This window comes from Brachycentrus maculatus, unplaced genomic scaffold (genome assembly GCF_059751285.1).
Source record: "Brachycentrus maculatus isolate JH-2025_06_01 unplaced genomic scaffold, ASM5975128v1 h1tg000173l, whole genome shotgun sequence".
In the NCBI taxonomy this organism is placed as follows: Eukaryota; Metazoa; Arthropoda; class Insecta; order Trichoptera; family Brachycentridae; genus Brachycentrus; species Brachycentrus maculatus.
In genome coordinates this window covers 1,309,285-1,587,500 of record NW_028280926.1, presented here as the reverse complement: position 1 = coordinate 1,587,500, position 278,216 = coordinate 1,309,285, and the positions used below count along the sequence as shown (strand labels likewise).

General features: G+C 32.8%; 3 protein-coding genes and 1 long non-coding RNA gene across 8 annotated transcripts in view; 3 read left to right on the top strand and 1 right to left on the bottom strand.

Moving 5' to 3' along the window:
- smash (smallish) overlaps positions 1-19,106 on the top strand; it is a 254,304-nt gene extending 235,198 nt beyond the window's left edge. For 2 of the 5 annotated variants that reach the window (XM_088262083.1, XM_088262084.1), the window contains 11 exons: positions 1,394-1,535; positions 2,267-4,198; positions 6,828-7,205; positions 8,188-8,526; positions 10,745-11,023; positions 12,027-12,080; positions 13,638-14,032; positions 14,138-14,261; positions 14,547-14,657; positions 15,651-15,942; positions 17,174-19,106. In XM_088262083.1, the coding sequence (XP_088118209.1) occupies positions 1,394-1,535; positions 2,267-4,198; positions 6,828-7,205; positions 8,188-8,526; positions 10,745-11,023; positions 12,027-12,080; positions 13,638-14,032; positions 14,138-14,261; positions 14,547-14,657; positions 15,651-15,942; positions 17,174-17,361 (4,234 nt within the window). In that variant the 3' untranslated portion in view covers positions 17,362-19,106. The remainder of the gene's footprint in view (positions 1-1,393; positions 1,536-2,266; positions 4,199-6,827; positions 7,206-8,187; positions 8,527-10,744; positions 11,024-12,026; positions 12,081-13,637; positions 14,033-14,137; positions 14,262-14,546; positions 14,658-15,650; positions 15,943-17,173) is intronic. The other 3 variants (XM_088262087.1, XM_088262088.1, XM_088262085.1) reach the window with 3 other exon arrangements.
- A 1,456-nt stretch (positions 19,107-20,562) lies between these two features.
- On the bottom strand, positions 20,563-24,295 carry LOC148308199 (uncharacterized). The gene is made up of 3 exons (XR_015837705.1): positions 24,244-24,295; positions 22,473-22,550; positions 20,563-20,778 (listed from the first exon to the last, which is right to left on the bottom strand). It is a non-coding gene; the product is annotated as an uncharacterized LOC148308199 (long non-coding RNA).
- Positions 24,296-25,180: 885 nt separating this feature from the next.
- On the top strand, positions 25,181-29,538 carry ytr (U4/U6.U5 small nuclear ribonucleoprotein 27 kDa protein yantar). The gene is made up of 2 exons (XM_088262158.1): positions 25,181-25,257; positions 25,366-29,538. The coding sequence occupies exon 2, from the start codon at positions 25,388-25,390 to the stop codon at positions 25,838-25,840; it is 453 nt and encodes a 150-aa protein (XP_088118284.1). The 5' UTR covers positions 25,181-25,257; positions 25,366-25,387; the 3' UTR covers positions 25,841-29,538.
- Positions 29,539-35,471: 5,933 nt separating this feature from the next.
- Ino80 (chromatin-remodeling ATPase INO80) lies at positions 35,472-159,698 on the top strand. The gene is made up of 27 exons (XM_088262156.1): positions 35,472-35,629; positions 35,847-36,096; positions 38,485-38,690; positions 40,018-40,322; positions 41,428-41,623; positions 42,513-42,650; positions 43,868-44,064; positions 44,404-44,593; positions 45,716-45,895; positions 47,814-48,069; positions 49,599-49,745; positions 49,829-49,969; positions 51,848-51,969; positions 52,756-53,045; positions 55,257-55,507; positions 56,407-56,588; positions 58,230-58,406; positions 59,493-59,637; positions 59,924-60,051; positions 66,278-66,445; positions 121,555-121,713; positions 130,373-130,475; positions 130,586-130,689; positions 140,953-141,106; positions 156,032-156,160; positions 157,579-157,780; positions 159,106-159,698. Coding segments are annotated over exons 2-27 (4,509 nt in total). The 5' UTR covers positions 35,472-35,629; positions 35,847-35,858; the 3' UTR covers positions 159,107-159,698.
- Positions 159,699-278,216: the final 118,518 nt, after the last annotated feature.

The window sequence follows — 278,216 nt, the reverse complement described above, 5'->3', positions numbered from 1 at the left end:
GAATGGGTGATGTCGATATGTGGAATATTAAAAGAGAAAACGTCGCACAATCGACTCCGACTCCCATCGCCATTTAATCGTTTCGAGTTCCATTCAAGACGTAACACTCGATATTCGTTTTTACTTTAATGTTACCACTATTTACACTAATCTTACTCACAAAAGTACACAACTTACCCTTTTTTAAATAAATAAATACTTATATATAATTAAAATATGACTTAGTTTTAAAATCACTGCAAACATTTTATCATAACTTAATTATAATGTCTACCGTTTCAAAGCTAAGCGCTTCTTTTTCAAGACTGATTAATATTAGATACTAGTATTAATCAGTCTTGAAAAAGAAGCGGTTTACTTCGAAAACGGTAGACATTAAGTTATAATAAAATATGTATAGTGATTTTAAAGCAAAGTTATATTTTAATTATAAAATGGAAAATCAATTTTTCAAAGAAAAGTTATTGCCTCAAATTTAAATTACAAATAATTGTATGTATCGTTTGTTCTCATAGTGAACTTTCTGGACAGATTTTAAAATAAACGTACAAAAACCAAAGTATCTACAGCGAGTACTGTAGACTATATTCTGAAATGGGTGAGAAAAAATGATCTAATTGCTCTTGGCTAATCCAATAACAAAAAATTAACAATCGTAAAAAGAATATATTTATTATTTTACTTTCGATGTTAAGGTGAAAAGTTTCCTTATAAATTGGAATATGATCCAAAGTCGACAAAATTTCCGTCTTTTTAAAAATTAATTTTAAATTTTTTTTTTTTTTTTTTATGAAATTTAAATTTCCACTTCCTTCTTTTTAAAATTATAATCGGATAATTTTTCAATGTAACCTGCTTATAATTATGCGATTTTTTTCTTTGAATTGGGTAAAAAAAAACAGTAGAATTATAGATAATGAGAGATAATATCAATTATAATAAAAGATAACATGTACATATATAAATTGTGCAGTACAGATATTGCTTCATGTTCTTATATTCCTCCATTTGATTTTGTAAATGTGATGCATTTTGTAAAGAAATTAATATGAAAAGACTCTTATTTATATAATTTATATTTGAAGCACTAACTTTGTGATTTTCCATTTTATAATTAAAATGTAACTTTGTTTTAAAATCACTATAAATATTATATTATAACTTAATTATAATGTCTACTGGTTTCGAAGCTAACCGCTTCTTTATCAAGACTGATTAAGTTTAAGACTGATTAACTGATAGAGTTTTAGTATTGATCAGTCTTGATAAATAAGCTTTGAAACCGGTAGACATTATAATTAAGTTATAATATAATATTTATGGTGATTTTAAAACAAAGTTATATTTTAATTAAAGAATCTTATTTTATAACTTTTATGTTTATTTGTTCCAGAGCCGGTCGTAAGAGTAACCGACTCCCCTTGCCAATTTACTCTGAAGAGGATAACAATGATTTAAGCGACCTTGGCATCGGGACCAGCAGCGCTTCAGGGAAAAGCAGTCTTTCGGAAGATTGTGACAACCACAGCCTTGCTGTAAGTTCCTCGCGTTTAAATTGTAATGTGTCTCTTTAAATATTTACGGATTAAACTTTTTAACCCTTAAATGCGTATGCAATTCTGCAACAACAATTTCACATCAGCTGAAACATCTTTAGTTGCCTGGAATTGTTATAATTCACACTGTTGCATATTCATCACATACCTAGGTGATAGAATTAAGTCAGCCTTTTATAACTAGATGGCGTTGTGAGTACTTTCTAAACATTTAGTTATTGTTGTCGGAGATTTTTTAAATTGTTGGGTAATATATCCAAAATAAAACAAGGTTTATTGGATTGAATTCTACATTTATTTATGTATATGTTAATATGTGACGCGTTTCGTCTTCTTAGGACATTATCAAACACTCTTGAGTGTTTGATAATGTCCTAAGAAGACGAAACGCGTCACGTATTAACATATACCTACATAAATAAATGAGGAATTCAATCCAATAAACCTTGTTTTATTTTGGATTTATTACCCAACAATTCAATATGGAATTCTACCAACTTTCTACAGTTACAATAAAAAAGATTTTTTTTAAATAAAAAATAAAAAAATCTTGCATTTGAGGGTTAAATATACTTGTCTATACTATCAAATTAATTGTTTATCCATCTTGTTCAAGTATGTCATATTTGTTTTGTGTGCATTCTGTTCGCATGCGTTGTCATGGATTCGTCTTTGGCTTTTTGTGTGCTTAATAATGTGTTCAATTACAGAGCGACGGGATGGACTTGGATAAAAATCATTCCGACATAGACAACATGTCTTGCAGCGACACGGGCGTGAGGAAGTTAGGCTCCAGCGCCAACGAGTATGACACTTGTACAACGGCCACCATCAGTTCCCCCGAGCTGGAAGAATACACCTACGAAGGAGCCATTCAGAGCTACAAATCCAGGGTCATCTCTAGGACCCAACCTGCCGACTCGATGAATAACAAAATCAACGGCTCCAACGTCGTTAAAGAAAAATCTCCGGATAATTTCACAAATGGCAACTCGCACGCGAGAAGGCCGTCACTCGGCAACAAAATCGAGAACAAGCTCTCTTCCTTCGAACAGAGACGCTCATCCAGTGTCGACTCGAGTAACTCGGATACAAACAAAAAAGTCCTCCCTAAAGTCGATGTATTAAAAAGGAGGGAACTCTTCGAGAAAGAAACTTCCCCCGAAACTAATGGCGCAACAAAGAACTCGAAACTTAATGGCGATATCGCTAATTCGAAATCTATCAAGGAACGTCTGTCAAACTTGGAAAAACTCACCGAATACCCCGACAACAATGTCAAAAATAATAATATTCTTCCTACGGAAGCCGGTAGTCTCAAAGACAGACTATCGAGTCTGGAAAAACATGTCACATTGACGGATAAAAGTTTGACCAAATTATCTAATGGGGATCTTACAAACGTTCCTTCTGTCAGAGATAGACTGTCAAGCTTGAAATCTCACAACTCTCAAGACAAACTAACAGTTAACAATGTTATGTCATCTGGTATGACGCAGACCATCAAAGAGAGATTGTCCAATCTGGATTCGGCTCGCAACAAAACTATCTCGCAATCGCCCGAAAGGGAGATCACTATAAAGTTGAAACAGAACGGTTATGACGACATGGAATTCAGGGAAGATTCGTCGTACGACAGCCACTTGACGAGCAGTGAAAGGAACAGTAGCCCGGAAAGTGGTCTTTACGATAGTAAACGGTTCCATCGTTCTCTAGACAGCCTCGACACTGACGATAATCTGCCGACTGGAAAGTTCGAGAGAATACAGAGCTCGGAGGATTTGTGCGGTGAAACCGGAACTGGCGGAGAAACAGATCGCGAAGACAGCGGCATTCATACCGGAGACGTTTCGTGCGCCGTGTCCCATGCCGACGAGACGACTGAAGATCACTTATCTCTCACTCTGCTGGGAGCATCTGTGGTCTCCCAGGATACGGTGGTGAGCGCTCCGGGGACTCTCAGCGACTCACCCCAACCCGAGCTGGAGGACTGCAGCTACAAGGACTTCTGTCCCGTCCTGTCTCACTCTTCTGTCGCCGAAGACGATCCTCCGACGGTGGAGGAAAGCACCGACGTGTTTTTCGACCGGGAAGAAGAGGACACGGTTAAATCTCTGGAACCGGACACTAGTGTAAGTCTACAAGAGAACTCTATCGGATCGGAAAGCGAAAACGTGGTGTTTGAGGGAAAAATGTTGATTCATGTTAATTTGAAAGAAATTTGTTCAAAAATGAACAGTAATAATGTAGAATCTTCCCTTAACAATACTAACTCTCAGCCTGATGGAGGTAGGATTACTATGCCTTGCGATATGCCTATGGTGATGGTGTCTGAAATGTCTACTAATAAATCTTTACTTCCCAAACCCCGAGTCCCTCCCAAGCCGAGCCTCTCTCTCGGGACCAATCTCCAGTCTATGTGCGGAACTCCGGATCTCAGTCCCTCTTCCGACAAGTTCACCCAAAGCCCTCCTCTTTTGGAGTCCAGCGGACGCTGGACCATCCTGCAAATCAACAACCGAACTTCTCCCAACCCCTCTCAACCCGTCACCCCCATTCTAGATATGCCCGAAATAATTCCCGCTAATTTAATAAACGAAGATTACGAGTATAATTGCCACGAAGAGAAGTTTTCGTTCAAGGTATGCAACAATTTTTTTAAAGAGACAAAACATTCTCAGGACAAGAGTCCGCCCGTAACTAGTGATGTCCGAGTAAATCTCAATTCGAAGTAATATATTTAGCTCTTAACTTTGTCGAATATCTATCTGCATAGAATCTTTGTTATCAACAGTATATTTTTAATAAATATTGGTCGCAAAGTATGTACATAAACACCTTTTGCCGATTGAGCATTTACGTAACTATACCTCATATATCCTGTTTGTTATTATATAATTATTTAGATCCTTTACATGTACTCGCATACCCTCGATATTGAAATGTATCTTTAGAAAATGAATGTAGAAAAAATATGCAAATAAAATAACGACATCATTTTGAAAATCAATCCATGTTTGTTATTCTTACACTGTCATTTCCCGCTCTTCCCTTTTAGCTTTGGAATCTTTCATATCTTTCATATTCCAGAATTCTTGCGGTTAAGGGAATGCGCTGCGGAGAATTCCAGTCACCTTGTTTTAATCTTTTATCTCATTTGCTAGAGAATTTTATAATTAAATTTATCAGATTTCATTGTTTGTTGAACATCTTTCATACAGATAAGATCGGCTTCACAAAAAGTCGCCATTCAGTCAGTTATGTTCCCTTTAAAACTCATAATGGGCGCAAGTCCAGTGATGGGGATTGTGGTCCATTTGTGATATTCTCACAGGTATTTTGTGATGGTGGTCGATATAAAATGTTCTCATTGTGGTTACCTTTTTGGATAGTCAATCGGCCAATGTCTCACGTATGTCACTTCATTTTCTCTAAGTGTTTTTTTCTTGTGAGCATGAATAACTGTGTTTTTCTAGAATGTTGTTTTTCAACGTTTTGTTGCATAATCTGATAACCTCTTCTGCCGATGAGGTAAATTTTGCATGTTTTTTTATTTTCATTCTTTGGATTTTATGGGTAAAAAGGGTTTATAATATTTTATGTTACATTTTCTCATACATTGCTTTCTGCATTCTGTCTGTGCTTTTATGTTTGTTATGTAATAGAAATTAATTTTGCATGTATTGTATTGTAATTTTAAATTTAGTAATTGTTCTTTCATGTTGAAATAATATGTTTTGATTTGTGTTTCACATAATATTTATTTCTTTCAATCAGGATTATAAGTCCACATCAGCATGATTATTTAATTTTATATTTTTAAATGATAAAACATCATATCCACAGATAAAGACTGGTCTGTTAATATGCAAAAAATAGTTTAAATAATGCTAACGATTTAAAAAGAAACATTAAAATTTAATGAAATTCGAAATCTTATGAAAAGTATATATTCTATTTTTTCTAAGAACATGCAAACTATATAACAAATTTCCTACATTATATTCAAGTTTCATAATTGTGTAAATTTTCCTAACATCTAACTATTTAATATTTTATTATGTGTAAAAATATATGTTTGGGAAACTTAAAAATATTCTTCAGAACTGACTTAATTCTCGGAATATGTCAATACATGGCACATCTTAATCTTTTTAATACCCCACCTAGTTGTTGAATTTTCATAATTCCTTCAATTTATCTTATCTGTGCATGAAATAAACATCCTTTTTGTCAAAATTTTAATGTAAACTAAATTTCGTTGTACAATAGCATTTTCACAAAGTAGATCCCCTATTTTCCAACACTAGATAACGCCAGAATCGCCACATTATTACACCGGCTTATCTGCATGGTTTTATTTGCAATCTGATAGCAAACTTAAAGCTTCACTGCTCAGTCTGTAAAACTCCTCTTTACCGAGAACAGTGTCTATAAGTTTTATTTTGGTGTTTATTATTAGATTAATGTGTAGTGTGTATATGAATATCTGATAAACTTGCAAAACATCACTAAAATCATAAGTCGACTGTAACAAATTCCCGGATTCTTTTTGAAAAGTGATTATACATATTTCCAAATAAACCAATAATTAATTACCAAGGTAATTTTACCACAATAACAAATAAAATGTGTTTACCACATATTGAAAGGAAGGGTATATTATACCTTTATAATATTGACTCTTTTCTGGGTAATAAAACTAGTGGCAACCGTAAACGCAATATTCCGGGAAATCCCATTTGTGAAGTGACGTATTACATGCTTTGAACATCAAAAGGGCTATACATACGTCCTAAAAAAATTAATGTCAGTTTAAATGTTAAAAACCTGTTTAATAATAAATTAGTTACATAAACATCACTTAAGTAAATCTACTAAAATTAAAGTATGCATTATCTGGAAAAAATGTACACTTTGGAGCACTTAAATTATACTCCAAGGATCCTTTCAATATGTCTTTTGTCCCAGATCATGCATATGCTTATTTTTATTACATTTGGAAAAAAAATATTTACCAAATTGAAATTAATAATATTTTGATTGGAATTTTTCAATATGTGAGTAAAATTATTGGTTTCTGAAAAAAATTAAATAATCATTCTTAAAAAAAAAACCTCACAATTTATCGTAAACTCAAAAGAATAATGTTAATAAATATGCAAAATCTTTTTCAACAAAAGGATTTTTTTATGATATTGTCAGTTATGTGATGTTTTGCACGTTTTCATGCGATTGTAATTGGTATTATATTGGAACTTGTGTCGGCAGGTTGTTGATGCCCTCGATATTGCCTTTGAAGCTATCGACGTAGAAGAGCCGGTTTTCGTATCAGAAGTCACAGAGAAACAGACAGACCTGCCCAGAGTGGAGGAAAGTCTGAACATTTTGAAACCGAAGAAAGAAAGCCCGCCGTCTGCGCCTGCAGAAACCGTAGTTAAGGAGATCGTGATGGAAAGGAAAGTGAATAAAGAGGAGTCCGCTCCCAAGCCCCCGGTTCCGTTGTACGAGAACATAGATTTGCTGTATTCCAACATGTCTGTTAGTAACGATTTGGTCGGCTTTCCTCTCGGGCCTCCTAAGAATGCGATGGAGCCGCCTAAAGAAAAGCCACCTCCGCCACCTGTGGATGATGACGATCTTAACGCTGTAAGTTTAATAAAATGAATGATAACCTTTCCCAATTTTTTTTATTGAAAGATCTATTTTTATTATTAAAGTTCATCAAAATTAAACATCCAATGGTCACAAGAACTTTATACAATAATTTCTCATTCTCAGCATAGATATTCATATCTATTAAAGTTCTCATGTTGAATGTTCACATGTAGAGGACTTACTGTTTTACTTTTCTGATATTTCTATTGTATTACTAACTTTGTTAAACAATACATATCTAAGTTTATTTAGCAGTATAGTCTGGTATAATTTAGTAGTATTTTAGCCATTTTATGCGCATTTATATTTTTGATTATGAGGTAACTTGCGGAGTGAATAATAACATAGTTATATTTATATCTGACGTAATGTGTCAATAACTGCTTTTACTTTTATAGCATAGCATACAGTGTAATCTTTTAAGGCTTAAATCCGTGTAAGTTCCTGTGGCTGCTTATATTTGCTTTTTTTATTTATAGCCATCCTATTTTTTTTTATTTGAATAAACCAAAACCTTTCCTAAAACAAGTCTTCTTTTATTACTTTTCCTCTCCTTTCCATTCCCATCACCAAATAACACAACATTTCACTTTTCAACTAACAAAAAAGGCCAGTTTTATTAGGTAGTAAAGGGTATCTTTTAATATATTATTTGGAGAAATAAAATAACTTTGTTTTTTGATCCACTCACTTTTATTATTAAAAACCAACTAGTTTTGGCAACAACCAACAGGTTGGCAAGGCAACAGACTTCTTCGGGGTTTGTTTTATAAAACAAACCCTGAAGAAGGCAACAGGTTGTTGCCGAAACTAGTTGGTTTTTCATAATTAAAGTGAGTGGATCAAAGAACAAAGTTATTTTATTTCTCCAAATAATATATTACAATGATCCACAAAGTTAGTGCTTTAAATATTCAAAATATGGTATCTTTTAAGTAAGTAGTATTGATACGAGGTATAAACGATATTTCAGGCTCCATTAATTCGGTTGAACTCGACAAAGCGAATTAAGAAAGAAATAAGGAATAAGCGTTCGAGTTTCCTGGGTTTGGAGGGAGCCGAGGACGACAGCTACCTCGAGCCTCAGCTGAAACTAGCGCCGCGACCGGACATCACCAGTTTCTTGCAGGAAGAGTCCAGGGTTGAGAAGATGCTGTACAGGAAAACATTGTACTACGACTCCGACTCTAACTTGGGAGAGAGCCGAGATTCTGGCGTGGAGTTGGATCGCGGACAGTCTGACGACACTTGGTCCAACAAGCAACCGTCACCGGACACACTCTCCGAACAGCACAGCCGTCAAGGAAGTGAGGTAGGTCATCGCACGTTGTAATTTTTTTAAATCCCCTTAAATAGTGAGCACTCAAAGTGAATAATAAAAAAAAACAGTAATTTTTAAATATTTCTCAATAATCATATCATTAATTAAATCCTGTGTATGTTTCATCACTTTTAAGATTTTCAGTGAACCGGTAGAGGTTTTTACAATACAAACATCATCATTCTATTATTATCCAAGTCTTTATAGGCGCCCGGGCGGTAGTATTTTATATAAATAGAGCTGTACAAATTATCCAAATTATTATTACTATTATTATTATAACCGTCACCTTAGATTTGTGTGGCGTTCTGTTTTCTCTTCCTACCCCTGCGGAGAAGCGGTGTGATGGTTTTTTAGTTAACATCACCTTAACCCTAATGTAAGCTTGCCCAGAGGCTGGAATCATCGCAATAGCAATTATTATTATTTTGCAATTTTTGTCTGAGCGTATATATTTATATGACTCGAGTTTTTATTCAGAGGTGTGTTGAGATGGTCTGGGCATGTGAATCGAATAAGTGAAGAAAGTAAAACAAATTTAGGAGGCGAATGTGGTTGGTAATAGAAGCAGACGAAGTCAAATTCTATTTCAAATTCAATTGAATGTAATCAGGTCAGGAGTCGGATAATTGGTATGTATGTATGAGGATATGCCCTGAATTTGGAAAAGACGAAGATTGTTTGCAGAAACAGATTGATGTGGCATTCTATTCTCTCTGTCTACCCCTCCGGAGAAGCAGCGTGATGGTTAGTTAGTTAGTTTGAGTTCTTATTCATATAATTCACAAGTTCTTATTTGTGATTCTTAAATTATTATTCATATGATTCACAAGTTTTTAAAACAAACGAAAACATTTAATCCTCGAAATTTGGAATAGATACAAAAACCTACTTATCTTCGCAACAAGATCAGTAGAGATTATCTTTTATAATTTATGCACCCAGATAAAACATTCCAAAAAATGTAATAATATGCACATAATAACTTTATCACATCATTTTGTGTAATAATGCCGTTGCTTATCAAACAGATCCATCATTTTGTATCATTTCATTCAGATTACGAAATTTGTCTTTGAATCAAATAAATAAAGATAGTATACCGAAAAGCCTTGAAATAATAAAGTTGAAAATAATTTATCAATTTAATTTTTATCAGATTATATTGGAATGCATTAAAAGTCATCAAGCATGTATTGTATGCTTGATAACTGATAGAAATTTAGCGCTTGTAGCTATCATGCTGGAGGCTTCTCATTCAAAGAGGTAGAACAATGATAGATGTTTGAAGCTGAGACACCTATGAAATAAAAATAACATTGCGTCAATATGCCGTGCCGTATGCACCATTGGGTGTAGATAATGGCTAGAATAAAAAATATAAACTTTAGATGGATTACTCATATGTAAAGGTTCCCAAGTCGGAATAAGAAAGATTCATATAGGCTTGAATTTTGAAATGTCACATTTTCTCTATATGGTGTAGATTTCGGGTGTTAAAAGCAATCTGAGAAATATCTGTCATTGACGCTAAAATAAGTTACATTCCAAAATGTCAAACACGTTTCAAAACCATCTATAAATAATTTTGAATTTTAATTAAAATTATGTTTTATCATGAAATGTTTGAATGTTTTTTAATGAATATCTCAGAAACATTGATTATTAATTAAATGTAGAGATGACAATTGGTACAAATAAAAAATTAATATTGGATTCACGGCAGCTAGAAGGGATCCAAAATGTATACTGTTTATGTCATTTCTATTGTAGTAACGTATTATTATAAGTTCAAATCAGAACATGGATACATGTTGGTTACATGTAACAGGTTTTAACACAGTTTGATAATACAATCACAAGGTGAAACAGCCGTACCAAAAAACAATTCATGAACTACAATATGAATCATTTTGATTTATTATAACTAATAATGATATATTATGAAATTCAACAGAGTTAATCCCAATTCAATAAATAAAATAGTCTAATAACAATCTGCAAGTCAGCAGGGCTGAAAAATATAATTGGAGACAAAGAGCACCAAAAATAACTAAATTTGCAAGTGCCCGGTGTTGTATCTGTGTATAGTGTATCATTGCTCATATCTTGCCTTATTAAAGTTTACTAAATAACCAATTCTCATATATGTTACAAAGTATACTGTCTTGAATATTTAGATTTATATTTGTGTATATTATTTCCCAAGCCATTCACAAATACGAGTATTACATCCGAAGAAGAAGAACATGGAAAAAAGGAAAGGGATTTTGTTGATGGCCCCGATAGCGACAAAAGCCGTCATTTCGCTAAACCCAATTCATACTCCGAAAGACAAGACCTGATGGGCCAACAGCTGACTGACAAGCTCATCAAGCTAGAGCAAGAGAAGATCATGCTGGAGAAACAGAGGAGTGACGGAGATAATAACGTGGCGGAGGATGATGGAAGGATCAGAAGCTTGGAGGAACAGATCAGAGAACAGCAGGTCGGTGATACTATTATTTTGATATTGCATCCTGCATTGCAAAGTGGCTTTTCATCATACCATATTCAAATCTAATTCAAATAATCTGCATTGCGATGTTTACTCTCATCCTAATCGAATCACTTTCTTATTACTAAAATGCAACAGTTTTCAACTTAAACATGCTCGTTTTTATTAAATTTAGTCATTTGCTGTCAATTTTTTGCATTAACCTTAACAAGTTTTATTTGTGTCATGTGGTACAATACAATAATATTTACATAATAGTAAACTGTCTCATAGTATATGAAAACTGCTGACAAATTATCAGTAGTGGAAGTACCAAGCAGGTCACCCTTAAAATGCCTTGTAAAAATGGCATGTGGATTGCGGCTCTCAGGAACCATGAAAAGTATATCACCTACCTAACTGATTGGCCTTTTTCTTGGCAACAGTCGCCAATATGAGTTTTTGCATCCATTAACTTATATTCATGTTCCTTTAAACCACTGCACACCTAAAACTCGACGCTTAATCTCAAAGCTAAATATGTGGTCCCTTGTAAATTGCCATGTTGCACAGCCATATAAGAAAATAGGTGTAATACATAATTGGCATTTGTACTTCACTAAGTATAAATTGATGAAACATTTATGCTGTTGAATGCGTTGCCTGGAAATCCGAAATGCACTCCCAGTTATTTGTGAAGACTCGACTCTTTTGATGAGCTGGTTACCCAACGCCAAGGATTGGTGGCCCTCTAGCCACACATTGTTACATGACACATTGGCTTTGGAAATAATTTACATCAATATATACTTACGAGTACATATTTACAAATATACATTTAAACTGTTGCATTTTGGTTTACACGAATGTTAATTTACCAATTGATTGACATAATTAATTAATATTTGTATTCACATTTCCATGTTTGCATCCTCTTCATCACTCATTCCACTAAAACTTCCTGTTTGCTAACTGGTTTGTAAATAACAAACATCGTCCCTTGTTTTAATTTCAGAATAAAGAACTAAAGGATAGATCCGATGACTCGTCTGATGATGGGCACTTGGAGGTGAATAATCCAAACTTGACAAAACTTCATTTCTACTAATAACTTTCATTATTTCTTCATGTGCATGATTTCCATTCATACTTCTAATCTTACTAATAATATCAACGCTGGAAACTGAAAAAGCTTCAACTGACATGAGTTATTTACTTAGTTTAAGGATATAATGTGTGTCGTTTCATATAAAAAGGCTTAAAATCTGACCCATAAAAGAGAGGACTACAGGTTGCTTCGCAGACAAAAGTACAGCTCTGATTTCTACTCCATAATAATAATAATAATTGTCACAAAATTTATTTTTTACTTGTTTTTTTAACAATAAAATACAACTTAGGAAACTCAAAAAACATTGTTTGATTTAACATTTAATACATAAAATAATAATAGTATTTTAATCATATGTATTTCTACACCAAAATACCTGTTCAAGCGAGGTTCAGATGGCTTTTGTCAACCATTTACATGGAAATGGATTTTGAACAATATACAGGATGTGGCAGTTAACTTTGTTGATTTGTATTTGGAGCCAAGCCTTGAGGGTGGGTCGTAGAAGGGTGGAATTGGTCTCATTCAAAAGCGGAAGTTTTAATGTTTCGTTTGCCACCTCGTCAGTAACTGCCAGTAGTGGACCGGTGGGCAGTACACGTTTACCGTTGAAGCATATTTTTCGAATGACTGCTTCGTTATCGCCACTCACCATGCCTTCTGCTCTCAGTTCAATATTTAATATTCAACCTGGTGGTCGTGCTCCCTAAATCTGTCCACTTATGAAACCATTGATCGCCAACAAGGATTTATTTTTAAAAAATATCAGTGCACAGTAAATAATTAACATATGAATTATGCATATTCAACCCTATTTCTTATTACTTGGCCGCTTTTCCCAAGCAGCCTTTTGGCCTACAATGGCTCAGTTCAATGCTACTGTTCAGTGTCCGCATGAAGAAAACGGACACTGCTGTATGCACAACTTAAACTAAGTCCCTTAATATGTTTTATCGCAAAATAAGGAGTGTGGATGCCACTTTTGACGCTCTTGCTTTTTTGCCTGCTAATTCAAACCGACCACACTTTAAACGCTATACCACATGCGTCTAAAAACTTTCAGTAACTACTTTTTTTAATATAACGAAGCACTGAAGACTCGTTTATTTGTAAAAATACAACAATTTTGAAAGGCATTGTAGTAAGAAATGCTTAAAATGCCACTTCAAGCGTTTTCAGTTTTCAGCGTCTATATGTTTGATGTTAAAACAAAGCGGCATTTTAAAAGAAAATATTTTCCAAATTTCATTTAATTAAAAATAACACCGCCGTTTTGAACCAATCAGATAAGTAGTTTTTGTTTAATATATAGAAATGCCAAAAATTAGTATAGAAAACGTCTTTGAATATTGTTTTTTTTTCTAAAAGTTTTTGTTCAGCTATTGCCATAAAAGTATATTAGCGTTTTTTATTAGTTTGCAGTTCAATCTGTTTCTAATTTGACAAAATAGCTTCAATGGTGGCGGTTAAACTAGTTTTGTTATTTTTACTAATGTTATACTTATTAATTTGTAGGAAGTTTTACGTGTCGAAAGAGAATTGCTCCAACTGGAGCAGGAGGAATTGAAAAGACAGAGGGACAATTTAATGTTCAGGGAGAACCAAGCTCGGCGCGGGCAGTCGTTGCAAAACATCAACACGATACAATCGTTCCCCGTACAAGTCACGCAAGAACCAGCTTATTCCTACGCTCCCCTCGTTCCGGCAAATGTCCACTACAGACAGTCGATGCCGGACTTAGCAATGGAGCAAACAGAAGCGCCAGTTTACACAAATGCCAGTGTCAAACATACAGCGGCCGTTCCTAAATCAAATCCTATGATTATTAAAAAACTGCCTCCTCCTATTCCACCAATGAAGCCAACCAGGACTTCGAGTATCGAGATGCAGGAGAGAGAGATCAATGTCAGGTTAGTCATTATTTCCGTCACATGTTCTAAACCCTTCTTTTCCCCCTTGCTTATCCAAAATTTAACATGTTTAATAATGAGAAATTATGTACTTTACACTTGTAGAAGTAGCAGAACGCCATCTGCGGAATATGCTAATATTGATAGGGAATCCGGATTGGTTTTGAGGCAAAAACCTCCCGCAAATAATTCTGTACCTCATCATCAGATGTCTCGACATACATTACAGGTGAGTGCCAATATTTCATATTACAATTTATTTGCTGTTTTGTATTGATTATGTTTTTTTTAATTGCTTTTTTTTTTACAAAATACATATGTAAATAATACAAAATAGTTGGTCCATATACAATACATTTCAAATATAACGTTTCTACCTCTCTAATAAATTAGATACTTGTGTTTAGAGAGGGAGTTCGTTTTACCATATTTTTTTTTTAAACCAAGTAAATTATTTTAGTATAATTTTTTATTTTATTGTTTTCATGTTTCAACTTTGTTTTTTTTGTTTCAGGCTCTAAGTGCTGCACCAAGATCTCGACTGATTCCTGGTGCTGAATGGCTCCAGCCCAAGAGAAAATCAGATCCACAAAAATATGATTACAATCAACACTGGCTTATACAAGTAAGCTCAAAATTAATATATATCTTATAATAGATATCACAACAGAGAAGCTTTTTGAGAAGTGAATATTAATGTCCGAGCGTTTGATCTTTCATTATCTGTTTGAAATGATGGCTTTGTACACTGTGTAACATTCATTGTTCTGTCCATGATTGAACAATTATATTTACCGTGATTACATATTTTTTTTATGTGAAGTGACCATTCACATGGATGTTTTTATTCTCATCAATTGAAATTTCTATATGAAAAATAAAGCTTAAACCTTTGACAGTAAATACAGGATTTTTCTTGAAATATTTCACTCTCTGTGAGATTCCATCTACATATTATGTTATTAGAGTGTGTTAATTCCTTACAAAATTACCAAAATATTTTAGTGTCATAAACAGAGTACATAATGCAATCTTTCACACCTACTTTTCTGATGATAGATTTATCAGTGCGCAACCCATTCCGAGGAATTTAGATATTAGGGAATGCATTTTTCTTCTTCAAACCCTTATCCGCACCCGATGCTGCATAGGGCACTGCATCACATAAACGCAGTGTTATCTTGTCCTCAACACATGAAGGAAAGGTGATCAGTTCTCTGCTTCAGATACCAGTCCAGGGATTACCCGATTAATTACTTATTAAAGTATTGAACAAATACTAGAGTGAAAAATCATTTATATTTATTTGGCTTCTTCCCCCTGGGAATCGAACCCGAGAACTCCAGTATGGTAACCGAGCGTGCTGGCCATAACATTACGGAGCTTGCATCGGTGCTGAAATCTAGCTACAGCTTATGCAACACCGTTTATCATGTCCCTACTCAGGCTTCAACTTTATTAGTTTCATAGCCTATGCTTACTTATGAGTGGATTTACTCTTTATGTTTAAAATTACTATAATTTCATGTAATTCATGAGTGAAAATTCTAGGCAAAACACTCGCTCGGTGGTTCAGTGGTAAAATGCTTGCATTTTCATTGTGTCTAATTTATTCTAGGAAGCAGAGCAGCGCAGAATAGATCAGCTCCGCAGTAACATCAAGAAGCAGGCGCAAACCAACCCCCAGAGCCGTCCCAAACACCTGCCCGACGCTGTCATCCAGACCCTGACGCAGCGCGTGCAGGGCATGGGGGGTGCCCAGCGCCCCGGGCCCCCGCAGCAGCCGCCCCCGCCGCCCCCCTCGGCCGCCAAGGGGGTCCCTCTGACCGCCAGCGCCGGGCAGGACTCTCCCGAGAGGATGCTGAGCGTCAGCGGCAAGAAGAAGTGCTCCCACTGCGGCGAAGAACTCGGTCAGTATGTGAACTTTTCTAATGGTGAACGAACGAGAGTTTAGATCTGTCTTCTAACCCTTATCCGCACCCAATGGTGCATAGGGTACTGCATCGTATTAACATAGAGTTTGTCCAAATGTTTTTTCACAAATTATTTTGTGATTATTTGTGAAATCTATTAATAAGTTATTTAAGTTAATAAAAATTATTATTAAAAATACTTATACATAATACAAATATGTCTTCTTCTCCGTCTTAATCCTCATTGCTGAGGGTTGTGACCCTTGCAGAAGCAATGACTCTTCTCCAGTTATCCCTTGACTGCGCTGCACGTAGCGCTCCAACCACTGAGGTGCCTGCTGCTGCCTTAATTTGATCGGTCCATCGTGTGGGGGATCTTCCTCTCCCTCTCTTTCCCTCCAGGCTACCGATCACAACTAGTCGTTCCAGGCTATCCTCGTTGCCATGCGCAACGTGTCCAAAGAACTGGAGAATCCGTCGGGTACAGATATTGGCCAGAGACAAGCCATCCAAGCGTAGTTCCTCATCTATTGTACAAATATGTACAATAGATGAAAGTTTAGAGTAGAAACATTTTGTAAAAATTCTTGTTTCGCTCAAATAATCTTAAAGGTTTTACTACTAAACCTTTTTTCACATATTATGCCAAAATTGCAGAAAAATTTTAGATAAAAAATAATCTTTCAATTACGTGTACACAAAATTGTGTACATTTTCATTAAATATTATTTTCACCACGCTATACTTTTTAATCCTAGATGACTAAACGTTCATCCATGCGACGACGCCCTTCTCCAAAAAACCCGCTCCCCGCTCCCGGTAGGCTTTGTTTACGGAATGTGTTAAATGTCTCTTACATTCATTCCTAATAACCTAAACTTAAGTGTCATGTAACCAATTACTATTTGTAATAAATACCTTTGATAATTTTCACGTTTTTAATTGCATAGTCCGGCTGACTAATGTTTAGTTACTATGTATTCACAAACATAGTTTAGTTATCTAGGGTTAAAAGTTTATTTATGATTATTGTTGAAAAATTAAAAATGAATTGTGCGCGCGCACCGCGACACGTCTACACAGGTCGATATTTAAAATCAAACTGAGCAATAGTGGACATTTTGACGGTGCGCAGTTTTCGCGCAGTAATAAAGCGTCGTCGACGGTCCGCAGTAAAACGGTTTAATATATGAGACATTATTTCATTTTTTTTTTCGCTGTTTCACAGGTCGAGGTGCAGCCATGATCATTGAGTCGTTGCGTCTCTTCTATCACCTGTCGTGTTTCCAGTGCTGCGTCTGCGGTGTCCGACTCGGCGATGGTCGACTCGGAGCCGACGTGCGAGTCCGTCACAACCAGCTGCACTGTCACAACTGCTACTCCAGCGATGACGGAGTCAAGTTCAGCTGCGTCTGAGACAAACTTGTCTCTTTTCTAAATTGAAATAATTGTTGTAGAAACACCGCTTACCCCAGATTTGAAAAAACATCAATTATACCCTGAGCAATTAAGCAAAGTTAGCAACGACTGATTTGAAGAGAACAGGCACTTTGATAGAAATCTTGTAGAACAATTGCTCATACTTGTGACCTCTATAAGCGTTATGTCAAATCCGTAATACTACGAATTATCTGCGGACCATCATCGTCAGTCGTTGTGAGGATCGTCTTTATTGATGGACAAAGATTAATGTAAAATTTTAATTGTATACTTTATTTTAAAGTCATTTGGCTCACGCAAGTTGTGGCCTGTCAAATATGAAGTGATGGGTTAACGTTCGCTTAAAATTTTTAAAAGATAAAGTAATGTCAACATGTTGAGGAAATATCATACAATATTGTAATTAATTATTTTTTACATAATATTTCCTAGTTTTTAAAGTATCTAATACATTTTGTTGGGTTTGATAGATAAACAAAATATCCACAAAATCGGAGAGAGATTTCATAAATCATACCGGATACCTAAGCCGGGTATCCGGTATAATTTATGAATAATCTACATTTTATTAGATGACAATTGATTTCTAAATATTTATTTTAAAAATCCCAGTGTTGTAGTAGGTGCCTACATAGTGGTAGGAAAGAAAAGAGTCTCATAAAAAATGTTTATCATTGATTTTTTGGATGGTTGTATAACATGTTAAGTTGAATTTTACTTGTGGTTGGAAAAAAACTGTGATAAATGTGAAAGTGAAATAAAAAAAGAGCTAAACAGAAAATGGACAATAAAAGTGCAGTTAACACAATAACTGAAGGACTGAAAATTTACCAATAGTGTATTTTGCGAAGGCGGTACTGAAACGTTTTTCTGTATAAATGTAAATAAAAACCTGCCACGGGTTGGCATTTTATGTGTAAAGGTATCCTACTTTCTTCTTAAATTATTGTTGGTTTTGTTGATAGCTTTAGTATTTAGCCTTGGAAAGATCTTTATATAGCTATTTATTGGTCGAGACGCTATCTGTTACGCTTTTGTTAAGTTACATTTGGAAGATGCCGTCACCTAGACCTGATATTGTACATCTTGTTTTAATTTTAAAAGTACAAATGACCAAATCCACATATTACATAGATAACAATGTGTATGCCATTTTTATACGTAACACAAACGTATCTGTATATTATAAGTGTAACATTTGAAGATCGAACAAGGTTTTGGGAAAGCTGAGTAGTTTATTAGTTGTGATGCCATGTACCGTGAATATTAGTTGTAAGTTTTGTTTATTGCAAATTTGTTAACTTTTCTTCATAAACTCTATGTGGGTTTCAGGTATTAAAAGATTATTTTTTTCGTATTTACGTATAAAATGCACATCTGTTCTGAATCTATTAACATGTTTCCGTTAATGCGATATCACGAACAGACTCTACCTTCCGGCATATTATTTTCTTTTGTATGATTACTTTCCTAGTGTCGAAATGGCTTATGTTGAATTTAAATCTAAATATATTTATATACAATATATATCCATTCTATGTAAATAGTAATAAAGATTTTTAATTATTAGAAAATGTAAATGATAAAACAGTAATAATCAATGTACCTATAGTAATGTTAAATATGGTGTAACAGTTATATCTGTAGACGTAAATCACAAAAATGTTTTAAGTGTGTACTTTTACAACAGTCTACATATTTTAAATAAATATTCTCATCTAAATAAATGCGTTTTTAATTATCTTATTTTCCTGGATACTTATGTTACGGCGCAATATTTGTAGCAACATGAACTACGACCCCAAGCGCCCGCTAGGGGCAGGGCGGAGTATACGCGGGGAATGTTTACGTTATATCCCTTATGAGATGAATGCAGGGGATGCTGCACACACTTGTCATTGTACTGTCATGGCTACCTGTTGAATAAACCGATTACATCCTAATTACGAGTTATTATTACCTATACCCCGTAATACTTATATAAATTTACATTGCAATCTACTTTTAAGTGGGGATCTTTATTTATTTATTTATTTTTATTCCAAATCTTGATTGAGGTGGAGTGTGCAAGTCTCTAAGATGCATATAAAATATATATTGAATAACAAACAAAGAAGAAAAAATATAAAGCATAAAATTATTGAGAGAAATAACAATAAACTAGAAACTTTTTAGGGAAATAAAATCAGAATGTAATTTTGTTTTAAAATCACTGTAACATAATTATGATGTCTACCGGTTTCAAAGCTAACAGCTTCTTTATCAAGACTGATTAATAGTTGTCTTTATCAAGATTCTACCAGTTTCGAAGCTAACCGCTTCTTTATCAAGACTGATTAATATTAATCAGTCTTGATAAAGAAGCAGTTAGCTTTGAAACCGGTAGACATTATAATTAAGTTATAATAAAATATTTATAGTGATTTTAAAAAAGTTACATTTTAATTATAAAATGGAAAATCATAAAGTTAGTGCTTCAAATATAGATTATAAATAAAATCAGATTGATCATTTTTGAAAATAAAATACTAATCATAAAGACAAGACCTTTCAACAACGTCATATATCAAAAAACTTGATTTTTCAGATTGTTTTTAAATATTAAGAATATAATTAAATATATATAAAAAAATATCAAACCACTTATTGAACTTTTTACTGTGCCACACATCTTTTTAGGTAAAACTTGAAGGTTTTTTCTCCGTTTGAAAAATATTTAGTATATTTAAAAATAATAATAAAACAATACCTTTTCTTCAAAAAGCAACAACAACACTTTCTGCCCTATAGCGGGTAAATATTAAGTTAAAAATATGCCGCTTTTGCTGGGATATAGTACATTTTCTGCGCATTCCGAAAACATGCACAACTGAAAATTGACGATTTTTGATATATGACGTTCTTGAAAGGAGTGAGCGACATATGAAATAAATACACAATGCAAAAAATAATAACTTTTTTATAATATAAGCTTTATTTCATATTTTTTAACATTGTAATATGAAAATACATGCAAAAATAATTCAATATAAAATCAGCAACTGTTTCCGTAGACATTATTCCAAATGAGACCGATAACTTCAGTCTTCAGTCTTCAAAGATGTTTCTCGAGATTTAAGTGAACAATGTGCGGAAACGAGAAATTGAAACACAATGAATAAGATGGGAAAGGAAACATTTTTAATTTTTTCTTAAATACCATATTCCATAAATTTCCAAGTCGATTATTTAATGACTGTACCCAATTTTTAAATAAATCTTAATATCTTCTGCGGTTTTTTCAAACCCATAGGACTTTTCCTTGTATTCTATTATCTCTTTTTTAAGGATGTCAATCTCAAAATTGACAAATTTTTCATGCGCTTTTATAATTTCCAATCTCCGTAAAAGTTTCTAAAAGTAAGAAAAAATATATAAGTTACAAAAAATATTAACCAGATTGCCAGACATTATTATTACAAAAAAATATATCATCCACATATCAGCAAAAGTCATAAACTGCGAAATAAATATTTTTGATAATAGTTAGCACTAATCATCATAGTTTTTTTGCACTTAGTGCTATCTAATATTAATAATAATATATTTGGCTACTTTGTGCTATTTTGGGAAAGTGGGCAGTGCTATTTTGGGAAAATAGTACCTCAAGGGCGCTTCACTGTGATTTAATTGGGGAAAAGGAGATACTGGAAATGATTTAGCAAACAAATGCATTTTAAATGTTTTTCGAGATTCTTTTTTTCTTACTTTTTTTTATATAATTAGTAATAATTTTACTAAAGCAGAAAAGAATTCCCAATTCAACCATAGATGGCTACAGTGTCATGAGATTAATGATATGTATATGTAGTTCCAAGAATTAGAGTAGTGTGGTTGTCAATCATAGGTAGAATGGTGAATGATACATGTGTGTAAAGTGATCGCTTAGCCAGCATATGACAGGTCATAAGCCCTGTAATTGCCCAGACTTCCTTATATGTTGAGATTTGAAAAAAACTAAAAATAATTCCTAGGTGGAGAATACCCAAATTAATGAAAAAGTATTTGGACACAGTCAAAACGTAGCTTATAAGATATTGCTGTATTGTGAATGATATATGTATTAGTGTTTGGCAGTCAACATAGTAAATACCTTAATGAGATGTACAAAATCAATGCAGAGCACTAAAATAACTTGAGAATACATATACTTAACATTGTTTTCGGGTGTTTTTTTATTATTTTTTGACATCTCATCAAAGATGAAGAAGAATATGGAAGTCTGGGCATTTACGGGGCTGACGACCGTCATAGGCTGGTTTAAGTGATCACTTTACACACGTGTAACATTCACCAATTCTACCCATTATTGACAACCACACTACTCAAATTCTTGGAAGTTCTATATATTTGAACCAATTTAGAAACCTTGTTCTTGAATTAGAACTTCACTAGAGACATCTATTGGTGAGATGTAAAGAAGCTTTTTTACTAAGCAGAAACTCTTATATTAGTATGTGAGATCCGAATCCTGGATTATAATCACACACATGAGAAACGCCAGAAAATACCATTTTAATTTTTATTATTAAGCTTATAATTTGACCAGATAATTTATTTACAATATTTTGAGTGTGGAAAAAAAATATATATATAATATGAGAAAAACTCCTGAAATTGGAGATAATCCAGATTTTGTGAACAAGTATTTGGACACACTCAAAATGTTGGTTGTTTTTTTCCATCAGTCCCGACCCTAATTAGTATACTAATCAGGTTCGTATACTAAGCACAAGTAACCGCAACCAAATTTCAATCTGTACAATGCTTTTTGGCGTCTCTGGCGCTCCACCAAAAGTAAACAAATAGAATGCTCATAAGCGACTCTCGCTCTCTACCAACAGTATGTAAAAAACGCTTTTAAAAAGCTTCCCGCAAAAAATGTGTTGAGACAAATTAACACAGTATGCTGATAGCATTATAGTACTTTTTTATACCATGACTGCACTACAGAATCCATAATTTCAGGTCCAAAACATGAGGTTATAACTTAGAAAAATGCTACCAGCATACAAAATTCTTAAAAGTTAATAACTAGTTGAATTCACCTTTATCTCTACTGCTTCCTCCAGCGTGAAGCCATCTGCTGCAGATGAAATTGATTTTTCATCGTCAACCATTTCAATCTGAAATAATACAGATAAATGTAACTCCTTATTTTTGTTGTTCCATCAAACAAGGCAAAAAGTGTCAAAAGGCAAGTAAATTATATTTTATAATTAAAATGTAACTTTGTTTTAAAATTACTGTAAATATTTTACTATAACTTAATTATAATGTCTACATAATTTGGAATGTTTACCGGTTTTGAAGCTAACCGCTTCTTTTTCAAGACTGATTTACTAATTAGTCTTGAAATACAACTAATAAAGACAGATTTCAAGACTGATTAATAGTAATCAGTCTAGTATTAATCAGTCTTGAAAAACAAGCAGTTAGCTTCAAAACCGGTAAACATTCCAAATTATTTATAATAAAATATTTATTGTGACTATAAAACAAAGTAATATTTTAATTAAAAAATAAAAAATCACAAAGTTATTGATTCAAATATAAATAATAAAAGATATTTATTTATTTTAATTTTTAAATAAACATAGGTACTTAATAATAATACATGAATAAGAATAATACATAATATATTAACTGTGATAATAACCATTCGCTATCAATTTCTTCTTCCGAAGATTGCCGAAGCATTGCAGACGGTTCAAGTACTTTCAGCAGGTGTTGCACTTCTGGAGCCAAAATACCAGTTTTCCGCATAGGTAGTGGTCTAAGGCTAGATATGATAATTTGTTGTTACCATTTTCAGTCACAACACAAGCTATCACTTGTACTTTAGCTAATCTTTGAGTTGTGTGGCCAAGCAAACATTGAGTTGTGTGGTCAAGCAAACATTGAGTTGTGTGGTCAAGCAAACTTTGAGTTGTGTGGTCAAGCAAACTTTGAGTTGTGTGGTCAAGCAAACTTTGAGTTGTGTGCTTGAGCAAACTTTGAAGCTTAACTTCTGCTTTTGTCTCGGTTACAGAAATCTCCTCAGGTAGCACTCTTTCGAGCTTCAGAGCTTACATTGGTATATGCTCAATTTCGCATTCACCGTAAAGGCTACTGGTAGTGGCTTATGATAGAGAAAGTCCAAAAGAAGTTTCTGAGGTATCTCTATATGAGAGAGTACGGCTATGGTCCTTGGCTCTACCCGACTGAGTTTTTCCAGGGTATGCTTGGCTTGGTTTAATTATGCATTTTTATCCATTGTTGCGCGGTATGATCACGATATAAAAGATCGAAAAGGTGAAGGCGTGTTATTTCCCGTGTGATACCTGGGGACAAAAAAAAATATTACTCCCAAAACTAGGCAAAACGAGGATTTAAATTAGGTTTATTTGAAAGCTAGATAAACGTAAGAATATTGAAAATATAGAGATGTTGGGAAAAAGTTCTACTCCATGAAACTTGATGACTTTATGCAAAATCTGTGATGGTTTTTCGAACTTGCGTTTTATTTTTTTTCCAATGAAATGAATAACATGACTATTTTCATATTTACGTATCTTACCTGTGGATTTGGAAGCCATAATGAACCAAAAATAACAACGATTTTAAAAAGAATGCACTTGAAGGAACAGCGTAAAGACGTGTGGCGGTTGGAGGCGAAACAATGCGACTGAGACGGTTTTGTTGTCGCGTGCAGTTAGGTAGGTAATTTAGGGGTCGAAATTTCAAAAAATTGGCCTCAAATTGACAGTTTGAACTGGATAACAAATTCTCTTCCCAAATCACTTATAATTAACCATTTCCATGTCATTGGGTTTTTACCTTTAGTAGTTCGTAATATCGCTCCTGCAAGACCGTGAGTCAGCTGTCAAATGTCAGATTATAGACCATAGAAACCTTACATATTCATAAATGGGTAGTTCATTACCTACTTACCAAGTTCTTTTTTTTTCAAATCAGTACCTACCTTTATCTGCAAAATGTAGAAAAGCCAATGCTGTTGTGGTTTCACAGAATATCTAATGTGCGGTTCTCACTTGTTTAAACTATAAATCCGGGATATTCCCGTGTGTGAGTGTCGTCTTGAAATTAAAGAAGAAGATCTGTATCCATATTTTTGGATACCCCTTAAATGTCGGCTACCTGAGCTTCATATCAAATCTTCTCAGAATATTTTAACATTCCATTTAATACTTAAATCCCACCTTTATTTATCTTCCCTAACAAACCTTTACAAAAATTGAACAGGAAATTTCTTGAAACTCATTTGTGAAAGTGTATTGTATATGTAAAATAACTAGCTTATCAAATAAATATTATGGATAAAAGTAATCTCACTAACAGGAATACCAATATTTTAAAAATTAAATGCAATCCCTTCAACAAAAAAAAATAGCAGCAATCTCTTCAAACAAGCCCAATCCCATTTAACATTCCAAATTCGTGAGAAATTATATTTACTAAAAGAAAAAAACGTTCAGGTTTTTCTTGCTTGGATTCCAAGCCACCATGGCATTTCGGGAAATGAAAAAGCCGACTTTCTAGCTAAGGAAGCCATTTTAAATTGAACTACGAGTTTCTATAACTAAGCAACATATTTCATAGGTAGCGCCATTTTTTTTTTAAATCTAGAAAAGTGTAAATAATAAACAATTGACACTGTCTGGAACACTCCTGGGTGAATGGCCATAAAAAAGAAAAAGAAGAAGAATCAGTACCTACCCTAAAAAAAATGTGTAAAATACTTTATTCATCTATGGTCAAAATGACGCTTGATTGCTGAAGAAGGCGTTTGTGCCTGTTAACCTCGATTATCGTTTCCTTCTAAATTTCAAGGTATGTGCAACAACTCTGCTCAAATTATGTTCTGCCACGTTAAGAAGAAGTTTTATTACCGTAGTACATTATTTTGTCCCTTAACGTATTTTGAAAATCATTTCGCAGGTGAGTGCGGCGTCTGTCATATATGGGGCGATCGCCGAGTCCACGACGGAGAGATGACAAAAGGGACGACAAAAGAGACAGGGAACGGGATCGGGACAGAGATAGGAGGAGACCGCGGAGCAGAGAGAGAGTGAGATCACGATCTAGGGACAGAGACAGACGCCGCCGCTCCGTAGACAGGAGAAGAAACCGCTCGAGGTCCGACTCGTCGGAACGACCTGCCGGCTCGAGCAAGCCGCCGCCCAGGCAGAACGTTCACGAGAGACCGGCCATAACGCAAGCCGATTTGGAAGGAAAGTCACCCGAGGAACAAGAGATGATCAGGATGATGGGATTTGGCGGTTTCGATTCGACCAAAGGTAAGAAAGTCGAGAACAATGACGTCGGAGAAGTCCAGGTTGTCCTGAAGAGAAAATATCGCCAGTACATGAATAGGAAAGGCGGCTTTAACAGGCCTCTTGACTTTGTCGCGTGATACACTGTTATACTTGTTACTTGTTGATATTAAGTTATTTCGAGGTTACTGTTTACTTGCAATTGTATCAGCTTATCTCCTTCAAATGCGATGCAATAGTAGATATATCAGTGCTGTATCACGCGTCTCTTGTTTGAAATGTACAGGGTATCAATATTTTGTATTTGCTCAGACACTTGTTTGAGTGACGATCTCCAAACGTTATTATTATAAGAACAAGACAATGAGTATGTGACAATAGTTGAAGGAAAAAATTATGAAGATTTAAGTTAACTGATAGTAAATCTATGCATGAGGGCATTAAGTGTTCACAGAAATCTCTAAATCTATATATTTTTAGTTTCTTCACCTGGAGATTACATAATTTATTATGAATTCTAGTCTATGGTAAGAAAAAGTAGATCCCGATGAATTTGTGTAGCGCCATAATGTAAAATACTACCTCAGGCGCATTTCAGACGATGTTGTTGAAATATAATAAAAAATTACAGGTATGGAGATTGCTGTGTTAACTTTTAATGCTCTTATATTTGCTTATATGAAGCGCAGGAGTGATCACCTTGCCTTCATGAAGGAAACGATCGAGGTAACACTGCGTCACTACGATGCAGTGCCCTATGCACCATTGGGTGTTGATGAGGGTTGAAATATAGAATATTCCTGTAGCTAAATAGTGAGGATAACTTTGTTTAGAATAATATTAGAATTCGTCAAGTCACACTTCGGCTGTCCAAATTTAAAACACAGTAAGGGACATTTTTTTGTAGTAGGTTTTTTTTGCATTTTTGGACTAAGTAGAGTCTACTTAGTCCATTAATGCAAAAAAAACATACTACAAAAAAAATGTCCCTTACTGTGTTTTAAATTTGGAGAGCCGACTTTACCCTTTGTTTTTTTTTTTTACGGACAGTACATATTTTGTTGATGGATCATTTCAATTTAAATAAGTTGTACTTATTCACATTGTGTAGATTCAGTCAGTCGTGAGAATAATCCAAAATGATGTAAGAAAAAATATTTAATTTAATATAAAATTTTTCACTAAGGTTGACATCTTATTCAGGTTCATTTCTCATCACCTTGTTTGTTATTTATTTCACAATATTCAAACTTCAAACTAACCATTTTAAATTGTTGGGTAATACAATATCAAAAATTAAACACGGTTATTGGATTGAATTCTACTTTTATTTAGATATATATAATAATATGTGACGCGTTTCGTCTTATTAAGACATTATCAAACACGCTGAGTGTTTTTGATAGTATCTTAATAAGACGAAATGCGTCACATATTATCATATATCGCTCACTCCTTTCAACAACGTCATATATCAAAAATCTTGATTTTTCAGGAGATCGTTTTTAAAGTTTAAAAATATAATACGATGTATTAAAAATAAATATCAAGCCACTTTTTTAACTTTTTACTGTGCAACAGATCTTTTTAGGTAAAACCTGAAGGTTTTTTCTCCTTTTGAAAAATATTTAGTTTATTGAAAAAAATAATTAAACAATACCTTTTCTTCAAAATGCAAAAACAACACTTTCTGCCCTGTAGCGGGTAAATATTAAGTTAAAAATATGCCGGATTGCTGGGATATAGTACATTTTCTAGGCATTCCGAAAACATGCACAACTGAAAATTGGCGATTTTTGATTTATGACGTTCTTGAAAGGAGTGAGCGATATATGTAAATAAATGTAGAACTCAATCCATTAACCGTGTTTATTGGATTGAGTTCCACCAACCAAATTCCACCAACTGTCTGCAGTTACAATAAATAACCATTTTAACTTCAAACTAACCTTCTCTCATACTCGTTGTCTTGTTACTGTTCTCTGTTTGAATTGAACTTCCACACACTGCCTTACCTTTGCCGAAGTTTGTGATTTAATGTTTATTGAACTAGAAAATTGATGTTGCGCAATTTTATTTATTGTTTACTTCAACCAGTTGTACAACCAGACATAACTATGTGTAAATACCTTATATTTCTTTAACTAACCTTCCACATTCATTATTTCTTCAAAAATAATTATTACTGACCTTCAAACTGCCGAATAAGTGTTAATCCCGTAAAATTACACTTCATATTATTGAACACTGAACATAGATATTATTTTAATCTAAAAATATTGTGAATGTATTGTGTTTTTAAATTGGCTTTATATATTTATCTTCTTGTTAAATACAACAGCAATAAAGCCACATTATGTTTGTTTAAACAATCCTAAAATTATGGTCAATATTCTCACTAATTACAGTAACAAAATTGTTGCATTAAATATTTTACACCACAATATATTCTTGAATGTAATATTATTTTATTAAAAGGTTTTTTTGAAAGGCCAATTATTGTATTTTTGATATTCAAATTAGTATTTATTTCATTAATTGATTCGGCAGTCGCTTTGTGGTAAAATCTATCCGTTTTTGATTAAAATTTTACTTAGTAAATACCACTATTTCTTAAAATCTACTGTGATGCATTCCGCATGATTATAAGGTGTTTGAAAATCATGCAGAATGCATCGAAACGGTGATTTTAAGAAATAGTGGTACTTACTAAGTAAAACTTAAATTAAAAATAGTATTTATTTAATTTCTCATTTTACCCCCCTTTTTAACAAAATGAATATGGAATATGTACTAAAATTACAACAGTAATTTTAAAACAAAATAGAAATTAATATATATACAATCACTTCTTTTTAAATCTCACCACGAAAATAACTAGGTCCAAGATGTTTTCTCGAAATTCTCTTCTTGGCTTGCATAAAATTTTCTTTGTCACATTTTCAAGTTGCGTTGTTGTATATTACATTTCAAATCTCAACTTAGTTTTAAGCCCGTGTAGTAAGTAAGCCCGTTATTGCAGTTGCCGTGTCGCGCTCTTTTGCCCGCACGGTATCCAGATATGTTATTTATAACAAACCAAGAGGCAGCGCCTGTTTATAACCTGTTAATTGAATTTTCGAAGTCAATAAATTCTCAGCCATTTGTGAGATATAGCTGAATCTTGTAACCAATATTGCGAGTGTGTGTAACTCAATTATGGCGGTAAAGGCAACCCTTCTACTTTCTATAATCTAATGTATTTTAATTCACAAGATAAATCTTTATTTGGCATTGAATATAAAGATTTGTCTTAGTAAAAAAAAATATAGCCATACGAGAGATTATAAATAGGAGTTTCTCTTTTTTCGCAGTGTAAATAAATGAGTTATGTATTCTTGGAATATTGACTAATGCCATGTTTAGTTTGTGAGCTCTAACCCTCGTTAACAGTCGGTAAATCAAGCGCTGTCTGTCAAACCAATCGCACCTCAATATGAATCAGGATTTATTAGTTATACAATACATTTTATATTATACATTTCCAGATGTTACATATTATTACATATATTATAATATAAAAATATATCTAATTTTTATACAGCCATAATAAATAGTAATATTTTTTAGACACACATGAAATATAATACATAGTTTTTATGCGGGAATATTGTAATGTAGAAAGTGTGTGTCTAAAATTTGTTAAACTGATTACCTCAAAGCAAATATTTATACACATTTTAAACTATATATAATATTGAGCTATTGATGACTTTTTTTAATTCAGTAATTCCATTAAACATAAATTGTCAAGACAAAATTGTAACATTTTAATTAACTTCTGTTAATTTAATATTTTTTTCCAAAAGGAAGACTTTTTGTAGTATATTACTCGACTACTAATAATGCAATAATATTTTAAAATCCATCATTCCGACAATCATGGCTCAATATTTTTTCTCCATTAAAAAATAGTATTAATTAGATTTCTGTTATTTGAGAATTTACTTTAATAAATCCTCAACGATGTGATACTAAACTTTGCCTTGGATATTTGCAAAAACGGATAAACAGCTTCCGTACTTCTATGTCCTTGGATAAATATTTTCACATAACGTGATTCATACCACATGTATATACCACAAACTACTTATAATGAAATACATAAATAGATTGAATTAAGTTTTTTTTAAATCTATTTAAGTAACAAATTTCCCATCATTTTATATTCTTGTTAATTCTTGACATGCAATTATGAAATTATATACTTTGGTTCCAACCTATTTCAAACAATTATAATTAGATATTTGTGGCTTTTCTAGTGCTGCAATAAAAAATGTTCATGAATTTTAGGTTTTTCATAATGTATACAATTGGCAGTGTCATTAAATTCAGATAGTCTAACCCAAAATAGCCAAATAAATGACAACTTTTGTATTGTAATGTTAATTAGAATCATATAAAAAGAAACCAAAAAAATTATAGTTACACAAATTATTATTGTACAATTAAATAAAAAAATGAATTGTTTATGAAATAAATTATTAAAATACTTACGTTTTCTTTTAGTTATTTATTTACCTGGTATCCTAGCATGAAGTGGTTTCAGCTTTTTTTGTGCTATAAAGACAATATAAGAGATTCTTCAATGTCCATTGTGAATAAGCTCTCTCTGTCGATGTATCTGGAGTATAGTTATCGGTTCTTCTTCTTGGTTTCTGTACAAACAATTAAGGTAAGTATTTCGCAAGACGTTCATTCAGGTAATTTGGTTCTACTGCTCATCCTCCATTTGTCCGCCTCTGTAGTGTAATGGTCAGCACGCTCGGCTACCGTTCTGGAGGTCCCGGGTTCGATTCCCAGGGGGTCAAATAAATAAAAGTGATTTTTCACTCTAATATCTATTCAATATTACCCTGGACTGGTACCTGAAGCGGAGGGCTGATCATCTTTCCTTCACGTGTTAACAATCAGGATAACACTCGTTTATATGATGCAGTCCCCTATGCACCATTGGGGTGCGGATAAGGGTTTGAAGAAGAAGAAGTTCATCCTCGCAGATGCCTCCGTGTGTAATGGTTAGTGTGTTAAGCTACAGTGCTGGAGGTCCCGGGTTCGATTCCCAGGGGGGGAGGGAAAATAAATATTAGTGATTTTACACTATAATATTTATTCAATATTACCCTGGACTGGTCCTTGAAGGGCAGCCTGTACCTTGCCTTCATATAAGTAACAATCAAGATAACACTGCGTCAAAACGAAACAGTGCCCTATGCACCGTTGAAGAAGAAGTTTATCCTCGTAGAGAAGTATTATTGTAAGGGCAGTTCTAGATTTACAAACATTTTTTTTTAGAGAAATTTTTGTGTTTTTATTATTTAATAAATATTTCAATTTCATGCTATTTCTGTGAGCCTAAGCGGCTCATTATTAGAAATAGGTATCAAATTGTGGTAGAGTGGGTTCGAACCCTACTCTTACTTAAGGGCCCGCGACACTAACCACGGGACCACAACCCGACACTACAATATAACGAAAATAACAATGTTTTTAGAATAATATTGTAAAAAATATTCTTTAAATATGATCTTTTCAGTTTGATGTAAAGAGTGTTGTAGTATTGCAGAAATGTCACAAAAATGATATACATTGCATAGTTTACAAGATTATTAAGTATGCAGGGTATTGGCAACAGATAATGATAACGGTAAACGTTTGATAACATTATCCGCAATCACAATAAGCGGATTCTAAATTATGATGACCGCAGTATATTGGTATTTAGGACACTGCATGGGATCGATGGAGTCCTAACTAATTACACGAATCAATGTTATCAGTCTTACAAGTACCAGAAAAGGTAATTAATTCCTAATGAAGAGTTAGAAACTTAATTTATTTTATAGAATTGAATTCAAGGTAATAAAAGTAGCCAAATACATTATCCACGATACACTATGGAGGTGGAAACATTATAAAAGATATAAGTATAGTACATAAATTAATGATCATACATACATCAGCAAAACAATGTATGATAGATGTTCGAATAGTGAAAGGAATGCAAAGCTTAGATAAGCACTATTGATAAAATTAAGAAAGGTGTGTTGAGATGGTTTGGATATGTGGAACCAATGAGTGAGGAAATAACAGTAACACAAATTTATGAGGCGAATGTAGTTGGAAAAAGGAACAGAGGAAGACCGAGAAAAACTTGCTACGATCAGGTATGTAAAATACTTGAAAGTATGACAACCTGACGGTTAAGAGTTGAAATAATCAGCGGGTATGTATGAGGAGATGCATAAACATGTAAGAGGCAAGAAGGATGTTTGCATAGACAGAGTGGTGGGGCATTTTATTCTCTCTGCCTACCCTTACGAAGAAGCGGCATGATGGTAAGTTAGTAGGTTAAATTAAATGCATTCTTCTGAGCTCTATCTGCAACCAAGAGGTGCAAAGGATACCACATTGGATTGAGGCGGTGTCAACTAAATTCCAAATTCATGAACACAGGAATGGATTACTCTTGTTGAAATGTAAATAACTTAAGTGAAAGAGCTCACATCAATGGTATATGAAAGAGGAAGTAGTAGGTATTAAAACATAACCAATTTTTTTAACAACCCCTATCTTAGAATCACTATCTTCTTGCACTGTAACGCAGTCATTAACTCACCAAGCTGGTGATAATAATAATAATAATAATTTGTATAGTGCCATTTTCGTAAAATACTACCTTAAGGGCGCTTATAAAGACATGGATAGTAATAATAATAAGAATAGGTTGATGATGATAATGATAAACAAAAAATAAATAGATTAAAACGTCGTCAATCGGTCTCGGGCCGTCGAGTCTGGAGCGGGAAAAGATGAGCCGACAAATAAAAACGCCTTCCTCTTGATCCCATGGGCTGGAGAATGGCCAAGGTGTTGGGCAAGACGCCTTCCTGAGCGATGGTCGTCATGATGGAGGGCAGTTTGTTGAGCTCCTCGTCATTGTGGATGGCCAACTTCCAGACTAGCACAGTTCAAATGGGACTTCACTTTTATCCTCTTTTGCCGCCGATCCGTGATCCGATATGAGGGTTTTGTCTCTGAGGTTTTCTGCTTTCGCTTTTATACGAATGGGATACTCATTATATATTTTTCAACCAACAAGACTGTTCAAAATAACGGCTCTTTACTTCATAAAAAAATAATTGTTAAGAAAATATAAAATTAAAGACGGTATAATAATAACTAGGCTTACCATAATTATGAAGCTCTAAACCGGGACAGGTAGATAAAAAAAAAACAAGTACAGTGGTACCTTTTATAACGAGCATAATTCGTTCCAGCATCTTACTCGTTAAGCGAAACATTTTTTGTTGCTCGTCAAAATGTTTAGATAATTGGACCTATTTATGTCGTATAACTCCGTTCTTTAATTTTTGATGCAAAAAAAGCTTTTTTGAGTGACAGTGAGGGTTTTATTCTTAGATACATTGATAATTATCTACTGTAATATATAGATGGCAGAAATTTTATTAGTATGATTATATTTCTTACCTAAAGGGCTCGTGCATGCATTCCAAAGTACGGTGTAAATAAATCTACTAAAACAGAGATGGCAGTAATTTATTATTGTCTTGACAGTGTCATATCATTAGAATGTAAATGATAGCAAACATAGCTCTCAGTATTTCATATTCTCATTTATTGGAAATAAAAAGACTATCAGTATTAATTTGCTGTCATTCATCTGATTGGTGTATTTTGTTTAAAACTTCTGCAGATCTCTCTATTTCTTCCCATTTTAGTGCATGATGTAGTCCAATCCATGTAAAAATTTCGGCTCTACCGAAACTGTTTTCTCATAATTATGAGAAAACAGTTTCTCATAATTATTAATCTATGTAAGAAATATACCGTCTGAATCTGAACCGTGCTCGCGCAAAAAAGGGACAAAATCTAAACCGGCCGGGACACCGGGACCCGTTTTTGAAACCGGGACAGTCCCGGTCAAACCGGCACGTATGGTAAGCCTAATTATAACCATATGGCGAAACCCTGGAAAGGTGTAGTAAATTGCCAAGTTAAATAGGCTTTTAATGACTTTTCCTCATAGCATTGGTCGCGGGAACTATGAAGAATTGTAGATTATGAAGAGCTGTACAAAAGCACTCTCTGGACCTAGTAATCTTATTGTTTATCTTCTATCGATCTACTTTTTTTGCAAAAATTATTTGCTTCTTTCGAAATTTAAAATGATATACTTAAGTACGGGTATATTGCTAGTTGAATGTTGTGGTAGAAAAAAAATGAGACAGGTTAATTTTTTGCTGTCTTTAATATGATTGTATTTTTTTGTGCATTATATAATTTATGTTTGTATTAAAATGCAATAAATATTTCTAAAAATTTGTTGAAAGCACAGAATAAATAGTTTTAAAAGCCTTTTTTGTTGAACCATAGAGTACCAACTTTAAAAAATATATATACTTATGCTACATTTTCAGTCTACTGAATCAATGTGACATTTCAAAAAATTTCCTTAAATCTGTTTCTTGCACGATTTTCGTCAGAACTAAAAATACTATTATGCAGTTTTGTAAATTTCTGGATGGGAAAATTAGAAAGTAAAGAAAAAATGTGACAGTTATGCCTCTTAGAAATTCTTCACAAAAGTTCGTCGAAGTGTACATAAACGTATTGCAAGCACTGGCTATACTGATATACTGATATTTAGGGTTTGATTCTTGGATAAATTGATAATTATCTACTGTTATATAGATGGCAGAAATTTTATTAGTATGGTTATATTTCTCACCTAATGAGCTCGTGCGTGTATTCCAAAGTACGGTATGAATAATTCTACTAAAACAGAGATGGCAGTAAATCAATCATTGTCTTTACAATTTCGTGGTATTAAAATGTAAATAATAGCAAACATAGCACTCTGAATGTCATATTCCCATTTTTTGGAAATAAAACACTTGCATTCTAATTGATAAGGGTGAATATTGCCTATAATTATGACCGTTTATATAGTCGATTAAAGATAACAGTACATAGTAGAAAAAGAATATTTATCCTATTCATCCAAAGATGTCATACTGCATTCCGTTGTTTTAGAATGAAACAACCATTATTAATCTACTCAAATAGAGATGACAGTAGTTAAAATAAGTACATGTGAAAATGTATAGATTTCAAACAATCTTATCTAAAGTAAAACAAACCAGATTTAACCATGTACTAAACAAAACGAATGAGCGTTGGCTTTTTTGTGTAAAATTTCTGGGTATTGTTAATTTACTCCAGAACATGACATTTTATCTGGATGAGGTCAGGGGGTTAGGATCATCCTAAAATATTTTTTTCAAATTTTCACTGTATTTAAATGCGTATAGGAAGTAGGAATCCTGCGGAACTCATAAATTATTTATTGACAATGAAGTTAATATTCACCATGCTAATTTCTATTATACATATTGTGGAAGAATATAGAAAAACATTAAAATAAAAAGGTTTAGCACCAGTATGTTACAATACTTCACAATGAAACCGAAATGATTCGTTTTATTAATGAAATAAGATGAAGCTGTCTTTGAACGAAATCATTTGTTGATTATAAATTATCTGAACAAAAATCATTTTGAATTTTGGTGGACTTTTATGTTCCCAGCGAAGTTTTTAACGCTGGCTTTCTATTGGTCAATATTTCTCAGATTTGAGAATCCACCAATCAAAGCTCTAGTATTTTACAAAGCGCTGGCACCTATTCTATCAATGATGGCGGGCCCGAGTTTTTTCAAGCCCGAAACAGAAATGAGTAGTTATATGAGACGCGGTGAGCGTATACTTGGCTTTAAATCGGTAAATTTCTGCGCTCGCCATTTTGTTCAAATTGTCAGTTATTCTGTTAGATAACTGAAGAAATGAAAACTTGATCGAATTTTTCTAATGTGAGTAGTCAATGATCGTGAAAGATTACAAAATAGAATATTGTGAACCGCGAATTCGGTGGTTTTGTGAATGATAGGTTACCTTATTTTAACTGCGTCTTATTCCGCACATCCTGTGGATTTTGTGTACATTGTGATATTTCGCCGTCATGCTTGCGAGTGATAAATATTTACCCGTTTACTGTGCGTTATTTACGTTTTTGTGATATTTTGACAGCGCACACCTACTATGGCAGAAAAACCGATCATGGGCTTCAGAACCTCGAAGAAGAATGATCTCGCCAAACCTTTGCATATTCAGAGACTGGAGGCCGCCTTGGACATCGGGCCCTTCATGTCCTACATGAATAAGGTCCTGGGGAAAGACCAGTCCAGCGATAGAGATTCAGATTCCAACAGTCACCTGACTGAAGAGAAAATGTGCGAGGGTGACAAAATTATTCACGGAGTTGTCACCACTAAAGAAGGTATGTAGGATATTGTGTAATGTCATTTGTTATGGTTGCTCCAGTATAGTGTACCTATACTGATGCATCACTATCCTACTTGTCAATATTTAATTGGTTTAAACAGTGGAAAAATTTACAAACCATGGTGCAAACGTGAGACAGTCACGGATCCCATGACGAAGCTATATTGGGAGAATATCCTAAAACTTAGCTATATTCCCCATATCAATATATAGATCACTATCATATCGTGGGTATATTGGCAAAAAACGTCAACTCTAAAATCCCTGTTTGAATAATCCCTGTTATTTAAAGCTTTTAGTCTGAATAAAATACTCGCTAAAACTAACTAACCATCACGCCGCTTCTCCGCAAGGGTAGGCAGAGAGAATAGAGCGCCACACCACTCTGCCCTTGCAAACATTCTTCGCCTCTTCCACGTTCATGCATCTCCTCATAAATACCCGCCGATTGTTACGACTCCTAACCTGACCACTTTCAAGTATTTGGCATACCTGATCGTGCCAAGTTTTTCTCGGTCTTCCTCTGCTTCTTTTCCCACTAACATTCGCCCCATAAATCCGTTTTACCGTTCTTTCCTCACTCATTCGTTCCACATGTCCAAACCATCTCAACACACCTTTCTTTATTTTATCGATAATGCTTATCTCAGCTTTGCATTCCTTCCTTATTTCACTATTCGCACATCTATCATACATCGTTTTGTCGCACATTCTTCTGAGAGATCGCATTTCGACTGCATTCAGTCTACTTTCATCCTTCTTTTGCCAACTCCATGTTTCACTTCCATACATTAGAGTTGGAACCAGGACTCCGTTGCGCACTGACAGTTTAGCTTCCGCTGATAGGTTACCCGCTAGTAAACTTAAAGTTGACTTTACTTGTAAAACCAAATAAATATGACATTTCAAACTACTTAGTGTATTTTGCCAGTTTATAGAATGTTATAGAATGTTGTATACTGCATCATTAAGTCAAAATTACACATTTTCTAGTTAACGATTTTGCCTATACACCCACGATATATTAAAACGTTTAAGACGCTCAAATGGTAGCTACATTTACAATATCCACTTCAAATTCTTGTTTTAATTCTTAATTGATAAAGACATAGAAAGGAGAGTGAATGCTGGGAACAAAGTGAATGGTGCACTGAAATTAGTTATAGCAAATAAAAACCTATCAGCGGAAGCTAAACTGGCAGTGCACAACGGAATCCTGGTTCCAACTCTAATGTATGGAAGTGAAACATGGAGTTGGCAAAAGAAGGATGAAAGTAGACTGAATGCAGTCAAAATGCGATCTCTCAGAAGAATGTGCGACAAAACGATGTATGATAGATGTGCGAATAGTGAAATAAGGAAGGAATGCAAAGCTGAGATAAGCATTGTCGATAAAATTAAGAAAGGTATGTTCAACAGTGAGATGGTTTGGACATGTGGAACGAATGAGTGAGGAAAGAACGGTAAAACGGATTTATGGGGCGAATGTTAGTGGGAAAAGAAGCAGAGGAAGACCGAGAAAAACATGGCACGATCAGGTATGCCAAATACTTGAAAGTGGTCAGGTATGTATGAGGAGATGCATGAACGTGGAAGAGGCGAAGAATGTTTGCAAGGACAGAGTGGTGTGGCGCTCTATTCTCTCTTCCTACTCCTGCGGGGAAGCGGCGTGATGGTTATTTAGTTAGTTAGTTAGTTAAATTCTTAACATTACTCGGCATTGTTATATATTATTTTCATAGATATTTTTATTTTCTTAATTCTTAATTGATTTTTGTTGATAAGTTTCCTCTGGAGTTCATGTTCCGAGCATTAGTACATCGTAGTTTCATCATGCTGTCAATGTTTTGATTAGTTAAATGGGTTTATCGTAACATTGATAATTATTTTGAATTAAAATTTTACTCAGTAAATACCACTATTTCTTAAAATCTATTAGTACATCGTAGTTTCATCATGCTGTCAATGTTTTGATTAGTTAAATGGGTTTATCGTAACATTGATAATTATTTTGAATTAAAATTTTACTCAGTAAATACCACTATTTCTTAAAATCTATTGCGACACGTGTTTCGGTGCATTCCGCATCATATTCAAACACCGTATGAAGGATGCGAAATAAACCGAAACACATGTCACAAAGATTTTAAGAAATAGTGGTATTCATTAAGTAAAACTTAAATTAAAAATGGATAGATTTATTTTATATATTAAAAGTATTCTCAACTTTGTGGTATGGTAATTAAATCATTCATCGTTTACCCACTTTAAAATGGTATTACACTAAGTGAACGATGAATGATAAGGAGAGTGTTACGGATAGATTTTACAACAAAGTGACTGCCGAATCAATTAATGAAATGATTGATTAATTAACTTGCAGAAAGACGAAGCGACAAGCTCCGTCTGTATAACATGGAGGGGGCTGGACCAAGTGATGAGGAGCGAGGATGGCTGAGATCCGCCCTCTTGTCAGACTCTCCGAGTGACTCGAGTGATGATGAGATATCGGAAACGCATCTCTCTCGCATGCTCAAGGACCACCTAATAAGGAAGAAGTACGCTGCCAAGTATTATAAGAATCCAGAGGTGAGACATCATATCGCTCACTCCTTTCAACAACGTCATATATCAAAAATCGACAATTTTCAGTTGTGCATATTTTCGGAATGCCCAGAAAATGTACTATTCCCAGCGAAAGCGCCATATTTTTAACATAATATTAACCCGCTACAGGGCAGAAAGTGTTGTTTTTGCATTTTGAAGAAAATATATTGGAAGGAAAGGTATTGTTTAATAATTTTTTTAAATATACTTAATATTTTTCAAATGTAGAAAAAACCTTCAGGTTTTACCTAAAAAGATCTGTTGCACAGTCTATCTAGAGTTTGCCTATTATCAGCGTTATTAACACTTAACGTTATGTCGGGAGGGTTTTTCATCAACCCCGGCCCTACTTATACTCAGACAGTCTGCCGCCCGACCCTCAGTATACTAATCACAAGTAACCGCAAACCCGTTTCCGGTCTGTACAATATTTTTTGGCGTCTCTCACGCTCTACCAAAAGTAACCTAATAGAACGCTTACAAGCGTATACCGCTGTCTACTAACAGTATGTAAAAGACGCTTTTCAGCGTTTCCCGCAAACAATGTGTTAAGACCCTGGAGATTAGCCCTTACCAGAGATGTGGTACTCTTTCCAAACCATCCTCTTAGTTTCTTCAGCCAGAATCTGTGAATATCAAAGTTTTATATTTTTCATCAACAAAATATAAATTCAGTGAATTATATAAGCAATTTAAAAATGAAATAGTTTTTTTTTATTACTTGAGTTTTATTTTTATTAAAAAAAAAATTGAATTTGGTAAACTTTTACAAATCGTTAGAAGAGGAAGACCTTAACCATATATTCTTTGATTGCCCAATAAATGACCAAATGCCAATTTTTTTTAAAACTGGCCCCGCTTATTCCCCTCCCTACAGATATCCATCTCATCCTGGCGAGCAGGAACCCAATTATCTACAGACTTTTAGTTGTTTTTTTGAAATTGATCGGAACAAATTTATAGTTTAATAATATATCATATGTTTAAGTATATCATATGTTATAATTAAGTAACATGATTTTATTAACTTGACATTGGCAAAAGCAATATATGTATTTCATATTCAACGCCATTATATATTTAAAAAAAAAAACTTTTACAAATTACAAGATTTTTTCAAAGAAAACATCGCTGGATGCATTTTACTTCTAACCCTTATCCGCACCCCAATGGTGCATAGGGTACTGCATCATATACAAACACACATCAAGAAAAGACTTCTGGTACACAAACAAAACTGGACATAAGATAGCCTAAAGAACAAAACCTCGTGTTTTCAAAATGTTTATATGTAAATCACCATTTCCAGAATTCCCGTTACATGTATTACGGCGCCGGGCTGCTCTCCACGTACGACCGGTGGCCCTCCCTGCAGCGGGGCGCGCAGCCCAGCGCGGGGGCGCTGCCCGCGGCCGCGCCGCCTGTGCGCAAGAGGCGGGGGCGCGGCGGCGGCGCGGGCGCGCGCTCCCGGGGGCCCCGGGCGGCCGGCGGCCAGGCCAAGGCCGCCGCCAGCCAGGAGCAGGAGGACTGGGACGAGATCGCGGCGGCCATCAAGGAAGAGGAGGACAGCGACAAGGGACTGTATGCGGGCATGAACCCTAGAGCAGCCGCCAGGTAAATGAAAATTATATATGTCTATTTAATATAAAAATCAAACATTGATTTTTCTTCTTTTTACCCTTATCCGCACCCAATGGAACATAGGGCGCTGCATCGTATTGACGCAGTGTTATCTTGATCGTTACTTACAGTCCTGCGCTTCAGGGACCAATCCAGCGTAATATTAAATAAATACCTCTAGACACGCTAACTATTACACCACGGAGGCGGACAAATTTTATTTCGGATTTTTAGAGTCAACTAAAATTAAATTAATAATAAAATAAAAGTAAATTTTATTTTATTATCAAAAGCATATAAAAATAAAATTTGTTACAATTGTTTCCCATTGTTATGGCTTTTTCAAACTACTGTCATTTTCAAACTGCAGCACTTTGAAAATGTCATAACAAGGTGAAACAGTTGTCACACATTCTTGCAGAGGAAAACCGAGAAAAACTTGACAGGATCAGGTATGTCAAATACTTAAAAGCGGTCAGGTTAGGAGTCGAAATAATCGGCGGGTATGTATGAGGAGATGCATGAACACGGAAGAGGCGAAGAAAGTTTGCACAGACAGAGTCGTGTGGCATACTATTCTCTCTGCCCACTCCTGTGGTAAAGCGGCGTGATGGTTAGTTAGTAAGTTAAATTAAATGCATCCTTCTGACCCCTATCTGCAACCAAGAGGTGCATAAGATACCACATTGAATTGAGGCGATGTCAACTGAGTTGCAAATTCATGGATGCAGAAATGGATTACTCTTGTTGAAATTTAAATAACTTAAGTGAAAGAGCTCATATTAATTGAATATGGAAGAGGAGTAGTAGGTATTAAACTCATGACCAATTTTTTTTAACAACCTCTATCTTAGAATCACTATCTTCTTGCACTGTAACGCAGTCATTAACTCTCCAAGCATCATTCATGCACCCTATAAATTTATTCTCTACCACAAAGTCTGTTAGATCTTTTACAGCGTATTTATCGCCTGGCACCAAGACAATTTTAACGCATCTCGTTATCACTTTTTAACACATCGGGATGTTTGTATATTTTATTGCACTATATCAGAGTTGGAATGCTCGTGTTATCTTCACCTATCAATTTGATTTCCAGAGCTCGTAAGAAGGCGGCCATGGCGAAAAAGCCCGAGGTGTTAGCGGCCCGTCGACGCAAGCTGTGGCAGCTCATGTGCAAGAAGGAGCTGGGTAAGGTGCAGAGAACCAGAGCGGCCCAGCACAAGGACACTCTGCAGAACTGCAAGCGCATGGCCGCGTTGTGCACCAAGCATCACAGGCAGAAAGCCATGCAGGTAGTCAGATATATTTTTTTTCAATACAAAAAGTAGGGACGAAATAGAAAATTATGTAAAGAGATTGGTTGAAAAAAATACAGTGTACACTGGATTAATTGATTTTTCTCTTTCTTTACTATCCTACCTGCAGACAACCTCTAAAATTAGAGACTGTAGATTATTTCTAAAATAAACTGAAATGGTTTTTAATTAAATATTTTAATATTTTTTGTTGTTTAAATGTACATATTCATTATTCATTCAAACCCTTATCCGCACCCTATGGTGCATAGGGCACTGCATCATATAAATGCAGTGTTATCTTGATCATTAACACTTGAAAGAAAGGTGATCAGCCCTCTGCTTCAGGTACCAGTCCAGAGTAGTATGTATTGAATAAATATCAGAGGGCAAAAATCCCTTATATTTATTTGACCCCTTCCTTGGGATCGAACCCGGGTCCTCCAGTAGCCGAGTGTGCTTACCATTACACTACCGAGGCGGACAAACGTATAAAATACATTTATACATACATTTATAAACTGAAATACATAATTAATATTTTTTTGCAGAGAGCCATCTATGTGTCTTAGTCGTTGGATTTCTTTTTACATACTTTTTTGTTATTATTATTTTATTTATCTATTTCAAAATAATATACACAAAAAAATTAAAACTGTTTTATAATTAAAAAAATATTAACTCTTGATCAAAATGGAAGGAACCTATGTATTGAAGTGTTCTATTATGTTACGAGTGATACTAGTGAGAAACAAAATAAGACTGAATGATCCATTTCATTGATTTGCTCAAAATGCAGATAGTTCTCTTTGTGGTTATAGTAAAGAAGTGAGATTTATTTTGTGAAGTGGACTCGACTGATTTTGTTTTCATTCTTTATTTCCAGTCACAAAAAAATATGAAGGAAACAGTTTGGCGATGTAAGAGGTTGACGAGGGAGATGCAAGCTTACTGGAAGAGGTACGACCGGGTGGAACGGGAAACCAGAAGAAGAATGGAGAAAGAAGCCGAAGAACAAAGAAAGGTTTGGAAAATATATAAAAAAATAAAAAAATAACTATATATGTAATTTGCTAGCCGACGACCCGTATTTGGCTGTTTTGACATTACTTTCAGAAAATATTTTACCACGCAAGGTGAAGACTGACCGGAGCATTTCGTCGTAACATCGCTCGCGGCGAGCATTAGCGAGCATCCGAAACTATGGATGGAGCGCTCGGCTCGCTGTACTGACTGCCTGAATGCTCGCATCCTAACGTGTTACGTTGCGACGAAATGCTCCAGTCAGTCTTCACTCTAAGAGCTTTCGCTGCATTCATTGTACCAATGATAATACACAACTTCATAATCTTGAAAAATATATTCTATGACATTTTTGTATTATTTGTTTAGAATTTATTTACTTATATTTCTTCACTTCAAACTTTGATGTGAAGTGTGCAAGCCTCTAAGGCTCAAATTGCGTATACATACATTATATTAAATACAATGATAAAAAAGAACAAAATATAAATGATTAATAAAAATAGCAGTTTACGAAAAGTAATATTAAATAAAGTGAAACTAAAGATATACATTAAATATTCATGCCAACTGTGTCTGTTTAATCACAACATTTTGATCTGTGTCCAAATACTTGTTCACAGATCTGAAGTTGTTTTACATTTTATTCATCTCGACATAGAAGAAGAATATTTATTTATATTTCTTTAAAGTAAAAGATGGATAAAAAAAAATTAAAATCAGGTTTTCCGGCATTTCCCAGCATGTAAAATAATCTGGGTTCGGATCCTGCATATAAATAAAAGTGTCTCTGCTTAGTAAAATCATAGCATAACTAACTAACCATCACGCCGCTTCTCCGCAGGGGTAGGCAGAGAGAATCGAATGCCACACCACTCAGTCTTTGCAAACATTCTTCGCCACTTCTACATTCATGCATCTCCTCATACATATCCGACAATTATTACGACTCCTGACCCGGCAAAATCATTCTAAATTGAATCATGGTACATTATGAGATTGATCATATATGTATGACTTCCAAAATAAAGTAGTGTGGTTGTCAATCACGGGTAGAATGTGAATGTTACACGTGTGTAAAGTGATCACTTAACCAGCCTATGACAGCCCTGTAAATACCCAGACGTTTATTTTCTTTTCATCTATGTTGAGATGTCAAAAATGTCTGTTTAATATACATATTAAGTATTTCTTCATGACTAAGTTCTCTGTTTTCAGATGGATGTGGAATTCATTGAGGCAAAGCGCCAGCAGCGGAAACTGAATTTCCTCATAACGCAGACAGAACTGTACGCACATTTCATGTCGCACAAGATAGGAAAGGATATTTCCCCGAGTGCGCAACTGCGCATCCTCAGCCAATTGGATGAAGAGTCCACACCGAGAAACATGTCACATTTGGACACCTATGACGTGTAAGTTTGTCTTTACATTTCATTTTGGTCGGTTGGATAGCCTGATCTTGCAGATCTTAAGGCGGAGACTGACCGGAGCATTCCGTCGTAACATAATGTCGTTACATTGCTCGCGGCGAGCATCACCGAGTATCCGAAACTATGGATGGAGCGCTCGGCTCGGTGTACTGACTGCCTGAATGCTCGCATCGTAACGTGTTACGTTACGACGAAATGCTCCGGTCAGTCTCCACCTTAACAGACACATTTGTGGTATCAGATGCGATACGGTCAATCTCGACAATATGTTTTAATTTCGCCTTTCGGTGAGTCGGTTAATTTGAATATGCGGTTTTCCAGAGACACGATGAAGGAGCGCGCCAAGCACAACGCGATGGACGCGTTTGAGGCGGACCGCGCGCGTTCCCGGCAGTTCTTGGGGAACTCCCCCGGGGCCGGCGGGGAGCACGCGCAGCCCTCGCTGTTCAGGGGCACCCTCAAGGGGTACCAGCTCAAGGGGATGAATTGGCTTGCCAACCTGTATGACCAGGTAAAATACTGGAATGATATTCGGAGCATCCGCCTCCAACACTACATTTCGAAAACATAAATTACTACCAGTACCTATAACTTGCATAAATCGAGGTTGAATGTTATTTCATTATTTGAACTCTTATCTGCACCCAATGGTGCATAGGGCACTGCATTTTATAGAAGCAGTGGTATCTTGTTAACACATTGTTTGCGGGAAATGCTTAAAAGTTCCTTTTGCAAACTGTTGGTAGAGAACGGGAGACGTTCATATACGTTCTATTGGCTTACTTTTGGTAGAGAGCCAAAAAACAAAGCAGTTACTTGTAATTAGTATACGACCCTAATTTGTATACTAGTTAGGGTTAGGGTTAATGAAAAAACCGCCCGACAACAATGTGTTAAAATACATCATTGAAATGTGATCAGCCCTGCGCCTAGTGTCTAGGATAATTTGAATAAATATGATAGTGAAAAATCACTTTTATTTATTCTGACCCCTCTGGGAATCGAACCCGGGACCTCCAGCATGGTAGCTAACGTGCTGACGACTACACTACAGATGCGGGCAGAATGTAAAAAAAGATAAATATTTGTGTTTTTATTGTTTACACAAATATTTCCATTTCATACTATTTCTGTGAGCCTAAGCGGCTCATTATTAGAAATAGGTATAAAATTGTGATCGGGACCACAACCCGGCACTAACGCATATCATAAACTTTTTGTATGCAACCGAGAGCGATTTAACTCCCTTAAGGTATCTAATCAGTTATAATTCTATTTTGAATCTCCAATAAGCGCATATCTTGCTGTTTATATTGGTTTAAAAAAAAAGTGTACGCGCAACGTGTCCAGTTCTTTGGTCACGTTGCGCGTGGCAACTATGATAGCCTGGAACGACTAGTTGTGATCGGTAGCCTGGAGGGAAAGTGAAGGAGAGGAAGATCCCCCACACGATGGACCGATCAAATTAAGGCAGCAGCAGGCACCTCAGTGGTTGGAGCGCTACGTGCAGCGCAGTCAAGGGATAACTGGAGAAGAGTCATTGCTTCTGCAAGGGTCACAACCCTCAGCAATGAGGAAAAAGACGGAGAAAAAAATAATAGGAAGCATATTAATGTTGCTGTGTAATTTCCAGGGTATCAGCGGGATACTGGCGGACGAGATGGGTTTGGGTAAAACAGTTCAGTGCATAGCTTTCCTGTGTCACGTGGCCGAAAGGCTAGGAGTGTGGGGGCCCTTCCTGGTCGTGTCCCCCGCCAGTACTCTTCACAACTGGCAGCAGGAGATGCAACGCTTCGTTCCCGACTTCAAAGTGGTGAGAAATTATTTCATTTACTGTCCATTTTAGGAATGCATTCTTCTCCATCTTCTTTAAACCCTTATCCGCACCCCAATGGTGCAAAGGACACTGCATCATATAAATGCAGTTATATCTTGATCGTTGACACATGAAGGAAAGGTGATCAGCCGTGCGCTTCAGGTACCAGGCTAGGGTAGTATTGAATAAATATTAGAGCGATAAAATCACTTATATTTATTTGACCCCCCCCCCTGGGGATCGCACCCGGGACCTCCAGAACGGTAGCCGAGCGTCCTGACCATTACACTACGGAGGCGGACAGGAATGCATTTGGCAACTAAAAACTGCTGAAATGCGAATGCTTGTAGATGGTCAGCTGGAGTGTCACTTGGAGACAAAATAAACAGTTCACGCATTTATGCAAACCTGGGTGTAACTGACATCAAAGAGGAAAGGCAATTGAGATGGTATGGGCACATAGGACATAGAAGACCTAAACATATGAATTAATATTCTCAATATTATTAATATTTAAAGCATTTACTTTGTGGTTAGTCATTTTTACTTATTTTTTTTTTTTTTACTTACTTTTTACTTATTTTCGACGTATGTTTTCGGACGGTTTCGACGATGTACGTTTAACGACGATGTACGTTTCGACGTATGTGTTCGGACGGTTTCGACGATGTACGTTTAACCTCGGCTCGTAACGCATGTCTGTATTGAAAACTATAGTGCATGTTGGTCTTCGAGTCGACCAAAAATCGCATGTGTTAGACATTTTGTGTAGTTTTGAGTGTGTAAATGGTGCTATGGTGGTGAAGGGTAGTATTGTTTGCATGCTGTGTTAGTGATTGTCCTGACGAAGAGACGGGTACGTCTCGAAACCGGTAGACGTAAAAATCTCGGTGAGTGGTTATATACTAATTTTACTAACATTTTTGTAAAAAAATAAATAAGTAAATATGAATTAATTTTTAAATCAAACACAGATTTTTTGAGTCTACTCGATATTCGTTTGAAAATGTCATAACTTACCAAAGCCACATCACAAAATTGATACATTTTAACTTCAACTATGGTCAGTAAAAGCAACATTTAGGAATATTTACATTTTTCCCGTTTTTAAATCACATTTTCATATGGTGTATGTACAACATACATATCACCGGTCCACGCGGAAGTTTTTAGCACCGTAAGGGAAGGGTTAAAAAATTGTAAAGTTTTAAAATTACAATGTTTATTTATTATTTTGAGAAATAAAAACACTTTGATCACTCTCATCTGAGTGGATTATTTTATTAAAATAAAACACTTGAATACATATACCATTTTATCGAGTTTTATTTTTATTTACGACTAGTTTCGAAAACGACAGATGATTTCATCTTCTGGTACAAATTAAAACAGTTTTAATTCGTACCAGAAGATGAAAACATCTGTCGTTTTCGAAACTATTCGTAAATAAAAATAAAGCTCGATAAAGTGGTAAATTCAAGTGTTTAATTTTAATAAAATAATCATATCATTCCACAAAGTTAATGCCGAATCAATAAATAATATGAGTGGATCATAAAACAAAGTCTTTTTATTTATCAAAATTATATATCAATATGGTCCACAAAGTTAATGCTTTCAATATTCATGTCCGCCTCCGTAGTGTAATGGTCAGCACGCTCGGCTACCGTTCTGGAGGTCCCGGGTTCGATTCCCAAGGGGGGTAAAATAAATATAAGTGATTTTTTCACTGTCATATTTATTCAATATTACCCTGGACTGGTACCTGAAGCGGAGGGCTGATCACCTTTCCTTCATGTGTAAACGATCAAGATAACACTGCGTTTATATGACGCAGTGCCCTATGCACCATTGGGGTGCGGATAAGGGTTTTATTATTATTATTATTATATTCAAAACAATGTTTATTCTTCAGGTACCGTATTGGGGCAACCCCAACGAGCGCAAGATCCTTCGGCAGTTCTGGGAGCGTCGCGATCTCCACACCAAGGAGGCGGCCTACCACGTGGTCATCACGTCCTACCAGATCGTGGTGGCCGACATCAAGTACATGAACAGGATCAAGTGGCAGCACATGATCCTGGACGAGGCGCAAGCCATCAAGTCCTCGGGATCCCAGAGGTGGAAATTGCTCCTAGGCTTTAGCTGCAGAAATAGGCTGTTGCTTTCTGGTAAGAAGTAAACTAACTGACTAACATCCTCATCCACATTCATGCATCTCCTCTTACATACTCACCGATTATTTTGACTTCTGACCTGACCACTTTCAAGTATTTGACACACTTGATCATCTGCGAAGTGTAATTTGTCAATTACATAAATGTAATTTCATTAATATATTCGGCAGTCACTTTGTGGACAAATCAATCCATTTTTAATTAATGTTTTACTTAGTAAATACCACTATTTCTTAAAATCTACTGTGACACATGTTTTGATGCATTCCTCGAAACACGTGTCACAGTAGATTTTAAGAAATAATGGTATTTACTAAGTAAAACATTAATTAAAAATACATAAATGTAAACTAAGTAACCATCACGCCGCTTCACCTAGGCAGAGAAAATAGCCCACCACACCACTCTGTCTTTGCAAACATTCTTCTCCTCTTCCACATTCATGCATCTCCTCTTACACACCCGCCAATTATTCCAACTCCTGATCCGGCCGCTTTCCTGTATTTGATATACCTGATTGTGTCAAGTTTTCCTCGGTCTTCCTCTCCTTATTTTTTCAACTACATTCGCGTTGTAAATTTGTTTTATTTTTATTTTATATAGATTTCTTTAAATATGATGAAAAGATGTAAATAGTAGTAAACCGGAGGTCCTGGGTTCGATTCCCAAGGGGGGTCAAATAAATATAAGTGATTATTTCACTCTTTTGTTTATTCAATATTACTTTGGACTGAAGCGGAGGACCGATTGCCTTTCCTTCATGTGTTAACAATCAAGATAACACTTCATTTATATGATGCAGTGCCCTTATCCGCACCATCAATAAGGGTTTATATAAATGTTTTCTAAGGATGGAAAAATTGTAATTGATATAGAAAAGAAGTGATTACTGGGAACAGAATAAACGGTGCACTGAATTCAGTTATAGCAAATAAAACCCCATTAGCGAAAGCTATACTGGCAGTTCACAATGGAGTCCTGGTCCAACCCTAATGTATGGAAGTGAAGACTGGAGTTGGCAAAAGAATGTTAAAAGTAGACTGGATGCAGTCGAAATGCGTTCTCTCAGACGAATGTGCGGCAAAACGTTGTGTGATAGATGTTCAAATGGTGATATAAGGAAAGAATGCAAGTTGCAGTTGTTTTAGCGAGTGTTTTTGCCCAGAATTTTCACTCATGAATTACATGAAATTATAGTAACTTTAAACATAAAGAGTAAATCCACTCTTGAGTAGGCATAGGCTATGAAACTTAAAAAATTGAAGCCTGAGTAGGGTCATGATAAGCGGTGTTGCATAAGCCGTAGCTAGATTTCAGAGTCGCTTGGACGTTAGGTAATTTAAAAAAAATAAAAAATGCAGTTGTTTTTTGTAAAATTTGCTGTGGCCATAAATAAATGGGTAGCGTTAAATATTAAATGACTCTTTTTTCTCTTACTTGCAATGCAAATATTCCCTTTGTACCAAATATGCTAGAATTTATCATACCGCCATTCCCTAATATTTTATTACAAATCATTTCAGGAACTCCTATCCAAAACAGCATGGCGGAATTATGGTCCCTGCTGCATTTTATCATGCCGACTCTTTTTGATTCTCACGATGAATTTAACGAGTGGTTTTCAAAAGACATTGAAAGTCACGCGGAAAACAAAACGGCTATCGATGAAAGTAAGCACATTTATAAATAAATATTATAATCATAAAAAAATAATGTTTGAAATGATATTATTGTAATTTTTTTTAAATTGCAGAGCACTTATCAAGGTTACACATGATTCTCAAGCCGTTTATGTTACGGAGGATAAAGAAAGATGTGGAAAATGAACTTTCGGACAAAATTGAGGTGATGGTGTATTGTCCCCTTACAACAAGACAGAACCTCCTTTATTTTGGTATGTTTTACATTCTATTCACCCTTTTCTAAATTTCTCGGACTCAGATCGTAATAGTTTTTGTCGTGTATAATATGTGACTTATTCTTCATACTTGATATCCATCCATTTTTTTTTTCGTTTAATCTTATGAACAAGCATTACCTGCCCATTAATTTTAATAGGCCATGTATAAAATTCAAACTGACTGATATCACTAGAATGTTTTTGGTTGGTTGGAAGATATTGCTTCTCAGCAATAAACCTGCCAATGTGCATATCGCTCACTCCTTTCAAGAACGTCATAAATAAAAAAACTTGATTTTTCAGGAGAACGTTTTTAAAGTTTAAAAATATAATACAATGTATTAAAAATAAATATCAAGCCACTTATTGAACTTTTTACTTCGCAACACATCTTTTTAAGTAAAACCTGAAGGTTTTTTCTCCATTTGAAAAATATCAAGTATATTTAAATAAATAATTTAACAAAACCTTTTCTTCAAAATGCAAAAACAACACTTTCTGCCCTGTAGCGGGTAAATATTAAGTTAAAAATATGCCTCTTTTGCTGGGATATAGTACATTTTCTGGGCATTCCGAAAACATGCACAACTGAAAATTGACGATTTTTGATTTATGGCGTTCTTGAAAGGAGTGAGCGATATGTTCTATGTTATAAGGTGATTAGTAAATTCAGAAAAAAATATTATTAAGACACCTTAAATGTTTTTAATTCTGATATTGAATTTACATGGTGTTTTTCCAATGTAAAAGGGTATGCAATTTGGAACATTTCAATTTATAAACACCATAACGATTATGCATGATGAATTATGAAGAGAGTGTTATATTACCATACCACAAAATTAACAATGCTTTTAATATACAAAATATAAATACCTTAAATGTTCTTTAATTCTGATGTTGAATTTACTCTATGTTTTTCCAATGTAAAAGGCTTGGCTATTGGAACAATTTAATTGACAAATGACAGAATGATTGTGAAAGATGAATGATAAGGAGAGTGTTATATTATCATACCAAAAAGTTAACGTTATATTATCATACCAAAAAGTTAACGTTATATTATCATACCAAAAAGTTAACAATGAATATAGAAAAATAATATTTTAATGCGATACGTTATATATCTTATTGATGTTCAATAGTTTGTATGACTATAATATATAGTGGAACCTCTCATAACGAGTAAATCGCATAACAAGCAACAAAAAAAGTTAAAAAGTTACTCCCTTGGCGAGCTATATTTCGCATAACGAGTTGCAAAGAAAGGTCAAGTCCCTTTTTCACGACTTCACTCGTGAGCCGGGACTTCTGCACCAGTCAAAACATTTTTTTTTTGCTTAACAAGTAAGATTTCGGAAAGAATTATGTTCGTTATGACAGGTTCCACTAGATAATATATTTGTTTATTTATAAAATTAAAATGTAACTTTGTATTAAAATCACTATAAATATTTTATTATAACTTAATTATGATGTATACCGGTTTCGAAGCTAACAGCTTCTTTATCAAGACTGATTAATACTATTATTGAGCAGTCTTAATCAGTCTAGTCTAAGTCTACCAGTTTCGAAGCTAACCGCTTGTTTATCAAGACTGATTAATACTATTATTAATCAGTCTTAATCAGTCTAGTTTAAGACTCGTTAATACTATTATTGATCAGTCTTAATTAGTCTAGTCTAAGTATTAATCAGTCTTGGTAAAGAAGCGATTCGCTTCGAAACCGGTAGACATTATAGTTAAGTTAAAATAAAATATTTATAGTTATTTTTTAAAGAACAAAGTTAACAAATAGAAAATCAAGAAGTTAGTGCTTCAAATATGAATTATATTTGTTTATTCTTACATTTATTATTTTTCTTTTACAGCCCTAAAGAAAAAAATTAAAATAGATGACCTGCTTCATTATTCAGTGGGCGGGGAGCCTGGACATAGTGTAGATAAAAATTTCACTTCTAATCTTATGAATCTAGTCATGCAATTCAGAAAGGCGAGTTCTATTTTCATACTATTTAAAAATATTATGTATAATATCACCTTCATTTAGCAGGTATGGTCCGTTGGAAAAAAAATTGGCTCAAGCCGAGTAAAGGTTGACAGTATAGTCAATATCAATCAGAAATTGGGATAACATCTTTGTTAAATATCTTCTGTGATTCTTTAAATCTGGGCAGACTAACACTGAAGAAGTCTGTAGTTTTCATTATGACAAAAATGAAATATAAGTTTGTAATAGCTAGAGCTCCGACTCCATAGTGTAATGGTGAGCACGCTCGGCTATCGCTTTGGAGGTCCCGGGTTCGATTCCCAGGGGGCAGGTCAAATAAATATAAGTGTTTTTTCACTTTAATATACTGGTAGTTGAAGCAGTGGGCTGATCATTTTTCCTTCATGTGTTAATGATCAAGATAATACTGCGTGTATATCATGCAGTGCCCTATGCACCATCGGGTGCGGATAAGGGTGTAGAGATATGACTAATGGGTAAATGTTACTTTTGAAGTTGTCCTATTGAGATGCTATTTGTTACTTTTTCTCGGGTTATAATTCATTCCAGTTATGTTTTTGATAATAATAAAAAAAAAAGGCTTGTCTGTAAATCACTGTTTTCGTAAAATACTACCTCAAGGGCGCATTACTGTGATAAAATTGTGGAAAAGGAGATAGTAGAAATTATTTAGCAATGAGATGTCAAAAATGTAAATATTTTCTCAATTAGTTTAGTGATATGTGTGTATTGCATTTTCAATTTGATATATGAACATTTTTATTTCAGGTTTGCAACCATCCCGAGCTTTTTGAAAGAAGGGATGTGAAATCGCCCTTGTTCCTCAAGTGCGATGAGTATTTAGTTCCAAAAATGATTGCCGAAGATACTTCGCTCTCAATACCCCTTCCATCCAAACTGCACCTGCTATATAATAAGTTTTCAGTATTCGCTAAGGAGTACATACATAGGAATTTATTTAATGACGATAATTTAGGGGGAATTTTTAGTTTCTCTAGATTCATGGATATGTCTCCCGAAGAAATTTACAGTATTACTCTCGGAGAATGGTTTAGTTTGTGAGTATTCTCGATATTTATATTTTTGTCTCCATTCAAAATTATTTTTCAAACTTGTCATAACTTTAAGTCGTGTTGTGTCGCGGAGAAATAACTGAGAAAACTTGTGGTTTAATTTTTTTTTTAATACAGTGAAACCTCTATCTATCGTTTTTAAAAACGACCTATTAAAATAAACTAAGAATGCGGGAAAACAATGAATGCGGGTTTAAGAGGTCAATACGCAATTAGATACGACCGAGTAAAGATACCGTCCTCCCAATCTGCATAACCATTCGTAGGCTAAAATTCTAAGAAGAATATATAATTCAGATGCAAATGTATTTATTTAAAAAAAATACAAACCTGAATAGAATTTTAAAAAATACTTTTGTTTTTTAACTGTTTTATTTTCGTAAGTCAATAGTATATTTTCGGCTTCTGGTATCGGTTACACAAGCTTTCGATAGTTTCTATCCCATACGTTGCCGTTGAATGTAAGAAAATTGGAAATAATGTAAATAATAGACAAAATGTATGAAATATGCAGCTTAATTCGAACGATAAATGCGGTAAATGGTAATAGAAAAACGATCGATGCGGTTTAGTATAGTATGAAATTAAGTCGGGATAGAAGAAATAAACGACACATCCGGGAAAACGATTATTTGAGGAACGATAGATAGAGGTTTCACTGTAACTATTTTTATCACAGTTTTCCATATTTTTTCCATTCCATTTGGGTAGGTACTGCTCATGCACCTATAAGAAATCCACTCCACTGGAGACCGCATAGTTTATTACGAGGAATTGAGAAAATAATTATTTTTCTCAACTAATCAATCTAATTCAGTTACAGTTTTTCTTTCCATTTGAAATATAGATTATGATTTAAATTTTGTACTGACATTTCTTGGTGGAACTGCATTTTATATAATAAAATATATACTATATAGTTTTCTCCAAATACATATGTATATTATATTTAATCAGTGACCGAGCTTCGTTATTACCAATATCACCAGTCTGATGATGTTGGTAGCGACGAAAACAAATAAAATACACTGGTCAAATAAAATACATGCGGAAGAAACTATATATGTAGTTGTTATTTTATTGCAAAGATAATCATATTAAAACACTCACCTTACCATCCATTGTTTACTTTGTGTAATACCACTTTTTACCATACCAGAATGTTATCAATGCTTTTAATATACAAAATATATTATCATATTCATTTATAATTATTATTACGACCTTAAATGCTCCATCAAAATGAACAAGTTGAATGAAAAAGTTGTGAGATGAAATAATTGCATAGCTTAAATTTGTAAAATCAGTACGCTGACCAGTCGTTCAGTTCATGTATTTTTAGCCAAATAGATAAAAGGTGGAGAGTTACGTTACGATGCGTGCATTCAGGCAGTCAGTACATCGAGCCGAGCGCTCCATCCATAGTTTCAGATGCTCGCTGATGCTCGCCGCGAGCGATGTTACGAAGTTATGTTACGACGAAATGCTCCGGTCAGCCTCCACCTTAACAAATAATAATACTTGGTACTACTTTTAGCTATCAGCGGAAGCTAAACTGAACGGAAGCTAAACTGAGCGGAAGCTAAGCTAAACGGAAGCTAAAAACCTATCAGCGGAAGCTAAACTGGCAGTGCACAACGGAGTCCTGGTTCCAACTCTAATGTATGGAAGTGAAACATGGAGTTGGAAAAAGAAGGATGAAAGTAGACTGCATGCAGTCGAAATGCGATCTCTCAGAAGAATGTGCGACAAAACGATGTATGATAGATGTACGAATAGTGAAATAAGGAAAGAATGCAAAGCTGAGATAAGCATTATCAATAAAATTAAGAAAGGTGTGTTGAGATGGTTTAGACATGTAGAACGAATGAGTGAGGAAAGAACGGTAAAACAAATTTATGAGGCGAATGTTAGCGGGAAAAGAAGCAGAGGAAGACCGAGAAAAACATGGCACGATCAGGTATGCCAAATACTTGAAAGTGGTCAGGTTAGGAGTCGTAACAATCGGCGGGTATGTATGAGGAGATGCATGAACGTGGAAGAGGCGAAGAATGTTTGCAAGAACAGAGTGGTGTGGCGCTCTATTCTCTCTGCCTACCCCTGCGGGGAAGCGGCGTGATGGTTAGTTAGTTAGTTAGTTAGTTAGTTAGTTTTTACTTTTAATATGTTGTATTATAAGATCCATATTTTTTCCAGAATTACTTACATGTTGGCAGCCCACCAGTGCTTAGAGAAAGTAAGACATAGACATTTGTGGTGGTCAAATGGGGAAGATGACTGCATCAAGAAGGAAACACCTTCCCAATCCCCTAAAAATAGTTATTACAATGCAGCACTGAGAAAACACCAACTAGTCATTACTCCCAACGGACATTCTATGAACTTCCATAAAAAGGACAGCCCAGTATGGGATGGATTGTTGTTTACCGATTCTCTATCTGTTACAAGTAAGTCTGTTGATCTCTATATTCCATTATGTTTTATAAGTTTTTTTCATGTTTTTCAATGTATGTATTTCCTGTTTTTTTTCTCTCATGAATAATCTTTTTTTTTCTTCCTTTTTTATACTACATCAAACCCTTATCTTTATCCGCACCCCATTGGTGCATAGGGCACTGCAACATATGAACGCAGTGTTATCTTGATCGTTAACACATGAAAGAACGGTGATCAGCCCTCCGCTTCAGGTACCAGTCGAGGGTAATATTGAATAAATATCAGAGTGAAAAAATCACTTATATTTATTTGACCCCCCCTGGGAGTCGAATCCAGGACCTCCAGAGCCTCCGGTAGCCGGTAGCCGAGCGTGCTGACCGTCACACTACGGAGGCGGATAAATTTTTTTTGTTTTTTTTTTTTATACTACTACTAACTAAAAACTAAATATTCATTACGCCACTTCAACGTAGGGGTAGGCAGAGAGAATAGAATGTCATCAGTCTTTGCACGTGAATTGAATGAGTGAAGAAAGGATATTAACAAATTTATGAGGCAAATGTGGTTTGTAATAGAAGCAGAGGAAGACCGAGTAAAACTTGGCACGATCAAGTATTTCAAATACTTGAAAGTGGAAATTCAAATACTTGAAAGTTAGGAGTCAGAGTATTCGGCGTGTATGTATGAGAAGATGTATGAATGGAGACATGTGAAGATAGTGTGCAAAGACAGATTGGTGAGGCGTTCTGTTCTCTCTGCCCACCCCTGCAGAGTAGTGGCGTATTAGTAGTTATTTAGTTAGGTTAGGTGTGCACACTCCTTATTCCAAATGTGATATAGCGATATTGATCCATCGATAAGTCGAAAACTCTTGGTTTTTGTAGATTTTATAAAGCTTTTTCTTTTCCAGGCTCCATGTACTTCACCCATACGGACCACCACATGCACAGTATGCCGGAGACCATGGAACATCGCCTCATCAGGAGTAAACACGCCTCTCCATCCACCGTACCGCCTTCGCAAATCTCGCCCTCTTCCATCATCAAGCTAGAACCGGACGGTCCAAGTCTGCAGCTACCCTCCTCACCAAAGGTATTTCGGACAAACTCTTAAGGTGGAGACTGACCGGACCATTTTGTCGTAACATCTCTCGCAGCGAGCATCAGCGAGCATCCAAAACTATGGATGGAGCGCTCGGCTCGCTGTACTGACTGCCTGAATGCTTGCATCGTAACGTAACACGTTGCTCAATGCTCCGGTCAGTCTCCACCTTTAGGCTTAACAATGAAAGGGCATAAGGAGATGAAAAAATAGAGTGCTGTAGAGTCCCGCTAATCCGAACACGTATAATCCGAACGTCCGGTTAATTCGAACATGCCCCGGAACGAAATAACTAGGTTTTTTTATGTGATAGAAGGAATTAATTAACGTCCGCCTCCGTAGTGTAATGGTCAGCACGCTCGGCTACCGTTTTGGAGGTCCCGGGTTCGATTCCCAGGGGGGGTAAAATAAATATTAGTTATTTTTTCACTCTAATATTTATTCAATATTACCCTGGACTGGTACCTGAAGCGGAGGGCTGATCACCTATCCTTCGTGTGTTAACGATCAAGACAACACTGTGTTTATATAATGCAGTGCCCTATGCACCATTGGGGTGCGGATAAGGGTTTGAATTGAAATTAAAAAAAGGAATTAATGCTTATAGGGGTGAAATTAAGTGCATGTTGTCAAATTAATTCAAAAGCAAATTAAATATGTATTTATCAAATAAAATACACTTTTTTATTTAATAATTTGGTTTAATAGCACATTGAGTGCAGTACAATAAAACTAGGCTAGCAAAACAAGTTAAAACTTAGGCCAAAACGTTAGTTAAAATAGTACTATGTACGTACATACTTCTTGTTACAAGACATAAATTCGATGATTGTCTTTTGAAGCAGGGAAGAGAGTTTATTGGATGATGCAAAGTATCGTTGTTCATTGTCTTCAAACTCACGGGTTGGCCATAATTTTGTCAAGATTTTCTCAACATGTGGACTGTAACATCCTCTCAAGATTCAGCGGCCCAGTAAACAACATCCTTTTTTTATATTTTCAAAAAGCAGTGAGTTGCATCTGTACTGTAGTGCAGGAGTTCCCAATCTTTTTCAGCCCGCGGCGCACTTCCAACTTTAGTATTTTGTCACGGCGCCCTACTTTAAAAAGCTATTTGGAATAGATAATGTGACTATATACATATGTATATACATTATAGTCGAAAGAAATAGGTACCTACCTACAATAATAGAAGTTGGGTAGAATGATGCTAGCTCTCAAAATAGAAATTGTTGCTTTATAGGTACCCGAGAATATTTGTGGTTTCGGATAATGAAAGAGGATCGACTCACGGCGCCCCTCTTGAATTTCTACGGCGCACCAGGGCGCCGCGGCGCACACTTTGGGAACCCCTGCTGTAGTGTAATAACTGTTAGCCGTGAAATATATTATTGTATTATTGTTTTTTACATCGATACAGAAGAGTAGTCTTTTCTAAAAACGTAAATCTACATATATACTATATGCCACTATTATAACACAAGAGACTCATTCTTTCCTTCCAACTGCTTATCACAGTTATTTTGGCTAATCTGAACAAGGTCAGGTCTCAATTAGTTCGGATTATCCAGACTGTACTGTAGATTAAATTTCCGCAATATCCATTTTAATGTTTGTGATTTGCTTATCCAGAAAACCCCCACAAAGACGATTCTGGCTCGTTCAGCTCTTGGCTCCATCCCGGAGTGTGCGCCGCCCAGCTGCAACATTTATCTCGTGCCGGAGTTTCCTTATCGTCAGCGCCCAGTCTCCGTGCGTCCTTGCGAGCCGACATCTCTTCCCCCATTCATCTTCTCATCCACTGTCAAGGTATGTAGATCAATTTAAAAAAAATTTGAGATAAGAAAGGTTAAAAGAATGCAGGAAATTGGAAGTTTACTTCTCTGTCCCTCTATATTATTCTTCTGCATTATATAACAAACATATTAAAATAGTTAAGAAACTTTTAGATAAATGTACAGTGAAAGAGTCAAATAAGTTCTTCATGTATAGGTCAATGTATTCATTTAGATATGTATTAAAAGCATAATTTTTATGAAAATGCTAGGTGAGAAGGTTTGGCTCACAGGTAATGTCTTCTTTACATTACTTGATAAAATAATTTTTAAAAATTACTGAAGAGATCCAATTTATGAAATTACTTTGTAAATACTTGTTACCTGAAATGTAAGTGTTTATAAAATGCCTGTTACCTTTTTTAAAAAATAAGTTGTAAAAGTCTTGAATTCTTTAATTGTATACATATATATTTTAAAAATTAAATCAGTGATATTAATAGAGGGTATTACTGAATTAGGGTATTCATGTTTTGTACTGACATATCTTGGTTTTGTATTACATTACTTTATAGTTTTTTCCACTTATTTTTGACCAATGTCCGGGTTTCATCAATAATGACGAACCCCACTCATTGGTCAAATAAAATAAAATTGGGAAAAAAAACTATGTAGTTGTTTGAGTTGTAGCTTTATTATGTGAATTAGGGTAGGTTTGATTTTTTACATATTCATTAACAATTTTAGTGCATCTATGAATGTAAAATTTCTTTATAACATTTTGAGTGTGTCCAAATACTTGTTCACAAAATCTGGATTATCTCCAAATACAGGAGTTATTTTCATATTATTTTTTGGCAAAAAACAATATTTTGCAAACACCTTGTGCTTGTCAAAAACTGTCCCGCATAGACACTATGAGATATGACTATTTATATCATAATTTTAATATTTTGATTTATTTTGCTAATGTGATAAGAAGGCGCGTGATGTATATTTTGTAATCTTTACTAAGGAAATTGTGTTTTGTGTATGTTTTGTAATATCCTGGCTAAAGAGAATATGCAGATTGATGGATATATTTTGAATAGTCCACTTATTGTTTATTTTATCTTCTTAGGTGCATTTTGGAACTCGACACGCTTACGCTTGCTCCAGGGCCGCCACTCATCGCTGGATACGAAGAGAGAAAGGGGGCTCAAGGGGGCTTATCTTGGCGCCCCCTCCTCGTCCTCCACCCACCGCTTCTGTCCTATCTGTCCCCGGTAAGTTTGTAACTTCTATAACCATTGAAATTCATCATTAACCATTCACCGAATAGACTCAGCGGAACTAAGAGACGCCGGACTGACCTGGGAAGGAGATGGCGCGTGACAGAGTGACTTGGAGACGTTTCGTGTTGGCCATATGCTCCATCTAGGGAGCGAACATGGAAAGAAGAAGAATAACCATTGAAATACAGCAGCTATCTCAATTAACTAGCCCATGATTAAAATTAATTTATTGTTTGTAATGTTTTTTATTTTTAATTTTTAATCTGGATTGTTCTAGATAAGCAAACTTTGGTCACGGATGCGGGGAAGCTGAATGTGTTGGACGGCCTCCTGAAGCGGCTTAAAGCTCAGGGACATAGGGTGTTGATCTACTCCCAGATGACCAAGATGATTGACCTGTTAGAGGTAAGACATTTTCATTATGCTACATATATCGTAGTCATACAGGTGAAAGTGACCAAGTGCATTTTTTACCAAAACATGATCATTGCCTATTTGATATCTTACTAGCTTAATATTGCTCTGAAAAAAATCCAAAAGGATTTTAAACTTGGATGTATAATATATTGACTTGTTAAGAATGACTAACTGCATTGATGTTTATTTTCTTACCAAGCAAAAGTGACTTTAATGGCCCTAGTGAACATTTTACGTTTTGTTAGTTACTTGGTCACTTTCTCCTGTACGACTACGATATAACTCTGATTTGAATTCCATTTTGACACCTCAACAAAATGAAGAAGAATATGAAACCTGTCATAGGCTGGTTTATCACTTTATACACGTGTAACATTCATCATTCTACCCATGATTTACAAACACATTACTTAAATTTTTGGAACTCACAAATATGAAATGATTCATACATAGCTTTTTGCGAGTTCGTGGCAGTATCTGTGGATGATTTAAGTAAGCTTTTTATTTAGCAAATACAGATTTTAAAACTATGAAATATCCTTACTGAAATATTTTATATACTGGGAAACACCTAAAAACATGATTTAAATTTTTTATTAAGCCTATAATCTCCGTGCTGGAGGTCTTGGGATCAATTCCCAGGGTCTAATTAATAAACTCAAGTGAATTTCATTCCACTACTTATTTAAAAGTTATAGAATGACTAATTCATCAAAAAAGTATTGAAAAATTCATAAAAATTACTGTTCCAGTCTTTCTTGTGTTGAAATGAAATGCTAGCGACTAAATTGCTTAAAAATAATGCTTCTAATTTCCTATTTTTCTCACACAGCAAGGGGCATACTGAGTTTGCATTGTAATGTTACCAAACCACCTGTGTATTGAAATTTCTCATTGAAATTTCACCTCAATAGAGAATGATATTCAAATAAGAGAATGATATGACGGTCGTGAGCTCCGTAAATGCCCAGACTTCCATATTCTACTTCATCTTTGATGAGATGTAAAAAAATAATATGAAAATAACTCCTGTAATTGGAGATAACCCAGATTTTGTGAACAAGTATTTGGACACACTCAAAATGTTGTAAATAAATTATTTGGTCAAATTATAAGCTTAAATAATAAAAATGAAAATGATATTTTCTGGCGTTTCTCGTGTGTGTGATTATAATCCAGGATTCGGACCTCACATACTAATAAAAGAGTTTCTGCTAAATAAAAAAGCTTCTTCTCATCTCACCAAAAGATGTCTCTAGAGAAATTCTAGTGATTCAAGAACAATGTTTCAAAATTGGTTCATATATATAGAACTTCCAAGAATTTGAAAAGTGTGGTTGTCAATAATGGGTAGAATTGGTGAATGTTATTCGTGTGTAAAGTGATCACTTAAACTAGCCTATGACGGTCGTCAGCCCCGTAAATGCCCCGACTTCCATATTCTACTTCAACTTTGATGAGATTTAAAAAAAATAATAAATCCCGATAATATTTTCACCAACGTTTTTCATACCATTTTGCCATTTCGGCGCCAATATCTCGAACAAAAAATGGCCTAGCGAATCGGAATCCCATTGCATTTGCGATTTCGAAATATGACAAACGCGGATTTTTTCGCATCATTTGAATCCCGGCGCATTCACGCCATTGCGGCAACGATAATTAACGAGCCGTGTCAAACAAGAAAAAACGCGGCGGAACGCTAATCACCCGACAGCCGATCTTATCACAATTGGGCGCCAAAATTACATTTCCCGCGTAAAAGGCGATTAGCGCCGAGTCGCGGCCGCGGGAAAATTGGAAAAGCGACTCCATTGTGCGGTACAGAATTATGCAACTGCTCCTAGATGGCCGCGCGTAAAATAAAAATGGCAAAAATTATCATCAAAACGCAAAAAGTGGTAAAAATGATTATATATTTTCACATCTCAACAAAGATGAAAAAGTTTTATTTATTGTTTCGGCATTCACTTTGTTGTACCACATGATGAAATTGTAAAAGAAAAACGCTTGATTTTTACCACTTGAGTTTATTTTATTATGACGACTAGTTTCGGAAGCTATGCTTCCATCTTCAGGTTTAAATATAAACTCTAAAAAAATATATAGTTTATATTTAGACGTGAAGATGGAAGCATAGCTTCCGAAACTAGAATATGGAATTTCATTGATTGATGCGGCAGTCACTTTGTGGTAATATCCATCAATTTTCAAGGCCGATGGCCGTGCGTAAAATGAAAATAGCAAAAATTATCATCAAAACACAAAAAAGTGTTGAAAAATTATTGCGGTAAAATCTATCCATTTTTAATTAATGTTTTACTTAGTAAATACCACAGTAAATACCATAAAGTGGTTTTTCTCTAAGTAAAACATTGATTAAAAATTCCATATTCTTCTTCACCTTTGATGAGATGTCAAAAAATAATATGAAAATCAAGTTGCGGACTAATCGAATACTGGACCTTAAGACTCCCCCCTTGAGCGATGATAATTGTCCGAAAGCTGTGGCAACCGCAATCAGTCGAGATAATGGTCGCCCGTTTGCATAATGTGCGGGGAGATCGCGGATCGCCTTTCCGAGTGGCGGGGGTGTGTGAATCCGCCATTGTTGCGCAGGCCGCCATGATTGAATTATTGCCGTTTAATGACATGTGAATTTGTAATACACGACCATAATGCAGATATGACCCGATTTCCATTGCCCGACATTGCTGTTTCCGATTAGACGTAACTAAGCTACCATCACGCCGCTTCCGCGGGGTAGGCAGAGAGAAAAGTACGTCACACCAATCTGTCTTTGCAAGCAATATTCACTTCTTCTGCATTCGTGTATCCTCTCATATTTACCCGCCTATTTTTTTTCTTTATTTTAAATTCTTTTGCATTACATAAATTCAAAAACAAAAAATATTAATAAAAAATAAAAATGAATACAAAAAAGATCCCACAAAGGCATGGCCTGTGTGTGGGTATACAGAATAAATAATCATAGTACAGGGTATAAGGGTATAGGTTTCTAAGTATAATTAGTCAATACAAAATACAAAAAACTTAATATAAAATACAAAAAAAATACTTGACTCTCAGTAAGCAATATTTTTTTTTAAAATTAAAACTTAAAAAACATAAAAAAGATGACAAAGTAAAAAAGTAAAAAGCTAGCGATCATGTGCTAAATGAAAAAGGAGCTTAAATCTGTCTCTTCTATAAATAATCTAAGCAAATTTTTAAATTTACACGAACTTAGGGAATTAACATCTAACAAATAGTCTTTGTGGAATAAGTTGAACAGTTTTGGAGCTATGAAAAATGAGTGTCTTTGCGCATATAATTCCTACTATTGACCCTATAATTCCGACTATTGACCTGACCACTTTCAAGTATTTGATATTCTTGATTACGCCAGGTTTTCTTCGGTCTTCCATTGAGGTATTATTTTACGAAAATGGCGCCGTGCAAATCATCCAAAATTCTTATTATTATTCTACTACCAACTACATTCGCCTCATAAATTTGTTTTACTGTTCTTTCTTTGCTCATTCGTTCACAAGCCCAAACCATCGCAACACATCTTAGTTTAATCGATAATGCTTATCTTAGCCTTGCATTATTTCCTTCTATCAACATTCGAACATCTATCATACATGGTTTTGCCGCACTGAGAGATCGCATTTCGATTGCACTCAGTCTACTTTCATCCTTCTATTACCAACTCCATGCTTCACTCCCATATATCAGATGTAATCGTCGTTATTATTTCGTTTTGCATTGCGCCTATTAAATATTACATGTCGTCTTCCTGTTATGCTTAATATTATCTTTACATCGATACACCTATGCGAGATGGGAACAAGACCAAATACGTAATTGTGATAAATCTACCGTGAAATTTATCATTGTATAAAAAAACACTTCCGCTCATATCTCAGCGTCGAAATTTAAACAAATTATTATTGTTTTCCGCAATAATATATGTAACGATAAAAGTTTTGTTGACCTGTTGTCCAATTTAATATCCGTATTCAGAAATCGTGTCACAATTTCACCTTTAAAGACAATATAATAATACTTAATTAAATAAAATTAATTTTTTTTTTCTAAACACTTTTTTTTTGGTACTTTTTTCCCAACAGTTTCGACTAGCACCTTGTAATCATCAGGGATGGATGTGTAGTATCCGTCTCAGAAGTACATGTTCATACCTAAAGATGACAGGACGCTTGTCGAAACCGGTTTAAAAAAAAAACGGTTAAAAACAGTATGAGTATTATTTTATAAAATATGCAACTAGTATCAGCAAAAAACATTCAAGATTTAAAAAAAATATAGATCGGATGGATCCTCAAACCTTGTATCCAAGTCTTATCCAGATAAAACCATAAATTTTCTAGTAAAATATTGTCGCTCTGTATCCCATGTGCATAAAATCAATGTTAACGCAGCCCGTTTCTGTCAGAGTTTGTGGATTTCGAACCCACCTTCCCACAATTTGATACCTATTACTAAAATGAGGCGCTAAGGCTCACGAAAATAGGATAAAATTTAAATCGCCAAAAATTATCTTTAAAAAAAAAAATAAGTTTATATAATTGGTATTTACTTGACTTTTTTTTATGACTAATATTGAAAGTAAAAATATATCGTTTTTCTTTCTCAATACATCGCATATTGACTATCATCAGGCAAGAAATGAAAAATGGCAGTGACTGCTAGTATCAGCTGACTTTTGAAAATAAATGGGACAGGACGTGGGTGCGTTTGAAAGAATTTTGTGAACCTCATTAGCCAGTTAACAATAAAATTTTTCATGGTATTAATTAAAAAAAAAAAATGTTTTTCCGAAAACGCCTTCTAATGTCACGTTAACGCCCGTTTGCACACAAACAATGCACCGATGCATTTTACATAACGTTAAGTAATTGCACTTGCATTTTCACTCGGAGTAAACAGTGCCGCGAAACTTGGCTGTGTTCATGAATCAATCAAAAGTCCGACGCGCATCCCACATACTGCAATTTGCCATAATGCTTGCCTTAATGCAATTGCTAAAACAAATAAAAAATACGGCTGTGAGGTGACCACTTTTTAAAAACTTCGACGTATCGTGGGACACGAATCTTGGTATTTTATTAATTTATATTGATATTTAAGTGATCACTTTACACACGTGTAACATTTACCGATTCTACCCATTATTGACAACCGCACTACTCAAATTCTTGAAAGTTCTATATTATCTTTTTTGTAGTCATCCAGTAAGAGTATGTTTCTGCCAATGCCAAGCCTCATTTTTGACATTGGCAGAAACATCCTCTCACTAGACTGCAAAAAAACTTAATAAAAAAACTGTTTGTTTTTATTATTTACCAATATACTTCAATTTTATATTATTTCTGTGAGCCTAAGCAGTTCATTATTAGAAATAGGTATCAAATTGTGGTAGAGTGGGTTCGAACCGAGAAACTCTGACTCATGAGTCCGCGACATTACCCACGGGACCACAACCCGACACAAGTTGAATTTCGGTCGTATCAACTTTAGGTTAAAAAGCATTCTTGGTCACCCGGGTCCCGCTTACATTATAAGCACATAACGTCGGCATTAGGTAATAATGTATGTAATTTGTTATGCAGGTTCGTTTGCAATAATCGATACGCGATCACGAACCATTGACACGTGATTGACGAGCCGATCATGTCAAAAATTTCACAACCTCACTGGAGACGGGGACTGTGTGAAACCGCATTATAATCGCTAATTGGGATAATCGACGATTATCATGCGCCACAGGGTGTTCCAAAAGCTTATAAGATATGTTTCCTCTTATCACGTTGCGAATCTAGCGGTTAAGATTGTCTATTTTTTTTAGTTTTGCTAAATTGTTACGACTGATTATACCCGGTTGCATCGAAAAAACAAGACTCCCGTTTTGTCGGTATATAATGCTTTCTTTGAACTCAATTTTTACTAAAATGGTGCGTAGGGTTTTGGTGTCTACTAAATTGTATTTTATCGTTGAAAAAACACATAAAAATAAGTTTTGTGACAATTGTTTCGCTTTGTTATGGCATTTTCAAACGAATATAGTGAGCCTTGTTAATACTTAAACTTACATATGGTTCTTCATCTATGTTAAAATGGGAATCAAAATATGGTGTAAATATAGGTTACTTTCGCATTCTAACGATGTTTTTTTCTTCTTCTAATGTAGGAATACATGTGGCACAGAAAACATAAGTACATGAGACTCGACGGCTCCTCCAAGATATCGGCCAGGAGGGACATGGTGGCCGACTTCCAGGCTAGGTCCGACATCTTCGTCTTCCTGCTCAGCACGAGAGCCGGAGGACTCGGCATCAACCTGACTGCTGCGGACACGGTGAGCGAATAAAAACGTTTAATTTATTTTTTTTAATTATCAATTTATCAATCAAAGTATGTATTATACCCTGTCGTATTCCACAAACTGGTTAAACGATAGCCCATACAAAAACTACTTACTATCACGTGATACCAAAGTGCAATACCAAACAATTCCGACAGAACTTGAAATATTAGGGAACCAAATACTTCAATAACCTTCCTATATCGATAGAAACAAAAAAATAATGACATTAAAATGCTAAAAAATAAATTAAATGGCTTATATACATGTTAATATAAGAAAAACAACACAATAAAAAATAAATTATATCACCCACAAACACAAACAATATTTAATAAGTGTCAGTCCCTCTCCAAGCACAAGAGCTTAGTCTCTTTATTGGAGAGAACTGCGTTTTTAATTTTAAGATTGTAAAATAGAAATTTCTAGAAAATTAAGTATATTATAAAAAAAACTCTTTAACTAAATTAAATAAAAAAAAAAACCAGCACACCACTTCCCTGCAGGGGTAGGCAAAGAGAATATAACGCCATATCTATCTTTCTGTCAGTGATATTTTACCCCTATCCGCACACAATTGATGCACAGGGGAGTACATCAGATCGATGCTGTGTTAACCTGATCGTGCTCCAGAATACAGTATATAGGAATGGATTGGTATAGTTATAGATATGGATAATAAAATATATAGGATTTGACCCGTAATATTTAACATGCTAATAAGTTTTATAATATGGCGACAATTAGCGTTTGTATTTTTACATGTTTCTATTTTACGAATAGCAGCCATTTTGATTAGCCCCTGTAATAGTAGCGAGGTTCTGTCTTTACGAGTTCTACGTTTAAGGTGCTTAAATAATTTAAAAAGTCGAGTTATTTTCTGAAAAGCCATCAACTTATATTCTAAATGGTTTAAGTGCCAACCGCTGTTTATTTTGTATGCACATTTGGCTATGGCTATGAAAACTAAAAAAATTGACCGGTTTGGCCAGGTTATTTAATCGACGTTTGTTTGATTTTTTAAAAACTTTTTAACATTTATTATTTAAACAGGGAGGTAGTCCACTACGAAAAAAAATTGTGACGAGAGCTTAAAATACTATTTAGCGCTCGTTAGATTATCCAAACATAAAAATAATGAATTAACAATGCGTTGTAATTGGTATATATAATACATTCCTAATGATATCTATGTGTGTAATTGATTACTTTTATTATTACATGAAAATAAGACATTTGTAATATCTATCCATTTTTAATATTAAATATGTTTGGCAAATACCACTATTTCTCAAAATGTATTTTGACAAGTGTTTCGATGCATTTCACGTCATTTTCAAAAACCATTTTATAATTTTTATACCCCGCGTTTGAAAATGATAACATCGAAACACATGTCGCAATAAATTTGATGCATCGAAACACATGTCACAATAGATTTGATGCATCAAAACACATGTCACAATAGATTTTAATAATAATGGTATTTACCAAGTAAAATTTCAATTAAAAAAAAATACTTTAATTCATTTCTTAAGAGATGCAGTCTTAATGACAAACTAATGTACGGAATAAACAAGTATTTAAGAACTTTTTCCTTCGGCTTTTTTTTTCACGCAACACATTTCAAACGCATGAAAATTTTTTCCTATATGGCTATTATTAATGTGCTACGTTCCAGATTTAACTTTTAATAAATTACGAGCATTTAATCGCCTTTCGGCTTCTTTTGAAAACTTGGCCCGGTTTAATTTGATTCTCGTTTTCATTAACCCCCAAACGGGTCATTACTCTGGGGGTGTTTCTCGCGACGGGAAAATTTCTGCTCGTATTACAAAACCTCGCCGACTTTCCAACTTGACACATTCGAGCATTTCGAGAATACCTGTTCCGTTTTAAAATTAGACAAAAATCTAATTGTGAATGTGATGAGACGTCATCACAAGATGTCCCTCATTCAGTGTGGGTTTGTGCAATTTTCGAAAAAGATAGATTTAAATTGGAAACAGAATATGCAAAAGAAGGTATGCAGTTGACAAAAATTGATGAGGCAATAGGACATAAAGATCTATCAGATAAAGTGCTGTCTTATTTAGAAAATATGACAAGACGAATAAGACAAATAAATGAGCTATGTGACAAATCTTGATCGAAATAAGATATTGAATCCATTTGTATCTATTGTATTGTTTTTAGGGATGAACCTTATCCATTTATTATATTACTATTTATATATAATAATAATAAATATATAAATATATAATAAATATATAATAATATTATTAACTATACACATTCACCATAATTTTTTAAGACATGTAAACTAAATATGGTACAACATTTTGAGTGTGTCCAAATACTTGTTCACAAAATCTGGATTATCTCCAATTACAGGAGTTATTTTCATATTATTTTTGACATCTCATCAAAGATGAAGAAGAATATGGAATATATTTCCATATTCTTCTTCATCTTTGATGAGATGTCAAAAACAATATGAAAATAACTCCTGTAATTGGAGATAATCCAGATTTTGTGAACAAGTATTTGGACACACTCAAAATGTTGTAAATAAATTGTCTGGTCAAATTATAAGCTTAAATAATAAAAATGAAAATGGTATTTTCTGGCGTTTCTCATGTGTGTGATTATAATCCAGGATTCGGATCTCACATACTAATATAAGAGTTTCTGCTTAATAAAAAGCTTCTTAACATCTCACCAATAGATGTCTCTAGTGAAGTTCTAGTGATTCAAGAACAAGGTTTCTAAATTGGTTCATATATACAGAACTTCCAAGAATTTGAGCAGTGTGGTTGTCAATAATGGGTAAAATTGGTGAATGTTACACGTGTGTAAAGTGATCACTTAAACCAGCCTATGACGGTCGTCAGCCCCGTAAATGCCCAGACTTCCATATTCTTCTTCATCTTTGATGAGATGTCAAAAATAATGTAAATATAGTACATTGGCAAGGATAATTTTCTTATTCATTTGGTCGATTCAATAACCGCGGTTGTTTCGCGGTTGCACTCTCGGGGGTGGCGTGCCTAGATCGGTATCTGGCCGTTTGACTTTGTCCGTTTGACCCGCGCCCGATATCGGGGCGACCACCCCTGGACGTCTTTGCTTTGGCCAGGCGAGCTAAATTGAGACTTTTGCATATTAACATACCCGCAAACAGCATATTTTTCTTTGAACTCTTATTGTACGCCTGTGAATGCCATATATTTTTTTATGAAATCGTTAGAGATAACTTGCCTTTGAAAATAAACGAAGTAACTTAACATTACGCCACTTTACCGCAGGGGAAGGCAGAGAGAATAGAACACCACACTACTCGCAAACATTTTTCACCTCTTCCACATTCATGCGTCTCCTCAATATATCCCCGCCGATTATTCCGACTCATGACTTAACCACTGACCTGATCTGATCAAGTATTTGAAATACTTGATTATTCCAAGTTTTTCTCAGTGTTCCTTTGCTCCTATTTCCAACATTGCAGCTACATACGCCCGTGTTTTTATATTCAGTGCCAGGAAATCTTTTGAAAAAATAGTTTTTTTACCGCAATGGCAGTGCCATGTGTAAAGCGAAACAGCAATACACGCAAAAATAAACATTGCTCATGGGGGACAATGTGATTTTCGACAGCTGCTTAATATTATATACTCTCAAACATTGTGAAATTAAACATATTAGAAATGTGTGCTTGCTTTTTCTTTCTTTTCCATGTAACCAGACTGAGCCACAGCAATGCGTGGCTGGATACAGGTAGTTAAAAATAGAACACTTTCACCGAGACGTAATTTTAATAAATGAATTCGGAATTTTCCCATTTTCTTTAGTTTATCGTCTTACATTTCCTATACACCGAATGCCAAAACCTCGGCAATGATTTCGCGGACCATATCGTTATCTGGAATATGTCACTTCCTAACTATAAAACAATGATAATTACAGTATTTCAGGCTAATGCATAATTCCTTATTTTAAATGTTCATCCTTGTTTAGATTAGTACTTTTTGAATAAATAATATACTTAAAAGAGAAAACATTATTTTGTAATAATAATAATAATAAAACCCTTATCCGCACCCCAATGGTGCATAGGGCACTGTGTCATATAAACGCAGTGTTATCTTGATCGTTTACACATGAAGGAAAGGTGATCAGCCCTCCGCTTCAGGTACCAGTCCATGGTAATATTGAATAAATATTACAGTGAAAAAATCACTTATATAGGGTCCGCCATCTAAAGTTTTTTTTTTCAACTAGTGCTTATTTCGTGAATGGTAACACTTAGCTCATGTCTGATTTGACAGATAATTAGTTTTATCCTTCCGCTGAGCGAATATGGTTGTGTATACGCTTGAACAACGCTGGGAAATATTGCGACATTACTTTGAAAATCAAGGGTCCGCCAAATAACTTTTTTTTTTGAAAATGCTATAAAAAACATCGAGTGTAGCTTCGGCTGTGTGGCACGTAGCGCCGTCCTGTTGAAACCAAATGTTGCCAATATCCTCCTCTTCAATTTTTGTGAACAAAAATCCGTTCAACATATTTTATTGGTGCGGATTTTGGTCCAGAGGCATAATTGGGCCATTTTTCTTTGAAAATGAGCAAGGAGTGGCCGTTACAGTCAATGGCGATCGTTATCGGGCCATGTTGAACGGATTTTTGTTCACAAAAATTGAAGAGGAGGATATTGGCAACATTTGGTTTCAACAGGACGGCGCTACGTGCCACACAGCCGAAGCTACACTCGATGTTTTTTATAGCATTTTCAAAAAAAAAAAGTTATTTGGCGGACCCTTTATATTTATTTTACCCCCCTTGGGTAATCGAACCCGGGACCTCCAGAACGGTAGCCGAGCGTGCTGACCATTACACTACGGAGGCGGACAAATCTTTCGCCTTTTTTTAAATTTTATTTTATACAAGATGTAATATATTATGTACGTTAGATTAAATTCATCTAATATGTTAATAACACATTTCCTTCACATACGATGTGTTCATTGTCAGAAGTAATAATTTAATCGTCATGTTTTTTTAGCCGGGATTCGTCACGATTTTTTAGTCGGTAGTCGTAAGCAAATACTTATTTTTGTAAGTGAATACAAATTTGTATTGACACGAAATACACTGTTTCTTTTTCCTTTTCTTGTTTTAACACACAACGCGGCGATCTTTATCACGAATTGTTCACACGTTTAGTTTTTTCCTGTTTCAAATTGTATTTTAATCGCTTCCATTATAGTCTGATCGAACACGCGCTGTTATTGTTGTTTTTTTTCACCTATTTCTAAATGGGAGAAAAACGCTGTTTCAAAATGCTAACAAGAAACGAATAAAAAAAGAATATTCAAGTCCATATTATATCGCTCACTCCTGAATCAACTCCTCACTCACGTCATAAATCAAAAAACTTGATTTTTCAGGAGAACGTTTTTTATGTTTAAAAATATATTAAAAATAAATATCAAGCCGCTTTTTGAACTTTTTACTCTGCAACAGATCTTTTTAGGTAAAACCTGAAGGTTTTTTCTCCATTTGAAAAATATTTAGTTTATTTAAAAAAAATTATTAAACGATACATTTTCTTCAAATTGCAAAAACAACATTTTCTGCCCTGTAGCGGGTTAATATTAAGTTTAAAATATTCTTCTTTTGCTGGGATTTAGTACATTTTCTGGGCATTCCGAAAACATGTACAACTGAAAATTGACGATTTTTGATTTATGACGTTCTTGAAAGGAGTGAACGATGTATAAAAAAAAGTATTTTGGTAAATGTATAGTACGTTCCAAAATTAAAGTTAAAACAATATTTCGTTGCTTTTTATATTTTCATGAATAAATTTGGTAATCACTTTGTAGGCGGCGTGGCGTAGTTGGGTAAACGCTCGACTGCGAAACTGATATCGTGGGTTCGACTCCTAATACCACTTAAAAACTCTACTTCACGACTTGTAGTTTAAAGTTTATACTGTTTATATAGGGGTTCGATTCCCAGGGGGGGGGGTCAAATAAATATAAGTGATTTTTTCACTCTAATATTACTCTGGACTGGCACCTGAAGCGGTGGGCTGCCTTTCTGTGTTAACGATCAAGATAGCACTGCGAGATATGATGCAGTACCCTATGCACCATTGGGTCGCGGATAAGGGTTGTTGATATAGTTTATATGTCAAATTTTAATGTGATAAGTTCCTGATTTCACTTTTAATAAATTACGGACATTTAATCGCATTTCGGCACTTTTTGTTAAAATAAGTTTGTGACAATTGTTTCGCCTTGTTATGGCATTATCAAACTACTGTGAAGATTGAATGGACTGCGGGTTCTTTAATAGCTTTACAAGTCTAGGTCCTTACGTAATAATTAGTCTTCAGTGATAAGTATGGAAGAATCCCATAGTGAAGAGAACTTAACTATCGTTCTAATCGATATCGAAAATACATAATTTTTATATTATTTTATTTTACTTACATAAACGCCCGGAGGGCTTTTACGTTTACGTTAAATGCAAGTTACAAAAAATATAAAATTGTCTTAAGAATACAGACAAGCACATTTAAATACATAATATTACAAGAAAGTATGTTCTACATTACATAAATTTGTCACTTAATTACATAAATAGCCTTGCTGCCATTAATCTATAATGCGTTATCATATATTTTTCATAAATAATTCTGTCGAATTTCGCGCATGACATTTAAAAGAAATAGATTAATGGAATCATTACCAGTTTACGACAAATGATAAAATGTTCAATCCGTTCGTAATCCATTACTCCACCGGCCGCGCTAACGACCCTTTGTCTCCCCGGCCTTCCTCGGCCGCTACAGCCTCTGCCCGTGCAGGTTACCGAGCGGAGAACAATTGGGCAATTAGTGTATTAATGTCTCTATCAAATGTGTAGCATTGTCCGCGCGCTAGTCGTGCCTGGGACCCCCACGTGGTTGCGTAACTCGGACATTCGTAAGGCAATTCAATTGTTCGATTGTGCGATGGGACCTTTACGTCCGTTTTCTCGCCGCCTGGTTCCCCGACATTTTTTTTCTCTCTTTTGAGACTGTTGTAATTGATGTGGGTTTTTTATTTCGCTTTTACGGCTGGAAATTGTTGTTTTGTAATCAGAATTTTACCGATTTATGCAATGTTATTTTGCATGTGTTTTCTCTACTTATTTATCAAAATAAAGTGATTGCTTATCAGTTTTTAGGAATATCTTCTTATCGTCAGCGAACATGTCGTAGTCATACAGGAGATAGTGACCAAGTGCATTGTTTTACAAAAACGTGATCATTGACTATTTGATATCTTACTAGCTTAATATTGCCCTGAAAAAATCCCAAAGGATTTTAAACTTGGAAGTATAATATATTGACCAGTTAAAAATGACTAACTGCATTGGTGTTTATTTTCTTGCTAAGCAATAGTGACTTAAATGGCCCTCCTGAACATTTTACGTTTTGGTAGTTGGTCACTTTCTTCTGTACGACTACGATATTAGATTTATAATGAGAGAATTGATAGAGAAATATCTAATTTAGTATGCTCCACCTATAAAGGATCGTATTAGACTCGTTTTGTGTTTATAACAGCCGATATAATCAATATTTTCATTCATCATTTTCTTTTGGAAAATTTGTAAAATCGTAAAATCGTTGTTTTCGTAAGTTGGTTATGAATAAAGTCACAGAAACGATGGACTTATTTTAATATTGGTGACATTGCTAAATTATTGGCGGCTCTATTTGTTGATGTCTATGCTTCACCCTCCCACCCCCCGTTCATATTATGACACAAATGGCAGTGTAGTGGTAAACAAACAATCCACACTACCACTATTATAGCTCTATAAAGCAGAGACATTTTGGGATACGCCGCATAACACACCCAATGACGTAAAATTGTATGACGTATAGCGATGTCCGTTTTTCGTTTTATTCAAATATGTAATGTTTAAACCTTAATATCTCCCTTACTTCTGTTCAGATTTTAATAAGAATGTTACCGATAGTCTTGTGATTTTTCGTATTAATTTATCAGCCAATAATAACAAATCATGAAATTGATCCATTGTGAAATAATTTATAATATCGTAGAGATATCGCTCATGTAGTGCGACAATGGCGTAATTACACTTTTAGAAATATTACAGGAGATGCTATTCAGACATTGTAGCAACATAAATGGCGCCATTTTACCCAATTCTACAATGACAATTTCACAACAAAATCAATTCTGTCGATGTTTCTCCCGATGTAAAAAGTTTTTCCGCACATTTTGACATATTTAACATGTTTAAAAACAGTGTTATTACGCCATTGTTGCACCGCATGAGCGATATGTGGACCTAGTCCTTGCAAGGCCTTGGGGATAATCCTCCTTTTTGAATCATCGCGTAAATTTCTTATTTTACTATACAAACATGAAAATATACATTAAGACAATACTCGAATGTGATCAGGTCAGGAGTCGGAATAATCGGCGGGTATGTATGAGGAGATGCATGAATATGGAAGAGGCGATAAATGATTGCAAAGACAGAGTGGTATGGCGTTCTATTTTTCTATTCTCTGCAGGAAAGCGACGTGATGGTTAGTTAGTCTTTAGGCATAAGTATTTTTAAAAAATGTAGAAAACATTTTTATTATTTTCGAATTCAAATCCAAAATATGTTTTTTTTTTACTCTTTTGAATAATTTTGAAACTAGCGTCCTTAAATACAGCAGTTAATATGTAAAAAAAATACAGATTATCGTTATGCATTAGGGAAAACTACCCCTGAAGCTGAAATCTTTCCAGCGAAGACGCAAACCCGTCGTGTCTACTCGTCTAGTTTCGACATTCAACCAGAGATGTCAGAAACGTACACGCTATATTTAAGTCTCCCCTTGCGATATTAGGTCGGCATTTTTCGGACACGATCATTTTCGTGCCTTGTTTTTACCGGGATAACATTCGAGATCCGGCTTAGTAATTGTTTTCTAATCCAAACTATGTTTATCGTTAATGAAGCATTAAGAATTCACCTCCTTTCCCGAGGTCCCCTTGTCGGTTCGGTTCCCACGCGGGGCCTAAAATCCGCCCAAAATGCGTATTATGCATAATTCATCCGCTCATGTGTTCGCGTCCCGTCGCGACGTCACGAAAACGCTGTCCGAAAATATGCCGAATCACGAAAACGGCCGTGCGTGCTGTCCCACGTTTGTCATATCATGGGACTTTTGCCATGGGTTTCTGTTAATGGGATGTATTAGCAGTTTTTACCCGGGAAGATGCTGCGTTTCGACTGACACGATGGAATTAGGCTGTGCGTCGAAACACGCGACGGGATATTTTTTAGGGTGCAACTGGAAACTCCAACCAAATAACCTCATTTTCTGTTATAATTTATATGTAATAACTTCTCTCTTGTATATATGGAGCCAAAGTATGGTAGAGTAGAGCGGGTAAACTGCACTGCTTTACCTTTTTTCCATGCAATGTCTTTAAAAACACTGTATTTAATATATAAAAATCTCTAGATATTTACTACAGTGAATAAGCAGGGTACAAACACTAAAGTAAATAAAAAACACAAATAACCTAATATCTTTTAAATATAAATATAAATAACACTCTCCTTATCATTCATCGTTCGCTTTGTGTAATACCACATTTACACAAAGTGAACGATGAATGATAAGGAAAGTGTCATATTACCATATCACAAAGTTATCAATGCTTTTAATATACAAAGTATAAATAAAAATATTTAAAAGATATGAGGTTATTCGGTTGGTATTCCCAACACAATAATCTCTCAGATACCTGCTATCATCTGATGTATGAAAGTAAAGCATGGAGTTGGTAAAATAAGGATGATGTGGACTAATTGCAGCCAAATGCAATCACTCGGGCGAATGTGGAGCAAAACTATGGATGATACATGTTCGAATGATGAAATAAGTAAAGAATGCAAAGCTGAGATGAGTATTATCGATAAAATTCAAGAATGGTGTTTTGAGATGGTTTGGACACGTAGAACGAATGAGTGAGGTGAAACAAATTTATGAGACGAATGTAGTTGGAAATAGGATTAGAGGAAGAATGAAGAAAATTTGAATGTTTGATTATGTCAAATACTCGAAAGCGGTCAGGTCAGGAGACGGAATTATTGGCTGGTACGTATGAGGAGATGCATGAATGTGGAAAAGGCGGAAATGTTTGTAAAAACAGAGCGGTGTGGGTCTGTCCGCTGCGTACCCCTGCGGGAGAGCGGCTTAATGGTTAGAGTTAGTGATTGTTGCAATGTTGAGTTGATCGATAAAGCGATCAATTAAATCAGCCTATGACGGGTCGTAAGCCTGTAAATACCCAGACATCCATATTCTTTTTCATCTATGTTGAGGTCTTAATATGTAGACAAAACCCAGTTTTTTTTACAAGTATTTGGACACACTCAAAGTATTGTAAAAAATTTATTCAAAATCTTATCTTGGGCGAAAGACGAGCTTTCGTATAAGTTTGATCGATTCAAATTTTATTTACCCTTAACCTTGCTCTCAGCGACACGAAAGGAGCTTTAATATCCAAACCTGAATATACAATTTATTGCTTTGCCACAGTGCTTTATAGTTTTCTTTAATGAACAGTCGAAACACAACTCAAATCTTGATATCCTTCTTAGGTTCGTTAAACACGCGAAAAATTATCGTAATTTAATTTGTATAACGATTCAATATTAAATTCTTAATAAACAAAGCTTTACGTAGTTTCATTGAAGTAGGTTTATTACACAATACAATTTGAATCGAAACCTTGTATGTAAGACTGAAAATGCAGTCGATTCCCAGTGCAGACAAGTGCAAAAGCCAATGGGCGTTTGTCCCCCACACTTAACCGTCCGAATTTTACCGTCCGGCACGTCAGTTGGCGTTTTTAAACGATGATTGGCTTGGATTGGCTTGTGCTTTTGTCCATCTTTCTTCGGATCGGAGCTCTTGATCGGTGTGTGAACACGTTGCGCGTAAATTTGATGACGCTAAACTGTCGTCGCTTTGATTTTTCAAAACCGGACTGGCGGACGATAAAATTCCGGGTAGGTGGACAAGCGCCCAATCATGCGTTTTTTCATGCTAACCGGACTGCCGGACGGTAAAATTCCGTGTAGTGCACAAGCGCTCTTAGATATTAGGAATTCCTCTTCGCCCGTTTGGCGGGATGCATCCTCTGGCGGCCGGTGTTGCGCTTTGTCTATCCCGTGACAAATGGGCCGTAAATTTAATTGGTCCATTGTAAGCGGTCCCCTCCCACGTCACGACCCGACGGTGGTGACCTCACGAGCCGCGATCTGGTCTGGTTTCTGCGCATTCTGCTCGCGTTGCGCTAATTGTTACTAGATGAGCGCTGGATATGGTCCAAAGAATTAAGATACGACTTCTTTAGAATAAGACTTGCTAACCAGTTGACCATCACGTCGCTTTCCGCATTTGTTTTATTCGAAATAATAAAACGCCGCACCACTCTGCCTTTGCAAATAATTTTTGCCTCTTCCACATTAATGCATCTCCTCATACAAACTCGTCGATTATTATTATTATTATTCCGACCCCTGACCTGACCACTTTCAAGTGTTTAACGTACTTGATATATGCCAAGTTTTCCTCAGTCTTTTGCTTCTATTTGCAATTACGTTCGCCTCATAAATTTGTTTAAACCATTCTTTCCTCACTCATTCGTTTCCACGTGTTCAAACAATCTTAACACACCTTACTTAATGGTAATGTTTATCTCATTCTTGCATTCTTTCCTTATTTCGCCATCCTATCATGCAATGTTTTGCCGCACATTCGTTTGAGAGAACGCATTTTGACTACATGAAAGTATCATTCTTTTGCCAGATTCATGCTTTGTTTCTATACATTAGAGTTAGAACCAGGACTCAATCTCTCCATCCCTAGAAAACATACTTCCCAAATATAAGAAACATATTATTTTTGACATCTCATCAAAGATGAAGAAGAATATGGAAGTCTGGGCATTTACGGGGCTGACGACCGTCATAGGCTGGTTTAAGTGATCACTTTACACACGTGTAATATTCACCAATTCTACCCATTATTGACAACCACACTACTCAAATTCTTGGAAGTTCTGTATATATGAACCAATTTAGAAACCTTGTTCTTGAATCACTAGAACTTCACTAGAGACATCTATTGGTGAGATGTAAAGAAGCTTTTTATCAAGCAGAAACTCTTATATTAGTATGTGAGATCCGAATCCTGGATTATAATCACACACACGAGAAACGCCAGGTTTTGTGAACAAGTATTTGGACACACTAGAAATATTGTAAATAAGAAACATACATGAGAAACGCCAGAAAATATCATTTTCATTATTTTAGCTTTCAATTTCACCAGTTAATTTATTAACAACATTTTGAGTGTGTCCAAATACTTGTTCACAAATCTGGACTATCTCCAATTATAGGAGTTATTTATCATATTATTTTTTGACAAAGAATAATATGAAAAATAACTCGTATAATTGGAGATAATCCAGATTTGTGAACAAGTATTTGGACACACTCAAAATGTTGAACTTAGTGTTAGTAAATATGCCTATATCTAGTTTAACAAACATCGGTCATGTGGCCACCACGGCTACTGTATGCATACTTAATTCCATACATGCTTTTTTTATACTCAAATATAAAAAAAAAATCATTTGGCCACCACGGCTACTACTGTATGCATACCCAATTCCATGCATGCTTTTTTATACACAAATACAAAAAAAAACTTAGTTTCCGTGATAGGTAGGTAGGTACTCCTTACACTTTTGATGCACATTCAAAATAAATTTGCATTTGCGGTAGTAAAATTATATTAATAAAATCTGCATTAAAATTAATATTTAACTGTGGGAAGCTTTTGTTTGATATTAAATATTTTTTGCATCTTTGGGTGGTCCAGTCGGAGTTGTGTTTTCTTCAATCTTTATGTTATCATATTGTTATAGGTTATGGACGCATAAATTATCGTATTTAATAGGGTTCAGGAAGTATAAAATTTTTAAGTCTCCGTTTTTGCAATATCCTGCTGTACTTATTTTTAATTAATTTCAAATAAAGCGTTTAAAAGGTGATCTTACTTCCATCATTATATGGCTCCAGAGTATCTAAAAGAGCTGTGTATTCCACACGAATTGGTTATAGACGTCTTACGCTTCGATCGGCTATAACTGCTATTTATATATATTTAATAATGTGGTTGTGTATTATGGGTAGAATGGCGAGTGTTACGCGTGTGTAAAGTGATCACTTAAACCAGCCTATGGCGTGTCGCAAGCCCTGTAGACTTCCATATGCTTGTACATCTATGTTGATATGTCAACATGTGAAAATGTAAGTATTCATTTGTTAAAAATCTAAAATCTCCCAAAGCGATCCACCGATTGCTTTGAAATTTTGACACAACATTGCATTCGAATACACGCTTGTTTTTATGTGACACGTGTGATAGATAAAATAGAAATTTAAATTTAAAATAAAAATAAACATTATGGGATTTTTCGTCAGCAGGAATATTTTTGACTGGAATTCTTCATCTTGTAACCCTTATCCGCACCCAATGGTGCATAAGGTACTGTAATGCAGCGACACAGTGTCATCTTGTTCGTTAATTGCATGAAGGGAATCTGATTATTATGCCTGCCTTTCTAGACGGGAATACGAAGATAATATGTAATAGTCTTTTTATGCAAAACTTTATTTTAATATGATGTTTTTGATAGCTGACAATGCATTATGAATTCGTTATTGAACGTCTTATTTGCACAACAAAAACGTCAATTTGTATTTGTTGTTTTTCCTCCACCTTAAGTTGTGTATAATACTTATTTTTTTTTACAAAAATGTTAATAATAATAGTATATAACCACTCACCGGGCTATTGCATGTTTAACCTCGGCTCCTAACGTATGTCTGTGTCGAAAACTAAAGTGCATGTTGGTCTTCGGGTCGACCAAAAATCGCATGTGTAGACATTTTGTGTAGTTTTGAGTGTGTAAATGGTGCTATGGTGGTGAAGGGTGGTATTGTTTGCATGCTGTGTTAGTGATTGTCCTGACGAAGAGACGGGTACGTCTCGAAACCGGTAGACATAAAAATCTCGGTGAGTGGTTATATACTATTATTTTTAACATTTTTGTAAAAAAAATAATAGTAAAAATGACTAACCACAAAGCAAATGCTTTAAATATTAATAATATTGAGAATATGTGTATAATACAATTATTATTATGGTACATACGAGTACATTTGTTTGAAATTCGTTAAACTGACAGAGCGAAGTCTGTTTTCCATCAGCAGATATTACTAGCATTCAAAACAATTATCGCCCACTCACGGAAATACCGGAAAAAGCTACAATGGGCAAAAAACGTAAAAATGCATTAAAACATCACTTAGTGTGGATAATTGAATCCTTGTCTGCCAGTTCGCGGCCTCCTTGTCACATTATAGTTCATTAATAAGAGCAGACAGGAGCACCATTACAAGTGAACCCAGCATTGGGTACAGTATGGTATGTTACGTAGGGGTTTCAAAAAGTTTGCAAAAGTGAATTTTTAACTTAAGTTTTACTTGGTTAGTACCACTATTTCTTAAAATCTATTGTGACACTTGTTTCGATGCATTTTGCATCATTTTTATCATCAAGTCTGAATTTTAGATTTGTGTCCGTGGGACGTTAAAGGATGAAGATGGAGTAATAATATAATAAAACACTTATCCGCACCCCAATGATGCATAGGGCACTGCGTCATATAAACGCAGTGTTATCTTGATCGTTTACACATGAAGGAAAGGTGATCAGCCCTCCGCTTCAGGTACCAGTCCAGGGTAATAATATTGAATAGATATCACAGTGAAAAATTCACTTATATTTATTTTACCCCCCTTGGGAATCGAACCCGGGACCTCCAAAACGGTAGCCGAGCGTGCTGACCATTACACTACGCAGGCGGATAATTATTTAAGTTGCCTATTGTATATGTTCCCACTCATAAAAATGAATAAATACAAAGAAACAGCATAGATTTCTTTCCAGCTCAAGTTTTTTACATCAAATTATCAAATATATTAGGAGCTACAAATACAAATACAAATTTGTACACTGATCGGCGTAATTAACTTTAGTGCTACTGTTTTAGTGCTAAGGTTTCTTACGACATGTATGCTAAAATTGCTGTAGACTTTTTTGCAAAATTGGTCCATTGATCGATAGTCCTGAAATTATCCGTAACATTGGTCTGTATGTTCCCGATAGTTACCTAAGACAGCGTCGGCATAGATTGTTTCACATTCCTATACACAGCATAACCTGCCGATGGTTATGCCGAAAGAGCTACCGCTATGTTGAACAATATCTCATTGGATATTAATCTGTTCCATGTGTCTGAAGGAGTTTTCCGAAGTTGGATTCTTCTCCACCTTTAGCAATAGTTATTGCTTATTTTCTTTTTTTGTTAATGTATACGATTTAAATTTAAGTTTGTAATGTGTCTATAAATAAAATAAATTGAAATTGAAATTAAAAATTAAAATTTTAAACTTACACTATTGTGTAACGCCATGTTTTTGTATTTTTAAATATGAAAAGCATACGGTCGCTAAAATATTTATTTTTCAATACTATCTTACGATAATTGCTAAATATTTAAAATGACTGCAGTAATTCTGTGTATCGTGGCTTTTTGGAACTGCTTTCAAATTAAACAAAATGACGTTTTATGCTTATATTTTGGATATAAGCTTATGAAGACTCCTTTTACTCACTTCCTCACACACACACACACACACCCACTCTTTTCTATTTTATTTTTTATCTAGTGATGTTTTTGATCGTTATTATAATATAAATGTGGAATTGTGTAATTGTCATTTTTTTTATGAATGTAACTATTTTTTATTATATATACTTTTAATAAATGTAAAGCTGTACAATTCCCGAATAAATAAAAAAAGACTGTAACGGCAAAAATAATATAATTATCTTTTTACGCTTGACGACTATACATATCAGTTTCGCGATTTTTCAAACCTCCCCGCAATGTAGTTTCTCGCGGAAGAGATATCATCCCCCGAGTGTATTTGCCAGCTATTCCTCCGGCAAATACCGCCTCCCCGCGGGCCTTTGCATCTATTACGACCCCTGCAGAGTGGAAGCGATCTTTCATAACAATATCTTCTTCCATTCTCCACACTTACAAGTCAACAAGGGATGGTGAACCTTTTGGAAGTGCATAATTTAAAAAAAAGTTTTTTAAATCATGCACTTTTAAAAAGATTTTTAAAAACGAAAGTAATTTACTTCTGCATTTATTTTAGTCAAATCAAAATATAGAAAGTAACAATTTCTAATTTTAAAAAAATAGTGGCCGTACTCGGTACCGCTTTAGTGTGTCTCGCTTAGCTTAAAATAAAATAGAAAGCACATATTTATAATATGTTTAATTTTACAATGCTTGCAAGGCAATGAAAATGCTTAAAATCTATGTATCATCATTATAATTAAAAACATTAAAAATTCTTAGCGACAGCACTGTCAAGGTGCACCCTTTCCACCGTGAGCAATGTTTATTATTGCGTGTGTTGATGTTACATTCAACAGATGGCGCTGCCATGACATTAATAAAGCTGTTAAAAAAAAACAGATCTTAACTTGTCACAGGTAAAAACACAGATATATAAAATTTAAAAAAAAAATGCGTGCGTATTCGAATGCAACGCTGTGTCGAAATTTCAAAGAAATCGGTGGATAACTTGAGATGTTAAATTTTGAATGAACTAACATATATATTTATCATATAAGATTAAATACCACCATTATTCATTTATATATTCTTTTCAAATCTGATATAACCTTTCCACTGGTTATGGACCGCTTATCAGACGACACTTATCGCCTCACACAACGTTCCCTCTATCGTCTACGTATTTTATTTTTTATCCATCTCGACTATTACTTTCCTCTCTTCCATCTCCGCTGTCTGTGGCCCTTGTAAGAAATTGGCTATAATAATAATCACGTCTTCGAGTGAGACTTCGCGCTTGCTCTCATCATATAAAACATATTTGACATTTTACAGCGCACTTTTCTCGTATTTTTTAAGTATTTCTAAGGTTGGTGTTGATTCGACATTTTGTCAGTGGCGATTAAGGCTTTATTTTTTTCGAAATTTATATGAAAGCTCATTGCTTTGAACTGAAAATTCTAGTGAAAATATATGTATACCCTGGAATGATCAGACTACGATTTTTTTTATTAAAAAAAGATAAGTATTTCGTCTCGAGTTCAGTCACCTATAATATTGATATATCATCCGTAAGGTGAATAATCCAGTATCTGAATTTTATTTTATTATTAGAATAAATAATAATAATAAAAATTCACAAAGGTGTTTTGAGATGGTTTGGGCATGTGAATCGAATGATAGTAAAAAGGATAGTAAATCATATTTATGAGGTGAATGCGGTTGGTAATAGAAGCAGAAAAATACCGAGGTAAACTTGGCATGTTCAAGTATTTCAAGTACTTGGGCGTGGTTAGGTCAGGAGTCGGAATAATCGGCGTGTACGTTAACTAACTGAATTACTACCCACATGTGAAAGGGGATCCAAGTCCATTGCATATCGCTCACTCCTTTCAAGAACGTCATAAATCAAAAAACTCGATTTTTCAGGAGAACGTTTTTAAAGTTTAAAAATATAACACAATGTATTAAAAATAAATATCAAGCCACTTTTTGAACTTTTCACTGTGCAACAGATCTTTTTAGGTAAAACCTGAAGGTTCTTTCTCCATTTGAATAATATTTAGTATATTTAAAAAAATAATTAAACTATACATTTTCTTCAAAATGCAAAAACAACATTTTCTGCCCCGTAGCGGGTAAATATTAAGTTAAAAATATGCCTCTTTTGCTGGGATATAGTACATTTTCTGGGCATTCCGAAAACACGCACAACTGAAAATTGTCGATTTTTGATTTATGACGTTCTTGAAAGGAGTGAGCGATATGTACAAATTTTATTTATTTTAACTGATTTCAGTACACCATTCCCTCTATTCCCAGGGACAGTACGGGAAGGTATGTTTTCCATCCCTAGAAAACAAACTTTTATATACATCCGTTTTTTCATCTACCTATGATTTGTTTTAATGATCGAGTATTTTTTTTACCCTTGTGCTATCACTTTGTCACGTCTTATTCTGACACGACTATTTTTACGCGCATTTCTAACACATATCTCTCTTCCTTCCGTTATTCGTCCTCGGCGCGGAAACCATTATCGAGTCTGTATTCCTATTTCGCTGCTTTTTTATCTTTTGTCACCAGAGCCTGTTGAGTAATACGTTTCCCCCCACGAAATGTAAAAATGTCCTAATGGCGTATTAAGCTTTATAAATATACGCTTCAAGGAGCTGTCGGATAGGATTGCGAGGGATCGTTCGAAGGATTTCACAAAGTGAATGAGGTTTTTATGCTAAATTGTTTTTTCTAAGATGGCAATTGTGTCTCCCGGCGCCTGCGATATCGATTGCATTCATATTTTTTATACATTCCTTACTTTATTCCCTACCCCATAGTGACAGAATGGATTTCTTACTATTAATCAAAGTACCTATTTATAGTTATCATCAATCATCGGGTTGTGCCTTATAAGTTAAAATATGTTTTTTATCGTATTGGCAGCGCCATCTGTCGAACGTAATAGTGATACACGCAGTACTAAACATTGCTCATGGCAAACAGCGTGCTTTTGAACAGCTGCTATAATATTTTATACCCACAAGCGTAGTGAAATTAAACATATCACTCACTCCTTTCGAGAACGTCATAAACCAAAATTCGTCAACTTTCAGTTGTGCATGTTTTCGGAATGCCCAGAAAATGTACTATATCCCAGCAAAAGAGGCATATTTTTAGCTCAATATTTACCCGCTACAGGGCAGAAAGTGTTGTTTTTGCATTTTGAAGAAAGATATTGTTAATTTAAAAAAAAAATTATACTTAATATTTTTCGAATGCAGAAAAAACCTTCAGGTTTTACCTTAAAAGATCTGTTGCACAGTAAAAAGTTCAACAAGTGGCTTGATATTTATTTTTAATACATTGTATTATATTTTTAAACTTTAAAAAAATGTTCTCTCCTGAAATACAAAGTTTTTGATTTATGACGTTCTTGAAAGGAGTGAGCGATATTAGAAATGTGCGCTTTCACCTTTTATTCTCTCTCTCTCTCTCTCTCTCTCTCTCGCCTACGACTTGTCATTGGGTGATTTAGGTGATCGTATTATGCACTGGGCGACGTTCACCATTTTACCTATGATTGAATATCCATTCCACTTGATTCTTGAAGTTATACACATACTCTTGTTACTAAATCGTTTCTTAGACGAGTTCAGCGACTGCCATCTGTGAAATTACACGCAAAGTACCTAAACATAAAAAAAACCTTTATTGATTAGGCGCGATTAATATTATTTAACGTGTAGAGTACGTCTGAAAACATTTTAAAATTAAAAAAAAAAATTGATTCTGTGAAATAAAATTCTACAAACTTTATTCCTTTTCATATTATTTTTTGACATCTCATCAAAGATGAAGAAGAATATGGAAGTCTGGGCATTTACGGGGCTGTAATTGGAGATAATCCAGATTTTGTGAACAAGTATTTGGACACCCTCAAAATGTTCATTCCTTTTTTTAAATTATCATTTTATGCGTCTATATTTTCCATGTCTCATATATTTAATCAATTTGATGGGATCAAAACTAACTAACTAACTAACTAACCATCACGCCGCTTCCCCGCAGGGGTAGGCAGAGAGAATCGAACGCCACACCACTCTGTCTTTACAAACATTCTTTGCCTCTTCTACATTCATGCATCTCCTCATACATACCCGACGATTATTACGACTCCTGACCTGGCCGCTTTCAAGTATTTGACATACCTGATTGTGCCAAGTTTTCCTCTGTCGTCCTCTGCTTCTTTTTCCAACTACATTCGCTCCATAAATTTGTTTAACCGTTCTTTCTTCACTCATACGCTCCACATGTCCAAACCATCTCAACACACCTTTCTTAATTTTATTGATAATGCTTATCTCAGCCTTACATTCTTTCCTTATTTCATCATTCGAACATCTATCAAACATCGTTTTGCCACACATTCGTCTGAGGGATCGCATTTCGACTGCATTCAGTCTTCTTTCATCCTTCTTTTGCCAACTCCATGCTTCGCTTCCATACATAAGGGTTGGAACCAGAACTCCATTGTGTACTGCCAGTTTAGCTTCCGCTGATAGATTTCTATTTGCTAAAACTGATTTTAGTGCACCATTCACTCTGTTCCCAGCTGATGGGAAGTTATGTCCAAGTTCTCTGATGGGATCATTTCGCAAAAAGTGCTTACCCTTACGCCCGGCAATTTTCCAAAATTAATCAAAAACAAAATTACGTTTTGACACGGTATAATGGTTTGTTATTAATGTAAGTAATTTTCTAATAAAGTTCGCCAATGAAGTATGTACTAGAATCGTGCTATACTTTCATTAAAACATATTTTACATCCGCTTCTAAAATTACACGAAATGCAAATATTTTATAAAATTATTTTCTGTCTTGTCGCATGATCAAAATTTGCTTTCCTGTTGCCATCCACTTGTCGAAATCATGTTTCCGTTAGTTTAAATTCAATTTAAATTAAATTTGAAATATAACTTAACCTGTCTAGATTCGTAACTCAATTTTACTTGTCGTGCTTTCGATTATTTATAAAAGAGTTATTTATTTATTTTTAAACATAACTAAAACTTACCCAACTGAAAGTAGGACCTAGGGAAATCTATATTAATAAATACGTACGCGTTCGTTTGTTCAAAATCTTAAATCTCCTAAGGTTATTCACCGATTGTTTTGAAAATTTGAAATGCCATAACACACCTAGGTAAAAACATGCTTTTTTGAAAATAGCTCTTTTTGACCGCAGTGGCAACACCGTTTGTTTAACGTAACTGCAATGCACCTAATACCAAACACTGCTCATGGTAGAGAGCGCTCTACTGGACAGTCGTTAAAATATTTTGTACATACAAGTATTTTTTTATAACCATTTTTATTTGGGAATTTTTCAGATGAACGATAAGTATAGGAACTTTGTTAGATATCCAATCTGTGAATTTATTGCGAATTAAAACATTTGTATTAGAAATGTTTGCTTTCTTCTTTCTTTATTTTCCTTTTAACCAGACTGAGCTTTAGCAATATAATATAAGTCCAAATACAAATCTGGATTATCTCAAATTATAGGAGTTAATTTTCATATTATATTTTGACATCTCATCAAAGATGAAGAAGAATATGGAAGTCTGGGCATTTACGGGGCTGACGACCGTCATAGGCTGGTTTGAGTGATCACTTTACAAACGTGTAACATTCACCAATTCTACCCATTATTGACAACCACACTACTTAAATTCTTGAAAGTTCTATATACTTATATATGAACCAATTCAGAAACATTGTTCTTGAATCACTAGAACTTCACTAGAGACATCTATTGGTGTATATGTATATATATATATATATTTTTTTTTTTTTAACGGATATGGAAAACGGATCGGCTATTCTTGAAAACGCGGGCACGACAAACACAACTGTCGTAAACTGATCATTGCGTGAGATGGTTTAGTTCCTAAATATATCCCGAGGCACGCGACCTTCTGTAACAGGCTTCTAATTTTCCCCTTTAGCGGTCTGCCCGCCTGATAGTTTTGCTTATTTGTATATGGTACATAGGCGGAATGGCAACGTTCCACCTGTTCACTACTTATGTAAATCGCTTTTTTTATATTTATTTTCGACTTTTACTTAAACGACAAAACATGTACAATTTAATTTTATTCAAATTACTTTTCCCATATTTCATAATTTATAAAACTTGAATTAATTTATTTAACCCTTATCCGCATCCAATGGTCGGCGAAAACAAAGTAGAAAGTGGTTTCCTTGAAGCGTGGGCATATTGGTTATCAGACGTGGGTCATTCGTGACCAAACGGATCTTAATATTCCGCTCTTATATACATACTCGCATATTGATCAAGTCACCGGATCCCAATTTTGATCGTCGATGCACTGATTCTCTGATTTTGGGATTGTTCTGATTTGATTAATATCATTATTAACCCTTGTCTGCATACAATAGTGCGTAGGGCACTGCGTCGTATATAAGCGGTGTTATTTTGATCGTCGAATACATGAAGGAAAGGCAGTCAGCCCTGCGCTTCAAGTACCGTCCAGGGTAATATTAAATAAAAATTAGAGTGAAAAATATCAAATACTTGAAAGCGGCCGGGTCAGGAGTTGTAATAATAGTGGGGTATGTAAGAGGAGATGCATGGATGTAGAAGAGGCGAAGAATGTTTGCAAAGACAGAGTGTGGCGTTCGATTCTCTCTGCCTACCCCTGCGGAGAAGTGGCGTGATGATTACTTTGTTAGTTGAAGAGTAAAAAATTACTTATATTTATTTTGATTCTCCTGTTAGTCGAACTCAGGACCTCCAGTACGGTAGTGAAACGTGATATTCGTGACGATAAGTGTCGGGTTGTAGTCCCGTGATAGTGGTGCGGACTCTTAAGTCAGAGTTTCTCGGTTCGAACCCACTCTACCACAATTTGATACCTATTTCTAATAATGAACCGCTTAGGCTCACAGAAATAGTATGAAATTGAAATATTTGTGTATATAATAAAAATACAAATATTTATCTTATAAACTTCGACCTTAAATGTAAAAAATAATTAAGTAATGGAGAATTACCCGCTTTACTTATGTTTTATCATATCCAATGTGTTTCACACACTTCTATGAAATGGATACATATATCATCGATTTACTTTTTACTTCATATTTTTTATAAACGAAATTACCTTAGGTACATTGAAATTAAAATGATAATATGTCATAAAATATAATAAAAATGCCTACCGTTTCATTTTCTTATTGATTATGTGATTTAACATTCGTGATTTCTATAAAACAATTTTACCTTTCAAATGGCCCTTAAGCCTCTACAACCCTACAACTCGTTAATAATGTGATTCTAATTCTCCAAAACGACATATCTTGACATATTTTTTGTCTATCGCATCCTACCTCCTAACCGCCACCAACTGTCCACTAGAATTCCATTGTAGTAGTTTTTTTTTGCTAGTCTTACTTTTAGGTTCTTCCCCGTTCTAGCAGTAACCCTTTGCCACTTAGCGATTGGTCACCCGCTTGCCAAATGGTACCTTAACCCTTCAGTGTCCCGTCTGGCGGACCCTTATTATCGTATTATCCGGGAGTCCGTGTTCCCCGTTTTAACACAATTAAATCGATCGCCGATAGGCGAACGCTTGAGGAAGGGAAGGGTTGGAATAGTAATGGTCGAGTTGAAAAGAAAAAAAGGATCTTTCTGTTACTGAATAAATTATGTTATCGTTGTTTAGAATTTAGGGAATATTTATTTGATGTTTTTTTTTAAAAAGCGTTTTTAATACAAATTTGGGAAAAAAATAAAGTACAAACGGCGTGATAGTGAAGAAAAATAACATTTTGAGTGTGTCCAAATACTTGTTCACAAAATCTGGATTATCTCCAATTACAGGAGTTATTTTCATATTATTTTACACGTGTAACATTCACCAATTCTACCCATTATTGACAACCACACTACTCAAATTCTTAGAAGTTCTATATATATGAACCAATTTAAAAACCTTGTTCTTGTTACACGTGTGTAAAGTGATCACTTAAACCAGCTTATGACGGTCATCAGCCCCGTAAATACCCAGACTTCCATATTCTTCTTCATCTTTGATGAGATGTCAAAAAATAAGAAGAAAAATAAGTTAAAAAAATAGATAAGTATTTGATTTTTTTAAAGATATTATTTTAGGTTTAAAAAAATTTGTTTATTAATAGTACCTACGAATTACTATTATTGATATTCCTTTTAATAAACTTTTTATAATTGTGTATAAATTAAGACTGCAAAAAATATTTTTGGATTTATAAACAGATTATTTTGGAAGTAAACAATTTTTTTTGGAAATATTTGTACATATGGATATTTTTGCTCTTAAACTTGTTATTTTAATGATGTTTTTCACTAAAAAAATTCATGAACAACTATTGAAAGTATTAAATTTGTTTTATTTTTAAAATTATTCACATTAAAATATTCGTATCTATTAATGGTTAAATAAATATTAAATGAAGTATTACGTCCCGATGCCTCTTACTTTTTATTTTCTTAGCGTAACTGTATTGAAAATTCAAATATTTAATTGTACAGTAATATTACTAACAAGTGGCACAGTGAAAAGATTTTACAAATAGGCGTCTAAAATTGATTACATTTCTTACGTAGTAAAAATATTTCGTTTTAGGGGATGTTGATATTCATGATCCCATTAATATTCATAGACCTATCGAACATTTCGGAGTGACCGGAATTTCTTATATCAAAAGTAACACTTTAAACGGCCAAACAAACTGTTACGCCAACGGTCAAGCTACCCCTTTCTTGGCATTACTACCCTTAAGTATTTCACCCCTATTTTCACATTTTATTTTTACTCTTTCTTCTTCCCGTATTTATGACTTGCCACCTTGTGCAGCCTATACTCCGATATAATACCTTTTTTTTATTTGTACAAAAATACATTTTGGATTGAAAACATGCAAACTATTCACACACAAGTTAACATTATCTTTTGAATGCTTCTCGGTCACATATAAAATATTCAAAATCTATTTCAGTATATTACAGTCCCGGTATTGGGTTATAAAAAAAACTCGATAAAAAGCCGGTAAAAATCATTGAAATCATAAAAAATCCAATAAACGAAATTAATTCCGTTCGAAATGACAACAGTACGAAATGGAACTCGAGGGATGATAAAAGATAACGGATTGTAAATATTCAAAGTCATGATAATTCCTACCCCGAAGGGAAAAAGGTATTCATTATCTACGCTTTATTTTTGTCAGTTAAAGTTTTATGAATATTGTAACGTTTGGAATCATCAAATAACTGACATGGAGAAATGGACATTTCTAACTCTAGAACCATGGGTGTCTTTTCGAATAAAAAAATGTTGACGATACCATTTATAAATAAAGAGTATATATTTTTCTGTTGTATGTAGCCCTTTGGCATTTAACCGGCGATATTTTTATAATTTTTTTAAAACTTTTATCGCAAAACAAATTTTTTGTTTGTGTTTTTGTAATCAGTGATATATTCCGTATCCGCTGAAAGTGAAGCAAGGCGTCCGCAACCGTCGCGACGCAAGCGACGTGCTGGGCTTCCCGCAGCTTTCAATTACTACGCCACGGCTAATGGAAGGCGAGTCTAGACTGCGGAACCGTAACAAGAGAGCTTAATGAAGGCTTTATCGAATTATATTTCACAATTTCTAACGTACGATATAGCGAACGTTATAAACTTTGTAATAAAATACCCCCAAAATCGACTGAAAAGAGCGTCACTCACAAATTATACGCGGTTTTCAACATTTTGGATTCATAAATAAATTTATATGATTTTAGTTGCAAATATCAATTTGCAAATCAAAAATCAATAATCTTTAACTAACTAATCATCACGCCGCTTCACCGCAGGAGTAGGCAGAGAGAATAGAAAATCACACCAATATTCTTTGCTAATAAACTTCGTCTCTTCTACGTTCATGCATCTCCTCATACATATCCGCCGATTTCTTCGAATCTGACCTGACCACTTTCAAATATTTGAAATAATTGATCAAGCCAAATTTTTATCATCATTCAATCAAAAATTTCCTCTGCTCCTATTTACAACATTCCTCGCCTCTTAAAATTGTTTTATTGTTCTTTCTTTATTTATTTTTTCCACATGCCCAAACCATCGTAACTCACCCTTCTTAATTTTATCGATAATGCTTATCTCAGCCTTGTATTCTGTCCTCATATCACTATTCGAACATCTATCATATGTTTCGCCGCACATTCGTCTGAGAGATTGCATTTCTACTGCATTCAGTCTACTTTCGCCCTTCTTTTGCCAACTTTATGCTTCACTTTCATACATCGAGAATTAAGTCAAATATGATGTTTTTGCATAACTGAGTATCGGGTTTAATAGATTTTTTATCGATTTGTTTATTGATGACATATAATTTTATTCTCAATTCTTATCGCGAAATCCGCAATAACGAATTTTTCTCAACATCAAAATTTGACCTCTAGTTTTTCCTACTAAAATGTTTTTTACTTTTCTTATCGTAGTTATTATTTTTTGCTGTTGGGGGTTTGTACCCATACATGCCTTCGTTGACCTCTCTTCACGTAGAACTGTATATAAAATAACATATTTCTAGTTCTGATAACATTCTAGATTTTATAGCTAATATTTATTGTTCTTCTCTGGGAACCGAACCGGGGACCTCCCGGTCACGAGCTTTGCGCTATTTATTGAAGTAATAATTTATATTCAATTCTCATAGGTTACGTTCATTTCGGTGACTCGCAGCGGAATGGAAACAAACGCACTTTTTACCAGTTTTACTTTTGCTTATTTTTTCGAAAAATAAATGAATCGGTAGAAAATGTTGTTTAAATAAAAAATAATTTAAATAAAAAAAATCATAAATAAAATCGTTATAGGTGTCTCAACTTGAGATGAAACATCCATCTATCTTTTTTTTAATGAAAGAAGATGGAAGTCTGAGCATCCCAGGTCTTACGACCTGGCACCTGGCTGACTTAAGTGATTAATTTATACACTTGTGTAACATTCACCTTCCTGTTCATTATTGAACTTTTGAATTTTCGTATTGGATTTTCAGTATTGATTTTTTTGTTGTTATTATTTTGAGTGTGTCCAAATTCTTGTCACAAAATCTGGATTATCTCCAAGATTATTTCGCGTCATTTCTCTAATGTGTTTCCTTTATGAAAGAACAGTTTTGATATTTCCGTAAAAATACGAGTTCTCTTTATTTTCCATGATATTCTGAAGATGTGCATTGGTTGTTTCTCAAATCGTCCAAAAGCTATTACGATACTTTGTCGTTCCATTACATTATATCATATTTATTGCCGTGTACTGTCGCACAAAGCGGACCGCCTGTCAATACGAACATGCAAACTCTACTTTGCCATTGCACACATACAAGATGCTAACAAACAAAATAATTAAAAATATATTCATTTCAAATGATATTTAACGTTTCATTAATTGATTCAGCAGTCACTTTGTGGTCAAATCTATCAATTTTTAATTGTCACAATGGATTTTAAGAAATAGTATTTACTAAGTAAAATATAAATTAATCATGTATATTTAACGTACCGAGCAACATATGTTGCTAAACAACAAAATATATTGTTTTTTTTAGTTTGAATATCATGTGGTGTTTCAAAATGATATTTCACATGATCTTTCACTAATACGGTGCCTGAAAATTATCGAAAAATATGTCACAATCGATTTTACGAAATAGTATCATTCACTAAGTAAAATTTAATTTAAAAATGAATAGTTCTTACCAAAAAGTAACTACCGAATCAATTAGGTTCAGTACATCGAGGCTTTTCTGTGTTTTCATCAATTAATTAGATAGATATTGCCCAAATTCAGTAACTTGTGGTAATGTCTATACATTTTTAATTAAAATTTAACTTAGAATTACCAATATTTCTTAAAATATATAGTGACACGTGTTTCGATGCATTCCTCGGCATTTTAACACCGTATGTGAAACTAAGTCGAAATTTTATGTGATGTGTCTGTCCTTGGGAAAATTAAGAACTGTGGAAGATCAAAAATGGGTATGACTCCAAGAAATTTAAAAACAAGAATCATGGAATTTTATTGAAGAAATTATGATTTTTCAGAGTTCGTGAACCATTTAATGTATAAAATCACACGTTTAACTAAAATGACGTATAAATTCTTAAATTTATTAATCAAAATAATCATAAATTGGAACATACTCGTATAATATATAATCATCAATGCCATACAATGGTGAGATGGTGTGATTTCGCTGTTCTTCTTACCCCTTTAATTCTATTATAAATGGAGTAAACCTACGACTGAAATTCTTACAACTCAATGCAGTTCGTTTGTTCATTTGAATTATTTTTCATTGGAATAGTATAAATACGAATATTATTGAACACCCTATTAATGGTATTTATTTGCGATATTGTTTCATATTGCTACTGCAGACGAGCGAGATCGTGACGATAGCGGAAATGTACTGAATAACACACAGTTGTATGAGATATCTATGATGTATTCACCATGATAAGAGCAGACATTATTTAAAATATATATATGTTTATTTGGTCATAGGCTAATGCATTTATGGTCAAATAAAATATATAATACTTCTTATGCAGCAAAATGTACATTAGTGGGCTTTTGTTACGAATTAAAATCCACTAACTGATTAGTGATAGTAGTCAAGGTTTGTGCCTTATACAACTGTTCAAAATAAGTGGGCAGATAGAACTTGTACATTGTATTTTTTAAATAACGAGTTACCTCTCTAAAAGAGCATATTGCTCGTAATTCAGGGTGCACTTTCAAATACACACTCTCATATAAACTCAGTGCGCGACGTGCTGCGCCAGAAACCGGAAGCGTTATCTGCGCTTAATTTATTTTTGAATATATTTTGGATTTTGGCGAATAAATGCTTTTTATTTTTTTAATGCAATTACGTTAAATGTTACCTGAGTTAAAAGAAAATAATGTTGCGGGCTATTGATCAATTTTAAATATACAATAGTTTATTAGGTAGAGTAATTACAATACCTTCTTTAATATCACCGACAAGACACACAAGGTGGCTTGGTGGGTCTCTGCAAAAAAGTTAATCATATCTATAATTTTGTAAATAATTGCATATTGTTAAAGTATTTATTTATATGTATGTATGTAATTAGTTAACAAATAAATGTAAAAAAAAACTAAAATTGATTCTATGGTCTATTAAAGTATTCTTTTTTGTAATAAAACATAAATATTTGTGTTTTTATTATTTACACAAATATTTCCATTTCATACTATTTCTGTGAGCCTAAGCGGCTCATTATTAGAAATAGGTATCAAACTGTGGTAGATTGGGTTCGAACCTAAAAACTCTGACTTAAGAGTCCACAACACTTAAGTCCAAGAAAATTTTATGTAAAAATTATGAAGAAAAGCGGTTACTTGGCCGTGATGATAGAACCGTTGGCGCCAGTGGTACTAGGAGGTGAAGCCTCTAGATCAAATTTCCGCATTCTAGTCCTGGTGCATGAGGCGTGCGAATGGGGTGACGCGGAGTGTGGTGCCGCGACAATGCTCCGAGGAAGAGATGCAATCGATTCAAAACGTGACAACTGACTAACTGCGTCCCAATCAGACATGTCGCGAATCTGTCATTCAATTAAGAGTATTTGTGAAACTGAAATTCAGCCAAATTGAAGGCCTCAAAATTAAGCGTTATTGGAATTTTTATTTTTATTTTTAAAAACTCCTAAATGTTGTTTTTATTCTGCATTGCGTAGCGAATACGTCAACTCCAAATGACAACTACGAATGGAATCAATTCCATTCGTAGTTGTTTTATTTTATAAAGTTTGTAAAATGTGCCACAAAGTATCTGCGAAAAACATTCAAGAAATACAAAAAAAAAACTAGTTGCCGTTCCTTTTTTTTCTTGTACTCGACGAAATAGATTCGAAGCTCATTCATTTTTAAGCTGAGCTTTTTTATTTGCCGTTTTTCCGTTTCCACTTACATGCCAGTCTAGTCGGGCCCTATCAGTTGGCGGAATCAATTATTTAACGTTATAATCGATTCACTCAATTAGTTTTATGATAATCTGATGGCATTTTTCTACGGTATCGCTTCCTTGCCCGTGACTGGCACTCGTCGGAGCGGCGGACGAGACGGCCCCGCCGGTACCCGCACTGAAAGCGGAATCACCGGAGAACGAGCTGGCTTCCATTTCGACGTTCGATATTCGGCTATCACAAATTCGTCAGAATATCGAAGAGGGTTAACTTTAATCGCGCAAAAAGGTTTTTTTTAATGTGATATTTTCCGAAGCTTACGAAATAGTAGTAATTTTCTTTAATTTATATAGCGCTATTTTCGTAAAATACAAACTTCACTGTGATAAATAAAAATGTTTGTATAATTTATATTTGAAGCACTAACTTTGTGATTTTCCATTTTATAATTATAATGGAACTTAAAATTACTTTTAAAATCACTAGAAATATTTTATTAATACTTAATTATAATGTCTACCGCTTTCGAAGCTAACTGCTGCTTTATCAAGACTGATTGATACTAGAACACTATCTACTAAACAATATTCAAAATATTTTGACGGTTAGAGAACGAAGCTTAGGTAGATCTCAAGTGGCTTTATTTTTTTGTTGATTGGCAGTCACAGTCAAAAGGGATCAGGAATGATGAAATTTAAAAAAAATGTTTGTGCTAGTTTTCTCAAAATTTTAAAACCTCCAATCTACTAATAGGTGTAATTATTAATTCTCGTGTTTTCGTAACAAAAAATAAAAAAATAATGTTTTAGTTTTCTTGAAATTTAAATTCCCTCAATCTTCTAAAAGGTGTTTTTATGGTACCTATGACAGATAAAAACATATGTTTTAAATCTGCTTTTTTGACCGCAATGGCAGTGCCATCTGTTGAACGTAGGAACAACTAACGCAATACTAAACATTACTCGTGCGAACAACATGTTTTGACAGCTGCTAAAATATAGTATACCCCCACAAGCATTGTGTAATCAAACATATTAGAAATGTGTGATATAATTTTCTTTCTTTTCCATTTAAACAGACTGAGCTACAGCAACGCGTGGCCGGGAACAGCTAGCTATAAATAAATAAATAACCACGTTAATAGTCGTATATCTACACCACAACCTTACTAAACCTTAAAAATATCAAATTTTTATTATTTCAATGGTTTCTAGTAAAAATAAATAATCCTCTTAAAGGCCACTTAAAAAGCTTTTATTGAACTCGTCGCAGTACGTGAGTAAGCGCTTCAAAGAACTTGGTTATGTTTAAACTGAACGTCATCCCTTAAAAACTTTTATTGCAATATTTAGTTTATTTGAATATCACATTTTAGAAGCATATTCTGATCCGACGTCGCGTGTCCGACCCGTAGTCGCTCGCCATAAAATGTCATTCCTTTTTATCAGGATTTTTAAAGCGAATTTATGGCATTCGTGTCTCACAATAAACGTAGTCGTCTGATGGTTATCTAATTCCAATCTCGAATGCACAAAATGTATCATCATCGACTATTTGTTAAGCTTACCCCCGACCTAGCTGCATATTTTTTTTTTTATGTCATAATATTCTTTCAGCGGTTAATATCTGGCAGGTTTCATGTTCTGAAATGATAGAAGCTTGTTTTACAAAATGATCGGTGTGATTGGTTTTATACGGGGTGAATAAAATTTGTAGTTTTGAAGAATTTACTACGTTTCGTAATATAATGTTCATTATTCTTCTAATCCTTATCCGCACCCAATGGTGTATAGGGCATTGCATCGTATTGATGCAGTGTTATCTTGATTGTTACTTACATGAAGGCAAGGTGATCACTCCTGTGCTTCAGGGATCAGTCCAGGGTAATATTAAATAAATAAGAAGACTATCAAATTCTCATTGTTCAACTACAGATTTATTTAAAAAAAACTAAGTAACTAACTAACCCTCACGCTGCTTTTCGCAGGGGTAGCAAGTGAGAAAAGAACGCCACAATCTGTCTTTCCAAACTATCTTTTACATCATGCATCTCCTCATAAATACCCGCCGATTATTATGACACCTGGCTGCGTCCAAGTATTTGAAATACTCGATCATGCCAAGTTTCCTCAGTCTTCCTCTGCTTCTATTTCATTACTACATTCGCCTCATGAATTTGTTTTACTGTACTTTCTTCACTCATTGTATTCACATGCCCAAAGTATCTCAACAATTTTTTAAATAATTTTATCGACAATGCTTATCTACGGAATTTTAAAATGATTTTATTCAAACCGTTTTCGTTAAGAATATTTTAAGTAAGAAAGCATATGAGTTTCGATCTCCTAGTACATAAAATATTTCGCGCAGAATCTAACATACATTTTATGGAGGTTTCTACTGATAAAAAAAAAATAATTACTTTACAGTTGATCTTTTTCAATTGAATCATAAATACAACTTCCAAAATTTGAGTAGTTTTGTCAATCATGGGTAGTATGGTGAGTATTACACAAAGTATAAAGTGATGACTTAAACCAGCCAGATGACAGATTGTAAGCTCTTTAAATATTCAGACTTCCTTATTCTTCGTCATCTATGTTGAGATATCAGTAATAAATCATCATCTTTATTTATTTTAATAATATAATGTATCAATCCACGGTACGTCCTTATATGGTATACGACAAAATAAACCAATAGAGATTTTCCTCTCCTTTTTACCCTACGGTGTGTGTTATCTATGCTATTTGTTTTAAAATATTATGAAAATTTCACCCGTTTTACACTTTGACAATTTTTCCAGTTTTAGGGTAGATTATCTGCATTTGTATGGACACACAGGCGATAATTTTGATCATTTGCTGGCTTCCCCTCTCTATGGGTGGGTACATGCGGCCCATCCACACCCCTCGCAAAGGGTATTAATTACAATTAGCTCTCAGCGGGTTTACTCTGTGATTCATCACCGGATTGGTGAGCAATTTCAACCAGCTACTTCAATACTCATCATTTATAGTACGTTCTATTGATGACAGTGATACTAAATTATAATTAAATTGATGAAATATTTATATTTTTGACATTTCAACAAAGATGAAGAAGAATATGGAAATCTGGGTATTTAAAGGGCTTATGACCTGTCATAGGCTGGTTACGTGATCACTTTACACACGTACAACATTCACCATTCTACCCGTGATTGACAACCTCACTACTCATATTTTCAGAACTCCTAGATATATTGATCCAACTCATATGTACTGTACATATGAGTTCACAACAGTCGTTTGATTCTTTTGTTAAATAAAAGTTTTTCGCGGCTACGTAACAACTATATTGCAGTCTTTATACGAAATCAACAACAATTTCAGGATTAGAGATGCTTTTAAGTTTTTATTTACTTGTTCTTATAATAAATAAGGATAAATGTATAAATATATATATGTATATTATATATATATATATATATATGTATATGAATATATATATATATATATATATATATATATATATATATATATATATATAAATATATATATAATATATATATATATATATATATATATATATATATATATATATATATATATATATATATATATACATATATCCTTATTTATATAAAGGCTGAATCAGAAATAACTGAAAATATTAAGGGTACTCTGGGATGGTTTAGATATGTGGAGTAAATGGATAGCAACATAATAACTTATAAAATATATATGCCAAATGTGAATGAAACTTGAAACGGGTAAGGCCAAGAAAGACTGCACCTCAAATCTTCTCGGGTCTACGTTTACTGTAGGCCACGTATTACTAGATGTATTGATGTAGAGGGAGCTGGGAGTTTATATCAGGACAGACGAGTGTGGCATTTCATCCTCTGCCTTTCCCTTTAGTGAAACGGCGTGTTGGTAGTAGTGGCTGTATTAGTAAACTCGTCTTTTATTTAATTGCTTTTAATCGTCTTTTATTTAATGGACCAAATACTTATCGCTCACTCCTTTCAACAACGTCATATATAAAAAAAAAAACTTGATTTTTCAGGAGATCGTTTTTAAAGTTTGAGAATATAATAAAATGTATTTTAAATAAATATCAAGCCACTTATTGAACTTGTTTCTGTGCAACAGATCTTTTTAGGTAAAACCTGAATGTTTTTTCTCCATTTGAAACATATTTAGTATATTTAAAAAAATTATTTAACATTACTTTTTCTTCAAAATGCAAAAACAACACTTTCAGCCTTGTAGCGGGTAGTTATTAAGTTAAAAATATGCCGCTTTTGGTGGGATATAGTACATTTTCTGGGCATTCCGAAAACATGCACAGCTGAAAATTGATTATTTTTTATATATGACGTTGTTGAAAGGAGTATTATGTAGATTATTATGTAGAGTATTATGTAGAAGCATTATGTAGATTTTTTCAATTAGGATACATGTTTATCGATGGAAGTGTTTCTCCTTCAATTAATCAGAGTAATATCAACAACCTGAATCTTACAATGTAATAAGTTACCCTAGCACCCTGTGTAATAATTTAATTAAACAGTAGAAAAAAAAGCTCTCTCCATCGCGGAATTCGAGTTGATTTATTAAGTTGCGATTTTTAAAGTACTCCGCAAGTTACAATACACGAATTATAATAAATTGAAGTCACGCCAAGTTTGTTTTTTCATCATTCGTGCGAGCTTTGGCTCACGTAAATACGGTGTCTAACGAACTGGGACATGACTTTGCTCTCCTTACAGTAATTTTCGTGTTAAATATCGTTATGGATTTCTTCAATCGGGTCACCGGTTCGAGACGGGGAGACGGCGAAATTTCAACTCTAGAATGTGGGTCACGACACTGTTTTCTATTCGTTTTCTGGGTTTGTTTACGCTGGATGGTTTTGGGCTGATCTAGTGTTATCTTGGTTTTTAATTAAATGAAGCCAACTTGACTTGTCATTTTTTGGGGAAAGTGTGTTCAATATGCATAAATACATAATAATTCCGATTCAGATTGAGGTCTTGCCGAACTACCTACATTTTTTAAAATTATTATTTTAAAAGCATTTTTAATCCTAGATAACTGGACTTGTTTCAATGTACCTTAAATGTACGACGATGAGAAACACTCTGTAGTGTAATAGTGTAATGGTCAGCACGCTCGGCTACCGTCTTGGAGGTCCCGGGTTCGATTCCCAGGGGGGGTCAAATAAATATCAGCAATTTTTTCACCCTAATATTTATTCAATATTTTTTTAGACTGGTATCTCAGGTTTCTCCTTTCCTTCGTGTATTAATGATCAAGATACCACTGCGTTCATATAATGCAGTGCCCTATGCACCATCGGGAGCGAATGGAGGTTTTATGAAAAATACGTGTTTATAATGTATTAATATACATATAAAATAATGAAACTCACGGCTCATGCTCTAAAGAAGAATAAAATGACAATTTATAAAATATAATAAATATTTTCGCCCACTTTTCGATTGAACGTATTATAATTTATCACTTGTGCCAATGTGTATTCACAGTCTCTCGTAGTCTCCCTCCCTCGTTTCATCGTCCCACCGGAAGCGAAGGCGGTGAATGCAAAACGTAAACTGAATAATCGTGTCCACTTGATCACAACCCTTGCCACCCCCTGTACTCGCCCAGCCAGGCATCGCGACATCCCCTAATTATGGCCACATGATTGCTACGGGGAGCCGAGGGCGCGTGCCTGAAACAGGAGCACTCTGGAATGCAAAGCCTATTCCTTCAGGACTCTTCATATTGTATTACCAGTGTTGTTTTCCACTCGAGGCTTATCGTTTTATTTATGAACATTCCTATTTTCATCTCAAAACTCGATGTGCCGCAAAAGGATGTAAGATGTAAGATAGATATTCGAATGGTGAAAAAAGGAAAGAGTGCAAGGTTGAGATGAGCATTATCGATAAAATTGAGATGGTTTGGGCATGTGGATCTAATGAGTGAGGAAAAAACGTTAAAATAAATCTGTGAAGTGAATGTAGTTGGAAAAGGGAGCAGAGGAAGACTGATATGAAATTAATCTTATTATTAATAAAATGAATCCAAGAACCGGAGCTTCCAGCACGGTAGTCAAACACGTTAACCACTGAACTATGAACACGAATATTTTAATATCAGTTTAAGGATATATTAAGTAATACATGAAAAATACATATAGCGTATAATTATATAATATTAACCGTGTATAAATGCTTATTAGTGAAAAAATATAATGTATCAATTTTTTTCTTCTTCTGTTAATATGTTTTAAGCTTAGTGTAGATTTTGATGACGGTAAACTCGCATTCAAAATGTTGTAGATAATTCACTACACTCATTGTCGAACAACGTATCGTTTCCTTCCATTTTTTGTTAATTCAAACGTCTTTACCAATCATGTTTTTTTTAGTGAAGCATTTTTTCGTAACATGTCTATGTTCCCTTGTTTCCGAAATGAAGTGATTACCAATTGAACACGCACGTGCGTCAGCTCTAATCGGTTACGCGCACGTTCCCCGTTCTACATACCTATGTTCATGATCGAACAATAACGTTTGTCGCCATTATATAGCGCATCGCTCTAAGAAGAATTCGCTGAAAATTAACGCACTCCGCACCTATTTATTCATTAAAAGATGTAATAATTATCCACGCTAGAGATGGCTACCTTTTTTTTTTATCGCTGGTGGGTAATTGAATAGTACGTTTATCGTTAAGGTTTATAGCGCGGCGCTGCATACTTACTATATTTTTTGGAGACAGGAAAGAAGATAAAAGTATTGCATGTATGATAGTAGAATCGAATATTGAAATAATGCTTTTTACTCGAGAAATGTACAGAAGTTAATAATTTACCGAGTTCGCGTTTACTGTGTGGAATTATAAGCCTTTATATTATATTTAAAAAAAATCCAAATACGATCTCTGGTGATTTTTTAAAAAGTAATCACACAATAATTAATATACATATTAAAAGTAATGACAGAATTATCGCAATAATAAATATACATATTATTTATCAGAGCCCCTTATTTATATAAGGGTCTCTGCTAAATAAAAAGCTTACTCAACTAAACCGTAGATGCTACCAAGAACTTAAATATGAATGGACGTGTCACTTATACGATCTATATGAGTTTCAAAAATTTGAGTATTGTGTTTGTCAATCACGGGTAGGTTGATGAATATTACACGTGTGTAATGTAATCAGTTAAACCACCTTATGACACGTCGTAAGCCCTGTAAATATCCAGACTTTTATATTCTTCATCTATGTTGGAATGTCGATTATTAATTTTTCTTATGAAACCATTTATTTTAAAAACTTAATTGAAATATTCTCCCCATTGTGTCGTTATAAGTTATGAAGAAATCGTAAAAACTATCAAGAAAAATGGTAAAGGTTATTTTATGACATTAACTATGTGTTGAAAACGGTTGGTACGGTGAAAATCCGATCAAACAAACTAAGACTTAACGTGTTGAAATTAATTGAAACCTTCAAATTGTCATGTTGGAAGATTTACATATTTTACCCTTTCAGGCTATCCAAAATACACTCGCGCTCTATTCAAGTTCAAAAGCTCAAAATATTATTTATGAATTGTGACGACTGCTTAAATTCTTTGAGCGCTTTTGGCAGACGATATTTCTTTAGACGTATTCAATTATCGCCTCAATATAAGCCGGCAAGTACATCTGTACTTAATTCTCTATAAAACACGGAACACTAAGGTTTAACGAGACCAATACCCTTTATCGCCCGTAAAGTCTTGAACACACAGTGGGTACCGGTGAAGAAACAGCGATATTGAAAGCTCTTAATATTTGTAACATGAGTTTTTGTTATCAGTTAGTATTAAAAATGGATACAGTACGATCGGAATTTCATTTTATTTCAAGATATTTCATAAATTTAAAGCAATATGACGTGGTTTGGCTGGGAAACTTTCATTGCGAGTTCGATTTCCGTAAGCTAAAGTTTTTTTTCCATCTCTGTCATTATTATAATGGTTGTGTTAAATATATTTTACTTATTTTTATTTTTATTTAGAAATGAAAAAACCGAAGTTAAAATAAAAAGAGATATTAATTTATTTAAATAGTCGAAATATATTTTTGAAGTAAAGCACACAAATCACAGTTAACAAAGATTAACAAAACCTAAAACACATATTTTTGTTGAAAAAACTTTGATTTTAATGCAATTAAGTTGTACATACAACCTACAATCCATAGAGTCATTACAAAAAACCTAAGTATAAAAGGGCTATGCAAAAATAGATAATGGAGGTGGGTAGATTTGAAATACGTCGCATCACTTGGCCATGTCGTATTTGATTGCATGTCATAAAAAAGTTTATTTCATAAATTAATATTGTAAAATGTCAGTGACGGAGCATTTTTGCAATTTGAAATTATGTGTATGAAATATAAAAAAAAATGTAATTTTTCCAAAACTTTATAATAAAACTGGTAATTTGTTGTAATTACTTTAATTTTTGATATTTTTCTCCAACCGGTTTCGACAAGAACCTTGTCGTTTTCCTTGCCCTGAAGATGACGAGGTTCTTGTCAAAACCGGTTGGAGAAAAGTACCAAAAATAAAAGTGTTTAAAAAATGTTTTAGTTTATTTTTATAAAGTTAAATAAATAAACATAAATACTGTGAGATTGAAGTTTGGCATGCCCTGGCGTTTGGTGTGACGTGAATCCCCGTATATTGAGATATTTAACGCCCTTAAACACAACAATAAAGTGTTACATAGTGAAAAGCATTATACGATACGCTATGTGGGTGGCGAGACTACACATCGCCATACAATTCCGCTGCATTGAAACATCACTCTGCGCCTCTTAATGCTCTGCCGGGCGGGAGGTGCATTGTAACTCAATTTATAAACGATTTTAGTTCAAACATTAGGTGTTTTATTTTCATTTTTTATATTTACTTTTCACTTTATAAAAAAAGTTGTATTTACCAAGTGAAACTCAAATTAAAAATGATTAGATGCACAAAGTGAAAAAAAAATTAGTTGATTTTTGTTTAGTTGTAAGATATTGTTTCTTTCTCTTAGCAATAACCACCCCAAAGTCCTTTTTTTCTGTAGATGAAGTTAAGATAAAATAAAAAAAATATCTTCTTTTTCGTGTTTTTTTTTTAAAGATTCTTTGTAATGATTGGTTTGCTTCTTTCATGGTCAGTCTCCACCCGCCTCTATCCCCCGCTCTACTCTTCAACTCGGCGAACTTAATAATCTAACGATGCACTTAATCAACTTAGGTTACTCAATCATTTCATTCCTATCTATTTTTGTTTTGTTTTGTTTTGTTTAAAAAATCAACTTATTGCCACATTGTTACCCCACGTTACTTCGTACAATATATTGTATCGTGTAACGTTTTATTTTGTCATCTTTAGTTTTTATTATACAAACACATATATGAATTGCCATGATTTTTGTCATAGAAATATTTGCATATTTTATTACATACACAAATATTTCAATTTTATGCTATTTTCGTGAGCTTGAGCGACTCATTGTCAAAAATAGGTTTATAATTAAAAAAAAAAACATGTAAGACTCACCCCTACCAAGGAATATATATATTTTTAAAATTTATTTTGTTTATTTTTAATTTACTTTGTTTATAAAAGAAATAATAATTTTAAAACGAACTCCCTCTCTAAACTCATGTATCTACTTTATTAGAGAGGTAGAAACGTTCTATTTGAAATGTTTTGTATATTTACCAACAATTTTTATGTATTTTGTTAAAAAAATCAATATTAATTGTGGTAGAGTGGGTTCGAACCCTGAAACTCTCACTTGAGAGTCGGCTATAGTAATAACCCAACACACTGGTGGATTATTCTTTTTTTTTATAACAACCAAAACATTTTCAGTTTCTTGTATTATTTGTTATTTTTATTTCCACTTCTTATTTATAATATGTTCTATTTTAGACAACCACGTTGCCATTCTTGACAACGACGTCTACCCATTATTGACAACCATGTCTCTAGTGAAGTTCTAGTGATTCAAGAACAACGTTTCGAAATTGGTTCAAATATAATATATAGAACATCCAAGAATTTGAGTAGTGTGGTTGTCAATATTGGGTAGAATTGGTGAATATTAACGCATGTAAAGTGATCACTCAAACCAGCCTATGACGGTCGTCAGCCCCGTAAATGCCCAGACTTCCATCTTTGATGAGATGTCAAAAAATAATATGAAAAATAACTCCTATAATTGGAGATAATCCAGATTTTCTATCCTGCCTGGAGCTTTTTGCAGAATTTTATTCGTGTGACAAGCTCATATCAGACCTATTGTTTCAGTATCCATAATGCATTGTTTTGTGTTTCTACTCGTATCTTCCTACTTCCTTCCCCACAATCTATCACCTGCTCGTGCCCGATATAATTGGCTGCTTTCTATTCGGCTACTGCAGCGGCTGGCTCGGGATGGCGGATATTTGCATGCTGTGTCTATAACTCACACGCCTTATCGCGGTTCTAACTCCCAGTCGCATACGGCACACATCTGCACGCCTCTTCTTACACGTACTTCTGCGCAAATAATACATATTCAAATTATCCATTATTCCTATGGAATATGCTGAATTTTTACATTATTCAAGCATTAACTATTCGAACACTTTCAATGAAAGAACACTTTTTTTCCTCACTTTCACTGTGACAAATTTCATAACGTTTTGAGCGTGTCGAATTCTCCATTTCGGAGTTATTATTTTATTTTTTGACATCTCAACATAGATGAAGAAGAATATGGTAGTCTTGGTATTTATAAGGCTTATGACTTGTCGTAGGCTGGTTATCACTTTTCACACGTGCAACATTCACAATTATACCCATGATTGACAACCACACGAATGTAATTTTTGGAACTCCTATATATGTTTATCTTTTTTTTAATATATTTTTTTATTTGTTCAGGAATTGTAGAGCTTTACATTAAAAAAAAGTATATAATAAACAATAGTTACATTAGCAATAATAAATATTACATTACATTAACAAAAATAGCTACATTAATAAAAATAAAGCCAATTAAATAATTCCACATTTATGTTTTAATAACTATTAAAAACATACAGAGATAAAAAGGGTATATATCATTAATATTATGACACTGTACGTATAAGTTCACAGGAGTCATTTATGTTTGGATTGGGAAAGCTTTTTTTCATTAATAATTATAACCAGTTATACCAATAGTATCAATAGTACTAAATATATCAAAAAAATCTCAAATAATAAGATTCTCAATGTAGTGAAGTTTTTTGTCAACCCTTTATTTTTATATACTTATTTAATGTTTACTCGAGATATTGGAATGACTGCATTATTACCAGCACTTGATCAGCCTATGACGCATCATTAAAAAATTACTTTCACTACTCTCATTAATTCCTCTCCTTTCCTTTTCCTTCCTGCAAAATCTATTTTTAAAACCATACCCTTACCTTTTTACTCCCTTCCTCACACACACACACACACACTCCCACACATTTTATTTTTATTTTTTATCACTTAATGTTTTAATAGTTATTATAACATAAATGTGGAATTGTTTAATTGGCTTTATTTTTATTAATGTAACTATTTTTGTTAATGTAATGTAATGTTTATAATTGTTAATTATTTTTATTATATACTTTTTTAAATGTTAAGCTGTACAATTCCCGAACAAATAAAATAAAATAAATAAATAAAATAAGCCCTGTTAGTACCCAGACTTCCATATTCTTCTTCATCTATGTATAGATGTCAAAAAAGTGACAATAATTTAGCGAAAGAACAGCAAATAATAAATATATTTTTTTTACTTAGAAGTGTTCCAAGTACCCACTGTTGTATTACGAGTATTAAATATCACGCTTTACAGAGATCTTTTTTGCTTGCTTTTTAAAAAAGACTGTTTTACAAGACGATTCACAAAGTGACGCGAAATTCCCACACTAAAATACAAAATCGGTAAACGCACAAGAATATCGGATATCAAATGCGCCGATTTCGGCTCAGTAATGCCGAATTCTTAACAATTATCTTCCGGTTTCTGTCAAATCGGTAGTCTTCATTATGGAAGAAGTTATTATTATATCCGGTTTATTATTATCGCATGGATAACGAGAGAATGAATAAGAAAGTATATTGGGCAAATGTGAACTAGAGAACGAGGACAGCCAAAAAGACTCGGCACGATCAGATCAATCAGAACCTAAAATCTGGCGGTATCAAAAGTCTGCGTAATCGGAGAGCGTGTATGACAAGATGTATGGATTTGAATGAAGCTAGGAGTATATGTCAGGACAATAGAGTGTGGCGTACCATCCTCTCTGCCTACCCCTGCAAGGAACTGGCGTGATGGCAGTAGTATAGTAGTAGTATTAGAAAATATTATCCGTTTTCTTTTATTGGCAGCCAGTCAAGAAGTATTCGTACCCATGCTATTTGGGCTATAAGCATATTGCGTTATTCACATATAATATAATATAATATCTAAAATATCCATTGTTTAGTAGCGAATGGGAAGATTGTTCAAATTGTATAAAAGCTTTTCGAAGTGAAACTTTTAACAGGGCATTTGTACTATTTCATAACGTTTATTGCAAATTAATAACATTTCGAAAACGTGCTAGGAATTCGTATATTTCCATGTATTATTGACTAAGTAATGCTTAGACGATTTATTACGAAGAGTATCTAAAGCAGTAATTCTCAATCTGTGCTCCGCGGAGCACTGGTGCTCCGCGAAATTATGAAAACCGAAATTTAATGTTTGTTCATTTACTGTGCGATTTGAGTTGCAAATATGAAAAAAAAAGAATAATTACTTTATCAAAATAGATCGTACTCTTGAAATAAAATTCTCAGAAATAACTCTGGATGCATTTTGGATTTTTTTTCTAGACGAATCGAATACCTAGCTCTCCACAAGGGCAGTGATAATTTTATTACAGTTTTCCACCTCATATTTTTGTGAGCTAGATTTCTCCCCAACGCGAAAGGCTTAGATATTAAGATGAAGAAATGAGAAAGCTATATCAAATATTAGACCTTATATCGCTGAAATTTGTAAAAGCCGACAAGCTCAGGTGTCACATGAAATAATTTTCATTGGAAAAGTTTCATTGGAGTATTTATGTTTTTATCTTTTTTAAATAAAATAATTAGTTTTAATAATAATTTTTAATTAAAGTTATCTTTAAATTGTTAAAGACTTGATTTTTTCCACTTGAGTTTATTTATGACAACTAGTTTCGGAAGCTAAGCTTCCATCTTCAGGTTCTTAAAGTTAAACTCAAGTGATAAAAAAAAACATGTGTTTTCTTTAATAATTTAACATGTCTTACCACAAAGTAAATGCCGAAACAATAAATAAAAGTTATCTTTGTATGTTTTTTGAATCTTTAGTTTTGGTGTATCGCGAATTTTCCTTATCATCAAAAGTTCTCCGTGACTTAGAACCACTGATCTAAAGTATGGACTTCAAGGCGTGGAATTTCGTTTACAAATTATTATTCCTCTCGCAAATGTCGGTAAATAATATTGAATAATCATGATGTTTATATCACTCGGCCACGGAGCCGTAAATCCACCTTCAGCGGGGTAATGCGCATTGTAAATTGGAGATTCTATTTACATAGCGGCAATACATTATCGGGCCGATACGATCTGATGGTCCCCGGGCTTATGGTAGTTCAGCAATAAATATGCGGCCGCTGCCGAACGGCATTATGGCGGAAAATGGCGCTATCTGCGCTTTTGTCAACTCTATCGCACAAAGCGTGCAGTGCTTGCACAAGTGCTTGAAAAACTCGAAAAAGTAGAACCGCACTAAATATAATATCTGCACAAGCTAAAAATAAACATATAAACATAAAAAAAACTCTGTAGAGCATATAATAATATCGATAATCTTCGTGAGGAACAGTTGATTTTCCTTCCGAGTACATTTTGAAAATGCAGTACATATAATACCAATATTCTTCGTTAGTAACAGTTGATTTTCCTTCCGAGAACATTTTGAAAATGCAGTACATATAATACCGATATTCTTCGTGAGTAACAGTTGATTTTCCTTCCGAGAACATTTTGAAAATGCAGTACATATAATACCAATATTCTTCGTGAGTAACAGTTGATTTTCCTTCCGAGAACATTTTGAAAATGCAGTACATATAATACCGATATTCTTCGTGAGTAACAGTTGATTTTCCTTCCGAGAACATTTTGAAAATGCAGTACATATAATACCAATATTCTTCGTGAGTAACAGTTGATTTTCCTTCCGAGAACATTTTGAAAATGCAGTACATATAATACCTATATTCTTCGTGAAGAACACTTGATTTTCCTTCCGAAAACATTTTGAAAATGCAGTACATACATGTAACTACACTTATTGAGAAAATATTTACATTTTTGACATCTCAACTAAGATTAAGTAGAATATGGAAGTCTGGATATTTACAAGACCTGTGATCAATCTACCCGTAATTGACAACTACACTAGTCAAATTTTTGGAACTACTACATGTATCATTGATCTCATGATGTTTTATGTGTGTGTCCACTGGAGCCTTCTATATTTGAGAAAGCTTTTATTTACCAGAGACTCTTTTATTTAGGTGTATGCAAGATCGTAACCGAAATTTTTTACATACTGAGAGACACCTTAAAACATTTTTTTATTTAATTATTATTATTTTTTATTTGTATACATTTATTTATATCACAATTTTTACATATTTAGAACATTTTTTTTGCAGAGACCCACCAAGCCACCTTGTGTGTCTTGTCGGTGGATTTCTTTTTTAATACATTTTTTATTGTTTTTAACGATTTTATACACACAAAAAAGAGAGAATAATTAAGAATATTAACATTTTACAATTTTCATAAAATTAACTCTTTATCATTTACTTCCTTTATTTTGCCTTTGTTCCATATTTTATTTTGGCCTCTAACACCCGTCGGCAACAAATTAAAAATGTTCGGAACAATATATTGCAGTCGAGGAGTCGAACTCCCATATTTATTGTTAATTCTTGGGACTATCAAACCTTCGATGTGTGTAAATCGTGTATCATGGTTGTGTACTAGAAGATTTCGATATTTTTGTCTAGTCAATTTTATGCAGCTTATAATTTGACCAGATAGTAAATTTTATTCACAGCATTTTGATTGTGTCCAAGTACTTGTTCACGAATCTAGGTTTCTCCCCTTATTATTTTCTAATTTTAATAATGTCTCTTTCCATCAATATGCAAAAATGAAAATATAAATTTTGTGTACATAAATATTAATGTACAAAGCCTTTGAAAACTTTCTATTTGGTTATTGAATCCCGTCCTGCACTTTCCCGTCCGCTTATCTGCGAACCAACCTCGCAATGCTCCCGAGGGATAAAGCCAATTTATTGGGGATTTGTGAAATCCTCTCCCACCTTTCACTTCTTCACCCTCTCAATGCTGATTCCCGATAATAAAATTCACGTGAAGAATATTCTCGAAAAGCTTTCATGCTCAATAATTGTTTTTTTTTCTCACATAGTGTTAAAAGAAAAATTCAAACAAACATTTATAATGATGTCAAATCGCTGAGAATAGTAATGCATATCTAGAATATAAAAAATGCAGTTTATTGTAATCGTCAATGTTAAATATTCTATGTTTTTTTGACATCTCGACATAGATAAAGAAGAATATGGAAATCTAGGATAGATTTTGAATGTTTTCATTGTCTTACATTGTGAAATTAAAAGTATTAAAATGTGTGTTTTCGTTTTTTTAAACCACACTGTGGCACACCGACGCATGGACGGGTATAGCTAGTATTTTTATGTATTTTTTAAAGTGGAATTTGTTGTTTTCTATATTTTGATTCAAGCGAAATAAATGCAAAAGAAAATTGTTTCCTTTTTTAAAATACGAAAGAATTATTATTTTCACATAATCTTTTTTGACATCTCAACATAGACGAAGAAGAATGTGGAAGTCTGCTTCTGCAGTTATTGAGCAGAAACTCTTATATTTGTATGTGAGGTCCAAATCCGCGATTATAATCACATACATGAGAAACGCCGGAAAATAACCTTTTTATTTCTTATTTTAGCTTATAATTTGACCAGTTAATTTATTAACAACATTTTGAGTTTGTTCAAATACTTGTTCACAAATCTGGATTATCTATAATTATAGGAGTTATTTATCACATTATTTTTTGACATCTCAACATAGAAGAATATAGAAATATGAGCATTTACGGGACTTACGACTGTCATAGGCTGGTTTAAGCCCCATGAATGCCCAGACTTCCATATTCTTCTTCATCATATTGAGATGTCAAGTATAATATGATAAATAACTCGTATAATTGAAGATAATCCAGATTTGTGAACACGAATTTTGGACACATTAAATGTTGTTCAGATACGTATGTTCAATTCCTGAGACGACGCGTGCCTGCTTGCCCATTTTGCGACTTATTTCGCCACAATGCCCAAATGGTCGCAACATTTTCATTTGCCTGTCAGCTTGCTCAATTCTACGGCTGTCCGCGCGTCGCTCCGTGCGCCAATTTGTATAGTCAACGGTGACCTTAATTCCTATCAAATGACTCAGAAAAAACATCCGAATGTACGCGTATTCAGGGTAAATTATTGAAATTATATTTAGGAGTGTACCATGTGGTACATGTATAATTTCACTGTTTTATTTTTTTTGGTTGTAAAATTAATCCATTGCGAATGTGTTCCGTTAATGGAAAATAAGATTTAAAAGTCCTATATTATATGATACAAGATTTTTTGTTCACCTAAAAATTGTGATGAAAATGTATATTTCAGAAAATAATATGAACACCTATTTATTTATTTCTGTATAATATTTTATAAACGTAGTAAGGTACAAACGTTTCGGCTTCAAAGTGTTCGCGCGCTAAATGTAATAATTAAAATTACCATTTTAAATTTGATATTTTTTGAAGAATAATATGTTTATTTTTGCGTTAATTTTTAACGTTCTTGTCAAAAATAAAACTGCTTATATCGGTTATCGAATCGTTGTTTAGTACTACGAAGTAAATGATTATCTTGTACATGTAGATACATATATTAATTTCGAAGAACAACATATTATTGCAATACAAAAACGGTGTTTTAAGCAAAAAAAGTCAGTTACGTTAAATGTTACCTGAACATGTGGACATGGACATGTGATGGAGGTTTGGACATGTGGAACGTGTGAGTGAGGAAAGAACGGTAAAACAAATTTATGAGGAGAATGAAATTGGAAAAGGAGGAATAGTAATACCGAGGGAAACTTGGCACGATCAAGTATGTCATATACTTGAAAGCGGCGGGTACGAAGAGATGCATGAATGTGAAAGAGGCGAAGAATGTTTGCAATGACAAGAGTGGTGTGGCATTCAATTCTTTCTGCCTACCCCTGCCGAACGCGGCGGGATGGTGACTAGTTAGTTGTACAAGTCCTGATCGCAAATGCACACAACACGCGAAATCTTGCTGCCTTTCGTGCCGGATATCCTCGTTGGCGGATTACGCCGACTCGTTACAATTATTATGACGAGTGTAATAAACCGAGTTATTCGTGGGGTAGTTTTACTACTGGAACGTGTCGAGAGCCGCGGACTTACCCTACCTACCCCATCCACGCAGATCCGCTCTCTCTAAACATCGTCCGGCTTTTAAGTGCCGGTTTCGCTTGGCACTCTATACTTTGGCTAGCCAAAATACTCCTTGTACGTTTTCCAATTCTTCGCACGATTTTTTTTCTCCCAAGGACGTGAGGAGTGACAATCAGTTGATTGGCGCGCTCGTGAAAGTTTTACGATGTTTTCATACTAAAAACGGTTGATCCCGTACGATTTCGTGAACAGAGCTTTATATACCTAAAGCTTACAAAAGCGCTCCATCTCAAATGACATCTGTTTAGCAGATGGTTGAAAATACATATATTTAAATTTTAATTGAAATTATTTAAAAAGTTTATAAAATTTATAAATCTCAATGTTTGTTTTTAACCTTTTTTAACATTTTTATTTTTGATAAGTTATTTACTATTTTTCCGAACTGTTTCGACAATGTTTGGGAGACATTAGGTGCCAATAGATAAGGTTCAGAAGAAGCATGGTGCATTTTTTTCTTTTGAATCATCATTACCTTGAGCTGTTTTTTATTTAAACATTTAATTATGACTAAATTTTGAGTGTGTCCAAATACTTCTTCAAAATCCTAGGTTTTCTCCACTTACGAGTCTGGGTATTTACAGGGTTTATGGCCTGTCATAGCCTACTGGTTATGTGATCACTTTACACACGTGCTACATTCACCATTTTACAACATTCACCATGTTTCACGTGTGTAAAGTGATCACTTAACCATCCCATGACAGGTCACAAGGCCCGTAAATACCCAGATTTACATATTCTTTTTCAATGTTGACATGTCATTTTTTTTTATTTTTTTATTTTATTAAGTCTTTCATTTTGTGTTAATACCATTTTATAATACAGTCGAAAACAAAAGTTATAATAATTTTTGATAATTTACATAGCATTTCGTAAAATACTACTTCAAGGGCGCGTCGCTGTGATTGAATTTCGACATTTAAAAAAAATTTTTTTTTATAATATTTATATAATATTCAGTAATTTGGGACACAAGAAAAACGCTTAAATATATTTCAAGGAAGGCATAAATTTGTCTATAATAAATGGTAAAATGTTAATTTAACGCTGGGAATATCGATTTTGTTATATAAAAAGTAAAATAATTATTGGCTATCATTTTTTAGAGTGCCCACGCGTATATTCTGTGTAAATATGCGCTAATGATTATAAATTCAATTTAATTGTCTTTTTATTTACCTGCAAATCAACGTAACCCATATTTAAATTAATTTGTATAGCGCTGGATTGTTAAATGTGTGCTCATTTCATTATTTATTTATGTTCTTAGTAAACTTTACTTTAACAACCGAATTCTTTCATAATTATTTGCAAACAAAATATTAAATGTTTGCTTTGAGTTTTTTTAATAATTTATAACTCATTAAAAATAATTAAAGTAGGTCGCTGGTCGCCATCTTTGGGACGTCAATTCGTTGTTTTAGAAAACGATTTATAAAAAAAATACTTTTAAAACGGTAAATTAAAACGTATCATTGTATCATGGGAAATCACTCACAGAACCACGAGATCTTTTACACTGTTACAAAAAAATAACATTCAGCCAAAGTAAGGTAAATAAATATTGATAAATATTTTTACCCTCCCAAGATATTATCACCACTATTTTTCATTGATATTTTAACATAGACAAGGAAGTTTTTCAGAAGGGAATATGGAATTCTCGCCATTTTAAGCATCTTCTAGAACGCAAAATAATCCTCAGATGTTTCAGCTCTAATTACTTCGTATGAAATTTCAGCAGATGACAGCACTAAAAAAACTTGCACGTGAAGTGTAAAACGTTCTTGTCAAATAAAAAGTTTAAAAAATCATATTATGCAGTATAAAAAGTGATCACTTAAACCATGGGTCGGCAACCTTTTGTTGTAAAAGGGCCAAATATTTTTCATGGGGATCAGTGCGGGCCGCATTTGCAGTAGGTATACATACAAAATTTATGTACAAATATTTTAGTTTTAAAAATAAAACGCTAAGTGTATATTTTAACGACATTTATTGTATTTAATAAAATCAATGAGATTCCCTTCGCTCCCTTTCTCGCTTCCTTTCACTCGATTGTGTATAATATCGTCCGTCATCGTGCGTTGCGGCGAGAATCTCGCGGGCCGCACCAAGATGTCTCGCGGGCCGCATGCGGCCCGCGGGCCGCAGGTTGCCGACCCATGACTTAAACCATCGAATAATACGTCTTAAGCCCTGTAACAAGTGTTTTTGCCTAGAATTTTTACTTATGAATTACATGAAATTATAGTAACTTTAAACATACAGAGTAAATCCAATCATGAATAGGCATAGGCTATAAAACTTAAAAAGTTGAAGCCTGAGTAGGGTAATGATAAACGGTGTCGCATAAGCCGTAGCTAGATTTCAGAGTCACTAGGACGTTAGGCAAAAAAAGTCCTGTAAATGCCCAAACTTGCATTTTCTCCAATGAAAAACTTTATTGTGTATGATTTCATTAAAAATATTTTATATTCATTTAAAAATGTAACGAGGTCCCATTTAGACTGAAAATGGTGAACTGTCTTCAAGATAAGATTAAAATAAAGGCAAGTGAATCAAATTATTAAATCAAAATAATATATCGTTATTTCATATTGCGTATGTTATTTATATATGGTGATTCTAATTCGTTTCTTTAACTGGGTAGTAAATTTGATTGAAATTTCATTTGAAAAAAGCTAATGTGTTCTCATCACGAGAGTGAGGATTAAATCAAATATTTTTTTCTATTATGAATAATAATAAAAAATTGGTATACATAATTTTTATTTCGTCAGTTTACTCTCTATTATACTCCCCCTCAGATATGAATGGATAAATGCTTAATGATATTATTGCGTCAACACGACAAGATGAATTAGGCCCATAAATTGTGTATTGCCCTAATGTCCGTGACATGATATTTGCCCATAAATCACGTTTAGTAGGATCACCTGGCAATTAATTCGCTCATTTACCAGGTTTATGACTATTAGCCTTCGCTCAATATTAATTTGGCGAGCGGACGTACATACATATTCACACGTGAAATGAGTAGTCCACTTGCAAACCACGTTATGTTAAAATAATTAGTGTTTAAGGTAATGGCGGTAATCGGTAGAAGAAGGCAAAATAAAGGAATGGGTAAATGATCAAAAATTAATTCTATAAAAATTGTAAAATACTCTTTACTTTTAATTTTATTTCTTTCTTTTTATGTGTATATTAAGTTAAAATTGATAAAAACAGTAAAAAAAACGTATGTAAAATGAACTTCACTCCAAGATACACAAGGCGGCTTGCAAAAGAAGTTAATTTTGTTTGTTAATTTTTAAATGAATGCATACAGTATATATATCTATTTATATTTGTGTATAAAGTTGACAAATAAATGTTTAAAAGAATTACGTCTATGTCTAACATAATCGGCTGAAATTCGTTAAATGAGGAATAAAATGGAATAGAAAAATCAATACTGTTGCGAAACTCGTTATGCCGATCGACTTTTCACTCTCAAAAATCTCAAAGTTACTGTAAACTTGCTAAGTTGCGTAATGACTCTCGCAAAATCGCACAAATCTTGGAAATCGATCGTCAAAAACGTACTTATGTTACCTGGATCTTGGCACTTGAAAATTAATGCCTCTAAGTGATTATTTTTTCAAGAAGAACAAAATGAAAATACTATAGAAGAAACTGATAGTGAAGAGACATAATGTATGAAGAAATGGAATTAAGACTATAATAATGGATTAAAATTGTAATTTCTTAAGAGTAGATAGGATAGAAGTTAAAATATGAAACTATTTCAAAATTGCTCATGTTGATTGAATACAGTTATATTGTATTGCAGTTGCTAAACTATCTATGTTTAAAGTACTTCATGCAAAACTGTCTATGTTTAATTTTAAAATGCAACTTAACCAAAATGAATTTGATATGATCCTAGACTTATGTTATACGCAAAGGAATGCGCCTTTATATCTTAACTATAAGGATAAACATTTTCATTGGTTTTCTCATATAATTGCTTTTTTAACGTAACGTGATTTGCAATTGGACTACTCAAATATACAATACAATACTTCTTTCCTTTCTATCAATGCATCCCACGCCATAAATCATTCATCGCAAACGTTTTTTATCCGGTGAAAAAATGGGCGCGCATTTAAAAATCGGGGTTGATTTTTTTACCCTCTTCGCTATTAACACCTATTGGGAGTTAATTTTGAAATAACCTATTATTATCCTCTTGTGGCTGGTAAATTGAAAGAATGTGACCATTGACTCGATGCCGTTAAAATGCTATTCATAGACCACGACTTTAGTATTGTACGTAACGACTTTTTTGTCTTCGCGAACAATTCATATGAAAAATAACTGTACTTTTATATTATTTTGAGGTCACATTTTTCGATTGTAGTATGAATGCAAATATTTTACATTAATTTCATTAATTGATTCGGCAGTCACTTTGTGCAGTCTATTTTGAATCAAAATTTTACTTGGTACATAATACTATATCTAAATTCTATTATTATACGTGTTTAGATGCATTCCGTATTATTTTGTTGAAGCGCAATGCAACTTGTCACAATGGATTTTAAGAAATGGTGGTATTTTACAATAATTTAGTATTTAACCGATAACACTTATTCTAAAATGATTAAGGACACACTTTCTTTTTATACCACTTGACTTTATTAATGACTACTAGTTTCGGAAGCTAAACTTCCATCGTCAGGTATAAATAATAACAATGACGATCGAAGTTTAGCTTCCGAAACTAGTAGTCAATAATAAACTCAAGTGGTATAAAAACAAGTGTTTCCTTAATCACTTTAAGAAGTCTTACCACAAATTAAATGCCGATACAATAAATAAAATACACTAATTCTACATTATTTTTTTAAACTCAAAATACTTAAGTAGAAGTGCATTCCTAATAAACCTGCTCTAAACTCACCTAATGTTGTACTTATTAGTCAGAAGAAGAAAGAAGAGGATGTGTTCATTTCACGTGAATTTACTGTCAATAAAACGTCACTGATGATCATTGAGCATCATCATGTCAGGGGATTATTATTATATAAAAACTGATTTTCCTTAAGAAATTCACATGTAGAGAATAAATATTTGTGTGATTCTCTCGAATGCTTTATAATAATAATAATAAAACCCTTATCCGCACCCCAATGGTGCATAGGGCACTGCTTCATATAAACGCAGTGTTATCTCGATCGTTTACACGTGAAGGAAAGGTGATCAGCCCTCCGCTTCAGGTACCAGTCCAGGGTAATATTGAATAAATATTACAGTGCAAAAATCACTTATATTTATAATTTGACCCCCCCTGGGAATCGAACCCGGGACCTCCAGAATGGTAGCCGAGCGTACTGACCATTACACTACGGAGGCGGACAAACAAATGCTTTATAAACGAAAATAATTTCCTTTCAACTATGTTTTATTAGTATTTTTCTTACATATGGTATTTAGTATGGTCTATAAACTTGAAGAAGGTGGACATGGTTGGGACATGTCCTTAGAATGCCACCTGAGGGCATCAACCCCTCATGTCGAGTAGACTCGAGAGTGGCTCGATGATCTGGGGGCCACACGAGCTTAAGTACTCTCTTATGGTAGAGAAAGTCCAAAAGAAGTTTTTGAGGTATCTCTACATGAGAGAGTACGGCTATTATCCTTGGCTCTACCCGACCCAGTTTCTCCAGGGTATGCTTGGCTACAATAGTTTAGAGACTAGAAGGAATGCGTATTTGATTACGCATTTTTATCGATTGTTGCGCGGTATGATCGATAATCCTGAAATTATCCAGAGCATTGGTCTGTATGTTCCCGATAATTACCTAAGACAGCGTCGGCATAGATTGTTTCAGATTCCTATACACAGGACCAACCTGCCGATGGTTATGCCTGTAGGAAGAGCTACCGCTATGTTGAACAATATCACATTGGATATTGATCTGTTCCATGTGTCCGAAGGAGTTTTCCGAAGCGAGATTCTTCTACACATTTAACAAGAGTCTTCTTGTGTAATTTTTAATTTGTTTTTTTAATATATACGCCTTAAATGTTTGTTTGTAATGTATATATTAATTATTGAATAAATTGAATTGAATTGAATTGAATTGAATGTCTCTTCTTCCAACCCCGAGGATTCCGGCGCCCCGGAAGGCCGCTGACGACCATTCACCGACTATACTCAGCGGAACTTCGAGACGCCGGACTGACCTGGGAGGAAGCCAAGGAGATGGCGCGTGACAGAGTGACTTGGAGACGACTCGTGTTGGCCATATGCTCCACCTAGGGAGCGAACATGGAAAGAAGAAGAAGAATAAACTTATGCAATATCTACTGCTAAAATCATTAACCGTTTTTCATTTTCTTTTATTAACGACTCAATACATACATTTGTAGTTATATTTTCACCGTGATTCCTCGTACAAATAAAGTATGCTAGCCTCATATACTAGCTGCTAGCATTACTTTCAGCAGTATCCGTCATCCATAAAAATAAGAATCCAATTTCTCAGGCCTGCGTGACTTAAGACGTTTTGGAAGGAAAATTAATTGATATTTCTTTTATTGAATAATTATACCTTAATGTTACTGATTCAAGACACAGTGATTCGTACTGATTCGCTTAGCACGCCATTTTAATACTTATCTTTCATGTTAATTATTCCTGGCATTTTACTATTAATTCTCAAACCTTTTTGATCCTACCATCTTGAATTTATTAATGATTTAGCTTCTCCGTATTCCTTTTATTTCTAGATTTCAGATTAATATGTCAACAATCAAACGTCGTTTGAATAACTCGGTTATTTTGAAACATAATTATTTTATAATTACATATTTGTGTGAATTTGTACCTATTCGATTGGAAAAAATCGGAATAAGGGATATAAAATGTTTACTATAAAGTTTTCATCCCTCCAATTTGAACAACGTTTCTCGCGTTATTTTCTAACTCCAAATTGTTTTGAAGAACGGACAATAATTTGATTTCGTTTACGTTTTAATCTTATTCGTTTGCACTAAATACTTCATTTAAAGCCCCCTAAGAGCGATATATTAAGATTTATTAAGCGTACACAGACGAAGCATATTAAATAAAAAAGATTTATAACAGATAGGCGTCTCCTAATAAGTAAAAATAAAAATTCTAAAGAAAATTCACTTACGATCCAAGTGAAAATGACTAATTAGATAGTACATGTAAATGTGAGGAATGGAACCATCCAGACGCCCCCACATTGAACTGTACGGCCAACCCCAGGGTAGAGGACTTCCGGACCACCAAAGAGATGGATCGACATCGCAGGAGGCTAATCCCTCTTAAAAACAGGCCACAATGACTTCACCAAAAAGAAGAAGAGACATAGTAAATGCTATATAATTTTTTTAAATATGTTTTTCTTTTGTCCTCAGGTGATATTCTACGACTCTGATTGGAATCCTACCGTGGATCAGCAAGCCATGGACCGCGCGCACAGACTCGGGCAGACCAAACAAGTCACCGTCTACCGGCTTATCTGCAAAGGTACCATCGAGGAGAGGATCATGCAGAGAGCGAGGGAGAAAAGCGAGGTAACCTTCATTCAAACACTTTCTCTCTTATCTATCCTTTAACATAGATTTTACCAATAGTAACAAATATTGCTGAATAATTCCTTGAGTTCTTGGTACCAACCCCAATATATGGAAGTGAAGCTTGGACAGTAGACTGAATGGAGTCGAAATAAGATGTCTTAAACGAATGTGCCAAAAAACGATGTATGATAGTTGTTCGAACGTTCATATAAGGAAAGAATGCAAGATTGAGAAGAGCATTATCGATAAAAGTGAGAAAGGTATGTTGAGATTGTTTTAGGCATGTGAAATAAATGAGTGAGGAAAAAACAGTAATTTGCGAGTCGGATGTAGTTGGAAATAAGAGCAGAGGAAGACCAAGAAAAACATGACCAAGTGTGCTCAGGTCATGAGTAGGAATAATCGTCTAGTATTTGTGAAGAGATCCATGAATGCAAAAGAGGTAAAGATTGTTTGCAAAGACAGAGTGGTGATTCTCTCTGATGATTAGTTATTTATTTGGTGAAAGTAGTGTAATTATTTTAATAAATACAAGTAAATAATCACACTTCTTTAATATTTAATAAAAAATACAATTTTATTCGCTCAATGTATTGAACGTCGACAATTAACACATAATACATGCAAAATGACAGCTTTACAGCTGTTGTTATCATCCGACTATAGATAGACATTAATTGGATGCGTTTGAAAGAATTTCACTGTGTTAAAATTCAGTCGTTGAAAATTCAAATCGTTAAGAAATCAGTCGTTGAACGCGCTTCAAGAATACGAGATATTGGCTGAACTTTTTACTCAACAGAAATTGACCGTTGGATTATCAGGTAAAATAACAATCAGCAATGAATATTAGGGATTGGAATCTGTCTATTGAAATAATAAATACAGCAACAAAAGAACGTTTATTCTTCATAATAATAGTTATATTTTAACGGATCAGGTCATTGCCCCAGATAAAGTTTGTTTTATTCAATTTCCGCATCTTGAATACGAAACGGAATGTTGCCCCTTTCTATAGATCTCTCGGCCAGTGTTCGATAATGTTCCTCATTAGTGCATCAACTCGGATTAATCCATTAAGCCTATAATAATAATAATAATAATTTGGATAATTTGTATAGCGCCATTTTCGTAAAATAATACCTCAAGGGCGCTTATAAAGACATGAATAGTAATAATAATAATAGGATGATGATGATACTGATATACAAAAAATAAAAAATAAAAAAATGCGTCGTCAATCGGTCTCGGCCGTCGAGTCTGGAGCGGGGAAAAGATGAGCCGACAAGTTAAAACGCCTTCCTCTTGATCCCGTGGGCTGGAGAATGGCCAAGGTGTTGGGCAGGACGCCTTCCTGAGCGATGGTCGTCACGCTGGAGGGCAGCTTGTTGAGCTCCTCGTCATTGTGGATGGCCAACTTCCAGACTAGCACAATTCAAACGGGACTTTACTTTTATCCTCTTTTGTTTTATCTCTGAGGTTTTCCGCTTTCGCTTTTATACGAATGGGAGCAGGCGTAATTAAGGTATTTAAGGTTGTAGTTCGATTTCATCAAATTTAACCGTTTAAACGCATGTTCTAGGATCGTTATTGTCTTTGCACATTTTTATTTTTATTTATTTTTATTCTATCTATCTCATTTACTTTAGCAGTCACGGACACCTGGCGTAGTCGCGTGTCATCTATGATTACCTGTGCGTATAATATTCTCCTAATCCCGAACGAAGCTATCGTTATAGTAACCTTTTCCACTCTGACCATTTTTTCTCATAACTGATCAGCTCTTTTGATAAAAAAAGTAACGTTTTTCTATTATTAAAATAAATATTTTGGTTCCCTAATTTTGGGACACCCTGTCTGGCAATTCGCATGACCATTCGTTTTTATAACTGAACTTGAAAGTGTAACTTTCATCGTTTTCCATGGCGGATTAACTATAAAATATTTATTAAAAACACATAAAATGCAATTTCTGTAATTTTAACTACTAACACTAATATCACAAAATTTTGAAATATAATAGCTCCACAAAACCAAAAAATATGGTCACAAAAAGTGGAGTATCCTTGGAGAACCGTCATAAATGAAGGATAAGGACTGACTGTCCCAAAAAATATTAGGATATGACAAATATTCTATCACCCAAAATAATAATCTATTTTTCCTAGATTATATCTACATAAGTAATGGAAAGTTTTATTGAAGAAATGTAGGTTAATTTAAAATGTTGCGATGACTAACCGCATTTATCTCAAATATTTTTTGGCAGAATATACTTGGGTGATAGAGAAATCAATGATTAAACTCATACCTGCGCCGGGCCAGACATTGTGGCCCACGGAGCTGCCTACTAGAATCATTTTTAAACCCTTACCCGCACCCCAATGGTGCATAGGGCACTGCATCATATAAACGCAGTGTTATCTTGATCGTTAACACATGAAGGAAAGGTGATCAGCCCTCCGCTTCCGGTACCAGTCCGAGGTAATGTTGAATAAATGTAGTGAAAAAATCACTTATATTTATTTGACCCCCCCTGGGAATCGAACCCGGGACCTCCAGTACGGTAGCCGGGCGTGCTGACCATTACACTAAGGAGGCGGACTAGAATCATACGGGCCAAAATGTCTAGCCTACAGAGTCGTAAGAGTTTAAAAAAATGCTGCTTTTTATGTTGCACTCAGTTGGTGATTACTTTTAATCGTTTGTTGCTTTTGTCTTTGCCTATTTTGTCTTACCTCTCTCGTTCGGGATTGGGTTTCCGCCGCAGTGACAATTAGCATAAAGTACGACTAGCATTCATGACCTCCGACTCGCCCTCTGTAGGTTTCATTTTGCCCTTTGCTCCTCTTGCGAAAGAAGCGAAAATTCTCTAGGCGGTCGGGCCAAAGATGGAAGGGACTACGTCCCATCAGAGACGTCGACCTAGATTCGAGCACCGTGAGAATTCGTTTGACTGTCATGTCCCCGCTGAGTTTCTGTTCTCCTGTCGGATTGACAATTTTAATTTCATATGATTATTAATTTTTTTTGACACCTCATCAAAGATGAAGAAGAATATGGAAGTCTGGGCATTTACGGGGCTGACGACCGTCATAGGCTGTTTTATGCACCAATTTTTAGGTACCAATTCTACCCATTATTGACAACCACACTACTCAAATTCTTGAAACTTCTAGATATATTGATCAAACTCGTAACACAGTATGCGCGACTTCACAATAGCCATCTAAGGTGGGATAAGGAAAGCTTTTATTAAGAAGAAACTTCTAAGAAGAAAATTCTATATATATGAACCAATTTTGAAACATTGTTCTTGAATCACTAGAACTTCACTAGAGACATCTATTGGTGAGATGAAAAGAAGCTCTTTTGATGAGATGTCAAATAATATTATGAAAATTACTCCTGTAATTGGAGACAATCCAGATTTTGTAAACAAGTATTTGGACAAGTATTTGGTAAATTTTAATTTCATTTGATTAATGATAACGAGAGTAACAATATTAATTTCAACTTCTAAAAGTGTGTACACTTGTATGACATCCCAAGATAAATTAAGAAGAATATGGAAGTCTGGTCAATGGTGTAGTGTAATGGTCAGCACGCTCGGCTACCGTACTGGAGGTCCCGGGTTCGATTCCCAGGGGGTTCAAATAAATAAAGGTGATTTTTTCACGCTTATATTTATACAATATTACCTTGGACTGGTACCGGAAGCGGAGGGCTGATCACCTTTCCTTCATGTGTTAACGATCAAGATAACACTGCGTTTATATGATGCAGTGCCCTATGCACCTTTGGGGTGCGGATAAGGGTTTGAATAAATTACTATGATGAAGAAGAATACAATGTTGAGATGTCAAAAATGTAAAAAATAATTCCTAAGCGGAAATAATACAGATTCGTGAATAAGTGTTTTGAGACACTTAAAAATTTGTATCTCAAAATGTGCATTATGAAAATATATTTTTTGATTTTTGCCGACCAGACAATTCGGGAAGACGTTTTATGACCCGGAGCCGGCGATTAGATTTGGCGTTAATTCGATCCATGGGTCGGCAAAAACAAAGAAAATAGTGGTTTCGTTGAAGCGTGGGCATATCGGTTATTAGACGTGGGTCATTGATTAAGTCATTGGATCACAATTTTGATGGTCGATTCACTGATTTATTAATTTTAGATTTTTTCTTTTTCTTTTTAGACTTTCTTCTAATCACTTATACGCTTCCAATAGTACATAAGGAACCGCATCATTTAAGCAGTGTTATCTTAATAGATAAATGCATAAATGAAAGGTGATCAGCCGTGCGCTTCAATTACTAGTCCAGGGTAACATTAAAATGTAAAATCACTTATATTTATTTTAATGCGAGTGTTTTAATGTCATGAATTACATGAAATTATAGTAACTTTTAACAATAAGAATAAATCCGCTCACAAGTAGGCATAGGCTATAAAGCTTATTAAGTTGAAGACTACATTAAAATTTGGAGGTAATCTAGAGCAAGTATTTCGACACCCTCAAAATGTTAAATATATTTACTGGTCAAATTATCAGCTAAAATAATTAAATGAAAAGGATATTTTCTCATGTATGTAATTATAATCCAGAATTCGGACCTCACACACAAATGTAAGAGTTTCTGCCCAATAAAAAGCTTCTTTCATCTCACCAATAGATGTCTCTAGTAAAATTCTAGTGATTCAAGCACTATGATTCGAAATTGAACTACGTATAATATATGTAGTTCAATTTCGTATATATTATATACAGACGTTACAAGAATTTGAGTAGTGTAGTTGTCAATCGTGGGTAGAATTGGTGAATGTTACACGTGTGTAAAGTGATCACTTAAACTAGCCTATGACTGTCGTAAGCCCTGACTTTCATATTCTTCTTCATCTATGTTGAGATGTTAAAAAATATATATATATATACGGAAGTTCAGTACGCGCGTGCATACCGTGAGATCGTATCTCGTTCACACTTTGCACCTGACTGCAATAAGCATACTTTAAAACGCGTATTGTCTTTCTGTACACTAACGCTTCTAGTGTTCCCCGCCGACGCATTGTCCCCGAATCCGAGATGTGAATCCTAAACACCGGGAGATCAAACGCCATCCTACCTTCCCGCCCGGTGTCACCTTTGGCCGGGGCATTCCGTCTTGCCGTCAATTCATCATTCGTCGTACCGATCTGTCAAAATAATATCGGGACTTTGTGGTAGGTCTGCCTCGTCTCGTCCACGGTCGTGCCACACGGAATCTATTGTTGCAGCGGCTGCCGCTGACAATGCACAGATTTAACCCTTTGTCGTCTTTTTACACGGAATACCAGTTACTCAAATGGGTGTAATGTAAAAATATGAGGAATAATTACGATATTTTTAGAAAATTTAGATTTCTTGTTGGTAAGGCAGTAAATGAAAAGTTACAAATGCTTTAATGGTCTATCGTGCCCTTGTACAGTATTCTCTTTGTTATCGACTAATTGGATGGATGAAAGCATTCGATAGTCATATAAAGCATTTAGAAACAGAACAAAAACTTATTATTAAAATCATGCTTCAAAAAAATTACTTTTCTATCCAACCAATTATTTCAGGAAGCTGAACTTTTGGAGCTACAAGAAATCTATTGCCAACAGTGTTTAAAATATGTTTTCGTGCGCTAACAATATTTCTTAAAAATATTAATAGATCTAGCCAAAGATTGAATAATTTACTCGAACTCCCTTTTTGCAAATCCAGACTCGCGCGAAGAAACTCATTTTTCATATCTCCAAAACTGTTTAATTCATTCCACAAAGACTATATATTAGACATTAATTACCTAACTTTGTTTCGATTTAAAATTTTGCTTAAATTATTTATTAAGAAAACAGATCTAAGTACCTTATTCTTTTAAACGTATGTATAACTCATACGAGTATGGTAGGTAATAAGCAGGGTCATACACTAAAAATTGGAGGTAATCCAGACTTGTGAACAAGTATTTGGACAACAACTTTTTTCTTTTTCATGTTTTTGATTTTTTGTTTTTCTGTTAAAACCAAATTACGGCAAATGACGACAACGGAGTACAAAGGGTTAAACGTTTTCGACCCGGTCATGTCGTTATGCCGCGTATGTGGCGGATGCACCTGTGCATTATTACATTTTCCTTTGGTTTTGTACAATTTTGTGATTACACGATGTTTTCGTGAGGTATATTTTTTTTTAAATTTTCTTATTCTCCGTCGTGTTATCCGTGAAACAATGGCACATTTAGCTCTCGATATTTTGGTGCTTCTATTGAAATTGATGTTTGCGCTGTCCTTTTAGAATCACGTCTTGTTAATCGGTAGAATCCTTCGACTTATTTTAGGAGGTGTTTCATACACTGTATGTTAAGGTTTCTATGGCATAGGTAACTCACTCGTGTCGTGTTATACAAATGTTTACTTGTTTATTGAAATTAAGGTAAATTAGAGTTACAAATAATATGAGTGCCGAAATCACTGAATAGATTTTACAAAACAGCATGTAGTTACTATTATAGAGTGCAAAATTGACTTTGTGTATTAATTTTAAATCAAACGCAGTTTTTTTTAGTCTACTCACACACAGTTGTATTTTATTAACAAAAACACATTAAAAAATTATGATGTCATTAAATTAAATAAAATTTAAATTCGTTTGAAAATGCCATAATTAGGCGATATAATTGTCACAATATTAATTTTTTATGTGTTTTTGTTAATAAAATACAACTTAGTACACTCAAAAAAATTATGTTTGATTTAAAATTAATACATAAATTAAAAAAGAGTTCTACAAATTAAACGCCAAATCAATAAACAAAATTTACTTTCTGTATTAATTTTAAATCAAACACAGATTTATTGAGTCTACTAAGTTAGTAGACTCAAAAAATCTGTGTTTGATTTAAATTAATACATTAATTAAAATGGAGTTCTACAAATTAAACGCTAAATCAATAAACAAAATTTACTTTGTTAAAACACTAAACAGATAATACTGCGTCAATGCTATGTTACGCCTTATGCACAATTATGTGTGGAAATGGGTTCGAAGAAGAATAATGAATGAATATATCTATGATTTTTACTCTTAATTTTTTGATTCAACTCTTTTTCTTTAAATCTTCTTTGCGTGTCATGTCAGGTCCCCCTGACGTCGACTATTTATTGAGAGTAATTATCCTTGTCTTGGGCAGCTCTAAACAGCGACTCGATGGTTCTGATTCCCGTTTAATCTCGTACCATATATTCCGGAGCCAGGAAATCTGTCTTCTGACCACACGTCGTCGACCTTATATTTTGCCTTTAATGATCAGGTGCAATAGCTCGCACTTCTCTATTCTAAGCTCATGCTCCAGATAGGACACCTTCCGGACTTTTTTATCAGTCAGCAACTGTCTTCCTACTCTTTGGAGCACATTCACATTACTCATCATATCGGTCCATGGAATGCGTAACATTATACGATGTATTTTTAAAAATACCACTCTTTATAAATATCTACTAAGACACGTGTTTCGATGCATTCATTATCTTTATCACTTTCTACTGTATTAAATTAGACAACGTATTGAACTGACGTTGTCCATATATAAAATATTAGGTTTTTATTTTAAATCCTGTCAAAAGTTTGAAATTGTAACAAAGAGTCCATACAAAAACCTACCCTCATCCATCTAAAATCGTTATCCTAGTAAATTAATTTATTTTTTTTAATTTAAGGAATAAGCTTACCTTTTCTAATCATTTTTCTAACATTTTTATCACGTGTTTTAAGTGCTAAGTGCTTAATAACAAACTCCTTTCCTGACCCTTTAAGTACTGTTACATCACAGGAGGTCGCTCGAGTAACAAGCATGCTCCATCAGGATTCTAGATACTATCTGCTTCCGTTTATTTGTGTATAACCTAAGTTCCTACGGGATAACGTACAAAGGATCCTCCGAACAATGTCCACATACACACATTGTGGTATCGATAGCTAAAACTTCAGCGAATTCGATACAACGGTACGAGATCCAATACAATCTAACGAGATTGAGGGTGGTCGATTATTTAACAATATTTATTATCATTAGTTGAGTACATTAGGGGGAAGTATTGAAGATCAGCAAAGCATATTTTAAATTGTATCATTTTTACACTAGCCCAACATAATGTAGTGTGTTTTAAATTTCATCATTGGTTGGCTAGTCCGCTAGCCCAACAAAGTATATTCTTGATTTTTTTTATTCGTTGACTAGCTCAATATAATGTTGTGTGTTTTAAATTTCATCATTTGATGGCTAGCCCAACATTGTATATTCTAAATTTTATCATTTGTTGCTCAGCCCAACATGGTATATTTTAAATTTCATCGTTAGTTGTTTGGCGCAGCTAAATGTATTTTAAAATAATTTTTTTTTTTTATTAGACTCAAATTTTATATTTTAACGTTCATCTTGAGTTGAAAGGCCTTACATGTATATTTGAAATTTCATCATTTGTTGATTAGCCCAGCATAAAATAGTTTATTTTAAATTTCATCATTAGCCCAACATAGCATAATATATGTTATTTTTAATTCCATGATTTGTGGCTTAACCCTTTGTAGTATAATTTTAATTTCATTTTGTGTTTTATTTTTCAGATTCAAAGGATGGTGATCAGCGGTGGCCATTTCAAACCGGATACCCTCAAACCAAAGGAAGTTGTTTCACTACTTCTCGATGATGAGGAAATAGAACTTAAATGTAAGTCGATACACGTCTTTACAAATCTCATTTTGTTAAGTGTTTAAAATGATCTTTAATTTCTGTTCAATTATAAATTAATTTCTGTTTTTTCTTCTTCTTCTCAATAGACAAACAGCGAGCCGAAGAGAGAAGAATGCTGGAGGATAACCGCATAGATCTTATACGAGGGGACAAAGATAGAAAGAGAAAGTCTTACGGGTTGTCGCCAAAGGTATGTTTTTTTCATTTTTTTGTTATCAATCATTCTTATGATTTTTTCATTTTTTTTATCAAATTAACCTTTCTTGGTAAATATTACTATTTCTTAAAATGTATTGTGACACGCATTTCGATGCATTTAAACACGTTGTTTGAAAATGGAAAAACATAGTCAACTTTATCGTAATACAGTATAACACAACGTGTTCTTGAATCTGTGGTACAGGATATTTCAAATAGTCAACTATTATTGTAAGTAATATAGAACACAGCGTGTTCTCAAATCTGTGGTACTGAATAGGATATTTCAAATAGTCAACTGTTATTGTAATACAGTATAACACAGCGTGTTCTCAAATCTGTGGTACAGAATAAAACATTTCGAATAGTATACTATTATTGTAATACAATATAACACAACGTTTCTCAAATATGTTATGCAGAATAGGATATTTCAAATAGTCAACTATTAATGTAATACAGTATAATATAACGTGTTCTCGAATCTGTGGTACAGAATAGGACATTTAAAATAGTCAACTTTTATTGTAATACAGTATAACACAGCGTGTTCTCAAGTCTGTGGTACAGAATAGGATATTTCAAATAGTCAACTATCATTGGGGGTACATCTCAAATATGATATTTCAAATAATCAACTATTATAGAGAAATATGCGACATCGAAGATGTCGTTAGATGGGGAAGGCAACGAAGGTGAGAATGGTATACGCATGTAAGGAGAATGGAACCATCCAGACTCCCCCACATTGCACTGCACGGCCAATCCCAAGGTAGACGACTCCAAAGAGATAGATCGACAGCTGAAAATCGACATCGCAGGAAGCAAATCCTCTTAAAAACGAAAGGCCGCAGGCCGGAAGACCTACACCAAGCAGAAAATGAAAAGAAGAACTGTTATTGTAATGCAGTATAACACAACGTGTTATCGAATCTGTGGTACAGAATAGGATATTTCAAATGGTCAACAATAATTATTTTAGGCGATCGAGAGGTGATCCGTACCAAAAGCGGGCGATTATCACTCTCGAAGGGTCCTCTTCAGATTTTCCTCGCAGCGAATGGCCGAAATCCGAGATAGTGGTATCGCGTGTCTCGAGTCGCGGACCGCCGGGAATTTGCTGTAATTTTTTTATCACACGCCGCCGCCGATATTTCACGCGGGATATTTATTGGCTGGCAATAAAATAAAATGTGTTCAATCGTATCTTTGAGACGGGTCCTCCCGGCATCCAATCTCTCTCTCTCTCTCTCATTTTAAATTTCTCGGACGCTGTTTTTCATCTTGTGTTTGCTTTTACGTATTTTTTTATTATTGCTGTTTTGTTTCTGTGTTTCGCTTTTCATCTGCCGCCCTATTGGTTAGTTTATCGCGGTTTTTAGTGTCATTCGCTCGCTTTTATTACTTTGGATTTATCTCTTATAATTTCATGCTACCTTTTGGATTTCTTTATAATTTTTCGAGTCGTTCCATTAAGTGAATTTGTACAATTTTGCAAAATATTATGCGATAAGACGATATCTTTCACGTCGAATCTGCAAATATCACATAAAAAATGTATTGAAAAAATACTTTTTATATAATTGTTCGTCCGCCTCCGTAGTGTAATGGTCAGCACGCTCGGCTACCGTTCTGGAGGTCCCGGGTTCGATTCCCAAGGGGGGTAAAATAAATATAAGTGATTGTTTCACTGTCATATTTATTCAATATTACCCTGGACTGGTACCTGAGGCGGAGGGCTGATCACCTTTCCTTCATGTGTAAACGATCAAGATAACACTGCGTTTATATGACGCAGTGCCCTATGCACCATTGGGGTGCGGATAAGGGTTTTATTATTATTATTATATAATTGTTTAGTGTGTCCGAATCCTTGTTCACAAATTTGAGTTTCTTCACTTAGGAATGGATTTTATATTGACTTTTCAACATAGACATAAAAGAATATGGAAGTCTGAGTATTTACAGGGCTTACGACCTGGGTGGTTGTCAATCATGGGTAGAATGGTGAATGGTGCACGTGTGTAAAGTGATCACTTAAACAGCCTATACCATCATTGTCAGGTCATAAGTCCTGTAAATATCCAGACTCCCATATTCTTCTTCACTTATATTGAGATATCAAATAAATGTAATTTACATATACTTACATATGTTAATATTATATATGATTATTAATTAATGATTACCCATTTGATTCGTGATATACTCGCGTGGTGCATTTAAAATATGCCTATACACAAATTTCACGACCCTGTGACATGTCATGAGCTCTGTAAATACCGAGACTTCCATATTCTTCTTCGTCTATGTTGAGATGACAAAAAAAACTTTTACGTTTATAATTATTAAAGATCGCCGTTTGATTGGTGACGTATTCGCGTGGTGCATTTAAAACATGCGCTCAGTACTTGTGCAACGAATTTCGCGATCACTCTCAGCGGAATTTTCGTGTACCATGCAGCATTATCTACCAATTACAATCGTTTAACAGCGGGGAAAAAATAATATACGAGGCTTTCCGAAATATTTCGCGGCCATCTCTCCGCGCCGCTATCGCCGATCGCCGAATAACTCGCGGCCTGTGACGTGCGTTCTCAGGCCTCGCGGGACCATACCATACGTCTTCGGCGTCGCGCACAGTGCGATCGTTCCCGATTACCCCCGGAAATGCCACATTTTCAGATTCGTCGTGTTGTCGGGATGGCCACTGTGCTAGGAGGGCGATTTGGGTTTGAAATTGGAACGATTTGAAATTTAGAAAATTTTAAATAATAAAAATTTTAAATTTAGTTCATTTGAAATTTAGAAAATTTGAATTTAGAAAACTCGATTTTTAGAAAATTTGAATTTAAGACAGATCGAAATATAAATAATTTCATATTTAGACGATTCGAAATTTAAACAATTCAAAATTTAGGCAGCTAGAAATTGAGACAAGGTGAAATATAGACAGATTGAAATAATAAATATTTTGAAATTTAGACGATTTGAAATCAAGACAGTTTGAAATTTACACAATTTGAAATCTAGACAGATTGAAATTTAAACAATTTGAGATTCAGACAGTTTGGAATTTAAACCATTTTAAACCACTTGACCACTTAATAATAATAATGTTTTACTTTTTTGTAAAGTGCCATTTTTTAAAAAATATTGTCCTAGAGTGCTTTATAGCAAGTGTATTTAGCCTTGAATTTTCACTCATGAATTACATGCATTTATAGTAACTTTAAACACAAAGAGTAAATCTACTCACAAAAAGGTTTAGGCTATGAAACATATAAAGTTGAAGCCTTAATTGAATATATCAGTCATGAAACTTTATCAGCGACGTGTATGGCTGAATGAGTGTTTTTTCACTAGCAAAAACCTTCGTGAAATGTATTACATATAAGTAAGAAATATTTTTTCCCGAATTATTTTACATTCCAGGAAACGCTTATGATATTTTGTTACCACATATTAATATTTATTTTATTTATATTTTCGGCATTCACACGCCTAAAATATCATATTATTTTCCTATTTTACTTATTTTAATATAAATATATTCATGTCAATTTTTTTCTAGTTAATTTATGATATTTTGTTACCACATATTAATATTTATTTTTTTTATATTTTCGGCATTCACACGCCTAAAATATCATATTATTTTCCTATTTTACTTATTTTAATATAAATATATTCATGTCAATTTTTTTCTAGTTAATTTATGATATTTTGTTACCACATATTAATATTTATTTTATTTATATTTTCGGCATTCACACGCCTAAAATATCATATTATTTTCCTATTTTACTTATTTTAATATAAATATATTCATGTCAATTTTTTTCTAGTTAATTTATGATATTTTGTTACCACATATTAATATTTATTTTTTTTATATTTTCGGCATTCACACGCCTAAAATATCATATTATTTTCCTATTTTACTTATTTTAATATAAATATATTCATGTCAATTTTTTTCTAGTTAATTTATGATATTTTGTTACCACATATTAATATTTTTTTTTTTATATTTTCGGCATTCACACGCCTAAAATATCATATTATTTTCCTATTTTACTTATTTTAATATAAATATATTCATGTCAATTTTTTTTCTAGTTAATTTATGATATTTTGTTACCACATATTAATATTTATTTTATTTATATTTTCGGCAATCACTTTGTGGAAAAAATAATTAAATTGTAATTGAAAACACCTGTGTTTGACCTCTTTATTATCATATTATTTTATTATTTTATTTAGAGTATTATTTTATTTTTAACTATTAGTTTCGGAAGCTACAGATGCTTCCATCTACGGATTTGAATATAAACTAAAGCATTAATAAGGATAAATATCTATATGTACTGTAAGTTAAGTTAGTCACAGCTATAAATATTTCTTAATATTTCATCACCCTAAACATAAAATATTATTTTTTGATATCTAATTCTCTAAAACTAGGGTAAGGGTTCGTACATTATCGTGTTTATTACAAAACGATGACTTAACAGTTTTGTCGTTTTTTTCGCAAATACGAAAAAAAACTATGAAATTTTCACCCGTATTATGTGAGTGATCGCTATGGTTTTTTCCTTAAATCGTTTTATGATAACTCGTTTCGTGAACTTGAGTTTTTTTCTCTCTCTTGATTTATGACCTCAGTATGAGGTCAAGTGTCGCGACCCTGACCCGACTGTGGGTCAAACATTCGACCCCCTAACGTTGACTTCATGTTATATTCATGCCACACCGTAGGCGTTTCATGTATGGTACACAATTCGCGTGTTCGATACGTCAGCTTATCATATCGTAACCGGTGGTTTGCGAGCACTTATAGTTTCAAAGTGATTATTTAAAATTACTCTAAATAAAATCACGTTTTTTTTCATTTTATTATTCAATACCACACTAATTTGGCTGTTATTTTTTTATTGAACGTAATACGCGTGTAAAAAGGAATTTCGGTGATTTCTAAAGCACAAAATGACAGTTTTTTTACTCTTATAAATTCGTCACATTTTTTTATATGGCCGTATTGATTATAAAAGTAAAGTTCTTTAAGGTTGTATGGAAGTGTGGAGCTAATGGATAACGAGAGAATGACTAAGAAGGTTTATTTATTTGGTAAATGTGATTCGGGGAATAGAACGAGGACGGCCAAAAAGGACTTTCAATTTAGGCATGAATGCAACCTTACGAAGTTTGAGTAATGTAGTCGATGATCATGAGTTGAATTGTGAATATTAAATATTATACTTAATTATTAAAATGAAGATATTTAATGTAATGTAAGGCTAAACTAGAGATAATTGAAATGATCAAGGGACGTGGTATGGGCATTGGCACGACCAGTTTAATCTGAACCTAAAATCTGTTGGTGTCAAAAGTCTACGTAATCATAGCATCGTATAACTAGATGTATGGGTGTGAAGGAAGCTAGGAGTAACAGTTCGATCCCCCCTGCTTACCCCTGCAGTGAAACGGCGTTATGGTAGTAGTAGTAGTTGATTTTATATGTAAATGTTGACTGAAGTATAATAGTATACAATTTAATAAAGCGATATTTATAAAGCTTTTTCCACTTTTATTTTTTTAAATTGGTACATCTAACTATATATAATACTATATTACAATCGTAACGAAAGAACGCAAAAACAGTCGAAAATTTTGTATTGTTATTTTATTAATCTCTTTATTTATGTGGACCTCTGTAAAATATGCACAAAATATACACTTTCATTAAAATTCGATAAGAAAAATGGATCTCTGCACATCGATTTCATACTGTTTTACGTTATTATATTAATACGGAACTACTGCCGTAATATTTAACATCGTTAATTTATCATTGAAAAAAATACTACTACAGAATTCTTGAATTCCAGGATATCAGAATCGAAAAAACGTAAGCCCTAGGTCAGTTGCTTTATCCAACTAAGCTAAACAGTCACTATTTCGGCCAAAATTCAACGAATACCCATCATTAGAGTGACAGCAACATCCTTATCTTCGACCACCATATAAATATTATTATTTTGTCAAGTTTAAATACTGCAAGTTTAGCTCATTTTGAACAGGTGACTCGGAGTCGTTTATTTTATTATATAATTGAGTATTTTGCACCCATGTTTTAAAAAAATTAAATCGACACGAAATTCACAATAATTATCTTATTATGCAATACAAAACTTTTAACAAGTCTTCACAAAACCTGTAAAATTAATGTTTGTGAGTATAATGAATTATAAATAAATGTAATTATACGTTTTTGACAGCATAATAAGTATCCACTGCTTCCAAATACTTTGTTGAAATATACAATACATAACGCTCACTTCTTTCAAGAACGTCATAAAACAAAAAACTTGATTTTTAATGTTTAAAAGTATAATATAATGTATTAAAAATAAATATCAAGCCACTTATTGAACTTTTTACTGTGCAACAGATCTTTTTAGGTAAAACCTGAAGGTTTTTTCTCCATTTGAAAAATATTTAGTATATTTAAAAAAAATAATTAAACAATACATTTTCTTCAAAATTCAAAAACAGCACTTTCTGCCCTGTAGCGGGTAAATATTAAGTTAAAAATATGCCTCTTTTGCTGGAATATAGTTTATTTTCTGGGCATTCCGAAAACACGCACAACGCAAAATTGACGATTTTTGATTTATGACGTTCTTGAAAGGTGTGAGCGATTATTTGAAAAATGGACCTGTTGTTTCCTCTAATCTTTCTGAGAAAATACGCACAAATATAAATGCGAATATATTAGTTTTATCGCGTAATTAATCTGAATAATTTATGAATAAAATTAAATATTAGAGTAAAATGAAATTCTTGTTTTAAAGCATTTTTATTATTTTTCTTTGAAGCGTAATTAAGCTATAATTTTTTGTTAACATTTAACGTGATATAACATACTATATAACATTTTACTACAATAAATAACTATACGTACATATTTGTTTGCAAACTTATATGGCAAACTTATATGGCAAACTTATAGTTTTAGATTCGCTGTGCCTCTCCAAAAAAGAGACTGAGCTCTTGTGCTTGGAGAGGGACTTACACTCAGGGTTTAATGTTTTATATAATTAATGGTATAATAGTCTTTTTATATGGTTTTTCAAATCTTTCTTGAATTCATTTTGCAATTGGCAGGAATCGAACCCGTGACGCCAGTTTCGCAGTCGAGCGTCTACACAACTACGCCACAGCTGCTATAAGATAATAGGGACACACTACGATATGAATGTCGCAATAAATTCAATACTTTTAATATTTAAATCAACCTGATTTCAGTCTACTAAAATATTTATTTTATTTTTAAAATAATTAAATGAAAAATTCAGTGGCAATTGTTGCGCCTTCTTAGGGTATTTTCAAACTGATGCATTAGTCAATAAAGCAAAAAATTAAATGAATAAATAAATAAAAAACAATATATATTAGAGGCGTGGCCGCGGGCCGTTGCAACGAAGGCCCTCACCATGAAACACGATGACATTAATTAACATTGGTGTCAATCAGTAGGTTTAAGTCCGGGGGCAGGACCGCGACCCGCCCTTGGGCCGCCCTTTACTCTTCCCAGAAAACGGAAACCGGGAACAATGGGGTCCGTTCATTTCACCATCGGCCTTTGGCTGTTTAGTGTTTAGTTTGCCTCGCGATCATTATTGCAGTCTACAACGAAACGTAGCCGAATGATAAAGAGATATTGTGTATTGTTTTGCTTAAAATTTGCATCAACAACAAAAAAACAGGTCCTCACCAAAACGTTACATTTCCATTATAAATGATTTTAAGTAATCAGGAATTCTTGCTTGTAAAATTGTTACGTTTTGGTGCGATTTAATGATTTCATATTGGTTTACCATAAGATTTGTCACGTTTTGTCGCAACTTTAATTAAGATTTCGATAGAATACAGTAAACAGAACAAATTTGCATTTAATGGATTTTTTTGTGCAATATTGGAAATGTAACTTTATGGTGAGGATCTCCACAAATAATATTAAAAACGACTCAAAGCAACACCAAACCGATTTTTAACAGTTTTTTTAATTACCTTGCACCCAAGTTACTGAAATCTAGCTACAGCTTATGCAATACCGCTTATCATGACCCTACTCAGGCTTCAACTTTTTAAGTTTCATAGCCTCGTGAGTGGATTTACTCGTTATGTTTAAAAGCTACTCTAATTTCATGTAATTCATGAGTGAAGATTCTAGTCAAAAACACTTGCTCCGATTTTTAACAGAGAAATTCATCATGGTAATATACGAGGACATAATAAAATACATGTAGAGCCAAAACACAAAACTAAGTGTGGAGTATAGTCCTTGCAATATATTGCCTATACCCAAATTAACCAGCTGCCTGACATATATAAAATATAACCCAGTCAGGCATCCAAAATGAATGAACTGAAAAAATACTTTACGGAAAGATATTTGTGTTAGTGATTAGTTATTTTGTCTCGTTTTTTTTCCTTTCAACATGATTCTTACCTAATATTTTTTTTGTATGCCTATTTAATGTACCTTTTATTGCTTTATAATTTATATTTGCTATAACTGATCATCAGTTATAGCAAATAAAAACCTATCAGCGGAAGCTAAACTGGCAGTGCACAACGGAGTCTTGGTTCCAACTCTAATGTATGGAAGTGAAACATGGAGTTGGCAAAAGAAGGATGAAAGTAGACTGAATGCAGTCGAAATGCGATCTCTCAGAAGAATGTGTAACAAAACGATGTATGATAGATGTGCGAATAGTGAAATAAGGAAGGAATGCAAAGCTGAGATAAGCATTATCGATAAAATTAAGAAAGGTGTGTTGAGATGGTTTGGACATGTAGAACGAATGAGTGAGGAAAGAACGGTAAAACAAATTTATGAGGCGAATGTTAGCGGGAAAAGAAGCAGAGGAAGACCGAGAAAAACATGGCACGATCAGGTATGCCAAATACTTGAAAGTGGTCAGGTTAGGAGTCGTAACAATCGGCGGGTATGTATGAGGAGATGCATGAACGTGGAAGAGGCGAAGAATTTTTGCAAGGACAGAGTGGTGTGGCGCTCTATCCTCTCTGCCTACCCCTGCGGGGAAGCGGCGTGATGGTTAGTTAGTTAGTTTAGTATAATTTATATTTTGCCCTTTGTTTTCTTATTTTGTTATATTTTAAAGAAATGCGTTACTTTTTAACCCTTTTTTCGCCACGACTGAAATCGATTATTTCCGCTTGAATCTGAGGTATAAAATGTAAATAAAAATTCAGATTGTTTTAAAGCTCGTATCGATTCGTCCTGCAATTATGAATGGATTAGTTTTTTATGCATTTAATCGTCCAAATTTTTATAGAGGTTGAAAATATAAATCAAGTATCCATACTGTTAAATTTGGAAACAGAAACAGTTACTACTTCAATTAGTATACATATTTTAAAAAAAGCAAATTTCGACCAAAGATTCCGCATATGAAGGTTATTTTGACCAAAGTGTTAAAATAATAATAAATAAATTTGGATAATTTCAGTGCATTCCGCATCATTTTCAAAGACCATACGGTGTTTAAAAAAAAAAACACGTGTATTATGAAATTGTGGTATTTACCAAGTAAAACTTATAAAAAATTAATAGAATTTACCACAAAGTGACCGCCGAATCAACGAATGAAATTTGATAATAATATTTATGTATTAATTTTTAAATCAAACAAAAATATAATTTTTTATGTGTTTTTGTTAATAAAATACAACTTAGTAGACTCAAAAAACCTGTGTTTGATTTAAAAATTAATACATAAATTAAAATGGAGTTCTACAAATTAAACGCCAAATCAATAAATAGATAATAATATACTGAGTCATTTAAAAAGTCTCCGCGTTTTTGCAGCAAAATGTCATCATTTATATAATAATTTTTAAAACCAAACACTGATTTTGAGAGTCTACTAAAAATGAGTTTTTGATTTTAAAATTTTAAATATAAATTAAAATGGAGTTCTAAAAATTAAACGCCTAATCTATAAATAAGATGTCACCTTTTGAGCACATGTTTGTTTGACACGATTGAGTGAATGTTGCCCGATGGATGGATAGGTTAATGTCAATAACACCATTTTGTGGAAAAAACCGCTGTGAATTTTTATATGACCTATTAATTATATTTTGAAAATATTCACATGTCTTTGATGAAATTCTCTCATCTTTCATATGATGTTTACTGTTGTCTTTTTTATCCTAGGGCGCTGACGGTAAGCGTAGCAGGGGTAGCGAGGGAGAGTCGGGTCCACCCTCTCCCGGAGACCCTTCCGCCATCGTGTATCACCAGCACGACGACACCAGCAGCGAACCGCTTGTGGTTGACATCGACAGCCCCAACGGGGCCTCGACTCCAGGTAAGAGAATAAACCTTTTAAGTGTGTAATAAAACATTTTGAGTGTGTTCAAATGCTTGTTCACAAATCTGGGTTTCTCTACTTGGGAGTTATTTTACATTTTTTACTTGCAATATTCACCATTATATCAAAGGAGAGATCTCATCTATGTTGAGATGTTTATTGTGGTAGTTTCTTCTTCTTCAAATCCTTATCCACGGCCAATGGTGCATATGGCACTGCATCGTATTGATGCATTATTATCTTTATCGTTAGTTACACGAAGGCAATGTGATCACTCCTGCGCTTTAGGGACCAATCCAGGGTGATATTGAAAAAAATCTGGATTGTTAAAATCACTAATATTTATATTTACCCTCCTGGGAATCGAACTCGGGACCTCCAGCACGGTAGATAAACACGTCAACCATTACACCACGGAGGCGGACATACGGGTTTACTAACATAAAATTATTAAAATGTCGCTAGCATTCATCGTTACCCAGATTGAATTTCGCATACTTTATATATAAATTAATATGTTTCAATCATTGACATTACGATGCTATAAAAACATTCTCCTCCCAATGCAAAAACAAATTTGTTTTGTTCTCAAATCACCAAGGCGCTGTTTTCTTTATCAAACGTAGCAGATGTCAAGTGTACGAATTAATTTTAAACACCCACTCGCTTCTTGAAATTAGGCCTCACGGGCCGCCGCCGGGTTTCGGCGAGAAAAAACCCACAGGGCCAGGCCATCTGTTCCCGGCGGGCGTCGCGCGCGCTGGCGCTCGTCACCCGCGGGGGACACTTGCGTCGGCGCGTGAGACCCCCGCCGCGCCGCCGGGACACGTGACCCGGCCGGACGAAGAACTGCTAGATGTCAACTTACGTACACATACTGGCTACCGAAACATTACAGTATTCATAATAAAAAGATTTTTTCAGGGTATTTGGAGGGCTTACGACCCGCCATAGGTTGGTTCGACACGTTGGCTGCCAGTGTCGGCCACCGGTGGCCGACACCAGGCATTTCAATTGCGTCTAGTCGGCCACCGGAGGCCGACTCTTTGTACCTCATGTTTTTATTTTCACAACACTTTGTAACTTATATTGGCCACCGGAGGCAGACATTTTGTACTTTATATTGGCCACCGGAGGCTGACACTTTGTACCATTTATTGACTTATATTGGCCACCGGAGGCTGATATTTTGTACCTTAAATTGACTTATATTGGCCACCGGATGCTGACACTTTGTACCTTATATTGACTTATATTGGCCACCGAAGGCTGACATTTTGTACCTTATATTGACTTATATTGGCCACCGGTGGTTGACGCTGGCAGTCAATGTGTTAAATGATCACATTATACACGTGTAACATTCACCATTCTACCCATGATTGACAACGACACTACTAATTTTTTTCTCAAACTCATACATACATCATATTATTCTCACGTCGCTTCATGATTGAGTTAGCGGCAATATCTATGGTTGATTTGTAAAAGCTTTTATTAGTAATAGACCCTTTTCTTTAGATGTAATTTTACGAAAACATAATTTGACCAGTTCTTTTGTTCTTAACATTTTTGGTGTATCCAAATCATTGTTATTTGTATATGTATAAATGTTTGTATATGTATACGAGTGTATATAAATATAAAAGTAAATTAAATATTTGTCCCCAAAACACATTTATCAGAATCACCCACAATGAACAAAACTCTACTTTCGTGTGATTTAAGCTCAAGATAATATAGCTACCAGTAAAATGTAATATTCTAAGGAATATTATTTAACGTATTACTGAATTAAAATTCAAATCAAATCGCGTCATTAATCTCTTTCGTTTACAGTACAAAATTCAATATTCAACAATAACAACAAAAAAACCGCCCACCGCTTTCCGCCAAACCGCCTTTGAGCCGTGTCAGTTTCCGCGACCTTGAACCGGCGTCCCCGGCGCCCCCGTTGACCCCGGAGCCCGAGGGGGCCCCAGAGTCCCCGGTGACCCCTCGCGCGGTGCCTGGGGGGCCTGCCAGGCCCGGCCGCGGAATGCGGGACACACCGCGGTGACAACATTTGTTCCACATTTGGCGCTGGCGTTGTTGTTGGATTCGCGTGTGAAGTCTATTAATTGCCAAATGTTCGACTCTTATTATTTCACGGTCATTTGTACGGTTGCTGTTTAAGGAGAGCGCGTCTGGGGGTCCTTGTGTGTCTAGAATTTCAACTCTCGCGCTGTTTGTTTGTGCCGTTTTCATGCCTTTTTATCAGCCGACTCTCCACTGCTGGATGTAGGACTCTTCTTCTTCTTCGCGTGCCTTGTCATGTCCTCCCAACGTTGGCGATTACTATGGCAAAAGCTTCACTGTCCTGCGCCTTCCTGAACGACTCATCCACTCTTCTTATCCCGGTCCTGTAGCGAATGTTTTGAAACCACGATGTTTGTTTTCTGCCAGGTCCTCGTCCTTCTACCTTTCCTATCATTATAATTTGCAGAATGTAGTATTTCTCTGCACGAAATACGTGACCCAGATACGAAATCTTTCGAACCTTGATATTCGACAAGTGTTCTCTGTGATCCAACTCTTCTGAGAACTCTCTTGTTCTCTAAGGGTCAAGAATCTCGCTTCTGAGGGCTCTTCTTCATCTTTGATAAGATGTCAAAAAATGAAATGAAAATAACTCCTGTAATTGGAGACACTCAAAGTATTTGGACACACTCAAAATGTTGTTCCTTCCAGAACTTCCAAACTTCTCTAGTTTGGGCTTTATTGACCTATTTATTACTCGCAAGGGGGACAATGCCATCGGTCCATCGTTTTGGGCCCGGCCTATTCCCTTCTTCATGTCCCGCTGTCTCCACTGCAGAACTCTGAATTGATTTTTATTTCATTACACACGACAGTTTCAAAAACTACAGTTTTTTCAACAGTAATTTGGATAAAAAAGAACCTTTCATTCGGTTAAAAAAACCCTCAGACTCTGATCACTCTTAGACTCGTTTTAAACCTTGTACATAATAAGCAAGGTAAATAATAAATGCAACTCTCATCTTTAAAAAAAGACTCGTACGACAATGTTTTCCGTACTTTGTAGCCGTCTATTTTATTATGCTTATATTTTTTTTTAATTAACACATTATATTTATATTTTTACCGCTCGACTTTGGGGCACAAGGACAAAACGTTTTTAACGACCCAATAAAGTTGATATTGTGTGTCGCCGCCTCATGAATGGGAGCTTTTATTCTCGGCTCCTCAAATTGTTGAATGTTTGCTCTGCTCAGACATGGTTCCTAATGAACCTTTTGACGTGGCATGAATTCGCTGCCCCTCTGTTTGTTTGTATCTTTTGTTTGTTTGTTTGAACACTACCAGTGTTTGTAATCTGTTCATTGCTGTTCATGACGTCATTATCCTTAAAAGGCTAAAGCCTGATCATCATTATTATGTTCGCAAGGTGCCATTGTTTCGGATAATCATATATTCAATAACTTAAGTTTACCCATTATTCTGTATTTTATTTTCTTAAAAATTCACGTTTTTTGTTGTTGTTAATACTGAGCTCCTATATACGTTATGTCAAGACACATTTTGTTTTTGTTTTTTATGGAGTACTTTTTTTTACGACGATTTCACGGGAATTCACTCTTCTGTCTTTAAATTTCTTGATATTTTGTTTTTTTTTCTTCATTTATGTTGAGATGTTGATCCATACAGAAATACATAATTCTAAAAATATTAAATTAACTTTGCAGGTTATATTACGTTTCATTACAAAATAAAAACGTTATGTACATACGAGTACAATTTTCAAATGAAAATAATAATGAGCACTATAAATATCCTGATTTCCAGATTCTTCTTCATCATTGTTGAGAAGACAAAAAAATGCTTATCTGTAAGTCTAAAATATACGATTTTCGAAGTTGTAAAATGTCTGATAGATGATAGCGAAACACCTATATGACTTTTCTTTCAAATAACTCCTAATTGGAGATAATCCAGATTTGTGAACAAGTATTTGTACCTATATGACTGTCTCTATTTATAAGTCATGTAAAATTAAATTCTTCAATGTAAACGCCGCCTAATTTTACGATAGAATCCGATCGCAGCCATTTTCTACAATGTAGATTCTGTTTTACGTCCTTTTAAGGACCTCCTTCCTTTGGCCGCGCCGCACTAGAACTCGTATTCTGTTCTAACCGATGCCGGATAATTAACATCAATCTCTCGCGTTAATCGCTGCATGAATGAGCCGGGCTCGCTATTATCGGGACCTGCTAACTTTTGTTCCAGCCTATAGACCGAGAGCATTGAAGGGACAGGAATTTCTATAGGTCTATTCCTCTTGTGTACCGCGAGACGTGCCAGACGGATTCCGCCGATTTCCTCAAATGCGCCAGGGCCAAATGAATGAACTTGGACCCCTATTATTAGAGCTTCGATAAGTAATAAAATTAAAATGATAAAATATCCCTTTACATAACTATGTATGTACATGCAGAAATCAAATATCGTGATTAGTGTCGCGGACTCTTTAGTCACAACATTTTGAGTGTGTCCAATCTAAATACTTGTTCACAAATGTGGGTTATCTCCAATTATAGGAGTTATTTTTAGTATTATTTTTTGACATCTCAACATAGATGAGGAAGAATACGGCATTCTGGGTATTTACGGGGCTTACGACTGTCATAGGCTATATAAAAGTTCCAAGAATTTGAGTAGTGTGGTTATCAAACATTGGTAGAATTGGTGAATGTTACACGTGTGTTAAGTGATCACTGAAACCAGCCTATGTCGTTCGTAAGGATCGGAAATGCCCAGACTTTCATATTCTTCTTCATCTTTGATAAAATTTAAAAAAATAAAATGAAAATAACTCCTGTAATTGGAGATAATCCAGATTTTGTGAACAAGTATTTGGACACACTCTTGTTGTAAATTAATTAAACTTTTCTCAATTTTTATTTTTCCTATAATTTTGGCGGACTTTTACTTGCAACAAAATAAATCAATAAAATATATGACATAACATAAAATTGTACCGTAATGTGTGAGCATAGAATCCACCGAGATCCTTTTGAAATATATTTGTATAAATCGATGTTATTGGTTTTCGTGCGTGAATTGAAACATAAATGCGATTGAATTCATGGGTCTGGCGACGCCGCGTGGATTATGCAATTAGCAGAATGTGCCAGAAGTGCAGTCTCGCTTTGTGCAGCCGTTTCGCATACGCGCATACGAATTAGTTGTTAAATTCGGCCGTTAAACCAGTGACCAAGGGTCGTTAATCGTCGATAACGGACCGACAATTACATCCCGTTCGTGTTGTTACAATACCTACGTCAGTTACTTTTAAATATATAAACGATTCTGTCGAATATTTTTATAGCGCATAACGCTAGTTCAGTTTTTTTTGTATAGTCTGTCTTTGTGCGATGGTGATTTTGCGTTTAGTCGCCATCTAACAGATCTTGGTTTATATTAGCGACTGGGTTTTTATTACTTTTATGGATTTATTACTCTCCTATCGTTTTATTTGAGATGGATATAATAAAAAATAATTAAAAAATGTGAGTGTGTGTTTGTTCAAAGTCTTAAATCTCCTTGAATTATCGAAATACATCGATAGTTTTGAAATTCTGTTTTGTTTCAACGTTATATTTTAATACGCGCGTGTTTTTATAGTATCAAAAACCTAGTACACCTGTGATAGGTTTTTTTACGTGTAACGAAGTATTTTTTCAAACAGCTTTTTTTTCTAAATGGCAGTGCCATCTGTTGAAAGTAACAGGAACTCATAAAATACAAAACACCGTTCATGGCGGACAGTGATGTCACTTAACATTTTCAATATTTTCGATTGCAGTGTTGTCTCGTAGATTTTTTAATGTTTTTCCTTTTCTTTTCTAGTTCTTTTCTTTCTTTTTCATTTACCCATGTCTGGTTTTCTTTCTTTTTATTTAGCCACATCAACGCTTGGCCAGGTACAGGCAGTAATTTATATATCTGTGCATTGGAGGGTACAAAAAAAACTTTTCATCTCATACTATTATTATTATATTATTATTATATTATTATTATATGTCCGCCTCCGTGGTGTAATGGTCAGCGTGTTTAGCTACCGTGCTGGAGGTCCCGGGTTCGATTCCCAGGGGGGTGAAAATAAACATTACTGATTTTACACTGTAATATTTATTTAATATTACCCTGGACTGGTTCCTGAAGCGCGAGAGTGATCACCTTGCCTTCATGTAAGTAATGATCAATAAAACACTGCGTCAATTCGATGCAGTGCCCTATGCACCATTGGGTGCGGATAAGGGTTATAAGTAAGTAAAGTAATACAAATGTCATGTAGTGTCACGGAAATGTACTAATGAGAGGTTACGCGCTATCAATGTTGCTACTTTTTTTTTAAAATAAAAAATTGAAATTGTTCGCAGGCAGATTTGGTGCGAGTAGAAAAAGATCAATACGCAAAATTTTATATTGAGTGTAGTCTTTAATTGAAAAATCTATAGAATCATTTAAACAAATCAAAAGCAATAGTTATTAAATGCACAATTCTACGGATTATTAAAAAAAATATATCATTACTTTATTTCGTAAATTTTCTATGATGTGATATTAAGGGAACTCTTATTGACTTTGTGATTGTTTTATGACTCCCACACATCGAACATCTTGAAATTCTGCCCGCTTCTCATTGTTCGAGACCTCGTATAATTTGAGACTTTCAAGCTGCCTTTGCAGTCTACCGCCAAAGCTCACGGGATCGAACCCACGCGCCTCGGATTGAAACATAATTGAGTCGGCGCTATCTGGAATCGCTCTCACGATGTTACCAACAGCGAAATTTGTATCGTTGAATATCAAAATCAGCTATGTCCACGCATTATCAATAAAATTAAGAAAGCTGCGTTGAGATGTTTTGGACATGTGGAGCGATTGAGTGAGGAACGGACGGTAAAACAAATTTATGGGGCGAATGTAGTTGGAAATACATAGAAGCAGAGGAAGACCGAACTTGGCAAGATCAAGTACTTCAAGTTGGATAATCGGCGTTTATGTATGAGGAGACGCATGAATGTGGAAGAGGCGAAGAGTTGTGTGGCGTTCTATTCTTTCTGCCTACCCCTGCGGGGAAGCGGCTTGATGGTTATTTTGTTTGTGGTAATGGTATTAATTTTTATGTACTCGTATATTTTTTTTGACATCTTAACATAGATAAAGAAGAATATGGAAGTTTGGGCATTTACAGGGCTTAAGACCGTCATAGGCTGGTTTTGAAAATAAATGCCCGTAAAAAATAAATAAATGCCGTAAATGCCCAGACTTAGAGATAATCCAGATTTCTGAACAACTATTTGAACACACTCAGAATGTTGTCTATTCATTTTTAATTACGGTGTTTGGAAATGATGCTGTACGCATCGAAACACGTGTCACAATAGGTTTAATAAGAATAAGAAATAGTGGTATTTATCAAGTATCTTATTATTAAAAACGAACTTTTTAAAAATAACACCCACAAATATATTCTCTGTTCGCGCACTAAGAAGCGAAAGCCTGTTTTCCTCCGATTAGTAATTTGTGGATGTGGCCGATTTTGAAATGCGTGGACACATTTAGTCGCCGTGGCAGGGTGGGTGTATCAAAGCGTGACGCCACTCGCGCACTGGTAGCGTGCTTGTCTACAGGACTGCGGGTCGCTGGTTCGCATCCCGATGCAGGATAACGCAGCCCTACGTGGGCGAGGATGCGGAAATGATTGAATGGAATGGCAGATTTGATGCGATCGTTGGCTAGCAGGCGATCCGTTATTTAGCTGCATTCCCGTCGGAATGACATCGGAATACTAAATCGTGTGTGGGGTACCTAAATTATATTACGTTGAGTTAAAGAGGTGCCGTGGCGTAGATGGATAGACGCTCCACAGCGAAACTGGCGTCGCGGGCTCTATTCCCGCCAATTGCAAATATTTTTTTTTTCAATTGATTTGTAATGTATTTTTCACATTTACCTTCCCTATCATTACTATCCTACCTGCAGGCAAGCTAAAAAGCAGCAGCTTTGCGGATTTATTTAAAAAAAAATGTTTATTAGAATGATTGATAACTTTGTCCTATGGTAATAAAACAATCTTTATAATATTTTTTTGACATCTCATCAAAGATGAAGAAGAATATGGAAGTCTGGGCATTTACGGGGCTGACGACCGTCATAGGCTGGTTTAAGTGATCACTTTACACACGTGTAACATTCACCAAATCTACCACACTACTCAAATTCTTGGAAGTTCTAGATATATTAATTTGACTCGTGACACAGTACATTTGAACCTATTTTGAAACATTGTTCTTGGTGAGAAAAAAAAATGAAATCAACTCCTGTAATTGGAGATAATCCAGATTTTGTGAATAAGTATTTGGACACACTCAAAATGTTGTGGATATAACAATCTCTGTATCATTTATCGTTCAATTTGTGTAATACCACGTTAAAATATGTTTTTTAAAGTTGTATTATATTATGATTGGACGATGAGTGATAGGAGAGTGATATTTATTTACTGTTCTTATTTGAGGATATGATACATTTTTGTTTTGATATTTTTTTAATTTCTCATTTATATTTAACATTTTTATTTATTTTTATATGAGTATGAGAATATACAGTTTGTTTTTTCATCTGTTGATGAGAACATCTGTAGTTCTCGAAACTTGTCGTGTTTACATTAATAAACTAAAAAAGTGGTTTTAAACAAGTGATTTATCTTTACATTTAAAGATTTTTGCATTAAATACATGAATTTAGATGACGTACTTGAGCAGAAGACAAATAGTAAGAACTACTGTTCTATTTTATGAACTACGCTGTCTTTCATAATATTTCAATGTAATAATCAATATATCAATGTGTCGGGTTGTGGTCCCGTGGTTAGTGTCGCGGACTCTTGAGTCAGAGTTTCTGGGTTCGAACCCACTCTACCACAATTTAATACTCACCTATTTTTAATAATGAGCCGCTTAGGTTCACATAAATGGTTTGAAGTATTTTTGGAGTAAAATAAAATAGCATTCATTAGTAAAAAATAAAAACGCTATTATTTATCTTTAAAAGAAAAACATTTTTCTTGAAAGCCGAGCGAAGTTTCATACGATTAATGTTATTTCAACACAAAATTTGATGATAAAACATATACACAGATATACATTTTTTTAAAATGTGCTCGTTGATAACAATATTATGTGAAATCACGTATGTACATTACAAATAAACGAATTTCAGTCACAATGACGGTGCAATAGGGTATTTAGCGATAGAGCACCCCTGCTGAGATTTAAATTAATGGTTATTATTCATACCAAAGCTATTATCATACTTGTAAGTCTTTGTTTTGAGTACTGTGTCGTGATAAGGGCACATTATGTCTTGTACATCTAGGTGATACGAGTATTAATTCCTCTAATTAATACTCCATGTGTACAGGTATACACTCCCTCTTATGTAAACTAGGTTTATTATACGTTTTTAATTTAGCGAGTACTTAAATAATCGTAAATTCATCATATTTAGAGTTCTTTAATGCTTTTTAATTCTCGTATTTAAAATAATAACACATTTAAATGATGTATTCCTTGTTTTCAAAAATATTGCAATTGAAGATTAATTCTGTTTTTATAAAAAGTATGTCACTGTAACCGTAATTAAAAACTATTTAAACAAATATTAAAATGAAACAAAAATTAAACAATTTTTTATTATTTTTGCTGTAGTAAATTATTGAGTATGAATTGTGTCCGCCTCTACAGATGTCTCGGGCTCGATTCCCAGGGGAGGTCAAAATGAATATTAGCGATTTATTTACTATCCATCTGCACTGGCGTCTTGTCTTTAACGACTTTGATTAGACTGTTTGATGCGATGAAGTTCCCTATGCACCATTGTGTGCAGATAAGGGTTAGAAAAAGAAGGGGAAAATCACTTAACAATCATCGTTTTATTGAATTTATTTTTTATGACTACATTTTTTTTTGCATTTTCTGTTGCTTTTTATCTCATCAATTTACAGTATACTTTTAACAAAGCGTATTGTGACCAAAAACATTTTTTTACACTAGTTTCATTTTGCTTTAAACAAAATTGGTGTCACATTGACTGAAATAATTATTGTATTGTTTTATTCATTCATTACGTATATATTGACCAGACAAGAACAGACAAGAATATTATGATAAAGGCAATTTTTATCATAATATTCTTTATACCATCGACGCTTTTTTCTCTATGACTATAACTATAGCCACGTGCCATAAATCACGTGTTTTTTATGTTTTTTCAATTTCCTGCATGTGTCGTTATTTCTCCCGCCGCAGCCGTTGGACCACTGCGCGTTGCTGCATATTTTTTACAAATTTTAAACGCATAAAAATAGATGCCGGCAATAAATAATGCCTCGCGCCGGTATTTCGCACCATCTATCCTCTGCGATGATTTAATGTCCTCATAGAAGGACTGCACTATCCGCGCCTGCCCGCACAGCTAAGCAGATGCAGTAGACTTTATAGATTGAATATGCTCCCGGAAGCGAAACAATTGAATCACTTTGACTCAAAATCTGCTTTTGATTTTGCTTATCAGGTTCCTAATATGATGTTAGGTTAAATAAAAACGAATTTTATCTCAAGCAATACAGTTAACATAAAATTTACTTTGTTTGAAACAACTTACTTGATGTTCCTGTTACAACTAATGCAATATACTAAAATATTATTACTTAAACTGCTTTAGCCTAGGTAAAAGCATCTCTTCCATATTTTTGAAGAGCGAGATTTTTTTGCTTTTATTTTTGGTCATATCGGAAAAGTACTTTCCTCCAGGACAGTCCTATTTTTTCATGAATTGATTCGGCATTCAGTTTGTGGTAGTATCTGTCTTTTTTTTTTAAATTTGACAAATCTCAATTTTATTTTTTTAAATTCTGATGATGCCAAACGCATCAGAACACGTGTCACAAAGATTTTAAGAAAAAGTGGTATTTACCTAGTCAAATTTAAAGAAATACCCGCCACCTCCTGAGCACTTTCAAGTATTTTAAATAAATTATCTTTTTCCTCCGCCTTCTTCTGCTTTTATTATCAATCAAATTAGCCCTATAAATTTTACTATTCTTTCACCACTCATTCGATTCACATGTCCAAACCATCGCATCACACCTTTTGATAAAATAATAATAAAACCCTTATCCGCACCCCAATGGTGCATAGGGCACTGCTTCATATGAACACAGTGTTATCTTGATCGTTTACACACGAAGGAAAGGTGATCAGTCCTCCGCTTCAGGTACCAGTCCAGGGTAATATTGAATAAATATTACAGTGAAAAAATCACTAATATTTATTTGACCCCCCTGGGAATCGAACCCGGGACCTCCAGAACGGTAGCCGAGCGTGCTGACCATTACACTACAGAGGCGGACATTTAAAAAAAAATTAAATCACACCTTTTAAAAAATTTAATTATAATACTCATCTGAGCATTGCATTCGTTTCTTATATCACCATTCAAACATCTATCATACATCGTTTTGCCGCAAATTCGCCTGAAATAATGCATTTCGACTGCATTCAGTCTACTTTCATCCTTATTTTGCCAAATCCATGCTTCATTTCCATACATTAGGACAATAATTTTTAATTAATGTTTTACTTAGTAAATACCACTATTTCTTAATATGTACTGTGACACGTGTTTCGATGCATTCCGCATCATTTTCAAACACCGTATGAAAATGATGCGGAATGCATCGAAACACGTGTCACAGTAGATTTTAAGAAATACTGGTATTTGCTGAGTAAATCAATATTTAAAAATGGATAGATTTTACCACAAAGTGACTGCCGAATCAATTAATGAAATTATAAACAATCCTGGATTGAATTATAACGTAATGATGAACAATGTACAAGAGAAATAAAGGTATCCTTGATATTTAGGTATTAAATGTTATAATAAATCAAACACTGATGTTTTTTTTGAGTCTGCTAAGTTGTATTTTATTAAAAACACATTAAAATCAATTATGTGACAATTGATTCGCCTAGTTATGGCATTTTCAAACGAACGTCGAAACCGTCGTTTGCAAAAACATAACTAGGCGAAACAATAGTCACAAAATTGATGTGTTTTTTTAACAACAAAATACAGCTTAGTTGAGTCAAAAAATGAGTGTTTGATTTAACATTTAATACATAAATTAAAACGGAGTTCTACAAATTAAACGCCAAATCTGTAAATCCTTGAAAAACATTAACACAATCATCCATTCCCCCATTTCTTTACATACTCGTATAACTAAGTTATGATTTACACCAGTTATAAAAAAAAATAAAAAAAACTTTAATTTTAAACGATTAATCCGCACTGTGGCCAAATGAATATTCGTTTTGGCCAGATTCATACGCTGATAACCGCGTCGCTAATTGCTTCATCATAGTCCAGCGCTCTGTGAGAACATATTTTTATTTGTTCCGCCAAAACGATAAGTCCATTCCGCTTCGAAAATACCATTTTCCACTTGTGTTTTTGTTAATTTTATTTCATCACCATCAATCCTAGTTTTTATGAGCCAGTTGTGACACTTGATTCATAAAAAAATAATCATCAAATATAACGAACTTCTTTTATTTTACCGATAATATTTTTTAAATCGTTACTTTGTATTGTACCTACTTTATTTTATAACTTACTAGCTTTACCCGCCTACGCGTTGCTGCGGCTCAGTCTGGTATTGAGAAATGAAAGAAAATAGATAGTACACATTTCTAATATCTTCATTATTCTTCAAACCCTTATCAGCACCCCAATGGTGCATAGGGCACTGCATCATATAATCGCAGTGTTATCTCGATCGTTAAAAAATGAAGGAAAGGTGATCAGCCCCCCACTTCAGGCACCAGTCCAGGGTAATATTTAATTGAAAAAAAAAAACTTATATTTATTTGATCCCCTCCTGAGAATCAAACCCGGCACCTCCAGAACGGTAGCCGAGCGTGCTGACCATTACACTACGGAGGCGGACTTTTGTTTCTGATATATTAATGTAATTATAATTTTTTTAAATAAAAGAGAAATGTTTGTGTTTTCATTATTTGCACAAATATTTCAATTTTATATTATTTCTGTGAGCCTAAGTGGCTCGTTATTAGAAATAGGTATCAAATTGTGGTAGAGTGGGTTCGAACCGAGAAACTCTGACTTAAGAGTCCGCGACACTGACCACGGTACCACAACCCGACACATAATGTTACAATGTTTGTAAAGCAATGAAAATATAATAGTGTTAGTCAATTAGTTATGGATATAGCAGCGTTTAATTGATGCTGACTTAACTTGATTGAGGTCATGTGTGTAGTTTTATGTTTTTCAAGTAAAAGGTGATTTGATGAAAGTGCCAATGTAATTTTCTACTACTGCATTGCAGAGGTACAAATGTGTTATAAAGAATTCTTACATGTTAAAAAAAGTAATTATTTTAATGGTCTTCATTTAAGAGAGTATTTTTTGCACGTGTTTTAATTTTGGTCTAATACAAAAAAAAACATTTCTGGTTTATTAAAATCACGCCGTGTTCCATTTTTTACCGATTAGTTATACTTCCTTTCTTGCGTCACACGTCTTGTTCCGGTTGCAGAGATGTTTTATATTTTATGCAGTATCGTGCCATTAGGGATAATGAATAAAGCAGATGTTTTTTTCTTGTTTTTTCTTACAGATGTTTTACGTTTTTTTGTGCGTATTTTTCGTTTTGAAATGTTTTGATTTCATGCGTTTAATTTAATTTACGAATAGTTGCACTACAAACCTAGCTGTTTTATGGTTTATTTTTTGTCTGAGGTTCCCGTGTAATTTTGAAATCAAGGTATTCTTTGTAAGAAAAGTTTGTTACGAAACACCCGTACATAATTTTATTTAGTATGCAACAATTTTTTAACGCTTAGCAACAGAAACCTCGTAATTATGACAAATCTGCGACAATTTTATTGTTTTGCGTTCTTACCGTATTTTCAATGAAATATGACGATTATCTGAAGGACCTTCAGTCAGAATTGACTATACGATTATATTAATTCGATCATTACCCTCAAAAGTGAGATGCATTGTTTTTTTTTATTATTTCCATTTTACTGTATTATAAATACAAAAATATGTCTTCATAGTGTGGTAGTTAGCATGTTTGGCTGCCGTGCTGGAGGTCTAAGGTTTGATTTCCAGTGGTAAAAATAAATCTCTTCTCAGGAATAGAGAGAGATAATACAATGCCAAACCAATCTGTCTTTGCAAATGATCTTCTCTTCTTCCACATTCATGCATCTTTTCATTCAGCTGATTATCACTACTTTTAAGTATTTGAAATACTTGATCATGCCAAGTTTTCCACGGCCTTCCTCTGCTTCCATCACCATTCCTCTGCTTCCATCACATTCACCTCATAAACTTGTTTTACTGTATTAAAAGCATTGTCAACTCTCCTTATCATTCATCGTTCACTTTGTGTATTTAAAGTGGTATTACGCGCCCTTGTGGTAGTATTTTACGAAAATGGCGCTGTATAAATTATCCAAATTTATTATTATTATTACACAAAGTGACCGATGAATGATAAGCAGAGTGTTGCTTTTCTTTCTTCACTCATTCGATTCACATGCCCAAACCATCTCGACCTTCCTCAATTTTATTGCTAATGCCTATCTTAACTTAGCATCCTTTCCTTTTGTTTTTATTTTGAGTTAATTTTTCTTACGTTGTATTCTGGACATCTCAAGGAATCAAATTCAGATTTTGATTTTTGGTATGTCTAGATTCCAAGTGTGTTCAACCATTCCATGGTAATTCTGATTAATTGTTTTGTTCCAGTGTCGTTCCCGTCACCTTACGGCTCCTCGGGCATGCGGCCCCGGCGCACCCCGGGCAGGGGGGCTCGCAGGGGCCGGCCCCGGGGCTCCAGGCGAGCGGGGCCCGGCAGGACTCCTCCAGCCACACCTGGTAACCTACATTTATGCTTTTTTATTGGTCATTTTAATAAAGATGAATTTAGACAGAATAATTGGCGAGATTTTTAAGCAGGGGTGGAGAACTTCCAGCCTCTTGGATACTCTGATACGGCCCTTTGACTTGTGCCAATTAAAAAAAATGTTTGCAACATTTTGAGTGTGTCCAAATACTTGTTCACAAAATCTGGATTATCTCCAATTACAGAAGTTATTTTCATATTATTTTTTGACATCTCATCAAGGATGAAGAAGAATATGGAAGATAAATAAATTATCTGGTCTAATTGTAAGCTTAAATAATAAAAATGAAAATTATACTTACTGGCGTTTCTCATGTTTGCAATCCAGGAATCGGACCTCACATTCTAATAAAAGAGTTTCTGCTCAATAAAAAACTTCTTTTCATCTCACCAATAGATGTCTCTAGTGAAGTTCTAGTGATTCAAGAACATTGTTTCAAAATTGGTTTATATATATAGAACGTACAATAATTTGTGTGGTTGTCAATAATGGGTAGAATTGGTGAATTTTACACGTGTGTAAAGTGATCACTTAAACCAGCCTTTGACGGTTGTCAGCCCCGTAAATGCCCAGACTTCCACATGACCAGATAATTTATTTATCTTCCATATTCTTCTTCATCTTAAATATAAAAAATATAATACAATATAAAAAAAAAATGTATTTAAAAATACAGCTTCTTTATGTTTGTATCCACAACACTTGAGATGTAGTGGATGGATTGTATAATATACAATATTTTTATATATTTTATTTGACCAGTGACCGGGTTTCGTCGCTACCGCATCATTATACTGGCAATGTCGGCAACGACAAAACTTGGTGACTGGCCAAAAAAATGTAGAAAAAACTAAATAGTTGTTTTTTTCTACGTGAAATGTAATTCCATCAAGAAATATCAGTTCATTTAATGATACATACAGATTTAAAAAAAAAATCTTGGTAAAAGTTCATTTTATTTGATAAAAAGTAACTTTATTTTTTTTTTCACTATTTATGATGTGAACATATGTATAATAATATTATTTTATTTAAAAATATGTATAAAAATATTATATTTGTATAATTTTTTATTTATTTTTTTATTTTTATTTTTTTAATTATTTGTACACATTTATTTAAATCCCAATTTTTACATATTTAGATTTTTTTGTAGAGGCCCACTAAGCCACCTTGTGTATTTTATCAGTGGAGTTCTTTTTTAATACATTTTTTATTGTTTTTTAACAATATAAATAGCGCCATTTTCGTACAATCCTACCTCAAGGGCGCTTACACAGACGTGAATTATGAATTATAAATTATTGTGTGTATATACGTATATTATATTTATTTATATATATTTTTTAAAATATTTTTTAAATGATTTTTTTATTATTTTTTTTTCAGGACCCTCCACGTCGCAAGAGGCCGGCGCCTCCGCGCCCATATCCGTGGGGGCGGCGTCCGCGGGGCCGCGCCGGGGGCCCGGGCGGCCCCGCCTGCGCGCCGGGGCCGGGCCTGCGTCGGGGGGCCGCGGGGGCGGAGGCCGGGCGCGCCGCCACCACCGGGGGCCGCTGCTTGTACCACTGGGCGGGGGGCACGGCACCTAGTAAGGATCAAAATCATGATAATTATTTTTGATAAATAATTTAAGCAAAATTTTTAATCGATTTTTTAAATTTATTTTTAAAGGCATTATTGTGCTATGGTTATACATCTAAACCATGGGTGGCCAACCCGCGGCGCCCTTACGTACGGCCCGCGGTCATGTATGACGAATATATTTTTAAACCAGTGATATAAATGTGATACACTGTTTGATACATTAACTAAATTTATGCAAAAGTCATGCATGTTTTTATAAAAACTATGAACTATATCCGTTCGCTCACTCTTCAACATGGTTAATTTAAGGCAATCTCGAAAACTCTCGAAAACCAGTTGAAGTATGCAATTTCAACTATCGATATGGCTTTAGAAAAATTAAGTAAACGAAAAGAAATTAAAATCTCGCTCTGAATGGTCATTGATAAATGGGTTTAATTAAAAACAAATTTGGTAATATTGTTTGATTTATGTGTCTTGATTTATATTTTTGATCGTTAAAAATTTTCAAAATTTTTATTACTATACAGTTTTTTTATTGTTGGTTCAATGTGTGTTTCCTTCTCAAATCTGATCGTAGTTATGTTTTTTTTCACAACTTCCCTGATTGTACTTTCTGATTACCTCTGCGTTCAAATTATGTATAATACTTACAAAAATCAATAAGTATGAAATTCTTAGTTATATTTTTTTCTTGTGTCTGTATGCGGCCCTTGGGAAAATTTTTGGTTATCGATGCGGCCCGGGTGCAATTTGGGTTGGCCAGGCCTGATCTTTTTTTTTTTTTAGATGGGAATTGCATTTATTATTTACCTAGCTTATTATGAACAAGGTTTATAGATCATTTAGTGGATATTTGTTTCTTCTAGCTAATTAAATACGTTTTTATTTGAATCTGTGTTGGGAACAGGAGGGATAATCTAGTGTGGGTGTAATAGGAACTTCTCAGCATTTGCTCATTGCTGGGAGGAAACCACGTAAAACTCCTCAGGAGAAGGCGGACTGTTGACTGTCATCAGTAGACCTTCCGTTCCACTAGAAGAGGGTTCGGCATTTTGTGTCCTAGTTTGGTTTATGTTACCAACGTCCTTCACTATTTTTATCATGTATGATACTACCTCTCGTGACAGTTCCTTATGAACTATCACGGATTCGATGTTCATGATTCAGACCAGGCCTGATCTAAACCCTAGCGTAAACTCAGTATCAGAATTGATATTTTCTATTCCTATTCCCTCTGCTTACCCTTGCGGAAAGCGGCGTGGTGGTTATTTGTAAATTAAACCCAAAAACTAAGCAATGTTAATTCTTTTTTTTCTTTTTTCGCAGAACCGCTCGTGATCTGGACGGTGTCAAAATCGTTGTTCATTATGATGTCGCCATACACGCTTCATCGAAGATTATGTATAAGAATATGATTAATGTTTAAAGTATTATCTTCCGACAACTTTGGTGATTATCTTCAGCAATCATGAAAGTAACCTTAACTGTGTTATAGTATTATTTTAGTTCAATGAATTATGTATGTCTGATGACGCTGTAAATATCATATGTATATCTGTTAATTGTGAACTCTTTTTGTATTAAAAATCAAATAAATCAACTGTTTTATTTACCTGATTATGTCCTTTTTTTGTCCGCCTCCGTAGTGTAATGGTCAGCATGCTCGCCTACCGTTCTGGAGGTCCCGGGTTCGATTCCCAGGGGGGTTTAATAAATATAAGTGATTTTTTCACTCTAATATTTATTCAATATTACACTGGACCGGTACCTGAAGTGGAGGGCTGATCACCTTTCCTTCATGTGTAATCGATCGAGATAACACTGCGTTTATATGAAGAAGTGCCCTATGCACCATTGGGGTGCGGTAAGGGATTTATTTTATTAATGTCCTTATTTAAAAAAATCATACTTCTGTCCTGTTATGTACTGTATCAAAGGGAAGACTCACCTAAAAGTTTTTTTACTAGAAAAATAAAGTGATTGAAAAAAACATGTTTTTTATTTATATTTTATCCTTTTTAAAATCACACTTTTAGAATACATTTTAATTTCATAAGTTTTTTTTCGCATTATTTTTAAGGAAATAGTAAAATCGTTCAAATTGTTATGTGATTGCAGTCAAACACTTGATTTCATTTGAAATATGGAAGACTGGGCATTTACATGTCATTGGCTGTCTGTGTGATCACTTTATACACGCGTGGAGCATTCATCATTTTGGAAATTAATGATCATGAAAATTGCCTGGATTTTCAGATGTCGCATATAAAGTGTATTTAGGACTTCCATATTCCCCTCATATAACAAAATAAACTTCGTTCTGTTGAGACACATAAAATATATCTCATTCGTATTTATGTTAAAAAATTAGGAAAAGTTAAAAATATAAAAAAATGTTAATCTTATGAAATCCGTATTAACAAAACACCATTTATATTTATTTTTTAAAATAAATATAATTGGTCAAATAAGTAGGTCAAATATTAACAAGATTCGCGAATACAGATATAAGGGTAATAACTTTAAAGTGTGTCGCTATTACCCTTTCAAAATAATTATTTCAGTGAACGAATTAGTTTGTCTATCTGGTGTCCGAACCACTGCTATCCTGTCGACATTCCAGATCTCTACCCTTTCGACAATTAACCATCATCTTTTTCGACCACCCTAAGACATTATGACAAAGCTGTCGAGTTTATAATGCAGTTTTGAGTAAATAAATGGCGCACACTGCTGGCAGAGCGACCATGTTTACACTGTCACAGCAGCAAGGTAAAAAATGTGATCAAGTTCAAATTTCGAGCACATGACCTCAGCATTACCAGCTCTAGGCAATACACTAAGATAGATAAATCTGAAGATGTGTAATCGTGAAATGTGGATAACTTTTGAATCATATTCATGTGATAATAGTAGCAATGTATGGTAAATGAGTAATAATTAACTAACTAACTAACTAACTAACCATCACGCCGCTTCCCCGCAGGGGTAGGCAGAGAGAATAGAGCGCCACACCACTCTGTCCTTGCAAACATTCTTCGCCTCTTCCACGTTCATGCATCTCCTCATACATACCCGCCGATTGTTACGACTCCTAACCTGACCGCTTTCAAGTATTTGGCATACCTGATCGTGCCATGTTTTTCTCGGTCTTCCTCTGCTTCTTTCCCCGCTAACATTCGCCTCATAAATTTGTTTTACCGTTCTTTCCTCACTCATTCGTTCCACATGTCCAAACCATCTCAACACACCTCTCTTAATTTTATGGATAATGCTTATCTCAGCTTTGCATTCCTTCCTTATTTCGCTATTCGTACATCTATCATACATCGTTTTGTCGCACATTCTTCTGAGAGATCGCATTTCGACTGCATTCAGTCTACTTTCATCCTTCTTTTGCCAACTCCATGTTTCACTTCCACACATTAGAGTTGGAACCAGGACTCCGTTGTGCACTGCCAGTTTAGCTTCCGCTGATAGGTTTTTATTTGCTATAACTGATTTCAGTGCACCATTAACTTTGTTCCCAGCGTTCACTCTCCTTTCTAAGTCTTTATCAATCTTTCCATCCCTAGAAAAATGAGTAATAATTGATGTGAGATAAAGCAGTCGCCAGGATTTTGATTGTCAAAACAGGACATTGTCGAGATCCTTTTTGCTTAACACATACCTTATATTCCGCAACGTGTAAAACTAATAAACAATACACTCAATCATCTGAATAAAATAAACATTAAAGCCGTCAATATTTTGGTAAAACTAAAATAAGCTACAGTATCTATGCTGCTGCCCTATTCACTGAAATGTATAAAGACCTGAGTTCTCGACTCGACTCAATTTGTTGGCACATGAAATACCAAATGAAAATAAAATACTCGTAAATGTAACTTCGTCAATATGTTTGTACAACTTCATAAGCTACTGTACCTTCACAGCTTCCCTATTCGCTTAAATATATAAAGAGTTAGTTCTCAACTCAACTAAATTTGTTGGCACATGAATTACTAAAATATAAAAAAAAAAAATACTCCTAAATATAACTAACCCCGTCAATATTTTGGTACAGTTTGATAAGCTTCTGTATCTGTATTGCTTCCCTATTCACTTAAATTTGTTAAGACTTATTTCTCAACTAAACTCGATTTGTTGGCACATGAAATACCAAATTGTTCAAAATGTCGAAAAAAAATTCGTACAACATAATAAGCTTCAGCATCTTAAATATTGTTTTTCTACTCACATATATTAAGACTTGAGTACTCAATCAACTCAATTCTTTGGTACATGAAATACCTAAAAATAATAAAAAAACACAATAAAAACGCCTTCAATATTTTATTACTAATTAATGTGATTTAGAAATATATTTCATTTAATAATGTTGGAGATACTATGCTGTAGGTCACGGGTTCAATTTCCAGTGGTGTCAAATTTGTTTTTGTAAATAAGTGTTTTTTTCCCTCAAACATATATTTAATATCACTCGGGACTGGTATCTGAAGCGCAAGACAAGACTTCATGTAATTAACAATGAATGGTGCCTTATGCACCCATTCAGTGTGCGAAAAGGCAAGAAAAATAAAAACACATTTTACAAATTTTTACTTCGTAAAAAAGGTGGTTTTTCATGCTTCTTATTTTTTTCTTTAACTAATAAAGAATTCATTTATCTAGAGCAAGACCAAAAACATGAATGCTACAGAAAGATAACACGATTCGAAAGTATGACCTGGGTGACGTATATGATAGAAGGTAACCCACAACCTGAGGACGAGGAGTGCTGACCCCAACTGTCTACAAAGACGATAAGTTGGGATGGATCTAGGAAGAATATGTTATTTTCTCTATAATAAATTAAGCATAACGTTAAATATTGTAATTAAAATTTTTATCTTATAATTAAAATATAACTTTGTTTTAAAATCTGTATAGTGATTTTAAAACAAAGTTAAATTTTAATTAAAAAATGGAATATCATTAGTTATTGCTTCAAATATAAATTATATAAAATTTTATCTGTAAGTATGTTTTATAAGATCCTGCCAAAGGCAGATCCACGATCTAGGTCAGGTAAACCTAGTAAAGGCAGATCCACGATCAAGATTACACTGCGTTTGTATTACGCAGTGCCCTATGCACCATTGGGGTGCAGATAAGGGTTTTTTATTATTATTATATTTTATGGTGATTTTTCACAAAAACGTTGATGCTTAGTCGGCAATCAATTATTATTAATATTAAGTGACAAAGTTTGAGCAAATTGACAACTTTTAGTGAATTGGGCGTCCGGAGATAAATTCTTACAGCCCGGCCGGAAATAACTCCGTGGTCCAGCTGTTATAGACTCTCCCAATATAGACCAGCTTGTGTGATGGGACGGTAGAGGGTCAGAGGTACTGGTTAACAGATACATCGATCACCCAATGCATAAGAACCACATCTGCATTTATGTCGCTGTGGGATATTTATGAAATTAATTAAAAAATATGGCATATCAGGTAAACTACTGCAATGTTTCAGTTAAACCAAATTCTGTCATATATCTTATACATGTTGAAATGCGCTCCCTAAGATAAATGTATGGAACATCATTGTATGACAGAATAATAAACGAAGATATTGGAAAGGAATGTAAGGCTGAATTACGGATAGTTGAAAATATTAAGGTGTTATGGAAATGTGGAGCGAATAGATAACCAGAGAATGACTAATAAAGTATATGTTGCGAATGTGAGCAGGAAAACAGAACACGGATGGCCGATAAAGACTGAGCATGATCAGATCAATTAGAACCTAAAATTAGTGTCAAAAGTCTGCATAATCGGAGGGCATGTATGTCTAGATGTATGGACGTGAAGGAAGTGTGTATATGGACCAAGGAGTGTATATCAGGACAGAATAGTGTGGCATTCTATTCTCTCTGCCTATCCCTGCGGGGAAACGGCATGATGGTTGTAGTAGTAGAACATTAATGAGCTCAAAATTTAGTCTTATACAAGTGTTTTTAATTTTTGTATTTATATTATCTTTTAGTAACTTATTTTATTTTAGTTTTTTTTTAATTACATAAAAGCATATATAGGTATAAATTATATTATTTATTGATTCAGCATTAACATCGTGGAATGACATGTTGATTTTTTTTAAAATTAGCAATTGAAAAAAAATCTTTTTATTTTTACCAGAAGATGAAAACATCTGTAAGTTTTCGAAACTAGTCGTTAAATAATAAATAAAACTCATTAAAGTGGTAAACTCAAGTGTTTTAATTTTTAAATATAGGTATATATTGGTCACATATCAAAGAATAGCACTATCAAAACAGTATAGTCTACTATTTGTGTGAATTTGAAGTGATTTAAACAATTATTAACAAAAACGCAAATTTAACATCCAGAATTTAAAAGACTGATTATTTCTTCATGTGTCTTTATCTTAAACATTCATATCCGACGCTTGTGAGGGCGTCTCGACGTCGCCACGCCAGTTGCAAAGTCGCCTCACTCGGTCACTACCGAGTCACACACAGTCTTTGACCAAGTCACCTAGATATGTTTTACTTCTAAAACTAGTGTATTTTTTTCATACGGGGTGGCAGCACTGTTAATTTCGTATTGTCACATAAAAAAACACATTGGAGTTTTTCGTCATGAATTATTATTGTTAAATAAAACTGCGGTGATTTGTTAGTGCGTTTTAATATCTTGTTAAGTTCGTTTCGTTTAAAAATATTTAAAAAATTAAGCTAATAAATCATTTTTGCCCTCAAGAAAATTTTGTGAAGGCACATTGTTTTAATTTGTAATTAGGTGTTTGATAAAAAAGAAATCAATAATTGTGTGAACAGTATTTCTTCATTTAAAATCGTAGGTGATAATCGAATTTTTAAACTGTTATTTGGGTTTTTTGTGTTTACGATATTATTACAGCATTCTTTTGTGTTAATATATTAAAATACACGTGTGTTTTTTGTGTGTTTGCTATTGCTTATGGTGATAGCATTATGCGAACATCTGGTGTAAATACGAACTTCAAAGTGAATTTTTTCGTTAAAAATAATGAGGAGGGTTTATTTTATAGTAACGAGTGGTAACTTATTAATTTCTCTATTTGTGTTTTTGTGAAAAGGGTAACGTTGTGAAAAGATTCAACTTGGCTGGCGTCCAATTAAAAGAGTTCCCAAAACAAGTAAGTGACCTAATTTTTATATTGAGTTAATATTTTCTTGTTTGTTATTCCATTCCTAGAGTTTTCTTTGAGTCCATGGCATGATTTTTTTTAGTAACATAAATTGTATACATTTATTTTAATCACAATTTTTAGCATATTAAAAAATAATTGCAGACCCACCAAGCCACCTTGTGTGTCTTGTCGGTGGAGTTCTTTTTTAATTATTTTTTATTGTTATTGACTATTTTAACCTAAAAATATACACACAAAAAAGAAAGAAAAATTAAGAATATAAACATTTTACAATTTTCATAAAATTAACTCTTGATCATTCACCCATTCCTTTATTTTGCCTTTGTTCCATATTTTATTTTGACCTCTAAAAAATGTTCGGAACGATATATTCAGTGTTCGACTCCCATATTTATTCTAATTAATTCTTGGGACTATCAAACCTTCGTAGTGTGTAAATCGTGTTGATTGAATTTATCATTCTGATTTTATATCGTCCTAAAATCAATCACAATGCTTTAATAACTTCTGTTATTATTCCTTTTGTTGTTGTTTTTTTATTTACTATTATTATAATTTTGTTATAATACTCATCGAAATAGGTTTCTTAGACACCTTACGTAGCGTAGAGAAAAAGTAGTGAAATAAATTTATGATGCAACCTCATTTTTTATAAGAATAAGGCTCAATGAAAAAGGTTTAATGTTTGTTCATTTTTTTTAATTTCTAAAAATAAAAACCTTTAAAGGAAAAACTTATGTCGTCAGTAGTTTACTTTTAAAAAAAAAACTATATTTTGTGAGCGCACCTCATTTTCTAATTTTTTTTTACACTATGGGGCAGAGAATCAATATATTCTACAGTCTAGAGCTATTTTCAATATATATTTATATTTATATACATATATATATATATATATATATATATATATATATATATATATATATATATATATATATATATATATATATATATATATATATATATATATATATATATATATATATATATATATATATATATATATATATATATATATATATATATATATATATATATATATATATATATATATATATATATATATATATATGTATATATATATATATGTGTATATATATATATATATATATATATATATATATATATATATATATATATATATATATATATATATATATATATATATATATATATATATATATATATATATATATATATGTATATATATATATATATATATATATATATATATATAAATATATATATATATATTTATATATATATATATATATGTATATATATATATATATATATATATATATATATATATATATATATATATATATATATATATATATATATATATATATATATATATATATATATATGACGATATAAGAAAGGAATGTAAGGCTGAACGAGGAATAATTGAAAAGATTAGAAAGAGCTCTTTGCGGTGGTATGGACATGTGGAGCGAATGGATAGCGAGAGAATGACTAAGAAAATATATGTGGCGAATGTGAGAGGGAAAACAGAACGTTGACGACCGAAAAAGACTTGGCACGATCAGATCAATCAGAACCTAAAATCTGGCGGTGTCAAAAGTCTGCGTAATCGGAGGGCATGTATGACTAGATCTATGGATGTGAAGGAGGCTAGGAGTGTATGTCAGGACAGAAGAGTGTGGCGTTCCATCCTCTCTGCCTACCCCTGCGGGGAAACGGCGTGATGGTAGTAGTAGTAGTAGTAGTAGTATATATATATATATATATATATATATATATATATATATATATATATATATATATATATATATATATATATATATATATATATATATATATATATATATATATATGTATATATATTCGAAAAATATAAAAATAGATATATTACGTTCTTGAGGCATTGTGAGTTGAATTGTCTGGAATCCGGCGAACTGCACTTCAACGTTCTCGGTATCATTATCCCAAATTAGAATTATCTTCTTAATACTGCAAGTTAGGAGTGCATTTCTTGGAAATTCAAACTGAATGGAGAATTAACTAATAGCTTTACACTTAATAAGATTCGAGAGTAAATATATCGCAAGAACAAGTCTTAAATATTATAACGATAGAAAACCGTATGGAGTTAAATGATAAAAAAAACATACGCTAAAAACTGTAAAAAATATAAACGTGATAATTTATAACAACGGTATTTTAGATATTTTTAGAAAGAAAATATATATTTTTTCATTTATAAATTTGCGGATGTGGTTTTGGAACAAACGGGTAAAAATATTAATTCAGTCTGCTTTCATATTTTGCCAACTACATGATTCGCTCCCATACATAAGAGTTGGAACCAGGACTCCGTTGTGTACTGCCAATTTAGCTTTCGCTTATAGATTTGTATTATTCATTGTTATCTAGGGATAGAAAGATTGATTAGGACATAAAAAGGAGAGTGGAGAGGGAACAGGGTGAATGGTGCACTAAAATCAGTTTTAGCAAAAAATCTTACATATTTTCTATTGTTAATATTTTCATATTTCTGTTATTCTGTGCAATATTTCTGTTATGTCCTAATGAAGAGACGGGCATGTCTCGAAGCCGGACAAATATCTCGGTGAGTGATTAAATGTATATTAAAGTTACTACCATTTTTTGTAAAAAAAAAGATTTATTCATTTAAAACCACCTCTTTCTTATCGCGGTTTTACAATTTTCAGCATAAGTATGTCTTTATTATTATATTATGTGATTGTAAATTTAATGAGTAGAGAAAATATAATTTATAGCACTTTTATCGTCATAGCAATACATTTAATGGCATACGGGTGCATATTTATGTGAAAGGAATGATGGATAATAGTACGTATAGATACGATCTCTTGTCGGTAAATCTAGTCACGGTGTCACCCCAATTCTGAATGAAGAAGTATTAAAAAGCTTATTATGAAAAGCGCCGGCAAAGATAAACGAAGGAGTTAGCCTAATCCACCGACAAATGTTAGGACGAAAACCTAATAAAACACACCTACTGAAGATATCTTCTCCAAACCCTCATCCGCATCCGATGGTGCATAGGGTACTGCATCATGAAAATGCAGTGTTATCTTGATCGTGACCAACCGTTCGCTTCAGGAACTAGTCCAGGGTAATATTGAATAAATATTAGAGCTATATGTATATAAAAATATATAAATAAATAAATAAATATATATATATATATATATATATATATATATATATATATATATATATATATATATATATATATATATATATATATATGTATATATATATAAATATATATATATATATATATATATATATATATATATATATATATATATATATATATATATATATATATATATATATATATATATATATATATATATATATATATATGTATATATATATATATATATATTTTTTTTTTATTAAATTTTTTTATTTATTTTTTTCATCCGATCATCTCGTCATCTCGTTTGCATTTCTTGCGGGCAAAAATGTGAACATTTCAGTTTAAATAAAGCTAGCCATTGCCAGTTCCTAAGACTTGTTTATTATGCCCTGACTTCCATATTCCTTTTGTATAAAATGTTGTTTCGTCTCTGTTCAGTTCAATATGTTTTTAAAAATAACTAAGTTTTTATGATGGTCGAATGCACCACAGAGAAAAAATGATTTTTATGAAATACTTTTAAACAGTTATTTTATGTTTATTTTTTTTTTACACAGAATAGATTGAAATAACTATTTTTCTTCAGTATTTAATAGGTTTGGTTTGATAGGGAGATCGATGATCTCGGCAAATTAAATCTGCGTTTGTAATTTTCTCAATTTGACAGTATTTGTTTCAATATTTTTCACTTTTTCGGGCTGTAATAATTATCCAGATGGTTAGGTTAGGTTAACACATTAGACACGCATTTGTACATCGTCTTTATTGTATATGCCAAGATTTTTGGCTGCGAGCACAAAGTAAATAGTAACATTCAAGAGACAAGTGCAGTCACTTCTGTAACATAGCATTAAATATGATTTTTTAGAAACGAGAATGTACTATCTCACCCATTAAGAACTGGATATTTTTAATAGTATTTTAAGTCATAAAAAACACAAACAAATCTTGAAAATGTTTCTGTCTTGAACTGTCATCTAAGGCTTTATTTATTTATTAATTCTTTTTAAAATCATGTACAGAAAATAAATAAGTACATTGGCGGGCTTATTGCTAAAAAGCAATATTTTCCAACCACTAAAAAACAGACTAGTAATATTGATGAAAATGTTTGACAGCTGTTTGCAATCAGAGGGTAGATAGTACTTGAACATTTAAAAAAAACATAAATTACAAAAGATGATAATAAGGAGGGCAAAGGAAAAAGGGAGTTTAAGGAAGGATGTAGAGGGAAAAACTAATGGAGGAGGTTTGAAGGACAGTTAGGATTCTAATGAAAAACAGTTATGTCTCAAACGTTTTTAAAAGTTATTAGAGAAGATGCATTTATAAAGATAAAAAAATATATTTTAAATGTATGTATGTAATGAGATATTGGATATAATGACGAATCAACGATTTTATAACGTAAATTCATGATACATCTGGTAAATTGAAGAAATACTTATCATTTTTTCTATATAAATAATGATTTAAACTGACCGGAGTCATTTTATCGTTTCGTAACAAGTTACGATGCGAGCATGGTATAGTCAGTAACTAGGTTTTATCGAAAAAATAATGTCACAATATTAATTATGATAGTGCTGAGAAAATTCATTTCTTTGATAACAAAAGCGCTTAAAAGACAATTAAAAAAACCGTTTTGATTTTGGATTTCATTGTGTTAATAGTATTTCTCTCGCTATTTTATTTGTATCATTTGTAAAATTCGCTTTATTTTTACGTCTCTTTGATTTCAGAAAAGTGACAGCCGTAACAAACGGCCGTGCCAGATAAAATGAATGCATTTTAAAAAAGAAAGAAAAAAACGTATTTACGATGTCTTTTGCATTTATTAATCGTTGACACGTTTATATTTTATGAATTATCCTATTCATGTTGTTCGCATAAATTTTGTAAATAATAATAAATTTACTTAAATACACGGTAAAAATTTATATTTTTAAATGACATTTAAAAAAATACGTCTTATTAAAAGTGCATTACCATTATCTCGTTAAAATTTTACAAAACGTTTATTGTTAAAAATAATGCATTTACAAACATAATCTCAGTTTGAACCTGTAAGTCTGTAAGTCGCTCTGTAAGTTCAAGAGCATAGCAATTATATAATTTTTCCCCAACTATTTTATTTGACCCGTGACCGGGTTTCCTCATTACCGACATTATCAAACAGGTGATAACCGCAGTTTATTTTCTTTTTTATAATTATCTCGCGACCGCTTCAAATAAACATTTCTATTGTTTCTAAGTCGCTCATTTCCTTCTAAATGTAATCTAAACATTTTATTTTTCTTTCACAAAATACACACGTCTTTCTCGGTTCCAATTCATAAAAAAATAAAAGTACGTTTCAGTTATATACTTTAATTTACAAGTTGGCACAGAGAATTGTCTGATTTTTGGAATAAAATAAATAAATTGTAGTACTCATTATATATTCTCGGGTATTTTAAACGAAATATATTCAATGTCTTCAGGATTTTTGCTGAATTCTAGAGTTATCGTTGACGCATTCATTCAATATTTTGCTGTCGTCGTAAACGTTATTTTGACAATAAATTTGGGCAACTTTGTAAATGTCTAGACTCTTTTTTCTATTGTATACTGCTGCAATTGTCTACTGCAGAGAGAGGTTGATCACCTAATTCATTTGTTATTATCAAGTCAACGTTACATCAATCCAATTTACCAATGTGTTAAAGACCGTTGTGCCGCGTTTTTGATATTTGACCACGTAATCACTGTATCGAAATGAAAGTTAACCTTTGAGTTAGGTTTAGGTGTTATCAGCACATATTTTACAATCAGTCATCAAAGTGTTTTGCACAAATAATAACCTATTTAAAAACTTTTTTCACTAAAAACGTTTTCATAAATTTTTAATATAGAATTAAAACCAGGCAAATATATATATATATATATATATATATATATATATATATATATATATATATATATATATATATATATATATATATATATATATATATATATATATATATATATATATATATATATATATATATATATATATATATATATATATATATATATATATATATATATATATATATATATATATATATATATAAATATATATATATATATATATATATATATATATATATATATATATATATATATATATATATATATATACATATATATATATATATATATATAAATATATATATATATATATATATATATATATATATATATATATATATATACATATATATATACATATATATATACATATATATATACATATATATATATATATATATATATATATATATATATATATATATATATATATATATATATATATATATATATATATATATATATATATATATATATATATATATATACATATATATATCTATATAAACATGTTCGTTCTGACTACTGGTCGTTACTACGTTCAGAGGCGGACAAATTTTATAGATATTGACGTCACTCACAATAAAAAAACATTAAGTTTTTTTTCCTGCATTGAACTTGGCAATCTCGCTTACATTTGCGTTATTTATGGAATCCGTTTTAATAATAGAATTATCGTACAAAATACATGTTCTCAACATAAGTTAATCTTCATTAAATTCTCTCGCGTGAATTTGGGCCAATATTGCATAATGACAATTTATCTTTGTCAAAGTCTAAATTAATTTATTAGAATGAAAATATTTGCTTTGTCGTTTCAAAATGATGTTTTTCGTTGCTGTTTAAAAGTATTTATTGAAAACCTTTAAAAATTCATATATTTTAGTATAGACTGCGAAACTGGCTTCACGTGTTCGATTCTCACTAAGTGCAAAATAAATTCAATAATAATTTATTTCACATAAACTTGAATACGTACCTATCCTTAAATTGACGCTTCCTTAATAGTGAGTTCTCGGAAGCATCTTTAATTGAGTTGAGTAAGCTGTTTATTTAGCAGAAACCCTTATGAAATATAAGTGTGTTTCTTTCCAAATTATTTTACATACGAGACGCTTAAGCGTTATTAAAAACATGATACTAAAAAAAAATATAATTATTATTTTATCATATTAATAATACTTTGGGTAATTTACACAATGCCATTTTCGTAAAATTAGGATGATGGTGCTAATTATATGTAAAAAAAAAGTATAATTAAAAAAATGAAACGTCGTCAATTGGTCTCGGGGCACACAGTGGGCTTCTGTGGGAGTCTGGAGCGGAGAAAAGATAAGGTCACAAATTGTTACGCCTTCCTCTCGATCTTCTAGGGCTGAAGAATGACCAAGATATTGGGGAGGATGCCTCCCTGAGCGACGGTTACGAAGGAGAGCAGCTTATTGAGCTCCTAATCACTTTAGATGGCCAGCATCCTTCCACTCTTCCTAATTTTACTAGTTATTTTATTCCCAATATTTTGAGTGCTGAAATCTTTGCTCACAAATCTGAGTTTTGTCCACTTACATAAGAGTTATTTAAATTGAGATCTTAACATAGACGAAGAAAAATATGCAAGATTGTTTTTGTCTTGTTTTTTTTCTGTTTGTGTGAATATCGCAATGATATTCAGATAATATAATGCTTGTGTGCTGTGCATGCACATAGACCACAGTTATGTGGATTTTATGCATACTTGGAACTGTACCAAGACATCACGCATTTTAATCTTCGTTGTCTGTGCTTAACGTTATTAATGCGATATCAAAGGATGAATAATGGCTTTAGGTGGTTTTAAACGGTTTTAATATTCAAAATTCTAACCTTCGTGTGACCGGAGAAATGTTCTGATCTATTTAAAAATTTGATATATTTCCAAATGAATTCAAATTATAATTCATCTATCGAGTTCGAGTAATATTTGAAATGAAATATTGAGAAATAGGATTTATGCATATAAAGAACATATGAATATCATATATTTCCTATGTCTATCAGAAAAATGATAAAGGAATACGATGGTAAATCGTATGTAACATATCGTTCACTCCTTTCAAGAACGTCATAAATTTAAAAAATCGTCAATTTTCAGTTGTGCATGTTTTCGAAATGCCCAGAAAATGTACTATATCCCAGCAGAAGAGGCATATTTTTAACTTAATATTTACCCACTACAGGGCAGAAAGTGTTGTTTTTGCATTTTGAAGAAAAGGTATTGTTTAATTATTTTTTTAAACATACTAAATATTTTTCAAACGGAGAAAAAACCTCTTATTACCTCTCTCTCGGAGGTTTTATCTCTCGGAGGTTTTACCTAAAAAGATCTGTTGCACAGTAAAAGTTCAATAAGTGAATTGATATTTATTTTTAATACATTGTATTATATTTTTAAACTTTAAAAACGCTCTCCTGAAAAATCAAGTTTTTTGATTTATGACGTTCTTGAAAGGAGTGAGCGATATGTTATATATGTTTTAAAATTGAGTTAAATTTGGGTGTGTTAAAAACAAATTAAGATCTATTTGAATAAAAATGTCGATATTCAGTTGTGAAATTCTTATACCCCCCAGTAAGATACTTTAAGATTTGAGATTTTTATTAAGGTGCTTTAAAATTCACTGAAAACATTGACAATTTTTGACACAACGTTTCATTCGAATACGCGCTCATTTTTTTGTGGATACTACCTGTCATATAATATGTGTTTTTACACTGGTATAACTGTCACTGGATAGGTAAAACATATTTTTTTTTTTAAAAATAGCTTTTATGACCTTAAATGACCGCGATTGCATTGTTGTGCCATAGATCAATAAAATTAATTGAAAAAAAATTAAATACCATACATATATAAATATAGAAAATATATATATTTATATATGCATGGTTACCTGAAGTTTTCTGTTAGCTTACTAATTCAACCATACATGCGCTGTATACAATTTTTTTCCGAAAAATGCAGTTGACATTTTCAATTTTTCATAAAGTTTAATAATATTTGTCAATAATGAGTAGAATCTAAAATATTGTCTAACTTAGACACTCTAATTTGTAAGAGTTCCGTTATTAATTTTAGTTAGTTCTCCACATTAAAAAAAACTTTATTTTTTATATTGTTTTAAGGTACATGATAAATTTTACAGTCAAGTAAATTAATCAAAAAATAAACAAACAAAAAAAAACATTATTATCTCTTATTTACAAAACGGAATAATTTCTAAAATTTATCTTACTTGAAAACTCATTGGACTTAATTATATTCGTAGACAAATTCAATTAGGCTGTCTTTAAAAGTTCCGTTTAGCTATTTTTGTAAAGAAAGCAAAGACAAATGAATGGATTAAGTATAATTTTAAAAAGGTGTGTTGGCGAAACACATTTTTGAAGTGTAAAAAATAAGCGAAAGCACGTTTTTGTCATTACTCAAACATGCACGCTTCAAAAGCAATGCGTTGTTTCGGGTTCATCAATTCACCACTACGACGAGACATGTGTAACTTAACTAATCCTCTTTTCTCGAAATGGCGATGACAAATTTTAAGCAATTTATTATGAAACAATCAACTACTCCTCCATTACATGTTAGCCTTGCCTTCTTCAAAGTTTTAGTGCTGGCTATAACCCTTATACGCACCCCAATGGCGCATAGGGCACTGCATCATATAAACGCAGTGTTATCTTGATCGTTGACACATGAAGGAAAGGTGATCAGCCCTCCGCTTCAGGTACCATTCCAGGGTAATATTGAATAAATATAAGTGTGAAAAAATCACCTCTATTTATTTGAACCCCCATGGGAATCGAACCCGGGACCTCCAGAACGGTAGTCGAGCGTGCTGACCATTACACTACGGAGGTGGACAAAGTTTGATGCTGGCTAGGGAATTTAATTTAATTTCCATAAATTTATTTGGCAGTCACTTTGTGATAATACCAAACCATTTTAAATTTAGTTGTCATTTACTAAATACCACTATTTTATTAAATTTATTGTGACACGTGTTTTGATACATTCCGTATCATTTTCAAACACAGCATGTGAAGCTAAGTCCTAATTTTAGAGTTGTGTCCTTGGGACGTTGAAGAATGAACGAGGGGGGGGGGGGAGTAAGATCTGTTTCATACTTATTATATATATTTTTTAATTATTATTTTAATCAGTGGGAATGTGGATAATGTGCTGACAGACGTTGTGACGTAATGCTCGACTGCAAAACTGGTGTCACGGGTTCGATTCCCGCCAATTGCAAAATGAATTCAAGATATATTTATTATAAATGGTCTGGGTGTTTACGAGGTATTTTTCACTTTAGACTTCCCTATCCACACTCTCCTACCTGCAGACAAGCTTCTAAAATAGAGTCTTGGCGGGTTATTCGTAAGATGAAAATAAGTGATTTATAAAAATGTCTGGTTGGATTTATAAAAATATGGTAAAAATAATTGGTGACAGATGAGAAACCATAAGTGGACCATTAGATTAGAGATAAATTTTGTCGTTAAAAATAAACAACAATTTTGATTCATTCATATATTTGAAAGCTTAGTATCTCCTGTATAATATAATATATACATAGATAATGAAAAATAGAAATCTTCAAATCAAAGTATCCCCTAATGAATTTTTTAAGAAAAGGTATAGATACAAAGATGATATTTTGATAAAAAACAACTGGACTCTTTCATTAAAAAAAAACATATATGTGTCACGATAGATTTTGACTTATAGTTAAAAATATATATTTAAAAAAAAATGAACTATCAAATTAATATTTTGAGTTTATTTTTCTTTACATTATTTTATGCTGCTCTAAATATTTTTTAATTTACCTACCTTTTAAAATAAATACTGTTAACACAAGAAACATCTTCTACCTACTCCTTAATGTCCTAAATACACAACTGTAATATTAAGACATATCTTTATAAATTGGATTTTGAAAATGATGAGGATTACAACAAAACACGCGTCAAAATAAATTACAAAAAAGGTATTTACCAAGTGAAATTTATGTTGAAAAAGGTAATTTGTTCGTTTAACCTTTTAATTTAATTTAACTGTTCATTCTTTTAAGTTGGTAGTTCAAATTGTTGAATTTCTCAAGTATTCTCGTTTAAATTTAAATTATATTGTTCGATAACATGTGTACATCGGGAAAGACTTACGTACGAATTTTTGCATGTTTTCCGAGCATTATTTTGATCGTTCGCAATTGTTTCACCCACTCGATTAGCGTGGCTGAAATTTATGGGTTTATCGACATTGACTTTTATTTCTCAGTCTAAAAAAAAGTAATAGTGAGTACAAATAAATTTCACAGTAATTATTGCTTGCGTGGTAAATTTCCGAAAAATTAACTTGTAATTTTTAGAATATTATCTGAACAAAGTTTAATTCGTAAATAAATGTAAAAATTGAATGTTTTTTGAATACGATGCTTTATAAAAATATAAAAATAACGATTTTCTTGTTAAATATTAACGATTTTTTCTTTTAAATAAAATATGTAATAGCTCATTAAACCCAAACCAGATTTAAATCAAAAGGGAAAAATGTTCATTTTTTTGTTGAGGTAAGGTAAGGTTGGGTCAGTACTCTGCTTGACCTAGCCAGGTCGATTATAAGTTAAAAAATAAGATAAAAATCATTACCTGCACCCCAATGGTGCATAGGGCACTGCATCACATAAACCCAGTGTTATCTTGATCGTTAACACATGACGGAAAAGTGATCAGCCCTCCGCTTCAGGTTACCAGTCCAAAGTAATATGGAATAAATATTACAGTAAAAAAATCACTTATATTTATTTTACCTCCCCTGGGAATCGAACCCGGGACCTCCAGAACGGTAGCCGAACGTGCTGACCATTACACTACGGAGGCGGACAAAAAGAAAGATGAGAAAACGGTTATTCCTAAACCGGTAGTCGTGAAATAGTGATTTATTGAGTGACTTAATCTTACTATTGATATCAGTTACATCCAGGCTTCCGCGAATGCGTGAACTCTTTATTTCGTCTCTATGGGACACTCCAGTTGACCATCTAAGCATTCGCATTTCAGCAGTTTCTAGTTGCCTAGAGAAGGTTTTATACCATATATTAAAACGGAATATAATTAAATATAATATAACAAATTATAATATAATATAATATAATAGATACTAATCACTCATTTCACTCTCATAAATTAAAATTATTACACCTTGTTCCATATAAAGGCCAAATTATGAATTATCTTGAAAATTTAGAAATCCAAAAAAACCTAAATTCTAATAATAATTTATTAAATAATATATTGTTTCAAAATTCTTCACCTTTGCTTTCCATTTTTCCTTTGTTTTCAAACTCCGCCCCTTGACTAACCCCTTCCCCTTACTTTCCCCTCTCCTTATTTATAGAACAATATTATATTTTATTTTTTTGTTATTATACAGACCTGAATGATGGAAGTTTAACTTCTGAAACATGTAGTCTATAATAAAACTCAAGTGGTAAAAAACAAGTGTTTTCTTTAATCATTATAACAAATTAAGTTACAAGAAAAGTAAATTTAGATGGTTGTTTACCAGGTCACGTCTGAAAGGTTTCCTCGAAATCAAACCAAATATGTCGAGGAATCTAGTATATCAGTGTGAGCGAAGATGAGCTAATTATACTCATCAATAATGTTTCTTCCTCACATTTCTCAATTTAGCGTTTCCGTTAGAGTATCATTCAAATCTCTCCTATGAGGAGCTTTCTGTAAGCAATAGGATCTGTAAATATTAATTTTATATTGATTAAAGTTTTATATTTCGTGATGGTTTAATTTATTTAAAGTATGAAATAAACAGAAGTTACACGTAGATAATATTCGTGGTCAATACTTGAATTTCATATGGAAACATGGGTCTAGTGAGGTATCATCGAAGAAAGCTTTGAAAAATAAATAACATTATTTCCATCTTAAATTAATAAAATATTTTCATTTGCAATATAATGAGTGTGTCCAAATACTGATTCACAAAATCTGGATTATCTCCAATTACAGGAGTTATTTTCATATTATTTATTGACTTCTCATTAAAGATGAAGACTTCCATATACTTCTTCATCTTTGATGAGATGTCAATAAATAATAAAAAGATCAATATATCTAGAAGTTCCAAAATTTGGTAGTGCGGTTATCATGAATGTTACGCGTGTGCAAAGTAATCACTCAAACCAGCCCATGACGGTCGTAAGCCCTGTGAATGCTTATATTTCCATATTTTACATCATCTATGTTGAGATGTTCAAAATAACTTATTTATTTATTTCGTGGGTTTTTTCAAACGACCCTCCACCCTTAAATAACAGGACACAGGACATCCCTCTTTTCACACCCCCGTTTCCATCCCATCCATAACCTTTTACATTCCACCCTGACACGCCGAACGCGCGCGCTAATCACCCGTTGCACGTGCATTTCAGGTGTCGCGCTGATTTGCCCATTAACTCTACCGATCAATTTAAAATATTTTAAAATATTTGTGTAAATAATAAAAACACAAATATTTCGCTTTCTTATAAAAAAATGCGGAAAAAATATGGGGACAATAAGCTTAGTTAAAACAACAAAAATAGAATGAAATCGTATGTACTAAGGACACAAATATTTTCTTTATTAAAATTACAAACCAAAAATTCATTACAACTATTTATTTATTTTGTTATTTCGTGAATATCATTTTGTAATGTTTTCATATAAAACGTATTGTTTCGTAGGTTACAAACATCAGAATATGAATCATCAGCTAGTTGCGTCACCGTTGCATTTAATAGTGGGTTATTCAACCGAATAATTGTGCATTCAGGTTGCCTCTTCCAGCGACATACATCGTTCATCTTCCCACGGACGCGAACGGTATGCGTCCGTTTATTTGTTGACATTTTGTGTAGTGTTAATATTACTGAATAGTTAGTTGTATAGGAAGTATTTGAGCGCGACCGTGGTAACATGTCTTCCCTATCGACATACGCATGAATTATTGTAGAAAAATCGGATTCGCACTGAAGCTATGAAACAACAGAACTTTAAATATTTGGGAACTAAGTACTTCAACAACCTTCCTATGGACATAAAAAAAATAGAAGACTTTATTTTGAAATGCTAAAATATAAATTTTATATTTGTTAATCGTTCATTTATCGTTCACTTTGTGTAATACCACTTTTATTAAAGTGATATAACACAAAGTGAACGATGAATGAAAAGGAGAGTGATATTGTAAAATGGGCCCTCGGCACGGAAGAACCAAGTGAGGTAAATAGATAAATGTACTTTAGTATGACAAAGCGCAAGATTGATTTTAAGAGCATTAGTCATATTTTCAAAGAGAAAATTGAAAGCGATTAAGATATTTTTTTCGGTGACATTTTTAAATACCAAAATAGATAACAGCTGAACTATTACTTCGACGTAAACTGACCTACGTGATTTTGGGTCCTATCCAAAAAAATTCTAAAAAAATTGTCTCACCGATTGAGGTCAGAGTGAAATGTCCATTGGAATAAGTTGTACGTTGTACCCCACTTGTGAAGTCTAACACTTCCGGAATTCTTTTTTTTAATATATAGTGTTCTACTTGGCTCTTTCAAAGTTCTCATAATCTACGCACGATACTAATTTTAAAACGAACACCGTCTGAAATCTGTTAAACATTATGTCTGTTCCTGATTTAAGTATTAAGACATACTTTACATATGAATAAGACTGTCCATATTTTTTTTATAAATTGACGTTAATTACTGAAACTGAGGAACAAATCATCATCTGAATGCAGATGTATCCAAACTGCATTTATAGAAATTTATAGAAAAATACATTTTTTGTAAAAGAATAAGATTTACAAAAATCTAGCAATTTAAATTTAAAACAACTTGGATGTATTGCAAATAAATGCAGACATTGAAGCGATAATGTTCAAGATCGACTGATTTATACCACATTGTCTGGTCACATAATTTGTCGCTGTTCAAAGTTAGTTTCGTCTGGATTGGTCTAAGATTCGTGTCAATGTTCTCTCGATGCTTTACACTCATCTTTTACGAGTTGGGTCAGGTACGAATGCAATCAAATATCAAACAGATTACCTGACGATGGAACGTGCACCGAATATATTATCATTTTGGTGGGAATCGATGATATCCAAACACATGCAAAACTAAATTTTATTTTTAAACAATGCTACGTACAATGTACCTGCATGTCATAGACAACTGAGGATTTAAAATTCTGATGGATCAGAAACCAACACCCTACATACAATATATTTTTTATATCCAGAAGCTTAACATAAAAATGTTGAACTGAAACTAAAAGAAGAATGCCTGTTTCGAATTCCTTCGTTTTTAAAAATTTTCTTCAATATTAAACTTGAAGAAAACAAATGATTAATTTTTATTTAACGTTTTTACTCTAATGAATAATTTCTTATTTATTTAGTGTGTCCAAATACTTGTTCACAAAATCTGGATTATCTCCAATTACTAGAGTTATTTTCATATTATTTTTTGCCAGCCAATTATTCGTCAGCCCTGTAAATGCCCAGACTTCCATATTCTTCTTCATCTTTGATGAGATGTCAAAAAAGAATAATTTCTAATATCTTAATTTCGATTATATTTCGTATTTTGACAGAGCACTTACATATGTTTTCTTATATTCGTGTCTTTATATAAATTCTTCTTCATGGGTTCATCTTAACTTATCGTCTTTGTAGACTGTTAGGGTCAGCTTTTCTCGTCTTCAGGTTGTAAGTCCTTCTATTATGAACAACGTCACCTAGGCCATACCTTCGAATCACGTTATCTTTCTGTAGCATCCATGAATTCTTTGGTCTTCCTCTAGATGTCTTTCTAGGAAGATCCATGGCGATTGCCTGGTTCACAATATGTTCAGGTTCTCTACGTCTTTATACATATTGACACATTTTTTTATTATTTATTAAATGCAGTGTTTCAAATACTGTATTATTGTTGGAATATGTAAAAATGTTTGTATGGCAACGTTTTGTATGGAGTGTTTTTTTAATAAAATACAACTTACTAGACTCAAAAGTTCTGTGATTGATTTTAAAATTAATAAATATACTGATTACGCTCTAAATATTAAAGATTTAATAAATAATGAAAAGATTCTTGCAAGGGAAAACGATGTATTATAGATTTTCGAATGGCGAAATAAGGAAAGAATACAAGGTTGAGATGAGTATAATTGATAAAATAAAGAAAGTTGTGTTGAGATGATGATTATTTATTTAATGCAGTGTTTTAAATACTGCATTATTGTTGGAATATGTAAGAATGTTTGTAAGGCAACGTTTTGCATGGAGCCTCTCCATCTTCCTTTACAATACTAAAGCTTTTATTTCAGTGGGTCATTACTATTTATGTTTTGGAGATCTGTAGTCCAATAATGACGTCAACTTTTTTTTCAGTAGTCATGTTGAAACAAGCTTTATGAAGTAATGAAACAAGTAAAAATAAACATGTTTACTGGTTGAATACGTCATGGGAGGCAGAGGAGCTTTTAATCATCCAAATGTTTACGATTTTAAGTTCAGGGCTGTGAAATCTTATCAGTTGTTAATTTAATTTAAAAAAAAAAAAAAAAACTTACATTCAACTCACAATATTTTGACTGTGTCCAAATCATTGTTAAAAAATCTAGGTTAATCCGTTTTAGTTGTTTTTATTGACATCTAAACCTAGATGGCAAATGCTAGTGTCAATAATGACTTATGACAAAATTTGAGAATGCTTCAGAAATTTGAGAAGTGCGGTTATCAAAAATGGGAAAAATGTTGAATGTTAAACTATATAAGATGATCACTTAAATCAGCCTATGATAGGTAGCAAGCCTTGTAAATAGCCAAATATATTACACAAAATCTGAGTGTGTCCAAATACTTGATCACAAATCTGGGTTTCTCCACTTGGAGTCATTTTTACATTTTTAACATCTCACAAATTTACATTTACAGGGCTCTGTTATAGACTGGTTAAGTGATCACTATACACACTTGTAACGTTCACCTTTCTACCCATGATTAAGAACCACACAACTCTTATTTTGGAAGTTATACATGTATAATCAATCTCATGACGTTCCACGATTGAGTTCACAACAGCCATAAATGATTAGTTTGAGAAAGCTTTTATTAAGCAGATACCCTTTTATTTGTATGCAAGACAGAACTTAGATTATTTTAAATACTGCGTAACGTCTCGTGTATACTAATAATATTAATGGTGCATAGGGGACTGCGTCATATAAACGCAGTGTTATCTTGATCGTTTACACATGAAGGAAAGGTGATCAGCCCTCTGCTTCAAGTACCAATCCAGAGTAATATTGAATAAATATTACAGTGAAAAAATCACTTATATTTATTTTACCCCCCCTAGGAATCGAACCCGGGACTTTCAGAACGGTAGCTGAGCATGCTAAACATAACACTACGGAGGCGAATGTATACTACATGAGAGAAATAGATATTTCTTTATTTTTAAAAAATTATTTTGTATTGTTTTTTTTCATAGTTATGTACCATTAACAGCCTATTTACCACTTTTTCTATCACTTTCATTAAACAGACAACAATTGTTTTGTTTACAAATTAATTTTTTCAAAGCTTCTCTTAAGAAGGTCTGTCAGCAAGTCTAGATGCTTCTGTATCAGATCTGGAATTGCAAAGGGACAACTCAGCTGTCCAAACTCAAAACACAGTAAGGGACATTTTTTTGTAGTACATTTTTCTTGCATTTTTGGACTAAGTAAATTCTACTGTCAGTTTGTTTTGGCAGCCCTGTCTCTTGAGCTTCGCGATATCCTTCGCTCCCACGCGACCTGTCCCAACTTGCAGACTCCTCGCTGATCCATACTGCGGATGCTGGACAGAGAAGAACGATCTCGTGTCCACAAATTAGAAGGGGACACGTGAACTATTAAAGGCAAAAACAAAAGAGGCACGAGCGCTGTGAGCGAACATAGCTCCAACTCTTTCTCTCGAAAGCTCGTGGGAAAAATGAAATGAATTTCATCAAATTTTAGCGGCAAAACAAAGACAAACTTCGAGGCTCGTATTTTAAAACAATATTGTTAAACAACAATTTGAGTGTGCCCAAATACTTGTTCACAAATCTGAATTTTCTCCAATTATAGGAATCATATTATTTTTTGACATCTTAAAATAGATGAAGAAGAATATGGAAGTCTATGTCAAACAATTATATGATAAATTACTCCTATAATGGAGAAAATCCAGATTTGTGAACTAGTATTTGAACACACTCAAAATGTTGTTAATAAATTATGTGGTCAAATTACGAGCTAAAATAATAAGAATATTATCAGGCGTTTTATCATGTATGTGATTATAATCCAGGATTCGGACCTCACATTTCAATAAATGAGTTTCTTATAAAAAAAAAGCTTCATTTATATATATATATATATATATATATATATATATATATATATATATATATATATATATATATATATATATATATATAAATATATAAATATATATATATATATATATATATATATATATATATATATATATATATATATATATATATATATATAAATATTCCGAGAATTTGAGTAGTGTGGTTGTCAATCATGGGTAGAATTGATGAATGTTACACGTGTGTAAAGTGATCACTTAAACCAGAAAATGACGGTCGTAAGCCCCGTAAACGCCCAGAGTTCCATATTCTTCTTCTTCTGTTGAGATGTCAAAAAATAATTTGTCAATTTTGTTTGTTAACTGTATTGTCTTCTTTTTAATTTATTTATAAACGGAAGTCTCTGAGGTGATTGGTTTTGTAATTTCGGTTATTGGAATTAATTCCTTGCATTCAGCTATTTTTTGCTGTTATAAGTTTATCTAAAAATAATAAAAGCAATATCGTTTTAATCCATTAGTCACGCCTTTGTTATGTAATGAAGTAAAAGGATTAATGAACATAAAATAATTTATCACATAAGTATATATTATTCACATATATTGATTATGTTCTAAATATTAATGATTTATAAAACAATGAAATGATTCTTGCAAGGGAAAACGATGTTTGATAGATTTTCGAATAGCGAAATAAGGAAAGAATGCAAATCTGAGATGAGCATTATCGATAATAGTAAGAAAGGTGTGTTGAGTTGGTTTGGGCGTGTGGAACGAATGAGTGAGGAAAGAATGGCAAAACAAATTTATAGGGTGATGTAGTTGGAAAAAAGAGCGGAGGAAGACTGAGGAAAACTTGGCATGATTAGGTATGTCAAATTTTATGTTGTTTCACATTTTCAATAAATTTCGCAACTTAGTTTAAAAAATTGCTTAGCAAGAGCAGATCTGTCAGGAAGCCTAGATGTTTCTGTATCAGATCTGGGCATGCGGTGGGACAGCTTTCAATATATTACCCCTGCGAGGAAGCGGCGTGATGGTAAGTTAGTTAGTTGTGAAATGATTTAATTACTCAAATGATGGAATAAAAAAAAAAATTAAATGACCATAGTACTCATCTGTTTGCTTAACATACACCGTTCACTGAAAACGAGTAAAAAAGCATTTAAACGGGATCTCTTTAAACTGGTAACCCCGGTATCTATATGCAAAAAGGAAATTACAAAACGTTTAATTTATCTTTATTCTAAAAATAAGAGTTTTTTTAATGGCGTTCTCATCATAATTAGGAAAATCAAATATTATTATTTTATCGTATTTGAAAATACAGTTTCATTGTCTCAATGCATCGAACGTTGACAGCATCAAGCAACACATGAAAAATGACTTTTGGTAGTATTTTACAACTATTTTTAAAAATTTATTACGACACCTATTTCGATACATTCCACATCTGAAAATTACATACGTGAAATACATAGTGTCACGATAGATAGATTTTAAGAAATAGTGTTAAATACAACTTTATAATATTATATATAATTTAAAAAATAATAATAAATAATAATAATAAAATGGTATTTACCATTCGAAGTTTCTGTTATTAAAAAAAAAGTTCCACATTTAGAACGGAACATATGCCATTTGCCTATTTTTTGTACATATTTTTTTTACACATAACGAGTAAAAATAAAATTATTTTCGCAGATGTACGAGCATACCCGTTGCGTTCAAATTTACCCCTTTCTTAATTTTAAATTACGGAAACGGTCTGAGACGTTATGAAAAAAAATCGTCATTAGTTGCTGCGTGTCATTCCCAAATGTGTTCCTCTTTTTGTATTTTATTAATAAAACTCCCGCAGTTTTCTGTATTAGGGTTGGTATTGTTTAACCCCTTTTTAGTAAACCGGAAAGGGTTGTTTTAATTTTAGGTTTTCTACGGCACATTTGCACTAAATTGGCTTATGCTAGTTTACCATTTCGTAAATTACCCGTCTAGAACCACTTACTTTCTGAAGCGCTGAAACTAAATTGGAAATATGCTTAGGTACAATATACATATGTTGAAATATGAAATATATATATATATATATATATATATATATATATATATATATATATATATATATATATATATATATATATATATATGTATATATATATATATATAAATATATATATATATATATATATATATATATATATATATATATATATATATATATATATATGTATATATATATATATATATATATATATATATATATATATATATATATATATATATATATATATATATATATATATATATTTATATATATATATTTATATATATATATATATATATATATATATATATATATATATATATATATATATATATATATATATATTTATAAATGTATTTATTTTAATGAATAGCTGAAGTTAAATTACTCTCCTTTAAATTTTTTTCATATGCAGTTAGGATGGATCTGCATTCAGGTGACGATTTATTTTTCAGTTTCAGTAATTAAGGTCAATTTCAGAAAATGTGGTCATTCTGTCATATAATACATGGGTTTTTTTATATCAGCTGAACAAAAAAAATTGCAACCAGTTATTAACCAAAATTGAAAAAAAATTGCAACCAGTTATTTAAAAGTAGTAACTAAATTTGAATAAAAAATTGCAACCAGTTATTAAATAGGCCTTTTTTGCTTGAGCTAAGTAATACTTGCTAACTGTGGCTCAGCCAAATGGAAAATAATTAAAAGAGATATTATTAAAAGAGTTATTTTTCAGACCTGACGATGGAAGTTTAGCTTCCGAAACTATTAGTCATCAATAAACTCTTGTGGTATAAAAAGACTCATGTGGAGTTTCCTTAATCATTTTAAAAGAAAATCAAACGATTCCAATAGTAAAAAAGTTAAAAAAAAAACAACATTTACTCATAGTCTGTGTGCGCGGTGTGTAGGTACTAATTTTTTAGACAAGATTTTCAATACTATGAGCATATATTTTTATTCTATTTTTTTAAATTATAAAATACAATACAACGTTCAATTTGTTCTGTAAAACGTTCAATTTGAAGTGAAAAACCTGTATCGATGGGTTCGCGTTATGTATTAAAATAAAAATCACAACGCAATTAAATTCCTTGATATTGTAGGCATCTTGATAACTAAAGTCAATTGTATCGAGCTAAAATTTCTTTAAAGAAGCAGCTGCAATTATGCTGGAGATTTCTCCAAAGTATCGAGACAGAGGGCGTAGCCAAGAGCCATAAAGCACGCCACTTAACCGCTTGCAGACTCGGATGCACCACTGATTCTGAGAAGTTGCAATTTGCATTTTATTATTATTATTATTGCCAAACTTCCTGTGATCATAATGAGCCATTACCCATTTAAACACGTTGTTTTAATCAATTTTAATCGGATGGTGTGAAATTTACGTCAATTTATCTGTGTAATAACGACTTTCAGGGATTTATTTATATTCTGGTTTTACTCACACCCACATACACATAATCAAAAATCGTCAATTTTCAGTTGTGCGTGTTTTCGAAATGCCCAGAAAATATTTACTATTTTCCTGCAAAAGTGGTATATTTTAAACTTTATATTTACCCGCTACAGGGCAAAAAGTATTGTTTTTGAAGTTTGAAGAGTAGGTATTGTTAATTTTTTATAAATAAACTTAATATTTTTCAAATGGAGAAAAAAACATTCAGGTTTTACCTAAAAAGATCTGTCGCACGGTAAAAAGTTCAATAAGTGGCTTGATATTTATTTTTAATACATTGTATTGTATTTTTAAACTTTAAAAACGATCTCCTGAAAAATCAAGTTTTTTTATTTATGACGTTGTTGAAAGGAGTGAGCGATATGTCAAATCGAGCCAATTTTCTATGTGAATTACTGTCGTAACGTTGCAATCATCATCACTATGCTCCGGCTCATCATCAAGGCTTATCAGCCTCTCAGTCGCGCTAGAGATCGGACGTGCTTCTGAAAGCATTTTTTTTAGAATATATTTAGGAATATGACTATTTTAGATTTTTTTTTCTAACTTCTATCATTTAAATAACCCTTTTCTAAAAACAGATCTAAATTTTTCCAATAAATAATAACCCGCTTAAAAAATAAAAAATATAATATTTCTCAAAGGAAGAAGGCTTTCAATCGTTCAATTTACATTGATGCAATACCATATGACGGAATCCATATTTTCTTCTTCTTCCAACCCTTATTCGTATCCAATGGTGCAAAGGGCACTGTATCGTATAGAAGCAATGTTATCATGATCGATTAAATACACGAATGAGTGGTGATCACCCCTGCGCTTCATATACCAGTTCAGGGTAATATGAAATAAGTAAAGTAAATATTAGGATGAACAACCCAATTAATTTTTTTTTATCCCCCTGGGAATCGAACCTGGGACCTCCAGCACACTAGCTAAACGCTCTGACCATTACACTTTGGAGGTGAACACTTTAATTTGTACATTTATCTATGTACATACTTACGTAAAATATAATAATGTACAGCTGCTGAAAAGGATTAAAAAATAGAAAACGACGATAATTACCAAAAACTAAAACGTTGGATTAATGAAAAGGTATACAAATACATAAAAAGATAGAGAAACAATGAAAGGGTTGAAACGACATAGTAGTTTTCTTACAAAGAAAATAATGATTTTTAGCAAAACTGGTCAAGTTTTTAGTATTCGCCAGAAAGCTGTGTTGAAATTTATTTTTGGATAGCGATCTTTAGTAGCTTTAGCTTTCTTTGATTTGTGAAACTAGACCCTGACCAAATTCGTAGCTTAGATAGTAATCTGAGTGTCCCACATACAACCAAAGTATTTCATATCTGAATTCAACTTAATGCGGTAGAAATAATGAACATATGTGGAACAAGCTCGCTTCACGTTACCGAAATAGCCGAAGGGAACTAATTCAAAAGTAATTTCAACCCTTTTATTCAAAACGTGTGTCATTCCACCCGTGGGTGATTAATCATAAGTCGGTTACATACTGCGGCTCGTGAAGGGTGGAAGTCGAAGGATGCAGTTTGGATGAAGTTGTAATCTATTTTTACTTTAGTAATCACACGGGGTAAGTGCCTGTGACGTATGAAGAAACGCCGAGAAGAAGGTTAGAGGAACACCTGAGAAAAAAAATGAGGAACCTATTTAATTTATTATTATTTATTCTTTGAAACATTGGATTATTCATTCACGCTACGGATGAATATCTATATTATAGGTATCTCAATTTGAGAACATCTATCGTTTTTATATGAAAGAAGATGAAAGTCACAGCATCCTCGTGCTAACGATCTGACGATGGCTCAACATTCGTTCACCATTCTGCCCATTTTAAACATCTACATTGCATTGATTTTTGAATTGATCGATAATGCTTATCTCAGTCTTGCATTGTTTCATTATTTCACTATTGGAACATCTATCATACATCGTTTTTCCGCACGTTTGCCTGTGAGATCACATTTTAACTGCATTCATACTACTTTTATCCTTTTTTTACCAACTCCATGCTTCACTTCTATATATAAGGGTTTTTATTATTAAAACCTGAACTAAGTCGTGTGCTGCCAATTTAGCTTTCGTTTATAGGTTTTTATTTGCTAAAATTAATTTCACATTTATTGTTGTTGTTAATTAAATAAAAATAAGAAACAACTTCTACCCCTCTTCTACCTTCAACGTCCCAAGGACACAACTCTAAAATTTAGAATTAGCTTCACATACGGTATTTGAAAATAATGCGGAGTGCATCTAAACGCGTGTTAGGATAGATTTTAAGAAATAATGGTATTTACTAAGTAAAACTTAAATTTCGTACTTTTTGTCCGCCTCCGTAGTGTAACGGTCAGCGAGCTCACCTACCGTACCGGAGGTCCCGGGCTCGATTCCCAGGAGAGGGTCAAATACATATAAGTAATTTTTTTCACTGTAATATTTTTTCAATATTACCCTGGACTGGTACCTAAATCGGAGGGCTGATCACCTTTCCTTCAGTGTTGACGATCAAGATAACACTGCATTTATATGATACAGTATCCTATGCACCATTTAGGTGAGGATAAGGGTTTGAAGAAAACTTAAATTAAAAATATTTTTTTAACTTCCACGAACAATAGTACTCGAGACCAATTTTCATTTAATGTTGGCATACCAAGTTCAGATGTAAGAAGCCAGCGCAGACATTCAGCGCGGAGGGAAATAAATACCTGAGAAAAAACTGTTCAAAAACGGAATGGCAAAAAAACGGCAGGGCCGCGAAAAGCTCTCATCCAGGAGAAAAAATGGCGGCAAACGGCGAGGAATGTTAAACGTCCTGAGAACAGATGCTGGACGGGCTGGAGATTTATGTCCTGGCATGATACGAGATCCCGAAAAGTTAACGTGACATCAAAGGAATTAACAAAAAGTGTTTACTGTTTACATGATAACGATGATTTCAATGTATGCCAGACTACACTCAGCAAAAATGTACAATCGTCGTACATCTGCAAGCAAATTCTCACTGTGTTTTACAAAATACACACTTATAACCCTTATCCGCACCCAGTGGTGCATAAGGCACTGCATCGAATTGATACAGTGTTATCTTGATCATTACTTACATGAAGGCAAGGTGATCACTCAAAAATACATAACGCAAAGCAAATGTGTAGAAAATCATTACATGACAGAATTGAAAACGAATATATAAGAAAGAAAAATGTAAAGCTGAAATAGAAATAATTGAAAAGATTGAGAAGAGCTCTTTCAGGTAGTATTTAGATATAAGGAACAAATGAATAATGAGAGACTAAGGACGTTTGTGCACTACCCGTTAATTTTACCGTCCGGCAGTCCGGTTTTAAACAAATGAAAGCGACTACGACAGTTTAGCGTGATCGAATTTACGCGCAACGTGCTCATGCACCGATCAAGAGCACCGATCCGAAGAAAGATGGACAAAAGCAAAGCCAATCCAAGCCAATCATCGTTTTAAAACGCAAACTGACACTGTGTAGTGCACAAACGCCTTAAGAAAGTATATTTAGCGAATATTAGCCGAACAGACCGGTCGAAAAAGCTGATACGATCAGATTAATCTGAATCTAAAATCTGGTGGTGTTGAGAGTCTGCGTAGTCGGAGGGCATGTATGTGTAGATGGTTGGATGTGAAGGAAGCTAGAAGTACGTATATGGAAATATGTAACGAATGAAATATGTAATTTATGAGGCGAATGTTAGCGGGAAAAGAAGCAGAGGAAGACCGAGAAAAACATAGCACGATCAGGTATGCCAAATACTTGAAAGTGGTCAGGTTAGGAGTCGTAACAATCGGCGGGTATGTATGAGGAGATGCATGAACGTGGAAGAGGCGAAGAATGTTTGCAAGGACAGAGTGGTGTGGCACTCTATTCTCTCTGCCTACCCCTGCGGAGAAGCGGCGTGATGGTTAGTTAGTTAGTTAGTAACGAAAAAAAAAGCAAATTTCTTAAGTATCCTTATAAAAAATTTATGATCTCTCTCAGATGATTACGCTTTTTTAGACATTAAAATTGTGTAAATGTGGTAAGTATATGTAAATATGATTTCATTTCTTCCTAAATAATTTCTCGATATATAAATATGATTTCATTTCTTCCTAAATACTTTCTCGATATATAAATATGATTTCATTTCTTCCTAAATAATTTCTCGAAAAGCCCTTGAAATCGAGGAGCGGGACAGCTTACAGAGTAAATTATGACTCACGCATTCGAGTGGACACGAAATTAGTTAGCATCATCGCCTTTGTGCACACTTGATACTATTTTTGGTGGCATTATTGGTACATAAAAATCGAATTCCTTCGGTAGAGGAATTTTGTCTCTAGAGGAGTTAATTTTAAAGTCGTTGAGGAGTGATTTACGCCCATTTTACCGGCCTGCGTTCTTTCCCGGAATCTGATAGGAATGGAACACTCATAGCTTCGACTACCGGCCGACAGATGGCAGGGTTGGCAGGGAATTACGAAAATGTAGGGAACGGTGAACGATTGCGTTCGCTCTTAAACTTGGCCCATTTCTCTAATAGGATCACGGAATTAGTTCAGCGTGGTAGTTTGGTTTATTTATCGGTTTTTTAAAGCGATTTATTTGAATTACATTCAAACATTTACACTTTTATCTCAAATCAGGCACCACCCACCTAAACAAAAGTAAGTATAAAAACTTTCGGTGATAAAATATTATACCAATAATATATAGTTATACTCTGCTTAGCGCGGGTAATCCGTGCCAATACAATGGCGCGCTAAATGAATCAGCGCTAATCGCATTCTATATTCCAATGATTAAAGAAAATACTTGAAAATATTAAAGACTACATGTTTCGGAAGTTAAACTTCCATCATTCAGGTCTGTATAGTAACTAAAATATGTTTAAGTTAATGCCGAAACAATAAATAAAATTTCTATATTCCAAATTTATAAATAACATTGATACATCCATATAAGTATAAAAAATAGTAAATAATGTTAAACTTTTTTTAAATAATATGAAAATAATGCGTGTAATGCATAAACTTCCTCAAAATGTATATAAATATAACAGTAGTATTATAGTAGTATGTATTCGGAAATCCCCGAATAAAAGATTACATTTTTCGGTTCCTCGGTGAATCACTGAACCGTTTGATTAAAACAGCGTTATAGCGAAACAGCTTAAATAGGGGTGGCGTTAAGCGGGGTATCACCATACATATGTTAATATTTTTTTTTATAGGATTGAAGTTTGGTACTGACATTTCTTGGTGGAACTGCATTTTATAGAGTAAAATAACAACTTAGTATGTAGTTTTTTCCACATGAATTTTATTTGACCAGCAAACCAGTTTGATGATGTCGGTTACGACGAAACTCGGTTACTGGTCAAATAAAATTAGAGTAAAAAAACTAGATAGTTATTTTAATTCTTTTGCTGCCAGGTCGTTAGATGTAGTCATCTGATTGCTAGATTCGATTTCTAGGTGCATTTATATCACAAAATTAATTGTGATATAAATTATGATAATTCAATATGATGTATTAAAAAAAGGCGTTTCAAAATATATGATAGTGAAATATAAGCGGTAATTTTTTTTTTCCTGCATCTTTTCAAAACATAGTTAATATTAAATAGCATACCTGCTTGAAAATGTCATTGAATTGGCGAAAGCGCTAATTGGGCAAACAAATCAGTGGAAATGTTCCCTTTTAACAAATTTATTACACGTCGACAGACACGAAGAAGTTAAGATCTGTTTATAACCGGTTTAAGTGATTACTTCGTGCACTGTTTGACATTTACCATTCTACCCATAAAAAAGGTTATATCTCTCTTCTCTCTCTTGTAACGAAATGTGCTTAGTAAATGTGACGCATCCTTGAACATCTCAGCCTTCAACAAATTATCGATTATCGAATAGCCGCCTAAGAAATTTTATATCGAAAATATTGGTCACAATCCCTTTTTAGTGTTCAATCCAGTATTTAAATCCTTATCCGCACCCCAATGGTGCATAGCGCACTGCATCATATAAACGCAGTGTCATCTTGATCGTTTACACATGAAGAAAGGTGATCAGCCCTCCGCTTCAGGTACCAGTCCAGGGTAATATTGAATAAATATCACAGTGAAAAAATCACTTATATTTATTTGACCGCCACTGGGAATCGAACCCGGGACCTCCAGAACGGTAGCCGAGCGTGCTGACCATTACACTACAGAGGCTTCCACATTAGTGCACATTTTCCGGAGGGGAATGCTGTGCATTAGTTTGTGGTGTTACTGGTGCGATTATTACAGCCTAATGCCCTGAGCCTTGCGCACATTAGCTGCGCACGTGCACACCGTAATGACGTCACCTCCAACGGCTTTTGCCTCACCATCGTCACACATCGCCGGGAATGGTGCAAGCGATTCCTGGATCCTCACCAAGAATACACTCCTGCCACTGTAAAGATAACAACATGTAATATATGGAAGATTTAAATAGACTCGTATTTTGATTTGATTTGATTTTTATTATTATTTAATATGGTTTCAAAAGTTTTTTAAAATAATTTTTAATTAATTTTCTAGACCTTTGTACTTTTAACATCTTAAAATTAATAACTCAGTTCTCTCCAATAAAAAGACTAAGCTCTTGTGCTTGGAGAGGGACTTACACTTCTTATTTATTGTTTGTTTGTTGGTAATATAATTTATTTTTATTTAAAATATTGTTTTGTGTTTTTTTCCTTTCTTAGATTAACATGTATATAATTCATTAAATTTATTTTTAAGCATTTTAATATCTTCGATTTTTTTCAATCTGTAGGAAGGTGATTGAAGTACTTCCCACTAAGATTAAGGTTCCCAAATATTTAAAGTACTGTTGGAATTGTAAAGTTATATATATATATATATATATATATATATATATATATATATATATATATATATATATATATATATATATATATATATATATATATATATATATATATATATATATATATATATATATATATATATATATATATATATATATATATATATATATATATATATATATATATATATATATATATATATATATATATATATATATATATATATATATATATATATATATATATATATATATATATATATATATATATATATATATATATATATATATATATATATATATATATAAATATATATAAATATATATATATATATATATATATATATATATATATATATATATATATATATATATATATATATATATATATATATATATATATATATATGTATATATATATATATACACACACACATATACCTTATCCGCACCCCAATGGTGCATAGGGCACTGCCTAATATAAACACAGTGTTATCTTGATCGTTAGTTAACCCATGAAGGGAAACTGATCTGTTCTGCAGTCCAGGGTAGTATTGAATAAATATTAGAGTGAAAAAAACACTAGCATTGTATTTATTTGTCCCCTTCCTGGGAATCGAACCCGGGACGTCTAGTGCAGTTGCTAAGTGTGCCGACCACTACACTACGGAGGCAGACAGAATATAATTATTAGCCAAATAAATTAATAAAATACTATAGATACGATTCTGTGGCCATGTAAACGAATGTGGAAACATTCTTTAAAAAATGCTGTGAAATAATATTGTCTTCATTCATGATATTGGACTTACCTGTTGATTCAGTTGGGTAGTTCCGTGGCCAAGTCGTTACATTACCGACAGACTTGGGTACGAACTCGAGGGTCACGGTTCACATCCCACCTTTGTACTCGGGAAGCGTGTCCGGAGTGGTGATACTCTCGTATTGGACGCTCAGATTCATAGAAAAAGGAAAAATTAAAGAAAACAAAATAATTATGTTAGAATAAGTTTTTAAAAAGAATAACCGTGTATCTCTTAATGGAAGACATAAGGTTTTTGAAAAATCTTCCCCTCTTCCACATTCATACATCTCCTCATACATACCCGCCAATTATTCCGACTCCTGACCTGACCACTTTCACAGTATTTGAAATACTTTTTCATGTCAACTTTTCCTCAGTCTTTCTCTGCTTCTATTACTAACCACATTCGCCTCATAAATTTGTTTTACTTTTCTTTCTTCACACATTTGATTCACATGCATAAAGCATCTCAACATACCTCCCTTCATTTTATTTAATAAAGGAGAGAGGAATACCTGAGATAAAAAAGAGAGATGAAAATATTTCATATATTATTTTTAATTATATGAAATATTTTATTATTCACCCCGTTGAATGAAAATATGTCAATTATCAATCCCAGCAAAAGCTCATATTTTTAACTTAATATTTGGCAGAAAGTGTTTTTGCATTTTGAAGAAAATGTATTGTTTAATTAATTTTTTGAATATGCTTATTATTATTTTTATTTATTAGGTTTTACATAAAAAGATCTGTTGCACGGTAAAAAGTTTAATAAGTGGCTTGATATTTATTTTTAATACATTTCATTATATTCTTAAACATTAAAAACGATCTCCTGAAAAATAAAGTTTATTGATATATGACGTTGTTAAAAGGAGTGGGCGATATGTTTTGTTAAATTTCTATATATGACTAGGACAATTTTTTTTTACTCAATATAAAATCATAATTGTTCAAAATTCTCATAGGACGATCTCGTTTTAGCTCGATTATTTGTGAGTGCTCTTCGCGGAAACGATTTATTTTAATTAAGTAAATCATGTCGAGTTAAATAATTTCTTTGGGGATTTTCGTGTCGTTATTTTCTACGCATCACGACACATTGACTGCAAGGAGGGTGTTGGATATTAGATATTCGTTGAACCAGATGATATAGTTCTTGAAACAGACACGTGGCACTTTGGTTTCAAGGACTTACACTTAATTCAAATAGAAAAGTTCATCCACGTTAACTTATATAATATATCGTTGTCGTACAGGAGAAAGTGACCAACTACCAAAACGTAAAATGTTCAGGAGGACCATTTAATTCACTTTTGCTTGGCAATAAAATAAACATCAATGCAGTTAGTCATTTTTAACAAATCAATATACTATACTTCCAAGATTAAAATCCTTTGCGTTTTTTTCATGGCAATATTAAGCTAGTAAAATATCAAATAGTCAATGATTAAGTTTTGGCAAAAAATGCACTTGGTCACTTTTTCCTGTATGACTACGATATATTTGGGGGAAATTTTACAACATTTTGAGTGTGTCTAAATACTTGATCTCAAATCAGTTTTTTTTTTCCAATTACTAATTATTTTAAATCTTTTTCTCTTCGGATATTCAGATATTTTGACTCCTCAGATATTTTTCTCAAAACACCGTTTTTGCATTGAAAAAATAAGTTTTTCTTGGAAGTAATTATTTTGTTTTGAAACGAAAAAAGTTATTGAAGAGTAGGGAGTTAAAAAAATATACCAAAAATATTTTTTCAATATATATTCTAAAAAACAAAAAAAAAAATATTAAAAAAAACATTATTTAAAACATCAAGCGTTAACAGACAAAATAGTTTTTTTTCTTGACATTAAAAGAAGAAGAATTCCGAATGCACTAAATTAGTTGATTGCAGAAATTCTTAAGGCGCAGTATTCGTAAAGTCGCAACTTAATTTTCTCTAAATCAGATAAGTAACGTTTTACATAATTGATTTTTTCTTTAACCATTGTTTTTGTATTTAAATTAATATATGGTTTTAAAAAGAAAAGAGTTATTGAAGGGTAAAGAATTAGAAAAATACATAAATATATTATATATATATATATATATATATATATATATATATATATATATATATATATATATATATATAACTATATATATATATATATATATATATATATATATATATATATATATATATATATATATATATATATATATATTCTTAACAAAATTATCAACATTTTTTTTAATTGGTCGTGAATAGACATGTGACCTCTCCGGTGGTCTCCAGTGGAATGAATGCGACCTTACGAATGCTGGACCTTAATAAAAAGATGTTCTTTTGACATTGGAAGAAAAAGAATTCCGAATTGGCACTAAATTAGTTAATTGCAAAAATTTTAAATATACGTTATTTGTACTGTATGCTATACGGTGTGATTTTATCTTATTAGAATCTCTTTGCTTCGTTTACTGCAGGTATGTTCTGTGTTCTTCAGAACGGATATAGTATCCATAACAAGTTCTTCGACTGAGGATTTATTACACGTTCTCCCTTCAAGTATGTTAAATCGAATAAAATGGTCGGCTAGGTAGGGCTATTGTTTTTTTTGTGGAATTTAATATTTCCTGTTTCGAATCATGCCAAAATGCCCATTTCATGGTTATATTTATTAACTATGCTCACGAGAGATACATGTATGTTACAACGTGTAATTTACGTGATTCTATATTTAGACAATTTTTGTTTAATATGCAAACGGGGGGAAATATAACGTTTTCTTAAAAATATGTAATGCAAGAACTAAATCAATCTATGTTTCAGTAAATGGTCAATTTTTTTTGTTCATAAACTTTTTCATCAACGTAATAAATACGTAATAAACTAATTTTAAAAAATGACTAACTAACCATCACGCTGCTTTTCCGCTGGGGTAGCCAGAGATAAAAGAACGCCACGCCAAATTGTCTTTGTAAACAATGTTTGTGTCTTACACATTCATGCATCTATCTGCTCATACGTACCCACCCGCCGATTATTTCGACTACTGACAACATAAACATTTTTAAGTATTTGAAATACTTGATATTGCCAGGTTTTCCTCGGTCTTCCTATGATTCTATTACCAACCACATTCGCCTCATAAATTTGCTTTACTATTCTTTCTTCACTCATTCGTTTCACGTGCCCAAACCATTTCAACACACCTATCTTAATTTTATCGATAATGCTTATCTCAGTTCTGCATTCTTTCACTATATAACCATTCGAACATGTATCATATTCTTTCATATACATATCTAGAAGTTCCAAGAATTTGAATAGTGTGGTTGTCAATCATGGGTATGATTGGTGAATGTTACACGTGTGTAAAGTGATCACTTACACACGTAAGCCCTGTAAATGCCCAGACAGTTGAGATGTCAATAACTAATGTAAAAAATAACTGCTAATTGGAGATAATCTAGATTTGTAATCAAGTATTTGAACACACTCAAAATGTTGTTTTTTTTCTTGTTATTGGAGATTATTCAAGGTTAGTTGTTTTTTCAGCCAAATATGTTCTCACACAAAGCATGAACCTACTAAATACATAATACCTACATAATTCGGTCGGTTTATAGTTTGTGGCATTATTGCAATAACCTTTTAAAGTCCAAGAGGAACAAATTCTTCTCACTGAAATTCTCGAGAATCCGCTCCGTTCGTCTCGTATAATAAATTCCCTGCGACTGTAAGTTATTGAGTGATTTATAGGAGTGGGAAGGGAGGATTTTTTATCGCTTTACAAATATCGCGCAATAAATCTGGACGTTCCTAATCGGAATACTACGATTTGGTCCATCGGAATTACATCTGTTTTTTTTTTAAGAGGGTCTTCCGATATCCGATATCAAATGATACTAACGTCTTAGAAGAATTCACACTTAATAAAATTGTTTTAATTTATTATTTAATAAACTATATTACCTGTTTATTTAAGAATTATATGATGATAGTATTTTGAAGTAATTAAATTCTCTTCTTATTTCGTATTTTCTAAGTTTTAAAAATATCTACGAAACTACAATTAAATTAAGATAATTTCATTTAATGATTCGGCAGACGCTTTGTGGTAAAATCTATCCATTTTTAATTTATGTTTTACTTAGTAAACTATTTTTTTTTAAATCTATTGTGTCACGTGTTTCGATGCATTCTGCATCAAAACATTTGTCACAAATATTAAAAATACTAGGTAAAACATAAATTAATAATCAATTTACGTATTGTCAATTTGCATAATAAGTACTAATAAAATCCATTTATCTAATTTTATATTTATTTTTTAATTTTTACAATTTAACAAAGATATATAAAGAACATGGAACTCTGCGTTTAAATATTGATGGACTGTACTTTATATCTATGTAAAATTCATAATCCTCAATAAATAAAATTTATTAAATATTCCCTTTCTATCTGTAAAATATATGACACTCAATATGTAATCTGTGATAGGCTGGTTAATTCTTTAACAGGTGTAAAATTCACAAAATTTGAGTTGTGTGGTCAGTCATGGGTAGAATTGTGAAGGTTAGGGTATTATTGATATGGAATTAAACAAGCCTGATTGAAGACTTATCTGAAAGATGTGTTTTTAAATGTGAAATCAAACAGATTCCATGGTTATGGTATTCATCTCACAACACGATAATGTTTTAAATTATGCTTTTTTTCATCACATACAGGAAACTTGAGAAGATTTTGAAAGCATTGATTAAGGGTACAACTGCGTGAGTTCTACGATTATATTTTATGTGTTCATATATCCAGTTTTTATTGAATCAATTTTATTACGTGACAACGGGCTGAGGGAATTTTTATCCCTTTTCCATGGTAAACCGTCATTTTTAACTTTTAACGATGGGACCCGGGATAAATATCCCGTCCTGAATGCGTTTATATCCAATATATAAGCCTCGTGTTCTCACTATGCTGTGGGTGAATGGATCCCTTTACTTTATAGTCAAACAGTTTACCAATACATGCGTGTATACAGGCTGTCCTATTTTTTTTAGAGATATCTTGATTGTCAATTTCACAAAATCTACATAAATTGTCAATTCTTATATTGAACTAAAGTGAATTCATGTAAATTTACGCAGAAACTTGCTATATATTTATCGCTCACTTAAATATCTCGTGGAAAACATTGTATACCTTTCAGATTATTGTCTATCACTTCCTTTTTTTCAGAAGAGAACACTTTCCATTCCTCATAATATTACATCATTTAGTATGTAGTAATTCCATTTCAGTCTAAACGGTCAGACTGTGGATTGTATTACCTCTTCATCTGAAAAATGCACTATCTTTGATTACTTTCAAGAAACGTCTTAAAAAATACTAAATATCTTCGCAATTATCACTGTCTATCTTATCATTCTTCCTTAGTTTCCTCAATTTCACCTCCCTCATCTCCTTTTTTGATCCTACTTTCTTTGATTGGAACGCCACACTCGTCTGTCTTGACATCCATACATCTAGTCATACATGCACTTCGACTACGCGGACTTTTGACACCACCAGATTTCAACTTCTGACTGATCTGGTCGTACGACTTTTCCCATTCTGTTTTCCCTTCACATCGGCCAAATTAATTTCTTAGTCATTCTCTCGTTATCCATTCGCTGCATATATCCATACCACCTAAAAAAACCATCCCTAGTTTAGGCTTACATTCCTTTCTAATATGTTTATTGTTAAATCTGTCATATGACAATTTACCATATATTCGATAGAACACCTTTTTTAACGTCGTTCACTTTGCTAAAATACGTTCCCTCAGACAAATGTGTGGAAATAAAGCCATCCCAGATTTTCTTAGAAACAGATTGAGTAACCACATTTGTATCGTTTTGTTTTTGAAATACGTAATTATTTTTAAGAAATATGGTTTTAAAACACCCTTTAGTTGAAATCACGGCGGCTATTTTATTGAATGGCGATACCTACCTACGTAGATATGTATGTTAGTATATTTAATTAATTCCCCGACGAGTCGCCGGCGCTTAAACAACTTTTTCTAAAACAAGATGGAGCTACTCTCGCGTTGGATATATGAACATATAAACCTTTTAATGTTTTGTAAATTCACAATATTATAAATAAATGTAATTTTTATTGTATGTAACCTTATACATAAATATATTTATAAACCAATTTCTGAAATTTGATTAGTTTTTTTGAGAATCACATGGTGAATCTTGCACAATGTATATAGTGATCACTTAATCTAGCAAACGACAGATGTAATCCCTTCTTCTTCTTCTTTTTAATGGCTTTTCACCCATCTTGGGTGTTATAGTCAATGTCGAGTTATTAGATGTAAGTTCTGTAAATCGGCTGTCCGAACTCAAAACACAGTAAGGGACATTTTTTGTAGTACGTTTTTTTTGCAATTTTGGACTAAGTAGAATCTACTTAGTCCAAAAATGCAAAAAAAACGTACTACAAAAAATGTCCCTTACTGTGTTTTGAGTTAGGACAGCCGAAATGCCCAAACTATCATTTTTACGTCTCATCAAAGTTATAACAACTCCTTTGCCATCTTAATGGACTACATCATTTATTGAAAACATTTTGAGTGTGCCTACATACTTGTTCACAAATGTCAACATAGATGAAGAAGAAGATATAAGTCTGGGTATTTACAAGACATATCACCTATAACAACCTAGTTAAGTGATCACTTTACATAATATTCACAATTCTACCCATGATTGACAACCACACTACTCAAATTTTCAAAACATCTACGAGTACAGAAAATTTGAGTAGTGTGATTGTCAATCACGTGTAGAACGGTGAATGTTGCAGGTGCGTAAAGTGATCACTTAACCAGCCCATTACAGGTCAGAAGCTTTGTAAATACCCAGATTTTCATATCTTCTTTATCTATGTTGAGATGTCAAATGTTCATAATTTTTATCGATATATCAACGTTTACAAAAAAAATACAACGTTTACTGGATGAATTTTAGATATACACTCGGGCCTCGTATAACATGGTTATATGGTTCCACAAAAACTCATGTTATACTAGGTTTGAATTTCATACAAAATTATAGTTTATATGAATATGTACTTTATTTTTTTAATAACAAACATATTATTTAATTCGTTTATTTTTCTCAGACCGTGTTATAAAAAGAGTCTACAATACTTTTGTATACAAAAAATATGCCACAATTTATACATCCGTGTTATATAAAAAACCGTGTTATACGAGGCCAAAGGGTATTTGTTTCAGGTGTATTCTAAGTCATTGATTTTACGACATCATCTCGACGAGCCCTACGTAAAGTGCTCTAACTACATTTTTGTCAATTTTGAGATATTCTGTGTATGTTATCAACTGACCGTTATCTATAAATATAAATAAACAAAAAAATATAAATAAAATAAATTACGCCTAGTTTTCAGGCGTATGAGACGCTATCTACATCGAATTTTCAAAATGAACTGAACTCTTAAAACGCTAACTACTTAATTTTGACAAGGCATAAAGTTTTAAAACAATTAAACACATTATTTTATCGTGTTTTTAAATGAATAATACTTGTTTAGAATTTCAGATAAAACCGTTAAATAATAAAAAAGAATACGTTGAAAAAAATCTTCTAAGCTCTCTCCTGTAAAGTAACAGATTTGCAGATAGAGTACTTAACGTAGGGTGGATCGATCTTATTACTCTCTTATTGCTCCACTAATAAGAAAAGTTGATTTTCTGATGTGATTTAATTCCTCCTCCGTTGAGCGGTTGATTCGTGTCCGGAATACCCTGACGTCTCCTCTTATCCCCTTGTTAGTTTCCTCCACATGCTAGTATACCTTCAGTCCCCTTCTTAAATATCTCCATCCTCGTATCATGCCGGCGCTTCACTTCCGGTCAAGGCGGATGTGCGGCCAGTAACCAGCACAGTTCCTTCTTAGGTTTATTACTTTTATTTATTAACAGGATCAGTTCAGATAAAGTTGTATATGGAAATAACACATGAGATGTATCTTTTGAAAGACGAGGCATTTTCACTAACAAAAAAATAATCTAAACTACAAACCCTTATGTGCTATCAATGGTGCATAGGGCACTGCATCGAATTTCAAGATACAAGATAAGTTGATCACATATAATATCGTATTTTTATGAAGGCAACGTGATCAATATTATGCTTCAGGTACCAGTCCAAGATAACATTAAATAAATATTAGAGAGAAAAAAATTTATGTTTACATATTTTAACTCCCGTGGGAGTAGAACCCATGACTTTAAGCATGGTAGCCAAAATTCTAACCACCAAGCTATGGACACCCTTCATAAATAAAAATCAGTTTTATTATTTTTTCCTGATCGCCTTCTTAAGGGTTTTCACTTACTTATTTAGAAGAGATTTTTTAGATAGATTTTTTCACTCTAATATTTATTCAATATTACCCTGGACTGGTACCCGAAGCTGAGGGCTGATCACCTTTCCATCATGTGTTAACGATCAAGGTAACACTGCGTGTATATGATGCAGTGCCCCATGCATTATTGGGGTGCGGGTAAGGGATTAAAGAAGATTTTTAGATAAACCTTGATTTGAATAGTATAATTGTTAAATTAATTTACTGATACAACCGCCCTTCAAACTTCACCAAACCAAATCTTCTTGATTTTCCATTCCACGAGTTTCTGATTCCACCTGGATCATTTTTTATTGTACAGTAATTTACATTTGCTATGGTAAACATGCATTTTACCTCGAATTTTAGGACTGTTACCTATCTATATGAACTAACTAATGTACAATCTCACTTAGTATAAATAAGCAAATCATTATGACGATTTTTTGTTTCTTTAATTTTAAGGGATGTTCTTCACTGCTTTAAGAACACGTGTGGTTGTAATATTTGTACGCTTTTTAAAGAGCGTTAAGAAAATATTCTAGAACACGTTCATATCAAACGTATCTGGAAATAATTATTTACAAGAAGAAAAAAATCAAGAAATTTGAGGGGTGTGTTAGAAAAATATAGTGCTTTGTCCATTTACCTATGGATGATTCCAATATATAATAAAATAACTACTATGTACATAGTTTTTTCCACAAATGTTTTATTTGACCAGTGACTAGGTTTCGTCGGCCCACACTAGATTATCCCTCCTGTTCCCAACACAGATTCAAATAAAAACGTATTTAATTAGCTAGAAGAAACAAAAATCCACTAAATGATCTATAAACCTTGTACATAATAAGGTATATAATAAATGCAATTCCCATCTAAAAAAAGGTTTCGTCGTCACCGACATCATCAGACTGGTGAGAGGCTAGACAAAATTATATACATTTATATAATTAATGTCATATATACAACAAGGCAGGGGTTGAGAACCACGATTTTATAAAAATTTTGAGTGACAAAATCAATTTAAATTTATAGAATTAAAATACTGTGTTATGATAATAATAACATATTAGTTTTGGTATGTTTTTTTTAAATTTAATTTTATAAAATTATATTATAGAAATGAATTATAATTATAGACAGTTGTGTAGGGTACGGGTATGTGAATAGAATGAGTGAACAAAAAAAATATTAAAAAAATGAGTCAAATATGCCTGGTAATCAAAGCAGAAAAAGACCGAGGAAAACTTGGCATGATCAAGTATTTCAAATACTCGAAAATGGTCAGGATAGTAGTTGGAATAATTGTCGTGTGTGTATGAGTGGGGTGGATTTACACTACAATATTTATTCAATATTACCCTGGACTGGTCCCTGAAGTGCAGGAGTGATCACCTTGACTTCATAAAAGTAACGATCAAGAGAAAACTGCGTCAGTACGATGTAGCGCCCTATGCACCATTGGGTGCGGATAAGGGTTAGTAGAATGTATGAGGAGACGCACGAATGTAGTAGAAGCGATGATTGTTTGTAAATACAAATTGGTGTGGCGTTCTGTGTTCTCTGCCTACCCCTGCGGTAAACCGGCGCGATGATTAGTTACTACACTTTGTGTACTACACTTCTTTCTTGAGCAATGTTTCAAATTAATTATAATTAAGTAGGTAACTCATTGACTTCCTGTGTTTTAATTGTGAGTGATTAAAAACTGCCACTGAAAAATGGTCTTCAACCCCTTGTACGCTGGTGTTATTATTGCGTAACAGACTCGGGATTGGGTATCAACATCACCGCCCCTCGCTAGGATGGCAGTCGGCCCGCGAAGTGTTGGCCGTGACCGCTGAACATTGGGTCAACTATTTCACAGTGCCGTAGAGAGAAAATTACTATAGATAACAGAGTGAATGATGCACCCAAATCAAGACAGGCGCCGTGGCGTAGTTAGGTAGACGCTCGACTGCGAAACTGGCGTCGCGGGTTCGATACCGCTAATTGCAAAATGAATTTTAATTTGATGAGATTACGATGTCAAAATAAAATATGGAACAAAGGCAAATAAAGAAATGGGTAAATTATCAAGAATTAATTCTATGAAAATTGTGAAAAAGTTTTTATTTCTATTTTTTCTTACTTTATTTATTTATTTATTTTGTGGTTAAAATAGATTTTAAAAAATGTATGTAAAAAGATCTCCGCCGACAGAAAATTAAAATTTAAAAAAAATTATATTAATGAATTTTTAAATGAATGTATCTAGTATATGTATTTATATATGTATATATTTGATAATTACAATATTTTTACTATATATAATGATAGATACTGAAGCATGGAGTTGAAAATAAGGATGAAAGTAGACTGCAATCGAAATACTTTCTTTCAGATGAATGTGCGGCAAAACGTTGTATGATATGTAGATATTTGAATGGTGATATAAATAAATAATGCAAGGCTGGGATTAGTACTATCGATAAAATCAAAAGGGGTTTGGTGAAATGGCTCTAGTGAACTCATATGTACAGTGTCATGAAATTAATGATATATGTAGGAGTTCCAAAATTTTGAGGAATTGTGAATGTATAATTGTGGATGTTGCACGCTTGTAAAGTAATCACTAAACCAGTCTATGACAGATCATAAGCCCTGTAAATACCCTGACTTCTGTATTCTTCTTCATCCTATGTTGAGATGTCAAATATTTAATAAATATTAAATATATATCATTGTATTTTAATTAACGTACATATATATCGTACGAGGCTCAGAGGCTTCAATTCTTATTTTCAATGTTAAGAATAAAGATAAATAATAAATAAATGAATAAAAGGTTAAAAATAAAGATAATTAATATATAATTGAATAAATAAAATAAAAAATTTGTTGATATTAAAAAATCAAAATAAATAACATTTTTATTTTTTATTCACAATCACGAGCCGTCCGCACTGTGAATAAAGTCACTGAACACCTAGATACCCATTGTGTCCCGGAAAACAATTGCGGTCAGGCCGTGAATGGACCGCGGCCCCCGCTCTCTTGCGGGCTTAGTGCCCCTGGCCAGTGTGTGACATCGCGGACAAAGGGTTTAGGATAACATTACCCGTATTGCGTTACATTACACGTAACAGTGAATGTCTGACGCCAGCGGTCGTCAGACATTGTTTAGAAAATAAGATTTTTTTTTGCATGACGATGAGCACCCAATACGGCCTATAACATATCGTAGTCGTACAGGAGAGAGTGACCAACCAACAAAACGTAAAATGTTCAGGAGGGCCATTTCAGTCACTTTTGCTTGGCAAGAAAATAAACATCAATGCAGTTTGTCATTTTCAACAAGTCAATATATTTAAAATCCTTTGGGATTTTTTTCATTGCAATATTAAGCTAGTAAGATATCAAATAGTCAACGATCACGTTTTTGCAAAAAATGCACTTAGTCACTTTCTCCTGTATGACTACGATATGTTTGTATGTATTTCTTCTCAATATCGAATTTGGCTAAAATTCTATTTCCCCAATACTAAATTCGGAGGAAGAGTTTTTCTTGAACTAACATGGGGATAATTTTGTAAAAGTATATTAGGATTCGTTGTTTTTTTAGTCGTTTAATCTGAACCAATCAACTAACTGATCATCACGTCGCTTCCGTAGGGGTAGGCAGAGAGAATAAAACGCCATACTATTCTATCTTTACAAATATTACTTGCCTCTTCCATATTCATACATCTGCTCATACATACATACCCGACGATTATTTCGATTTCTGACCTGACCACTTTCAAGTATTTGACGTATCTGATCATGCCAAGTTTTTCTCGGTCTTTCTCTGCTAGAACCAATTGTATATAATTATAATCATAAAATACGTGTAATTCGTTTTGATGTTATTCGATTGATACACGTTTATGCTATATTGGAATGTGGTGTTTACATAAATTTTATCGATTTTTTTTCTAGCTATATATATTACTTACATACATACAGAGATAAGTTACTAGAGATGTTTGAAACTTTTTTTTAGTATGTATGATAAATATATTTTTTCGTTTTAATATTACTAAATGTACTATAAGATACAATTAATAAGTACACGATGAGCGGTATTGCATAAGTCGTAGTTAGGACGTAGTCAATCAAAGGACAGAAACTATTTTATAAGTTAGTGTTATTTTCTGATGTATTGTAATAAATAGTAAACCTATTTATCACCAGAATCATTAAATATATAGTTATTGAAAAAATTGTGTACATAATTGATTTACAACATTTTGAGTGTGTCCAAATACTTGTTCACAAAATCTGGATTACCTCCAATTACAGGAGTTATTTTCATATTATTTTTTGACATCTCATCAAAGATGAGATGTCAAAAAATAATATGAAAATAACTCCTGTAATTGGAGGTAATTCAGATTTTGTGAACAAGTATTTGGACACACTCAAAATGTTGTAAATAAATTATCTGGTCAAATTATAAGCTTAATAATAAAAATGAAAATGGTATTTTCTGGCGTTTCTCATGTGTGTGATTATAATCCAGGATTCGGATCTCACATACTAATATAAGAGTTTCTGCTAAATAAAAAAGCTTCTTTACATCTCACCAATAGATGTCTCTAGTGAAGTTCTAGTGATTCAAGAACAAATTTTCTAAATTGGTTCATATATATAGAACTTCCAAGAATTTGAGTGGTGTGGTTGTCAATAATGGGTAGAATTGGTGAATGTTACACGTGTGTAAAGTGATCACTTAAACCAGCCTATGACGGTCGTCAGCCCCGTAAATGCCCAGACTTCCATATTCTTCTTCATCTTTGATGAGATGTCAAAAAATACATGATTGATATCATGTGTGTTTATATATAAAAACAAAATTATTTTAATAAAAAATGTTAACCCCTCGACCTGGTTTTGGACACAGCTGATAAAGGTGGTGAAAAGAAACTTTCAATTGTTAGAAAATGTAAATATTGAGAGAGTAAAAGTAAAAATAGGTCCAATGTATCGATGACGCAATTTTTTGTATTCTGTCAAACGATACGTTTGAAGTAATATTCAATATATTTCTGACAGTCTATGTAATCGCATAACACTCTGACACCTACCCTACACATTTGTATCTTATATAAGAATTTTCATTTCACATATTATTTAAATGAAAATAAATTAAAAACAAATAATAGTAAAAAAATCTACTTAATATGTTTTACATAGTTAATAGAAAAAAGATTTTTTTACGGAATACGTATAAAAAAACAAACCTAACCTAACTCTTCATGGCGCTTTGTCCACAGGGGTAGGCAGAAAGAATAGAAACACCATACCAATCTGTCTTTGGTGACAATCTTCGCCTCTTCTTCATTCATGCATCTCCTCATACACACCGGCCGATTATTCCGACTACTGACCTGACCATATTAAAGTATTAGAAATACTTGATCAAGCCAAGTTTTCTCCAGTCTTTCTCTGCTGTTATTACCATTTATATTTGCCTCTTAAATTTATTTTACTATTCTTTCTTCACTCATTCGATTCACATTGCCCAAACAATCTCAACACAGCTTCCTTAATTTGATCGATAATACCGTTTGTACAGCCTTGTATTCTTTCCTCATATCACCATTCGAACATTTATCATACAACCTCATGTCGCACATTCGCCTGAGAAAACGCATTTAAACTGCATTCACTCTACTTTCATCCTTTTTTGCCAACTCTATGCTTCACTCTCTACATATCGTAGTCATACAGGAGAAAGTGATCAAGTGCATTTTTTTTACAAAAAACGTGATCATTGACTATTTGGTATCTTACTAGCTTAATATTGCCCTGATAAAATCCCTAAGGATTTTAAACTTGGAAGTATAATATATTTAGTCGTTGAAAATGACTAACTCCATTGATGTTTATTTTCTTGCCAAGCAAAAGGGACTTAAATGGCTCTCCTGAACATTTTACGTTTTGGTAGTTGGTCACTTTCTCTTGTACGACTACGATATCTTTACAGCAAAAATATTGCAATATTAAGTTTATATTTTATATCTCGTTATTCGTCAATATTTTCGATATTCCTTACTTTTATTGTCTGTAACTGGGTATCCATACAATCACATATCATATTTTGGTACTAGAAATTAATGAATTGAATTTCAGTAGGTACGTTCTTACAGGAAAATATATATATTTTTTAAATTCGTTAAATTTTATATTCCTTTGATTATCATTAACGGATTAATGGCATTTGCTACTTGACTTGTTTATTATTTTTTTAATTTTAATTTTTATTAGTATTAATAATTAAAATTAAATGATAATAATTTATAGATTTAAAAAAAATGTATAATATTATAAGGATTCAATGGGTTAAGGCAGACCCTTCTCTGAATATATTTAGGTTGTCATTTTTTGCTACGTAATTTAATACTTACACATGTAGACATTGCCCCAAATAGTATAGTATAAATATTTATTTTAAAATCGATAGTAAGTAAGTACCATAGCGTGTTTTCATACTTTGACAGGAACTTTCATAACTTTCACATTTGATTTTTTTTTCAATTTATTTACTACGAACTTTCATTTTCTTCAAATAACCTAATCAAATAACTTGATATAGAAATCGAAATCAGTTATAGCAAATAAAAACCTATCACCGAAAGCTACCCATAAACTGGCAGTACAAAAAGGACTCCTGGTTCCAACTCTAATGTATGGAAGTGAAGTATGGAGGAGATGCAAAGAAGTATGAAAGTAGACTTATTGCAGTCAAAATGCGATTCATTAGACAAATGTGGGGCAAAATGATAAAATAAGGAATGAATGCAAGGCTAAAATAAAGCTAAGCATTATCGATAAAATTGAGAAAGGTATGTTACAATGGTTTGGACATGTGGAGCGAAGGAGTAAGGAAAAAATGGTAGTGAAGCAAATATAGTTGGAAAAAGGAGCAGAGGAACACCAAGAAAGACTTGGCATGCTCAAGTATGTCAAATATAATACTTGAAACTGGTCAGGTCAGGAGTCGAAAAAATTGGCGGGTATATATAAAGAGATGCATCAATGAGGAAGAGGCGTTGAAAGTTTGCAAAGACGGAATGGTGTGGCGTTCTATTCTCTCTGCATATCCTTACGGGGAAGCAGTGTGATGGTTGGTTAGTTATTTAGTTTAAGATACCGAAAAAATAGTACATACTTGTAACTAACAAATAAAAGATACAGTATTGATATAATAAAAACAATATACGAAATATTAAGATACATTTTAACCTTAATAAAATAAAAATAAATAAAAAATATTAAAATATATAAGTTAGAATTTTAAACAAAATCTTAATATTCGATCATACTGATGGAATTTTTGGAATCGTTAAAAAAAATCTATGCGTGGTTGTGATTGGTTCGCGGTGCCAGCGGGCCGAGGTTCCGACCAATCACAGCACTTCCCGCTCACCTGCTGACCGCAGCGCCAGGTGACAGTCATGGCGGACGGGTAAGGCGGCTGGCCCGCATTTTGTAACAAAATAACCTAATCTTTAGTTATTTATTGTCTCTGACGTCATAAATCCTACCTAAATGTGGCGTACTGTCGAGTCAATGTTACCGATTTGTTCCTGGTGACGAATGGACAGGAGAAGGCTAGAACATCCACATTAAAACCTTACATATCGCTCACTCCTTTCAACAACGTCATATATATCAATAATCGTCAATTTTCAGTCGTGCATGTTTTTTCGAATAGTGAAATAAGGAAGGAATGCAAAGCTGAGACAAGCATTTTCGATAAAATTAAGAAAGGTGTGCTGAGATGGTTTGGACATGTAGAACGAATGAGTGAGGAAAGAACGGTAAAACAAATTTTTAAGGCGAATGTAATTGGAAAAAGGAGGAAGACCGAGAAAAACTTGCCGCGATCAGGTATGCCAAATATTTGAAAGCGGTCAGGTTAGGAGTCGAAACAATCTGCGGGTGTGTATGAGGAGATGCATGAACGTGAAAGAGGCGAGGAATATTTGCAAAGACAGAGTGGTGTGGCGTTCTATTCTCTCTGCCTACCCCTGCGGGGAAGCGGCGTGGTGGTGAGTTACAGTTATAGCATGTTTTCGGAATGCCCAGAAAATGTACTATAGCCAAAGCGGCATATTTTTAGCCTAATATTTACCCGCTTCAGGGCAGAAAGTGTTTTTTTGCTTTTTTTAAGAAAAGGTATAGTTTAATTTTTTTTAATATACTAAATATTTATCAAATGGAGAAAAAACAATCAGATTTTACCTATAAAGACCTGTTAAATACTCGTATATATCTATAAATTTTAAAAGTGTGGTTGTCATTACGTCATCAGGTCAAATGTAGACTACATTTGACCAGATGATGGAATGGTTATTCCGAAACAGGTAGTCATAAAGTAGTGTTTGTAAGTGGTTTCACTCAGAGTGAACAATGAATGATGAGGAGTGTTATACTACCATACCGCAAAGTTAACAATACTTTTGATTTACAAAATTGATAAAAGAAAAGTAAAACAAATTTATGAGGCGAATGTGGTTGATAATAGAAGCAGAGGAAGACAGAGTAAAACTTGGCGTGATCAAGTATTTCAAATACTTAATAATAGTTATTATATAAGTTTTTTTCATCAGTCACTAAAATTATGTTTACGCATCACTTTGTATAATATTATTTTAATTTACCTTTTTTATGTATGCATTAATATAACTTTATACGTATGCAGTAATATAACTTTAACATGATTTATCATCTTTGAACATCACGATTTACGATCGCGTGACGTTTCGGAAGCCAAACATAACTCATCTTTACGTACGACTGTTGGGATTTGAAAGATCTTTTGATTGCTCATTTAGACAAAATTAAAAATGTATATTTAGGGGTGTAATAAATAACGTGCTCTAATTCAAATATTTTTTTATTAAAACTTCATGCATACAATATATGTGCGTTGGCAGACTTATTGCCAAGGTGCAATATCTTCATCCAACCAGGAACAGACTGGTGATACTGATCAAAGATTGAATATTATACAGCCATTTGAATAAAGGGGGCAAATAATGATTGCTTGTATGTAAGTATAAACAAAATTTTAAAAATATATAAATTTCAATTAATCGCAGTACGAATGAATAAATAATTACAAAATTACATATTAATGAAACTGTAAATTGATGACAACAAGGAAGGTCAAGGACGTTGGTTTGGGTGAGGAGTTGAGGGGAGAGGTATAGTAAAGCAAGGAAGAATGATATGATGGTCGATTAGGGTTCCAATAATTTTAGAATTTTAACTAAAGATATTAAGAAAAGTTCTTGGACGTGGTTTGAAAACGTGGAAAAAATGACTACGAAAATACATTTGATATATTGTCAATGTATATATGAAAGGGGGAACAGAACGAGGATAGCACAGAAAAGCAAAATTTTTGAACCTGGTCATATCAAAATAATATTATATTACCGGAAGGCACGTATGACTAAATGTAGTGATGAAAAGGAAGCTAAATTGTCAGGGCAGACGAGAGTGGGTTCCATTCTCTCTGCCTACCCTTTATGTAAGGCAGTATCATGGTAGTGGAAGTAGCAGTAGATAAAGGGTAGATAGTAATACACAATTTAAATTTACTTGAAGAACAACTACTTTAGGCAACAAGATGCTGTTTAAATACCATTGCTTAGATGGTTAGCTGGAGTGTCCCTTAGAGACATAATAAAGAGTTCACGCATTCGTGGAAGCCTGGGTGTAACTAATATCAATAGTAAGGTAGAGAAAAGGCAACTGAGATGGAATGGGCACATAGGACGTAAAGAACCTGATCATATTTTAAACCAGGCGATCGCCATGGATCTTCCTCGAAAGACATCTAGAGGAAGACCAGAAAATTCACGGATGCTACAGAAAGATAACATGATTCGAAGGTATGACCTAGGTTACGTTGTATATGATAGAAGTACCTACATATAACATGAGTACGAGGAGTGCTGACCTTTACAGTCTACAAAGACGATAAGTTGGGATGGACCCAGGAAGAAAAACAGCCATAGATGTATTTTTTACTTTTTTTTAAACACACCACAGTATCGATTTGGCCAAATCAAACATCTTTCTCCTGTCAATTTGTCAAACACGAATTTGGGCAAACATTTTTTGTCATGTAATATATTGTGTACTTTGACGTCATCTTCCGTCCCTCACATTAAAAGTCGGAAGCTGACATCATTTTTTATCATAAAGATGACAGATCTCCCCTCAGCATTTTATTTTTTAGATGACACTCCGTCCCCTTAAAGAAGCAGATGGAGAGACATGTTTTTGAGATGAATTAAGATATGTCTCCACTGATTTAAAAAACGTTTTATGAAATGGGTATTTTTGATTCCAATGTCTAATATTTGGCGATATAATGTGACTTCGTATGGTTTATTTATACATATAAAATAAAGTTGATACGATAATTTTTTACTAATTCTTGTCTCCGCCGATTTAAATAACTTTTAATGATACAGGTAAAGTATGTTTATACATATAGAATAAAGTTGATACGATAATTATTTACTTTTTCTTGTCTTCCTTGGTTAAAAAAACTTTTAATGATATGGGTAAAGCATATTTATACATATAAAATAAAGTTTATACGATAATATATTTTTTTAAATTTCTCTTTAGTTTTGACTATGGTTTTCTTGGTAAACAAACCTATATGAGTTCATAATTCATATGTGACATTGTACAGTAAAAAAAACGAAACCTCGGAAACAAGTTTTCCTCGGTCTTCGTCTGCTGTTTTTTCCAACTACATTCACCTTATAATTTAGATTTACTGTTCTTTTCTCTCTCATTCATTCCACATGCCTAAACCATCTCAACACACGTTTCTTAATTTATCGGTAATGCTTATTTTAACCTTAAATTACTTCCACATATCGCCAATCGAACATCTATCAAACATCGTTTTGCTGCACATTTTCACAGATTGGTGAAGCTGCCTATTTCTGCCTACCCCTGCGGAGCGGCTTGACGGGTTGGTTAGTTAGCTAGTACATATAATTTAAATAATAAGCAAATAAGGAAAAAAAGGAGGTTCGTATCTTTTTAAATACATATAAGTTTAATTTTAAAACATAGAATTTAGATTCGATCATTTGAGTCTCGAGTAGGTACTTACCGCTGATTGATTTCCTTTTGTTTTGCTCCATTTTTTAAACAATATCCTTCAATACCGGCGATCGATGGCGGTAAACACGATATTAACTGTATGCCATACACATAATAATATATTGTCGCGGCTTCACAGCGGTCTGACGAGATCGTTAAAGTTCTGATACATTTTTACGGGCTTGTTTTGGCGAGACACGTGGCACAGTACTCAAACACATGACTATTGCGAACGTGCTTTATAAGTACTTTCTTATAAAACCCGATAAAAATGGAATCTCTTCGTATTACATATTTCTTAGAAAGCTTTTTGTAGTTAACTAATACCACATTTAGAACTTATTTTATGACTGACATTGATATTTTTTTTCGATTTTTTTTTTTTGATGTACCTACAATATTATTTAAAATAGTTACATTTTTATACAGTTTTTTTTATCAAAGTTACTACGAGTATAAAACTAGAAATGTTTGCACTTACCGCACCAGTTACTAAATTTAGATAAAAATTTGATAAAAAAATGAGATAAAATTTTTATAAAAATCTGATTTGTTACCCAAATTATGTGTCATATTTACAAAATGTAATGAAATATGTTGTTAGTTTACTTTATTTTAGTTTTTTTATTTACTTTAAAAAAACTCTATTTTAGGTATATTTTTACAATAATCTTTTTTATATTTATACCCTAAAGTAAGTAATTACAAAGTAATAACTTTGTAATTACCTACTTTAAGTAATGAATTAATCATGAAATTCTATGAAAATAAATATCATTTTTCCTGAAAAACGGAAATTTAAATTTATTATTCAGTTAACAGTATAATTTGAAAATATTCAATCATTTAAAAAATATATTTTAGGTATTTTTAATGATGATTTTTTTTAAATTACCTAGCATCCAGATAACTCAAATCAATCTACCACTTATGCAACACCGCTTATCATGTTTCTACAGAGGTTCCAAATTTATAAGTTTTATATCGTATTCCTACTTGGGAAATGGTTTTACTCTTTATGCTACTATTTAATTTAATTCATGAGTAAAAATTCTAGGCAAAATCACTTAACGCTATATCGCTAAATGCATGATTTTAACCAATTCAATGATTTTAAGTTAGTAATGAAGTTGTAATTGGGTGTATGATTTTAGTTCTATGATTTTACTTGTGAACTAACATAGGATATGTTTGCTTATTATTTGCTTTTGCTTATGCTTATGTAAACTGTCTTTAGCAAGTATTTTTACCTAGAATTTTCACTCATGAATTACATGAAATTATAGTTACTTTAAACATAAAGAATAAAGTACTGACAAGTATAATTATAGGCTAAAAACTTTACTAAACAATTTGAAGCCAATTGTTTAGTTAAGTGGTTTTTAAATGTTAAAATCACCGTAAATTGTAAAGCACCCTTGAGGTGATTTTTCACGAAAACAACGCTGCATAAATTTTACAATAAATAAATAAGTAGGGCCATGATAAGCGGTATTGCATAAGCCAAAGCTAGATTTCACTTGTCACTTGTCCGTTAGGTAATTCAAAAAGGGCAGGATATTTTTCAAAAGGCTTGGTTCTGGATATTTCATGCACATACGTGTCCAATTTAGGTGCCTTAGTTCCGCTAGGCCAAGGTGCTAGAAGTGATATCTTCTTCATGTATCTCCCCTACCCCTCTCCGTGCAGCACTAGTGGCTACCTAACAGTATTAGATCATAGTTTGACATGACACGCGGTAAGACAGCTGCTTACCTAAAGGGTTCCATAAGGAGATACGCTCAGTACAGTCAATAAAATTGGCAGGCTCCAAATGAGCCTCTTACGTTTTTCTTCATTTATAGATTTTAAACCTAATTTTATTTCATATATTTAAAAAATGGAATTCTTGAATTCAATTTTTTCAAGGGATACAAATAAATATATGCGATTTTTCACTGTAATATATATTTATTATTAAGGCGAGATAACAGATATCCCAAAACTTAATTTTCGTAAAACACAGGAATCTAACATTTAACGTGATTGAATTTTTAAAATTAAAACAACGTTTTTGTATTGAAAAAATAAGCTTTTCTCCAAAATAAATATATGATTTTGAAAAGAAAAGTTAAAAAGGGTTATTGAAAGATAAAGTGTTATAAAGAATATAAAAATACATTTTCAATATATTGTAAGTAAATATAATTCCAATATGTATTCTAAAAAACAAATGTTCGCGGGCTCTTCGCGCAAGGTTGCGTACTGAATTGTATATTTGCAAGTACACCCTTACTTTATAATATTCTGGACCGGAATTTTAAGTGCAAGACTGATCACATCGTCATGCTCCCATGTGATGGGATGGATAAATGCAACATTTGAAAAATTTATTAGTGTGGTTGTAATGATAGGTAGAATGGTACATGTTTCACGTGTTTGGTCAATTAAACCAGCTCATGACAGTTCGTAAGCCATGTAAATACCTAGACTTCCATATTCTTCTCCATCTGTGTGAGATCTCAACACATATAACAATTAAGTGGACGAACCTATAATCGAGAACATAAATTTGGGCCCACTCAATTTATAAATTTCTTTGTTTTCAGTATTGATAGACTGTACGTTCTATCTACAAATTATAACCCTTTAAGAAGTTAGGTTACAGTAAAATTTCCCCTATCTCTCTGTAAAACAGATGACACTCAACCTACCCCCGTTCTTTTTACTAGGGTAGTATGAAGTAACTTAACACTTAGATAAGGTGACATTTTTAAAAAGATGGTGACCTTGATTCAGTTCTTGAAGATGCTAAAATTAAACCACTATTTCTATTTGTATACCGAAAAGGATTGGGTAAAGGTACCAAGGGTAAGATGAATCTTTTCACGTAATAAAATCCGCCCACTTCCTGATACCTTACCTCTAGTTGATCCTTTTTAGCTGATATGCGTTTATCATATACATCATATGTTGTTTATCATATATTGCGATTATAAGTTATAAATCAGAACGCTTCGATATAAAAATAATTTATCCATTTTTAATTTAAGTTTAACTTGGTTAATACCACTAACACCGTATTTTGATGATAAATGATGTGAAATGCATCGAAAAACGCGTTACAATAGATTTTAAGAAATAAAGTATTTACCAGGTAAAACTATGGGTAGATATTACCACAAAGTGACTGCCAAATATATTAATGAAAAATATTTTAGCTTACTTTGTAGTATTAAAATATTAGTTTGAAAACTATTATTTGTTTATGCTGATTGCAGAATAATTGGTTATTGGGGAAATTGTGGAACAGGTTCGATGATTTCTTCGTATATTTGGGAAGTATTTTTTCTAGGGAAAAATTAATAAAGATATATAATAGAAAGGACAGTGAATGCTGGGAACAGTGAATAGTGCACTAAATCAGTTTTAGCAAATAAAAATCTATCAGCTAAACTGGCGGTGTACAGTGGAGTCCTGATTTCAACCCTAATGTATGGAAGTGAAGTATGGGGTTTGCAAAAGAAGAATGAAAATATACTGAATGCAGTCGAAATGCGATCTCTCATACGAATGGGCGGCAAAACGATGTATGATAGATGTTCGAATGGTGATATATACATATATAGATTTTTTGGGTATGTGAATCGAATGAGTGAAGAAAGAACAGTAAAATTACATTTGTGGCGAATGTAGTTGGAATAAGGAGCAGACGAAAACCGAGGAAAACTTGCCATGATTAAGTATTTCAAATACTTGAATGTGGTCATGAGTCGGAATAATTGGCAGGTATGTATAAAGAGATACATTAATGTGAATATTGTTTTCATAAAAAAAATTATACAATATTTTGTACCTTTATTCTACCTACCCCATTAGAGAAGCAGCGTATTGGTTAGACAGTATGTTTTTTTAGTTTTACTAAAAAAAAAAAAATTATTTTTTAAATAAATAATTCAAATAACGTGATATTTTAAAAGCCATGGTGTGTTTTTGGTACTCAAAATACCCACAGGCATGTTTTTAAAAATCTGTTCGGCGCATACCTGACGGCAGATGCTATATTTTCTGATTAGAGTTTCGACTTTTTTAGGGATATAAAAAGTTAGTTCTCTCGTCTTCAACATACGCGAACGGGCTTACACGAGTCGGTCGGAAGCCTCTGCTCCCCCTTTTCGATACCCCAAGGAAATGAGACCGAGCTTTAAAAAATCTCAAATCCCTAAAAATCGGAACAATATGGCAAGCTTAAAGTTTTAATTAAAAAAATATAAGCAAAACATGAAATATAATTATGAAATTCAAAGATGTATATTGAAATTGACATTTTAACATTTTTTATTTTTCATTTACCTTTTTATTTTTAATTGACTTTGTTTATATATATTTTTTAAACAAACCCCCTCTCTAAACATAAGTATCTACTTTATTAGAGAGGTAGAAACGTTATGTATTAAATGTTTTGTATATTTACCAAATATTTTCTATTATTTAAATAAGTATTTTGAAAAAAAAAAAAAAAAACAGACCAATATGAAATATAATTCGGTATCTACATGGCTTACGATGTAGGCTGGTTTAAGTGTAACATTTATTTTCGTGTAACATTTACAATTCTACCCATGATTGACGACTGCACTACTCAAATTTTGGGAACTCGTGACACAGTACATAGGAGTTCACAACAGCCATCTATGTTGGAATGAAGAAAGCTTTTGGAAGAATATGGAAACCTCAGTATCTACAGGGCTTAATACCTGTAATGGATTGGTTAAATGATCATTTTACTCACATACAACATTCACCATTCTAACCATGATTGACAACCACACTATTAAAATTTCGGAAGTTGCATATATCCTTTAATTGTCACCTCCTTTCACGTGTGAATTCTCGGCACCATCTATCGCTGAGTTGAGTAAGTTTATTATTTTAGTACAAACCTTAATGAAATATTGTAAAAGGTATTTATTGTCTTGGTAGTTAATTTATAATATTTGGCAGAAACCCTAATTAAATGTATGTTAGATTTTTTCGAATTATTTTACATAATAGGAAGCGCCTGAAAACAATTTTTATTACTCTTATAATTTGACCAGTTATGTTATTCACAATAATATTTGAGTGTGTCCAAATCTTTTTTCACAAATCCGGATTCGTCCACTTATTTATATTAACATCTTAACATAGATGAAGAATGATATTGAAGTCTTTCTTTCTCCAGACTAAAATTTGTATTCAGTAAAGTACGTACGTATATTTTGCAACGATTATAAAAAAAAGACTGATATTATGACGATACGTTAAATAATTGAGTTTTTAATGCAAATTTGGTGTATTTTGGGTTTTAAACAATAAAAAGTAATGACTTCCTTTGACTTTAAAAAAAAACTAAACAGATGGCGATAGATTTCTTATAAATCTTCATTAGCGGTAGCCGTCCCATTCTATTTAGTACCATTAAAATATTCAAACAAAAACAGTAAAAAATGCTCCGCAAAAATATGCACCATGTGTGAATTTGTTTATGATTGGAAATATTAAAAATAGAATCGAATGCAAAACATCTTGCGACCTACATATTACTTTTTGGGCTTCGTTTCTTTTTTTATCCTCCCGATATGCGTAAAAAACAACGCAGATGCACTTTTCGCCGACCGTTTTTTTGAATGACCGCCAGATGACAATTTTATTATTTAAAATAATGTAAATCCCCGGGTTTGCGTCTTGGCTAATTATGATTTTTCTAAGCTTTGCACCTGGTTTTTTTTCTTCGTTTGGGTATTACTTTTTATAGTAGGGCATAAGTATGTCATGAAAAAAACATTGGAATAAAACATTCAAGCATACAATTCTTTCAATAATCTCTTTCTTTTTCCCTGCAGAAGTAGACAGATAAGACCCAAAACTATTTGTATATTTACATACAATATATGTATGTATATGCATGTACTATTTTTTAACATCGAAACATTCATCTCCTCAAATATTTGTCCACCTCTGTAGTGTTATATTTAGTGCGTTCGGCTACCGTGCTGCAGGTCCCGGGTTTGATACCCAGGGGGGGGGGGGGGTGAAAATAAATATTATTGAATTTATACTCTAATATTTAATATTACCCTGGACTAGTCCCTGAATCGCAGGAGTGATCACTTTACCTTTATGTAAGTAACGATCAAGATAATGTAGCGTCAATAAGATGCAGTACCCTATGCACCATTTGATGTAAATTTCCAATATTTTTACTGTTCTAATTTGATGTAAATAATATTTTCTTATGGATAATTAATGTTTTTAAATCCGATGACAAACTGCTTATGGAACAGTTTATCGCGATAGTTGTAATCAATTACCTTGAACAAACATAATCGTGTATGGGTTTTAATATTTTTCTGATGTAAACAATAAAAAGCACGACAAAGCTCTCTAATAAAGCTTGCCGTGTAGCGCTTTCAGAGAGCGTGTGCGACGATCGGACTCGTGCTTACTTTGTCATTTGGACACGTGCTCCATGCACGTGTGCTATAAAATAATCCACGGCCGAGCTTTCAATCACGATCCGTTGTTGTAGGTCTGTAACTTCACAGAACTGCTTTGCATTTTCCTTTTAAAAAATGTTATGCATTTTGTTGTATATAACAGTCGCCATGAAATAATAACTGAAATGAAAACATGACCGGCTTGACATATGCACGCAAAAGTCATTATTTTGTTTATACATTAAGAATGTTGACGTATCTATCGATTTTTCAGATAAATAGCTACAATTTTAAAAATGCCTTTGTTTAATTTCCGATAAAATATTAGAAGTGTAGGAACAATCGTACAGTGGTGGCCAACCTTTGGCATACCATGAGTTTTTTTCACAGTCGAGTTCAGATGAGCTCATACAACTCAACTTCTTACTTTCACCTTTACGGTTATAAATAAATATAGGGGTTATACGTCCGCCTCCGTAATGTAATGGTCAGCACGCTCGGCTACCGTTCTGGAGGTCCCGGGTTCGATTCCCAAGGGGGGTAAAATAAAATATAAGTGATTTTTTCACTGTAATATTTAGTCAATATTACCATGGACTCGTACCTGAAGCGGAGGGCTGATCACCTTTCCTTCATGTGTAAACGATCAAGATAACACTGCGTTTATATGACACAGTGCCCTATGCACCATTGGGGTGCGGATAAGGGTTTTATTATTATTATATTTGATAAATTTAGGAAAATGAATAACTCACTAACCCAATTCAACTGATTAATTCACGCTATTTCAAAAGACACGTGTTTATTGGAGAACCAATCCACAATAGATAGAAATAATCCTTTGGACGCAAGGGTGATCGCTGTCTGTCTCTGATTCATTAGTGGTGTATCAGCTACCAGTGAGTTTCGCTTGATGAAGATAACACTGGACCACAGCTGTGGGATGTGTTGAGAGAGAAATTAATCTGAGCAAGATGAAGCCTAGAGCGAAATCAGCCTAGAACTTGGAGTTGTCTCTACTCGCTCTAAGAGGTCCAGGAATGTGATTAATAAGTAGTAATATAGTAAGTATGCTTATTGACATAATCAGAATTTGTTAGGGAGGTTGTACGGATTGAACTCAAAAGACATTGGTGTTGAAAATACTATGATAGGTTCAGTTATAAATCCTATTTAATAAATAAGCAAAGATGAGCAGAAATGTGATTGGTATACCCTTTAAAATAATGTAGGTACGCTTATTGATATGATCAGTATTTGTTAGTTGTTTGGAAGGCTACACTGATTGAACTGAAATCATATTTTTTTCAATTCAATTCAAACCCTTATCCGCACCCCAATGGTGCATAGGGCACTGCATTATATAAAGACAGTGTTATCTTGATCGTTAACACACAAAGGAAAGGTGATCAGCCCTCCGCTTTAGGTACCAGTCCAGGGTAATTTTGAATAAATATTAGAGTAAAAAAATCACTTATATTTATTTGACCCCAGAGATCATATTGGTGTTGAAAATACTGAGATGAGTTCTGTTATTTAAAATGTTTAAAAAACGGGCGCAAGGATGCAATGCACCATTCGTTATCATCTTCTGCGCCAAGTTTGGCCACCCCTGTTTCATATCCTTGCGGTTGGAACATAAGATTGTTAGTAATATTATAAACAGGATTTCATGTTTATTTCGTACATCGGGCCGGAAGGTGGTTCCGGACGGAAATCGGACACCGGACACCATAACATTATATTTGGTAGGCAGGTACGTGATCCAAACTCGTTTAAGATATCAAGACGCAAAGATATGTATTTATTAGATGCATATTTATAACTCGTATATAAGTGATACATGGAATAATGCAGGTTGAAAGAACTACTGTTAAATGTATTCATTTTATGACTAATCAGATGGTACCCTTAAAAAACATTAAATTCAGTTTATGTATGTCAGAATATTATTTATTAATTACTAAACCGATTAGAATTATGAAATGTAAAAATACATACATAAAATTGTTGTCAATGGTAAAGTATTCTATAAGCGTTCAACCAAATAATATTTTTAATTTTTAATTAATGTTTTACCTAGTAAATACCACTATTTATTAAAATCTACTGTAATAAATAGTGATATTTATTAAGTAAACCATTAATTAGAATGGATAGATTTTACCATAAAGTGACTGCTGAATCAATTATGAAAGTATTTTAAATTATGGTGATATTTCTGTACATATTTTTAGCTGTTACTCTCTTACTATGGAGGCGTATATACAAGTCGTATTGTTAAATTAATTTAAACAAACCTAAAAAATGTGTTAATCCTTGATCAATATTACATTTTATTGATTTGGTGTTTTATTTGTAGAACTCCATATTTGTATATATATATAAACACCGTTTGGAGTCTAATAAGTTATATATTTTATTTAAAAAAAAAACACGAAAACTAAAAATAAAATATACAATTTAGTAGACTCAAATCAGTGTTTGAATTTAATATTTAAAATAAAATGACAATTTCGTTTTTGGAAGATTGAAAAATATTGCTTTATAACAATAATTCAAATAATATTTTTGGTCAGAAAATTCCAAAAAATTAATAAATAAATACAATCATATTTTCATGATTAAATTCTAGATGAAGATCGGCAGTGAAATAAAGATTTACAAAACTTGTGTCCGACCCATCATGACGTATGGGATCGAAAGTAGAGCGGACACCGTTGCCACAAAAAAAAACGCGCTTAGAGTGTCAGAAATGAAGACTCTAAGAAGCATATCAGGCAAGAGTCTTCAAGATAGAATAAGAAACGCCAGGATCAGGGAAATATGCGAGATCGAAGATGTCGTTAGGTGAGGAAGGCAACGAAGGAGACAATCGTATGCGCATGTGAGGAGAATGGAACCATCCAGACTACCCCTTATCGCAATGTACGGCCAACATCATGATAGACGACTCCCGGGCAGACCACCAAAGAGATGGGTCGATAGCTGGGAATCGACATCGCAGGAGGCAAATCCCTCTTAAAAACAGGTCACAAGGACTACAACAAGATGAAAAAGAAGAAGAAGATGATATTTTTAATACAGGAATAATCTTAAAAATTTATTTTATTTTCAAATTAAATATTCGTTAAAGTAAAAAAGGTGATTTATTTCAAGTACTTACTCAATTGTGCTATACAAGAAAACCCCACTTTATTAAAAATATCCCGGCAGGTAAAAAGCATTCATACGATTAACAAAAAGACCAATCTCTCTCTTCTCATTCACCAAATCATTCGATACCGCCCCTATACGTTGTGCAGGCCGAGGGGTGGTTCAGTTATTCACTGCGCGGGGGATGTGCTCGCCCGCAACCGGAAGTGCCCGCGCCCTTGGCCGGATGGGACCGGAAGCGGAAGGTGGCAGGGGAGGGGTACGAGCCGGTGGTTGAACACGTGTCCTCGAGACTCGCAACCACTTTCACTATTCACTACCCTGCATGTTGTGTAATGCGAGGCGTTGCAAGGTAGACGTTTGCAACGAGGCTGGTATATGCATCCTTTGCAGAATCATTTTTAAAATATCACTTGCTAACTATAAAGCAAGAATGATTACGATACTTCGGGATGATGTATAATTCCTTGTCTCATATGTTCATCCTTGTATAATATACTTCTAATAACACTTATCCGCACTCAATGGTGCATAGGGTACTGCATCGTATTAACGCAGTGTTATCTTTATCGTTACTTATATGAAGGAAAGGTGACCAGTCTAGGGTATAATATTTATGTTCAACCCCCCCTTGGAAAAATATAATATACTTAAAACAGAATATTCTTTTATACAACAATTATCACATGTACGTAATATAATTATAATGTTCAAAATGGCTACGGCCGTAAATAAAAAATAAATAAATAAAAAATGTTTTTCTAGACATTCTTATATCAGTGATTACCAACTTTTTGGACATCTGTGAGTACTTATCCGCCTCCGTATTGTAATGGTCAACACGCTCAGCTACCGTACTGGAGTTTCTGGGCTCGATTCCCAGGAGGGGAGGGAGGGTCAAATAAATATAAATTATTTTAACATCATTTTCAGTGTGTCCAAATACTTGTTCATAAATGCCCAGACTTCCATACCCAGACCATATTCTTCATCTATTTTGAGATGTTAAAAAATAATATGAGAAGTGATTTTTACTATATTTATTCAATATTAGCGGAGTGTTGATCACCTTTCTTTCATTTGTTAATGATCAAGATAACACTACGTTTATATGATGCAGTGCCTTATGCACCATTGGGGTGCGGATAAGTGTTTCAAAAAATGGATTCAGACCCTGGACCTCCAATACGGTAGCTGAGCATGCTGACCACAACATTACGGTGGCGGACCAAATTAGACGATATTAGAGACATTACCAATCTCTTAGCTAGCCTATGACAGGTTGTAAGCCCAAGTTAGCCATTTCGAAATGCGATCTCTCAGACAAATATGCGGTAAAATTATGTATGATAAATGTTCGAATAATGAAATAAGTAGAAAATGCATTATCGATAAAATTAATAAAAGTTTGTTGAGATGGTTTGGACATATGGAACGAATGAGTAAAGAAACAAAAGTAAAACAAACTTATCAGGCGGGTTAAGTTTGAAATAGGAGCATAGGAAAACCGAAAAAAACTGAGGAGATTCATGAATCTGGATGTGGCGAAGTAGTTTTTTTTAAAGACAGATCGGTGTGGCTTTCATTTATCTCTGCCTACCCATGCGGGGAAGTGGCGTGATGTCAGTAAAATAAAAGGATACGTGGATCACAGATTTCCTGTCGTGCGAAAGCAGGATTACGCGGATATCAGCAGTGTTTATCTTTCCCTCGACTAGTCTGAGAAACAGGACGAAATGTAGTACATCCTGCGATGTTCGGTATTATATTTCAAGGATGACAAATTAGAGATTCTCTTCGGCTTCGACTTGCCGATAAGGAGGCCAATTTTCCGGTCGGCAGAAACTGGACTGGGATTAACATGCCACGTAGGTATTTGAGCGCCATTCAATAATGTTATAAGTGACATAATATGTTTTTTTTTTAAATTAAAAATAATACTCAGTGACCATTGTCAATTAGTATAAAGTACCTTACATTTATAACGTAAAAAAATAATTAAGTGATATAAATAGTATAAATATGTTATGAACGACTTAAAATAATAAATTAAGTGGTATAAATATGGTATAAGTGATAAAATACATGTAAATTTTTTTTTGGAAAACACTACTCAGTGACCATTTTTAATAAGTATAAAGTACCAAACATTTTGACATAAAAAATAATAGGTGGTATCGCAACGCAGCTTACTCATAAAGAGGGTTTTAGACAAAATCCCGGCCGGTTAACTTTACGAAAATCAAATGATCTTTTGAAGCAGAAATACAAATTCAGTAATATAACTATCAATCACGGGTAGAATGGCGAATATTATAAGCTGTTTAAAGTGATCACTTAAGGCTTAGATCTCAAGCTTGTCTCAAACGCCACGCTCGTGTGTTCACGCTCAATAAAGAAAAAGTAAATGGGATATTTTTTGTTTTCCAAAAATATACTTGTATATGGAAAATATACATTTATTTAAATGTATTTTTTAACTCCTTACCTTTCAAAATCACTTTTTTTTTCAAAACTTTACAATTATTTCGAAAAAAACGTATTTTTTCAATGCAAAAATGATGTCTTAAGAAAAAAGTCATTTACGTAAAATTTTACCTGCATTTTGAGAAAACAAAATTGCGAGTCAACGAATACTGGGCCTTAAACTAGCCAATTTCAGTTCGCAAGTCCCGTAAATGTCTAGACTTCTATATTCTTATCTTAACCCACTTCTGGATCTGTATTGAGATATGTATAAAAAATTGTATTCAGTGTCCGCTGACAACAGACAAAGAGAACTTTCTAAATAGCTTAACACGGGCACGATCCAACTCTCCACCCAAGTATCCACCCTTCTTTTTAAACCTAATTCTAGAACTGCGGGCATAATTATAAAGCTAAATTATAAAGCATAACTGATAAAGCTAAACGCATTTAAACTATGAACTTTTGTATTAATTGTTATTATTATTTTCTATGAATTTTTTGTTTGTAAATAAAAATAATACTTGACACTGGCAGAAACATCCTTTCACTGGGTGACTGCCAAACAACAATTAAAAAAAAAAAAAAATATTATATAGTTTTACATTTTTTTAATGAACTTTCTTCGTTATAGAATGGCATCATCCTGATTTTATTTTGCAGTTAGCATTTAAGAATCAGAACCAGAACGGCATATATCATCTTGTAGTTGGGGAGGGAAAAAAGAGGGAAGACGATTGTTTCATTCATGCAGACGATCTAAATTCCAGGAGTATTCAAATGAATACTTATTATTCATTAAAAAAATAATAAAAATTAGGATGATTGGTGACGGAGTTGGAGAAATTGACACAAATAATCGGCTGTCCAAACTTAAAACACAGTAAGAGACATTTTATTTGTAGTATGTTTTTTTTAAAAATAAATTAAAAAAAAATAAAAAATTAAAAAATAATTTTTTTTAAATTTTTAAAGATTAAAAAATAAATTTTTAAAAAATTAAAAATTTGGTCCTTTATTATTTTTTTTAAAAAAATAAAAAAGTACAAAAAAAAATTTTCCCTTACTGTGTTTTTAGTTTGGGAAGCCGTGGTGTCACTACGTTTTATCGAATTAAATACATTTTTTAAAGAAATAATCCGCAAAACGTCTATTTTAGATGTTTGTCTGCAGGTAGCATAGTAAGGATAGGGAATGTAAATGTGAAAAATATATCACAAACATCCGGACCAATTGAAAACAAATCTTTCTTGAATTTATATTGCAATTGGCGGGAATCGAACCCGCGACGCCAGTTTCGCAGTCGAGCGTCTACCCAACTACGCTGCGGCGCCTGCCCAAATACGAATCAAGAACCGACCTGGTTGACTTAAGACATCGAGGAGTTATTTTTACATTCATACTTAATATAGATGAAGAAGATTATAGAAGTCTGGGTATTTACAGGGCTTACGACCTTTTGTCATAGAATTTAGACACACTTAATTGTTGAGAATTAAATAACTGGTCATAATATAATCTACAAAAAAATTAAATAATGCTTAAAGGCGTATGTAAAATAATTCGGCAAGGATGTTGCATGCATTAAAAATAATAGGGTCTCCTCTAAATAAAATCATACTCAAAGCAACCATAGATACTGGCATGAACTCACACATGAAGCATGACAAAACTAAAAAAACCAAAAAAATTACACAATGTGTTTGTCAATCACGGGTAGAACGGTGAATGTTACACATGTATAAAGTGTAAACCAGCCTATGAATAAATAATAAATAAATAAATAAACCTTTTAAATACCTTGCCTTCTTCATTTATGTTGATATATCAAAATGTTATAGAGTCTTCATTGGATTTGTTCATCAAATGTTTATACCAAAATGGCGCCTTCAAATTTCTTTTTCCTATACGATTAAGTAGCGCGCAGTAAACATTATCAATTTACCGCTGTTATACGTATGCGCATCTCAAGTAGATTTTGTAATTTATATGTCCGACAAAAATATCCATTAACTTTGGGAAAAGGAAGTAGAATTAAATGATCTACTATGCGCGTGAGATTTTGCGCCAAATAATCGCGAGATATTCGAAGGCCGTGGTGTTTATACCTAATTCAACATCACGGTACACTGGGTTTAAATGCACGAACGATAAAAGTAAATAATTTTATATTTTTACTTCTCAACATACATGAAAAAGAATGTGGAAGCTGGGTATTTATTGAAATGATCACTTTACACATCGCTCACTCCTTTCAAGAACGTCATAAATCAAAAAACTTGATTTTTCAGGAGAACGTTTTTAAAGTTTAAAAGTATAAAACAATGTATTAAATATAAATATCAAGCCACTTATTGAACTTTTTACCATGCAACAGATTTTTTTTGGTAAAACCTGAAGGTTTTTTCTCCATTTGAAAAATATTTAGTATATTTAAAAAAATAATTAAACAATACATTTTCTTCAAAATGCAAAAACAACACTTTTTGCCCTGTAGCGGGTAAATATTAAGTTAAAAATGTGCCTCTTTTGCTGGGATATAGTACATTTTCTAGGCATTCCGAAAACATGCCCAACTGAAAATTTACGGTTTTTGATTTGTGACGTTCTTAAAAGGAGTGAGCGATGATCAATGTAATGGCGTTCCATGATTGTGTTTACAACAGCCATCTATGATTGGATTTAGAAAGCTTAAATTTCGAAGAAACCCCTTTTTTTCAAAAGTGTAAAATAATTCCTTGTTTTTATTTTACATTTTTGAATATATTTTAAGTATTTGAACACAGTAAAAATGTTGTGAGTAAATATTTTGAAAAAATCTATGATTACGGTATTTCAAAAAAGGTATCAAGAAAATGTAGGTATTAATTTATAAGGTTTTTTTATACACATTTTGAATGTTTCCCAATTTTATAAAATGTTAATAATGTGAACATACACATATAAACACTTATCGAGATTTCGTTAAGATGACTTATCATAAACTAAATGTTTTTTTTTTTTATATTCCCAGTCTCCTTCGATGTTTTTTTCAAATATGTTTATTTTCAAAACTTCTAACAAATAAATGAAAAAAATGTAATGATATTGAACCTTAATTTTAATGATAATCTTTATCACAGCCTTGTATTATTTCCTTAATTCACTATCGAATATCATACAACGTTTAGCCACACATTCGTCTGAGAGAATAAATTTAGTATCAGATCAGTTAACAATCCGTTAAAATTAATTGTTTTTACTTTCATGTTGATTTTTTGGTATGCCAACTAGTGTTTTATATAACCTTGATAAATTCAATCACAAAGAATAGTGTAGACCTCTTTGAATACTTCATCGTCTACTGATTTTGTATACTCTATTTATCGAATCGATACACTTCACTAATGAAGCGATTCAAGAGGAAAGTAATTAAATAAAAATTGTCCATTTTAAAATTTTTGAAAAGTAAGAAAACAGTGAGGTAGTTTAATGAAGAAGGAATGACAAAATATTTTGTGTGTGTCCAAATATTTGTTCACATATCGCTCGCTCCTTTCAAGAACGTCATCAAAGAAAAAGAAAAAACTTTTTTTTCAGGAGAACGTTCTTAAAGTTTAAAAATATAACACAATCGATTAAAAATAAATATCAAGCCACTTTTGAACTTTTTACTGTGCAACAGATCTTTCTAGGTAAAACCTGAAGGTATTTTCTCCATTCGAAAAATATTTAGTATACTTATTAAAAAAAATAATTAAACAATACCTTTTCTTCAAAATGCAAAAACAACATTTTCTGCCCTGCAGCTGGTAAATATTAAGTTAAAAATATGCCTCTTTTGCTGGGATATAATACATTTTCTGGGCATTCCGAAAACATGCACAATTCAAAATTGACGATTTTTGATTTATGACGTTCTTGAAATGAGTGAGCGATATCTGGGTTCGTCCACTTTGGAGTTTTAAATATTGATATTTGAACAAAATTGAAGAATATTTAAGTTTGAGTATTTACAGGGCTTACGTCATCTTGCGTCATAAGCTGGTTTAAGTGATCATTTTATACACGTGTAATATTCACCAATCTAACCATGATTGACAACCACACTATTAAAATTTCGAGAATTGTATAAATCATTTAAATGACGCGTTATTTCACATGTGAATTCTCGGCACCATCTATGGTTGAATCGAGTAAGTTTTTATTTATTTAGCAGAGGCCTTCGTGAACAGTATGTACCTATGTGAGCTTCTTTCCGAATTATTTTATATACTAGGAGACGCCTGAAAGCATTTTATTTATTGATTTGGCGTTTAATTTGTAGAACTCCATTTTGATTTATGTATTAATTTTAAATCAAACACAGATTTTTTGAGTCTACTAAGTTGTATTTTATAAAAAAAAAAATTATGTGTTTTTGTTCATAAAATACAACTTAGTAGACTCAAAAAATCTGTGTTTGATTTAAAATTAATACATAAATATATTTTTTTAATTTAACTTATAATTTGACTAGTTATTTTATTTCATTAATTGATTTGCTTTTGAGGTAAAATCTATCCATTTTTTATTTAAGTTTTACTTAGTAAATATCACTTTTTCTATTATGAAATAGTTGTAAGTAAAAATTAAAAATAGTTTTTTTTTTTATTACAGTCAAGCTTGGATTACTATCAAATAAACATTTTTTTATCACTTTATAAATTTATATCGGATATTTTTAATTCCAATGAAAACTGAATTTTTAAGATGAATATGTATTAATATGAAAATGATGTTTTTTAAACATCGTTTTCAGAATTCTTGTTATAAAATAAAAACATAACAGATTTTATTTTCTTAAATTTATTTCCATATCCTAATTTGAGATTTTCTATTGACTTCTACTACTACGTCTACCATCACGCTGTTTCCTCGCAGGGGTAGGCAGAGAGGATGGAACGCCACACCCTTCTGTCCTGACATACACTCCTCGCCTCCTGCACATCCATACATCTAGTCATACATGCCCTCCGATTACGCAGACTTTTGACACCGCCAGATTTTAGGTTCTGATTGATCTGATCGTGCCAAGTCTTTTTCGGTCGTCCACGTTCTGTTTTTCCTCTCACATTCGCCACATATATTTTCTTAGTCATTCTCTCGCTATCCATTCGCTCCACATGTCCATACCATATTTATATTTTCTATTGACGGCTTTCAAATTCTACCTACCTAGGCAGGTAGGTACATTTAATCCTTTTGAACTTTCATTGTGCAATCCTTTATCAATTTCAGTCAATTCCATACCCAAAAAGACATCTAGGGTACAATTGGAATGCCATTAAATCAAATGTTATCCTTATGTAAGTCTCAAAATCCGCCTTTGTAAGAAGTATAATTCCATACAATTAAGATGTAAGGATTTTTTCTATGCGATTCTTTATTTGATCTCTCCTTCACCCTCCCTACATCCGTCATCTATTTCCTTACACCTTTCATACTTGAGACTTCCTTTTTTCTTTTAATTTCTTCTCTTTGTGCATAAAACGCACGTGCTTACTATCAATTCGATCAATTTTTGACAATACATTCTAAGATGGGATTATACACATTTACAAATATATATATATATATGGTGTAATTTTTTTTGACATCTCATCAAGGATGAAGAAGTAAATGGAAGCTGGGCACTTACGGGGCTGATCATAGGCTGGTTTAAATGATATCTGGTGAAATTATAAACTAAAATAAAAAGACATATTTTCTGGCGTTTCTCATGTGTGTGATTATAATCCAGGATTCGGACCTCACATACTAATTAATATAAGAGTTTCTTTTAAAAAAAAATATATTTTCATCTAGTGAAGTTCTAGTGATTCAAGAATAATGTTTAAAAAATTGGTTCATATATAAATAGATCTTCCAAGTATTTGAGTTGGGTGGTTATCAATAATGGGTAGAATTGGTGAATGTTACACGTGTGTAAAGTGATCACTTAAACCAGCCTATGACGGTCGTCAGCCCCGTAAATGCCCAGACTTCCATATTCTTCTTTATCTTTGATGAGATATCAAAAAATAATATAAAAATAACTCCTTTAATTGCAAATAATCCAGATTTTGTTTGGACACACTCAAAACGTTGTGCATTGAAAATAAGTTTTTTGTTTTACATCCGTTTTTGATTCCCATAAATTGAAGACGGCCAGTTTAGAAGGATTATAGCTTTATAATGGCTTTATATTCTTGCATCTTCTCTGGTATTCCATTTCGTGGTATTTCGGTAACTTACACCCCAACTCTTTCTTAAACTAGATTGAGAGTTATGCACTTCCTCCACTATTCTATAGTCGTTGTCATCCGCTCTTAAGAGGCCAGTTTCAACATACCCTATAAAAAATATTCATTTATTTAAAAAAGTTGATAATTGAAATACAACTTTATTTTAATATCACTATAAATATTATATTTTAACAAAATAATTATAATGTCTACCAGTTTCGAATTAACCTGTAGATATTATAATTATGTTAAAATGAAATATTTATATTGATTTTAAAATAAAGTTACATTTTGTTTATAAAATGGAAAATCACAAAGTTAGTGCTTCAAATATAAATTATATTTTCATTGATTAAAAAAAAAATCTAGAGGAAAAAAAAGGCATTTACCGTTCGCCAAATAAACTCGAGAATCTGAAGAAGTACTTTTTTATACAAAAACATACATCATTATTTTCTGCAATGTAAAATATGAAAAATGTACAGAAAAAGATATGGAAGTTGACAAAATCGTTCATTTTTAATAAAAACAGCCGTTTTTTAATTTTTTTTAATGTATATTAATGTTTTTATGTACTCGAACCATACACTGTCGATTTCAATAAAAATTGTAAAAACTAGAGACCTTTTACTCAGATAATCATGTATCAAAATCCAAAATTATATTTTTCACATTAACATTTTTTTATTTATTTGAATTTTTTTCTGCTTCCATTAGTATGTTCTTCTTGAGCGATATTTATGAAATGAACGCAAATTGATTGATTTTCAAATAAACTTCTTACATTTCCTGAAATGACGAAATTACAGATAGTATTTGGGATAAACGAATTTTCCTAACTGTATACTTGTTAGGTGTTTTTAAAGTTCTTACCTCTTAAAAACATTATTTTTTCATCCTAAATACTTTGGTTTTATATCGCTTGGACCAAAATAGATACTAAAAAGGCAAGAACACATTTGGAGAGTGACGTTAAATTATGTCTCGCTCGCGTTATTTCAACTCTTTTTGTTAATTAAAAATGCGTCTCGTTTTACTTTTAAATGCATCAAATGAAACCAAATTTACTTCAACATGTAGTATTTTAATTCTGCATTTCTTTTTAGTATTGTATAGATATGAATGAATATTGAGGATTTGATTATATTACTACTTTTCGTTTTCTCATTTTTTTGAAAAAAATATATCAATTAATGCCTTATTATTGACGACTTATAAATAATAACTGAAAGCTATACAGATTTTTTTCCTACTATTTTGTATTTTTTATAAAATATTATTCGTAACATTTATAAAAAGGCATCATAGCCTTTGCATGGTTTAACGATTATAATATAATACACTACATTATAAGATTTAAAAAAAAACTAAATCATAATAAGTTAAAAACATAAAAAAGATAAAATATTATAATATATTATATCTAAAACAAGAAACAGTAAAAAATATATCGTAAACATGAGTAAGAAAAATTAAGTAACAAATTAAAGAAATAAAAAAAAAATATTAACAAAATATTTAAAAACTTACCAAGTCTAGAAATTTAGGGTAAGTGCATCAAAACGATTTACAATTATAGAAAATTTAACAACTTTCACATACGCCTAATTTTATTCACCTGTATATATTTTTTTCTTGAACACAGAATGACAATGATAAATTCGCAATAAACAGGACGAATACCTCATCAAAGTTATGATAAATATACAGGATGCGAGTAATAAACTTTTACCGAGATCATTATCACGAGCTTTAAAATTTAACATTTTTAGGTCTTTGCCCGGCAGATTCCAATGCTAAAAAACGTTACTCAATGACTCAAAAAAACAAAACAAATGTTCGCCATTTTGTGGGAAAATTTTTGGTGATTTTCTCATAACTTTGGGTCTATTAAAGACGCTCGTCAGACCTATTTGGATCTTGTATCTCTTTAAATCGCATACATTAGTACATGAAAGTGAGAGGGACAAACATGTATATTGAGTTTTATATAATTTTTTGTACCTGCCCTTATATTAAATGTTGATTGCTTACGCAATTTAAGTGCTTTACGCATGTTACGCAATGCTAGCTCTTAATACATAAGTTCAATGACACCAAAAAGGTACTGTTATCCTTAATATATAAACCACTGGAAAATTATATGTACTAAATTAATTTACTATATTTTTTTTGTCTTCTTCCTGGCTCCATCCCAACTTATCGTCTTTATAGACAGTTACGGTCAGTTCTCCTCGTCCTCGGTTGTAGGTCCTTCTATCACACACAACGTCACCTAGGCCATGTCTTCGATTCGTGTAATCTTTCTGTAGCATCCATGATTTTTTTGGTCTTCCTCTTGATGTCTTTCGAGGAAGATCCATAGCGATCGCCTGGTTTACAATATGTTCAGGTTCTGTATATCATCATATCATCTCAATTGCCTTTTCTCTGCCTTACTATTGATGTTAGTTCACCCAGGCTTCCACGAATGCGTGGACTCTTTATTTTGTCTCTACACTCCAGAGGGACACTCCAGCTGACTATCTAAGCATTCGCATATCAGTATTTTCTTGTTGCCTAGAGTATATGTTATACATTGTCCAGCATTTGAAGTCATAGAGGGGTGCGGGTCTGATAATTGTCTGATTAATTTATTATTAGATTAAAACCAATATTTTTAGCTTTTCCACTTTTTTTTAAAAAAGAAAAAAAAAGTGGAAAAGCTAAAAATATTGGTTTTAATCTAATAATATATTAAAAATGCAATTCCATCACGAAGTGTCAGTGAATAATATAAATCTATTAATTGTCTGATTATTTGATTGACTGTGCGAAAAGCAATAAAATGCATAATTTGCATATTTCCAAAATAGTTTTTCGGGCTCCGTTATTTGTACGAAAATCTAATATTCGTCACGAAGGCATACAATTCATAAATATTAATGAAACTAACTTATCGTGGACTTAAATCATTTTTTATTTATTGTAACTGCAGACAGTTGGTAGAATTCCATATTGAATTGTTGGGTAATATATCCTAAATAAAACAAGATTTTTCGGATTAAATTCTACATTTATTTATGTATATATTAATACGTGACGCGTTTCGTCTTTTTAAGACATTATCAAACACAAAGTGTTGAGCATTTGATAATGTCATAAGAAGACTAAACGCGGCACGTTTTAATATATACATAAATAAATGTATAATTTAATCCAAAAAACCGTGTTTTATTTTGGATATATTACCCAACGACTTAAATCATATTTTCTTCACAAATATGTATTGAAATTTTATGTATTTATTGTTTTTTTTTGTCACTTATTAATTTATTTTCCAAATTAGTGTAATGGTAGAGAGCTTTCTTTGCTTTTATACCCTCACGTTAATGTAGCATATAATATGGGAGATATGTAAATGAACGAATGGCAGATTTAAAAAAAAATGTTTATAAAAATATTTTTACCCTTCATTTAACAATGCATTGGCAGTTAGAACAATGTTATGATGTCGTGGGAGATTGGAAAATATCTTGCTGGGAAAACAGATCCAGTAAAATAATTAGTATGGTACACAGTAGAAATCAAATTCAATTCAAAATATGCATACATTTCGAGACGTAAGTACTTCTGCATTTGGAATGTTCGCAATAAAAAAACATAACTACTAAAAATGATTATCGTGTGAATGTTTTTTGCCCATTTCTGTAATAAATACAACTCTCTTTTCGTACAAATGTCCGGCAGTAAAAAAAACCCGATGTACAATGACAACATTTTGTTATTTTTTTTCAACTGAATTTCAAATTAATTTTTATGTTTTAGTGTGAGAAAAATGCAAAGAAGCATTTTTATATGTTAAATATAAAATGACACTCTTTTTTTGTTAACATGCAACTTTCTGAAATTTGTTTTCTTTCTGAAATAACTTTAAAAAAAATTGTTTTTTCGTAAATCAAATGTCCTTCCACCAAGGCAGGTCGTTTGTTACATGACTCTCATAGATGTTGAGAGTGGGCTATGACACAGAGAAAGTTTATAATATACCTTATATGGTCGCAGCGAAATAAGGGATGCAAGATCCCTTAACTTTTTATAAAAATAAAAATAAATCATATGTAAAATGATGATTGTCACACTGTGTTAATTTAAGTGAATACAGTATTGAAAAATATCAGGAACAAAATTTTATGTAACCATGAAAACGTAATAAACGTTTGGTAAAATTAAATTAGATTAAGTTAGGTAACGTTATGTCTCCCTCCATACTGTAGTGCTGAAGGTCCCGGGTTCAATTCCCGAGGGGTTGAAAAGGAAAATTGGTAATTACGATCAAAATAACACTACATTTATACAATGCAGTGCTCTATGCACCATTGGGTGACAAGATTCTTTATCTCTAGTCGTGGGTTCATGGCAAAAGGCATTAGTCGCAACAACTCTCATATTAGTCCTTGAATTCCAATAGTTAGACCTGTTTTTTATGATATTTTATGCCTATTTATTGATTTGGCGTTTAATTTGTAGAACTCCCTTTTAATTTATGTATTAATTTTAAATCAAACACAGATTTTTTGAGTCTACTAAGTTGTGTTATATTAACAAAAACACATAAAAAATTATATTGTGACAATTGTTTCACCTTGTTAGGGCATTATCAAACGAATGTAGTACGAACACAATATAATTTTTTATGTGTTTTTGTTAATAAAATACAACTTAGTAGACTCAAAAAATCTGTGTTTGATTTAAAATGAATACATATATTTTATGCCATTAAAAAAAATGCATCGTCTTTTATGAATCAGGCCTAACGCATAATATTTAAAATGTCAAAAATAACTCTGTTGCCAATACAACACGATAATTAAACGCAGTAATTAAAGCTGTGTTTTTACCGGAATAACTCCAATTTATCGCAGTCTAACAATGGGTAATAGACAATTGAAATGATATTATTAAGTGGAGCGGACATGTACATATCGCTCACGCCTTTCAAGAACGTCATAAATCAAAAATCGTCAATTTTTAGTTGTGCATGTTTTCGGAGTGTCCAGAAAATGTATTATATCCCAGCAAAAGAGGCATATTTTAAACTTAATATTTACCCGCTACAGGGCAAAAAGTGTTGTTTTTGCATTTTGAAGAAATGGTATTGCTTAATTATTTTATTAAATATATGTACTTTATATTTTTCAAATGAAGAAAAAATCTTCACGTTTTACCTAAAAAGATCTGTTGCACATTAAAAAGTTCAAAGGGTGGCTAGTAATTTATTTTTAATATGTTGTATTATATATTTAAACTTTAAAAACGTTCTCCTGAAAAATCATGTTTTTTTATTTATAACGTTCTTGAAAGGAGTGAGCGATATATACAAGTGCAGATACTGTAACGGGCATAAATCTGTGGCCAAACCTTATAATTAGAAAGAAACAGGAATCACTTAAATCTGTGAAACAAAAATATATCTCATCAAAGATGAAGAAGAATATGGACGTCTGGGCATTTACGGGGCTGACGATCGTCATAGGCTGGTTTAAGGAAACATAACTCATATAATTGGAAATAATCCAGATTTATGAACAAGTATTTGGACACACTCAAAATGGTGTAAAAATATAATAATAATAATAATAAAACCCTTATCCGCACCCCAATGGTGCATAGGGCACTGCGTCATATAAACGCAGTGTTATCTTGATCGTTTACACATGAAGGAAATGTGATCAGCCCTCCGCTTCAAGTTTAATATTCAAGTTTAATATCCAGGGTAATATTGAATAAATATTACAGTGAAAAAATCACTTATATTTATTCTTACCCCCCCTGGGAATCGAACCCGGGTCCTCCAGAACGGTAGCCGAGCGTGCTGACCATTACACTACAGAGGCGGACAAAATATATCTGCTAATAAATATTTTTGACAATTTAATGGTTATATTGCTCGTTTTATTCATATTCTTCATCGGGTTTTATTTAATTTGTATTAAGTAAGACTCTCAATACTAGGGTGGACTAGTATTAGACCACATTAAAGAAAACTTTCAAAAATAATGAATATATTACCTACACGATCGATAATAAACATTAAATGTAAATTGTGACATCTCAACAAAGAGGGAGAAGAATATAAAAGTCTGTTTATTTACTGGGCTCTTTAAAAAAAAAAAAAATTTCATATTTAATTGAACCCTGCTTATAAATACAAGGCAAATTTACAATACATAAGAGATATTAACATATTTTCTACAGTATTTTCAAAGACATTATATGGAAAATAAAACAAAAAGAAAAATGCATAGAAGTGCATTTCAGTCGCTCTACTCTACCATACTGCATTAGTCTAGTTAAGTGATCACTAAACCAGCCTATGACAGGTCATAAGCCCTGTTAATACTCAGATTTCCATATTATTATTCTAAAACAAGATATCAAAAAAACTTATGTGTTTTTTAAGTTGTATTTAAACAACATATTTTTGCTTTCTCACTGTGATTGAATATAAACAAAAACAATAATTGAGAAATTAGAAAAATGCAAAATCTGAAAAACGTGGTTGTGAAGTTTTGTCAGTGTCTGTTCAAAGAATCGTTATCTGTACCTGAATTGTAATGCCCGTTTCACATGTCAGGTATTTCTCGTATTAATTAAAGTTATCAAGACAAGGAAGTTGAAGTTCGTCATGCAGTTTCGTATATTGTGGAATTTTATTACATCAACTGTGATGTTAAATTTAGTTTCCATTCGCTGATTTTATTGCTTCAATTGAAATTTGCATTCACTTCATTCGATCGGAATGTATCTACATATCTGTTTTTTCCTAACGGCTAAGTAACTCTACGATCTTACCTTGATTTGTGCAATAGTAATTCTCATTTTCTTACTTTTATTTAACCACCCTTACTACTTGTATTGAATGGTAAAAGAAGCTTTTTATTGAGCGGAAACTCTTTTATTAAATTATCTGGTCAAATTATAAGCTAAAATGATAAAAATGAAAATGATATTTTCTGGCGTTTCTCATGTGTGAGATTATAATCCAGGATTCAGACATACTAATGAAAGAGTTTCTGCTCAATAAAAAAGCTTATTTTCATCTCACCAATAGATGTCTCTAGTGAAGTTCTAGTGATTCAAGAACAATGTTTCGAAATTGGTTTATATATATAGATCTTCCAAGAATTTGAGTAGTGTGGTTGTCAAAAATGGGTAGAATTGATGAACGTTACACGTGTGTAAAGTGATCACTCAAACCAGCCTTTGACGGTCGTAAGCCGTCTAAATGCCCAGACTTCCATTTTCTTCTTCATCTATGTTAAGATGTCATTAAATAATCCTAATTTTCTTACTTAATCTGAACACATTTTCTATTTGCATATTTTTTTAAATCTCTGAATTTAAGTCCACCTCTTGTAATTTTCATTTATTTGGATATTTTACTTGTATATCTTCAAAAGCAATCAAAAGAAAATAATTTTTAAGAGTTTTTTGGTTTTATTTGTATCATGGTTATGGTTTGGTGAACACATTTTTAGATTTTCACCTCTGAATCTTTTTTTCGAAAAACATTTGACACTCGCTTAGATAAAATCAATTTAGATGAAATTTTACGAATATGTAGTACTTTAATATTTGTATGCACTATCGCACCGCAAATCTTTCAAATGAAATATTTTGCTTTCTTTGTATACGAATTGCTTCCTTTCACGAATGTGTCTGTAAACAGGCATATTTTCTTAATTTTCACACATAACTTAGTAGTATGTACATTGTAGGTAGCGTGGAGAAATTACAATATCAAGATTATATATAAAATATTACAATTTTGCAGTGAAAAACATACATCGTAAATTGCACGGATTTTTTGTGATAATTGCTGAAGCCCATGGAACTAACGTCTTCATGTCTTCATAATGTTATAGAAATATGGCGTTTAAGTGGCAAATTATTGTTTAACTTTTTATAAATGCTCGTATTTCATAGATAATCTGTATTTTTTCGATGAATTACTTATGATCTTACTTTATCCAGTGTATGGAGTCACTCCGTTTTATACCTTATACAATATTTTATGACATATCTGTGGAAAGTATTGTTTACCATGAGATTAGTCAGGAGATCAAGCAGGATACAAAATACAGTCTGTAGATGATGAGATGTTAAGTGATCTACTTTCCCCCACAGTTAAATTGGACAAAGTCTTCTGACCGGTGACTCAATCTGTTCAAGTTATGCTTGGACCACTAAATAAATGACTAGTTGAAGACTATTTAGAGGAGTATTTTTATGTCGAATTAAATATTTGTCATTCAATGATTTCTAGAATACACATTTTAAGGGTTTACTTAAGGGAGTACTTACGTAAATACCTTATTTTCATACACTTCTCAGAATTGCCTTAAGGCAGGGTAATCGATAGCCCGCAACTTAATTTTCTTTAAACCCAAGTAATATCTAACGTAATTGAATTTTTTGCTTGCAACACCGCTTTTGTATTGAAAACATGTTTTTCTTTAGAATAAATAAATAATTTTGAAAAGAAAAGAGTTATTGAAAGGTAAAAAGTGCAATATATATATACCTATGTCATTAAAAAATATTTTTATAAATTGTACGCGACAATAGCTTTTCGCGCAGCCGGTTGCGTACTGAATTACATATTTGAGAGTACATCTTTAAGGTGATTCTTTCCTAGAATACACTAAATACTTTCTCATTAATCATCTAACTTATGTATATCAATTAAATAATACATGATCTCATTTTACAAGCGAATATCAGTATGTAATGTTACATATAACCCTCATAAAGTATTCAGTAAAGAGTTCTCACCCGACCTTATCGATATCAGTTAAGCCACAGTTTTGCTTTTCTGTATATAAAGTTTTTAATTTACCGTGAACTTCGCGGGAGAATGGTGAATTGATAAAGTAGTGACACGAGGGAGTAACACCAGTAACGGATAACGTCCACATATAATAAAAATATCTCGAAATAATGAAAAACAATCGGCATTTCATTGTGTATGATGAAGGTCCACCGCGAATGAGACGCTAATACGAAAGATATCTTCTTCTTCTTCTTGGTGTAGACCTTGTGGCCTGTTTTTAAGAGGGATTAGCCTCCTGCGATGTCGATTTCCAGCTACCGATCCATCTCTTTGGTGGTCTGCCAGGAAGTCGTTTACTATGGGGTTGGCCGTACAGTGCCATTGGGGGAATCTGGATGGTTCCATTATCCTAACATGAGCATAGCACTGTGTCCTTCGTTGCCTTCCCCACCTAAAGACATATGCGATCTCGCATATTTCCCTGAACCTGGCGTTTCTTATTTTATCTCGAAGACTCTTGCCTGATATGGTTCTTAGAGTCTTATTTTCTGGCACTCTAGGCGTGAAAAATATATTTAAAAAAAAAGGAATAACCCCCAAAATCTCTACTTTTAGAGGATTGTCTGCAGGCAGGATAGTAAGGATGGGTTTTTCACTTCAAAATAGACGTTTTACAAATCATATTGGACGCTTATGAATTGAATCGGACGTTTTACAGTTAAATTTTTTTATTTTATTTTTTTTAATTATTCTAAAACACAAAAAAAATCCATTGTACATTCTTAAAATAAAAATCGGGAGTGAAGAGACGTGTGACCTCTCTGGTGGTCGGTCGGTGATTTTGTGTTTGCGTTGTATCTCTTTAAGTAAATATCACAAGTAATGCATTTTCTTGTTATTTTACATTTTACTATAAAGGTATACAATTGCAACATTTTGAGTGTGTCCAAATACGTGTTCACAAATCTGGATTATATCCAATTAAAGGAGCTATTGTTTTTTGACATCTCCAACATACACGAAGAAAAATATGGAAGTCTGGGCATTTACGGGGCTTTCAATCATGGACAGAATCGGTGAATGTTACATGTGTGTAATGTGATCACTTAAACCAGCATTTGATGGTCATAAGCCCCGTTAATGCACAGACTTCCATATTCTTCTATATCCGTTGAGATATCAAAAAATATTATTGTATACTGTTTATTTAAAACAATATTATTCAAAAATGGTAATCCCACCCTAAGTTCGTGTGAAAAATGTGGCGAGTTCATGGCTGCATGACTGAATTAGTTTAACGGTGACTCTGTTTGCTCTGCGCTGGCTTCTTTATTATTTAACTTTATCTTTAATTAGTTATGAAATTTATAATGAGCCCGGTCGCGGGAACCGACCCTCTCGCTGCCGGTCTATGAATATAGCAGCACGAACCTACATCTAATCAAAAGGTATGCGACGCCTTACTAATATACACCATATAGTATAACAACATAGTCTCTGCATTTGTGATTTTTTTAATTTTTAAATTACAACATTTTTAGTGTGTCCAAATACTTGTTCACAAAATCTGTATTATCTTTTGTAAACAAGTATTTGGACACACTCAAAACGTTGTAAATAAATTAACTGGTCAAACTATGAGCTTAAATGATAAAAACGAGCACGATATTTTCTGGCGTTTCTCATGTGTGTGATTATAATCCAGGATTCGGACCTCACATACTAATAAAAGAATACTAATAAAAATCCATATCACCAATAGATGTCTCTTGTGAAGTTCTAGTGATTTAAGAATAATGTTTCAAAATTCATATATATAGAACTTCTAAGAACTTGAGTAGTGTGGTTGTCAATAATGGATAGAATTGGTGAATGTTACACGTGTGTAAAGTGATAACTTAAACCAGCCTATGACGGTCGTTAGCCCCGTAAATGCCCAGACTTTCATATTCTTCTTCATCTTTGATATGTCAAAAAATAATATAAAAAATAAAATACTTGTATCAGACCGCATTTTGAGTTTATTAATGATAACAAGGCTAGTTTTGAGAACTGCAGAAGTTGTCGTCATTGGGTGAAAATAATTAATATATATACCATATGTAACAACATAGACTCTAAATTTGTGTTTATATATAAAAATAAAACACTTGTATTTGACCACTTTTTGAGTTAAGTAATGTTAACAAGACTAGTTTTGAGAACTATAGTTTCGAGAAGTACAGATATTCTCATCAACAGTAGAAAATTGTATTTTTAGATACTGATAAAAACTTTGCAGTTTTCGAAACTAGTCGTGTTTACATAAACAAAAAAAAAAAAATATAGGAGTTTTATTTTTATATTGAAATCATCATATTATACTATAAAGTTGATGTCAAACATATAATATCGTAACACGTGTCACAGTAGATTTTAAGAAAAAGTGGTATTTACTAAGTAAAATTTTAATGAAAAATTCCATATTCTTCTTTATCAATGTAGAGATGTCAAAATAAAAAAACCCTAAGTGGGGAAACTCAGATTTGTAAACAAGGATTTGGACACACTTAAAATGTTCTGAAATAAATAGTTGGCCTGATTTTTTTTTATATATAGTTTTTTTTTAGCTAGAACAAACAAAAAATCCACTTAATGGTGTATAAATATTGTACATCATACGCAAAGTAAATGATAAATGCAATTTTCATCTACAAAAAAAAAAACTTATTCGATTTTTTGTATTTTTTTAAACACTTGTTTTATACGAAAATTTTTCAATTAAGAAAAATATGCCAAATTGCAACTTCCTTAAGCGATTACTGATGATTTTTTTTAATATTATAATTTTATTGCTTCCTATAACCAAAATGTAAATCTACTGATCAAATTGGTCGCGTGATGTGTTCAACTCAGACGTCAGCTGCATTGTGCAAAATTTACCCCCTAAGCTAAACCCTGTATACTTACCCGTACATTCTTCATCCAACCGGTGCAACTTGTCCTAGTGCCCGCCCGAATATGGGGGGTGATTGTTATTCCGCCACTTTAGGGGTGCTATTGTCCACCCCTTTAGTGATGACAGTAATCTACAAAATAACAGCTCATTAAATTAAATTCAGATTCGCAGCTTTTATTATTTGTATATTATTTAATGTATATAATAAAATGACTGAATAATTCTTTTAAACACTTTTACTTTATTTTATGTATTAAATGTGAAATCAAACACTGATTTTTTTGTGTCTAGTAAGTTGTGTTTTATTGTTAAAAAAAAACACATAAAAATATATTTTACGACAGTTGTTTCGCCTATTTATGGCATTTTCAAACGAATGTGCATAAATTAAAATGGAGTTCTGCAAATTAAACGCTAATTTTATAAATAAATACTTTTACTTTATTTGACGTGTTTAGATCGCCAATACGTGGATGTATAATGATAAACTCAACAATGATAAACTAACAAAAATAATGAAACAAAAACTATAATTTTATTAATTGATTAGGCAGTTACTTTGTGGTTAAATCTATCCATTTTAAATTTAAGTTTTATTTACTATATACCACTTTATCTTAAAATCTATTGTGACACGTGTTTCGATGCATTCTGCATCATTTTCAAACAAAAACTACAATGTTTTTGTTCCTAAATAGAGAACATGTTTAAAAAAATCCTTTATAAAATAGTGTTATACGTCCTTTTTACTGAACATAAAACCAAATGAAGTACATATATTAAATAATATTTACGTTTTATACAAAAATTTACTAATAAAACTGCATTTTATATAATAAAACAGCAATTGAACAGTGTTTTTATATTTATTTGATTTGACCAGTAACAGGGTTTCGTTGTTACCGACATTATCAGATGTCAGTAACGATGAAACCCAGATACATAAAACAAAAGTGGGAAATTTAGTGCCATCAGTTTAATAACCGCAGACGTATCTAAGCGGAATGAAATTAAATACGCCGTTCAAAAGTTAAATAAAAGAATGTTTTCCAACGGACGATTCGTGTATATAAATTAGTACAGCACTGGTTTTTAATTAGATTTGTTTTAATGAATGATAATCAAATATTTTAACGGCTATTTTCCCATCAAATAGCGGAGCTTTTCGACCTTAAGGGCCCAATTAAAATTTAAAAAGTATATTTCTTCGCTCGAAGAGAGCAACAATAGATCAATTCGGGATTGATGGTGCAATTAGCACCACTGTGCGCCCAACTGGGTGGTTCCTGATAATTCGAGGAGTATGGAGAAGATAATTGAATTAACGAATTATCACATAAGACCACGGGGGAGGCCTCTCACATTGAAATGAAATATTCACGAATTTATGAACAATATATGCTCCCTTTTTATTACCTCTCAAAAGAATGTATTAACAAAATATTGAGGTTCACTGATGTATAAAAGTTTTAGGACAGGAATGATTTTTAATACATAAAAAAGTAGAAGACTATTTCATTTATGCTTGAACAAAAGTTACAACACAAATTGCGGTCAAATTTTTAGTTTTTTAACATGATTTTCAACTTTTTTATGTAGCTTATAATTTGACCAGTTATTTTTATTCACAAAATTTTATGTGTCCAAATAATTGTTCAAATACGTGTGTGAAGTGATGACTTAACCAGCATATGACAGGTTATGAGCCCTTCAAATACCCAGACTTCATGACTAATGACCCAGACATACTGTGTTGTCAAAATTTTTTCTTACAGGGTTCCGCTTTCAACAGTCTTTTGAAATAAAACTACAACAATTTGACTCAATCGTGAATCAAAACGCAAAGATATTAAAACAATAACCCAAAAAATGAAATAAAAATAATATGAAAGTAATGTAAATGTAATTTGTGTTTTTACGTATTACGAGTATATTCAACAATCGAAGGAAGAGAAAAATCAAAACAGTATCATTTGAATTCATTCGATAATAATAATAAAAATGTTCTTCGTCAGGATTCGAACAGGGTCATAAAATGTCCAGTCGGGTTCTTTATCCATCAAGCTATGATTCGAGAAAATAATGAAAGGCTATCGCTAGAGCGCCTGCACTCTACAAAATGTTAATCTCTGTACCTGCTGATGGTATTGCCTGTATCATAAATATAAAATGATCTCGGCAGATGATTGTTCTTACCAATTAATACTTACTGTATGAAAATCTTTCATAATCTAAAAACATCTGCTTTATACATCAAGTGTGATAAATACTTTATACAAACATAATGACTATTTAAAATTAATTTCAATACTTTCTAAATACCAACTCAAATTTTAGTTATTGGCACTTCTCAGCAGAAAATATTGCTTTTAAATTTATTCTAATTTATTATATCAGACACTGAATTATTCACACTATGGATGAAAATATAATAAATGTCACAACTCGATTCTTAACACTTACGGTGTTTTTTTAAGGAGAAAGATGGAAGTCTGAGCATCTCAGAGCATGTGACGTTGTTATGCCCTTATTAAGCATTCATAATGTTAAAAAAATACATACATATATATATATATATATATATATATATTATATATATATATATATATATATATATATATATATATATATATATATATATATATATATATATATATATATATATATATATATATATGTATATATATATATATGTATATATATATATATATATATATATATATATATATATATATATATATATATATATATATATATTTATATATATATATATATAAATATATATATATATATATATATATATATATATATATATATATATATATATATATATATATATATATTTATATATATATATATATATAAATATATATATATATATATATATATATATATATATATATATATATATATATATATATATATATATATATATACAATATATATAAATATATATTTGTATAAATTGAAACTTATTTAAATGCAATGCTGGTAAATTTTTTTCACACGCTAGTTCTTAGTTCAGAGATTTGAAAGAATGGCTAATTGTGGTGCCATCAGTTGAGAAATTTGCGAAGTATGTATATATCTAACTGCTAAATTGGAAGGGTAAACGCGAGCATGTCAGGAACTCGTATATGGGGCAAATCCAGGATTGAGGTAGCGATAAGGAACTTCACGATAAATCACATTACTCCACAGTTTACTTCCTAGGAATTAATAACAAACATATTCCTGGGTAAATACGGGTCATTTGAAATCAACATCAGATATCTCCATAGTATACTAATTATTTATATAAAATATTTACGGCTGAAACCAATTACACAAAAAATATCACATAGTTAGTAGATAGTATCATACAAAGAAAATATAGCGATACAAACTGAGTATACGTAAAGTTGATTTAGTGATCATATCGAAGTTAATCAGCCTCTAATAGGTTGTGAGCCCTATAAATACAATTTTTTTCCACATTCTTCTTCGTCTTTAACTTCTTCGTCACAAACTTAAGAAAGAACAAAATGTAATTTTGTAAAATGATATTTAGTATAATTGTAGAGATATTATATGTTTGTTTATTTAATATACATATAATATCAAGTACTACAATACGGGCATTTTTGGAAAAAAAAGCGTAAACAATAAACTCCCTAAAGAAATTTAAAAAAATAGAAGATAAAAAAATTAATGCCCATGACATATAAATATTGAAAATAAATATAAAAAAGACTATTATACCATTAATTATATAAAACATTAAACCTTGAGTGTAAGTCCCTCTCCAAGCACAAGAGCTCAGTCTCTTTTTTGGAGAGGCACAGCGAATCTAAAACTTTAAGTTTGCCATATGAATAAATGTTTTTAAATTGTATCATGTTTTACTTAAAAATGTACCTATATTAAATAAATAAAAAAAAATAATAAAAAAAACAAAATCAATAATTATAAAAACTTTTTGACAATTTATTAAAAGAGATTTCTGAATTTAAAGTTAACAAAAATGGCACATCCTAATTTTACAATGCTCTTATTTTTGTGGAATAAAAATAAATGAATACATTCAAGTTTCCTGACAATTTGTAATTGATTACTGGTTACGGGGTTGAGGTTCTACTTTATTTTCCAAAGCTTTGTTTGCACGCACGCCATCAAGAAAATAATTAATATTTTTTATTAGCTGCAATCAGATTTTGATAAATTGCATTTTCAATCATTTGAGATAGCTGTCTTTGCAATTAGCGCAAGTCGCCGTAATGCCAGCCATAATTTCATTTCTACCACCGCTAACTTGGGACATCCAACAGTCATCCTTGCAGAACACGGAACATTCTCGGTTATTAGCGAAACCATTTCCTCGCCAAACATTCCCGTAGATTGTTATCGAGCCAGGACACCAGGAACTTCAGGAGTTAGTGTAATTTAATAATTTCCGCGGATGCACCCTTATCTGGGCGACTATCGGGAACATTACAAACTACAAACAGTTCATGTTTATCTCTTCGGGAATTTTGAACGTGATATCCGTTAAAACTTACCATGGGGTTCCTGCTGTAATAATTATTATTTAATTTACAAATTGATGGAGTTTTACCAAGAAGGTGGTTTATTATTTTTTATTTCAATATCCTCAAGATCACGATAGTCGCATAAAAGAAAACTTATCGATGTTATCTTCAAGTAAATCATTTTACCAATATTAAGTCTTGTACTTGTAACGAGATATTCATAATTTTTAATGCTTTATTTGCTGCATTAATCAAACCTTTTAGTGTATGGAAGAAAACAAAATATATTTATAATTATTCCCATTAGTGGATAGTTAAAAACAGTACCTACATACTTTTATACAAAATGGGTTTGTGTTATTCAATACATATTATTTTTTTAATGGACGTTTACAACGGTGAAAGTTTTTGGTCCCTAGATTTTTTTTGTTATTTTATGTTTGTAAAAAATACAGGGTTATCCGAAAGATATTACCACTTACACGGGATTAACTTTTATCACTGTTTCTTCACTGTCATTGGTGACAGACCAGGTTTGTACAAATCAGCAGTTGATTTTGGAGAATCCGTATTAAACTATTGCTGATTTATTTTTCTAAAAATAAAGGAGGGGTTCAAATAATGATATGAGTGCACAATATGCGTGGTAACATGGTGTGAGTATCTAATTATAAAAATGAAACCGCAAACATGTAAACGTACGTAAATTGTCAAGTGCCCTTGAGGTGATTTTCTATAAAAATTGCGCTTTGCAAATTGTTGATTACCTTCTTCTTCTTCTTCTTCTTTTTCTAGATCCTAAAGATCTGTTTGTGACTCCGCTTGTAGCTCTTGGGGTGTTGACTCCGAGCTGTCTTTCCACCTTTTTCGAGGTCTGCGTCCTTCGGGGATTCCTTGAAGGGCGATACGTGGAAGTCTGTCATCTGACATTCTATGTTGATTACCATTAGTTTTAATTGAATTACATAGGTATTGCAAATGATGTCCTTCTAAATTATATATGTGTATTTATATATATATATATATATATATATATATATATATATATATATATATATATATATATATATATATATATATATATATATATATATATATATATATATATATATATATATATATATATATATATATATATATATATATATATATATATATATATATATATATATATATATATATATGTGTCTGTTTGTACATAGATTAAAATGACCACATACTGAATTTTATTTTGAATAAACTGGTATAAATTACCATTTTCACCAGTTTTACAATTTATTTGGCGGTTTTTTGGGAAGAAACGTTGTTTGAGTCGTAGGTCATAAAATTTTACCTGCGGTATTAATTATCCCGTGTTACCCCTTCGTTTCAACGATTACATCTAATAATTATGCGAATTTGCGATGATACCTTCTTAAAGTTACAACTGTGACGATTGTTATCGAAAATATAACACAAGTATAAAGAATACCGTGAAAAGAAAGATAAATGTATTGATTTATGAATTTAACTTATTAAAAAAAAGTTCTAGAAGGTTAAATTTATTGGTCGAATTCAATTAAGATGCACTTTTAAAATGTATATTACTATTAAGTTATGTTTCTTTTTCGTTTATTAACCCTTATCCGCACCCAATGGTGCATAGGGCACTGCATCTTATTGATGCAGTATTATCTTGATCGTTAACATATGAAGGCAAGGTGATCACTCCTGTGCTTCAGAGACCAGACCAGGGTGATATTAAATAAATGTTGTGTAAAATCACTACTAATTATTTTCATCCTCCCCTGGTAATCGAACCCCGGACCTCCATCACGGTAGCTTAACATGCTAACCATTACACCACAGGAGGAGGCACATTAACCATAAAAAGAAATTCACGTAATTACATAGTTAAGTATAAATAGGATGAGTCCTGGTACCAACCCTTATATTTAGAAGTGAAACATGGTGAGGCAAAAGACGTATGAAAGTAGACTGAATGCAGTCGAAATACGATCTCTTAAACGAATGGTAGATATTTGAATGGTGACATAGAAAAGAAGGCAAGGCATGATAAGCAAAGGTGCTTTGAAATGGTTTGGACATGTGGAACGAATGAACGAGAAAATAATAATAAAATGAATTTAAATGGAAATAGGAGCAGAGGAAGACTGAGAAAAATTTGGTATGATCGTACTTTATAGTATTTCAAATATTTGGAAGTATTTTTTACAAACGCTTTGATTGGAAAAATGAAACATTTCAATTTTGAAACAAGGAACCAAAACAGTTCAGCGCAATAAGATTATGTGCAGAAATACCTTCCGTTAAAATGTATTACATATTATTTTTTCATGACGTAATATTAACAGGGTTGCCAAAAATCTTAATTGAAGTATGAAAATAAAATAATTGTTAAAAAAAATTGAAACACAGCTATTATGGTGGGGACTGACCGGAGCCATTTCGTCGTAACGTAACACGTTACTATGCGAGCATTCGTATACTTAGTACAGCAAGCCGGGCGCTCCATCCATAGTATTGATGCTCGCCGCGAGCGACGTTACGACGAAATGCTCCGGTCAGTCCCCACCTTTAGATTTGAACGCTATATGTATATTGTATATGGTTCTAACTTAATTGTTTTCCAAAATGGATCAAATTAATTGTAAAGTTTTTTTCTTCTTCGTTTTGGCACGATCCAAATACTTGAAAGCGGTCAGGTTAGGAGTCGAAATAATCGGCGGATATGTATAACGTGGAAGAGGCGAAGAATGTTTTCACAGACATAGTGGTGTGGCATTCTATTCTCTCTGCCTATTCCTGTGGAGAAGCGGCATGATGGTTAGTTAGTTAGTTATCTTCAGATTAAAGAATAAATTCGATTGTCTTCTTACAAAAATTGTTTGTGTGTCCAAATATTTGTTCGAGTTTCTTTTCATCTCACCAATAGATGTCTCTAGTGAAGTTCTAGTGGTTCAAGAACAATGTTTCTAAAAATTTGTTCATATATAGAACTTGAGAATTTGAGTAGTGTGGTTGTCGATAATGGGTAGAATTGGTGAATGTTACACGCGTGTAAAGCGATCACTTAAACCAGCCTATGACGGTCGTCAGCCCCGTAAATGCCCTGATTTCCATATTCTTCATCTTTGATGAGACGTCAAAAAATAATTCGATTATTTTCAATGAATCCGATTAGTTTTGAATTTGACAACCCTGCACAAACGTCATGTTCCCCTGAACACCGTATATTATAATATTCACGCCACACTCTTATCATATGTTCATCACTTTCGCTTTTTCCTTGGTATTGCGTGCCCAATGAGAATTTTACCTTTTTAATTAGAGTTTCGTACACCGAGTTCGTTGACCGGGGGCTGACGTGCACGATTTCATGAGATCCATATCGCTTCGCATATCTGAGTGGGTAAGCAGATAACAGAAAGAAACGCTTTCCCCTCATTTGTTACTCATTATCCCGACGATCCACCTATGCAGGTATCTACGAAGATCAACCTCGATCATCCCGATGCAACAAGCTAAACTAAAGCAATTTTAATGAGGTTTTTTTTCCATTCTGATTTGCATAACGCGATGACCCGGTTCAGTTTGACCCAAATCGTGATGTATAATATTTTAAACATACATATAGTATGTGTTTCCTAGAAAATGATATCTGTTTCGAATAATTCTCCATGTTATAATGGATAAATTTAAACGTTGTGTTTCACTCTCTCTTACTGCTCGCCGATAGTGTTTGAAGGAGACGTGTATTTACTAGTGCTTACAACTTGTTATTTTATTATTTTTAAATTATGATTTTAATTGGACTTTTTGTTTCTCTATTAGTGTATTCATTAGTGTATTTTTTGTATTTTTATATTAGATACTGTATATATGTATTATATGTATTATCTTAAAGGCTTCAGCCGTTCAATAAATAAATAAAATAAATAAATAAATTCTCTGGCTAGTTCAAGCCTTCAAATCTAAACGCCGTTTTTTTAAAGATATCCTGAAAATCTGTCAATTTAGTTGAGTTTGTACGCGTTTGTCATTCTCACAACATTTGTTTTATCGCTTCTTAAAATGTTAGGCATACGATGAAAGCGAAACTTGGACTCCTTGAACGTGAAACGTTAATTTAATTGGTCCTTGTTTACATTTATTTTCAAATATGTTCGCCTAATAATTTTGTTTTACTGTTCTTTCTTCACTCATAACATATACATACGTGTCCATACTATCTCAACACACCTTTCTTGATTTAATCGATAATGCTTATCTCAGCCTTGCATTCCTTCCTTTTACCAACATTCAAACATATATCTTACATATTTTTTCTGCACATTCATTTGAGAGATCGCATTTTGACTGCATTTAGCTTACTTTCATCATTAATTTGCCAACTCCTTACTTCTGTACCATACATTAGATTTGAAACCTGGACTCAATTACGGCCATTACTTTCATTGTACTGCCAGCTTAGCTTTCTCTAATAAAATGTATTTAGTTGCTATCTATAAATAAACATCCCTTAAGATTTCAGAAAAAAAAACTCTTTAGTCGGTACTATTATTTCTAAATAGATATATTAAATAAATAACAAAAAATAATGATATACTTACTGTAAAAGCTCAAATAAGCCCTTGTTAAAAATGGCTTTGTATATACGTATATCGTCAGAAAGCAATCATTTCTTCACTATTTCATTGATTTCAGATGATGTTCTGGCACGTGTCAGAGATCAACCACGCGACGTCTGCCACGTGACATACACGTGAGCGGAAGGGACAAGCATAGGAAATGCTGTAATAATACAATTTTATTCTAAATAGGTAAGTCAACCGTTTCATATTCAATCTTTACTGACGGGTATATATTTATATTTATAGTTTATTAGTTATTGTATATAATTAATGAATGCATTTTTAAAAATAATTTTTATTTGTAACATTTTGTTTTAAAAAATATTGCAATTGAATTCATTAGCTACAGATATCTTATAAAAATATTTAAAAAATATAAAAATATAACTTACAAAAATCTTATACTAGTTACACTGTGCCTCTCCATAATAAAGACTAAGTTCTTGTGCTTGAAAAGGGACTTATACTCAATATTTTTTTATTTTACTTAATAAAGTGTGCAATGCAGTCTTTTTTCTATGAATCATTTTTCGAGTGTTTACGTATAATAGTAATTTTTATTCCTTTGATATCCGTAGGAAGGTTATTTAAATATTTGATCACCAAATATTTCAAATTTATCCTCTATTGAATGATATTATTTGATTTTCTTATTTGTAAGATATATATATATATATATATATATATATATATATATATATATATATATATATATATATATATATATCAATAACAAACAGTTTCCGAAAGAAGGATGAAAGTAGACTGAATGCAATCGAAATTCGATCTCTTAAATATGACAGATAATCGATTGGTGATATAAGGAAAATATGCAAGGCTTGTGTTTAAGCATTATCGATAAAAAGTAAGAAAGGTGTGTTGAGATGTGTGGGTATGTGAGTATCAAATGTGATATCAAATGAGTGAAGAAAAAACATTAAAAAAAATTAATGAGGCGAATGTAGTTGGTAAAAGAAACATAGGAAGACCACAGAGAACTTGAGATGATCTAGTTTTACAAAAAATTGAAAATAGTCAGGTCAGGAGTCGGAATGATCGGCGGATATGTAACATATGAATAGATAAATACATATGCAAAGACGGATTAGTGTAGCGTTCTATTCTCTGTATCTAAGCTGTGTGATGGTTAGGTAATTTTAGTTTTTATATAAAGTGTTTCATTGTGTCACATTTCAACGGATCAATCTGTATTTAAAAAATGCTATTTTTAAAAGTTAAAGTTCTGATTTAAAAATGTTTAAGTGTGTTTACATAACAGCCCTTAGGTATTTTCCCACTTAAATATCCTGCTATTCACGTGAAAGCAATTTTCAAAGTACACACAAATGGGTATATTTTTATTTTAAACACGAATGAAATTTTCGTGTCGAAAACATATTATTATCATCTTCTTAAGTCCTGATGAATCCCGTCCGCAAGGTGGCGTCTGTTATAATCGTTTTCTCGTTAGATGTACCATCATGTAATAACTAACCTCGTAAATGGCAATTTATTGCAAGTAACAATTTTTGACAATAAAGGAAGCGAAAACAACAATTTGCTCCTTCAAATTGATTTTTACCTAAATTGCAAATTCAAAACATGTATTATCTTCAAAAATGTAATCATCGAGCGTAAAGATTAGGGTTGCCATTTATTATGATGCGTCAGGGCATGTTACCATTATTGACGATAGTATTCCGATATCTTGATGACCTAGAAAATGTCCAGATATTTAAATGATATTAAGGTCCTAGAAGTACGTATATGACAATCTGAAAATTACAATAGAATCCCCTAAAGTTTAGTAAACTAACGATGCATAACTCTTAGAAATTTGCTTTCTGCTCACAATAAAAATTGGGCACTGCAAATTCCTGAATATGTTTATTTATATATATATATATATATATATATATATATATATATATATATATATATATATATATATATATATATATATATATATATATATATATATATATAAATATTTATATATATATACCATATATACACAATATATGTATGTATTTATATATATATATATATATATATATATATATATATATATATATATATATATATATATATATATATATATATATTTTTATATATATAAATATATAACATTTGCATAACATTTCTTGCATGTGAAAGAAAGTTTTACATTACTTTTCTTAGATCAACATAACGCTTCATCAATCCAGTGATTACTAACCCAAAACTTGTACCGGGTTGTGGTCCCGTAGTTAGTGTCATGGACTCTTGAGTCAGAGTTTCTGGCTTCGAACCAACTCTACTGAGTCAGAGTTTAAATAATGAGTCGCTTAGGCTCACATAAATGGTTTGAAATTAAAAGTATTTTTGCAAATAATAAAATCAAAAATATTTATCTTTTTTCATTTTAAAAAAAAATTCAATGTATGTTAGAGAAACAATTAATTAATACAGCGTACTTTGTACCATTTCTAACAGACGTCCCCGTGTTAAATATTTTACGTTAATTTTGTTATAAAATAAATTAACAACAGTACTAAAATAATTATTTAAAAATCGATAGATATTTAATTTTAGCTCAGAGACCCCCCTCCAAACGTTATAGCCGCAACGCTACAGAGATGGATGAAAAACGTTTTTTCAAATGCACTAATTGCATTTCGTATTAATTTATAATCCCCAATGCTGTGAATAGAAATACCCCTTTACCGCACAAAAGGGTTATTATGCTGTAGTAAATTATCAACTGCGCGCCAGCTGAGAATTATCGTAATTGATGATACCTTGACCAGTGACTAGTGACTAACCATCAAAGGGTTGTAGCATTATAGATGCCCGGTTAAAACAAAGGGGTGAATTACATACCCAGCCTGTTTTCATAAATGCTCATTGAAGGTACCAACTGCGATTATTTGCTTTTGTAGGGGAGTAATTAAACACGTGTCATTAGAAATATTTTTAAAAAAATTCTTGATTTTTTGGGATTGAAAATTTTTAAAACATTTTTTTTCTCTTACATTTTTTTTTAAATTCATCGTTATTTTTATGTGATTGAAAAATTTAAAACACTTATTTTTCTCTGTCATTTTTTATAGTCAATTTTTTTTCTACAAATTAAAAAAAAGTTTTTTTTTGCGTACTTTTGAATATACATAATGTGTGAATAAACCTACTACGTAAATAAAATCGTCTTTAAATGGTTACTGTTTTTTTTTTTATTTCTTCAATAAATTGGATAACAAATAATTGAAGAATTCTGTAATACTGAATGAGAATGTGTCTTAAAAAATGTTAATTGTAATATATGAATTTTTCTATACATTTTAAAATTTTTAATCTTATCAACTAATATTTAAACAATATAATATGAAATATATTGCAATCTGGAATAATTTAAGTAAATATTCAATATTACATCCTTTCATTTCATTGCAAAAATTCTAACTCACCACCTTAACTTACCTTCCCCAACAATCGATTATGCGCGTAGAAAAGGCCTCCCTAAAAACAAAATAAAAAATAAAATTCATGGCGTGATTTCAGATCATGAATTGCGTTTTTTAATTTGAGAAATGAAATGGATATATCGTAACATCTGCTTGACCAGAAAATACGTTAAAGGGCTGATTATATCGCCAGTCATCTTTATGATTGTTTAACGTATCTACCCTTTATACGTTTTTTATCGTTGACTGTACCTTTATCTTTATTTTCCATCGGGCGATAGGTATGATTTACTTTATTATTTTTATATTCGTATAGTCAAATTTGAACACTTACTGTAAAAATACCCATCTGTTAAAGTGAATTAAAATTTTTAATTAATGTTTTACTTAGTAAATACCTCTATTTCTTAAAATATATTGTGACACTGTAAGACTTTAATAAATAGTGGTATTTACTATGTAAAACTTAAATTAAAAATGGATAGATTTTACCAAAAAGTGACTGCTGGATCAATAAATGAAACCATTATTTTATGTTGAGAATATACCTACATGCTTACTTACAAACATAAATTGAAGAAATTACTTGTACAATAACCGAACCTACTATAGTTTCTTCGAAATAAATATATTAAAATTTGGAATAGCACTTTTTGTGTGAGAACTACCCGGATAGTTAAATTATAAAATACGATATAACGCACAAATTTAACAGGAGTGCATATACTAGGGCAGTGGTTCTCAATTAGTTTTTCCTGGATACTACTTCAAGAAAGACTACTCAATCTCTACTGCTAAAAATACTAATACTACCATAACACCCTTTCTCCGGAGGGGGAGGCAGAGATGATGGAACCCTTTACTGTCCTGACTTACATTCCTAGCTTCCTTCACATCCATACATTTAGTCATACATGTCCTCCGATCATGTAGACTTTTGACTCCATCAGAGTTTAGGTTCTAATTGATTTGATCATGCTCTCTCTAGAAGTCTTTTTAGACCGTTCTCGTTTTTTCCTCCCGCTCACATTCGTTAAATATATAATACTTTCTTAGTCATTGCCCATTAATTAGTCACATGCCCATTAATTTTTCTTTATATGTTCAATCAATATGTTAAAAAAGAATACTAATTCTTAATCATCAAAATACAGCTCTAATAACGGTCTTAATCAGTTTGACGTGACAAATATATATCGTTTTCCTTTGCACAACACTGAAACATCTGGTTACATTTTTATCAGTTTCAAGTCGTCTTTGAGTTGAAGTTTATGACGATTTTTAGTTTTTCATTTCATGCAATTTCGCATACCCCTGGGAGTACGCGAACCACAGATTGAAAACACTGTACCAGAGTATTTCCCCTTAATTTATATCAGAGTATTGCATTTTGTAGTAAAATCTCACATATAAACATACTTTTAACTTTTTGGAGATGATTTACTTTATGCGAAATTTGAATTCGGCGTAACAATTCTTGCACGTCTTATTACAATGGACAATTTGAATTGCGAAAACTCCCAAAATCTTAGTTTTAGGGCAAATTTAATAACTGCAATTATCATCCGACCAGTTTTTACTGCGCAAAATAATATTGAATTTAATTAACCGCACAAATAAACACAGTAGGACCATTGCGTACACTTTTTATATTCGTAAAAATACATAACTGATATATTTAACGACTCGAATTTCCTCAATAACTTGTTGAAATTTCTCATATTTAAAAATGAAAATTCACACGATCTGGTGTTTTATTGGCGATTAATACTTAATGCAGCAATCAAAGTACAATAAAATATATTTTTTCTCATTTGCGCACAGAAGAGAAGGGCAAATGTATTGAATTATTATATTAATTAACCTTTTTTTGCATTTACGGGCTTTTTCTTCTTCCGGTGACTTTTCAGTTTTACCCGACCCGTCGGAAGTATAAGCTTTTTCCACAATCATCTCTAACGTAGCGACTTTAAAGATCATTATAGAAAAAGCTTCTCTGTCATCTAATGCTTTAAACAACTGCCCTACTTCCTTATTCCGGTCCAAACTATCATAAATTGAATTATGATTTGACCCAGAATTTTACGGGTCATGGAGCGTTTCGAGAATATCTCTTTCGTTTTTATATTAGACAAAACTCTATAGGTGAAAATGGTGAAACGTTATTTCAAGATGTCCCTGATTTAATGTGGATATGTCCAATTTTTTAAAATTTTAATTTGGATACAGAATGTGCGAAAGATGATATGCAACTGTCAAAAATTGATGAGGCAATAGGGTTTAAGATCTATCAGGTTTAGTGATGTCTTATTTAAAAAAAATACGGCTAGAAGAAAAAGATATATAAATGAACTATGTGAAAAATCTTGATATTGTATTGTATCTTTTATATTATTTCTAGGGATCATTACTATACACATTCATATCTTTTTTTAGATAAATAAACATAATATATTATAAATCCTTAATAACTAGCATTATTATTAATGTTAATATTAAGCATCTGTAGCGTCCAAAATTAGTCGCAACAGTATAATACTGAAATAGTAAAAAATAACTGTTTTATTTATAATTTAAGGCGGGACATTCGATAGCCCGTAACGTAATTTTCTTTAAATCCAGATGACATTTGACGTAATTGAACTTTTTGCTTAAAACACCATTTTTGTATTGAACAAAATATATGATTTTGAAAAGAAGAGAGTTATTGAAAGGTAAAGAGTAAAAAAAAAAAAAATTAATATATATTCTAAAAAAAAAACTTGTGCGCGGTGTACGTCTAGCCCAGGCATGGGGAACCTTTCTATTTCAAAAGGCCACATTCACACTTATCTGATTCAACATGAGGCCGCAGTAAAGAAAACTTTGACTCCCCCCCCTATTAACTAAATATTTTAATTATATCACAACATAAATTGTTAGAAATGCAATTTAAAAAAAAAAATAAAAATGCATATTTACAAAAATTGGCATCAGTCAAAAGGTCGCATTAGAATAGCCAAAAGGCCGCAGGTTCCCCATGCCTGGTCTAGCCCCTACCCTCTTAATTTTGCCTTACCATAAAGTGAAAGCCGATACAATAAATAAAATGATTTAAATAATACTAAGTCAACCTAATTGAGGTTAGTCTGTCCAACGTTTAATCAGGAGTAATGTATATTTACATATTTGTTTCTAAAAGTGATCTGTTTCTTAGAGACAAAGCAAATTACAATTAAGTAATTATGCCGTTTAAAACAGGAAAAATACAAGCAGGAAAACGATCGAGCAAAATATAGCGCCATCTTATCTGCGAATCTTTCCTTGAACCAAAAAACCATTAAAAAACCTGCCCGTATATGTGAATGAATTAATTGAATCAATGGAGATTCACGTGAGAAGGTTTTGAATTGCAAAATTAATTACCCATAGGGATGCAAAGGCCGTGAAAATAGCCATATTTATGCGTTCCTATGACCGATTTCTTAGTATTTTGATTATTTAGTATTTTATAAATCATTAATTGTATACGCGAAGGTCATGCTATTCTCTGTATCCTTCCAATTTTAGTTTATATACTGCTGAAGCCAGTACAAAACTAACAGCGAAAGCTAAACTCTATCATTATTATTTGTTATATATGTCCTAGGTTCGATTCCCAGGGGGGGGGTCTAATAAATAATATTATTAACTTCAATATTGATTCAATATCACTCTGGAGTGCTACTTGAAGCGGAGGGCTGATCACCTTTCCTTCGAGGTGCTAGTGATCAAGATAACACTGCGTTTATATGATACAGTGCCCTGAGGGATGAGGGTTTGAATAAGAAGAATTTATATATGTATTTATTCAGAGATAATGGTCTAGACTCTATAGACTCTAGACTAAATAGTTCTTGTAGTATTATTTTTTATATTATATGTCAAAAAGAAGGTGTGACCTTTTAAATCGTAAAATATAAAATTTTGACATCTCGAAATAGATAAAGAAGAATATGGATGTCTGGGTATTTATAGGGCTTATGACCTGTCATAGGTTGGTTGAGAGATCACTTGCAAATAAGTGCAACATTTACCGTTCTACTCATGATTGACAATCACACAACTCGATTTTTTTGGAAATCCTATGTGAGTTCACTGGAGCCATCTAATGTGGAATGAGGAAAGCTTTTATTGAGCAGAGACCCTATTATACGTATACAAGGTCCAAATCCTGAATTATTTTTACATACTAAGAAATGCCTGAAAACCTGATTTTTTTATGCAGCTTAAATTTGACCAGTTATTTTTTATTCACAACATTTTGAGTGTTTCCAAATATGTACTTTAAATCCAAATAATAATGTTTTTGACGCACTCAAAATGTTGTAAAATAAATATAAGTTTTGATAACTTTCATAGTTTTAATAACAAATGCTATTGTTTGATAATTTACTTATTTATTATTATTTACTTTTTTTTCCATTCCTAAGCAATATTTGATGAAAAACGTAATTTTACCCTTCATACATCGATCATTTATCGCCATCCCAAAAGACGTGGAAAATGACAGTTTATAATTCATGGCATCAGATAAATATAAAATGACAAGACGAGCATACGACGGAGAGAAATTCGTTTTGTTAAAAATCAACGTTTGTTACTGGATCAAACTTTTAGCTGGATTTGAGAATACACTTGTATGATGGTTATTATTTTTACTTTATTTTATCGTTTCCCAGAAGCCGGTCGTTTTGACTTGGAAATAATTAATGAAACTGATGTGTGGGTAAATCTCATTCACGAATATCAAGGACACTGTTGAATATGTTATAGTTGATAGTTACGACTAAAATTATATCGTGTAATCCTAAAATATGATAACTCCATTTTCAACACCTTTTTATTATTTTGAAATTTTGTACTGACATTTCTTAGTAGATTTATTTAATAAAACAACAACTATATAAATAATCGTTTTTTCACTTTTATTTTATCAGTGACCGGGATTCATCATGTCGATAAGACATAGATACCTGAAATTTTATATTTAAAAAAAACACAGGACTTCCCCATACTAATGTGTAGTAGAAGGAGTTATCAACGGTTCCAGATTCTCCTCTAAATTTGCACACAAAAATCCATTTCTTAGTTAAAATAATACAAAATCGTATTAAACTTAAACCCTTTCCATAACTTCAAGGTCATTATTATTATATTAGAATACATTACTTATTCATTTTGTCAGAAAAATGATATAAATCCATGGTTTTCAACGTTATTTATAAACACAGTAAGGTATTAAGTATATGAAAATTTTATCTAACCTCTCACCAGTCTGATAATGCCTGTAGAGATGAAACTCGGAACCTGGTCAAATAAAATAAGAAATAAAAAAAAATTGACAGCTAATGTGCTTGGGAAACGTAGAGTGACGTATTTTTTTTATCGAGTTTAGTTTTGAAAGTAATGCAAGAAAAGACAACATCATTTTATTGATTGATTAACTAGTCGCAGTGGTATTATCTATCGACTTTAAAAAAAATACTTGGAAAATACTACTACTTCTTGATATTTATCAAGTAAATGCCAAATACCACAAAAAAGTTATATTTACCAAGTAAAATTTAAATGGAAAACGATTTAAGTCACATTAAATATACGAGTAATGAAGTACAAAGTTAACAATACTTTTAAATACAAAATAAACGAGTATTTCGCGGTTTACGACAAAATGTTTTTTTTTTAATGAAAAAAAAAACATTGGAGGTATCGACTTATGAAAGTACACGATTTTCTTTCCGCATATGGGAATACATCTAAGTATGTGTGTAAATACATACATGTCTGTACAATAAATAAAACGTTTTTGATTTACGTTCGTATCATAAACCACCAGTCCAATATTCCTAAGAAACTAGGTATATAATTATGGGGCTATTTTCAGTAATTAAAACATTAAAATTCAAAAACAATAATGTGAGTTTTTTGCACTACATACAAAGTAAAGTCAACAAATGTACCTATTGTTTTTTGAATGAACAATGTATGAATGTAAGTAAAACACATTTTTTCTGAATGAATACAATCCATTGTAAAATATTTTATTAACAAATCCGTTCGTAAGTATAATTTGAGATGACGTCTTTGTAATAATTGAATTTAAGCTTAATGTAAGTTCGCAAAGTAGAGGGAAGACCGAAACACGTTTAGTAGATTTGTCTTTTTTGGGATATTTGCTTTAATTTATTTTTATTTTTTTTATTACCATTTTTTTTTGCTCATTTCGATTTTACGTAATATATCCTTGTTGGGGTGAATTTACAAAAATTCGAATTTATTGTGTACAGATTTTTTTTATATGAATGAAAATGAAATTCTGAGTATTCAAAAAACGATCTAGCTTTCGGCTGACTTAAGTGATCACCTTATACACTTGTGTGTTACGTTCACTATTCAGCCCATTATTGAACATTTATATTAATAATAATAAAACCCTTATCCGCACCCCAATGGTGCATAGGGCACTGCGTCATATAAACGCAGTGTTATCTTGATCGTTTACACATGATGGAAAGGTGATCAGCCCTCCACTTCAGGTACCAGTCCAGGGTAATATTGAATAAACATTACAGTGAAGAAAACACTTATATTTATTTTATCCTCCTTGGGAATCGAACCCGGGACCTCCAGAACGGTAGCCGAGCGTGCTGACCATTACACTACGGAGGCGGACATCCATATTACATATTTTTTTTCAAATATCTTTATATGCCATGATATTAGATTCCTTTCGTATTTTAGTTGTAATTATGACATATGTAGAAAATTGGTTGACAGAACTTCCCTCACCAGTTTCCAAAGTATATAGCTTTCTCTATTTGAACACAGATGAGATTCATTAGGAATCAGTTTACAATTACTTTTTTAGAAGAAAGATCCTGCGATCTCGATTCTATCTGCTTCTATTTACTCTTCTTTTACCATTGAATTCTCAGACATCTTAATTCGTATAAAACTATTAGATGCCTCGTTTTATTGAGATACCTAAAAAGTTATAATAATAAAAATAAAATTTTTAATTTACATTTGAAGCACTAACTTTGTGATTTTCCATTTTATAATTATAATGTAACTTTGTTTTAAAATCACTATAAATATTTTATTAAAACTTAGTTATAATGTCTACCGGTTTCGAAGCTAACTGCTTCTTTATCAAGACTGATTAATACTAAAACACTACCTACTAATCTATTTTTATATTTAATAACTATCAGATACTTACCTTGGGTTGTAAAACAAAAGTAGAATAAAGATAGTAAAAAAAGTAGGTATTATTTTACTCACATGAATGTTCAATTCTAGAGTAACTCATACATATACTATTTATGTATATTAAATTATATGCCATATTGGTGATAGTGGCGTACACAGAGAATAAACTAGGGTAGGCAAAACTACTAACTAGAGTAGGCAGTAAAGGTAGGTAGTAAGGTACTTAGAAAGGTAAGGTAGGTACTGGTTGCGTTTTTATGTCACGCAGGTAAGTTAGGATAAGCACTGCTTTTCTCCCTATATGGAATGCACGCCCCTGTTAAAAGATTACTTTTAAATTCTTACGTACTATATTTACCAGTACATTAATTTTCTTCTTATCCATACAAAAACTACATAACGCGATACACAATCATCGTTTTTTCATAGATATTTTTTCAATGATAAATCCCTCCAAGTACCTACTTGAAATTAATAAGCGATCAGTTGACACGTAGAACCTAGAAAAATAAGTCTACATTCCTTTTGATATGAAGAGTTCATTAAAACTGATAATGACGTCAAACCCTCAAGTGGAGAGCATAAAGCTTCGGTAGTGTGGGGTATACGCTCTTCTATTCAGCGATTCGACGTCAGATAAATAAAGATGTCAGTCATTATGCAACACGGATTGCTGATGTTATATAGTAGTCATGTTACCGGGTGCATCGAGTTCCTGACGGTTTTGCTAATCATTTTTGCAGATGTACAGCAAATGTGCAATATATAATCATGATCTGTTCATTATCACCTCAACATATGTAGATGATGAAGAATTTGGAAGTCTGGACATTTACAGGGCTTACGGCGGTCATAGGCTTTTAAATGATCACTTTACACACGTGTAACATTCACCAATTCTATTACGTCACTACAAGTCTCTTTATTTAAATTACTAAAAATAAAAACAAAATTACAGATACTTGAAAGTGATCAGGTCAAGAGTTGGAGTAATCGGCGGGTATGTTTGAGGAGTTGCGTGAACGTGGAAGAGGCGAAGAGTGTTTACAAATATAGATTGATGTGGCGTTTTATATTCCTTGCGGAAACTGCAGAAACTCTTATATTAGTATGTGAGGTCCGAATCCTGGATTATAATCACACACGTGAGAAACGCCAGAAAATACCATTTTCATTTTTATTATTTAAGCTTATAATTTGACCAGATAATTTATTTACAACATTTTGAGTGTGTCCAAATACTTGTTCACAAAATCTGGATTATCTCCAATTACAGAAGTCAATTAAGAGTTTCTGCTTAATGAAAAGCTTCTTTACATCTCACCAATAGATGTCTCTAGTGAAGTTCTAGTGATTCAAGAACAAGGTTTCTAAATTGGTTCATATATAAAGAACTTCCAAGAATTTGAGTAGTGTGGTTGTCAATTATGGTTAGAATTGGTGAATGTTACACGTGTGTAAAGTGATCACTAAAACCAGCCTATGACGGTCGTCAGCCCCGTAAATGCCCAGACTTTCATTTCCTTCTTCATCTTTGATGAGATGTCAAAAATAATAATATTATTTGTATTTTAGTCTGAAAGCCTCATTTCAACGGGCAATAACTGCGACGCAATGGCAAGACACAAAACGCGTTATTTTATAGGACATATAAGTATGTATGTACGCCAACGTCCCGGGTTCTGAGCTGATAACATTATAATGGTATTCGGCTAAGCGCAGTGGAGCCTCAGATCCGAACTCAGACCCCTATTGTTAGGTAGTAGATACGCAGATAGGGCTGTAACCAGTTACCCGCTGTAGCGATGTTATCTGAAGACAACCGATTGCTTTGTCCTGTATTCCACTGGGGGGATATTTTGACAGCTTTTGACGCCTTACTGTTGGATATATCAGACTAAATACTGAACGTACTTAAAGCGTTAAAAATCTTATTTAGACAATAACTTTAAAAATTATAAACACAAATAAAATTAAACATCTTTGTTTTAACCACTTTTTTATAAATACAATTTAACCTACCGGTTTCGACAAGAACCTTGTCATCATCAGGATTTAGGAGTGTGTGGTAGTTTTTGGTGAGAGTATTTAATGTTTTATAGTTTAATAAACCCTGATGATGATAAGGTTCTTGTCGAAACCGGTATGTTAAATTGTATTAATAAAAAAGTTTGTTTTGTTTTATAAAGTTTTTAAAATGTGCCACAAATTATCTGCGGAAATAATTCAAGAGATTAAAAAAATATTTTGGAAATTTTTAAAGGTGTCTCAACTTGATACGAAACATGTATTTACAACATTTTGAGTGTGTCCAAATACTTGTTCACAAATCTGGATTATCTCCAATTAGGAGTTATTTTTTGACATCTCAACATAGATGAAGAAGAATAAATGCTGATATGTCAAAAAATTACTCCTAATTGCAGATAATCTAGACTTGTGAACAAGTATTTGGACACACTCAAAATGTTGCAAAAAAATATATATATTAATAATAGGTATCAAAAAAATTCATGTATTTTTAACAAAAACTTGATCACATCACCTATCGAGTCTTTATATTATTATTTATACATACCTATATAGATTAATAAAAAAACTTCTGCCTGAACAGCGAACAACTTCATGATGATAGTACAACTATAAAATTATATTATTTACATTAATGATAACTGAAGCAGGCTGTTATAAAAAAATCGCATATGCGAGGCTTCAAAGTTACCCTAACGCAGTGACGGGGAACCAATGGCACGGGGGACGATTTTGCATGGCACGCGAACGAAGAGAAGAAAGTTAATGTGATTTTAGAAAAAAATCTAAAATGTTATTAAAATATGTACATAGAATAAAAAAAAAAGTTATAAATATATCTAAATACACATCGCTCACTCCTTTCAACAACGTCATATATCAAAAATCGTCAATTTTCAGTTGTGCATGTTTTCGTAATGCCCAGAAAATGTACTATATCCCAGCAAAAACGACATATATTTACCATATATTCGACATATATTTAACTTAATATTTACCCGCTACAGGGCACAAAGTGTTGTTTTTGCATTTTGCAGAAAAGGTATTTTTAATTGTTTTTTTGAAAAATATTTTTAAAGCATTTTTCAAATGGAGAAAAAACATTCAGGTTTTACCAAAAAGATCTGTTGCACAGTAAAAAGTTCAATAAGTGGCTAGATATTTATTTTGAATACATTTTTTTATGACGATCTCCTAAAAAATCAAATTTTTTGATATATGACGTTGTTGAAAGGAATGAGCGACACGTGTATTTTCTTCATTCATCAATAGTTTCGGAACGATGAAAACGAAAGATATGACGACATTCATGCTCAAATAGATCGCATTATTTTATACTTCCGCACGTTTAAATATTTTTTTGATTAAGTCTATTATTTTATTATTTATTTTATTTTGCCTTAATAAATACTATTTTTTTTTATGTATTATAATGCTTTGTTTATATTGAAAATCTGAAGTAGCACAAACATTTGATGCATTTTTATTTCCATGACATGTGGCACGCGACATTTTATAACATTGAAAAAAAAATTGACACTCAGGCTCAAAAAGGTTTTCCATCCCTACCTTAACGTATTCGCTGTCAAAATTGACACATTTACGATACAACATAATAATACTTCTTATCTGCAGTTCGATTTTCCATAGAATGCAGATGTTTGATGGACTGCCTTACATGTTGGACCCCTAAAACGCTAAATTACACCCCCTTCCTATTAGCTTCCCATGTCAAATTTTCAACAGTGTGAAGTCGACACTTATCGCCTTAATCCGTTTCAATATTGGTGCAACGTATTCATCATTAATCTTTGGCGGACACACCTTTCATCAATAATACTGTGTTAAATTCAGCAAATTAGCAAATCAACAAAAAAGCGGTCTTAAAAATGACTTAAAATATTTTAAAGAATCATAGACAATACTGCTACTACTACTACTATTACCATCACGCCATTTCCCCGCAGGGGTAGGCAGAAAGGATAAAACGCCACACTCTTCTGTCCTGACATACACTCCTCGCCTCCTTCACATCCATACATCTAGTCATACATGCCCTCCGACACCGCCAGATTTTAGGTTCTGATTGATCTGATGGTGCCAAGTCGTTTTCGGTCGTCCTCGTTCTGTTTTCCTTCTCACATTCGCCAATATTTATAGACAATAAATTAATATAATTTCTAAAAATCAAGTTTTTAGAGATATCATTTTATTGATATGATTAAAAAACTCTAATGTTAAGAAGTGACCTTAGACTATACAAATAAATAAATGATAAATATATTAAATAGTCAAAACCCTCTTAATTTTTTCGATAATGCTTGTCTAAGCCTTGCATTTTTTCTTGTATCACTATTCGAACATTTATTATATAGGGTATTTACCAGAAAGTTAAAAATGCTTTTAACATACAAAATATTAACTTCCTTTTGAAATATCCTATACCTCATTTTGTCACGCATTCATTTGTAATTTTAAGAAACTAATTACTTTTTTCTCTGTTTTCTTTGTATTTATACACATATTAGTGTAATTCTCCTAAGCTGTTGCCTAATGGAACTCATTATTTTATCCAAAAAGCCACGATTCTCACAGTGTTTGGCAATTTCACCTCCTAGCAAACCCCGGGAGAGCGATCTTTCTTAAAGCTGGCACTCATTCAAGCCTCGGAACGTAACGCAAACAAGACAACAATCATATAACCGGTTCATTAAGTCTGTTAGAGCAACTCGCTTCAAGTAAGACAAATTGTGGGATCACGAGCACAATGGCTGTGTAATTGAAAGAGCAACACGCAAGGTAGCGTAGAAGTTCTAATTAAACGCGAACAAACAAAAAGAAAGCGCTTCTATCCAAAGGTAAAACAACTGACTCCGGCTGCAGAAATATCAAAACAAACGTATTAAACGTCTCAACAATGTTTACAAACAAAACTACTTTGCTACTTGTAAACTGGTGCTTCAAATGAAGGTTGAAAGTTGTGGCTATGTGTCTGAATGAATTCTTATGGACGTAAAACGTGAAAGTTTATTTAAGGCACTTTGTGTAAGGATTATTCCAACTACCAGAGGTGTAGTGCTTGATTTAACAGTGATTTCTTTAATTGACGTTATAATTTATTATTTTCGTTATGAAATAAAATCAATATATCGCTCACTCCTTTCAACAACGTCATATATCAAAATTTAGATTTTTCAGGAGATCGTTTTTAAAGTGTAAGAGTATAATAAAATGTATTAAAAATAAATATCAAGTCACTTATTGAACTTTTTAGTGCAACAGATCTTTTAAGGTAAAACCTGAATGTTTTATCTCCATTTGAAAAATATTTAATAAATTTAAAAAAATAATTAAACAATACCTTTTCTTCAAAATGGAAAAACAACACTTTCTGCCCTGTACCGGGTAAATAAGTTAAAATTATGAAGCTTTTGCTGGGATACAGAACATTTTATGGGCATTCCGAAAACATGCAAAACTGAAAATTGACGATTTTTGATATATGGCGTTGTTGAAAGGAGTAAGCGATATGTATTACTATCTCATCTGAGCCGAAGAAGAATATGGAAGTAGGGGTGTTTACAGGGATTTCTTTTTTTCATAGGCTGGTTTTAGTTTGAATTTTCTTTTATAATAATAATTAATAATAAAACCCTTATCCGCACCCCAATGGTGAATAGGGCACTGCTTCATATGAACACAGTGTTATCTTGATCGTTTACACACGAAGGAAAGGTGATCAGCCCTCCGCTTCAGGTACCAGTCCAGGGTAATATTGAATAAATATTACAGTGAAAAAATCACTTATATTTATTTGACCCTCCTGGGAATCGAACCCGGGACCTCCAGAACGGTAGCCGAGCGTGCTGACCATTACACTACAGAGGCGGACATTTTTCTTTTATAGACGTATAAAATTTACTATTCTACCCATGATTGACAAATTTCAGAATTATATTAACGCGTCAATTGACATCTTCTTGCACGTGCTAAATCTTCGGTACCATCTATGGTTAATAAGTTTTTTCAATAGCAGAGACTAATATATATTATACCAGCGGGTGTGCGAGAAAAGAAAGAATTTATTAGATATGAACGATTGTTTCTGGTTTACATGAGCTCTCTGTACGAATATGCTAATTAAGAGAGTTAAGAGAACTGGTGGACTAATTATTTATGTCCTCTGTGTTAGCTTTAAGTCCACCGTATTATGACTGGTACGGTAATGAACTTTACAATAACTTTAAGTACGAATAATTAAATGCCGAGGTAAACTGGAAATATCATAATGCAGATGGAAAAAGTTGATACGTTTGAACAGCGGGTATCAGTAAAATTTACAGACACCCGCTGTTGACAGTGTCGTATAAAATATAATACATATTAACCCATCAAGTTAGAATAAAAAAATTACCGTATAATTTTTTGCACATTAAACATTCTTTCAAATAAAAATCCCACAATTTCATCAGTTGGTTCGGCAGTCCCTTTGAGTTATATCTATCCAATATTAATATGGTAAATATGACTATTTCTTAAGATCTCTTATGACACGTATTCCGATGTTTAAAAATGATGCGGCATGCATCGAAACAAGTTTCGCAATAGATTTTAAGAAATAAATATAGCCAAATACAACTTACATCAAATAAAAAAAAATCCAGCAGTTCAGATTATTTTCCGACCATCGTTTAGTTATATTTTTTTTAAATGTATGTTTTCACAATATTTTGGCTACGTCCAAATCCACTGAGCAAATGCTGAGATGTTCCTGATTGGCCCACACTAGTTTATCCTTCCTGTTCCCAACACAGATTAAATTCAAATATATTCTTAGCTAGAAGAGACAAAAATCCACTATTTGATCTATAAACCTTGTATATAATAAACACGGTAAATAATAAATGCAACTCCCATCTAAAAAAAAAAATTCAAAATACGCGGAAGTCTTCTGAGATGTACATATTTGCAACATTTACATGTGTAGAACTCACGTGTAATATAATAAATTGATTGAATAACAAGAATTATTAATAAAACATGAACGCATAAAAACCCATCACAATGATTTCCGTAATCATGTCACGCTTTCTCCACACGTGAATTTTAACTAGAAGTGTGTATTAGGGTACCAGTCACCAGACGATCACAGCTGATAGTACTGTAATGTATGGTATACTGTATGCGGTAGAAGTAACATCGACGCTGTATTTTTGTGCGTTCCTTCCTTGTCTGCTAGCCTGGTACAATATAACGACCACTGTTCTCTTCCGGGGTTTTTTTCTTCAACATGTCCTATTGAATTTTACTCACTCCTAGTAAGTCATGCATGTTGCATGTGTATAAAGTATTATCGCTAGGAAAACAACAAAATTATAACAATACAATCAAATATAAGCATATCGCTCACTCCTTTCAAGAACGTCATAAATAAAAAAAACTTGATTTTTCAGGAGAACGTTTTTAAAGTTTAAAAATAAACTACAATTTATTAAAAACAAATATCAAGCCACTTATTGAACTTTTTACCGTGCAACAGATCTTTTTAGGTAAAACCTGAATGTTTTTTCTCCATTTGAAAAATATCTAGTATATTTTTAAAAAATAATTAAACAATACCTTTTCTTCAAAATGCAAAAACAACACTTTCTGCCCTGTAGCGGGTAAATATTAAGTTAAAAATATGGCTTTTTTGCTGGGATATAATACATTTTCTGGGCATTTCGAAAACATGCACAACTGAAAATTGTCGATTTTTGATTTATGACGTTCTTGAAAGGAGTGAGCGACATGTAGTATTTAGATTGTTTTACTTACTTTTTAATTCTAATTTCTATCTGCAAATTCGAATATTTCCATTGTGGCACATATTTCGGCGCATTCTGCATTATTTTTAACCATTATATGTAAAGCCAAGTCTAAATTTTAAAGTTGTGTTCTTTGGACGTTGAAGGATAAAGAGGGGGTACCAGCAGTTTCTTATGTTAATATATTTATATACCTTACACACATATAACAACAATTAGGTACATCGAAATCCTAAAAAAACGAAAAGTCAAATACAACATTTGGAAACAACACAATTTCAAGAAAATAAAAACCATAAGCCACTAATTAAAAATGGATGGACCATAATATAAGACACTCAGGCCTGATTCCAACGATTGCGGAAGACACAAACTACAGAGAACGACCCACCTTAACCAACATGGACCAAATTATCTCTGACATGCGTTGTAGCGGGTACGCCGAGTTGAAGAGACGAGCGGAGGATAGACACGAGTGAAGACTGACTATAAAAGAGGTATACCTATCACAAAGGTTGTAACCCACGGAGAAGATGAATAATGGAAAGCAAAATGATCACTGAAAAATTGATGATACGTTTGTAAAGGAAAAAGATATCTAGAGGAAGACCAAACGGATGCTGCAAAGTGAGAACGTGGTTCAAAGACATGGGCTAGGTACAACCTCAGGATGAGGAGAGCTGACCCCAGCAGTCTACAAAGACGATAAGTTGGAATATAGCCAGGAAGAAGAAGACATTTGTAAAAGAGTATGAAATCTAGTTAGATTAGAATAATTTTAAATATACCGCTGGTAACCTACATAACATCACATCAGTACTTAGTAATACTCAAGAATCATTGTTGTTGAGATTATTTAGAATCTCTACATCTCCTGATATCTAAATTTGCATCATTCTTCCAACATCGCACCGAATTGACCGCTATTTCGTCCTTTCACTTTTGGCTGGTAAACAATTCCGCTAATGCCTATATTTTGATTAATGGACGGAACAAAGTAACTGACAATGACTCCTCAGCCCTCCACTCGGATTCTTCACATGGAGAACGATGAGAAATGAGCTGAATAACTTCCTAATGGGATACCATATTTAGTGAGCATTGAATTACCCATTCTACAAATCTGCACATCACGTGTTGCAATATTAGACATTTATGGGACCAGGGAGAAGGCGCCTATTAGCGCTCCGTATTTAAGAATTGGTCGCTTGTATTATCACTCCAATTTATACTTACTAACTATACAATTTATGCTAATTAACCATCACTCCGCTTACCCTCAGAGGTAGTCAGAAAGAGTTGGATGGTTCACCAATCTGTTTTTACAAACAATCTTCGCTTCTTCCACATTCATGCTCCCATACACACGGGCCAATTATTCCGACTCCTGACCTGACCACTTCAAGTATTTGTAGCACTTGGTCATGCCAAGTTTTCCTCTTTATTCTTCTGCTCATATTCCAATTACATTTGCGTCATGAACATGTTTAACTATTCTTTCTTCACATATTTTATTGGTAACGTTTATCTCAGCCTTACATTCTTTCCTTTTATAACCTTTCGAACATTTATCATACATCGTTTTGCTGCATACTGCGAGAGATCTACTACGAACTACTGAAATTTCGACTGCTTTAAGTTTTTTGTCATCTTTATTTTGCTAACTCTTTCATAATAATTTAATTTTATGCATAACTTATACTTCTAATTTATACTTATTATCATTTCTACGTCAACTCCTATTTTACCTCAAAATCTTTGGCTTTGAATTTTGTTGAGAATATTAAAAATTGCGGTGAAAATGATAATACTGTAGACTTGTGGTACCCAACTTAAGGGTTTCGACCTATCAGTACTGGTAGATCATTAGGTGAATTTTTTCCCTTGCATATTTTTTATAAAATTTAAAAAAAATACCTTGAGATTTTTCTGCATGGCAAAAAAGCTTATGTGGTTCTTTGGTTTTAATGATTTCACATTGGCGTTTTAATTCAGATCTTTCTGTCTATCCATAGGCCACTATACAAATTCACGTTACACGGGATGATCATCAACAAAAACAGTTTTCCCACCTTTTCAGTAGAGGACGTCGAAATACGGTGACTTATGGCAGCACTAAGCCTTTATATACTGCATACTAGTAGTTTGCTCAAAGTAGCTCGATGATAGGATTCGGAACCTTTCTCTCCTCTGCTTTGCACTGATTCACACAATGCTGTGTTCCTTGCACAAGAACCAAATTACTGTCTAAGTACCTATATTCTTATGATAAGTTAAACATGATGAAGTATGAAGTATCTTACATACAACCTATACTTTACACCTACACTGGATAATAATAGTTTACCGACAATTTTATATTGAACTCTTTATAATAATAATAAATTTCGATAATTTATTTAGGGCCATTTTCGTAAATTACTGCCTTAAGGGAGTTTCACTGTGATTTGATTGGGGAATAAGAGGATGTGGAAATGATTTGAAAAGAAATGCGTTTATAGTCGTTTTCCAAAGATCTTTTCATTCTCACTGATTCTAGTGAAGTTCTAATGATTCAAGAACAAGGTTTCTAAATTGGTTCATATATATAGAACTTCCAAGAATTTGAGTAGTGTGGTTGTCAATAATGGGTAGAATTGGTGAATATTACACGTGTGTAAAGTGATCACTTAAACCAGCCTATGACGGTCGTTAGCCCCGTAAATGCCCAGACTTCCATATTCTTCTTCATCTTTTAATGAGATGTCAAAATATAATATGAATTAGTTAGACAGTTCACAATCACCTTGATCATTAAAAAAAATGCACAGCAATTACCCTTGCTTCATAGTAGCTCCATTTTGCGATAGCTAGATCTGATTTTGGAACGGAAAATAATATTATTATAAATCCTTTTTTTTATTTAATTGAAAAAATCTTTGTATTTTTATTATTTGAAATGTAGATGTCTGGAGAATGTCTTTGGCAGCATTACAGTATGACTTACCTAAGTTCTCAGTTCCTGTTGTAAGGATTGTAAAAGTTAATACTCCGTGACCCCGCGGCTATTAGCTACGGTCAATTGATCACCAACAAGCTTTGTATTTCTGGAAACTTCCTCCTGACCATCGACCAAGACATTGGACATGTGTTCACTAGTTGTTGGTTGCATTCACCGTCTTAAATTTTGTATTTGTTTCATTGCATAATTATACGATTTACAGACAAATTTTTTTGACATTTCAATTTAGATGGAGAAGGATTTAAGTCTGGGTATGAAGGCCGGTTAAGTGATCACTTTACACATGTGCAACGTTCACCATTCTGCCCATTATTGACAACCAAACTACTCAATTCAATGCAACATTCACTCTATTCTCAGCATTTATTTCAATATAATTAATTTATTATTAGATTAAAACCAATATTTTTAGCTTTTCCACTTTTTTATTTGACCAGCGAACGGGTTTCGTCGTTACCGACATCATCAGACTGGTGATGTCGGTAACGACGAAACCCGGTCGCTGGTCAAATAAAAAAGTGGAAAAGCTAAAAATATTGGTTTTAATCTAATAATAAATTAAAAATGCAATTCCATCACGAAGTGTCAGTGGATAATATAAATCTATTCAATATAATTTACTAATTATCATGTAAGTTACAGGTTATAGTTTTTCCTTTGTTTTAAAACTCCGCCCCTTGACTTACCCCCTCCCCCTAACTTTCCCTCTCCTTATTTATAGAACAATTTTATATTTTATATTTTAGTTACTATACAGACCTGAATGATGGAAGTTTAACTTCTGAAACATGTAGTCTTTAATAAAACTCAAGTGGTAAAAAACAAGTGTTTTCTTTAATTGTTGTAACATGTCTTACCACAAAGTTAACGCCGAAACAATAAATAAAATAAGTTATAGGTGTTTTAACTTGAAATGAAGATATGAGAACATCTATAGTTTTTTATGCATGATGTTTAGTGAGTTAATTATGTAATATTGGAGAGAGTTCCTTACATCATTCAAAACAAAACTCCCTGATAATTTTGAATAATCAGATTAAATTTGTTTTAAAAGCCATTTTTGTTAGTTAGTTATTGGAGAGACGATGTGAGAGAAGCTCGCATCACAACACTGCGCTCCAGTGCTGCCACATTTTAGACCTTCTTCAATAGTTATATTCTTCTTCTTCTTGGTGTAGGCTTTGTGGCCTGTTTTTTAAGAGATTTAGCCTCCTGCATTGTTGATTCCTAGCTGTCAAATCCATCAGGTATATATCATGGTATGCTCTTGTGGGGAGAATGGAGTCAGGATGGTTCCATTCTCCTCACATGCGCATACCATTGTCTTTTTCGTTGCCTTCCCCACCTAACGACATCTTCGATCTCGCAAATTTCTCTTATCCTGGTGTTTCTTATTCTAACTCGTAGACTCTTGCAAGACATGAGAGTAATATGTTTATTGTTTTATATTTTGCTTAGATACTTTACGGCATTTCAGTAAACACACCTATATATTAAAAGGTTTTTATCAGTATCAATAGATTCTCTAACAAACATATTTTAAAAGGCGTCTAGTACTAGAAATGAACAGATGTGCAAATTTCTTAGACATGTATAATAAAATAAGACCTGGCCCATTGATAAGCACTGTAGCACGCGCAATTTCGAAGAGATAAGGAAAGCAAACGGTTTTTTACACTAAAATTGGTGAATAGATTAAAATCCTTGTTTGGACACGTGCCAAAATGCTTAAACGAGATCCCTTATGTCGATATTCCTATACACAATAAACCCCTGTTCTGATTCAGAGCAAAATTCCTCATATTATAAAATTTTCGATAATTTATGAAGCGACATTTTCGTATAAAACTACCTTAAGGGCGCTTTGTTGTGATATTACATAGAACGTTGTTTATTCTTGGAAAAAATAATAAAAAAAAGTAAATAGAAGGTTTATTTCCCTTTGGGTATAGCGTCAAATTGCCCTGTAAAAATTTTCGCAACATCAATTAAAAAAAAAAAATTAATCAGAATAATGAACATTTGATGTTTATTTTTTACACACACACACACACACACACACACACACACACACACACACGCACACATATATATATATATATATATATATATATATATATATATATATATATATATATATATATATATATATATATATATATATATATATATATATATATATTTATTTATATATATATATATATATATATATATATATATATATATATATATATATATATATATATATATATATATATATATATATATATATATATATATATATATATATATATATATATATATATATATATATATATATATATATATATATATATATATATATATATATATATATATATATATATATATATATATATATATATATATATATATATATATATATATATATATATATATATATATATATATATATATATATATATATATATATATATATATATATATATATATATATATATATATATATATATTCGGAGAACCGAATATGCTGACGATAAAAAATAATAATCGGTTTCGGAATAAATTAACACTTTTCCGAGTAAAGAGACAGGTGTGCCTTGCTGCGGAGAATATTCCCGAAATAATAATCGGCCATTCCGTGATTAATGGCGTCGCGATAACGCTCAAACATAATAAAATATTGTAATTTGATCACTTGTCGATCTTATCCGAACGCTTCCGAATATCGAGGATCCGCCATGTAAATCGGGGACAGTAGTTTCGTCATTATTGTAAGTAATCTTGAGAAACTGACCGAACACGGTGGTAAAAATTGGTCAAAAGGAAAAAATGTATATTCATAATTTTCTAGCGTTTGTAACTTAACTAACTAACTAACCATCACGCCGCTTCCCCGCCCGCAGGGGTAGGCAGAGAGAATAGAGCGCCACACCACTCTGTCCTTGCAAACATTCTTCGCCTCTTCCACGTTCATGCATCTCCTCATACATACCCGCCGATTGTTACGATTCCTAACCTGACCACTTTCAAGTAGTAGCGTTTGTAACTTAATTTTAGTTAATTGATTCGGCAGTCACCTTGTGATAAAATTGATCTAAAATGAATTTATTTTTTACTTACTAAGAATACCACTATTTCTTAAAATTTTTGTGACTTTTTTTCGATGCATTCC

Excerpts from the sequence above, each read along its gene's own strand:
- ytr (XM_088262158.1), top strand. The coding sequence starts at position 25,388 with ATGGGGCGATCGCCGAGTCCACGACGGAGAGATGACAAAAGGGACGAC.
- Ino80 (XM_088262156.1), top strand. The coding sequence starts at position 35,859 with ATGGCAGAAAAACCGATCATGGGCTTCAGAACCTCGAAGAAGAATGAT. Across the intron at positions 36,097-38,484 it reads AGTTGTCACCACTAAAGAAG|AAAGACGAAGCGACAAGCTC; the intron begins GTATGTAGGATA and ends ATTAACTTGCAG. Across the intron at positions 60,052-66,277 it reads AGATGATTGACCTGTTAGAG|GAATACATGTGGCACAGAAA; the intron begins GTAAGACATTTT and ends CTTCTAATGTAG.